Here is a 235,000-nt window from a genome sequence, read left to right on the forward strand (position 1 = left end):
ACAAGGCATTGTGGAAGATCATTTCCTAGCGGGTTTCCAACACAGATTCCATAAACTCGTTGGACGTTGTTTTCAGTCCGCTTCCTCTTTCTTTCATTTGACTTTCTGCGGTTTTCTTTTTTCCTTCTCCTTTTGTTGATGTGCTGTTTGAGTATGCCTTTGAATATGCTGTTATAATTGCTCTTCTTATTTTCTAGTGCTTCCATGTCCTGCGTGACCTTCATCAACTTAGCTTCTGTACATTTGATCTGTTTTACATTAAAACTGTGGGCAAATTCTTCGCCCTGCTTTAAAGCAAGCCCATTGGACTGAAAGAGTGTGGAATCGTGTTCCTTTACAGCTTTCAATATGACATTCAACTTTTCCACCATTGCTCTGTGCTCTTTGATGGAGAAGTTCAGTTTTCTTCCATCACTGGGCTTCAACTGGTACCCTTGCATGGAAAACTCACTCGCCCTTTCTGAACAGCCATCCGCACCTAGAAAAATTGCTTCTTTTGCTTGTAAGATGTCAAACTGCCTGGATCGTCCAGCTGTAAACCTTTTCTTAAACGACTTGTCGCTTTCGCCATTATTGCGCATTTTGGAATGAGCCTCTTTCATGATGCTCATGTAGTAATGCGCTCTTTCCCCGATTGGATTAACAATATAAAGAAGAAAGAGTATGGAAGTGGCAGGCTGGTTTTATCTGACCCAGAGAGCGTTGCTCTATTTGCAGATAAGTTTATTCTCAAATCGAAGTTTGTGGTGGATTATCTTCAGCATCTTGAAGTGCTGGAATTTAAAAGGAAAAAGAGAGCAGAAGAAAAGGCAAAGTTAAGTAGGGAGGAGGATTATCCTTGGACTGAGTTGTGCGAAGGTCTAACCAAGCTTATAAAGCTACATGTTCCAGAACTAAACAAGTACTCAAACCACCACGGGCTGAAGCAGCATTTGAAAAGCAGCAAGAGTGAGAAAGTAAAGGCAATTGTAAGGCATTCATGCTTACAGCAGAAGAGTCCTCTCAGAGCTGGCCAACCAACACTGAGAAATGCCAGGACGGATGAAAGTGACAATGATGAGTATGACAGTGATGCCATTGACTCTGGGGGAGGAGATGACTCAAGTGACGTCATTCTTGCATTCATCAATTCAGATGAGGAAGATGCCAATGAGAGGCCAAATGCCACACGCTCAGGGCGAGCCATAACTAGGAGATCCGAGATTGACTTCTCTTTCTTTTGATTTGTTTTTTAAACAACAGCTCCCTGTCGTATAGAGATTGTAAATATTGTCTTCATAGTGAGCACAATAACGTGAAGTAGGGGGATAATAGAGAAATATTAAAAAAGTTGAAATCTAAATATTGTTTGTTCAATTTTTTTTTGGGGGGGGGGTCATCCCAAAAAATGACCGCTATAAGGGGGGGCCATGTGAAAAAATTGGTAGGCTGAGGGGGGGTCATGCGATTTTTAAATGGTGCTTCCCAAATCCCACCAGCCCCCACTCCCTCATAAAAAATGAACGGTCCCTAAAGCATTCAACAAATTATGATGGATCGATTTTTGGTTCCCGCGAGGTTATCGATAACACAAGTTTAAAAGTGTTTAGAAAACAATGAAAGCTTAAACGGAAATTCATTATTTCACCAAGGATCACCTTTAGAAAGAAAATCAATTACTGTAAACGAAGACTGATGGTGGTTTAATGAACTTGTGTTTCCTAGACGTCATTCCATTTAGTACCTGTACGCTTCTCGTTTTGGTTTTATGGTATGATTTGGCTCCTCAAATCTGAAAGATGTGGTAAATGTGTAAATAAATATTAGAACCGAATGCAGTTGAATATGGTAGGCACAAAAGTTTTCTATTTTTTGCTAGGAAGAAAGTGATCATTTGTTCAAAGGTTTTGTACAGAAAATTAATTAATTTCGGATGTACATATTTTAGCATGGTAATCTGCGAGTTTACTTTAGATGCTCGTAAAATCGTAAACATTCACGGCGGATCAAGTTAAGAAATTGTTACCATGAAGAGGAGGGTCCTTGAACGCTCAAAATGAAATTTCTGACTAATCCGGACAAACTCTCCCTTCGTCATTAACTTGGGAGTTTAGACAACAGAAAATTTTAAGTCAGTTCAGGTAATGAAGGAGCAAACTAGGCGGGTTTCTATCAGAGCTTGTGAAATTTCGTGAAATCGACAGATATGTATCTTTCAAAATGTACTATGACATATAAATTGATAACGTGTTATCACAGGCGGCCCAGACGTTGTATACGATTAATACGTGACATTATGCTGTTGGCGATTACGTTACAATTTTAGCCGTTTATAAGACAATGTATGAGAATGCTTCGAAAATTACTCTAAATGCTACGTGTAGAAAATAATTTGAATAAAATGGCTTACCTTATGTTTGCATTGCGTTGTTTTAATGTCTCTGGGTTCCTGGAGGTGGTTTAGAGCCATTTAGGCGAGTTTTACTTTCAGGCGGTTTGCTTCCCCTAAAGAGAAACGAAAGGCGGGCGACCCACTGGTCCGACGGCCCGCACTCAAAGCTCTGTAAATTCCACAAAAATGGTCTAATCTCGTCAGAATTGCCTCATGGTAGCCGTCAATAACTCTTGTTCCCATTCGCTTCCTCCCAAGGTTTCAAAGTTTATCTTAACCGCCCGAGAATCGCTGGTTTTCCAACTCTTGCTTTCCATTTCGGCTCCATTTCGATACGTAACCGATTATCTTGGCCACAGGATTTGAATTTCTAGCTTAGCGACCTCGCCATCGTGACAAAGTCGCCTCCAACCGTCGAGAGGCAAGGGGCATTATTTGATCATGCAAACTGCACCGTGCCGCGGTGTATAACTGAAATTAGCGCCTAAAAGCACTGTTAACTGCAAAAATGCAAGGAGCAAACAATGTTCAGCTGAATTTAGCGCCTAAAAGCACTGTCAACTGCAGCGAGAGATGGCAACGAGTAACTGACCAATGCCTCGTGCCTCTCGACGGTTGGAGGCGACTTTGTCACGATGGCGAGGTCGCTAAGCTAGAAAGTCAAATCCTGTGGCTAAGATACGCGGGGGGGGGGGGGGGGGATACTTTGGGAATTTCTGGGTGGCGATGTGCCGCTGGGACCCTGGAACCTTTAGCCTATACCAGAGCTAGTTCAGCTGAATTTTGCTACCCTATACTAGAGTAAACTCCCCAAATCCCCCCATCTATCGACACTGTTGAGGCTGATTTGCGTAAATTTAAACTTGCCGATTTGATTTTTTAACATTTTTGAGTGGCAATTCCTGGTTTCCCTAGTCTAGATAAAATCTTCAACCAACTAGTCAGTTTTGTGAAAAATTGTACCCTATTCTAGACCCAAACGCTCTGATTTATATACCCTATCCTAGAGTAAACTGCTTGAAAACCATACCCTTCACAGCGGCACATACCTATATAGCCCATATATGGCAGTGCCCCCTCCCCCCCCCCCCCCCCCCTCGGGCTAAGATAATCGGTTACGTATCGAAATAGAGCCGAAATGGAAAGCAAGAGCTGGAAAACCAGCGATTCTCGGGCGGTTAAGATAAACTTTGAAACCTTGGGAGGAAGCGAATGGGAACAAGAGTTATCGACGGCTACCATGAGGCAATTCTGACGAGATTAGACCATTTTTGTGGAATTTACAGAGCTTTGAGTGCGGGCAGTCGGGCCAGTGGGTCGCCCGCCTTTCGTTTCTCTTTAGGGGAAGCAAACCGCCTGAAAGTAAAACTCGCCTAAATGGCTCTAAACCACCTCCAGGAATTGAACCCAGAGACATTAAAACAACGCAATGCAAACATAAGGTAAGCCATTTTATTCAAATTATTTTCTACACGTAGCATTTAGAGTAATTTTCGAAGCATTCTCATACATTGTCTTATAAACGGCTAAAATTGTAACGTAATCGCCAACAGCATAATGTCACATATTAATCGTATACAACGTCTGGACCGCCTGTGGTGTTATGAACATTATGGGCAACATTACGTCACGTCAGGGCAATATTCAATTTGCGAGCAATTGTACTCGAAAGTATTTAAGGCAAAACATTTTACCATCAAATAAGACACTACAACCAATTTCTAATTCGTTTGTGATAGACACGATCATATGGAAAACAACGGCTTTGTTCTCTGTTGATCAAATTCATAATTTGAAGTTCTTTATGAACAAGTTAAAGTTGACCATGTTACTAGTGCTGAATTGTTAAAATTGCTGTTGCTAACATGGATGACTGGTGTTTTAATTTCGCCCAGAGTGAAATAAGTAATTACTCCATTCCAATTAACGCTTTTGGTAATGAAATTACGTATACTCTGCTGCAATGCAGCCAATTTTCAGTTAAACTTAAATCTGACATGTAACTCACCCTGCTAGAGTCTCTTCCTTGCATGGGATACTTGTCGATAGACCTGTCGCACTAGCTAAATTTATTAAAATTTAACAACAACAACAACAACACACGCAATTTATTGCAAAAACGGGAAAATTCTTAGTTTAAAAAAAAAGACAATTGGAACAGAAAATTAGGTAAATCAAGTTCACCCAGAATAACTTGAAAGCTAATCGAGTTGAGTAGAATTAAATAGTGCGTATATAAAGAAGTTTATTTACAGTAAAGCTTAAGGGGGCAAGGCAGTAAGGAGACAAAACAAGGGAACAAAGAAAAAAACAATAAATAAGTGAGTGGAATAAATCAGTAAATAACTAAATACCTTTTTTCAAAAAAAAATTAATTATTTGGCGATATATTAAAACATTAAATACCTAGAAATAAAGCCAAACCTCATAAAGTGATCAAAAGTCATGAATGTTATCAATTTGATTGTTAGATTTTAAGCTTAACTTTGTTTATGAAAATTTTAAGGGGGAGGTGTTTAATACTTTCATCCAAATTTAAACAAATCGAATCTTTAGAATGTTATTACTCTGTATTAGTATCACCCAACTAGTGGACTAATGCAAATCCTGCATTTTAATTGGCTACGCTACTAGAGGACTATAGTCCTCGAGTAGCGAAATTGGCGCAATCGAGCGTGACTCTCTCTTTCGTTTTATTCCCAAATAAATATTTCTTCAACTTGCATTTGCTAACTTTATTATTGCCTTTTCTGTCCGACTAGTTGGGTGATACTAAAACAATTAGACCCTTCGCCCTCAAGGGTCACGAGTCTAATTGTTAATTATCATATAGCTCTTCGGACTTGTTGCTGTGTTGCTCGCCGTCAATTATAATCTAAAATACGTTACCGTGCATCTCTGATAAATCATACTAGCTTTATTTTCAACTGAAATCGATTCTTTTGTTTATCAAGACCTAAATTTACCTTTCCACAACGCAACAAAAACGTGAAACAAAATAAGTTCGTTGGAGCTGAGTTCAAACTCCGCTTTGTAAAATAGAAAGTTGACTGTGTTCGGAAATTTGAGGAGAGCGAGTTTTAACTGTCGGCCAAAAACGAGAAATTGAGTAGCACATGACCTGTCAAGGCATTTCTGACATAACCAAGGAAGAAGGGGCAGCAGCTTGAAAAATATGGGGTCAGTGAAAGGTATTCATGGTCCTTCTTAAGCGACCTTAGAGTTATTGCTCTATTTGCTGAGCTTATTCTTATTTTATAAATAACCTTTGGTTCTATTCGGCAATTGACTGACTCAGATTCACTTCCAGCATGACTGCAGAAAAAAAATATACTAGATCTAATTCTGACAGAATCCTGACGATTAGATAGAACAGACAGCAAAAATAACAGAAAAATTCAGTCCTCTGCAGTGCTACTGAGCTATGTTGGGATCTCCATTTTTGCTTTGGTGTCTGCCGCTAAGTATCAGTCAATGTAGTATATACAGTGTTTTAATGATAATAATGAACTTTATTGAACACGTATTGGTTACAGAAAAGAAACAAAACTACCTAGACTAAGGAAAAAACACTACGAACTACTTGCAATACACTAGTTACAAGGTTAATTCCTTTTTAACATTTATACTGCCAACCATTGCTTACTTAGAATTAACTTGAGCACATAACATCAACAACAACAACAAAAACAGAAACCACTTGTAATACCAACAATTACACAGCTTAAATTCCTTACTTTACAAAATACTGACATAGAACATTTCTTACGCTGTTTACACTGTTTAGTCGTTATTACTTGTCAGGTTCTGCAAGGAAATTCTAATAGACCTAGGTTTCACACTATTGTAAACTGTGCTTCCTATGACTTGACCTGTCTGCCAAATCCAGCGCTCCCGAGCAGGAAATTAGACCGGACTAGTACTGTAAAACTGCAAGTAGAGAAGAAGAATCCTAATCTTGATCCCAGGAGTTTTTGATTCTGGCAACCGCATTATTCAAATTCGCGTTGATCTATTATTCTTCCAGCCCTCACTTCCTGGTTCAAGCTATTGATTGTCAATAAAGGTCTGCAGCGTACTAAATCAGTCTAAGCTCTCATTTCGAGTCTTTTGCTGTCGTTCAAATCGACTGTTATGTTGTTAAATTATGATCCACTGTAACTGAGTGGAAGTACTAACCATGCCAGAGCAAGTCGCAGACTATTCCAGTTCTTTCAGTGCCTTGTGCATTTCTCTAGATTCTGGATGTGTGACCAATGGTACAGGTATCCGATTAGTGCTATATAGTATTAATCCGCAAAGTGTGATTAACATAGACATGACGAGATGAGTTTGCGCCTACAGTCAGGTCTGTGTGTGGAGAAAAAGTGGTTTAATTTCAGGTCACCGACTTGAGATCGTAATTAAACAAAATAATGTTCTCTTTCTCATTAAGGTTTGTTAAGTCAGATCATTAATTTAATTGTTGTCCATGAACCATTCGTTATAATGCAACTTAAAATCCCAGAAATTTCACAAAACAAATTAGCACTTTGCGTTGGCCTCGAGAAAGAATGCCCGTGCTTTGAATCCATTCAAGTTTGCGGAAAAGCGGTAATCAGTCCTTTCTAATTATCGGGTTGACTGATGGCAGAGCAATCAGAGCCCACAAGAGGTCTCTTTAACCCAATAATTTTAGTAGAATTTTTTTTGCTCGAACTGTAAAATATAATTACCACCCTGAAATAGCAATAATCGTAGCCCGCTTCATTTGAAATGTTTAAAGTGCGTATGGTTTCGTTGGTACAGATAGGTGTACATGCTGGGTTAGAGAAGGTATAGTTATCGTTATTAAGTGATCACAATTTGGACAAAAAAGTAAACGTTAACTGTAAGTGGCGTTAATTTAATTTAAATAACAATTCCTTTCCTTCTTTTTCTTTAAACCTAGTTCCAAACTTGTGAGATAAGCATAACACTAGTGAACTGAAGTATAAACGCAAGTACAAGAACTGAAAAAATATGTTTCTTTTTCTTGTGCTCATACATGTGCTTATTTCAGTAGTATTATGCTTATCTCACAAGTAGGAACCTGGCTTTAAAGATTTTTTTTTTCTGGTCTTTAAATAATTTCCCACTGTAATCTCGTCGTGTTTATTTCGGCAAGAGTTCTTTTGTGTGCCGGGGGATGGCATTCCCAGTCTCCTCCCGGGACTGAATGTTCCCAGTCCTCCTCCCCTTCGGCTTCTTCTGCTACTCCCACTCTACGGCCAAAACAAAAAATTGTCACCTGTGTAATAAGCGTACCGTCATTACCAAAGTGCCTTTTTGGTGAATGTGAGTATACTCCAATTCTGTTGGCTTTCTTTACTAAACTATGATCTTTTGCATTTAACATTTAATTTGATTTACACTTGAAATTATTTTCACAAACTTTCTTGTTGTTTTGTACGTACCTTATTTGAAATGTCAAGATTTTTGGTTGAACATTTATCGAAAATATTATACCCGTCAGGGGTAAATTAGAGGTAGAGTCAACAAGGAGATTAAATTTAGACTCGTCAAATGGTTGTATTCTACCGAGACCGGTAGAAACCGTCTCGATTTCGTGTAGAAACCGGTAGAAACCGTCTCCATTTCGTGTCAATCGTTTTTGAATTACGGTCCATTTTCCAGTTCCGTTTTGGATTTCGAGAAAGCTAGTGACGATATACTGAAAGAGATAATAGCACTGCACCGTCATTATCAATCCTTATTACCCCCAGTAGGGCATGGGGCCGCGATAATAGCTCGTAAGAAGTCATTATTGTATAAATTGCTCGCAGTTCGCACCTCCTAGGAAAAACGTAAACTTGATGAGGCAAGAAAACGCCGCTGGGACATCAAAAATTTCCATCAAAAAAGAAACACCTGCCTTGTCTCACGAAAAGGGAAGAAAGAATATTTACACAAAAGCACCTCAATTTTATTTCTCTTGATTACCTCTTGCCATAAAAATATGTTATGTAGGTAATATCCTCAGAATTTCAATAATTAGGAATACGAAATTGTGAAAAATGATTTTTTCGCAATTGTAAAGGACAACAGTAAGACCGTGCATTGGGTGACAACATCAGTAATTTGTAATTAAAATTTGCAAATTACAGTATCTCATGGTGTTCTTTTTAAATTGTGTTTGTTTTGGTTCATTAACCTGGCCAAATTTAAATTATGATCTACACTGATCATAAGTGAAAACAAAAAAACAAAAAAACAAAAAACAAAAAAAGCAATGAAGTCAATAATTTACTGCCTGGGTGATAAAAAAAAATGGTCCTTGGTTGATGATTAGACATTGTTAATGCCTTAATTTTAGAAAAGGATGACAAAAGCAGAGCACAAACGAAAGACGACATTGAGAGGAAAAAAACTTTTTTACTGAGGGTTTTCACTGCCAACTTCCTTTGTACTGTAGGATCCTCTTACAACAAAAGAAATTTCAAACACTCTCCTTTTTTTCATCAATATGATTTGTGTATTTATGTTATGATCGGAAGCCAATCACAAGGATTTAATACGCTTTAAGTAAATTTAACTGTGAAAGTAATACAAGCCACACTTGAGCTTTTTCCGTTTGATCTACCTTAAATTTTCACTCCAGAAGGACTGTAAAGCAATTGTCTCTCATATGGCTTAGCTCGCTAGCGGACAATACAAACCGGTGTCCCTGAGTGACTTAAAGATCACTGAAAAGACAATTTCATCAAATTAATTCACAGGAGTGGATAAAACATGTAAACAATAGTGGATGACTTTGAAGATTCGACACGCAAGTGGGCTGAGGCTCTTTTTAAAGTGCGTCTATTTACATTTATTTTTTATAGATGACAATGAGAAAGGGTTGACTTAGTTTGCCGATCCCGTCGACTGATCATTCTCTGGTTTTGCTTCGACGCGGCTGGAGTTACGACAGAACTCTCACATTCTGCTCTTCGTGAAGTGGGGCGACCATTTCGAAAAGTGCTGACATTCGGTTAAATGGTTAGTGCCTTAAAGTTTAATCTCTCCCTGACCGTGGACTGCAATCTGATTTGGTCAACAGAATCAAATCCATCATTTCACCGCGAAAATCTTCGACAAAGGTCTTTCATGCGGAGCCCGCTCTAGAAACATTTATACATCTATAGTACTTCGGCTTCTTAAACAAACATCAACTGGAAGAAACCAACACAGCATTCATCCAGTGCAGTGAAAACAGTGTATTTGAGGCCCTTGATTTGATCAAACAAGGAGACAACGCAACACTGATTTGCATTCATTCGACGAAAACCAGGAAGACTTTCTAGGACGCTCAGTTTTCAGGAGTTAAAAGAGGGCTTCAATATGTCAAACAGTAACAATTCCTCAGATTTTGAGGAAGATACTTCAGTTCATCATGTCTTACGATCAATATCGCTTTTATTCGTTTCCGTCTTCGGCACCGTTGGAAATATCCTTTTGTTTGCAGTCATTTTACGAAAAGGGAGGATCACCAACGTCACTAACCTATTCAACCTGAATCTGGCAGTGGGGGATTTGATCCGTATTTTCGTGTTTATACCGGTTTATCTGCTTTACTCCGCGCAAAACGAATGGCCTTCTGGACTGGGTTACGCAGGATGCAAAACAGTATTCATGATTGTACAGAGCTCCCTAACGGTTTCCATAGTGACCTTGATGTTCATGAGCATTGAAAGATACCAGGCTGTAGTAAAACCACTAAAGAAACAGGTAACTAAAAAAAACAAAAGCTTTGCATTCTAAACAGTGTCGTTCCTGGGAGCTGTATGTTGATCTTTGGACTCGAATGCAAAGTCTTAACCTCACCACCCCTACAAGGGTGGTTGATGAAAACCCCTCTTTGAATTTTAATTGTTATAAGGCACCTAACAAATAATCTTTTTTTTTTTTCTTTACCTTTTTTAATTCTTTATCGATAGTCAAGAGTTTGCTCTGAGATATGATACGGTTATCGAATGGTTATGACCGCGTATGACATTACTAAATCCGCCATCTAGCATTTCCCATGATAGATTGCACCAGTTGACATGAGAGAAATGTATGTATCCGCGCAAAAATACTGCAAACCAATAATTTATGCGAAAATGGACTAGTACAACAGAAAACATGAAAACGTGGCATAAGGACGAATAATTAGCAACATCATTGTAAACATTAAAGAGCAGAAACTTTGATGTTATATGCAGATTATAATTCATTACCCTAAGTAACAATAATTCTTATCCACTCTTCTTGTTCAGATGACAATTCGTTTAGCCAGGTTCTTGGTAATTCTTTCGTGGATTATCGGATTTCTCACAAGCATCTGGTATGCGCTGTCACTAAACCTAGTCGAGGACAGGAATAACCGTGCTCATTGCATCCCCCACTCGAAAAAAACCTGGATAACAAACGCCCTTCTCCTGCTCATTCCTGCTACACAGTGGCTTCCCGGGGTAGTATTCATGGTGGCATACATAAAGATAATCCTAACACTGCGCAGAAATGCCGTGATTAATCCATCTGATGTTTCCCAAAGCTCGCAAAATCGTCATCGAAGGAACATGAGGGCGGTTCGCATCCTCATCATAGAAGTGGTGATATTTCTGGGTTGTTTGTTCCCGTTTTATCAACACAGCCTCCAAATAATTTTCAGTGATGTTAGTGAGCTTGGTCCTCTGAGCGCGAAAGGAACCTTGGTATACTGCTTGATGATGACGTATGCACTGATCAACCCTTTCTGTCATATTCTGTTGAACAGCGAGTTTAGGGAAGAAGTCCTCAAGATGAAACATCAGCTGACAGCCTTCTTTGGTGTGGAGAATAATCATGTCAGTGAGTGCTCGCACTGTCATCTACCAAGCCAGCATTTACACCATGAAGAAATGCGAAACAGGCAGGAAATAACAAATTGATACTTTCCGAGAACAGTAGTTAATAAAATTAAGTTCTTTTTGGATATTTATACCTAATCATCCCTAGCTTTCTGGTACGCTTCGGCGGGATATCAGGCGAGTTTGATCGAGCCGTGGTTCGTATTCAGTGGCGAGACGCAGTCGAACCAAAATATCCATGGCGAGACCAAATTCGGTCAAGTGAGTATGATATCGTTGGCTAATTACGAATCGGGCAACGGTAATGACAAGAATCAGGTCAGTGAGTGTTTGTATCGTCATCTCCAGGCCAGCACTTGTACCGTACCAAGACGGTGAGAAAAAAAATACACAAAAAAAGTTAAGAAAAAATAACAAGTATAATAATTACAACAAAAAAAAGTGACGGGCTGTTGGCCAAAATTGCCGTATGAAAAACAGGGGGGAGAGATAGCCTAAGTAACCAGTTTAAAACTTAGAAATTTCATTTATTTAACACAAAAAGAAACTAGATGCCTGGCAATATCCAAATTCGTAAACATCGATCTGCATCCCATTTTCTTTAGCAGATGAATTTATGACAAGTTTTTTTTACATCTGCAATGACATCAAAACGAATTCGCCTATGTTTTTAAGCCCGTGTGAGTGGATTCCACCTAGGCCTCCATCTCCATACAGGCATGATGTCATTATTTTGCTAACAGCTAGAAAAATGCCAAAAAAAAAAAATTAATTTATATCTTATTCGTAAAAGAGATTTTAATTATATGAGTTTTTAATATAAGTATTATCACCATGACGCTAGCTATAGTTCTTAATTAACGGTTCCACCTTGGTACGTTGATAGAAGGGAATGGTTATGAACACGACAAAATTCTATGTTGTATGTTTTTGTTCGCTTTAGGTTTTGGCCTTGACCGTGCACAAAACACAATTATTGTTGTTTACTACCGACTGAGGAACTGACCAATAGAAACGTTTTGGTTACGTAATCAATGCAAAGTGTATGAGCGCAAAACAAAGGATTGAAAAAGGTCGTGGATCTTCCAACATAAATCTTGCATCGTTGTTTGCTCTTTTGATGATAGCCGGGCATCACATCCATTCCCGTCTATTAACTGTGGTTCCACTTTAATAGCAAGTGAGAGTTAGAGCTAATAGGTTTTAACTTAGTAGGTTTAGGTATCAACACATAAAATCAATGATAAAATGACTAAAATGATGAAGATACCAAGCAAAAACTGACTAGTAAATAATTCGCCGACTATATTAACTCGAAGTAAAACTAATTTGTGTTTACTAATTTTACCATTCCCGTAGCGAACGAAATGTACATGTAAAGTACTTTGGAATAACATTTTACGGAATCTAAGAATTGTTAGCCGATTTTCCCCCCTCGCACTAAGCAGGTTTTGCACGTAAAGTCAGTAAAGTTGCCAGAGGAGAAAAGGCTTTTGGAACATTAACAAATTTCCATCAAAACAGAAACACCTGCAAGGTCTTGAAAATGGGAAGATAGAATATTTACACAAAAACACTCTTGTCTGATGTCTTTTTTTATCTTGCAATTCCATAATCACGTTTTACTCTAAGATAGTGACAGTGACATGACGAAAATTGCTGTAATTTTAAAATAAAATGGTGAGAAGCGATGTTTTCTAAGATGGTAAAGGATTGTAGTTCGTTTTCACGAAGCGATCCCCAAACTTCAAATCGCAGTTTGCAAATTACGTTTTGGCAATACATTTCGTTTTTAAAGTGTTTAGTTTTTGTTGTACAAATACTTGATTTCTTATAAGACGCAGAGAGAATTATCCAATTACCTCTCCGCAGGTACCAATCCGCAGGTACCTCTAAACGCCAAAATTCAAATTGCCTAACTACGGTTGCTTGCTAACATTAATGACCATTGACACGCTTTCAGCGGAACGACAGTTTCATAAGAGTTGCGCTAAAAGTGTTAATTTAGTTGTTGATTGTAAAGAGGAAGAAGTCAGCATGTTCAAAATTACAAAAACAAACAAAGGATGGGTACTAACAAAGGCTGAAGGGATAGACAAATAATTACCAAGGAGTTTCTGCCATTTTTTGTAGAATTAAAAAACCACACTTGAAATTATTGTTATTCCTATCACGTTCCATTTCTCTAATTTTATTTTTGGAAAGTGATATCATGGACGGAAACCAGTGACAAGTGTTTAATAATCTTTGAGTAAACCCTCCTGAGAAAATAATTAAATTTCCTACGCGAAGAGCGAATTTGAAAGTTTTTCGTTTGACTTACACGTAATTTCAGTTTATCAGCACATGCAAGTGTCTAAGTATAAACTAAAAAAAATTGGCACCGCAGCTTAGTTGTCAGCAAAAACTGGCATTATCATAAAAAAAAAACCTCTCACTGCACTGTACTTATGTGAGACAGAGCCGATAAAGCAATTGTAAACAATGACTGACTTTGTCCATTTGACAATGCTGTGGGGTGGACCTACTTTAAAAGTGCGTTTATTTTTCACTTTATCGTTAGACAAAAGGCAAAGTTGCTGGAGGCTGTTTGGGCGCGTAAAACTGATAAGAGAGAATTGGGTTATTTTTTCAAGTTTCCGCAGTCCCCTTCACTGTTTTTTCATTGTTACATGCTACGGCAAGACTCTCGTGTACAGAGGAAACTGTTTTGGCATAAGTCAGTAAAAACTGCCGTCTCTTTGGAAAAACACCAGCATTGGACTTTTTGGTTATTTGCGTAAGGACTCTCCAAACGGAAACAGTGGAGACTGTGACAGAATTTAATCTATAAAAGTTAATAATATCTTTTTTAGTGCTTCAGTTGTTGAAGGTCTCTGTAATCTTGATGATCAAGGATAGATTCAGTCTAGTATGCTTCGTTCAATTGACGCCAACGTCGGTTTACGGAGATCACAAGGAGTTACAGTCAGATAACTGACTGCATTTATCAACTAACAAAGAGGGCAGAGAAAACGTTCACTGAACAGACAGTGAAGTCATTTTCATTTCATTGAAAGTAGTTTTCATTCATTTCACTCTGATTGAAGATGGGTAACAGCAGGGACTCAGCGCATTTTGACGATGAAGTTCAGCACATGACAACATTCATCTGGCTTTCGTTCGTGTTTGTCTTCGGTACCGCGGGCAATCTACTTTTATTTGCGGCGATTTTACGAAAAAGGAGAATCACTAATGTTACTAACTTACTCAACCTGAATCTGGCAGTGGGAGATTTGATCCGGATTTTCGTGTTTATACCGGTTTATCTAGCTCACTTCGAGTACCATGAATTTCCTCCAGGACTGGGTCTGACTGGCTGTAAAGTTGTATTTATGATTGTGCAGAGCTCCCTAACGGTTTCCATAGTAACCTTGATGTTCATGAGCATGGAAAGATATCAGGCTGTAGTGAAACCACTGAGGAAACAGGTAAGTGAAAAAGCATTGAATTTTAATATAAGGCGTCGTACTGGTCCTGATATGGCGATATTTTTCTTCTTAAAACTATGTCAGACCGGAAGTTCACGCTGATAAAAGTGCGCTTTCCATCCGATTCGTTAAAACGTTTGCAATAAAAGTTTTGCAAGAACCTCACGAACTTCTGCTTGGATTTTGTTTAAAATTTCTGCGGAGTACTTCAGCGAAACAGATGCGATGTACTTGCTAAACGTAACACAAACTTCTGATATTGAATGCACCAAATTTCCACTAAATATTTTCAAAGGCTGAACCTCGTATAACTCGAAAATCAACGAAGAAATCGCTTGAACCAAACATGTGCTTCGCATATCCATGCACAGTCTTAGAAATTGCAAACCACTCTTAATTAATTTTTCTGTTAATATATTTGTAGTTGCTCAATTACTTGAGGATCTCAATGGGTTGGTGGCTTTTATGATGATTTTGGCTTTTTACGGCTAACGGTTAATTCAGTTTCCATAACCCGTTAACGACCAAATGTACACCGAAAAAAAAAAAAATGCCGTTTTTAACCGTTAAATCGGTTTTATGGCTACCATGACGCTAAATGGGTCTTAGTTTAGTTTTTTTTTTTAACCCAACAGATAGATTTCCCCAAGATTAGTACAAAAATGTAGAATATTTTAACTTGGTGCGTGCGCATAAGCCAAATTTTGGGCTTTTTTTTGCGATTGCCCGTTCCGAATGTTTTTTATTGCCCTTTTCCTTCCCTTTTTCTCGGCCCTTTTACTCTCGCTACCTTTTGCGTTTCATATTCTTTCTGGCTGCCCTAAAAAGTTAGGCGTTAGTGATGGGCAAAGCCTGGAAATGGGACCTTGATCAATTTTAGGTATAATGGGCCATTTTACCACCATTTTTGCACCAAGGCTGTTTCGTTTTTCAATTTGCTACGTCAGAATACCGTCGATATCTAAAAACGAGAGTTGTGCGGATAGATCTACTCTAGCTCTACCATCTGCTTACAAAAAATATCTGGCGACATTTAAATTGATGACGTCACAAGTGGTACAGAGAGCACGACCATTAAGCAGCCGTATATGGCTCCTTGGGCGTCAAAGGGTTAAGGTTAACAGAAATCTTAAAAATTAAGAAGGAATCCACCACAAATTCAAGTAACAAGCGTTCGAAAGCTTTTGTACGAAAGTTATTTACAATGTATTGCAAACTTCCGTGCGACTATTTTAAATATCTTCTCAAAAGAAATCATTTCTAAAAACACCAAATGTCAAAAACAAATTTTGAAGTTCATTTAAAACACTTGAAAGTACTGGTGAAATGAAACTGATGATGAAATTTTACCTGTTTTTGCACGATTTTATTTCCTGAACTTTGAAATTTTATTTTCTCGAGTTACCATGGGAAAATGTTTTTGGTGTTATCCGGCAGGCAACTGTCTTATATATTTAGCTTTTTAGAAGATGCAAAAAGGGCTGCAATATACCTAAAGTTATTCTGGTAAAAGGCTTTTGTCCGTTAAAAGCTGAAATTGCTCGATTTCCTTTCGGATTCCGTGTTAACTGCTATCATTTTAAAACGTTAAAAATTAACTCTCATTGTTTAAAAAAGTTAAAAATTTATTTTCATCGCTTTAAACATACTTAAGCTTAAGATCTTAAGACCATTCCGGGCTTGACAAAGATATTACCATAAGAATTGTAGACTAATATAGCTTACAAGCCACAGGCAAGGTACAAAAAAGGCTTGACAAGAGATCTTGAGATTTTCTACTTTCGTGGCTATATACTGTTCTACGGTTACGCCTAACGGCTAATTTTCCGGCCCGTTATACTGACAATTAACCGGTAACTCCATTGAGACCCCCTTAGCTTGCTTGTTGAGATTTCCTACCCAGTGATCTAATTTGGATCTTTCCTTCTTATTCAGATGACAATTCGTTTAGCCAGGTACCTGGTTATCGTTTCGTGGATTATCGGGCTATTCACGAGCTTCTGGTTTGCACTGTCACTTAACCTTGTCACGGACAAGCATGATCTCGTTCACTGCACTTCCCAATCGGATAAAAGCTGGAAAACACACGCACTTCTTTTGATCATCCCAGCCACACAGTGGCTTCCTGGAGTAGTGTTCATGGCAACATACATGAAGATCATCTTAAGACTCCGTAGAAATGGTGTGGTAAAGCCCTGTGATGTCACCCTGAGCTCACAAAATCGTCATCGCAGGAACAAGAGAGCGGTTCGTATCCTCGTCATTGAGGTGGTGTTATTTTTGGGTTGTTTGTGTCCGTTTTATCAGCATAGCTTGGCAATGACGTTTGGTGACATCAGTTCTACCGGCCCGCTGACCGTGGAAGGAATGTTAATATTCTGTTTAATGATGACATATTCCCTGATCAACCCTTTTTGTCACATTGTTTTTAATGCCGAGTTCAGAAGAGAAATTTTCAAGATGGTGTCTCAAATTAAAGTATTTTGCCGCCTGGAGACGAATCGGGTCAGCGAGTGTCCGCATTGTCACCTTCCAGGAACTCATCTGTACCACATTGAAATGCAAACAAATCGGGAGATAACAAATGCTGTCCCAAAATAGTAGCGAATATAAGTTTTCTTTCCTCTGGAGGAGAAATCGTTCAGCCAGTATTTACATTGTCACTGCCAAGCCAGGACTTATACCATAAAGAAATTACCCTGCAGTGCATGCAGGCGTATTTAATTTGGACACGCGAGTGCACATTTTTGTATTAGGTCGACATCTTGGACTTGGCAACTGTGGAGGGTTGGGTGGATGGAAAACTTGCCGAGGGAGTAGTGGAGGGCCTCTACCGGTCAAGCATTTAATTACAATCCAAGAAAACCCAGGTTATCGAGCGGTCCGTTCCTTAAAAATGCCTGCAATGCGAGCTTAAAGAAATGGGAATGGGATATAAATAAAATCGGGAGAGTGATCCTCAGGGCAGGAAGAGGAGATGAAGACAGTTCGTTTTAGCAGTCTTCTTTTCCTATCCACACTAGACTTCATGTTGCTTGCTAAACTGCTCATGAAACAATTGTTTTTAGCCGTATCTTTACTGATCCCATTTCTAGTTTTCTAATGCGTACTTTCAGTTACTGGTGTGGTGATCTTGTAACTTTACCAATTTCAATGTGTTGGGCCGTTTTTGGCATTTATTGTCATAGTTTCCTAGCTGCTTGTTAGTGTCCTATCCCGCCTGTTTAGTAGGAAAAGGATTTTCTTCTCTTGTCGGGTCGGGAATTTAAAAGTTTTAAGTTACTGTTTGATACATAAAGTTTGAAATGTTGGTCAAGCACAGATCGATTTGAGAGATGTTCACTGAAATCTTTAAAACTGAGTTAAAAACTGACACTTGCCCGCAGGAGTATTTCAATATAGCATTGACCAAACAAACTCAAGAATAAAATTCTTCGAACATCAAGTGGCAATTTATTTTGATCGGGACTATCTGCTTTTGATAATTTCAAAGATATCTACCTATTGCATGTATGACAATTACAACAGAATAGATAAACAAAATTTTATTTGTTGGAGGTAGTTCTTTATATTTACAATTGATTCGTGTGTACAATCTCATTTTTTAAACAAACAAAATCATTGAAAGGATTAAGAAAGTTCACGAACCACCATAGTCTGACAAATTACACTGTACAGCAATAAAACTAGGAATATTTACATCAAACAATAAAATCAACTGCATTAATGAATATTACCAGAAGCATATCACCTAGACTAGGTGATATGCTTCTGATATTACCCAATAAAATGTCAATAACTGATCGTCATCGAAATCCACGAACTGTCCAACTCATTCTATAGGAAGTTGTGATAAGTTTTCCAAGCAGACAAGAAAAGAACAAAGATATTCATACTGTATGTGTCGTAAACGCGTGCGTGGTAGCGTAGGGATTTCCTTGGAACCCATTTCCCTGATGACTGAAGCCGTTATCTGATTGGTTGATCACGCCATTTGCCGCGCACGCTGAAAACGGTGACACCGCTGAATGGAACGCGTGACTAAAAGTCCCGAACGTTTCTGTGGCTGAGCAGTAAGGGGTCATATGATACTGTGTGGGCACCATGGCACTATGCGGAAGGGACGATAAACACGCGTGTCCATTAAAAGCGGAGAAAGCTGTGTTTGAGTGACAAGTTGGCGTCTGAGGAGGCATTGTAGGACTCATGGGAACGTTCTGATAAGGAGAAGGTACTGCCACTGTTGCATGCTGGGAGCAAGAACTTTGATCTGACAAAGTAAAAAATTAAAAAAAAAAAAGACTTGCGAACTGTTCTCTGGATACCTTGCTCTAAAGAACTACGCGATGACAATTTTCCTAAATTATCAGCAAAATTTTTGAGTGGAGGCATCGTGGCCGAGTGGTTAGGGCGCCGGACTTGAAATCCCGAGTTGTTTCTCAGTAGACCCTAGTTCAACTCCTCGGTCATGCTTGTAAATAGCCAACTGGTCTGCCTCCTGCCAGTTGGCATTTTTAAGCCTGTTATGTTTAGTTGACGTATTTGTTTCATTCAGTTTAAGTGGCATGCCTATGAACTAACTCGGTGCAGCGAAGCGCATTGACCACTATAAACAACAACAAATATATTTTTTTAATATTTCAAAATGGGTATTGTACCGACGTACTTACCAGGGCTAAGCTGTTCATCTCTTCCAAAATTTGAGTAAAGTAATGTTCTTCCAGAGGCGGGTCTGTAGTAAGAATAGGCTTGCATTATCTCTTCCATGGGATCTCTGTTAATAAATAAAGTAAAATATGATTTGCAACAAAAAAAATAAAATTAATTTCAGGTAATGAATAAAAATTCAGGTAATTTCAGGCATGTTTAATGAAGACCACAATAAGACAGACATTAGTCCTTAATCAGTTTTACAGCTTTGTATATCTGAGAAAATGAGCCTTAATTTGAATTTTGCAATTGTCTTTACGAGTTTTAACACCTTGATAATCTCTTGGTTTTAATAAATGCCGCCTAATCTCTATTCTATTTTAAGTCTCACTTTCAAGATTACATGGATCAACTATGTCTAGAATGTAACATCAAAAGCTTATTTTTGACACAAAAAGCCACTGATAAACATTCATCTGATCTAGAGCGTTTCTGGGCGACGGTTTGCGCTTGAAACACCACTAATTTTAATCCTAACTTAAATTGTATTTCTTTCAGATGACTTGAATAGTTAATGACGTATTTCATATACCAAGTATACGATCGTTTACCCTTGAAACGTATTCGAACTTTAAATAACCCCAGTCCTCTTCGCCATAAAATTAATCAAGCCGTAGACTATATAGCTCTTCCTGGGCCTTGCTGTTTTGGTGTGACATGGGGTACAGATTTTGCCGTATATTTTTTTTATAGTTTGCATTTTATTGCGTGGCGCGCAGCGCGAACAATTACTGCGAGTGAAACAAAATACGGGCGTTAGACAAAGGTGCGTCTCCTACGGGGTTTTTCATTTCCACACTCCATTCTTCGCTCGTAACTAACCGAAAGGGGCTTTAGGTCTTCAAAGGGATAGGCCTTACAAAAAGACTAGGTCCTTTTATATACCAATTCGTATTACCTTAGGTTTACATGGGTTAAGGGTTTCATAAACCGCGCGACACCCTCCCACGATAATTCGAGGACGAGCCCTACCCGGGGAGGGGGGTTGGGGGCTACTCATATATATCAAACATAACACAAATACAATCACCATTGTCGCGCACTAACCTTACTCTGCCAGAGTCTCTGAATCCTTTTGCAAAGGGATTACTGTCGATTTTTAATCGAGTTATCTGAAATAAAACATCCTTATATATTACTGTCCCGGTTTAGAGAAAGAAAAACAAGCAGAACATACACTCGTCTATTTTTAACGGCATTCGCTGCAATTAACGTTTACTAGAAAAAAGGAAAAATGTCAACCCACAGAGTACGAAAAGGCAATTTAGTGCTTCATCTTAACCAAATCAATGTAAGCTAGGGACAAGTTTACCTTATATACCTGTATCATTTATGTAGCGGGTTTTATACGTAAAGAAAGGGGACATCGATTTAGTAGGAAACGTCGAGCTCCATGTATTTAGGATACAATTATTGTATTCCAGAACCAGAATTACGATGGGCTGTAGACTATTTTTAAGGGTGTCGTTAACTGTTTTGTTCAGTATACCAAATGTTCGGCAGTGTCCGTCCTCATCAGAGTGAAAGACGCTGTCCGTTGTTGCTCGCGCTGGAAGCCCGTCGATTTATAATTTAAGGCACGCTCGAAGTGCTTGTTTACGACGTCGCTTCTCTGAAGAGGGACTGTACCTCACCTCACTCCTGGAACGGGGGCGTATTTTACCTCTTTTTAAAATGTGCTCCTTATTTTTAAAGTTACTTGTTAACTTGTGGGTATGAGTAATATTAAAGGCGTTTCAATAGTGTCTTTTTTTATGCTTTTTTTTCAGATTTATGCAATAAATGTGAGCTACTCACTCTGTGTTTTTTTTTTGTTTTTTTTCCATAAGTCGTTTTGATCAAACGCCTTGACGTTTATTCACAAAACAGCATCATAAAACAATTCCATTGTCACGTAAATGCGCCGGTTTGGAGGCAAATGAGTCCGGTCCTATTGCGGCCATTAAGGAAATTGATGCAAAACAATTCCGAGTTCAAAGGGACCGTGTCCATTATCGGTGCATCGATTGGGTAATCAACGAGTAATCGACGGAATAATATGCCGACGGGAATTTGGCTTATTCCGGCCAGGATGTATTTACCGAGAGTGAATTATAAAAACATACTTTTAGCGCCTGTTCAAAGGAAAACACAGTCTCAGCGCCTGGAGGGAAGTTGTTTGTTTTAATGCTTTCGCCACATTTTATTGCACTTATTGCTGGATTAAGCGTGACGTTTGAAAACAGTATCAGACAACCTTGGAAAAAGAAAGAAAAAAGCCAGTTTAAATCTAAGACTTTTTTTAGTTGCTCGATTGAAAACCAAAGGGAGAAGTGGATACGATAGAAACTGCCCACACACAGGCAGTAACTGTGATGAGAAAAACAGACGTTTTTCTTAAAGACCGCGGACAAAAGGAAGTCGTTTAAGGTCTTTAACCTTGTAGATGACCGCTCCGATAAAAAGTGTAACTGCTCGACTTGTTGCTTGGATGGAAAGCAGTTGGTCAGTCACCAACATTTTGTTTTCCATCTCTTGGCCGATCTTTAGCCAATCTTCCCTTCAGCATTCAGTGAACTTCGAAACAGTATTGCGCGCTCATATACAATATTGTTTATGAAGCTAGGAGTCTGCGCATAAAAATGAATTGATGAGTGTCGGTTCTGAAACGTTCCTAAATGCTGTTTACTTGAGTGAGCATGAAATTACATTAATCAAGTCTATTTTTGCATACTTTCCAGTTATTTATGGTTGAGGTTGAATAAATACAGTATAGATATAGCGGTGATAAGCCTGTTGTTGTTGCTCTTGTTAATGAGTTCTTGTTCCGTTGTTCTTTTTCACTAAAAGATGGTACATGACTGAGCGAATACCCCTAACATGCGTTAACTATATGGGGGCAATTTTTTTAAAGTTATTTTTTTGGTCAACCTTTCAGATATGCATGCGTACTCTTTTGATTTAATGATGTCACATATCGCTCAGTCTGCAAAACATGTAGTTCTTTAATTAAAGGTCATTAAAATAACTGATGCATCTTTAACTTTTCTAGCCTTATTTACTTTACTTTACGTTGATTCTAAACTATACTACCGTACCAAGTAATGCTTAAATACATCAAAATGAATATCTCCAACAAATTGTAACCACAGAAACAAAACCAATTTCAAAGCGCCCTTTTAATTAAATAGTAAGTTGTCACGAAGAAATCCTACGTTTCTTGTTAGCTTGTTAGATTCTAAACTACACTACCGTACCAAGCAATGCTTAAATACATCAAAATGAATATCTCCAACAAATTGTAACCACAGAAACAAAACCAATTTCAAAGCGCCCTTTTAATTAAATAGTAAGTTGTCACGAAGAAATCCTACGTTTCCTGTTAGCTTGTCAATGACTGTTGGCAAACTTTCAAGCTCTAGAATTTGTTAAGTATTGGGGCCGTCTATAGATCAGTAATTAATTAGGCGCGGGTAGCAAACAAAACGATCAAAAAGGCGCGTTAATCGATAATATGTGTTCAATGGTTTGCTGTAAAAACTTCAGAAGAATATTAAAATTTCAGTAGGCCGACGTTTCAATGTTTTAAGCGTGCACCATTTTCAAGGTACATCCACATACATAATCCTCTTCGTGCCTTAGTGGCACATAACGCCGTAAACATTCAAGTAGGATTCAAGATAGATTCATAAAACTACATCCTATTTCTGTGTTTAAAAGATCAATAACTCAGTGATAACTGTCTTGTGCCAAAAAAAAAATTACAGGAACTTTCTTTTCAAGAACGGTTGATCAAGGCAATGTCGTTGATATTGTTAAAGTTAAATAAAGTTAGTTTCATAAGATGATACCTGTTGGTTCTGGTACGCCGTTACCGTTGTAAAAACCGTATCTGGAAATAAGAACGTCTTTTTCAACGACGAAGGTCTCTCCACGTCTACAGTGACCATGTCCGAGGTGTCTTTTTTCTTGATGATATGAATTCTGGGCTGGTATTTGTGCATGGAGTGCAGAATTATCTATAAATTGCAAAAAACGAGTGGTCAAGGAAAAAGAAACTGAAAATTGGCCATTTTTAACCAGAAAATATATCCTCTTTTTGTTTATTTTGTCCAAAACGGTCATTGACTGACGCCCTTTATTGTCTGGAAGAGTGTTTAGGGAAATTGTAAAACACATCTGTACCCGAGTGAAGAGGCACTGTGAGAGTAAAGTGTTTTGCCCAGGAATACAACGCAATGTCTCCGGCCAGGGCTCGAACCTGGATCGCACGATCCGGAGTTGAGCGCACTAACCATTAGGTCACCGCGCCTACATGGGCCGGGTTAACTATTCTTCAATATATTTTATTCCAAGTACTTACGTGTCCTTGTTGATCAAGCTCGTTATTGGTCAGTTTGACTTTGTCGAACGATACTACTTGTCTCATCCAATCTTCACCAAGCGCGGGAGAATCAGGGTGAATGTACACGCGGCCTGGCATGGGGGCGTCAGCATTTCCCGCCACTACCCACTTAGAACTGTGATAAGCGTATCTGTTGAGTTAACGTCATTCCACTGAAATAGAACCTGCACTGATATTTTTGTCTATTGATTGTTTATATTATAGGAACTTAAATTTTGAAATAAAAATGAGGGGTCCCCTTGTTCGTTTAGGAGCGACAGCACCTTGTTTATACCCAATAAATCCTTATAATGGCACCATGATTGTAGTCACGATTACTTGCTAAATTCACTTTTCCGACGATTGTTTCTTGTTCTACACTGAGAATTGGTCCATATTTATTTTACATAGAGAAATTTATTACTCAATTCAAAACAACAGAAAAAAAATTATAGGTCGCCATGCTCGTTTTCGAGAAAATGACGATTTACCTCTATGGCGAGAAGAAAAAAACCGCCATTTTTTAATGCGCGCGCTAATCACGCGTGAAATTATACGTAGTAGGGATGCGCAATGCAATACTGGGGAATGACCCTAAGACAACATTATCATTATTATTATTATTATTATTATTATTATTACTATTACTATTATTATACTTCTTAAGGAAATGCAGTACATTAACACTTTCGTGACACAGAAAATCATCAGATACACTAGTTTACGTAATTACCGCGTGGGACCCCAAGAAATAAAAAGAAAATTCTTTGTAAAGACTACTTGGACGTCACAACGTATAAGGTTTTTAGGTAAATTATTTCATGGACTAGAGCTACTACACGTAGTGCTCTACAGTCAAAAATTCACTTTTTAATGTCTCCATCTTGATGTTGCAGGCGCACGGTCATGCATCAGCCTAATTGTCGTGTGGGAACCAAATAAAGCGAGAGCCGCAGCATGCACTACCAAGTCATAATTTGAGCATCGTTGTGACTAGCAAAGTTGTAGAATCCCCATGATATAGTTTGCAAGACTCCAACTGAAGTGCAAACTTGTCCATAGTCACTATGTATTTTTAACCCTCCCCTCCTCTCCCTGCGTGCGTTATTTCTCACCTGTAGCGTTTGTTGTCCAGCGGTACCACGTCCATCATAAGCATGTAGTAACTTTTGGGATCCAGTCCACTCACTTTGACTCGGATGGCGGGAAACATGCGCCTGGCACAAAAAGAATCAAAAAGCATCTTTTTATTTCACAACTTTTTTGTTCGAACGCTAAAGCTAACCAAAGCTTCAAATAACATCAGTTACCAAGCTATTTCAATATAACTAGGGTATCTAAAAGATAATAATGCTGCGGCACATTCTATTGATAGTGACATATTTTACGCAGTGATTCATCTACAACTTCATGCATGATGACACATGGATGGCGAGGTGTGACAAGGGATCGTGACAAAAAAGCACATAGTGATCTGACCCATGTCTGAACATAAAAAGATACACATCAATCTCCCCTTTACTAGATCTCGAAAATCGAAAGATGTGGAAGTTGTAAGAGCAGAAATCTAACTTATAAATTCTGTATTGATACGCATTAAACGTCTCAAGACTGTTGACAGACTGTGTCGAGGACGCGTCCATCGCGATGTGTGAAAATTCTAAAGCTTTAGCTTAAATTCATGTTTGGATGAAAAGAAATAGGTCGCAGCATATATGAAATTAGCGTGTTTGTTCTACGGTTTTCGTTTGTTTTAATTATTCTGCGAGCTTTAGGAGCGACGATTTCTCTTCATTTAAGAATTCGGCCAAGTAGGCGAGACTGCTAAGAAATGACATACTAAGTTTAAAATTAAGATGTCACAATTAATCGTCCAGATTTACAAACTTTCACATACTGCATGCATTAAGAACAAAAGCAAGAGTTGTGAAAGCAGGCACAATCTCCTTCACATCGTTTTACAGGTAAATCAGAGCAAAACACAACCACTAATCTTTCTCACTGGAATCCATGCGAAAAGGCGTCCTCCTGTAGTTCGTGGCGCAACGCACTCTGGTAAAAAGTGGCGCAGTGCATTCTGGTTAAATGCGATGCATTCTGGTAAAAAATGATGAATTCGAGAATTTGGATCCCCTTTTACATATTCTTCTTAAATCCTGTTTATGTTGCTACTCGCTCGCTACGCTCGCTCCGCAGCAACAAATATGTGTAAAACAACTTTGAAAAAGTTCACAGCCTCGTATCATGGTTTATGCAGACTCATTCCCACAGGTCGCAATGCTTTTGGTTAGCATGAAGGGATCGAAACTTGACAACGTTTTCAGGGGCAAATCATTAACAAAAAAAAAGAATCAACGGTCAATCTCGTTTCTACCGCAGGCCGAAAGTATGACGTTTAATTTTTAGAATTAAAATGATTGAAAGCGCGCAAAAGTTCTTCTTTTTATATGGGACATGACATTCAATGTCACCAGTTCTCGTCCAGAAACAAAGTAACAACGACTGGGAAATCTTATACGTGTTGCGCACATCCTCTCTACTTGACACGGCTTCTGTGAGTTGACATATTTCATTTCACGACCTTTCAGCTTGCTTAATTAGGACATTTCTCGTGCTGTTTACAAGCTTGTTTAGTTCTATAATCATTCCACATAACCTTTACCACAGCAATAATTTATGTAATTTCTTTCAGTACTTCTTGGTAATACAGTTAGTTGCATATGATTGAGCTGATCAAAGGCCGGACGGATATAGAGACGAACTCGCGGCATTAGAAAATCTAAGTCCATTTGATAGGAAATATTTCAACCACAAGGGATATACGGGCTTAAGGTTATCGCGACTGGCTTTGAGATGGAACAGCTTTTTTGAAGTGCGAAGTACTCCAATCATTGCAGAGATGATTTCATCATTTAAACTGTTTCGACTGATAAACCTCACTAAGGCGGGCAAAAATAGAAATTCGCCCGTCACTTCCAAGACAAATAGGGTACAACTTTTTGGTTGATGATTTCGATACGATAAGTGCTTTTAATAAAGGCCCATTCAGAATAAAGTCACAAAGGAATTTTGTAATCGAGCCAATGATTCAAATTAAATTTTATTACGACATGCAACAAATCTCGGAAGCTTCATCCGCTGAAACCTATTGACGTAGACCATGCATCGTGCAAATGATATTTTTCTTTCCCTTGGAATACGTTTAGTACATCTCATGAGCATTTAAACTAAGCGCGGAATTTATTAACAGAGTATTTAAGGACTTTTTGTAAAATAAACCAGTGCCATTGGACATTTTTTTGTTAACTCGTGGGCAATTAAGCAAATGATTAAATGTTACGCTTTAATTTGTTTTCGTTTCTCTTTGATCTTGTCCTCACTCCGACGTTCTGGAAACAAAGCCTTTCTTTCCAGCATCCATGACTAGAAGCAACTAGCTAGGTAGGTAGGTAAAACTTAATTTATGCAGGGTGACCTCACAGTGACGAATTTTTTTTTTTTGGCGCTATCATCGCTTCGACAACGCAACGATACAGAACGCAGAAGTGTGTAGAACGGAAGAGCTTAAAACCTCTTATCAGTTGTTTATATCCTTGAGAAATCCCTACTATTTCCGAGCTTTCGCAGTTCAAGCGATCAATTGTACAGTAACAACAATAGACGCTTCGAAGGTAAATGATTCCTTATATTGTGACTACGTACACAAGGATTCGCGAGGCTTCCTTCTCTAGCTTTTTTGAACAAAATTGCGCGCGACACTTCCTATCTACCGATCATTCCTTTCGTGGGATTCATTCAGCGAAGAAACGCCCAAATGAACGTCCAACGGCATTTTTGTTTCTCGTTGGACTTATTTCCGTCAATATTTGCCCGCGTAGTTGTTTATTAGGATTAAAAGACCACTCCAGAATACTGTGCGATGGAGTCACGTCAGCGGTCCTCAAGCCAATATCTTTTTAAGTCCACCTCCTAAAGACACTAGTAGAAGTTTAAAAGCTCTTGTCACCTCGCCTACCTGCCTGCTTTGGTAATTATCATTTCTGTGCCCAACTCAAAGAAACGCTGCCACAAATCCCTCATTTGCAGCTCAATAGTGATGTCTTCACATTCCAATGTTTCTTCAGACCCAACACGACTCTGCATGGCTTGCATTGAGCCTAGAGCTTCGGTGGCCAGATCTGAATACAGAGAAGGTAGAAACGGCGAAGTTGGAGGAGGAATTGAAATACGCGTGAGTTCGACCACCCGATCGTCTAGGAAACTTACCTTGTTCAGAGTTGTCTGGTGATCCACGACCTGTCGAAGCTGCCATTCTTGTAGATAATGCCTCCTGGTTTGTATTTTCGGGAGATATCAGCGACTCAACGGAGAAGGCGTTCGCTCGAGAAGATAGATTCCCATTTACGTGTGATCTGGTGTGATGCATGACAGTTTAAAACTATGATTGGCTTTGGACCGCTACACAGCGAGTCGGGACAAGAGTGAAAACGACTTTACAAGATGTCTAATTTAAGATGGAGGCTATCTTCTGATTATATCAATTAACCGTGATAATTAGATTTATTATATACCACAGTCATCACTCTGCTCGGAAATACCAGAGAACGTTCCTATGACGAGCAACATAACCTTCATCAAAAGTGCCGCCGTATCCACCCGTGGATCGTGGGAATACGAGCCTGTTATCGCCCGGTTACTCTCCAATCACCGGCCGACTGCTTCAGCATGAAGTTTCCGGTGTTTAGCGTAATTAGCCAGACAAAACAGAGAGACCAGAAGTTTCCATGAGCGATGACGAAACATTGATTTCACCGCATAAGGACGGGACACCAGACAGCCGGCAAAGCGATAATTTGAAAACAACACTTTTGAACAAGCTGTTATCCCGCTAAAATAACTCCTGGAAACCTCCAATGGTGTTATTCTGCCATCAACTCTTTTCCTGTAAGTATTGGATTATATTATTTCAGACGATTATTGTTCCAAGCAGAAATGAAATCATTAAATTGTTATATGAGTAATTTTTTCCTGATGACCCGCAAGTCTCTGTAATACTGTCCGTAACTTTTCTTAAATGGTTTTCCATATGAGCTTTGACACGACCAGATTTCTGCGAAAATGATTTCAGCTCAAAATTGTACGTTTTAAAACCATCATACTTACTCAAAGCTATGATTGTTTTTTGTAGGAAAACAAACTCTTATTCCCTTCAAGTGTTTATATTGTTCCTCCTCGTCGCTCATATGGACTCAGGGCAACGGTGATTGCCCCCGGCGATGTGTTTTTTTGTCGGCAAGTCAGGCAATTGAAGTAATTAATCGTTGCGTTATACATTGTCGCTCGCGCAGGAGTGATAATGGACAACATAATGGTTTGTGGCGTGGAAATAGAGTGCCAAATTGTTGACGGAGTCGATTTACCCTCACAAAAACCTCTTTTCAACAAGCTCTCACCATTTAGTCCGCTTTCAAAATATTTTTGCTGGACACAAGTGGCTTAAAAAACATTAGAAACCCCTTGAGTAAACCCGTGTGGTTGGCGGTGTTGCTGAAATGAAAGACGCCACAGATGTTTCATGTCCAATAACATATGTTTTTCGTTTGAACAATGCATAAATGTAAAATGAAAATATCAACTCCTCTCAAACAAATAGACTAGTTCGACGATTAACTGGAGTTGCACTTAAAGATTTGCAATTTTCTCAGTTCATATTAGACAGTGGACCAAACAATGCATCTTATTCAAGATTAAAACTCGTTCTTTCTTCCATTCCTTTGAAATTCTTGCACCGTCTGAGACTTTTGATACATTCACCTCATTGACACTGAGTGGTACTGGCAACTTTGCGGAAATTTGGTTTCCAATGTGAGGCGACTACCGGAAGAAAAGCCTGTCAGTTTTCCTTGAAATTTAGATCAAATCAAAAATCACAGAAATGAAATCTTAGTTTTGAAAGTCAGTGTTTTAATACATCGTAATTCTCGATTACTTCTTTATTTGTAAAATATAATTAAATCTCAGAGGGCGTATACGTCTAATCGAAAACGATACATATCTGTAAGACGCTGCCGAAATCCGAGAATTAATTATAAGTACTTAGAACAGAATGACTGATTTGTTTTCTCCGTTACAGGTGAGGCATTGCAAGCAGTTCACTGGTAACAGAGAACTAACTTGTTGTTCGGAGAAATTGAAAAAATATAATGGTGACAAAGTTTCCTGTAAAGTTATCTATTTCAATACAAATGTTTCAGACCAAGTTTACTTTGGGTCTTGAGAATTGTTGTCATTTGGAATTTACACCTTTTTACTTCATTAACAACGCGGAAAAAGTTGCAAACAAGACTCCTAATGTTATTAAAGTTGTCCATTCATCCCTTAATATGCTATTTTCCGTGAGAACAAGATAATCGTTTCCTATCAGACAAGGATTAGTCTGTCGGCAAACAGCACACTCGACAAATTGTTAATCACTATATTCTGCACGATTTTTGGTATGTCAACCAAAAAATGATAAGAGAACACAATTGGAAAAGGCGAGATGATCATGTGCGTATTAGCTGGGTGAATAACTTTTTTTCTTAACTCTACTAGCCTGCGTCGCAGACGCTACCTACCGCGGGTTATTTACAGGGAAATTTCCGTCACTCTGCGACGCAAGCCAGAGAATTGGTTTATTTGTATATAATAATTATGTACGATGTAATTGCAATCAAAATTTTTCAGCGCGGTAGTTTTCCCAAGTGAACGACGGAATCGCCATACCACATGTGCTGCTTGTCTTTATAAATGTAGAAATAAGTCTTCTTCATTTTTATTATGTCACACATTCCAGTCAATTTTCATCAGAATTGTATAAAACAGAAACTAACTGATAAATTGTAAATTGTAACTTTGTAACGTTTACTCTCTTAATTTCCGGCTGCTGAAGCTGAACTAGAACGGTGCCCACAATCTGCCCAGTTCATTATTTTACAACAAACTCGCACACGCTGAGCAAGATGTGGACAGGACGTACTAAAAGATATTTTGTGTTCTCTTTCACTTGTGACATAAATCTTCATTGCTTGATTGCTATTTTCTTGTAATTAGTCTGTAAATACCTGTGATTGATTCGCCCGACTTTAATTAAGACCCTTTGGCATTTGCAGATCCCTTGCCCGGGTGATCACCCAGCGGTAGTGTTAAAGGCAATTTATGGATAATCCATGAAGAATAAACTGCGTACCCTCACGGACAAGATTATCACCGGTTTAACAGCTTGTTTTATTTACCTGACTCTGCTCTCTATGAACCTGCAGTGTAAACCTGCCACACACGAGCTGAAACAACACAAAAACTGTAGCTCCTACATCGTATTGAAACATCATTACAAGCTTTTGATGCATATTGCACGTGTAGAATCTGTGTGAATAGTCTGCTACTTTCATTAACAGTTGATGAGGTATTCTTTCGTGATTTTTTAGCATGGGATTAGACGCAGGTTCACGGATGGCTAACGAGATATAACTGCACGGCCGCGGATTACCTCAAGGAAAGCAGTCCTCGCGTGTAAGGGTTGTACTCTCTCGTTCGTCCACGCGTGCACATGTAGCACCTCCCTCTGTAGTGTTGGTCATAACTTTTCTAATTGATTTAAATTCAGCATCCTGCACTCTATTGCAAAGCCTATTTTCTTTTCACATAGACGGTATGGCTCTCTGCCAAGCAAAAATGAGGTATCTATGTACCTGCATTACGTTAAATTCCCTACATGGAAGTGGCACTGATGCGGGAGTACCGAAAGCTTCAAAATGCTTCGTGATTAATTCTGAACCAGATTGAGCTTTGAAAGGTTAAAATACAATAGGGAAAACCACGACGACAATGGCAGCGGTAACGTTGCTAAAGCCTGGTTTTCACTAGCGACGCAAGTACAAGCGCAAGCACAAACGCAAGCACAAACGCAAGCACAAACGCAAGCACAAACGCAAGCACAAACGCAAGCACAAACGCAAGCGTTGACCCAAGTGAAAACGAAACTCGACGTAAGCACAAGCACAAGCAAAATCATCCAAACTTTCCGCCACTTTAGAAAACTGTTTAGGCGCGAGGTAATCTGGATCCAGTGTTTTCAGTGGCCAAACACAAGCACTTGTGGTAAATATCCTTGTGCTTCTGTTATGCCTGAGCGGTATTTCGTTTTCACTTGTTGCAGCGCAAACGCAAGTATAAGCGTCGCAAGCACAAGAAAAACAAAAAATTTTGATCCTTGTGCTCGTGCTTGTGCTTATGCCTGCGTCAAGGTGAAATAAGAATTATTGTGTTTGCGCTTGTGCTTGCGTCGCTAGTGAAAACCAGGCTTAACGAAACGCAGCTCGCGTCCGAAACTAGATCTGTAAAAGTTTAGCGCACACGCGCGAGCCTCACGCCTTTAACTGCCTCTCGCTACTCACCATTGCGCGTGGCCGTCGCCGGATATCTCGAGAAGGGAAACAGACATAGTATTACAGTGTGGAAGTTACATAGAAAATGTTCATTTTCCTTTCAAATACCGCCTTGGGGTGGCGTGGGGGTGAGAGCTTAATTCAGTAAACCACAAAGCAGATAATTAGAGTAAGAAATCTATTTAGGGGCCATTTTCCAGGGTTAAATCCTAGGAGGGGGTAATCGAAACGGTGTGGGGTTAGGTTCAACTTTAGCCTGCAGAACAGGAATAATTTTTTTGCGTATTTTAGGCGAACAGATATTTTAGGCGAACAGAGCGCACGAGCCTCTGTTCGCCTAAAATACGCAAAACAAATTACGCATGTTCTGCAAGCTAGTTCGACTTAAAGATGTTGTGCGTGTTTTAAACTAAATCCGAAGATTGGAAGGCTTCTTTGCGTGTCGTAGCTGTAAATGTCCTTTGTGAGGGCAATCCAATCTATTAGCATAATGGGACAAATAATTGTGTCTTAGAGCTAGGAAATTTCGAAATTTTCACCAGAATGCTGTCCTTTTTCCCATTTGTTTTGTCTGCGATAAAGCAGTCAAAACAGTCTGGGAGAAACAAAATCGGTATTGTTTAGATCTGGAACCGGATAATAATATTCTAGCTATTTTACTTTGTCAATCTGTATCTTTTCCCCTCATGCTATAATATGAAGGGAGGTTTCTTTTATCTGTTGAGGGGTGAACTAATCAAAATAGGTCAAAATAAGACGACTGAGACAGTGTCAAGCCCGAGATTAGTTAATTTGAATACTTACAAACTTGTCAAAGTTTGCTTTACTCAGTCACTATGGGAGCAGCAACGCCCTATATCCGTACTTTTTAAAAACAGTTTAACTAAATTAGATTAAATAAGAATTTACGTACATTTTCTCTAGCTTTGAACAATCCGACGTTTATTTAAACTCGCTTAGCCTTGAAGACTTGGCGTTTATATTTGACTCCTTCCGAGTTAATTTAAGCCCGGTGTTCACTTCAAAACAAGGGATTTTATTCGTTATTTTTGGCAGCAATATACTGTTAGACATCCATCATACCTAAACTGGTTTACTACACCTCTCATACAAACTGTACGTTGGAGAACCAGCGTTTATTCAGCGCCTGAAGCTCAGGGTAAAATTACTAACTGCACAAGAGGACTAACTGCATAAGGGGCTACAGGAGTGAGGCAGCAATTTTAATTGCTTACGCGACAAAAAGTGCCCGCATGAGTATGTCCAACGTTTAGTTTGTAATCATGCTTTTCACTGTTATTGATATTCATCTCAGTCGAGTATTCATATTTTTAACACATTTTTAATTTAATTTTGAGTTGACTTCCATTCTTGTTAGATTAGATACATCTTTCCAAAACAAAGTATATCATACTTAGTGGCGTTCTACTGACTGTTTAAGGATCATTTCCCATCATAACATGAGTAAGAAATCTTTTTGTTAACCTGCGTATACCTGTTCTTTTGAGAAGTACCGCGGCTTTAACAGAAGCGCAAATATTTAAGTAGCTGTTCTTTTTTAATTTCGCCGATCCTATTTGGGTAATTTCTTTTTCGTGACTAGTTTGTTCCACTAAAGGGGGACAGTTTCTTTCTCGGATATGAAGTAGAATTTGAACCGTACCAGGAACCACTCTCCTCAAACAAATTGTTCAGTTTCTATTCTAGTGTTCAGCACCAACTAATACTGGCATATATAGGCAACCTTGCAAAAGTTTTTTCTTTTCTTTTGTTTTCCACTACAACGGCGTGAACGGAAAATAAATTAAGGTTGGAATCAAGTCCTATCTGTCTTGATCTTCTAGACAAGGCGATCGGTTTAAAATTAGATTTTTAGATACTGTCAAGAAAAGGTAAGAGTTTCTTTTTCTTATATTAGGTACATTTAATTGCAGGTACAAGTTTCAAAAACACAGTTTAACATCGTTGGTTTGGCAAGGCCCTTTCTGAAGCACTGAGCAATGAGGAAAGTGCATGACTCTGGAGAAAACAATCAAGTTAATTTAATATCTGGTCTAAGAGTTTACCATAAAATGTGTGGCAATGAGTGAATCAGGGAGAAAGAATTTTACTGTTTGCACTCTTCTGACTAATCACTCGAGATCAAAGGATTGACACTCGTGACACTGCTAACTCTGATGTAATCATAACAAGTACATACTAAGCCACTGTCGTGCATCTTAAGTTTTCGATAAAAACACATTCGGTGAAAACAATGGCGCAGATCGTGATAACAACCATCACTTGTAAAAAACGAACACGAAAAATTGTTGAAATAACAGGCCGCTAAGAGTGAGTCGGCTTACATGTGTGCCCGAGGATCAAACAATATAATATAAGAACACTGAACGAAAATATGCAAAGACTAAACTTAAAATTCCTTATAGAGCTGTTTCCGGGCGCGGTCCACTGATTCCAATCAATTCGTTTCGTAATTACTGCTTACAAGTATAGACACCCCGGGGGGGATTCTTTGGGAATTTCTGGGTGGGGATGTGCCGCTGGGACCCTGGAACCCTTTTACACTGTCATTAAAATCGTGAGTTACAGTCATTTTAAAGAACAGTTTGAACAGTGGAATTTTTTTTTTAGCATAGCCAGAACTGTAAGTTATAGTTATGAAAGCACGTTGTTTACTTTCATTAAACTGAGCGTTGATCGCAATTTTCTTTCAGGCCATGATCAAAGATCGATTGTTTGAAGGTGAGCCCAAAGGATACCGCAAAAGTAATTTGCACATATGGTTTTCTTATATAATTCTGATTACAAACAATTGATTCGCCAATTCAACTGAACGACTCAATCGAAGTGATCATTAGCAGACGGGTAAATATAATTATCCAAACGAAGTGTAATAACGCAAAAAGATGATTTAAATAAGTCAAAAGCCAAATTCACTTCACTTACAAAAGGCATGGCAAGTTGATTGTTTCCTGTCTACAAACAAAACAAGAGTGTCTTTTTGCCCATTGCTATAAGGCATAGAGAATAAGAGCAATGCGGCAATTTCGTTGGTTTCTATTCTTGCACCCTTAAACAAACAAAGTTTTATGTATCAAAAGACCCTTGAGACAGGCTTGATATCCTTGAGAACAATATAAACGATTAGAAGATTAACTCATATACAGATATATATGCGGTACAAAGACTAGAAATCGCCACGATTCATAATATTCAGTTTGTCGCGTCCAGCTCACGAGTGATTTTACCTGACTACACAGCCATGAACTATAATCGAAAAACACTTCGTTTTCAGAAGTCGCGCGATTTCGCCAGACGTAAAAACGACGTCGAAGACAAAATGTTGAACACTAAATTGAAAGTCATGGAGAAAGAGGAGAGAACTGTCCGGCAGAAACTCTACGAGATACGCCGTGAAAAGTACTCCCGAACGTTTTACAAGGGCCCAGAAAGGCCAAAATTTGTGGACGTTAATGTTTGCGAGACTGAAGAGGACGACAGCAACAAGCTTAACTTGATAACAGCCTCTGGCGTGGAGCGTACTAAAAACTATTTGAGACGAAAATCGATTGCGGTGGAGGAACTAAACCCCGGGCAAATCGTACGTGTTTGCGTCTCCTCGAAACTCGAAGACAAAGTAACAGGCGATGAAACTAGCACTCCATCAACCTCACTGCCTCCAATTATTAAAGCGCCCTCTAAAAAGAGAAGACATTCTGTAGCCATTGTCACTAACATCGAGCAACATAATAACATGGCGGATTTGTTTGCATCAGTGACAAGCTACATGCAGTCGATTTCGGAGGAAAGTGAAGGAGCCAACATTTGCAAAGATGACCTATATTTTGGACGCAAAACTGAAGAAAAATATTCAGAAACGACATTCAATGAGAGAAGTGGACTGAACGCTAGACAAACAGATGACCTTGTTACTTGTTGCTCTGAGAAGCTTCGAGATTTAAGGCTGCAAACTACAGTTGAAGAAGTTGAAACAAAAAACAAAAATGATTGTAGTTCAAATAGAAATAAAACCCATGGCTTCCGCCAGAAAGCTTTGGGTGAAGATGATGCTATTGCCAAAGTTTTGAAAGCAGATGTTAGCAAAACTGAAACAGGTTGTAATTCTTCTACATCTGTGTCGTCTCCTCCTAAGAAGAAAGTAAAATCCACTCGCCGAGCAAACGGTGATTTTTCATCTAATTTGCGAACTCAGAGCAGTAGAAGCTACAGGGATAGCAGTCTTCAGGAAAGAGCCACGTTCAGAAAATGCAGCACGCCAGTTCCTGTGTTATCGAAAAATCATTCAAGGATGCGATCTGTAGACACTTCAGCCGCAGCCTATGAGGGAGCAGCTATGGGTCACAAGCAAAGAATTCGCAGCCTATCAGTAGGGAGCGAGCACCAAGCATCCGTCCTTACGGAGAAAGAAGCGCAGATGGCCGAACAAGTTATTATAAGGCAGCTTGAAATCAAACAATGGGCTGAAAGAATGAAAAAGCTTTCCCTGCAGCATTTCGGTGACTCGAAAACCACGCTGAAAATCCCCCGAAAGCAGAGTTGTACCTCACAGTACGCACGTAGAAGATTGGAAGATGCAACATCTTACGACACTAACAACAGCATGGAGGGAGCCTCGAGACCAGGGATAGGCCGTAGACTCACACATAACCCACAGCTGTTGAGAAAATTTGTTAAAGATCATTGCAAATATGACAGGGGAAAAACCGTCATGGAAAAAGTTTTATGCGAGCTATCAGGGGACATGCCTGCCTGTAGATATCTCCGATGCGGCGACAAAGTTAGTGAAAGTAAAGACAAATTGTAAGGAGAGAAACTAATGACACACAGCCCATGTTTGGCCAGAACTCGACAGAGAGTACAATAGACGTTCCACATATATTCAAGTTGCTTTAAAAATGCAAGAATTTGAAGAAAAAGTCATTTTTGTTAAGTATATTCCATTTATATTGTTAAGTGAACGCAAGCGCTTACGCGCTGTAAAATTTGTTCGCCCTATATTTCGTCAAACAAAGTTAATACAACGTAATTAATAGATTTAAACGAATTTAATGATCAATATTTCTAATGAGCCAGATTACAATTGTGTGGTGATCGGGCAAGTTCAAAAAATTGCCGAAATTTAAAATTGATGAAGGCTACGCGATTTTGGTTACTTTCATACATGGCAGTTTTGTGGGAATGCCGCCTCAATCTGGCTATTTGCCATGCTAACGACTTTATGATTAAGTTGATTAAAACTCACGATGCATCAAGTTCACCCCGTTTGATTCGTATCGGCAGTTTTTTTCTCGCGGCGAAAGCGAGGGGAAAGGGTTGGGAAGTGGATGGGTGGATAAGGCTAAGGGCTACACATGCGGCTATGATCATAGGCTCGATTACCAACCGCTGTTCGAGAAAGCAGCCCTCGCTCCTCCCCCCCGAACTCTATCTTCTAGAGGAGGAGAGCAGTCGGCCGGACTCGAGTGAGCAGTGGAAATCGAGCCTACTAAGGTAAATATAACAAACCCATGACTGTACGGTCACTGTAGGTTATTCTGGAAATCGATAGCTCATACGGGTGAGCACTAGATAGCATTAAATTCGACAAAATGTTACTTTTCGTAAGTAATCATGTTGTTTTCACAATTAAGGGAGATGTATTTCACGGTTATTTCTAAACACATGGATAAAATGTGATCAGTAATCCACTGCATTTAATTCTATCCATTTCAAAGTCTTATCTAAGACTAAAAATACATTAGTGATAGCCAGGTGATAACTTGTTGTCTTTTTTAACATAATTACAAAAATAACAACAAAAACATACGATATATTATTTTCTCAACTAACAGACAAGCTAAAAGACATCACTGACACCAGCTAACTTTGTGCCTAAAAACTAATGATTACGAAAGACTATGAAATATATCATAAGATATTGGATCACAGCAATAGCTCAACTCTTCTCTTGGTTTTCACCGACCAGGTCTGTCTGTTACGTTATACCACAGGTAGCCCAAGGTCAACATGTGAGCGAGTGTAACAGACAGTTCAACCCCAATTAATTAGTTGTAAAGAAAGAAAAATTATGAGAAATTCTCAGCTGTTTGAACACATTGCACATGGTAAGCGTTTGATTGCTATTTCCACTGTTGATCCTGTTCTTCACAAAGATCAAACTGTAACTTCCTTCCTTGCTTGACCAATCAGGATTCAGCAGGCGGGAAAAACTGTGCCGTGTCCTGACGTCAATGTTTGTTAACGGACGAGAAAGGCACTGAAGTCTATCAGCTTTTCTCACTGGAGATGGTATTGAATATATACAATGCCTAAACCCGTATCAGATTGTAGAACGTGGAAAATATGAAATTAAACATTTTGTCGACATTTTGTGCCCCAAAGTTTTAATTTGGCGCTAAAAAATGGGTCGCCCGCGAGGGGAAACTCGTTCATCCCTCGTCGAGTATCGTTAAGTAGGAGAATAGCTGTGTTATTTTGAAAAAAAAAAGATGTTGTTCCTTGTCAAATTAAACCCAGAGTTCTCGAGCTAGAAGAGGCCAGAGTAACTTAAGCATTGTCTTTATCTTTGCTTGCTGGGAGGAAAAAGACTATTATCATGTCCTTTAGGTAGGACAACTTGGACTTGACTGCCGCTCGTATTGCGGGCGCAGCCACCTTATGCGAGGTTAGTTAAAATCTTTGGATAAAGTACCCGTGTCCGTCACAGACACGTAACTATATCCTGTACGACTGGTTCATTTTTTGCAGGCTGTAGTTCACGGTCGCCATTCTCCCTCGACGTCACTGGGCAAGAAAATCGGTATGTCTTGTTCAGCGTCTTATTTTTCACTCTTCTTTCAAACGTCTTCTGACGAGTTTCTCCTAATTGCTTCGTTTTTAAACATCGGAAAAACGCTTTAAATCCTTTAGCAAATTCTTGATTTAGTGTGCCGTAGATGATCGGATGAGCAGCACTTGTAGCAATCACGAGAAGAACGCAAAGTTTCTTAGCAACGGAGTTCGGATAACCAAACACGCCGCACAACCAGGTCACGTGATAAGGAAGAGTAAAAAGAGCATAGACAGCAGCTATGACGATCAGCATTTTAATCACCTGAAAAAAAGTTTAACACAGTTTGCGGGTGAAATACCTCCAAAAACATATAGTAAGGTCGAAGATACCAGTTGCTTTGCTACAAAGCCGAAAGGTCAAGGCTGTTAGACGAAGGCTCACAGGAACATAGTCCCGAATGGCAAGTTACAACAACCTTTAGTGGCTACCACGTGACTAAAGTCCAGCTTAAAATGAGTAACAATGATACTACGATATGAAATGTAACGGAACACTGCATGCAATGGCAGCATGTAAACTATAAATGCTACCATTTTCTAACGCTGACCCTGACCCTAATCCCCAATTTCTTCTATCTCGATGGCAAACCTGCGATAAGATGTTCGTAACCGCAGCTTACATACCTACTGTATAGGTGCGTTAATAAAAGAGTAATGATTGGCTTAGTCACGATTTGACTAAATACGTCTCCTGCTGCCTCGTAACCGGGCGTCACTCCTTAGTGAAAAGGGGAGCGCTTGGAGTTGTGGGCCAGCTACCATCAAGCACCGCTCTCTCTCTGCTTCATGCTCATCTCCGACGAAACATGACCGCGCATTTGCACCCATGGAGAAGATCTTAAAAAAATAACTCCCCTCTCTTTTAGGTCAAAATTAAAGCACGGTGTTGCGGTACGAACTAAATATAACTCCACGTGACGAACACTATACAACTGAATGATAGTAAATTAAACTTCTATCTTACTACACAACAAAAGACCTCGATTGAAACAATGGGAAAACGCTGTCCACCTTCCAGAGATTTATCAAATGAAGATAAGGTAAATACCACTCTTTTGAAGTGCCACAGCCAATATAAGCGACAGTAGAAAATTATCAGCTACTGCTATCCGTTTATTCAGCTGAGTATTGTATGATTCTTATGCTGATTTTCTCCGAACATTTCCGCCGTTGCATCCAATAGCTAAAATTCAACCTTGCTATAATTTATTATTTAGTGCGAATCGCGTCATTATACCCGTCTGACAATATCAAATGGGCAGTTTTACTGAAAGATCCTCCTTTGTTTTCTTTGTCTTCTATTATACTCTGAGAGCTATTTACTGTCTGAATGATATAAATTTTCACCGACTCGATAAAAAACAGTTAAATTTTTTTGATATGTATCTCCAAAATAAGAGAACACGTATCGGCAACATCACTTTTTTAAGAGAGGAAAATTCTATGAAAGAACGGACTTCATGTTTGTTTGGCATGAAGGTGAATGTTTTGAACATGGTAACCATGGTAATATCTTACTTTTAAATCTAATTTAAGTCTATTGTAATTTTGAAAGCGACTTTAAGATACCCACCCACAGCTGAATAAGTAAATTCCTCTTTTACAGCTCAGGCAAAGGCGTCTCTCAGAAAACTGGCCTAATGGTCTTTGGGAAAAATTTGTTCTTATCCATTCCGCATATAAACATGATAAACGGCCACTAGAATCAAGTTAAGACTTTCCTCTCTGATAAACGGCCACCCTCGGTGAAAGGGATAGTGGCCGCTAAAAAGGGGTTGGCCGCTTAATTACTGACCGCTTAATAGAGGTCGCCGCTTAATAGGGGTTCGACCGGTACCGAGGTCTAATAAAGTGTCCAATTAAACTTATTTTACCTTTTTGTTTCTGTCTGATCGTTGCTTGGTTGGATTGAGCCGGCCCAGTGTTGTGCTTGAGTTAAGATGACCGCATATGCGAGTATAACATGATGCGATAATGGCCATTGGAATCACAAACTGTATTACAAACAAGCATAAGAAGTAAAATCGTTCAAATTGAGCGCTCGGCCAAATATCTGTGCAAACGGGGTGGCCACTTTCACGCTCAACCACAGTCAAAGCGAAGTTGAACGGCAGAGTTATGAGGGTGGAGAAAATCCAGATCAACAACAGCGCGATTTTAGTGATTTTGATGGTGAACCTTGGCCCCAGGGGATTTACTATGGCTCTGTGTTGGTCAATAGTCATTAGCACAAGAGTGGCGGACGACGCAGTAATGAAGAGGTAAGTCAGCATTGGAACTGTCTTGCATAACACTGCACCAAAAGGCCAAACGTATGAGTTTTCTTGGTACGCCAGGCGAAATGGCAGATTCACGGTCAAGACGGCAATGTCGACCGCGGCCAGATTACAGATGAACATGTTGCTTACAGTTCGAAGCTTCCTTCTTTTAACCACCATTCGGAACACAAGAGCATTTCCAACGACTCCCAAGAGAAAGACGAGAGAATAACAAAACAGTTTGAAAATTTTGAACGATAAACTCTCCGTCGGAAAGCTGTGGGTTTCTGTGGCGTTAAAAGTGTCGCCTGCGGAATCGTTCCAAATAAGATGTTCCTGGAATTCCATGGTAAAAGTGATTTTTAACTGCCAATTCCTTAAGCTTAACACTTTTGCTTTAAAACTTCACTCTTAAAAATCCACAGAAAAATAACTTCACTGCCACCAGTTGTGGGTAATATATTGTGGTTATCCCTCCTTAATCCAAGAGACTTTCTTTGTCACCTTATCGACTTTGATATTCATAAGCTCTCGAAACACTCTAATGATAATTTCTTTGGAATAGAGATGGTGCAGATGGCAGCTATTTGGCACTTGAAACAGGTTTCACGAGGATAAAAGTAAACTTTGACTCTAAACGTTTCGCAGAAAGGGATAGCTGTGCTGTCTTTTATGAGGCCAGTCTTCGCAAAACGAACCATAATGATGAAATATGTAAATGTTATTTTGTAAAGGCTAAACCTCGTTAGGAAATTAAAATGCTGTTTGCTGACTAATTTAAATAATGTTTCAATATTCATGATCTTTTGTTCGGCTTCTTTCTGTTAATTTTCTAAACCGATTACCTTACACTCCTTATACAAATGTAAATTCGGAGAAGCCAGTGATACATCAGACCCCTTTACGTTGTTTTTCTTGACACGTTTAATCCGTCTCTTAGATACGTGACAATTTTTACGAATGAAGTATCAGGAAAATATTGACTGACGAATCGAAAGCAATAAATGCTTTAAAAAGAGCAAGTTGTTACTGGAGCTTCATTTTTTTATGCTACAGACACTCGACTTGTTCTACGACGACTATATATATAAATCTAAATGTTTTTAAAAAACTACTAAAAGATCCAATTAATAATGGTAATAGGACTGAGTGGAGTCCAATTCGGTCTGTAATCATACGAGTGATTAACACGGAAAATCGGACGATGGAGAAGTGGAAGTCCGATTTGTTAATCACGAGTATGATTACAGACTGAATTGGATAGCACGATGTCCTGTTACCAATTAATCATAACCATTACAATTTCCCACAATTTGAAAAATAGCTTTTAATAGTCATTTTAAATATCATAATTAAGAATTTGGGAATAGCTTGCAAAATGCATATTGCTGTCAAGTTTCTTTCAAAACAAAAACCGCAAACTAAACCTCCACAATTTTACTAAGTCAATCTCTTGAATTGGTTACTATAGTGACTGTAATCAATGTTGTGATTGGTGGATTTAGTGGAGAGGACTTACAATGATTGGCTCATGTAACTGTCCGACTACAGGGGTCCGATTTCAGCCAAATGTCCGAATACACTGTCCGATTACAACTTTGCAGATAAATTACAGCAAAATGTACCAGTTTATGCACCAATCACATTTGAGGAAATTGTAATTGTTATGATTAAGGCGGGAAACCGGTCTGGAGTTAAAATCATGATAGTAGGTTAGTAGCTACTGAGTTCTACCGATAAGCGTTTTCTGTGATAATGTGAATTTTTTTCCAGCTGTTGTTTTCCGAGATGCGCGACCAGATCGCATAAGAATTGTGCATAAAGCTGATATTGTAAGTCTATTGATTATGTCGCAAGATTTTTTCTTATCGACAAATCGCGAATATATGATGGGCACGGCATAAAGTACACAAACGTTAAACGTGAGTAAACTTTGTGCAACAACTGAACAAACTGACTATCTCGAAGGTTTACAACAAAAAACGCCTTTTCTCTGCTTCAGAATTTGCTGGAATTGTGTACAACAACAACACATGTTTAGTAACAATATTTTACACATATTGATTAATGTTTAACAACCATAGCAGGTAGTATTTCACCCAGAGTAAACCATAAGAAGCAAATCTATCCCGAGTTGGCGATATGACAATGGTTAAAAAGCACCGGGAGCTATCACACATATACACGTGGACAAAAAGGAAACCAAAAACAGACAAATGAAACAGGCGCAGTAATCATAAAGTATCCACGCTATTGTTTATGTAAAATGAACTGAGTAGCAAATTAGATTTTATAAAAGAGTCTCAATGGGGTGTTGGTTTTTACGGCTAACGGTTAATATTTTAGCTTGTTTATGGCTAACAGCCAATTATTTTTCCTTAAGTTTGAAAGAAATCTTAGAAATTAATTACAATCGTCTAAAACAGTTAGGAATTGATTTTCATCGTTCAAAAAAGAGAAATGTTTATTTGATTATTATAAAACACAGTTTTAGGTCTCAGGACCATTCAGGGATGGAAAACGTATTAATATAAGGACTGTAGACTAATATAGTTTCTACATTCTCCTGGCTTTTTCCTGCTGTATTACCAAACCATAAGACAAGGCACAAAAATGTCTTGACAAATGTGACAATAGGTTTTTCCTGCAAACACTGTAAATTTCTGACTGGAAGGACACATGAACTAAAAACTGGGGGAATCTAACTCTTGAGAGCACTGCTTGCTTGCGGGAGTGGAAATTCGTCACGATTTCCTGGTACACGAGGATCTACTTCAATGGACTTCGCTACGGACGTCAGGGAAGAGACGTAACTTTGTCTAACAGTAGCTAGTTTACTCTTCACTCGACAATACTAATCTTCGTAATCGTCGGTGTAATCGACAATGTAATCGAAAAAACTTTACAAACGCACTTGCTAATTATATATCATCCTTTATAAGTCAACTTACAATATGACAATGCAACAATATGAGCTCAGTGAAAATACTTTAGTTAAGATAGCGAATTCTAATCAACTCTACGCAGTTTCCTAAATTAAATAGAGAGTTAAGATTAACATTCACAGCTTGAAATTAAGACAGAAAGAACTTAGGAAATTAAACGTACTAGTGCGATAATTAAACATGAACCTTCCTCTGCCTCTCCCCCTGAACCAAGTTTAGATCTACGAACTGAACGTAAAGATACCAAAGTGCCTACGAATGGATGTTGAGCGCGGCGAGCAGACGTACTTGTTTACCCAATGAAAGCCATCCCAATAAACTCCGAGCTTGCATCGAGATGCTTGTCCGGGCGTAAATGAGCGTTTGATTAATCAATCTAAAACAGATCTTAAGGAATAGAAACCCAGATGATCTGGAACACTTGTCTGAGTGTGTCGTTGGCAGAGGGAGCCACGTGCAGTATTATCATGCTCGGCAATTGAAGTTATTGTGTAGAAAATATCGCACAATTACACAGCCGAGGGCAAAAAAAAAAAAAAAAGCGCGAGGAGAAACTTAGTACATGGAGCTAAGATGGATTGTCAGTGCTTTAGGTGACTATGCACGGCTACCAATGGCTTGGCCAATCGCTTGGCCAATGGCTCGTACACGCAACGAATCGTAAAAGTCCGTAAGTAACGACCTCCGAAAGAAGTAAGCCCACCCCCCATCCCCTGAGAATAGAGGAACTAAGGTTCAAAAGTATAATTATTTTTTCCATCAATAACCTGAATAACGTACAACAAACGGATGACGATTCAACTAGGGAAGGAATAGCTTATTCCAGGAAGCGTCATGAAGCGCCCTGGTAAAACAAACCCCGCAAAATTTTCATCAAGTAACAAGACTGTCCTTACAGGACCTTTTCTTCAAATTGAAATTACTAAAATTCACAACTTTGCATCACTTTTAATAGGAACGCATAAAAAGAACGTGTAATCATATTGAAATTAAAAAGTCGACCAGAGCAGTTAAACATTTATAAAGCAGACTAACGTAGCAGTGCATCATGAACAGTAAAAATAGTTTAAGGTATCTTACATCACGGTCTACATATAAAGTGCCCACCCATGTGCCAGCAACATAAATTTGAACTGGAACGAAGAATTTCTAAATGATTTATAAGAACTCAGCGTTTTTACGAATTACACCCACAGCCTTAGAGGAATACAGCCCTGTTCTCATACAATTAAAAAAACAAACAAACAAACAAAAACACCAGGAAGAGATACTTACAGTAGAAGTCACTTGCGTCCCCTCATAAAGTGAGAGATTCTCGCCCATATCAACTTTCTTTTCTCTTGTAAGTTCTCGCGCGTTTCGAGATACGCCACACTCGCGTTTTAGGTGCAGGGATCCCAACCAACGCTTACCTAACTTTTTAAAGATGCTGCTTTTAGCCCTCCTCCAAATCTAAACACGTGTCTTTCACTTGTGGAAAACTATCGATTTGCTCAGTGTTTGGGTTGGAGATTCTCGCCCATATCAACTTTCTTTTCTCGCGTAAGTTCTCGCGCGTTTAGAGATGCACCAATCTCGCGTTTTAGGTGCGGGGATCCCAACTAATGCCTAAAAATGCTACCTTTAGCCCTCCCCCAAATCTACACACGTGTATTTCACTTGTTGAACTCTGTCGCTTTGGGCAATGCTTGGGTTAAAGATTCTCGCCCATTGATATCTTTTTTTCACTTGCGTATTCTCGCGCGTTTAGCGATGCGGCACACTCGCGTTTTTTGTGTGAAGGTCCCAAAACTATTCTTACGGGGCTCTTTAAAACTGCTAGTTTTGGCCCTCCCCCAAATTTACGCAAGTGTATTTCACTTGTGGAAGTCTATCGATTTGGACAGTGCTTGGGTGAGAAATTCTCGCCCATATCAATTTTCTTTCCTCTTGTAAGTTCTGTCGTTTAGAGATGTGCCACACTTGCGGTTTTGGTGTCGGGATCTCAAACTATGTTTACTGGACTTGTTAAAGATGCTAGATTTGGCCCTTTCCCAAATCCACACACGTGAATTTCACTTGTTGAAGTCTGTCGCTTTGGACAATGCTTGAGTTGGAGATTCTCGCCCATTTATATATTTTTTTCTCGCGTTTTTTCGCGCGTTTAGAGATACGCCACACTCGCGATTTCCGTGTGGGCATCTCAAACTAAGTTTACTGGACTTGTTAAAGATGCTAGATTTCGCCCTTTCTCAGATCTACACACGTGTGTTTCACTTGTGGAAGTCTATTGATTTGGACAGTGCTTGGGTGAGAGATTCTCGCCTATATCAAGTTTCTTTTCGCTAGTCAGTTCTCGCGCGTTTAGAGATGGGCCACACACGCGGTTTTGGCGTCGGGATCTTAAACTATGTTTACTGGACTTTTTAAAATGCTAGATTTGGCTTCTTCTCAAATCTACACACGTGTATTTCACTTTTGGAAGTCTGTCGCTTTGGACTATGCCTGGGGTAAAGATTCTCGCCCATTTATATCTTTTTTTCACTCGCGTGTTTTCTTGAATTAGTTTAGAGTCCCTGGGACGCGGAAATATCGCTCAAGTTTCTGGAAATCGACCCAAAGTTGGTCAAAATCACGCTGCGCGTAGCCCAGTCTCGGCGACTTTCTAGTCACAAAGTGGCTATATTTCGGTCAGAGTGCTCATAACCAAGCGTTCAAAAATTTTTCCTGTCCATTTCACTGAAAACCAAAGTCTTCTCGAATTGATTTAGAGACCCTGGGCCTCGGAAATATCGCCCAAAATAATGGAAATTGACCCAAAGTTCGTTAAAATCACGCTGCGCGCAGCCCGGTCTCGGCGACTTTCTAGTCACTAAGTAGTTATATTTCGGCCAGACTGGTCATAACCAAGCGTTCAAAAATTTTCCTCTGTCCAATTCACTGAAAACCAAAGTCTTCTCGAATTAGTTTAGAGTCCCTGAGACTCGGAAAAATCGCCCAAGTTCCTGGAAATCGACCCAAAGTTAATAAAATCACGCTACACGTAGCTCGATCTCGGCGACTTTGAGCACTGTCCAAATCGATAGACTTCCACAAGTGAAATACACGTGTGTAGATTTGGGGGAGGGCTAAAAGTAGCATCTTTAAAAAGTTATCAAGCATTGTTGGGAATCCCCGCACCTAAAACGCTAATGCAGCACATCTCTAAACGCACAAGAACTTACTAGAGAAAAGAAAGTTGATTTGGGCGAGAATCACCAACCTAAGCACTGTCCAAATTGATAGACCTCAACAAGTGAAATACGTTTGTGTAGATTTGGGGGAGGGTCAAAACTAGTATTTTTAAAGAACCCTGTAAGCATAGTTTGGGATGTCCACACCAAAAACGCGCGTTTCCCGCATTGCTAAACGTGCGAAAACACGCGCGTGAAAAAAAAGGATATAAATAGGCGAAAATCGTTGACCCAGGCATTCTCCAAAGCGACAGACTTTCACAAATGAAATACACGTGTGTAGATTTGAGAAAAAGCCAAATCTATGATCTTCAAAAAGTCCAGTAACCATAGTTTGAAATCCCGACACCAAAACCGCGAGTGCGGCGCATCTCTAAACGCGCGAGAACTTACAAGAGAAAAGAAAATTGATATGGGCGAGAATTCTTCACCCAAACACAGTCCAAATCGATAGACTACCACAAGTGAAATATACGTGTGTAGATTTGGGGGAGGGCTAAAAGTAGCATGTTTAAAACGTTATGTGAGCATTGGTTGAGATCCCCGCACCTAAAACGCGAGTGTGGCGCATCTCTAAACGCGCGAGAACTTACGAGAGAAAAGAAAGTTGATATGGGCGAGAATATCCAACCTAAACACTGTCCAAACCGATAGACTTCCACAAGTGAAATACACGTGTGTAGATTTAAGAAAGGGCCAAATCTAGCATTTTCAAAAAGTCCAGTAAGAATAGTTTGAGATGCCGGCACCGAAATCGCGAGTGTAGCCCATCTCTAAACGCGCAAAAACACGTGAGACAAAAAAATATAAATGTGCGAGAATCTCCGACCCAAGCATTGTCCAAAGCGACAGACTACCGCAAGTGAAAATACACGTGTGTAGATTTGAGAAAGGGCTAAATCTAGCTTTTTTAAAAGTCCAGTAACCATAGTTTGAGATCCCGACACTAAAAGTAGCATGTTTAAAACGTTAGGTGAGCATTGGTTCGGATTCCCGCTCCTAAAACGCGAGTGTGGCGCATCTCTAAACGCGCCAGAACTTACAAGCAAAAAGAAAGTTGATATAGGCGAGAATTTCTTACCCAAGTACTGTCCAAATCAATAGACTTCCACAAGTTAAACACACGTGTGTAGATTTGGCGGAGGGTAAAAGTGGCATCTTTAAAAAGTTAGGTAAGCATTGGTTGAGATCCCCGGACCTAAAATGCGAGTGTGGCGCATCTCTAAACGCGTCAGAACGTACGAGAGAAAAGAAAGTTGATATGGGCGAGAATCTCAGACCTAAACACTGTCCAAATCGATAGACTTTTACAAGTGAAATACACGTGTGTAGATTTGGGGGAGGGCTAAAAGTAGCATGTTTAAAAAGTTAGGTGAGCATTGGTTGGGATTCCCGCACCTAAAACGCGAGTGTGGCGCATCTTTAAACGCGCGAAAACTTACGAGAGAAAAGAATGTTGATATGGGAGAAAATCTTTAATTGAAACACTGCCCAAATCGATAGACTTAGAAAAGTTAAATACACGTGTGTAGATTTGAGGGAGAGCTAAAAGTTGCATCTTTAAAAAGTTAGGTAATCACTGGTTGGGATCCCCGCTCCTAAAACGCGAGTGTGGCGCATCTCTAAACGCGCGAGAACTTACGACAGAAAAGAATTAAAGTTTATATGGGCGAGAATTTCCAAATTAAGCACTGTCCAAATCGATAGGGAATTCCACAACTGAAAGACGTTTGTATGTATTTGGGGGAGGGCAGAAATTAACATTTTTAAAGAGTCCCGTAAGCATAGTTTGGGATCCCCACACCAAAAACGCAAACTTCCCGCATTGTTAAACGCGCAAAAACATGCGAGTGAAAAAAGCATGTAAATGGAAGAGAATCTTTAACCCAGGCATTCTCCAAAGCGACAGACTTCCACAAGTGATATACACGTGTGTAGATTTGAGAAAAGGCCAAATCTAACATCTTTAAAAGGTCCATTAAACATAGTTTAAGATCCCGAGACTAAAACCGCGAGTGTGGCGCATTTCTAAACGCCCCAGAACTTACTACCAAAAAGAAAGTTGATATAGGCGAGAATCTCTTACCCAAGTACCGTCCAAATCAATAGACTTCTACAAGTGAAACACACGTGTATAGATTTGGGGAGGGTAAAAGTAGCATCTTTAAAAAGTTAGGTAAGCATTGGTTGGGATCCCCGAACCTGAAACGCGAGTGTGGCGCATCTCTAAACGCGGGAGAACTTACAAGAGAAAAGAAAGTTGATATGGGTGAGAATCTCAGACCTAAACTCTGTCCAAATCGATAGACTTCCACAAGTGAAATACACGAGTGTAGATTTGAGAAAGGGCCAAATCTACCATCTTCAAAAAGTCCAGTAAGCATAGTTTGAGATGCCGAAATTGAAATCGCGAGCGTGGGGCATCTCTAAACGCGCGAAAACACGCAAGAGAAAAAAATATAAATGGGCAAGAATCTTCAACCCAAGCATAGTCCAAAGCGACATTCTACCACAAGTAAAATACACGTGTCTAGATTTGAGAAAGGGCCAAATCTAGCATCTTTAGAAAGTCCAGTAAGCATAGTTTGAGATCCCGACACCAAAACCGCCAGTGTGGCGCATCTCTATACGCGCGAGAACTTATTAGAGAAAAGAAAGTTGATATGGGCGAGAATCTCTCACCCCATGAGGGGACGCAAATGACCTCTATTGTAAGTATCTCTTCCCGGTGGTTTTTTGGTTTTTGGTTTTTGGTTTTTGGTTTTTTTTTTTTTAAATTCTATGAGAACAGGGCTGTATTCCTCTAAGGCTGTGGGTGTAATTCGTAAAAACACTGAGTTCTTCTAAAGCATTTAGGAATTCTTCGTTCCATTTCAATTTTATGTTGCTGGCACATGGGTGGCCGGGCACTTTATATGTAAGATACCTTAAACTATTTTTACTGTTCATGATGCACTGCTACGTTAGTCTGCTTTATAAATATTTAACTGCTCTGGTCGACGAGTTTTTAATTTCATTATGATTAAACGTTCCTTTTATGCGTTCCTATTAAAAATGATGCAAAGTTGTCAATTTTAGTAATTTTAATTTGAAGAAAAGGTCTAGTTAGTACCTTCTTGTTACTTGATGAAAATTTTGCGGGGTTTGTTTTACCAGGGCGCCTCATGACGCTTCCTGAAATAAGCTATTCCTTCCCTAGTTGAATCGTCATCAGTTTATCGTACGTTATTCAAGTTATTGATTGGAAAAATAATTATACTTTTGAACCTTAGTTCCTCTATTCTCAGGGAATAGGGGGTGGGCTTACTTCTTTCGGAGGTCGTTACTTACGGACCTTTACGATTCGTTGCGTGTACGAGCCATTGGCCAAGCGATTGGCCAAGCCATTGGTAGCCGTGCATAGTCACCTAAAGCACTGGCAACCTATCTTAGCCCCATGTACTAAGCTTCTCCTCGCGCTTTTTTTTTTTTTTTTGCCCTCGGCTGTGTAATTGTGCGATATTTTCTACACAATAACTTCAATTGCCGAGCATGATAATACTGCACGTGGCTCCCACTGCCAACGACATACTCAGACAAGTCCTCCAGATCATCTGGGTTTCTATTCCTTAAGATCTGTTTTAGATTGATTAATCAAACGCTCCTTTACGCCCGGACAAGCATCTCGATGCAAGCTCAAAGTTTATTGTGATGGCTTTCATTGGGTAAACAAGACATTTATGTCTGCTCGCCGCGCTCAACATCCATTCGTAGGCACTTTGGTATCTTTACGTTCAGTTCGTAGATCTAAACTTGGTTCAGGGGGAGAAGCAGAGGAACGTTCATGTTGTTTAATTCGTTCATCATTGCGGGATTACTTGATTTATCGGCCTTTCCCGGTTTTGTCCGCTCACGTTTTTTTCCTGCCCACGTCTTTCTTCACGTGTGTTTAGACGTGATCCGATATATAATGACGTTGTTTTGTTCCAGATTATTGGCGTCGGTGGAGTCCGCCATCATTTGAAAGCATCGGGAATGACTCGAACGCACTATTTACTTTTAAAGTGCTAGTAATATCGTGACTTCATTTTAAAGCTTGTCTCATATTCCATCGACCCTTTCTGGTTTATTTTTTATTTAATATCATCGACATGTCACTGAAACAGATTATGACGCCTTCACTGGCCGCAAGACGAAGAGCCCCAGTGAGCGTATGTAAGGAATGCTGGGAAAATTTCCTACCATTTCTCTGCGGTACTTACAGTAGAAGCCCCGTGCGTTCCGTCATGTGTACAAAGAATCGGTAATGCACAGAGTAGAATATTCAAATTCCCAGTCGTCAACTGAAAAGTGGCCACTGCTGGTTTTTCTATAATTTTCCAACTAATAAAGAAATGACTGTGCAACGGCGAATTTTCTCATAACACAAAAGATATTGAGATTGACATGTTCGGTTAATTTTCCGTCAATTTAAGTTATTTTCTGACTTTCTGACAAGATAGTGAAGTAAGTTTAAGATGGCGGATCCAAGATGGCGAACAGTTAATTACGTCATGTGACGTCACAGTCATAGTCAACAATAAATACGTCATCTTTTACCAGCAAGCCGAGGGGTATATAATTAAACCCACTGGAATTTTAATATAGTCGAACCTCAGGTTGCGACCACTTCTCGTAAGCGACCACCTGTCCTCTGCGACCAGTTTTTCAAAATACCAAAAGTTTCGGAGTCAATCGCTATATTTGGAACTTCTTGTAAGCACTATCGCGTCGCGTGATTAATTTAAACCAATAAGAATGGAAGAAAATTTACTAGTGAACCATAAAATGTATTACTTTCTAGGTTGTGTTGGCGGGAAAGTGAAACACTAGCTAATAGTCAACTTGAAATTGATAACGTGTAATTTACCGTCCTAGTGAGTTTGTGATGCTGTCGTTTCGAGCCGGTTTCCCCTTTCTTACTTGTACACGTTCGCAGGAATTACAATAATTATCACAACCTTCTATGAACCAGTGACCACAAAAGGTTTATCTACCAACTGACTATTTTACAGTGTATGGCTTATGAAAAATAAAAGCCGATTTTAATTTACAGAAAAAAATAGATTACTTCATGGAAAGTGCGCGCGTACGGTATTTACGCACGAGTTGTTGACATATCAGAAAACCCACTCGCTCGCTACGCTCACTCGTTCGTTTTCTGATACAAAAACAACGAGTGCGTAAATACCGTACAAAGCACTTTCCATGCTGTAATTTGTTTATTTTATACTTACTGTCTAGTTTTCACCCTCAACTAGATTTTCACCCTTCATTCGGCAGAACAAATGTCAAGTTATGCTTTTATTCCGTCTGAGTGCAAGCACTTTGTCGCTTCTTCAAAAACCTGGTGTAAATATTTTTCGTACAGAACAGTGTTAACCTGGTCATCAATCGATGCTTCAGCTGCGTTTGATTTGTTTCCCTTGCCTTTCTTTTTTTTAAGTCGTTTCCTTCGAGCTTCCAGACATTTCCTTGCTTGGTACAACTCTTTGTCGTCGATAATGCTTACGGCATATTTACCTTCTTTAAAACTTTTCTTACCTCTTCCTTCTGTTTGAGGAATTCACTAAGCAAGCTAACCTTAACGTCTCGTCGGGTTTTTGCTCGAGTGCTTTTGTTCTGCTGTTCCTGGATGTACTTTTTAATCGGTTTATCCAAAGCGATAAACCTGTTCGAACTTTACGCGATCGTCTGTGGTTTATAGCTAATTTGCGAGAAAACTGGAGTAAACTTGAGGAAACTCTACAGACTTCTATGAATGAAAACTGAAGAGGCGCCAACAACAACGTGAACGCGTTGCGAACTGACTGATTCGTTTTGAAAGCCGATTTCTGATTGGATGAAACGCTTTTCCCACGTGTGAGAACGTCGTTTCGCGATTGTGACTGGATGAATAAATTGCCGTATGGGTTTTTCATGCGATTAATTCTATGCGAAAATCTCAGTAAGTATGAAATAAAATAAGTTTTGAATTATATTAGTTTTCACACTTAGTTTCTACAAGAGAAAATGAGGTGAGATCATAGTGTCTTGGTTTCTATGGATACTAAAATCATTGACAAGCATTTTAATAACCCCTTTATTTCTGACATCGCACAGTTGAACAATGACTTCCAGAGAAAATGAAAGACAGTTTACAGATTTTAATATGATGTGTCAGTCACCTTTTCATTAATCTTACGCGGTACCAAATAGATTTACGAGGCTTTGGGCTCTGGAAAAACTTAACAGTTAAAGAAAATGATACATATTTTACAATCCCTTTAAAAAGTCCGATGATGATCACAAAACTACAAAACAGAAAAAGTATTGAAAAAATAATCTCCTTTATTCGTGATGCTGCCATGAATTAAAGTTAATGCCGAACCAAAAAAAAATAAATATACATATATATGTTCAACTTTTTCTTTGAAACGGAACGACAGGGCTGTAAACTCTTCGAGTCATGCAATCCTGGGTGTAAACAGCGTAATTTGGAGGGACGCCATATTTTTCAACTCTCTTATCCCACGAATGAAAACTTCTTAATTTCTCAATAACATACAGTTATCCAAACCGCGCAAACTTTAACTAAAAGAAGGCAAAGAAGAGGAGAACATTTTATTGACAATAGTGTACCGCGAAGGTCTATCAGCGGGTAAATAACGTAAGTATTTATTTTAACAAAGTATGAGACGAGCCTGCAGAAATCATGGTAGTTGTATTCATCATCTTGGACTGGATATTTTTTTCTCATGAATACAACCAGCCAATTTGCTGCAGTCACGTGTCATTAAGGGAACTTCCCATTAGTTTCAAAAGAAATTATTGGTCTGCGTTGCGGAAAGGTGGAACATTTATAACTGTTTAACATCTTGAAGTTTATAAGCACACATCAACTGCCGGCTAGAGGGTTATTAGTAAAGCTGACATTTCGAGCCCTTCGACGGAGCAGTCTTGAATTGACGGGCTGATGGTTTTGGTGCCCACTACAGGTATCTTATTACAAAAAGTTGTGATTGAGCCGCTCTGATTGGCCATAAAATCGCACGTCAATCAGGTGGTAAATATGCGTGCATGCAGAAACTAAACAAATTACAATCGAGAATTTCATTGTAGATATGATTATAAGAGATTATATGAGAATCTTGAAAAGTAATTAAAAAGTAAGAACTGAAGATAAACACAGGTATTGGCGGATTTAGGGGAGAAGAAAAAAGCAAAAAAACAAGATTGAGAAGATTGAGAATATTATAGCAGAAATAAAGGCAAACACTCTGGACAATTCTAGTTTAAGGCATTGGTAGTATTTCTAATGTAACAGTCTTGAATTTGAATCAAGTTCTGAAATTGCGACATTTTAGGGGCACGCCTCATCGATTCTGCAACTCCAAGGTACCAGCCACCCGCGTTTGAAAAATCTTGGATCCGCCCCTGACATGATAAGGCGTCATCAATCGTCCCGAACCAGAACCCTTCCATAGCTACATATAGTTAAACCTTTCTAAAGAGGACAATTTCCTGAGCAGAAAAAGTTTCCACCTAACGGAGGTGTAGGCTTGCGGGCGGTTAAAATTGCAATGTTTTTATGTGGCTGGCACCATGATAAGTAACTGTTTACAAAGGTATTCAAATGTGGGGGGGGGGGGGGGGGGGGGAGGAGGAGGTGTCCGTTGGCGGAGAATCGACTTTACCTCCAGTCAAAAGGTCATTTTATCCGCTTATTAGATAACCTTTGGAAAAGCGGGCGTCTGATCACAAGAGAAAGGAAAAAGGAGAAATTCTTTAAGTTTGCAGAGTTAACTGCATATATATATATATTTATAACTGTTCACTTAATTTTGAATTTGGCCACTTCTTGATATAGCTATCGCCCAGCTAATTATATAAATGAAATAAATTATATCTTGAACTAAATAAAAGAGTCTTTAGTTCTTCGTATAAACGACTACTCTTACAGTCACTGTCAAATTTGAAAATATTAAATGTGTTCATTTAGTTTACGGCGGGATTTTTTACTTTTACGTTGCAACCAATTCAACCCGATAAACCGTTGCACTGACTTCCATTAGGTCTTCACTCAAGCTTCTCAAACTCATTAATAATTCATCAAGTTAAAACAAAGAAAATCACAACCGTGAAGGAGGTTTGGATACCCGGTCTTAATTAGCATAGATTTTGACGATTTTACTTCTCCGTTTTCTCCTTAGTTTTTGTTTCGATTGAGAAGATATATCAAACACTCGAGACGGTGTTCCATCGGCTATCCAAACACCTCGAATTTCGTCAGATATACTCCGCTGCGCGTCGTATTTTCAACTCTCTTTTCGGTGTTTGGATACCCCGATGAAACACTTTCTCTCGTGTTTGATATATTACGTAAAATTCACCTTGCGAAATTCATACAACTTTGTACGTGTACTCCCACGCTTAACACGACTGTCCACGTTTTTAAGTTTAGGACGGACGTTTCATTAGTAAGAAAAGTTTCAAAAAGCACTTTTTGTATCTTAGTGACGAATTGAGGTATTGTTTTTTAGCATTTCTTATAAAAGCCTTGCACTTAATGGAGTGTTCACTAAGTGAGTTTCTTCAAATTTTAATTCATCAGTAATAGACCAGAAAAACTGCTGCGAATCTTTAGCTTTTAGTACAGAACTGCTAACATGAGTGCAATTTCTGTCTTTATTTTGGTTTTCGTGCTCGCATTTGTGACATATGGCGGTAAGTCATTAGTAATCTACCGTTATAATTTTAGGATATAAAGATATTCTCATTGCTGTTACAAGGGGTTTAGATATTGCTCCTCGTTTTTGTGACTTTAAGAACGCATGAGTAAACCAGTTTAATTTCAAAATAGGCAATACATCTTACTCCCTATTTTGACGGAGAAAATAAGAGCATATATGTTTTGAATTGGTTGCATTTACGAGTTTTTATCGGGACCCATCTCTTGGACTGAAAAAATAACTGTGATTTATTTGTTGGGAAAGTGTTCGCGGTATTCAACGGGAACAGCCTGTTTAATAGGTATAACGTTTTTTTTTTTGTGCTCTGAATTGCTCTCGAATTTTCTTTCTTTCTTTACTCTTTACTCTATTTGAATGTTTGTTATTGCAGCGATATAAAAGAATCGAATAACGTTCTTCCAGTTCTTCTATGTATTCTCAGTAATGTATTTTCTGTAATGTGCTTTTGTTCTTCGGCATCATTTTACCTTAACATGGTGGTAACCACGCCGGTAACCAGCTCGAAAGCCAGTGGCTACTTTGCTCACCACGCACATATCTTTTTAGTCTTTTCGCTAACCGTGATATTATGTAACAAATATTTCAATTTTATGTTTATAATAGTAATTAATGTAACTCTGTAAATACTGCACAATAAAGAAGCCGAAGAAGTTGAAGTTGAACAGTGAGTAATTTTTCCTAAAAACCAATTTCAATGCCAAAATTAAAATTCGCACTATTTATGCAGGAATTTCTTAAAACAGCCTTGATAAAATATTATATTAGAGCATGGCGACGTTTGCGAGTGTAAGGTAGAACATTTAACCGTTACGACGGTTTTTCGAAAACGTTAAACTTTTTTCTCTGCTTTGAGTTGGAGCTAAGTGATGATGGAGAACCTACAGTATTACTAATCTCTAGCAAGAAGCTATTACAAGAATTAACAGCTATGTTTTTATTTCCTTTAGCATTTGGTCAAAATTGTTCTGTCCCTCTCCAAGCTGTTGGCTGTTACAGGGATATTGGGCATCGAAGAACTCTTCCACATTTAATCCTGAATGGACGCGGCTCAAAAGACTTCTGGCCAAAATATAAGACAGTTCTACCGAGGTAATTGTTGCTATAATAGATTAAGCAAAATCTTCAACAACCTAAAACAGTTTTTTTCAAAAGTGTACTAAGGGGCAGTAGGGTCATCTTTGTTCGAGCCTACGCATCAGGGTAAAAATGCTAGTCGCCTTCAGAAATAAAACCGGACTTAGCACCTCCCCATTGGCCCTGAGACCAATTTTCAATCAATTCAGTTGGTCTATCGAAAATACTTGTTTTGAAAAAGTTGTCAGGTATCCGGGGGAATTGAAAGCGGCCGAGCACTCGTTTGTTCGCTTGTCGGGATTATTTTTTTTTCCGGCCGTGGTACGTTCTGCGAGTTGCACAGTCTCCACTATATTTTTAGGCACACATTTCCCACGAAAGGCGAACCACTAGTGGTCACATGACCAGAGCCAGACGTCACGTTTGAGGTTTTCGACTCGCGTTTTGAACATTTACCGCAAGCTTTATTGCCTTGAATTTTATTTTATGTCAGGTACAAATGCTGAAATCGAATAAAGTAACTCTTTTTCTGCAAATTTGCCTTTATTTATTTATTTATTTATTTATTTATTTTTTGGCAAATAAGCAATTACCTAGCCTTTTGTTGTTATTTGTAGAACACTGATTATAAGCGGCAATATGGGAGCGGCGTAAGTCGTATGTGTGTTTTATGCTGCTTTAGTTCTTTCAGGAAAGCTAAAAATGCTATTAAAAAAAACCTCTTTTGGGGGAGGGGGGCGTTATTTTATCAATTTCCAATGCGTCGAAAGCTGCCAGCTAGCAGCCGAGAGCTTATTTCAATCTAAATTTTCAACCAGAGAACGTTTTAATTCTTTTAATATGTTTGACCTGGTTTCTCGTCTATTTTAATAGGTTGATTTCTATTCGGTCCAGTTTACTCCAATCTATATCGACTAACGTTCAAAAGGCGAACGGTAAACGTCTTACCTTAAACCGCGGTAAACTTCGATCTAAAGGTCTCTAGTATTTCGTACTGAAACTACCTCAAATCATCTTCTCTAGTGACTTAAATCCTTTCGGTCAACACCAGGGCATCTTGCAGTTTCCAATCGGAGGAAACCTTAGCGAGCCAGTGGTCGCCTGTTAATGTTGACCAAAAGGTAACCTGGCTCAAATAATTTCTATTCTACTTGTTACGTAACCCCTATTGTCGGGGAAGAGCCATGAAACACACGCTTGTCTCGAAGGAAAAATCTCCCTTGGATTGGCTGCGTTCTATCCACTCACATCAATAAGTTGCCACGTACCTAACGCGGTTGCCCGGATGGTGTAGTGGATATCACGCCCGACTAGTATGCGGTGAGATGCGGGTTCGAATCTTGCTCGCGACACGAATTTTTCTTTCATTTCAGAGACATGTGTCGAAAGCCGCCTGTAAGTTATTTACATCTTTCTTTCATTGTCTCTAAGGCCTTCCTGGCTCAAATAGCTTCTATTCTACCCGAAAAGGTAACCTGCGAGCAAGCAAGAACTGTCAAGAGATCTTGGTCGCACCCGTTGAAAAATAAAAGGATTTCGACCGCTATGGACGACACTACACGTGGCTGTTCCCGGTCAAGCCAGTGCGCTTTATGTTCATGGTTATAATTAATTTTTGTTATATTTTTAAGCTTGGTCTGTCGCTGTGCGAGCAAGGCAAAAGAGATGGGCTATCCATTCTTCGGCATCCAGTTCTACGGAGAATGCTGGGCGGGCAAGAACTTCGCCTTTCCTGAGAAGAGAACGAGTTGTATAGATGCAAGATTTCAGACGTGTGCTGAGAATGGTTCTGAAAGGATATGCAGTGGATCCAACTGGTCAAACTTCGTGTACTTCGAAGTAGAAGTGCGTGTCCATTACTTGAGCTATACATAACATATTTAGCTGAAGTAGAAAAGCTTGCCAGCATTATTGTTTAGCTATGCCTTGGAGAGTTGTCAAATGTCGGCTTGTAGAATAGCTTTGTTTGACTCAGAGTTCGGTTCAATTCTGACAATTTTGAGCTAAACTTAAGAACAAAATTGTGGATTTTAAAAAAACCTCTGGCTACTGCATCAGATTAACCACAACTAATACATTCATGAAAAAACCCATCACTGCCAAATGGACTACATTACGTCAGTTACTGCTTGCTTATGGGGAAAACGCGCATTTCTCTGTCTACACTACAACGAAGGAATTTGAGAAAGGAGGTCCGGTTTCACTCTAAAAACGCATCGAATTTTTTTCCGTCAACACTGCGCCGGAAAAAAATTTTAAAATGCAGCGATCATCGGTCATTTTGGATTTGTGTTTGAGGAAAACTCGGTCAGGGAGATCATATGATAAAGCCATCGTTTTCATAAAGCTACGTCAGTTTCAGAATGTTTTCCGTTCAGACGGAAAAGAAAAGCCGGCTTTTTCAAATTTAACCGATCAGGTTGAACAGTAGTCCTATGTCGTCGCCTTTACATATTTTCGTACTGCTTTAAAGTTTTCTTAGTTGAATGATTGTTTTAATCAATATATCATGCGTCATTTCCAGAATCCAACAGCGGTGGCAACTACAGCAAAGCCAAGTACACGTAAACCAACCACAGTGAAACCAACCACAGCTAAACCAACCACAGCCAAATCAACCACGGCAAAACCAACCACTGCAAAGCCAACCACAGCAAAGCCAACCACAGCAAAGCCAACCACAGCAAAGCCAACCACAGCAAAGCCAACCACAGCAAAGCCAACCACAGCAAAACCAACCACAGCAAAGTCAACCACAGCAAAACCAACAACAGCAAAGCCAACCACAGCACAACCAACCACAGCTAAACCAACTAAACCTCCAATAACTATAAGTAAGCAAAGTTTTAGTTTTAAAATTAGAAAAGAATGGTTCTACATATTTAATTTTTACCCCGGTGTCCGCGTTCTCACAGGGTCAACCACAGGAAAAAATTTAGTTAATAGCAAACGCGCAAGGTACATTGAATCATGCGCGTATACGTTGTACATGTAGTTACAGTCGATCAACCCTAAAAGTGGCCGTTATGGGGAGGTAGGGGTGTCATATGTTTTTTTCGGGGTGCATTTGTTTTTCAGAAAATGCTTATTCTAGCACATACAGATCAAAATAAAAATAAAACAGAAAGTAAACAGAAACTGAGACCAACGAAGCGTGGTACAGATCAAATTTGGTAACCTTTTACAACAAAAAATGGGGTTTTGTATTTACGCGAGTGCCCTGGGGCCCGTTTCTCGTAAGCCCCGGAAACTTTTCGGGCCCATAAAGCCATTTTTTGTTCATCTGTGTCCAAAAATGGAGAAGTGTATACGCCCGAAACTTGTTGTATGAAGGGAACCTCTGTTCATATTGCGAATATGTGAATAAAACAGCTCTGTAACCATAAGATTCGAGATTTTGCTATAGCTTTACGGGGGCGAAAACTTTTCGGGACCTTCGAGAAACGGGCCCCTGGACCGTCTGAGAATCAGTCCAGCATCAAAGCGGCGACCTTAAAACTAGCCACATATTCCGGCGACTTTAATTCCAGACCAAAGCTTGTCAAAATTCAAAGCCGTCTGTAAAGCAGGTAACGTGTGGATCTCAACGCATTTCGTTCTTTGTTTCAGAGTGTAAAGTGCCACTGGACATTGCGTTTGTTGTCGATGCATCTGGTAGTGTTGGAACTCGTTCTTTCCAGCTAGTGAAGAAATTCTTACAAAATTTTACTCATTATTTCAACGTGTCCGCGAATGAAAGCCACTTTGCTTGCCTTCACTATGATCACAGAGTTTTCAAGGATTTTACATTCAATGATACAGAGTTTTACGACCCTTTAGCTCTGGAATACAAGCTCGGCAACATGTCATATCCCTCAGGTGCCACACTCACTGACAGAGCATTGTGGGTAGCCAAGACATTTTACTCGACGGATAATGGTGCACGTGACTACCATATAATACCGCGTTGCTTATTGGTCATTACAGATGGTAAGACCTATCGTGGAAAATACCGACTCATACCACCCGTCATCTCTTTAAAGGTACACTGCAACTAACATACAAAACCTTCTTAATTACCTTACAAACAAGTAAAGGTTATGGATCTCAAATTCATTAAAAATTAATCAAGGGTCTTCTCGGCTGGGACTGGAACTAGCTTGCAAGGAGGCTCATGGGGGGGAATATCATAAAAAGAGATTTTAAATTGCTGGTTTTCAGTGTCACGCAATTCAAAATAGATCAAGATAAAAATCAAAACCGGTCGATAGATAAAGTCCAGAATCGGAGAAATGAAAGAAGGTAAATATGCAGACTCTCGCCAAAATTCTGGTCACAGCAATTTTTCGTACGCGAGATATGCGGATAAATTTTTCACCCAAATTTATAGTGATTTGTATGGAGACGAGATGCTGGTGTCCATCCGCATGGGCACCAACATGGCGGCCGGAAACCAACAGAAACATCTGGCACTGAGTTTTGTTACAAAAGCGCGAATTTATCCCTCGAGCAACTCTAAAACATTAAAATAATACTTTTTCTAAGACATTAACTGTTCAGATAACCAAGTTCCCCGAAATAAGTCACTTTTTTAACCATCATGACTCTCTAGGCCGTCATGTAAATGCCGCGTCACGCAAAAGCTTAGAAATTCAAGTGTAGTGTATTACAAAACCAAGAACCCATTCGGAGCGAAAATCTATATGAATATTAGTTTTCAGCTGCTCTTATACATCATTAAAGTAAAATCTCAGGAAAATCTCCCTGCATAAGCTTTAGTTGCAAGCTAGTTGCATTTCAATACCGAGAAAACGAGTATGGCCTACTGTAGTATTTTGTGGCCTTTTGTAGTTTCCGGGATGGCAATTAGATGTTTATTATTTTCTGTATTTTCGCGGTTTTCAGTCTTTTTTCCGACAGAAGTTTAATTTCCATAACCGCCGAAAAAGTTTAAACTAAGCAACACTTGCCTTACTCACCAAGATTCAGTGAACCAATCAGAAAGCTGGAAATGCATTATACCTGAATTACAATTCGATAAAGTTATTAATATACATTGCAAAACAAACGTGCGAATAGAAGCTTATGAATAACTGCGTCTATTATCTCGGGCAGTTAATTTTAAGCACTAGATTTCGCCAATAGACCAATTTCGATATATTGAAATTCAGCCTAACACAATAGACCTCAGAACGAGGCTCTGGGGAATAAACCCCACAAACTCTGTATTTATTTCCCAGAGCGTCGTACTAAGGTCTATTGTTTTAGGCTGAATTTTAATACATCGAAATTGGTCTATTTCTTTTTTACTTTTTGAAATAGCTGGCTCCTCGCTCGATGTAGTATTATTCTTACTTTCGACGTTATTGACCTGGACGTTTTTGGTCAGGATCCATCACAGTTACTACAAATGGCGTGGCGTGATTTGGAAAAATGACAACATAATTTGAGAGTTTTTGTTGTTTTTGTTCAGGGAGCAACCAAAGTGAAAATCGTAGCTATTGGTGTCAGTTGGCATGTGGACGAAGAAGAACTGAAAATCATGGCTGGCAACAATCACTACGTGCTGGTAGACACCTTTGACGATCTCAGTGACGCGATGCAGGAAGTCCTGGACAAAGTTTGTACTTAAAAGGTATCAAAATGAGCGGCATGCCACCAAGACTCCCTCCACACTACGCCGGAAAATTTGAAAACGCAGCTTTTTTTCTACGGTTAGGTCTACCGTCCACACTTATCCTTCACGAAAACGGAGCTTTTCGAAAACGTTCTTCAAACTGGAGGAATTTGAAAACGCCGGCTTTGAGTGTTGGTGTAGACGGAAAACGTTTTGAAAACGGAGTTTTTCGAAAACAATGACGTCTTGATAATCCTGTGATTAACCCTAACTCTCAAGGATGCGCTCAAGTTTTTCTACTGCCGGTAATTGTTGCGTTTGAAGAGCGTTTTCGAAAAGCTCCGTTCTCGGCGTAGTGAGAGCGGTCCGTTTTTTTGCCTCTCTTGCTCCTGCGGAAGGGAAGAAGAGAGACCCTGGGTTCGAGGTTGGGAGTGCCTTTGAATGTGCACAGCACATGCGTGTTCTCTACAGACGTACCATTTTTTAACAATGTTTTTCCCAATTTTCCCAAAGTTAAAAATCGTTTTAATATCAACTTGTTTTTTTCTTCACAGAGATAAGACATCACAAGAATGCATATTTGGAATCAGATTTTTCACATGAAAGAGACCAGGCTTTTCATGCAAATTTGAATGGAAATGGGGGTTGTGTCGCATTATGTAATGTACTTGTTTGGAAATGGGACTATTTAATCAAATTGGATCTGGGGATGCAGAAGCTGTTAAATTCTATGCCAGTAACAAGCTGCCAGATGTACGAGATTTCAAACAAAATTGGCAAAAAAATGTGCAATATCTAAAGCTTTATTGAAAAATCTTGCAGTAAATATATATTAATAAAAATGTTGAATTAAATAATGCTTGGGCTGCATTTCATCATACAACATAAATAATTGAAAACCCAAGTTAAATAAAGTAGCCGCATGCAACAATATTTACATCATGACTCACACAATATTTTACTTAAAGTGCCTATGAAGTAAAAACTAATTGCTGCTGATTTGAAAGGCTTTTCAAAGTAAAGAAGAATGGCGTTTTCCTTTCTGGAATATCTTTTTTCATTTTAGAGATATTCACGTTTTTGTATTATAAGTGATGACGTCATAGGTGGTTCCACTAAAACGATTCAACACTCAATCAAGAATATCTCTAGAAATATTAAAGCAGTGTTCTTTAAACTTGACACCAGAAATGTACATCACAAAAGAAACAAAATGATACCCGTTGTACCATCGCCATGACAACAGTTATGCCGCTGGTCCTGTTTTAATTAAAACTAACATTACCAGATTTTATCTTAAACAAGGATCTTCCACTCCCAACAATCTAATGGGGAGAGTTAAGATAATATGGGAATCATGTGTGTTCCCAGCATGACCCCCTGTCCCTTTTCGAAGGGTTGCAAATTGGCATATTTGGTTTTTCACAGAAAGAGACTGGAGCCAAAAGTGTTGCCATGGCAACAACACAGGTGTCATTCTGTTTCCTTTGTGATGCGCATTTGTGGTGCCAAGTTTGAAGAACACTGCTCCAATATTTCTAGAGATATTCTTGATTCAGTGTTTTACTGTTCAAGTGGAACCACCTATGATGTCATCACTTTCCTCATTTGCATATTACAAAAACGTAAATATTTCTAGAACGAAAAAAGATATTCTAAAAAGGGAAACGCCATTCTTCTTTACTTTGATAAGCCTTTCAAATAAGTGGCAATTATTTTTTACTTCATAGGCACTTTAAAGAGTTAATGACGAACCCCTGGGTCTACCTTTAAAAGCACTGTGTCTTAAGGAAGCAAAACTCAATTTTTATGAAGGACCATTCACGTGGGGTCAGTCATAAAGATAATTACATTCAGCACACATTTCATGATATTAATTTCTACTTGCAGTGTCCTCGATTAATGTCACCAACCTTAACTGTTGTACATGTGAATTTCCTTTCATGTAAAAATATGTTATAGATAAATTAATCAAAGATCACAAGTACATGGCCAAACAATAGAAGCCGTCACAAGGCCATATCATAGGTTTGTTCAACATAGTTCTCAAACAGTGTACTTTACCAGTGCAGGTGCTTGAATTGATACATAGGCTCACGTGGCTTGAACAAGTTTATTCCAAAGTAAAACTGTAAAAACTGCAATAACATAATGCCATGGATGGCCAAGAAACAAAAAGGGAAAATACAATCTACAATGAACTTTTCCAGGTTCCAAAAGATGCTGCCTGGTTGAACAAACTAAACCCCCTAAAGTGCATCTTTGAGAGTAATGACACAAACGTGAAATGTCACAAAAACACGACGAAAGAAATACAAATGAGGCACATAGGTGCCATTACAGCATACAAACGAGCCGATTTCTTTGTATTAAAATTCGGGCAAGTCTGTGAGGATTAGGAGGATTAAAACAAAAGAAATCACATTGAGTTTGAGGTGTGGATTATCTGTCAATAATTAGTTTGCTTTAGTCCCCTTAGCCTCAGCACCACGTTTGAATTTTAATTAACAAATATATAAAAAATTTGTGCTTGTGTGTCATGCATTTATTCTTTCAACAAATTCTTGATCGAAACCTCACAACGACAAAATTATTACAAATTATTTTAATTAACACAATGGAACATAAAAAAGAAAACAACAATCAAGAACATCATTTAAAAAGCTGATCGTAAGCAGAAACCTCAAAACGTTACAATACCTTACCTTACTTATGGGAGTCTTAAGGTGGATGTATTGTTCCTGTAAAAGTTGTTTGTTGTAGATATGACCTTTGATAAAAACTTACAAAGAGATGAGAAAACTAAAGCTGGGATAGCAAAGCCAGGGGGCAATTTCACGCAAAATATACATAAAATAATAATTTTACAAATATCTCCAGACCTCCTACAAGTTAGCGCCTCTAGCGCTTGCTTGTAAGCACCCCCAATTCAAAGTATGCTCCGCCACCCCTGTAAAGAAGCGCATCCTCTTTTCAATGGGCACTTCATACAAGCAAACTGTCCACTCTTGAGTCACAGATCATCTTCGGAGTCCAAACTAATCTCTTTCATACCTAGATCCCAAGCACTGTTTAGATCTTGAAAATCATTCTGTAAGTGGGAATAGTTCACTTGAGACTTTTTCTTTAACAACTTCTGTGATACAACAAACACTAGGCAGGTAGTAGCACTAATTATAGCCAGACTTCTAAACAGAACTCTTGGCCCATATTTGCTGTAAACAGCTCCTCCTCCAAACCCTGCAATAAGCCTGCCAAGGCCAAAATGCGTTGCAGAAACTAGACCCATCACTGTCGCACGCATACCCTCAGGTGAAATCATACCTCCATAAGATGTTGTAGCAGCCCACATGGCTCCAAACGTCACGCCGTGGAGAGGTTCAATGGCCAACACGTACCAAGCATTGGGAATAAAGGAGTATGACAGATACCTTACAGTATAACACACAAGTGTAAGGTATAAAACGCCATGATGCCCTATCCACTTGATTAAATGGCCTGAGTAGAACATTATGGGGACTTCTGTAACACATGTCATACAAAGAGAGAGTCCCATAAGCAAGTGACTTCCATTCAGGTCTTGAAGAAACCAGAATAAGAATACCTCAATCGTGGTCATACAAGTTCCCATGACAAGAATGACAATCAAAAATATCACAATGCGACAGTCTGAAAGAAGAATCCTCACATTCCGAATGATGTTCGGCTTAGATTTGTCCTCTAAAGATTCTACTGGCAATTTGAACACGGTTATTATAGTCAGTATGCTAAACAAAAGGAATCCACAGAATGCTAAGAGAAACTCATTTTGATTTAAACGTTGGGCTGACTGATCCATTGTGAAGCCAGAAATAATTGCAATACTTCCCCATCCCGCTGAGCCCCACATTCGTTGTTTGCCGTAGTCCCCAACTCTTTCCATATCAGTCAAGTACTTTACAGCGGCTGCATCGGCAAGAGAGTTGGAGTTGTCAAACAGTGAAATCACAAACACAAGTATAACAAGAATTAAAAATGTGTTATTGTTATTTCCTCCTTTCCCTGGACTGTTAGCCATTACTGACACGTTCAAAACTGAATGATTTGTACAGTTTTTGTCCACAGTGAACAAAGAACAGTTTCCTGTAATACCACACGGCCATATATTACCACTGCCATTTGCCTTCTCAGATGAATTCCATATTGAGATGTTGCTGCATAAATTTCTTTCCACACTCGATTCTTCGTTTGGACGAACAAATACAAGAGAAAACTGCAACGTGGTTGAGACGATAAACATTACTAGCATCACAAGTCTGTGTTTACGGTACTTGTCTGCCAAAACTCCGGAAACAGGTGCTCCAATAACACGCGCCAATGGCTTCAAACCGAGTATAATTCCCGTCTGTTGCGCTGACATTCCCACGTGGCGAAAAACTATGGGATAAAATGGCTTGATACAAGCTTGGGCGCTGAAAGCAAAAAAGTAATAGAGCTTCAACACCAGAAGATTTTTGTTAATGCAACAAAAGCGCTTCGGATCAAATTTCTTTTGCACTTGAATTCGTGTTTGTCCTTTCAGTTCTTCTTGTCCGTTAACACATCTAACTTCAACTTCATCAGCCATTTTGTTTCTCGCGGAATCCAATTTATCACAGGCGTTCCCAGCGTTCCCCATGTTGTTCCCAGATTCCCGCTCATTTTGTATCGGTTTGCGTCTGTAGCGTTGCACTTTCGTCCTGCGTGGCAGACATGTCTAACACCTTTTGACCAATGAATGAGTTGCCAGTAATCGGATACCCCTGTTTGCGCAAAGAACTCTGGGATCGTCAGGGGGCAAACATTGCAAGTCGCTAAAAGGAAATGTATGGCGAAACGTTGTTTCGACGCCCAAAAACATGGTTTTGGGGAGAGATCAACGCTTTTTCGCCGTTGTTTTATCGCGGATGGATTTTGGCAATGTTGATACATGGAAAATGTAAGTTTTTGTTTGAATAACCGTGAAATAAGTGATAAAATTTACCGATAAACTCCCTTTTGCTTGCGTGAGGTTTATTGTGAAATACATTGAAGAGAATATTGAAAATTTCAATACACGCCTGATCTCGAGAGGCTACCCGGAGCGAATGGTAGAAAAGACCCGCCGAGAAGTTAAATATAAAGACAGAAAAGAAGCTCTAAAACAGAAATCGAAAATTGCAGAAGGAACTACTACCCTTTGTGTCGGGCAATTTCACTCAACCGTCAATACCAAACTTTGGAAAGCATAATCACGCACAAATGACACTTTTAAATACAAATACTCGGAGATAAATTCAAAGAGCCACCCTTGATCTGTTATAGAAAAGGAAAATCACTGAAATACGTGCTTGTAAAAGCAAAGCAAAGGCTTTGAGCAACACAGTAGCCACACAGCATGAGTCGCGCGGACTCATTTGTAATTAAATCAACCCCAGACAGTACAATGATCGCCACCGGGTATATTTCCAGTATTATTTGCATGACTGAGCTTTCAAATAAGCCAAAAGTAGCCTGTACACAACTTGAAAGGCTTCACTGGGTTATTTCCTCTCGATTTATACCTAATTAATTTTGTAACATTATCAGACCATTACGCGATGTAAATTCCACAATAAACCTCACGCAAGCAACGGAGTTGATCGGTAGATTTTGTCATATATTTCACGGTTATTCAACCAAAAACTTACATATTCCACACATCAACATTGCCCAAATCCATACGCGATAAAAACGACGGCGAAAAAGCGTTGATCTCTCTCAAAAATCGTTTTCTTGTACTTCGAAACAACTTTCCGCCATACATTTCCTTCTAGCGACTAGCAATGTTTGCCCCCTGACGATCCCAGAGTTCTTCGCCCAAACACGGGTATCCGATTACTGGCAACTCATTCATTGTATGTGTTGTTGTTTCTTCCAATGAAAATGCGTTGTGATCGTGTCCTCTGAGATTATTTTACTAGGGGACGGGACAGTGTTTGCCAGTTGAAAGCTCGAAACCTATCGATTGTGACTTTTATCGTGAGGGTGTTTTGCCGGATCTTTCTGCATGTTCCGAAACACATTTACAGCTGCCTTTGAAGGCTAATATTGTTGGTAAGAAGCTTTGTGAAGTGTAGTGTATTGTATTATGTTGTTTGTAGAAATGGAGTGAGCAATTTATATGGCTCAAGTCTACGAAGCCATTTCGACATGTTCATCAGCAATCTAAGTTTTGTTGATCGTGTTGCTTTCAAGCGGCACGAACTAAGCTGGCACTAGTTTGTATAGTCCACACTGTTGTGTTTTGAATTTTGCAATTAAGATCTGCCTCCGTCACGGGCATAAAGAAACGCTGTCGTGCAGACAGAGCAAATTTTCACTCAGCTTATTACCACCTTATATCGCCAAATGCCACCAAATACATGTATACAGCTTAGTTGGATAAAAATGCTATAGAGCAGAGCAAAACAGTAGTTTCGAAATAATGTGCAGGACTGCAAGGATTAAAATTGGTTACAGTTCAAGAAATTTGAGTTTAGTTCAGGATGTCAAGAAATCGAGTTTACCATTCTTGTGACAGTTTGAACTTTCAAGCCTTTATTTTGTCTGGTATTTCTTTTCTTCTATCAGTATTGGGAATGATTTCTACCCATGTTAAAGTAACCTTTAAAGTAATCTCCTGGGCACAATCACGAAAACAAATGCACAATACATTTCCCTGAATGTTTCCTACCAAGCACAGTCTCTAAAAATAAATTAAAATAGGTCACCATGCTTGCAAAAGAGATATGATGTACCAGTCTTACCCTATTTTGCCAGGTCTTTTAAATAGTACTATTCATTTATTTTATCACTCCGCATTACATTTTGCGGTGGCTGGAAGGCACAGTTTTTTGATGAACTTTGATAGGCATACATGAATTTTTGAGCATAAGGAACAACATAATAAACAACTTATGCAAAAGAATCGAAAATAATCCAAATAACATACAATCCATGAGTAATGATTTTGTTGTTGATGCTATTGAATCAGTGTAAAATTCTGCGCTTGAAGCGTTCGCAATATAGTGCTAAGGAATCACCAGGTAAGGTCAGGGTTGTTTGTCCTTCTGTTCTTCTTTTCCTCTGTTGTTGACTTGCTACCTTTAAGCTGTTTGTTACAAAGCAGTGTTTTGTAGACACACAGTGTGTATAGTCATCATGTGAGGCTGCTTCAAGAAGTGCTTGCCTAGGTTTCCTTTTCTATGCGACTGGTCCAATTAGTACATATTATAGTTCACCACTGAATTTTCTCCGATTCTTATTGGTTTAAATTGATCACGTGATGCAATAGTGTTCATCCGTGGAGAGACACTATCAGCCCATTGTGCCTGTCTGAGGGAAATACCCGGATGGATAGTACTCGTCCGTGTAAATGTTTCTGTAAAGAAGCTGGCTTACAGAAAGTTAACAATTGAAATACATTAAGTGGGTTTTTGTCTGTTTTCTTTTTCAAATTTTACATTTGGCTTCAACGACCTTCCATGGCTTTCATCTAAAAAAGTTGAAAATAATTCAATATGAATTTTGAACTGGCACGCGGAAGAAAATTTAGTGGTGAACGATAAAGACAATAGAGTGTTTATGTCTCGGAACTATCGGTTGATAGTTGTCCCTTGGAAATTTGATGTTCTTAAAACTAGCATATTTGTTTTAAGAGCATCAAATTTCCATGGGGCAACTATCAACCGATAGTTCCTCGACAGAAACTCTCTATTGTTTAAATAGGGATACATCCAATACCTTGTCATGTCTTCATTAGGTGGCATTGCCATTATCTCTTTGTGCCAGCTCTTGTGTGAGGAACATTGCCATTCTTGTTATCTTCTGGAGAATTTATTCATGTTTTTGGATACTTGGATTTTTTTGTTCTTTTAATGTAAAAACAATTAAAGAAGGAGAAAACGGTTTGTTTATCTACTTGTATTTTTATTCTCAAGGATGTCTTTTATCTCTTGGTAAATATATATGGGTTATTGACCAAGTGTGAGGTCAAGATGGTTGGATATTGGCCAAGTTCATTTTTTGCAAGTTTATGGACCGAGACGGAGTTGAGGTCCATAAACTCGCAAAAAAAGAACGAGGCCAATATCCAGCCATCTTGAACGAACAAGCTTGGTCAATAAAGGATTTATTATATGGCTTTTGGGGAAATTTTTCTCGCGGGACACGGCAGGTAGTCCCGAGCGGGCAAGATAGCTTCATCTTGCCCGCTTGGGTAGCCAATCACAGCGCAGGATTTGATTCATCTTGCCTGCTCGCAGAGCTAGCCATATAATAAGATGTAGTTCTCATCAGCTAAACTTTGCCACTAGAGATTCAGTCTGTTCTGTTTTGGTTTCATTGTCAGTTGAAATAGACTTTAAAAACCTAGGTCTTGATAAGATAGTCATACTCTTGCAGTTGTTTCTGATTGAATTTTGTTTTCTTTTAAATTTCCCTTTACTGAGGAACAGCTTTTAATTTACAAGGCTGTACATGTATGTTATTTTAAAACAGTCAGTGTAACTTAAAATATAATTGCATTTGTGTGATTTTGTGTTTAACAATAATGCTTTGAATTTCTGTTTTTGCAGTAATGGATGATCATCATGGGTTGGATGAGGGAAAACATGCACGAACCGAAGAAAGTCGTAATAGAGAAGGAACTAGGGATGGTGAGCATCAGCCCTTACCATGATATGTATCAGTTGCCATGCATTGATAACTTTTTTAGAGTTGTGTCTTGCCAAAATAATTCATTTTTTTGTTATCTGTACGTAATTGGGTCTTAACTGTAATGGCAGCACTTTCTCAAGAATTTTAGGGCTTATGTCCTCATATTATACTTCAATATCTGGTTAGCTTATGAGTTTTTTCTTGTACACTAAGTACTCCAGCAATACTAAGAAGAACATTGCAAACCAAATGTGTTAGAGGAAGCCAGCTTTTATGTATTAGAGAAAGCCAACTATTACGTGTTAGAGAAGGCCAACTATTTTTCAAAACACATCTTCTTTGCACCTGGATAAATTAGCCAGTTTCTAGTTTTTAATTCCTTTTCATCCCTGCTATGAAGGCTTAAAATTTAGCACAGGGAGTGTTTAGTAGATGGAGTTTCAAAATCTTAAGGAAGAAGTGATTGTACAGTACCACTTTAATGCACAGCTTATTATTCTTGTGTATCCATTAAACTAGTCAACAACCCATTGTCCCCAGTAGAACAAAATAATTTTGTTTTTAAAATTGATATAAAATAAAAGTCTCAACTTACCGGTAGTTTGGGAGGTTCTGTGGTATATTATAGGTTAAGGTATAGATGTATGGCAGTGATACAAGCAATTTTTGCTGCATGTTACACAGAAGATATTTGCATATCATATGTAGTTACTCAAGCATTTGTCGCAGTGCACATATTTTTTCTATTCTTTGTTGTGACTCTTATTTAAAACCCCAAAAGCTGTGAACAAGACAGCTTGTAGGAAGTTGAGCCTTCTGTGTTAGCAAATGACAACCTTAACTTAAATGACAAAACTGGTAAACCATACATGTACAATTGCCCCTACTGTATTCTACATGTATACTTACAGCCTGCAAAGCACTCACTTTCTTTCCTGCAATGGTTTGGGGCACAACAAACATAAATGAATTAAGAGAGGTTGAGGAGTCGAGGAGGCAGAGTAAAGAAAACTTTTGGATGCTGCAAAGCTCTTAGAATGAGCTTGACGGCTATTAATGCAGTGTTCGACACTAACTTTCTTGCTAATTTGCCCTTTGGGCAACTAGTTCTGTTTTTGTTGGTTCCCCGTGTGTCTTTTTAGTTGCCTACCTGGTAGACTTTTGTTGCCCATTAGCGCTTATGAGAAAATTTCAACTTGCAGAAATGCTCAACTTTTTTATAAACTTGCCTTCTTGTTTTGGTGTTGCAACAGTGATTCATTGGGTGATTAATCAGTCATAGAGCACAACCCTCACAAGATTTTAAACATCCACGAACTGTGCCCACACATTTTGATGAGACTCCACTTTTCTAACAAATAGACCCAGTGAAGCACTTTTACTAGTCAAATACAATGAACCAACTGTCATGAATGAAAACATAATTCATGCCCAGAAGCACATCATTATTATTAATATTATTGTTATTATTTTTGTTGTCATCGTTGTTGTTTTTATTGCTATTTTTATTTATTATTATTGTTATTATTAATAATTTTCTTTTTAACTATATATTAAGGAATGGCAAAAAGATGGCTCAGCCTGTACCTGTAGTGCCTATTTTGTATTTGTAATCATAGATTAATAAAACTGCTTCTCTTCCTCACCAGAGATCAGTCGGGGAGTAGCTTACAATCCTGACAACAGTGCCCCATTTCTTTTTGAGTGACACCAGTAAAACTTATAGCCAAAATGTTGCCGTACCGTACAATTTGTGTGGAAAGACTTTGACACAAAAGTTATTTCCAAATACTGTTGCAAAATGCATCTTTGAAAATTCAATGAGGTTATCAAGCATTTTATAGTATTTTAAGAACTAGGGATTAATGCTTTTTATGGTTCGCAAGATCACTAATCGACTAGCCACTTTTATTTAGCAAGCTTTGGGGCAAGCTTCTCACAAAATTTGGGTTCATGGCTTGTTTTGGAAATGAGAGTCAATTGTAGAAACTTTCAGTGAATGTTAGAGTTGAGTTTACATGTCTTTGACCTTTAAGTTAATACTTCTGAACTTCTGCTCAAATGATTTCCCCAAAACTTGGGCATGGTTTGTATAAGTCAGAATAAGCTGGTTCCAGAAATTGAGTAAAAGTATACCAGCAAAATTTTTTTTACTGGTAGTGTTGTTGTCCAAAAAATGGGGTCCAGTCAAACACCAGTAAGAATAAAAATATTTTCCCCAGTAAATAGAATTAAGTAACATTATCACCGAGTGAAACACAAAATATTTCCCAAAATTTCTTAGCCAACACATCAAAGCCCCAAAATTTATGTTGCAAACTTTGACATGGGGTAGTGTGCCCACAATAACTGCAGCACCACCTTAAGTAATGATGAAATGGAATCAATAGAATAACCATGATAAGAATGGTGTTATCCTTTTGATACAATATTAATAACAAACAGTGGGGCTTGACTTTTCAAAATTACAGAAAAACTCAAATTGCATCTAGGGCCACCAGATCACAGTTTTCAAGCAACATACATTTAAATAGAAAGGAATTGTTAGCCAAATTAACTTTAACTAAAAATAACAGGCACTTTTTAAAAATAAAGTGGTTTGCTATTAAACAGTTAAAAAACAGTTCCTTTATATTGCTATATGTAGAAACATAAAAAATGAAAAGGGTTTGTCAAACACAACTCGATACATCACCACCACCCACATAAATTATGATACTCTCCCATGTAGATGTGGAAGGAAAACACCTTGTTTTCACTCTAAGAGGAACTGGAGTTTGCAAGCCCTGACAGTTGTTCAGATTGGTTTCTTTGGAGTTAATGACAATAAATTGATCAACACCAAATTAATTAAGAGAGCACTCGACAACCAAATTGATGGCATTTTGTTGGGTTCTTCATTAGGCCGTTGTTGTTGTTTTTTTTTATCATGACAGAACTCAAAAATGATATTGTTCGTAAAATGCTTGACAGTGGCCTTATAAATGAGTAGTTTTATGGACGTTATTTTGAAGATATGCTGTTGATGGACAAACCAAATAAATCTGACATGTTTTACAGTCAATAAATTTGAAGATGGTTTGATCCATTTCCTGGACATTTCTCTGAAAAGAACATCCATTGACATTTATAGGAATCACACAAACACTGGACAGAATGTCTTGTTTTCTAGTCAAGTACGTTGACTTGCCAAAATTACTTGGGTTAGGCCTTGTTGCACCAGGCTTCTCGTATATGTGAAATAGACTCTCTCAGTCAGAAACAAAGAACAATGGTGAAAACGTTCTGTTAGGGAATGGCTTTCCTAAATCTGTGGCTTCTAATCTTGTCAGGTGTTTCAGACACAGTGGCTCGGAACCTAGAACATCTTATCCCAATAACAACAAGACTATGAGTTTTAAGGATTTTAAATTCTAATGTGGGGTTTAGGACTGGCACTAGTTTTGCTAGGCTAATGATGTAATTTTGAAAGCAGATGGGAGCTCCTCTGGGGGCCTGTCCAGGAATCCCCATCAATGTCCCAGACCAAAAATGGCATGTGCTTTTAACTATTACTTCATCTCATGCAGGAAGGAAGTGATGTCTGAACAGTTTTCATTGAAGTGCCTTGAAACCAGAACCAGAGTATTAACAATATTACAAACAACGCAACAAAGAAAGTACAGGATGCAAAACAGAGCACAGTGATGCAAACCCAAATGCAAGTTAATTTTGAAACCAAATTGAAAATTGCTATGTAGAGTGAGACGGGTAACTGCAATCACAACTGGTGGTTTGCTATTTGCGTGAAAAATTAGCAGACATTAAGTTCAAGGAAGTGAGTTTATAGAGAAGTCCATTTGCATCATATTAATCAAAAACTGGTTTTCTTAGTTAGGTATAGAAATACAGTATGTTAATAAGTAGTTTCTTAGAAATCGATTTTGAAATAAAAACTAGCGCTAAAAAGTCACGACGTTTCGACCTCTACGAGGTCATTTTCAAGTGAGTAAATTTTCTACAATAGCATATAGCCATAAATATGTTAAAAACAACTTATAATAGATAAAAATGTGGCGAACGCTAAAATGTGATAAAATATGTGAAAAAGTGTTAAAAATATACAATGGAAAAATAAAATAATCTTAGCAAGAATTGCTCTAAACAAATAATTGGGCGCGAATTGAATCGCACTGTTTGTTTAGCATTGGTTTCAGTTCTTTGATAAAAAAAACATTTCAAAAATAAGGTAGCCAAATTTGTTCTGACACTGTCTTAAGATTCGAAAACTCTGTGCGATGTCTTCTGGCTCCATATCGTGCTGCTCTCTGAGGTGGTTTCCGATTGCCGATCCTTTGTGTTCTTCAATTCGTTGGTGTAGGTGTCGGCACGTGTAACCGACATAGCCTGCATCACACAGGCCACACTGAAATGAATACACCACGCATTGTTGACTAACAAGAGGCTGCTTGTCTTCCCTGACCTTAATTTCATCCTTGATCTTTCTACTTGTGTAAACTGGGTTAATATCTGCGTTGATCTTCCGACTGAGGTCAGCCAGCTGTTTACGTACTACGTTTGCAGATTTCTGGCCCTTGTAGGGCAACACGATTCTGACTGGGGCTTCTCTTTTATCAGCCACTCGAGTATGTGAATCCTCGGACACTTTTGATTCAATAAATCTGCGAATGATTGACTGCACAAGGTCGTCAGGATAGCACAGTCGGGAAAATATCTCTTTAAGGCGTTCACATTCCTCGTGAAAAAACTTCCACTTTCAAAATACAGTATGAATATTTATAATTTGAATTATAATAATATTACTGTTGTACTTTAGATTGTAATTCCAATGCTCTTTTTAAAAACTGATTTCAGTTTCATTAGGTAGGTTGGTGCTTTGGGCCCAAAACAGCAGCCTGAAAACGGTCCTTGTAAGTTGACAAGCCCTTGAATAGCCAGGAAGTTTCAAAAAATGGGCCCTGAAGAGGCAAAGGGCCGACTTCAGACACAACTTAAAGCGAGTTTCAATTAGTCCAGCAAATTTATTTCACTTTCCGTAGGAGGAAGGTAAATTCCTAAAGATAAACATGAAACGAATTACTACAAATAACTAACTGAAGACGGCAGAAAACTAAGAGGAAAACACAAACAGACGATAAACTAAACGGCTTACCAAAATGCTGGCAACGGGGTTCAGGGAACCAAGAAGATACAAGTGTACCGGACGATAAACTAGCACTAAACGAACATGAAAGGATAACACAAATATATACGCAACGAAATTTACATACGACGCGAGAAAAAAAGGATGCAGAATGTGAAAAAATACATTAACATACGGAACAAAAAAGGACACAAAGAAAACACGAAATAGCCGTAACAGGCCCCTTCACAGAAAGTTTCAGTTTTCCACAATATTGTTGTGTCTATTAAATCCATCTCCATATTTTTAATAGCCTGGCCAAACCATACCTGGAGGCATTAGATGATATGATCGATGAGGAGGAGGAGGAGTTAGAAGAAGACAAAGAAGAAGAAGAAGGACAAGAGGATCAAGAAGAACAAGTGGAAGGGCAAGAAGAACAAGACAATGATGATGAACACCTCTACAGAAAGTTAATAGAGGATGAGTTTAGTGACAGTGATAAAATCAGTATTTATTTCGTAGATTTTTTAAATTTTTATCAGGATTTCTTTAACAGATGTATTAATAAGTAATAATTAAGTAAATAGAGGATGAGTCTGAAATTGTTTTGATTGTTCTACATTTACATCAGCTTATTCAAATTAGCCCAAGCTCAAAGGCTGAAGAAAATATGTCATTACTTTTTGTTTACTAAATGAACCACAAATCACTGTGTTGCCTGTGACTAGTTTGTTGGATCTAGATTTAAGGGACAAAAGAGTGACAGAACTTTTCATCTTTGTAATAAGAACCCAGCCACAGTCGTGCCTGACTAACTGTTTCCACCTTCCTTGGTTTAAATAAGCTAATTAAAATGCATGAATGGTGAAAATATCAAGCATCATGTAACCTGTTGATCAGTCGACAACTCCACCTTTCACATTTCTTTTCATAATTTGGATTTGCCAGATTTGAATGGAAGCCACAGGAAAGTTGTTGAAAACATGTCAAAAAATGATGAAAAAAAATTAGTTTGGTGGTCTGTGTTAGAAGTACACCACTGTAAATGCAATGATAAGTATTATATTAGTATGTCCAAAAGGCATTTATCTGTCAAAAATAGAATTTCTCAAACTAATTCTAACTTTGGTTATTTTGCCTTTGTAACAATACAAATCTCAAGATTATAGTGGTTTTACAACACAGGCTAAAAACATGCCCTAAAATATAATTTTCGAAAATGTTTGGATAAAGCAACGGTTTGTATCATACGTGAGCATTGCAGATAATTCAAGCCAATTAATTCAAGGTCACAAGTCAGATTGTTTTGGTTCGCCCGTGTCTAGAAAAATCTATAAGATTCCAGTTGATAGTGATAATGGTAATTATACCTGCTCATGAAAACACCAGTTGTATAAATTCCAGTCTAGCCACAAATAAATAAAAAAAGATTTCTAATCTTCTTTGTCATAACTGAATTATGTTATTGAACTAGTATGAGGTCCGTGTTGGTAAAACATTGGTCGAGTTCTTCGCCTTGCAATGTTACGGCGAGATCCATAGACTTGTTAAAAAAAGAAATACCCATATCAGTATCCGACTTAAGTTTCATTCCATGTTCAATGCTAAATTCCTGAGGGGTGTGCCTACAAACGAGGACTAACAATAGAGCTATAAATCAATGAACATAATAAATCCCTCTAAGATTCTCTAACCGAAACAAGTGATAGGTTGAGGTATCACTGAATTCCTAATTTTCAACCTTCTGCTCTCATTTCATCGTCTCTCCCGGTTAATAACACGTACCCGTTGTAGCTAGTTCCAGCCGATCCCAGAAATGCAAATCTCATTAACAGTCAGTGCTCTCTCTGATAACCATAACAAGTACTTTTAAGGGTATCAAGTCTTATATCGGAGGTTCGGTGATATTTCTTTCTAAAAGCAAAAACTGAAATAGTGTTTAACATAACCTTGCTCAGCACGTTTGCGAAAATCTATTGGTTCCTTTCAGAGGTTTCTTTAAGAGCACTCGGCTAACCTCCAGGTACGATTTCCGTACAGTGCCATACATTAATTATGTATGCAACTATCTCAAACTATCACATTATACTCAAACAGCAATCGTGAAAAGAACGAGTCAGTCAAAAAATTGCATGCATAATTAATGTAAGGGGTGGTGCGAAAATCTTGCCAACCTCCCTGTCAAAATAAGAGAGCCCCTCTGCCAGTTTTGTCCACATAGTATAATTTCTACTGACAGAATCGCTATGATTACGATGACGACCACAAAGCGCTTTGTGGTGTATTGAATAGGCCACAAAGCGCTTTGTGGTGTTTTGAATAGGCCACAAAGCGCTTTGCGGTGTTTTGAATAGGCCATAAAGCGCTTTGTGGTGTGAAAAATTGGAAAAACCAAATTATTTCAGAAAATAGCTGTGAGATATTTGCGAGTCAACGAGCCATCCAGTTTTCAATGTTAAATCCCAAAATAAAACACCACATAGCGCTTTGTGGTGTTTTGAATAGGCCACAAAGCGCTCTGTGGTGTTTTGAGTAGGCCACAAAGCGCTCCGTGGTGTTTTCAATAGGCCACAAAGTGCTCTGTGGTTTTTTGACTACTACTGCTGTTTTGTAAAGCAAAGCGAACTAGGAACAGTTAGAAAGCACTCCGGCCATAAAAATCTACTCGACAAGAAAATTTCTGTAATAAATGTTCGATGCTACAGGAGACGGCTTACCCAAAAAGGTTCAGTCAGCCTCAACAAACTTATACTGAGAAGAGGGCTTTCGCGAACCGGATTTCGTGTGAGTGACAAGATTGGGAATAGAGAAATATTGCGCAGATTGAGTGGTAGTTTTACAGCACCGAAACTAAAATTGGTTACACTGCTTCTCAGAAATTTTGTTTTGCCTCTGTAATATCATTAAACGATCTGAATAATTTGAGGATAATCAAAGCGCGGAGTTTAATATTGGCTGGCCGGGAACACGCAGTTCGCAAACCGGAGAGCAACCACTGTTTAAATCTTCGATCGAACTTTCATGTTGAATTTGAAACTGAAAATACACTAAGCGGTCAATTTCCGATAGAAATCTTGTGAGGTAAATGCTATTCTTGCAAATAGTCGCTGCATATTTACGTTCAGAGTCACTCTGGTTCAAAGTAAAGACATACAAAGTCAAATACTGCTTCCGAACGCTACCCCTCCAAAAATCAATTTTGCTCGAAGACCGAACCGCAACGGAGTTTAGTTACCAGTCTTATGCTGCGTGTTATTAGATAGAACGCATGATATGATTGGCTCCGTATATCACATTACGTCAGAGGACATGTCTGCTACATAGGACATAACTGCAACGGTACATGCGTCACACTTCATCGGAGTTCATCGGAGTTTATCAGAGTTCATCGGGGCGCATCGGAGTTGAAGTGGCGCAGCTTTCGTTCCCAGGCTTCTATCTTCTCTTTGTGTATTACAGGGAATATGGGAAGTTTCTTTAAGGAAGAGAGGAGAGGGGATTTGGAAGATCAGTCCAGAGTGCATCGGGGGCGGGGAGCGGGGGGGCTGGGGGAGGAAAGGAGGTGGCCGAGTTTACCCGACAAATGGAAAGCACCCTTGCAGTTCTTCCAAGCTCATCACAATGTTTGTGTCTGGCTGAATTGGACCCTTTTTTTTTTTTTTTTTCACCATTAGGCAACTAACACGCGCTAAAAATAGGGTTTCAACTTCTTACTGGTTGTGCTGAACACTAATCCTCCGATGAAATCAAAGCCCGCGGAAGCCCGCGCTCTATAATGACAATTTAGATCACGCACTACCTTGAAAACTGTTTACAGATGTAACGATATCAGTGCTGAAGGAATTCTTTTTAACGGCCGGGGAACAAGTGAGCGAGAAATGGGGAGTTTATCGAACACGACTAGTACACTGTAGTGTGAACACCAAGTATCTGCATACTTCAGCAATGACGTGTCCCCTAGTCAGTCCTAAATCACACCCATGCTTTTTTCCTCCTACAAATGCTTGTTAGGTAAGTATTAAAGAAAGCCTGCTCGTTTCTTTAATCCTCTCTTAGCAGTAGCTGCTCACAGATAATTACCACTAAACACCAACAAAACAACAGCAACGTCTTTGCTTTACCAAGAGAATTAAATATATTTATTAGTCAATGTTAATTCTACCTAAAGATACTATGTTCGCATGGATGATACGGTTAAGACTTAATTATTTCCAGCCATGCGTATCATACCTTTGCCACTTTTTACAGTTTAAAAATTTTCTCAACTTCTCTTCACTTATCTTATACTTTTGCCGAGCCATCAATTTCTTATTCGTGTATTTCATTGGCGTTGACAAGCCTGGCATGTTGACACGGGGCAAATGTTAACGGCATCAGCTTTCAATTTACCATAACAAGTTTAACGTCGTAATTGCTAACTGTAACTAACGATCGGTAACTAACACCTCTGCATTTTCTTCATGTACGCAAGATTTCTGAATTTCGGCTTTTGACTTTGATGATTTGCTAAGCAATGGGGAACAATATGTTAAATGCAGTAATCATGTTTTTGACCGATTGGCGTCGGTACAGAACTGCTCTGTACTGCAACTGGTCTCCGTCCAGCGTTTTCTCTTTACAATACACTTTTAGTTATATTAATTTTTTCTAATTCTTCAAGCAGGGTCATTTTGCATAACAAATAAAAATATACAATAAAGTATTCGGCCCATATTTAACAAACGAGTGTGATGTCTGAAAACAAATATCTGGCAGAAGTAGAGTGGATTTTATAACAGTAAGTCGGTCACCCCGCAGAACCTGTTTGCTGGTGGACCGTTGAATAAAGGCGACGACATGAAAAAGGGGCTACTCAAATGGCAGGGGTGGGGGAGGGGTGGGGTGTGCTACTGAATGTGACTCCTTGCTCATCATACAGCTTCAGTTCATAGGTGATTCAACTAAAATAATGCTGGATGTGTAAATACGCTGGCATTATTAAATCATTTCTGATATCTTTTTGACCGGTTTGTTCATTTCGTGTTCCGATTGATTGGACCAATCAGGATCTCGATCCGAAGTGTGAGGCATGTCGACCCGTCAATATATTCGCCAGCGGTAAATCCATAGAAACTTATCCACTCCTCACACACTAACTCGTTTCAGATTCTCTTTGGTCCAATCTAAAGAAACCAACAGAACGTCGTCGTTCATAGTCTAACTTTGTCTCAGTAGCAATCGCTCTGCGCACCTCTCTATAACTAATATACAGATTTCTTTTTTTGCATATATTTAACAGTTTTGATTAAATCAGTGCGCTGCTTCAGTTTTCACCACAAATGAGGTTAACAGCTCTTTTCAGCTCGCTGTTGCCGCACCCGCCATCACCTTCATCTTCGTCACCATCATCCTCATCCTCACCCTCACTGCACTCACAGTCACTATCATCATCTCCACTACAACTGTTACTTTTCTTGAATTGCAGAATGAAATGGCGGTCCTTTCGTCCAGTTAGTATTTCAAATGCTTCTAAGTTGATGGTGTTAGTTGCACCAACGCCAAGGCCTATAACTTTGGCTTCATACAGCTAAAAAATATAAAATATATTATTAAAAACTGGAACAATGGATGATGCAATTTAAGAGTTTTCATTGAGTTAGCCATCATAGTATATGCGCAATTATACTATACTCTACAAATTCTACGCGTAAACGAATAATTATTATGGAGGTTTTTATTGTTATTTTATTTTAGTTTTCTATATTTGCGGGGTGTTTTTAATGAAACGATTACACTAGTCGCGATTGCTTGATATGAGATGAACAAGAGTATAAATAAACGTTCTGTGAAAGGGGAACTTTGGGAAAAAATCACGCCGGAGAACCGATATACTTAGACAGCGTCCACTACGCCGGGGAAATTAAAAAGCAGCTTTATTTCTACGGTTAGGCCTATGCTACCGTTCGCACTAATCCGTCACGAAAACGGAACTTTTCGAAAACGCTCTTCGAACCGGACAGAAGGAATTTGAAGCCTGCTTTTCGATTTCGTGTGATCGGAAAATATTTTCAAAACGGAGCTTTTCGAAAACGATGACATCACGATAAGATTTCATGTGATCTCGTCCGAGTTTTCTTCAAACACAAATCCAAAATGATCGGTGATTGTTGTGTTTTTCGATTCCTCAGGCGTAGTGTGAACGAAAAACATCAGTTGATGTGTTTTAAGAGTGAAACTTCCGTTTTCCAATTTCTCCGGCATAATGTGGACGGGGCCTTAGAAATATTGAGCTGAATAATTACTTGTTTATTCTACTGACCGTTCTCAACTCCTCTGCAGGTATCCTTAGAGACTCAGATCCACCATAATTTTCACCGTCAGTTAAAAACGCGACCACCCGAGATACATCTCGGGATGTAGTGTTGAGGAACTCCTTGACTTGTACAATGGCCCCGTCGATTGTTGTAGCTCCAGCTGATAATATTAAGCTGTTGATTTGCTTTTGGACTAAATTCTTATGCCTTGTCTTGCCATCAGCAAAACTTGATACTAGGCTGTTCGTGTTATGGTCAAATCCAAATATGATGAAACGAGCACCGTAGGTCGCGGAAACCCTGAAAGCATCCACAACAGTCCTGAGAAATGCCACCTGTTTGTTGAAATCACTCCTACTTGTACTACCAGACACGTCTACAGCAACTACGATATCCAGTTGCTTTGAACATACTATAGAGAGACCAAAACATATAAATGAGTTATTACATACAATGCTTTCAACATTTCCAAGAGTTCACATTTCAAAATTAACGAAGAACGCCCAAATTTTGATGTTCAAATTTTAAAACAAAACCTTTAATTATACCGGAATGGCAACACACTAGGGAACCGTAAACAGACTAAAGAGTACCAATTGGTTTTTGACTGAAGGTTTGGATCATAAACTCTCGGTTCCTAATTGGATATTCCTTAGGTTTCCACTGTCTGAAAAAGTATTTTTAAGAATGGAACGCTCGGGTTCCACCCAACGCCGGAGAAATGTGAAAACGGTGTTTTCACTCTGAAAACCGTCAAATGTTTTCCGTCCACACTCGCTGGAGAAATTTCAAAACGGTGTTTTCACTCTGAAAGCACATCAAATGTTTTCCGTTCACAGTACGCCAGAGAAATTTGAAAACGCAACAATGGCGGGTCATTTTGGACTTATTTTTAAAAAAATTCCAAGACAGGGAAATCACATGATTACCGTGACTCTATCGTTTTCGAAAAGCTGCGTTTTCAAACTGCCTTAAATCCACATGAAAACGTAAAGCCGGCGTTTTCAAATTCCTCCAGTTTGAAGAGCGTTCTCGAAAAGCTCCGTCTTCGTGACGGATTAGTGTGGGTGGTAGGGTTTGCCTTTAACTGTAGAAAAAAAGCTGCGTTTTCAAATTCCTTTGGCTTAGTGTGGACGGGTCCTGGGAATCTGGATCTACATGGATTCGGATAATGATACGCGGGAGTAACTCCTCCACTGAACTATATTACTGGAACCAAACATGTCTAGTGAATTTCGAGACAATCCTTTCCAACTCGGATTGATCTCTATCTCGATTAGAATTTTTTTTTTTCCAACGAGCACTGATAACATTCGGAAACATCCGGCTAATCATCTGAATCAAACAAGGAAAAAGAGAGACCCCAAGAAATAATTAATTAATTGCATGCCGATCTAGCCTGGTTCTAGTTCGGAGAACGACGGCACATGAGAACAGCTTTTAACTTTCTGGTATCAAAACACAATTTATATTGTTCAATTCAGTATTTTTTGCTTGTCTTGGATGAACATCACATCTGATGCAAAGATTGTAGAATAGGCTAACATAAAATTAAACAGTTAAATCCACTTCTTTTTGAGGACAGAGTGTTTTTCCTTGCTATGGTGCTTTTTAAGTAGATAATGTAAAAAGAAAATCAACTGAGTATCCGAAGTCCATAATTAGGTACACAAACATGCCATAAAGATCTTGACGTGAATGTTATTCTCATGTTACTTGATTACCCCTTAGAGATGTTAGAAACTGCAGATCTTATGACATAAAACTGTTGCTGGTAACAAGGACAGTTAAAAAGCAACTTAACACTCCATTTTCATGACATCATAGGTCTCCAGACGCAAATCCTGTCTCAAAAAAGACACTGTTTCTAAAACTGATGCACTAAAGTTTCGCAAAGTAGTTTGATGTAACCACTCTTAATATAACGCAGCAGATATATGTGTCTCTGTTGACGTCATTGCTGTAAGGGTTAGAGTGCATTTAGTGTCAGTATAATACTGATGTTTGATGGTGTCGTACGTGCAGGAATGCCGTGAAATTGCGCAAGAACTCTCAGAATTTTAACAATATCAGCCAAGACACACTTAAAACAAGTGAGCGACAACTTGGGTCAAATTGTTCAACGATGAAGATTCCCTTTTCGCTCCCTGAGCTCGATTACGGGTGACTTACGGGTGGCATGCTAAATAAGAAACTATACAAAAGTCACTCTGAAACAAATTTCTCGCTTCCGCACATAACATACCTAATCAAATCGTATTTACCATTTTCCCACACTTAGCTAATATAATGTTCTAACCTTTCAACAAGTGACAAATAAGGGAAATTATGACTTTTGTGTTGATGAACTCGCTCCGGATGACTTCAGGTTCTTAATCAAATATTCTTAATGGCAATAATATTATGCCTTAGTTTTAAACAGCACGCTTAAGAACAGCTGACGTAGTTCACTGCCCTTCTTCAAAGAAATAGAAAAAGCGAAAAAAAATAAATAAACAGCTTATTCCGTCGTTGTGCTTTTAACAATGATTCAGGATTAGGCGTATAAAATAACAGTGCGATATCAATAGCTATAGTGTACATTACATTCTTAATGACTTTTTAAACGATAAAGAAAAGCACTTACACAATGGCCGCAGGTTATTTCATGTTTATTCATAAAAGCGTTCTTGAAGCATGAATTTCGCACAGATATAAGAGTAGGTATTAGCCCGGCCGTTTAAATAAGAACAATTTCTTGCGTAGGATGAAAATTATCGACTTTTAATGTATTTATTGCTTTTTAATGAAGAAATAATCACAGCGTTTCAGCCTGATCGGGAAACAATCGATGATGATGCGGCAATGGCGACTATGCACATGAAAGAAACTTATAATAACTTATATATTTGCTTTAAGTGTTGCTACAACAAAATACTGACTCTTCCTCTTAGTTTCAGCAGTAATTGCTTCTAATTGTCGTTTTTGTTTCCCACTAAACGAAACAATTTTACTTTGATTGGTTTAAATTAGTTAATTGGTCAAAAATCGACAAATGTCATCGGAGTTCTATTCACGTGAAACCTTTTATATGTTTGCCTTTTCAGTGACTCAATTCTTAGTCCATTTCAATCGTTTTAGTAATTATCTGATTGAAGTCGATGATACAATCTTCGAACAATTCTCAGCAGAGTATACATATTAGTTTATTAGGGCTTTTTTCTCCTCATTGTATGCCTTCGATCATTGTTTTTGAGGTTCTGGCAGTTCCGATAAGTATTCCACCGTATTTGTGGTTAAACATACCACTTCTGTTAATGATTTCATGCTGGAGTCCCCGACTTGTGGTAATTCTAAATCGAGCTTCCTACCTCCCGGACCTTATTGTCAACCTCGCTGGTGACAGGAAACAATGAGTTATATCGGAGAGAAAGAAATTGTACCAGCTCATACGGACTTCCCGGTGTAACTAACTAAAAAATTCAGCGGTTTGTGCTGCGCAATTCAACAGTTTTGAAAAACGGGAAGTTGAAACAACTGTCGCCGCAGTAATGTTTTTGTAAAGTTAGGGCCAAGCTTTGTCGATCAATGAGCCGACAAAAAATCGCCTGATTTCCATGATTTCCGTGAAATGTTGATGCTCAGTTTGTAGACTACCATAAATGATCTGAAAAATAGCGTTTCTGATGAATTCCCGTTCAAAATAGACAATGTTGTTTTTGTTGGCAAGCCATTATATTGGCACATGCAGAAGTAGCTCGCAATACTGTTCTCAAACTTACATACTGAGCTCGCGTTGTCTCTATCGTTTAGGTTTAGCTTCTTCCCAAACGAAATAGAACAATAGTCATTTTGCCACATTTTTCTCAGTAGGGTGCCAATAGTTTGAGCGAATTCTTAAAAAAATGCACAATTACATCGAATTGATGGCAAAGACGTTTGAAACAAATAGCACTAGCTTGGAAAGATGACAATTTTCCATCAGTCAATACTGTGATTTCTAGAAGCTGCTTGCATTTAGTCACTCCACTTGTGTTTCAGTACCAGTATTCGAACTTATTTTTAAAGCATACCTTACTGAAAATAGAGCATCGTAGGAAGGCTTAAATTTATTTTAAGAGTCGAAATTGGCAATACGAGTGCTCTGTTCTTGTGTCACTCGAGCTCTATGCGATCAGTTCTGACTAATGGCTGACCTTCCGAAACGTGCAGCAGTCGGTTCGCGACAGTAACATCGAAACTGCTTTAAGTTCAAAGTTAAATTGAGTGTTTTTCACTCGCCCACAGACTAAGCAAATCAGTTTCTTTAGAAATTCTCTCAGTTCTACGATCTCTTCGTTATCATGTTTGAGTTGGCAAAAATCTTAGTTAAAACTTTGAGAAAAGCTCACATCCAGTCGATTTTAGCTACATTAATTCGTAACATATTAATCACAAAACAGAAAAAAGAACATTCAAACAAAATAAAACTTAAGTATATAGTAGTCACTCAATACATTTACTTACAGATGGCTGCTTCTCCGCCAAAGCACAAAACCACAAGCAAAAGCGCAGCGCCGATAACTGAAAAATCAAAATACAGAAAGAAGTTAAAAACTATTCTGAATATTAACACTTAAAAACGCGCGTATCTTTAGCTCATGAAACAGTACAAGCTATTTGCTCCATAGTTAAAAAAGATTCTTACTAGATTTCGCCATGCTATCACTCAGAGAGGTCAACTCGCATCTAATATCTACCAAAGATCGTTCGTGGAATAAATAAGATTCATTTTTGTTTTATATTTGGGCAGACTGACACCCACTTAGAATCTATCATATATTCATTCTGTCCAATTATTGGCTGGTATTTGATGCACCCGCCACCGCACCCTTCTACGTGCAATAAGTTATTAATAGTTCTTCAGACACGAATATTTCATGGGAAAGCCATCATATAAAAGATAAGTACAACCTTTAAATTTTGTGGTTTTCGATAGTCATATGGATTGGTTATTTAGTGTTGTGAAAAATTGCAAATTTGCTTTACGACTTACAGTTTTAATTTTTGACAGTCTTCGCTTTGGCTTCAAAAAACATTTCTAATGGGGGAGTTGTAGCAAGGCGTGGGAAAAAAATTATGGTCATGACCCTTCCTTAATTATATATATTTGCTATCGACGTTCATAATTTCACGTCCTGTTCTTTGTGTGTGTGCTATTTCTCATCAGTACTATTCAATCAGAGAGCTTTTTGCACAGTTAAACCGCATAATGTTGATGTGCTGATGTTGAATACAGAGTGTGGCGATTGAAACTTATGTATTCCGCTAACACAATTACAATCTCGATATTTACTTTTTGAAACTGAAATCCTGCATAAAAACAACCTGTAAGATCTCAGAACGGGATAATAAAATGTGCTAAGAAACGAATTGACGAATATGAACCATTGACAATATAAAAACCATCCAGGCAGCGTGAGTTTTTTAAAGTGCTTATTACTGTCTCATAAAGAAACTGAATGATACTTCTTCAGAACGAAAAATCTCGATGTTTCACAAAGCACTTCGTTTGTTGATCTACTACATAAAATCGAATGTTAGAGAAAAAATTGTGTCAAATAACTTTAGTCAAATACAGTGAAATCCCGCCGGATTTTTCGAACCTCCAAGGAAAACGAAAATTGGCTCGAATAATCGGAGAGTTCGAGAAATCGGGGATAAAATTACAGTGCCCGACTGAGGAGAGGGAACGACTTTTGGTTCGAGTTACCGGGAGTTTCGGAAAAAATGAGACTTCGAAAAATCGGGATTCCACTCGAGATGTACGACTCATCAGCACAGTCAGATGTTTTTCCCCTTCTTCGAAGGGTAGACGGAAAAACTATCATTAGATAATTATTGGTTTGTCAATCGTACTTGCGTTTTGATCGTTTTATTAAGTATTGTAAGCTTTGATTTCTGTTTAACAAGCATTAGAAATTGCTAACAATAGCTGACTTGAGATACTGATAACTGTTCCAGTAATTTGATTGATCTTAATTCGCAACTCTTTTGTAAAAGTTGATTAATTTTTCAATTCAGATATGCTGTTTGATAATTTAATTACGTAACCATTGTCATCTCCCATATGAAACTTTAAACGGCAGGCTCTGCTGAGTCATTTTACCGCAAATTTACATCTTTATTTGCCGCGAAATACTATATTTTCTTCATCCTCGACGCAGATTAGCTTCCGCCTCGGGTCTCGTGTCGCTCAGCTTGCAGAGCAACCACGGAACATCCATATAAACGGTCAGTCTGCAATATCGGCGACAGTGATGACGAAGTCTTCCTTTCTTCTTGTTGTTCCACTTCCTTACTAGGATTAGCGCCCACTGAATAGAGATGTACAGGTCGTGCCCTGTCCAGCACTAAAACACCAAAAAATGGAGTGATATGCATTGCCTTCCGTTCATTATTTGAAACGTTTCTGTTATGCACCGCTAGAACTCTTGTTCTAGATAAAATCTTGCCTCAACAATTCAGTCCGCGTGTAAACTTCTATTATTTCCTTTCACACGGAAAAAGTCACTTTTAACTGTTTAATGACCCAAAATTAAAGAATAATTTAAAAAATCATGTCTTGGTCGACCTGCGCAACGAAAAACGTTCTCTCTGACAATTGAGGAAACGGCTAAAGTGTTTGTTAACGGTAGAACTGTCTAGCATCAAGTACTGATCCAAAGTTTTGTTGATAAAACATAACCGACAATGATCCTCTCAGTGCCATCCGAGAAAGATACGTACAGCCGAATATAACACAATTCAGTTGTGCCCGCTAAACCAATATTACTAAAGACTGACGAACAGACACGGAATGCTGTGACTTCAGTTGCCCATTGCTCAATTGCTTGGTTTAATTGTCACCAAGAAGGTTTCCTTGCAAGCGAGCTTTGGTTTTTATTCAGAGAGTGTGAGAGTAGGTATATGTAAGCAATAGGAACAATAAATAAAACTTATTCAACTTTTCAGTTAGCTCTGATGTGTCGGAGCTCTCTTAATGTCAAAAGTATTCAATCCTCTTGAAGTATATTATGAGGAAAAGAATATTTCAAAAGATTGCATTACGTGAAGAAATTGAATTTCCTACAATATTGTTAGTTTTCCCTTCGGAAATCTTTTAAATTTCTGTTATACATGAATGTAAAAATAGTCCAAAATAGATTTTTAGTTTGAGAAACCGGGCTGTTGATCCGGAGCGTCATAACTTTTGTCACGTTTTTTTCAAAGAGGCATCGAAAATTTGAATGAAAATTAAATATATTTATATCTAATATTTTGATCTTTTGTGTGTTTAAACAACCACGCTCGATCAATTGTCTGTTAACAATATCTTTTGAGCATGGAGGTCTCTTCTCTTGTTTGTGGTCCATATTTGTTCAGAAATTGGTTTTGCGCAGAATGACGTCAACTTTCAATTGGAGACGACTCTCGCGACCCGGTGAAGTCGCCCCTGGAGAGAGATAGGAAGTTCCATAAAGCGAAAGTGGAGCAGGGCTTTGCGAAAGCTTTCGCAAGTTATCAACCTGTTTTGTCAAGTTTAGGCTGCTTATGGGAATTCTGCAGCCATTAAAAGGGAAAGATAACTTGTCTCAGTAACTCAGTACTATTTCTATTTTTTATTTCTTATATAATAAGGAAAGACACAGTGAACACAGCACTAAGCCGGCATGATTAAGGAAAGGACTCAGTTTATGCTATAGGTCATTTTAGGGCTAGTATTTCGGTCCAACGGAGTTTTTAACTATACAAAATGCGCGTTAATATATATTGGAAGACTCCCAACCTAACAGCCGAAACGATTTGTTTTAACGTTAAGTACAGGTGTAGATTTCACACAGCGTGCGTTTCATAGAAAGACTTGAATTTTTACACGCTTTCATTAGCGACTAAGACCTCTTTATTGCAAGATAACTGCCGATTTAGTCCGGCTTTAGAACAAAACTGAGTTGGAAAACTAAGTTGGAGAGAAAAACTCACCAAAATGTTTCAGTGACCAATCTGCTTATTATGAATCTCTCTAGTGTGCAATACAGGGCACTCAGAAGCAAAAATGTTGGAAACAAATTTTGGACTTCTCTCCGTTTGATTGGCATAGCATAACCAAAGACCGCTTACAAGCGAATGCGGTCAGTTACCACAGTTTCACATGCAAATAGAAACTTGGTATGATGAGGGAATGTTTAAATAGTTATGTCACAAAGAGAGGCGGCCGCTTACGTGAGGTAACGATCTGGGAGGTACTGATCATAACAAATGTGAAAAACAGATCTCTTTTCATACAAGAACATGTGTGCTGACCCACGCATGACACAGCAATCTCAGGGCATAGCATTAGCGAGCATAAATACAACATATTTCGTGACAAACTGATACTCAATGCAGTTAAGTACAAGAATTACGGGGCTAACCATTCCCAAGTCAGCGCTAACTAAACTTTAGCTAACTGAAGCGTTTCTCAGACCAACCGGAGTGCTATTCAGGCTAAGCAAAGTGGTGTTTAGGTTAACCGGAGCACATTTTAGTGTGGTGCAATTCCCGCATTTAGATGTAAAAGTCCGAATGATCAATACCATTAATGAAAGAGTCTGCACTTCAAGCCAACGAGCATCATTAATGTTTGCGTTGTTTGCCTTCGTTTGCGCGCAAAACATCACAAGAGCATTTTGGAGACGATAAGCGAGTGGTTGCGTAACATGGTGCGTCAAGTTTCTCGAAAACTGACAAAGCGAAGCAAACACTTTTCTTTAAAGGAGCTCAGTCACGGTTTGCGCATATTGAAAAGTTTAGCCTCAATTTTTCAAATTCGTCGTTTGTAATCCGCCTTTATCTTCTCCATCCTTAGCCATCCTTGTTCCGTTATGGTTTATCATAATCTCTTTAGTGTTTTTCTATCTTATTAACCTGTTATTTTCAGGTTTCCTACCATTTAAAGGTAATTTTGTGTGTGGCCAAAATAACTCAAAATACCGTGACTGAGCTCCTTTAACACAAGACAATAAATTTTCACAATAAGCAAAGATACAACAGCGCCTCGTAAGGACTACTGAGAGGGTCTCAAACCGTCAAACGCAAAAAAAGACTACAGTCAAGCAGTAAATTAGAAACAATTTAACCATCAGCCGTCAAACAATCGAACAAGTAACCGTCAATCAACAAAACGCTATATTTTTTTAACCTTCTAAGGTAACCTGCATATTGAGACCCTCTACTGATGTCTGACCACGAACGTCAAATATTGATTACACCACCCACCCTGACTACTGACACAATCAGTCTGAACTACAGAATAAAAGCCATAATTTAATCAAATGCCATGATAATAAAATAAAATGTATTCAATTAAATATTTACGGTAGTTTATTATTATGCAATAATTGGTTTCTGCACGCACTCGGACATGGCTAAAACGTTACGTCATGGCAATATAATAGTATGTGGATTAGAAATTCATGAAAATTACGTGAAATAAGTTATTAAATAAACTATTGTCCAACCAAATGACAAGCCCATTAAACAGCTGACTTTTTAGTCCATCAAAAAAATGACGAGGGCTACGAGGACTGCGAGTAGACGTTCTTTCGCTTAGTTCGTCGTGCGAGACGCGAACGAAACCCGCGATTTCGCGTGCCTCTCACCCCGGGATTTCGAACGGCCATTTTTTCTCGCGGTTTACGGTTTCACTCGACGGACTGAGCAAAGGAGGGACTACTCGTAGTCTAATTGATGGCAGCAATCAAAAAGAGGTTGATTTGAGATTAACAACTTCTGGTCCCCATTTCACCACAGACAGGTCTTGAAATCTCCTCAGCTGTTTTATGGGCTGCAACATGGCACTGCTTCACTTGAACGTCAGAAAAGTACCTTGTCACAACCCAGCAATGACCACAAAGTTGCAATGCTAAGATATTTCAGTCTGGGCAAATTTCGCTCACAAGAATCATTTCAGATCTTATCACTTAGCAGGTTTTCTTTCACACACAGTATTATCACAAAGAAATCATTCTTAATTCCCGACAGCATCCATTAGTCATGTGACCAACCAAAGATGATGCTGATGACGATGCCGCTGAGTCGTCTTCCGTTTGCTGCGAGTCGTCTTCAATTCGTCTGTAAGATAAGGCCTGGGTACCAGAAGAGGCAGCCTGGCTGGGCGTCGGCTTCAGATTGTATACAATTACGCCAAGTATTATAAATCCTAATGATCCAAGGTACAGTGCTGAGAACTGAAACAAATTTTTAACATTACAAATTGTAAATGCTGCCGAACAATTTTTTTCCAGATACTCTCACCACACCAAATACAAGCTTTTTCTGTATTTTATGCAAATTATGCCAATCAGTATTATCACAAGGAAATCATTCTTAACTCATGACAGCATCCATTAGTCACGTGACCAAGCAAAGATAATGATGATGATGATGATTTAACTACAAAATGTATATTCCAGCTTTATATTCCAGCTTATCATGGTTTCTGTAGAAGCGACTAGGAGTATTTCTACTCCTCCCTGGATGGGATGCTAGTCCATTGCAGGGTTACCCCCAGCATTAAGTTCGTTGGTACCCATTTATACACCTGGGTTAAGAGAGAGGCACTGGGAGAGTAAAGTGACCAGGGCTCAAACTCGGACTGCTCAATTTGGAGATGAGTTCACTAACCATGAGGACACCATGCCTCCCACGCATACATGTAATGCAACAAACTTGCATTACCAGAGGGTGGTTTTCTTTTTTAAAACCAAGAAGCTAACGAAATCAGGCAATTTGGTTTCTGCATTTACTTATCATGATTAATTTAAACATTTAAGTATTACACCAAATTTGTACTAGTTACATCACAGTCACATGCACCTTCCTGTATACAGGCCAACTGTTTCATGTATTTCAGTCCTTCACATTTCTGCATTTGATGTGATTGACCATTGCGACTGTGATTGCTCTGAGGACTTCTTTATTCCATCAAATGCATAACTTACCTTGTAGTGGAATAGAAATAAGCCACAGAATAAGCTGTAAAAGTCTGCCGTCAACAGAGACAAGTTGACAACTGTGGCACTACTGAGCTTCATGACCACTGGCATCAAATTGTAAAGTAAGAACAAACAAAGGCCAAAGCCAATGATGAACAAAACTGGAAAAATAGAATACCACATACAGACATTGATTAGATTATACCAGTTAACACCGTGATAATACATCTATTTACAGTGTTTTTCTTTTTCTCTTACAGTGTTCAAGGGAAATGCTGTAGAGTATCCACTATAATTATGGTTACTAATTCCTACAAAATTAGTATAGGTAATCGTACGAATGCGAGTGCAAATGAGGATTTACATTACGAGTAATATTTGAAAATTCTCTCAAAATCGCACAAACCTTTAGGCGAGTGCAATTTCAAAGAATTTTCAAATATCACGAGTAACGTAATGGTAAATTGCTTGAGCATTCATACATGTATGATTGTTCATTTATTTATATATGACCAAGAAAGTTATGTTAAGTTAAAGTTAAGATTAATTGGCCTGCTCTCAGCCAATCGCAATGAAGGAATTTTCTCAGTTTTATAATAATGCTATTAATTCCTACGTGTCTTGGCATGTAACATCAAACTTAACGATATTTTACATCTGATATGCAATGTAATTATTTATTGCATGTACATTATCAACAAGGGTTTAGCGACCATATACACACGTAAGCATGTGTGTACCTCCAGAAATCCATTGGAAAACATACATACAAACATATTTTAGCATGTAATATTGAAATTATTAAAAAAGAAATTAATAGAAACAAAATTTCAACCACATTTATTTACATATAAGATTGCTACTCAATTTACGAATGTACTAACCAATTTTAGAGTCCCATTCAATGGTTGACAGTTGATGCCTTTCAAGAATAACCCTGCAAAGAGTATTGCCAAAAAAGGATTATTAAACTTAAATAAATTATTATGTTACAGATCAAGGTTAGGCAGTGGGGAAACATAAGACCCTAGCTGCCAGCCCCATGTTTGATATTCATTCCTGCTATAAGAAATTTTACTCAAGTCCTGCCACAGTGTGAACAGGCTTTTAGCCAGGATTTGAAAAGTGGGTGTCAAGAATTTGCTAAGATTCTTCTCAAACAAACAGTTTTAAAGAGACATACGAAATTTAATAAATTAAAAACAATTTTCTTTCAAAAGTGGGCATTATAATCATAAATTTAACTTACATCTGGATAGCGGATATGATACTCCCAAATAAACCAATCATGCCGAGAAATTCGACTCTGCTAAAATTCTTGACGACAAACTCTTGTGCAACATTGGACACTCCATACATAACAGCACCACACAGCACAAGAACATCTCCTATTGCTTGGTTTTTACCTGTCAAGCAAAAATAGTTACCAACTTTAAATTCTGAATCAAATTAATAAATAAAATTACATTATGAGCCTGAGATTTTTGTTGTGTGATAGTTGACAGGGCTGCAGTCTGAGTCAACTATTCATGGATAGAAATTGAGAACGAATAATCTAGATATTACATGTATATTGGTATACATGTAAATCTAAGTTACATGTAGTTGTTCAAAACTTGATCTAAATCCTCTTCACAAACGCATTGAAAATGTAAAAAAGCAGCTATCATTTTGTTAACAACCGCACACTGCCAGGCTACTCACTATCTACAACAGAATAGAAACTGAGTATCATAGGCAATAAAAGAATTTCATCCATGATAGAACACTAGCAAAGTTATACTAATAACACTTAGAATATAATAATTGTACAACTGTCAAATGTCCAAGGGTTTTGTGAATGATAAAAATTTAAACTGACCTGAGCCATAATAGCGAGATCCATAATAATCTGCTACAACCAGACAGGCAATGCCAGCCAAACAGGTTAACACTCCTGAGTAATGAATACATTCATAGCGTACTTTCAAGAATATCCATGAGAGTACCAAAACTGATATTGTAGAAAAACAATCCAGAACCTGAGTAGAAATGAAAAATTCCATTAAATCTCAAGTGAACCCGCATTTAGCAAAATGTTCGAATCTCTAGACTAGTTATGTAAGTATGATTGGTGCAGGGGTGTAGGTACTTGAGCCAACCAGTGCTTCAATACTGGTTTTTCATAAATGATCAGCGTCTGATAACGGTTACTTTCTCGCGATTCTGGGATGATACATTCGACAAAGGTTTCCCAACAGCATCATGTGTTTTCCATCCAAGAATAATAACAGAACACTTTATCAGGAACATAGTAGTAAGTTGACATTAACATTTTGGTGTCTATTGGTTTCCATGGAGATTCCTCATTTGCAAACTGAATACTACTTGCACTTGATATTTGTTGCTATTGGCTTTGATATATATTTGAGTAAGACTTCATGCCCAATCAACTCAAGTTAACAACTCACCTGGATGCTTGTAAGATTAGTGTACTGGTAAGCTTTCACTACCAAATAGTTGGCTTCTACATCACAAAGTGCTAACAGAAAATATTTCCATCCTGTTTCTTTTAGTCTAGTTTTGAAGTCCCTGGGATGGCAAGCGAGTGTTGTTGTATACACAAATCCTAATAATAAATAGTTCAAGAAACTTTGTGTTGTTGGAATCTCGATACCATAATTAGTCACTAAAAGCTGACTGAAGACTCCAGTTCCACAAACAAGCCAGGACAACAGTTGACCAAGAACAAGAATTGCTAAAAATTTCCTGAAATGGAAATTGAAGCGGTCAGATGTTTATATTCCAACATGCAATAATTCGATAATTAAGTTAAAACAAAGGAAATCAAAGCAGTAGTGGTTTTGAAATCTGACCTTAGCTGGCTTTAAGTTAGTGCTTTGCCGTTAAAAATTGCCTTCTGCAAATATCGTGCCAGTATGGCGGTTCAGTTTAAAACTTGGTCGACTTTTAACAAAATTTAAGCAGAAATCTTTGATTCTTTGCTAACAAAATTTTTAACCTCAATCAAAACACTCACCGGTTGAAAATTCTCCCACAAAACGGCGAAAACGGCAGACTTTCTACGGTACGTTGATCTGGTTCGTCCGCCATCTTGGAAAACAGGCTATATTCTAAATATGGGCATCATGACCAAATTTGAAATATACTGAATGCGAGGTTGTTTTGGAGGAAGGAAGCCTTGGCGGAAGATATCATTTGAATGGTGAAAGATTGTATGTGCTTTTTTCTTCAAAGGTATGACGTTTCGCTTAAACTTGAACAATTTCAAAATTTTCATAACTTAAATTTGATGTTTCTGGTGTCTTTGAGGCGAAATGTTGCTACATTTGCTTGTCTCATCTCACTCTGCTCACTCCAAAAATCTTAAATGTAGCAATTTAAGCTTACGTGTGGCTTATTTCAACGTTTGTACTTTGTACATCTTTGCTGACTTAAATACGTGATTCGTTGGAAGGTACCTTAGCTGGAAGGTGCCCTAGCTTAGCCCCAACCAGATAATACAATTAATGACTATGTCCTGTTTTCTATTGCAGAATTTTCCAGATCTAAATTCGAAGGCATACTTGCTGGTAGTAGGCATTTTGAATGCAAATGGTTGGATAATTTTCTTGCACGTACGATCCAGGTGTTGTAAATTTGTACAATTTAAAGATGAGCCGCCAACGGAGTGCAGATGCAGCCCGGTTCAAGCCAAAATATTTTTACCAGTTCAGGATTATTTTAATCGGTGACAGTACTGTTGGAAAGTCGTCGCTTTTGCGTCAGTTCACAGAAGGACAGTTTATTGAAAATTCCGATCCAACAGTTGGTGTGGACTTCCATGTGCGAGTTGTGATGCTTTCATGTAAGTTAGTTAAACCTTTTCGAAGTAGTTATACCTGTTGCGTTATAACTCATGCTAGTTCATATTGTGGCTTAATCAATTTTGTCGCACAAATAACCTTCGATCGCTTGAAATATCTCTTTTTCCCTGCCTGAAAATCATGTAACTTGTGTTTTGCGGTTGCTTGCCCGCTGTAGTTGTAAACAAAGTTTGGGAATTTTTCTCTCAATCCACAGACAATTTTTTTGCCACTGAACCATGAGTTCCCTATGTCCTAATCGCCATGAATATCATGTTGTATAGCGGTACTCAAACGCGTTCGATATAAGCTTAAATTATAGTAAGTCTTATTACGTAAGTTATAAGCTTAATCATTTCCCCGTTTGGGCGTTCTAAAGAAAAGATCATTTATTATCATCCGTTACCTGCCAGATCTTTGGAAAATATACATCATTTATACTTGCAAATTAGTTTGTCTCGAAGACATGTGTACACTGGGAAAAAATGTTTACATCTTTTGGATCCCATAATTACCAAGGGATTTAGGTAATTTGATTAAGTTGCAGATCACTTTCTTTTTTAAGATAATCTTGAAGCTTATGGTGTGAATGTCCCAAAAAATCTGTGGTTGTAATAATTAGAACCTGTTACATTAGATTAAAATGGGGAAAAAGTATAGGTAGTGACACTTAGATCTATATTGAAATGGTATTTCACATATTTTTTACATAATTAACGGAAGATTGAAATCACAGGGCAGGGTAAAAAACGCACGTGCGATGACAAGTAAATCTGCTCTTGGGAAAGTGAAAATAGAAGTTAAGTGGCCCCGTGGGCAGATGATGTACGCCTCAGTAGTCTTGTGAGTCTCAGTGAAAAATTATGTCAGCTTGATAAAATGATCATACTTTCCCATCAGGAACTATTTTAAAGCTTAAGATTGCAAATTGAGTGAAGGAATGAGTTGAAAGTGTGGATTGATTTAAAATCCAAGCGTACTTTGTTTGCAATGTCCTCTGATTGCCATATTGGCAAGTATTATATTAAGTTGGGATAAGTGAAAACTAAACTTGGCTGGCCCACTGGGCAAGTAGATTTCAAGTGGGGACAAGTTGGTGTCATTCACTCGTGCACAAAATTAGCTTCTCTTTATTACTCTCCTTGAACAGTTAACTGTAACATGACTATTATTCATTAATAAGAAATTCAAACTAATACAAGAACTACTGACAAAATTATAATAATTATAGTTACACTTGATGAGCAGGCATCACAAAAAAAAATTATAATTATAAAAATTATGTGAGATTAACTTCACAACTTGTGTCCAGAATTGAGGTTAACATTAAAGTTACTTGTAATCTGTACTAAAGTAATGTTATGTAATATGTTTGAGAATTAAATGGCACATTTGAGAGGACACATCTCACCAGAAACAAAAGTTGCTTTTTTCAGCTACAAAATAATTATTATTATCATGATGAGATATTGTTGTTATTCCTCAGCTGATGTAAAAATAAAACTGCAGATCTGGGACACAGCAGGGCAGGAGAGATTCCGCTCCATCACATACTCTTACTACAGAAACACTGTTGGATGCCTAATAGTTTATGACATTACTAATAGGGAGTCATTCCTTAATGTCAAAGACTGGTTATCAGAAGCCAAACAGTGTGTTGAGGAGAGCGATGTTGTCTTCATGTTGGTTGGCCACAAAATTGATAAAGAATCCAGGAGAGTTGTTTCCACAGAGGAAGGAGAACGCTTTGCCGAAGCAAATAATATGATGTTCATCGAGACATCAGCTAAGGTTTTATGTAATATTGAAGAAGCTTTTATCAGAGTGACCGAGGAAGTTTATAAACGAATGGAGAGAGGAGACTTAGGACTCAGGGGTGGCTGGGATGGGATTAAAGCTCTGCCAATGCGCCCTACAGATGTTCTTGGAATTGGACATGCAGCTTCTGCTGAAGATTTACTGGAACAGCAAGAGTCTAGGAGATGCTGTCCAGGTTGATGCAAGTACTTGTGTCAGCAATATTTTAAGCTACCTTAATTTACCTTTTATCCACAGAAAAATGACAAGAGTTTGACACTCAGTTTAGGAGAAAAGGGGTTAAGTCAATAAAAAAAAATAGTCCATAGTAATCTAATACTAAACCAAGCACAAGGGCCGTGCTGGGGAATAATGGTATCAGGCCGAGGTCAGTATATGAGCACAGCAAGGTACAATAAGGTCCATGGATGTAAAATGGCTTAGCTCAAGTATTCTAGGTTAGTTAAGTATATTAAGTTTATTATATGGCACTTGAAAACAAAAATACATAGCTTGTGAAACTGACTCAGTCATAAGTCATATGGCAAAGTCCTGACCAAGAACGAACCAATCAGAAAACTCGAATTTACCTCAAGACTTGACCTTGCCATATAATAACTATAATAATTATATTGAATGTTTTTGTGTGAGTGGATTTTTTAGTGTGTACTTAATTCAGCTAGGGAACATTAATGTAATGGTGAATCTAGTTAGGTTAAGGTCTTTTTATTCTGACTTTCTTCTCACCAGGAAGAAGTTCATTAAAATAATAATGTGCCATTTCTCAGAGGAGCTTTGTTGGACTACCAGTGGTCAGAATCTAGTCTTTGAACAATACCATGATTCTCAGCAGTGATATTGTTTGTGCTGACTGGCTGATTTTTGCAAGTTCAGACTGCTAAATGGTACTTGTAGACTTTAACATATTGCGTGACTGTGAGAGGATTAACCGAACTTGCATTTGTTCCCTGTTGTTAAAGTTGATTTAGGATTATTGGCTGAAGGAGTATATTAAGCAGTCTTCATTGTAAAGTGTTTTTGACTTATATGGCAGACCCCTTCTCTGCCTTTTGATAATAACATACAAACTCTGCTCAATCAATGGTATTCACTACTGTCAGGTTATAACCATTATTCATGTGAACATCACATTTTTAGCTTCTCACCCTCAAGCCTCACCTTCAAAGTGCAGTAAATTATTAATCTAAAAACTTTAAAAAAATTTTAAGTTAAAGAGAAACCCAAACCAGCAAGATGAATAGAAAAGCCATGTGAAAACAGCATGAAAGTACTACTGGTTTTTAAAGAATGTTTGCATAAACAAGGCTTGAGGTGAATTTCAGTAAACAGCATCTTACAGGTGGTCTGTTATCTTAGTTGACATCTCTCTTCTCCAACAGAAGTTCACTTCTGTTGGTTTAAAAGCTGTGTCTGTGGGTTGTCATTAGTAAATTCGGGTGCATTTTTTTTTCAAAGTTTCTTTTTTGTCCTTGCAATATTCTGATTGACAGTAGTAACAAATTCTACTGTTATTAATATTTAAATTTATCATCATTTAGACCTTAGAGCAGAACTTACTAGTTAGATGTTTGTATGTTATTGAAAGGTGCAGTGTAAGGTTAAAGCCATGAACAAAGTATTTTCTAAATTCTTATCCTTCCTAAATTTCAGCAGAAAAAAAAACTCTACACTGTACCAGAGTTTCCACTAAAAGTGTCACAGTTCACTATGTTTTTCTCAGTGTGAGGTGGGGGACGGGGGTGGGAAATGGGTTTATTAGTCTTGTAGATGTTTGGTATCAAAAATCACTACAGACCGAAATATTTTATTAATCATTAGTATTTTACCTAGATAAACTGTTTCTATTGTATCCTGGCAGTTCTTAAGTTATTTGCCATAAAAGTTTTTTTTTTTTTTTTGTAATTTTAGAAATAGTTTAGTAATTTTAGTGTATGTTTTAATCTGTTGTATTATTTTTGGTGCTTTTTATTTGTTATTTTTAAGTGGTTATCACTTCTGAATCATTATTTTATTAAAATGCACAAAGTCAAGAACTTTTAAACTTAAAACAGTTTGGAATGATAAAGTTACCTCTAGGTGGAAGTAATGTGTAATAGGCAGGTCAGTCAGAGGGCTGTAAAACCCAACCTTTGTTACTATAGTTTGAGGTGGAAAAAGTGCCTTGCATTAAGAAGGGCCTCTTTTTAACTGATAAGAATCTGAATGCAGGAATGTACTCACGAAAAGAGCATAGAGAAATGCAAAGCACAGCCATGTCCTTAGTGCATGTGACACTTCGCAGCTTATGTAACTTAACAATCACAGGGAGCAACTACTCTTACTATTTCATCCAAGCCACATGCAAGATAAACTTGAGAATGCATGCGACATAGAATTGGAACTGGAATTAGAAGGTCTTCAAGGAAAGGTCAAGGTGCTTGAAGTAAGATCTTCCTTAGTTTTCTTGCCCAAGACATCCTACATGTATTTCTGACTATGACTATCACGTAAATCGCTACCAGAAAATTGTTTGGACACTCCTAAGGTATCTTTAGAGATAAAACACTGGCTGACTGAAAGGAGACAATCAAGTATATGTGACAGGACTACATGCCATCCATTAGGATTGGACAGCCAAAATTGGAAAGGCTCTAGGCCAAATCCAATTAATTGGCTGTCAGAGGAATTTTTTGAATCCAATTATTTCCAGACGTTGTCCTCTTAGTTATCTATGTTGTGTTAGCTTGTGAATAGGCTCTCTAGTCAAGGATGGGGTGAAAAAAAGAAAAAAAAGGGAGGAAAGCCACTGTCCTTCCAGCTGGGGTCAGACCCCTCCAGCCAGAGCCTGGCTAAGGTTGTGTATGACACTCCAAATTACTTGTAAATTGGGACACTATCCAAATTAAAATTTAATTAAATTTGGACAACTTGCAGAGTGAACAAAATCATAATAATATTGTGCCCAAACTTTTGGGCTGGTAAATATATGATAATGATGGTGAACAAGGACTTTTTCAGAACCCACAAGACCCAGAGTAAAGGTCATATGACGGTAAATTATAGTGTAATATATACTCGTAATGAACAGCCACAAACATTTTTCATAACATTTTAATTTATATTGAAAGTAACATTCACATACAAACACCACCATAACCATGTGCTTAGAAATATTATTTCACAGGGTGTTAACAGTACAAATTTACTTCAGTCTGTAACTGGGTGAAAATATGAGATTTCTTAAAGGTTTCCTTACTTTTGATGACTGTTCTTCAATTTACACATTACTATGAGCAGTCCATACTTTCCCTTGTAGACCATACAGTGAGCAACAGAAAGTTTAATATCTTACAAGTTGAAAAACTGTCCACATGAAAATTAAATGATATCTAATAAAACTTGCAATACTGACAAAACTGTAATTTTGTTGAATAATCACGTAAAAACAAACATTCCAATCTAAAACCTGTTTATAACTTAGTTATGAGATGAAAAAAACTTGTCTGATAACAATCAGTAAATTTATTCTTTAACCAGGTGTCCCTTGTATTATTTTGTGAAGAAGTGGTTACTCGCAAAGCTGAATATTATCCTGAAATCTGTTATGATTGTTCAATGAAAGTAGAAAGGTTATGAACTTAACTTCATGTAATCTCAAAAGACAATAACATTGTATGCCTTGTATACCAATAATGAGTAACAAACACCTCATTATTGTTAACACTTTTGTGCGTTTTTTATCACACATCCAACACTGAGTAATTGTATTACTCAAACTATAAACTAAGAAAATTGATTACATGAAGTAGTGCATGTCATACAGCAGATATATCAGCATCTTCAGGGATAAGGCCAAGTCCCTTCAGAGCATAGATGGCTGCTTGTGCCTTGGCCTGTTTCTTATTGCCACATACAACAGCAGGTTGGTACTCAACACTGTTAACTAACACTTTAAACAGAAACTGCTTGTGGTGCGCAGGGCCATGGTCAAACACCAATGAATAGTCTGGCAGTTGCCATTTCCTCTTGCTGCAATATTCCGCCAGAGCAGACACGGGGTGCTTTCCTGGAAAAGCAAGTGAAAACTAAAGATTAGTATGCCTAAAATGGAAGCATATTTCACAAAATGCACAATGCTTTCAGGCACTGATGTTAGTAACTGTTTCAGTCAGCTCTCCACCTCACATGAAGTGAAGCAAATAATATTGTAAGCAAGAACAGGCTTAACACCAATCTCCTTGCAGACATTATTTTGGTTGCCACGACTGCCTAGAGAGGGGATGCATACACTGTACATGCTTGGCAACCAAATAGCAGCCACAAAGGATGATAGCTAAGCACTGTTTATCTCACAGAACAGTAAAATGTGCCTGGTTTGGACCTTTGTCCCAATAAATTGTATTCTGTATTTTGGTTCTCTGCAGTGTTATCACACAGACATCCTGAAGGTTCCAGTGCGATCCAACAGTTCCTGTGACAGAGGCAAAGATTTGATGGCAAAGAAAGAAAGAAAGAAAGAAAGAAAGAAAGAAAGAAAGAAAGAAAGAAAGAAAGAAAGAAAGAAAGAAAGAAAGAAAGAAAGAAAGAAAGAAAGAAAGAAAGAAAGAAAGAAAGAAAGAAAGAAAGAAAGAAAGAAAGAAAGAAAGAAAGAAAGAGAGAGAGAGAGAGAGAGAGAGAGAGAGAAAGAAAGAAAGAAAGAAAGAAAGAAAGAAAGAAAGAAAGATATCCACCAATACAACTACATTCATTGTGTAGTTCCAGAAAATATCCATACCTCTCCCACGGAAGGGATTTTTTCTACGACCCCTCGCCCCTCTGGAAATTCCAATAAGCTTGTTACATTGTATTGGTCTTAGAGACCCATCACCCCCCAGGAAATTCCAATCCCTTCAGTAGGGGGAGTATGGATATATTCTGGAACTGCACATTAAACTTAAAATACCATTGCCACTTCTAAAAAACTCATCAGCCAAGATAACACCGTTGTTTCAAAAAACTGAACAATTTATGTAGGCATCTTAAAAAAGCCAAATCATGCTTGTAGCTGACAAACATTCTTGCTGTACAACATCCCAAGAAACACTGAGCCAATCTCTTTGCAAGAAAAAAGAACACTAAAAATGCACTATAGTACAAAATCTGACTCCAGTGTTCTTGACAATGATTCAAATAATTTGCACTATCATTGCATTCTGTCATTAGATGTTCATTGTTTCATCCTCCAATTAATGACCTGCAACCTCTTCACTACCAATGAAAATAACATTTGGTTCTTAAAGCAAAAAAAGAAAATTATGGGTCATGATTTCATGTATGTAAAAGTTAAGTGTAGCTGTGTCATACTCTTTTTGGTTGACGTGTAATTGGAGAGCTCCTTATAAAATGGTGTGAAATATTTGAGTTCCCATGCCAATTTTCTAACACACGTAAATCACATTTAGTTTTGTGACTTGATCGAGTATTTCATTGTTTCTTGGTCAAGCCATGACTTGCCTTGATTAACTTTTGCTACCTGCAGGCATATCCAAATTTTTTAAATATATATCTCTTTTAAATAAATAATATGTACAAGTGTATGTATTGGTGGATATTGATCTTTCATTGAAGTCCTATCCAAAAATGAGGAGAGAAGTGGGAGCAATTCTGCAATACTGGGATCTTTCAAAACAAAGGCATCTGAACAAAGATCATCTTTTAAAGTTTGAACTTTAACAGAACAGTGTTTCAAAATTAAATAATATAACCGGTAATCTCTCAAGATATAATTTTCCATTTACAGAGCTACAAATCTATGTTTTCAAAGAAATCAATACAATATTGATTCATTCAAAACAGTTATATTCTACAGAATGGTTCCCATGTCTCTCCTCATTTTTGGAAGGGACCATTGGGTGGTCTGGGTCTGAATCTTTCATTCTTGATGCTAAGATTTCAAATTTCAGAACTGAAGTTTAATCTGTTTTCATAACCAATTAATATGCTAGCATGTTGGGTGCAAGTACTTAGTGCAGCCCCCAAACAATCTTATGTTTAGTCTTAAGTCAAATTTGAGGATGACCATTAAATTTCGGTTATTTTCATTTTGTTCAGGGCATTCAGATTGGAGCATTGAAAACATGTGAAAAGTTAACATTTGCATGTCAAACATCAAGAAAATCCTCATCAACTGTATGTTTTGGAAACTATGCGTATCAGATTACATAAAGATGGTCCCACAAAATCATGTGATAACCAAAAGTACATTGTAAGACTTTTAAAATCAACTTTAAAGCTTGTGCCATTAAAAATATGCCATTTCCGTGTTGCCTTTTACCTCTGTTTCAAAACATGTCTTGGTGCACAACCTTTCATGAAGAAATGAGCTTGATTTGCGAGACAATGAACGTGCAACAAAAACTCATTTCCACATGATAATGAAAGGTTGTGCACCGCTAAGACTCGTTTTGAGACAGAGGTAACAGCAACTCGCAAATGGCTTATTGTAAAAACCAACTTTAAGTTGAAAGTACATATTGGTCTTTATAACACTTTGCAATTGAAATCTGTTGATCACAACATCTTGAATGGAGGATTCTGAAATTCACTTAGGGTTCAGTCAAGAATGAAAGCTCCCAGACACAACACACACCCAGTAATATTTACCTGTCTTCATCATAAACAAGTCTTCAGATGGTGACCATTTGACAGAATGATCTTCCTTGCAGTGCTAAAATTCTCAGTAACATCGGATCAAGAGGCATTGCAAATTGAATTGCTTGTGTACAGGCTTGGTAACAAAAAGACTGATGCCTTTCACTGCTGGGAGAAATTTATTTGTTTTCAATGGTGCATCAGTGTAGAATGGCACAATTCAGTGGGCCATTCTACACTGTACACTGATGACGATTAAAATGCTGTCATTACTGCTTAAGCCAGACACTTAACAGTCAGACTGGGCTCTTATACAATGGTGACAGAGTCAGAATTGGAGTAAAAGTCACTAATTCAAGAGTAAAACAAGTACTACAAATAGCAGTTGGAGGTATAATGATCAAGATATTGCTACCATTATTTCATTAACATTTTCAGCAATGGCAATTGGATTTCACAGGTGGGTATAACTCTTTGAACTGAAATTCTTCATAAGGAAAATTTTTCCTCTAGATGGTGAAACCAGGTGGGCAAAATCAACGTCACAGCCAGCCAACTTTCCCAATGCCCCTAAGCCCTTAATGGAAATCCTGTTATGCTTCCACATGACTGCAATAATAATTATTGTAGTGATTGTATTGAGCTCCTGTTCTTCTGAATCTGACTCCAATTCCAACTTTATCACCAAGGGTAAACCAGCGCTTAATGATGAGAAATTGAAAATGAACAACCACAATGTTGATCAAAGAAAAGTGATAAAATAATACAATTATAGAAACAACAGCAATACAACATATCAGATGAGTAGGAGAAAGTGCAGCAGGAACAGAAAAGTTAATTCTAGAATAAATAAATGTCCTAGTGTCACAAAAGCAATTAAAAATCTTTTTCACAAGTAAAGGAGTAACTTCACAAGTTAAGAACATGTATTAGGAAAAGGACAATAACAAAGCTGAAACAATCAAGATATAGAAAATGAACTCATAACTGAAAAGATTTTAAGAAAACAAAGAACAATAACAGAAAAAAAGTTACAACAAATAAAAGACAGCCATGTCATGTTCTTCAAAAAAGGAAACAGTGACAATCACATAACAGAAGGTTTTCTCTGGACAGCAAGCAATTCAAATCCCAGTGCCTCTGTAGTCAAAGATTTATCATGCATTACCAGCAAGTGCATTAAATAACCCTTTGTACAATTTGTAGGTTGAATGGCAAATAATTGTGTAACTACTGCTTTGGTAAACACCACTAAAAACATATCACCAAAAGAAGTAATTCATGTGTACGTAATAATGATGTACATTAGGTGTATCATTCAGCTGAATCTCAAAACATTATTTTTTCCTCAGATACTTCCAAAATTCAAGACAAACCACAAATTTTGAGTTATGTTAAATTTTCATGATGTAGGTAAATTTTAGGGGATAGAGCGCTCAAAGGAATGTTGACTGAATAGTCTGACTCTATAGCCAGTTTGCTCCTGATCGGGTCAAGCAGCTGTATCACACAAAATGTTTAATTTGTTTTTCTTCATGAAACCATATTATTTTAACCTTACAAATAAAATTAAAATTGTATTACTTTTAAACTATTATAACATTTGTGGTTAAAACCGGGACACTACGCACATGCTCAAGACTCATAGGTCCATAGGTGTGTTTAGATGAGAATATGTAAACACAGTTGTCACGTTTTAGATTTTCATGTATTCTTAAGAAATATTTAATAAAAGCAATACAGGTAGTCTTTTCCATGTTGACATAGCCTCATTTAAACACTTAGAGGGTTGGGGGAATTCTCAACAGTTATGCAAACACAAGATGCAGTCGAGGGTTTGCGTAACTGTCTTGAATTCTCTGAATCTCTCCTCGTGTTTAGATGAGGCTAGGTAAACATCGAAAATTGCTCTGTTGCTTAAAGTAAATAATAATAGTGACAACAAAGAAACAGATTTCTTGAACTACCATACCTTGTAGGTCCAACATTGCAGGAGCACCTTTCTTTGTGGCCTTCTCCTTGCCAGTACTGAGACCTTTCCTGTCGATTTTGACAGTAAGAGCAATGGGTTCAGCATATCCTTCACCCCTCTTACCAATCACTTGACCAGGCTTCCAACCCATCTTTTGAAGAAGCTTCATCCCAATACCTCCACTAACTGGGGTAAGGTTATGAAACATGTCCTGCAAAAAATAGATAATTTACAATCATATGTTACATGTATTGAGCTTATCTGCTTTCCATCCTTCTCAAAACTCATTATCAATGTGTGTGAGCAATACTATATAGCTGTAAATATAATGTAATTTTAAATTTTTGCAATTTATAGACTGAGAGAATAAAAATACTGTACATGTACACTAATTAAAAGTAACCTATTTCAACAAGGGTTTCAAAGTAATTTTTATGAAACATCAAAGACTGTGCATGTTTGAACACATTTCCAAACACCAAGAGGAGAGTTCAAAATACAATGTGTAGCAGAGTATTTGTGATGAACTTCGAGGTGTTCAAAGAGAAGTCAATTCAGTTCTAGAAATTACCTTTTTGGCCCATGCTTGGAAGCCTCCTTGCAAATTTTCCTTTGGCAGAAGATTCTTAACAAGCTCTCCAGTAAACTGTCCTGGCTTGACATTTGATTGACACCAATTTTGCATTTTCATCTGAATTTCTTGTAGCGTCAACAAGGCTTCAATATCATTGGGATCACCCTGAAGCCGACGCTGGGAATCCATCCGCTTTGCCACAAGCTCACTGATGTCAAACTTCTAAACATACCAGTAGAAAGGAAAAAATGTTTCATCTGAATTTCTTGTAGCGTCAACAAGGCTTCAATATCATTGGGATCACCCTGAAGCCGACGCTGGGAATCCATCCGCTTTGCCACAAGCTCACTGATGTCAAACTTCTAAACATACCAGTAGAAAGGAAAAAATGACCAAGAAAATATTTTGCACACATCAGAGTAACGCAAACTTTAACTACAATGTTCTTTTCCTTAAAAAAAAAAGAATTTCAGACAAGATACATGTAACAAGATTCTGACATAAAACAATTAGCTCAACATGCCTCTCAAGTCCTAATAGTAAATTATAAAGGCTTGCGCATATAGTGGGAAAATACAAGTAACTTGTGGGATATTCTGTGGTATACCATGAGAGCATTGCATAAGTAAAGGCTTGTGTGTATACCCAGAAAATTACATACAAGTGACTCGTGGGATATATAAACAATAGCCTCCATTTCAATGGTGCGAAAATATGCTAGGATATTTGTCTGCGGACATTATCTGTTCCGAGAAGCTAACAGTTTTCCGAGGGCATAGCTCGAGGAAAACTGTGAGCTTCGAGGAACAGATAATGTCCAAGGACAAATATCTGAGCATATTTCCCCCTCAAATGGAGGCTATTGTGTTTATTATTCTTCAAATCTTTTTCGCAACGCGTGCAGTTTTGAAAATTGGGGAATATTCTCGGATATTCCCCAGTTTTAGCTGGGGAATATTCGGTCACGTGACACGTTTAGACCAATCGTGCACGAGCGAAAATATTTGATGGATTATAATCCAAGATATTCCACTCAGAAGCATTGCATAACTAGTGTACCCATTATTTATGGCAATGGTTCATAAAAACTAATGCACTTTGTGGAACAGACGCCTCAAGTTCATATCAAAGCAGCTATACCTCAGCAGGCGGTGGAGCAAATACTTCTTCTTTGGGCTGTGTCTGAATTGCAGAGCCATCCACATCAGCAACTACTGCTCCATCGGTTACATCCTCTTTTTCTCTGTGCTTACTGCCACAAGACACTGGAAACTGCTCCTGTAGTGGTTTACTTGGGTCTACAGTTGGGACAAGAGGTTTGTTGACCTATAGACAATAACAATGTGAAGGATTTAACATTTCAACATGCCTGGCTAGTCAGACTGATCATAAAATTAACGTTGTGCCATGCCACACTAATCCTGAATAGGAGTAGGAAAAACCAGTCCCCTTTTTCCAGTGGAGAGATGTTTTCATGGCAAAGTTCACAGTTAGTGCTTCAAAAACTGACCACATGTTGCCCTTTACAAACATGTATAAGCACTTCCCTTTTGTCTTTTCATCTACACAAGTGACCACGAGTTATGCAAAAATGCATGAACCATTTTTGAAATTTTTAAAAGATAAATTGGTCAAAATGTCAAAAATGTCGGTCAATTATATTGTACTCGCGTTCACCAAATAAACTGCTTTTTGAACAAGACGTATATATGCATCCCTGATTGTACTCATTACTTAGTTATCAACTTACTGGGAAGATAACTGGTGGTATAGTGATGTCAGGCTTTTCTTTAACCAAAAACGGGTGATGTGCTACTGGCTGGGAGTCATCCTCCTCTGTTTTAGCAGCTGCACCAACCCCGTCACTGTCAACACCTTCCTTCTCCTCCTGCAACTTTTTACAAAAAGCAGTTAGTTCAGCAATAGTCTTCCCTCCAGCTCTCTGAGCAACCTTAACTTGCTGTGTGGAGAGATCACTTGCCACAGGTTTGTCAATGAAACTGGACACTTTGTTGGTCACTGCTACACTGGCAGTTGGTAAAGTGTTGCTGGACTGTGCTTTGTCTTTTGACTTTGAACCAGATCTGCTCTTGCTCCTGCTTCTTCCTCTGTCTCTTGAGTGTGTGCGGGATTTTGACCTAGAACTCTTTCGTTTTCTATCTCTGGATGAGGAATGTGATCTCCTACTTCGCGACTGAGATCTCCTACTTTGTAATCGTGATCTTGACCTCGAATGTGACCTTCTTCCTCTAGATCTTGAACGTGACTGCCTCCTCATTGAAGAGCTCCTTCTTCTTGAACGTGATCTGCGAGACCTGGAGCGTGATCTTGACCAATGTCTTCTGAAAGAGCCCACACCTCTTTTCCAACGAGGAGGGGAAAACCTTCGAAAATTCCTAAATGCAGGTGATTTCCTACGTGATCTAGAGCGTAATTTTCGGTGTCTAGGTGACCTAGACCTGGACCGCCTAGGTGATCTAGACCTGGATCTACTACTATATGAATGAGAAAGAGAATGTGATCGTGACTTTGACAAACTTCTTTTGCTGCGTCTTTCCTTGGAACGCGACTTTGACCTTTTCTTAGATGACTTAGATGACTTGTTTCTGGAGGACGATCTTGATCTAGATTTCTTTTTACGTGATGCCTCTTTAGAACTTGATAGTGACCTTGACTTTCTTTTAGTTTTTCTGTCTCTAGAGTGAGACCTTGAATGTCTGTTTTTATTGTGGCTACATGACTTAGCATCAGGTGACTTTGATCTACTTCTTGAGTGTGAAGGACTCTTTTTGTTCTTTGAATCAGTAACTTTAGCCACTGAATGACTTCTGCTGCGGGATCTATCTTTTTCTTCTTTTTCCCCTTTTTCAGAGGTTAAATTTGTATTAAAACAACATATATCTTTCTCTGCACCTTTCTCTGCACTTACATTTTCAACAGTGCTTTCACGTTCCTCACCTTTGTCATCCGAAGTTTTTGATTCACAAACAACCTGATGACTAGGTCCTTCTTCAGAAGCAGCCTTTGATAGACAAACAGTTCCATCGGTCCCATTTAAGTCATTTTCCGTTGTATCTGTTTTCACACAGTTACCGTCGACAGTGTCAGGAGGTTTTTCTTTCTCCAGAACAAAATCATGTTGAATTTCATCCGGAGTCATTGGTGATTTGGAGCGTGAACTCGGTGAACGAGAACGATTTTTAGATTGCTTCAAAGACTCTCCTTTTTCAATAGAGCGTGAACGCGACCTAGAACGAGATTGCGAACGTGTTCTGGATCTAGATTTGTGTTTCCGTTTTTTGTGTTTCTTCTTGTCCTTGGATTTCGAGTGTTTCTTGTGCTTGTGTTTTCTCGAGCGCTTCTCTTTCGAAACATCTCCATTGCTTTTGTCAGTTCTTTTAGAAGAATCACGATCTTCCTCCTTTCCACCACTCCCCTCCGTCTTGTACACCGACTTTAAAACGTTCGCAAGCTCGTCGGAGACGAAACTCATCTTTTTTAACTCAAGAAAAAAACATGGCGGACTGCAGACAAAAATTGGATTTGCAAGAATCCGCTGACCGAAGTTGATCTCGCTCAACGTGACGATCAACGAGTTCCTTTTTGAATGTTTTTTTCTTTGAAAATATTTTTAAAGGAATAAACCTCAAAACTCAACGATATTTTGGGGGGATTAAGATCTTTACATCCCAGCCAATATTTTCTTGCCGCGATTTCCCGCGATTTGTCACGCGCCTGAGCCCACGTGCTTAGCCGCAAACCAGTAACGTAGAAGAGCGTTATCGATCTCAGAGGGACTGGGACGAAAATGGCTAGCACCTGGTAATTTTGAGGCAGTTTCCGGTGTGTTTTGCTAAGCATTTTAGTATTTTCTTGGGTACAGTTTATAATAGTTATGGCCTCTAGAGATGGACCCCGAGCTGTTGGCACGGATGGCTCTGATTTTGCCCATAGGCAGCGTGTAGCTTCCCACTACAAGGAAAGCGTACAGTGGAAGGGCAAACTCAAGGCTTGTCTGTGCTTCCATTTAGTTCTGATCGTGGCTGTTGGAGCTTGGATTACTGCTGCTTATAGTGGGTGAGCTTGAGATAAAAATACCACAGAACCAGTCATTATAACAGTAGTTGTCATAGTACAGGTGTTGTACATAAATGGTTAGTCTATCTGTGTCAAAGAAAGCTTATTGCACCACGTGGTTTCAAAGAGACTCCAGTTAATAATCTTTCCCTAACCTGCGAATATACTTTTGCGATTGTTATTGAAAGGACATGTGTTAGTCACCGTTTTGATCAGGCATGCATCTGTTAATATGGTGCAAATATGTAGTTTCAGGATATGTCCATACCAACCCTAATGATGTTCATAGTTCAAATAGGAGTAGGAATTGATAGAACAACACATTCATCTATTGTTCAAGACAAACTCAAGCAGAGAGTTAATCTTTATCTAGAGGTGCTGTTCATTACCAGTCACCCTTCCCTCCCTCCAAGCATTCTACCAGGTTGCCATAACAACCCATTTACTGTCCCGGGGGGAAACATAATTTATATGAAAAAGTCGGGGATGCTCATTGCCTCACTTAGGGGATGGATCAAGGATTCTGGTCTCAGTCAGGGTGTTGATGACAAAAGAAACGCTCAAAGAAATAATATAAAATGTAATGTTCTTAATTCTGTTTTTAGGTTTGATTTCCACCAGTCTCTCTAGTCTGGTCCACTAGCGAGGGCTCCTTTCTTAGACAGCAGCTGGTTATCGAGCTATTACATTTTAAGTGGTATCTCTTAGGGGTCAAATGAAGCTCGAGTGACCCCCAGATTGGTCTCCTTTAGGGGTTCAATTCAGGCTAAACTACAGAATACCCAGCCACTTATTAGCATCTCATTGAATAAGAATAGCAACTATTGTTATATACCTCGTTCTTGAAAGCACACTGACACATGTAAATGAAGTGGCCGGGTATTCTGTAATATTGCTCCTCAATTCAATTTTTTCAATGAGCATCCCCGACCTTTTCATATAGGAGTCCCCCCCTCAGCAATTGGCCTTGGGCAAGAAACTACTGTCACTGACAATGGCTTCACAACTTGGCCCAGAAGAGAAACAATACCATTAGTTATCTGGTACTTTATGGAAACTGGATAATTCTCTTCTGACCATGGCAATATACAGTATGTGGGGTACATCACATGAAGGGAAGAAGTAATAAAATAAATCCCATAATATTTATTTTACTCCATGTATGGTTACAGGTGTTTACTTTGAATGGTTTGTAGCTAATCAAAGGACATGGCACCTCCTTTAAAAGGGAAAACAATGATTGTTGTCTCCCCATGATTAAGAGATACAAAAATCATTACTTTCACCTTTAAAGGAGACACCATGCCTTTTGATTATAATTATTAATAGTTATTAAACTATACACATGGACACCTCAAAGATAGCATTTATCATTATTTTTGCTGGCTTAGAAATGTTTCAGTTTGAGAGTCTAAGAAATGTCTAAATTGCACTTCAAATTTGGTGTTCCAGAAAGGTACATCACTTAGACATGTATACATATGAATAAGTTAGTGACCAAGTATTATTTCTTTTGATCCACAGCCTTGTAAAGGCACGTCCAGAGCCATGGGAGATGGTCTGGTTGATAAGCACTGTTCCTACAATTGTAGGACTCGTAAGTCTCCCAAAGAACAATATCAAGCAACTGTATGTGTATGCCTTTGGAACTCTTTTCATTGGAGTTGGTCCTTTAGTATTTGGTGCCTGTGTCATGCTGCAAAACCTCTATTTCAACATCAGTCATGGAAGAGCCCCTGCAACTCAACAGTGGCAAAATGCACCAATGAAAATGGCAGCCTCTGCTTTTGTGATCCAGTTTCATGGAATCAGCGTGTACTATGCAAACAAGCTAATTGGTGCTTGGAGTTCCAAGGGAGAGAAAAAGACTTCATAGCAAAACATCTTGGAAAACTGCATAGCAGCTAAAATAAACCAAAACAAAAAGAGAGCATAAAGAAACCCTTTTTTCACAACAAGTGTTCAGAAAAAAAAATGAAACTTGTAAATTGTTGTCCAATGTCACCTGGAGTCATTCTTGCCACATGCAAAGTCAGTCTTCACTTAATGGAACAGTCTTAGTTGTGATCAAAGCCATTTAAACAGCTATCACTGGTGGAAATTGAACTTACTGATATTAGTAAGCTGCTCACAAAATCTTTAAAAATTGTGGTGCAAAGTTCTCAAGGTAACATCCCTCTTACTCCCAGATTTACCAGCCTTTTCCAGTCTCTACTTTCAAAGGGTCTGTACATTCAATTTTGGTCATTACTAGTAGTTTCAGGCAGCAAGGAGGTGTATACCCAGCACAAGTTTACATAACTAGTTGTGTTTATAGCTTTATCAGGACAAAACAGAAGTATGATTTATTTTTTAGAAAGGTAGTCTCGTAATAAACCCTAGTGTTCTGATTGTGTTTTTTTCTTGGCCAGGATTTTGCTATATGGACTGTTTCTATAGTTCTAAATTGTAATAAGTTGTACGCACAATTTTTTTTTGGTTTTTGAAAGTATGGAGGAGTGCCATATAATTTAACTATATTTACTAACCTAGCTTGCTTGAGCCATACTGGAGAATATTGGTTGTTTTTGTACAAAGTGAGTGCTCAATTTCCATACAAAAACCACCTTGGGTCAAGACACTATTCCCCAGTTTGGCCTTCGCGCTCAGTTAGTAAGAGGTTAGTAATGTGCTTAGTATCAGTATTGCGTACTCATACTTTCACAATAGTCTGATTAATCTTGCTACATTTGGAGGATCGTTACTCTCTAAGGGTTCCCAGGTACTTTTGGAACTTGATGCTTGAAGTGAAATATGGGCAGGTTAAACATGGTTTTATTAATTTATTGCAGCAGTTTATTGAAATAAATACTGTGTGATGTGGTTTAAAAAGGAGTTTCCTTCAAGAAGTCTACAGAGTTAAAAAGAATGTCAAAATATCTCAACCTCTTCAAAACTATATTTCTCTAACATTAGCTAATGTCTTTTACTTTCTTTTGCGTGCTTTTGCCTTTTCTCTAATCTCAAATATAACAAAGATCTTAACAATGAGTGTCACTGTTGTTATAGCAACCTTCTGCTGAAAAGTTAGTTCTGCTTCTGCCTTATCACCATGTTCAGTGTGATTTCCAACAAACTCTTCATAATGTTCTTCCCGTATTAGAACAGGTGGACCAAGGCATTGATTAAACATTTGAACAACTTCTAGTGCTTTGTTCTTTGCATTTCTGACTGCACAAACACAGGCTTGCCGTCTGAAAAGAACAAGGAATGAAACAATTAATATATATTTGAGACAAATTTGGTCCTGTGAATGATACCATTTTTCTTCCATAAAGCTTTGTGTACACAGCAATTAATAAAGAAAGTACATGGGAAATGAATGAAGACACTTAATGAGTATTTGCACAAAATTTCAAACAGTGTTTTCAAACAGTCCATAAGAACAACCAACAAGTATTACTAACCAGGGCTGTCATTAAGTTTTAATTCACCTATAGCCTTGATCTTCACACCTGTAGCAAACTTGTTACTTTATGGGTAAATGTTATCAACTACAAGCCAGTTCACCCATAACATCAAGGGTCCATGAAACATACTCAGCCGTAACAGGTGTTACTGGTTAAAGCCCTTATTGACAGCCTTGACTAACTATTAAGCCACAGCCAAATGATCACAACATGTTGTTGTGTTTGGCCACACTGCTGCGATACTTGCAACATGTCGGGTCTCGTTAGCTCAAATTTGACCATCTTCAAACTTGATCCAGCAATACCCAACATGTCACAACACGTCACATCAAAGTGTTGCAATTGTTTAGCCAGGGCTTTAAAGGGATGGCCATTTTCAAATCTGAGGCAGGGAGGGGGCATTTTTCTGTCTAAGAATTTCTAAGATAATGAATTGTAACCTCAAGCTAGAAGTTGGTTTCTATCTTAAGGTTTTACCAAAATTTTTTCTTGTGATTCAACTCTAACATCACGAGATTACATGTAGCTGGGTTCCCTTATCATTTTCCGCCTTCAGTTCACAACTTTCAATGGCCTTCAGGAAGGTTTGTTTGACATATAAATTATACAATATTATTTGGGTTACACATCTTCTGGGTCATGTTACATGGCAGAGACTGTAAGTAACTGTCACCTTAATGAATCAAGCTTGCTTGCTGTGTGATATAGCACAGGACGGGATACTCTGACTGTCTCGTCAAGTTTTTCTACAAGGAGGTTGCACACTTGTTCACACTTAGAAAAATCACTAAACTCTACAACGACTTCAATTTCCAATTGATATAGTTTCTCAGTTCTGTTCAAAGTTTTATGGATTTCAAAGTCTTTGATATGGTGAGATTTCAGTGTTTGAAGCACATAGTCCACTCGGCGATTTACACTGGTTTTAACTTCTTCAACAGATTCCTGTCAAAAAAAGAAAACTGTAATGTTGAATCTATAACAATTTTGAACGGTGCATTCCTTTGGGATGATCTAGACCAGGATGAAGGATCTAAGATCGCTCGGATCATGGTGCATCAAAGGAACCAATGATTCCACCCTGGGTAAGTATCCATAAATCATTTTGGTACAGGTAATCTTGGATCATTTCTTGGATCCTGGTTCAGGTAATCCCAAAGGGATGCACCCAGAAAGTTATCAGTTACCACCTGTCTCACTATTTCGAGTTAATAGCAAAGCCTGACTTTTCAACTGAGTATCAATAGTAATCTGAATATATTTTAATTAATTTCCGACGTCATTTCAGTGTCAGTTCACTCTCAACCAATCAGAAACAAAACTAACCAATCGGACTGCAGGGGGGTAAAATGCAGACTGAAGAATCTTTTCAACTGAATCGTGTTACCATTTCCATCACTGGGAGCTAATTCTTTGGCCAAATTTTATGTCTCAAACAAGCTTAGAACTTAAAACTTGAAACCGTAAGCTTATTAATTAGAACTCTCAGCGTGTCCAGTGATTCAGGTCAGAGTGCCACCCTCTACACTTTTCTATCGCCATTACACTGTAGCTGCCATTCTTTGTTGTTAAAACTCAAATGTGTAAAAGAAAGCAAGGAAAAAGCGATCGCTTACCTTAGTGTTGGAACACACAATCGAAACCTTCGCTTTATCTGGAGGAAGACTGACCTCTCCAGTTTCCGTTATCTGAATCTCTCGTCTCTTTTCAAATGCTCCTTCGTGTTTACTTTCGGTTATTCCCTCATTGGCACGTTCATTTTCAGCCGAAGAAGTAAACTGAGCGAACACTTGCGCTGGACTATGCTTTTTAGATTCAAACCGACTCATTTCGTTATAGATCAAGAGATAAACAAAATGCCGTGAGCCTTTCAAGAAAGCTCAACCATTGACAGATTTTGACTTAAATGAAGACACTAGCTTGACAACAAAACTTGACTACACTGACGCCTTAGAACCCAGTACTTCCGAGCAGGTACGCGCGAAGACTCGAGAGACGTGTGAGCTGTCGGTAAGCTGTTTATGTTCGGCACCCGGGGTGATCATTTCTCCTCTCCTCGGCCAGTCATTTTGAGAAATGCAGTTAAATGATTATCAACATTTAAAAGTTAACAGTTGAAGCTTGTAGCTTTACGTACTGCTGAAACATTCAATCACACTGGCTGAATTGTCCCAGAGGATAGGAATCCCCGTAGGCTCTCGCTCGCGTGTGCACGTGACGCAAGTGAGTTAGGATTCCCACATTCAATCAGTCAAGAGAGAAGATTTGGAATTCGTCTGTCGCACTGGATTTCTCTGATTTCTCTGGATTTCTCAGACACCGTGCTGATTAAGTCGACATGTCCACCTGAGGCCGCCATGTTTTTGTTTACCGATCCGCGCTCATGTAAACCGAAGCTAACCTATTTCGCGGGAAAAGGAGCCCAAAATTAGACCCGCGGTCTGTGAAAATGCCGTGACATAGGCTTAGTAAATAAGGTTTATTGTAATTATGTGTTTCTATTGCTGATTGAAACATATCAACCCCTACCAAAACCCTTGTTCAAGGTTCATAACAACTGACCTTTCATATTATCTTGCCGAATTATTCGACTTTCCGTTGAATAACCACAGTTACTCTATTGTAACTGATGTACAGTGAATATGAATACTCAAACTGACTCTTCCTTGTTCAAACATTTCAGAGGAACAAATATAACCAACTCTTTCTTGTAATGTGGGCGAACAAAATCACATTTAGATTTTTATCAAACGACTTCAAGAAATATTTTAAACCAAATACCCCAGGGGTCTCCTTGAATCACTTTTCCTTTTTCCTTTTTACGCTTTTTCTACGCTGGTTAGCTAGGGCGCCGGACTTGAATCCGTAGGTCGCGGGTTCAAGTCCCGCTCTGACCACTAAGCAGAAGTTGTTTTTCGGTAGACCCTAGTTCAATTAACTTCTCGATCATGCTTGTAAATAGCCAACTGATCTGGCCTGTGAATTTGCTAGATGTAGCTAAGCGCACTGACCTCTATAAACAAAAACATTTGAACATTTGTTTGCTTTTTTTTTTTTTTTTTTTTTAACTCACATAAATCAGATCAAATTTTGTCTGGCTGCTTCGTTCCAGTCGTAAACGGAAACTTCCCTTAGAGTTATAGATTTTTGCTTGGTTACGAGCCTTGTAATATTTAAACTGATCGCAGTCACTTTTTTGTTCGCTAACGCTATTGGAAAAGGATGAATTCTCTTGTGTCCTATAGTGCTTCCAGGCTCAGGAGTTTTTATCCAACCGTCTTCGGTTTCCAACTTCAATTCGTATTCCATAACTATTTGTCCAGATTTCTCGATGTCTTCCATGAGTATAACGGAACCATTGAGGCTTTTCAATTCCCTGAATTTCCATATTTTTTCCTCTCCTACTTGCATTTCAGGGCTACAGCATTTGCTTACGGGGCATTGATATAACAGCGCTATCGCTTTGCCCAGCTCCTGGTATACCGAGAGATCTATCTCGGGTACCAACCCGCGGGTGTCGGGATTGAGGTTCAAAAGCATGGTACAGCCATGTCCCACGCTAGTCAGATATTCACGTACAAGTCTTTGGGTACTTTTCACCGAGCACTCCGTATTAGGTTGCCAAAACCAATAGTGTTGGCGAATCACTGTATCACAATTAGCAGGGCAAAACAGCTGGCCCCAGGGATTCCCTTGAATCACTTTTCCTGCAAAACAAAAAAGGAAAAATTCTTTTAAGTGAGCGCGTTTTTGATCAAATGTTCTCTGACTGCCATCCATAGATCCAGGATAAAGGGGGAGGGTGGGAGCCTCATGTCAGTAGGACCTGGATGCTCGTCGGAAAATTAAATAAAAGGAACAAATATCTGGGCTTGGCCAAGTGACCCCCTTAACGATAACACTTTAAAACGAACGGACCGATAAGAGATATAATGCGTTTAACCATAAACTAATGAGGAGTTGCTGGTTAACGCGATCGATAACAACAAAATCAGGCTTAACTCGGCCGTCAACATACTTAGAATAACAATTGATGTTTTAATTAAGTTTCTTCGCGTTCAAGCCCGGAAGATAATTTGTTGAGAAAGTGAAACTAAAATTGGCAATTTTCAACCCAAAAAGCGTGACCTCACCCCTTTCACAAAGGAGTGTGCACCGAGGGAGAGGAGGGGAATCATAGAGCTTCTTTTTAATGACATCTCAAAGTAATAATGGGCTTTCCTTGCTTTAGTCAGTTCTTAGAGGAGTGTGTAAGCAATGTCGAAAAGTTCCGCTCAACTAATTATTATTCACAACGTAAGATTTGTGCTTACCATCATTGGTCTTCATGGAACACTTTCCATTGGGCACGGCATACCAGTGAGGTAAAGGTGCCATAGCATTTTCGTTACCAACCCACCGCAAGCCTTGATTTCCAGCAAAAGTCGGACATTCGTCACACAGTGAGTTACCTGCCAACTCGCGAATGATTGGTCCGACATTGGGGCTCACCCCTGGAACAATCCCAGCATCAAACCAGATGTAGAAAGGGTCTTTATACGGAGATTTTGCATTGAATAATTCCCGCATTTGTTCTTCCACTACCTTTTTATAGCGTTCTTGAGTTAAGACGTTCCCAGTTGTATAATTATCCACGCCCATATACCAGTTGTTGTGCACGCTGTAAAAGAATCCGTAATCAAGACCATGTTTTTTGCTGGACATCATAAAATCGGATAGGATATTTCCCTTGCCTTCTCTCCACTTTGTATACTTGACAGAGTAGTTGTAATTTGTCTCACTTGGCCACATGAGAAACCCGCTGAAGTGGTCAATGCTAAAAATAATGTATTTGGCACCAAAACTTTTCGCTGCCTCGACCCACTGATCAGTTGAGAGTTGTTGTGGATTGAAGGTGTCCACAGGCACTACACGACCTACAACAATAGCGAAAGATGAAAGATTGAGTCGTACCTAGTACAGGGGTAATAACAAGGACTTAAAGACTGACCGCAAGAATAACAGTGACACGCACTTTCCAAACACCCTAAATCTCTCCAAAGCTAGAGGGGTAGACGACTGGGGGACCGACTGCCGAGAAAAAACAAAACTTGTCTCAAGCACCCCTGTCTCGTCCCAAACTCTCCCCTTCCTAAAAGCCTCGCTCCTGCCCTTTCCGATTTTCGAGAGCAAACTAAACAGACGGCAAGCGGTCTATGATCGCCTGCATGGTTCAATCTATGAGCTTTTTCTTTACTTATCCAGCGCTCTTTTCACATTGCAATCAATCAAATTATCTATCAATCCAAAAATTTTAAGTGGTCAGCACGCTTAGTTCGCACGCTTATGAGAACGTGGGTAGACTGTAAATATACAACCTGCATGACCGCGTATGACTTGAAGGGGAACACTCGCTATATAGTTTGCGATGTTTCACATTTCACTCAGGGAAACCACTGAAAAGTTTTACAGTTTACAATGCAGTGAGGCATACGAAAACAAAATTGCAGTGCCGTGTATCAAAATAAAAAGACCAAACTATACCTAAAATTTGGTACCATCGCTAACGTCAAACCTATATAATGTCCAAAATAGTGCCTCGTGACGAAAGGGTCAAATGCCGTGAACTTGCAGACCGGTAGATTTCGCCTCTAGCGTTCGTCACTGTTTAACGTATTCTTGACTGACAAGTTATAGTTGGAAACCTAAAAGGCATTCTGTTTTGGTCACGACAACGTCTTTTGTTAAACGGACAAGTTGCGACTCACCTGGTTTCATATAGCGATCAAATGTTTGCATGTTGAAGTGAACTATTGCTCCAACTTCGTAGTCCAGCCATTTTGCTTGCGTTTTTGTCGGCTTTGGTACCTCGAAATCGTTTGCACCTTCTACACCATGAATATACAGCGTAACGATAAAAGAAAACAAACTGTAAAGTTGTATCATTCTGGGAAACGAGTGTCGAATTCGACTTTTCAGTTCAATGAAGGTTGTCATTTGGTTTCTCAAACCCCTTATGACTTACAGGGAACAATTGTTCATAGTCACATTAACTACAGGGTCCACAAATGTCTCGTGTGGGAATTACGCTTGAGGACTTATAACAAGCAAATTCTAAATAAAGTACCTGCTTCAGGACAGGTGGTAAAACACGCTGGTTAATTAGTATTTCGCGCTTCCTTGAACTATGCAACCAGTAAAACACACAGGGACTTCACTGTGCTCAAGACTCTCAGAGTCGCGCGCCTGAGGAAAAGCTGCAACCAACCATATGCGTACAATGGCTCCCCAAATGAACTTAGGGTGGGTTCCTTTGGGGTGATCTGGATCAAGATCAGTGATCCAAGATCACTCGGATCATGGTGCATCAAAGGAACCGATGAATCAACTCTGGCCACGGATGCACCATGATCTGAGTGATCTCGGATCACTCATCCTGATCCAGATCACCCAAAGGCTAGAGTCGTGCCAAATTCAAGAATTACTGAAGCCACTTAGCTAGTCTCCCCTAACTCCCCGCGAAAACGCAATCCCACCCGGCAACTGAAATACGTCATGCGTAATTTATGAATTTTGTTTCGCGCGGCAGAAGCGCGACGTTTGAATCGCTGTCGTGCCAGAATAGAACGCCAGAACTTGCCGAACTTAATTCAAATGTTTGTTTCAGTGGTCGTACTTTCGCCGAGCTTTTGTCGAAATTAATTCCTGAATTTAGTTCGGTGCAGCAGAAGCCGCACGCATGTCATTCTGAAGTCAAAACCAGAAATGGCAACTGGATAGACGCTTAAACAATAGGATGCTGTGTCTTTACAATGCAGGTGACTATTTCGAACACGGGACCAGCTTGTCAAGGCAAGGGTACAGGGCTTGAACCGAGGACCTCTTTTGATAACCAGACCAGCGCCCTAAACCAGTCGAACACGCTGCCTCCGAGTACCAATTACAAACAAATTAATGGCAAAGTCTTTTGCAAAATGTCTGGGGCTTCTAGAGTTACTTTAATTGTCCAATGTCCCTATGCAGGTCACTAAATCAGGAAAATTGTTAGAACGAAGATAGGAAACGGTTTTAATTTGTCAGTTTTGTCAAACTTCTCAGTGAATATAAAAATCTTATATGACAACGAGTTTCTATATTATATACAGTAAACACCCTCGAGTAAGAACCTACATTTTTTGAAGTCTGGCAAAATAGGTTATTGTATTTTGTGGTAGTTATTGGCAATTTGGCTAAGTAGGTACTTAATTAGGTTCTTAATTTCTATTAAGGAGATATAATTGTTGATTACCAGAAGAAATAAACTTGGGTTTTGGTCCTTGAACATACAGTATTTATTCGCAACTGTATTATTTATTTTCTTGTAATATAAATGTGAAATCTGAAAGTCACACTCCTTGGTTACAATGTTATCATTATGTATCTGTAACCCATATACAAGAACCTGTTTGATCTTACTTGGCTAAACACTTTTATATTTTTGGAGTATTAAAATGGCAAATTTCTGCCAGCAGGTTCTTAAACTACTAGGCTCTTAAGGTCATTCCACGGAAATAGAACCTCCATGTACTGAGATTTTTCTCAAACTTTGCCTATTGACTGTTTATATTTTAGGAACTTAAATTTGGAAATAAAAATGAGGGGTCCCCATGTTCGTTTAGGAGCAACAGCACCTTGTTTGTACCATATAAATCCTTACAATAGCACCATGATGACAGTCACGATTGCTTGCTAAAACCACGTTTCCGAGGATTGTTCCGTGCTCAACACTGAGAATCGGCCCATAGTTATTTTACGTAGAGAAATTTATTACTCAATTCAACACAACAGAAAAAAATGATAGGTCACTATACCGGTTTTCGAGAAAATGACGATTTACCTCTATGGCGAGGTCCAGCCGTAAAGAAAAAGCCGCCATTTTTTAATGCGCGCGCGCTAATCACGCGTGAAATTATGCGCAGTAGGGATGCGCAATGCAATACTGGGGAATGAACTTAAACACAGGTTTTTACAGTACTCGACAAACGCTCAAGAAAAAAATGCCAACCAATTTTCAAAATTCTATGTTTAATCATCTTTTGAGATTCTACCCATTATATATCATAACGATATCTCTTAAATTTGGTTTATATATAATATAATTCTCTTACAACACGGCTATAAAGGGACAAATAATTAACTTACAGTTTGAATATCTAAAAGTAATAAAAAAGGAAAACACTAAAATGTGATTCAGTGTGGAGTCGTGAGTATTTTTAAGACGGTCTTAACTGAGGAGGCGTTCTGTCTGCACAGAAAACCGTCGGCAAAATACCCGCTAGGTCAGTGCTGTCTAAAGTTCGCATGAAACTCCGTTCATGTGAAGACTGAATGAAGATAAAAGCTCTTTCCTTTACATCAATTATCATTTCACTGATTTATTCGCTGTTTCCTCTTTCCGAGTCGAAGGTGATTTGAGCTTTTCCATTTTAAGTTCCAGCACTGCTCGACTTTCCATTATCTGTGAATAAAAACAAGAGAGGAAACAGAATGAGATAGAAAAAAAATCCACGTTTAGTTCCACTTGACAAGTGCCAGCTCGGAGTTCACCAGGCGAGTTTACTGCAATGCTTGACACCTGCCAAGTAGTTGGTTCTTTCCCTATAAATGTGCGCTCGTCTCCGCATCCAGCGGTCCGGGTTCGAACCCTGCCCGGGGACACTGTGTTGTGTTGTGTTCTTGGAAAAGATAGTTTACTCTCACAGTGCCTCTCTCCTCAATAGTCCTCATGGGCCCGATGAGGATGAGTGAGTGAGTGTGTGCCTCTCTCCACCCAGGTGTATAAATGTGTACCGGCGAACTTAATGCTAGTGGTAACCCTGGGATGGACTAGCATCCCATCCAGGGGGAGTAGAAATACTCCCAGTCCCTTCATGGTACAGAAATCAGTATAAGCTCCGGTCTGATGGGCCACTGACTTGGCTCGTATGCCACAAACTGAATGGGCGATAATGAGCCTCAAAAAGTAAGCGTCTTTTAATAACCGTTTATAACTACACAGTTAAGCGCAATCAAATCAGTCTCAGTTACAGCCTACCGTTTTAAGTTCCTGTTGAAGTTCGCTGTTAACTTTTGAAAGCGCAGCATTCTTTTCCTTCAGATCACTTATTCTCGAATTTAGTTTGTCCTCCTTGGTTAGAGGCCTACAAAGAAAAGAGGATAAAAGCAGTAAAATGCGTATCCTATATTTTGCAATCTACACTTTAAGCTTGATTTACAGGACTGCCCTTACTCAGCTTGATTCGCGAGGAAGTGAGAGCGCGTTACCTGAGAATTTAAAAGCAACTCTTTAACGAAACATACTCGTCATACCCTCCCTCCATATTGGGAAGGGGTGATTGCGTGACCACAGAAAAAAAAAAACATCTGTGTAGAAGTCAATATGGTATCATGTCCATACTGATGGGTGTCTTGCGATTAACGCAAGTCAGCACAAGGAAAGCTTCATGCAACTCACCTTACAATAACTCTAGGCGGTTCTGTTTTGAGTTTTCTTTCTTTGTCTCCATCTTTGTCTAATCGCCTTCCCTGTTTCAGAGTAGGAGGACTAGGGGGTTTCTGTAAAAGAAAAGTGAAATATTAGACAAAACAATAAAAGCAGAGTGACACGTTCTTTTGGTAAATTTAAAAGAGCACATAACTGGGAGTCGACTGGAGTGACCACGTGAACCAAGTTCAACTGAGTTTAACTAAGGTGTACGCTCATCACAAGTTGAGATTCCTTACTCAAAATTATGTGACTAGTTAAAGACGTTAGATTAGCGAGCCTCGGCTAGACGACGTAAGGCAACGATTATTAAACGTGAAAAGAATTTGGACAGTGATGAATACATACCAACTTAGGAACTGGTCTAGGGAGAGCCTCTTGATTGTGAGCTGGTCTACTTGGTGTAGTAGCAACTGCTGCAAAAGAATAACATGGATTTAAAAAAAGAGTTAATAGTTAATGACAGAAGTGTGATCAAGATCTAGTGACCGATCATCAAAATTTAAATTCAAGACAAAAATGAAGCAAGTCCGGGGAATTGTATGAATTCCCCCCACTGACTCTATGAAAAATGGGTGGAGTTCTAACAGGAGAATTTGTAGGTTGATATCGAAGTTGGAAAGACTGCAGGACCTGCAGGTAATAAAGGGGCAGACAAGGACAAAGCATGATGTTTTTCTCCTGACAAAGCACAGGGAAAATCAGTCCATGAAAATATCTGCAATTCCCATGGACAAATGATGCGGGGAAGAGACAGTAAGCAGTGGCAGTGAATTCTTGGTGTGTCCTTGTTCATGATTCTGGTTCGTGTCTAACAGATTTTTAAAATGTTACCTTCACTGGAAGGTTTCTGAGGAGGTGAAGGCTGCGACCAGACTACCTCCTGAAAGATGAAAAAGAAACAAAATAAACAAAACTTCACGGGATTTTTCTTTTTTGTGTGTGTTCATGCGCTATTGCCCTCTCAAGCGACATGCATGACAACCAGGATTGCCCATATATTTATTCGACAATAACAATGAATGTTTGCTCATGAAATGGTCGGATTCTGTTACGCAGGCAAAGTGACTGACGGTACGAGTTTTTGAGATGCCACTGAGTAAATCCAAAATGATCACAAGAAAAACTCCAAGTAAAAAGCCTTACACGAGAATGGTCCAGTGAAAATGACCGTCTGTGTTGCGCGGGACGAGGGGATGAACCTCTTCTAATTACACCTCCTCCGCCTTGCGCTTCCACAAAACTCTCAAATCTGCTGAAGTCGGCAAAATCTTCCTGCTTCTCTACTTTAGTGTGATTCACTTCCAACTTGTCATCGCTGGTGGAATTCTCATTTTGACGTCTTGGTGTTGCAGGTTCACTCCTAGCTGGAGGCACACTGTCACCAGTCTAAGGAAACAAGTACTAATCAGGTGCCAAAAGTCATTCACGTATAATATCAAGTATATCAAACACCGAGAGGAGAATTGAAAATACGACGCGTAGCGAAGTATATTTGACGAACTTTGAGGTGTTTGGAAATGTGGTCAAACACTGTCTATAGTGTTTGATATATCTTCTCAATCGAAACTAAAACTAAGGAGAAAACGGAGAAATAAATCGTTTAAGTCTACGCTAATATACGATAAGATATCCAAACACCGTCACGGTCATGATTTCCTTTGTTTAAACTTGACGAATTATTACTCAGTTCGAGAATGTTAATTTTTCTACTGCGCGGTTTTCTCTAAAAAGCGGTTTTCAAAATTCAAGTGTCAAAAACGTCAAAAACAAAGTAACTACTCCGGGCTAGAATGTAGAATACCGAGCCACTCATTTACATCTCACTGAATTTGAATGGTTCCTTTTGTTTCTATATGCTTCGTTCTTAAAAGCTGAGAGATATGTTAACAAGTGGCCGGGTAGTGTTAAATCGCTCCCTACCCTGGCCAATCACAAAGGACACAGACTATCCAATGAACAAACGAAACCTCAAACCAAAAACATGTAGCCAGCTTAGACATTGTCAAAATTACATCCACACACCTGACTTGAAAAGCTTGATGAGGACGATGGCGGGGTACCTAAATGTGCAAACATTTAACAGAGATATTACAAGTAACTAAGTAATTGTCTTGATATGTAAATTCTAACTAGCCCTATGATCAATGTATCGATACTAGGACTGAGAATTTGTATGCTTAGATGTCAGTTTAGAGGATTACGATAACAGCCGACGCTTTCATCCTGTAAAATTATCAAACCCCACACCACACCTCAAATGGTACCAAGCAAAAAGCACGAGTCTCCATACCCTTATCCTTATTCTCCTTGGCTTTTGTGGCAAAAAGCTTGTTGAGATCCAAAGAGGAGGACCTTGAGTGACCTTTCTTGTTCCTAGGGGGTGGAGGAGGGGGATCTTTCCTTCCTTCTGAAGATACAGAGCTCTGACCTTGTTCGTCCACCGGTGTTGATGGCAAACTAGCCTCACTTTTACTATCAATTTTCACATCTCCAGTTGACCTTGGTCTCTCCCCACTTCTCCTGTTAACTCGATACACTACTTCTTCTTTGACGGTGTCTTCCTTAGGCTGTTCTTCCTCTTCTTCCTCTTGTTGTAAAGGAGGAGGCGAGGGAGTCTCTCTTTGCTCAGGAGAAAGCGGTGAGGTGGGAGTGTCCTCTTCCGGTGACGATGGAGGTGACGATGAAGGTCCTGATCCTTGATATATAAATTTACTGGTAGGTGTCCAGCCATCACGGGCTTGCTTTCCCGAAGGTGGCGGCAGAAGCTGACCGGGAAGAACATCAAGAAGACTGGGTTTGACCGTTGCTCTTGGTCGAGCTATCTCTATCTCCGCTGTTACTCCTTGGTTAGGACTGGTTGACCCAGCCTGTGGCACTTCACCTTGCTGGGCAGGAGATTGAGGCATAACAATGTGGAGCGGATTTACGGGTTTGGGACTAGCAAGGTTGGTAGTCCTGCGAGAAGCTCCATCAATAGATGAATCGTCTAAAGAAGTCGGATCAGAAAGTGATCTAGGCCTTGAAGCATTGTTCCCATCTCCCTCAAGGTCAGCTCTAAGTGGTATGGGTTGAACAACTGAGTGCTATAAAAATACAACACGATAACACATTAATTATTAATACAAGAATGATCAGTCTCATACAGCACTTGCGTATTCTGAATGCTGGAAGTTCCTTTTTCAGTTAGGAACTATTTAATAGTAAATAATCTTGTCTCAGAAATTGAAAATTCTTGCACTGTCTTGCTTTTTGTTTTTTGTTTTTGTTTTTTGATGGATTGCCTTTTACAAAATTTCCAAATTTTACACTGTCCACAGGCTACTTCAGTTACAGTTACTACTGTTTTCTCCTAGTGTACTGTAAAAAAAGTCACCAGATCACAACTCTTTTTGATGATAGCGGAGCTCCGGCGGCCCGAAGGGCCGCCAAGCGGAGCCCTATACTCATATAGGAAAAAGAAGGAAACCCATGAGTTGATTTTCTCATGGTTATCATGGCTAGCGGTATTGCTCGTGGGCGCGTACGCACGACGACGACGACGGAGTTGCCCAACATGACGGTCATACTCCAAATAATAGGTTGACAGAGACATGCAGCCTTGATTTACCGTGTACTTCCTTGATATTGGACATCCATGTTATGATCAGTAGACACCTGTCAAAACAAGGTATCCGCTGACCAGTATCACATGACCATATCGCGGGCTCAAGTTCACAGCTCCTCGAGGTCACGTGTTCTTTGAAGTTGACCGCTGACCAAGTGCTGGTTATCGATTGGATCGCGGGCTCATATTAGCTTAACTTGTTGGAAACAAGGCAGGATTGTTCGGAAGCCAGTTAACGCTAACCCAGGATTAAAAGTTAACCTAATTATAACTTCTTCTTCTATACAAATGTATTTTGCTGTTTTGTTTTGTGTATATGGTGATTATTAAAACTCAAAACAGAAGACAAAGAATATACAGAAAACCCCACTGCAAAGTTACAAAACTCAGATCAAAATTCTTCCTTTTTCTGGGTTAGCTTAATCGGGCTTTGAACAACCCGGCCCAGGAGCTACGCTTTTAGGCTGGCCTAAATCTATATATTAGAGAGGTTAAGCATGACATTTACAGCAAACGGCAATGCTGTAAAAGTCATGCTTAACCTCTCCAATGTGAGTTATAGTGCATTTGATAAAGCAAATTAATGAAATATGTTGGGCATATTTAGAGTAACGCTAACAAAGTATAATGCCATGTCAATTCCACTCTGGCCGTCATGTTTACAAGTTGTTTGGCTCTGTCAAACAGACTTCATCAGACCATGTTAAAAACATAGTTATTAAATGATACTACACAACGACTTCCATGACTACAAGTGGTCTAGAAATATGATGACAACATTCTCACAAGGTGGCATTATCCAATCACTTACTGCCTTCTTCCTCATAGAAGAGTTGCTAAAGTTAGCAGGCGGTGATGTAACAGCCTGATGGTGGGGCTCCATAAAACGTAGCCAGTGCTGTGCAGACAAACAAGTGCAATACAGTGGGTGCGGTGCATTGTGAAAACACATTCATGCATTACAGTGTGTAAAAGTGCAGTGCAATCATTGCAACCAGAACTGATTTTACTAGAAAACAAAAAGCTCTACTGATAAAAAAATGCTGTTTGAAGTTTCATCATCAACTTACTCTCCCACATAACAAAATACAGCCTATCTGATTAACTTAAAATTGATGTTTTTGCAAAGAAATTAGTGTTAACAAACAAAACAATGGTAAAAAGTGTTGCTAGTAAAGGTATTGTTACACACAACCTTACCCTGCTTAGCTTGGCGGTTTTTAAGCAATTTGAGCGTGCTAAGAAAATGGCAAAGCTGTGATAACGAGTGCCAAAGCTGTGGTAACGGGCAGCGAAGCTGTGAGGAGCCTGGGAGAAAGACGACTCAGAAACCTCTCGGCTTCGCTGCTGGTTTTCACAGCTTCACCGCTTTGTGCACTCACACTCAAATTGCTTAAAAAATTGCTTTAACTGCCAAGCTACGCAGGCTAACACAAGCTCATTACCTTTTGTTGTGCTTCCACATTATAGTATAAATTAATAATAATAATAATAATAATAATAATAAAATATTTATATAGCGCCAATATCCTAAAAGTTCAAAAGCGCTTTACAGTTAGAAATATTAAAAACACTTAAGACAAATAAAGTAAAAATAAAAAAATGTCGCTAAAAAGTTATAAAAATGCTTTCTTAAAAAGGAACGTTTTTAGTTTATGTTTAAAAAGAGACACTGAGGAGCTGTTCTTGATGTCAGACAGAAGAGTGTTCCAAAGTGTAGGAGCTGCTACAGAGAAAGATCTTGCGCCATATGTTTTCAAATTGAAGTGCGGAATGGAAAGAAGTTCTTTAGAAGATGAACGTAGCTGACGAGACGGAGTGTAAGGAGTGAGAAGATCACGAACGTACGAAGGTGCCAGATCGTTTAGGGCCTTATACGTGATGAGTAGAATTTTAAAGATGATACGATAGTTAACAGGAAGCCAGTGGAGATTAAACAAAATAGGTGTGATGTGTTAACACCTGCACAAGTGTACGTCAGGCATTTGAAAATGCATCTGATATCTATTGACCATATTATTTATTCCACTGAGACACTACCAAGTGGGCTTACCTCTGGAGAAGAAATGTTTCTCCCTGCTTCATGTTCTTCATTTTCTTCTGTTTGTTGTTGAGTTTCAAGAGGATGTGCAAGCATACCCACTTAGAAAAGCAAAAATAAAACCACATGAAAACTGTTATCAATTGTCTTGATGTTAAGTAAAGGGAAGATGATACCAGAAATTTAAATTAATCCCAAAATGGTACACTTTATTGCATTGACCAGTTATAGCAGCTAGAAAATCATGCAAAAAAACAAAACAAAATACCGCAAACCAGTCCTTACATGTACTTTTCACACCAGAAATGCCATCAATAAATATAATGAGGTCTGGCACAAGAATTAAGTCATTTGAATCTAGCCATAAGTACACAAGACTCATCTCCACATATATTTCCAACATAAATTAATAGCCTTGCATTTTTCAATTTTAGTTGGAGTCATGTCTGATGAATCACTGTACATGCTTTGTTCAATATTTACGTTACCTCCAGTCTCCTCCTTTTCTGGTAACAAGACAGCAGGCAAAGTTGACGGCAGCTCCAAACCATGCCGCAGTGCTACCACCAGATGCATCGCGATGCAGAACTCGTCCAGATTAAGGGCATTATCCTTGTTGATGTCTGACAGGTGCCTAAGAGAAAAAGCACAGGTATATTTTTTACATACAACTCTTGACTAATCAACAAGCAATATAATTGTCTGACTCACCATATCTTTGACAAAACCTCAACTGGTAAGCTAGACTTCATAAAAAAGTCCCTTGCTCTAGGACCTTAAAAAAAAAATAACAATTAATAACTGGCAAGAAGAAAATAAATAGCATACATGACCTTGCATTACTGGACAGCTCCTAACATAGATTCCAATACATAAAACACAACAGTAACTGTATCCCTCCTTCCTCCCTACAGTGGTTCTAGTCAACTGTCATAATCTTATGTTACTGCACCTTTCAATAACATGCAGACTCTAAAATTCAAAGCTCAACCAACAAATGCGTTTTTCGCTACCGTCAATCAAATGTTTTTGGCGGTTCCACCCAGCCTCCGACTAATGCTGACCACTGTTTCACTGTCTTAACTGTGCTCGACGATTTGATTACCACACGCTCAGCAGTAGTCAGAAGTTGGGAGGAGCCGCCGAACATTTGATTGACAGTAGCAAAAAATGCACTTGTCGGTTGAGCTTCGAGACCGCATGTTATTGAAAGGTGCAGTAATCTTCGTGTTGGTTACCTTGAACAAGTCCATCTTCAACTGGTTGCAATCTTTTAAACTGTTTTGTGTAGTACTCTCTTTGCTCAGGCAAGATTCGCCAAATATTGTCTTCAGACTCTTCCTCAAGACTGCTTATGCTTTCTGCAAAGCTTGCAAGTGATGGAGCCCTAGCATATATAAGAACATTATTTTTGACAATTTTATGGTTGTAGAAAATTATAAGTCTAAATGTGTTTCAAGAGTTCAAGTTGTGAAATATATTGAAGTCTATCGAGTGGCAGGTCAGAATATTTATTAGTGGTTTACTACTGCTTAGTGAGTTTAAATCTAAATTAAATGATCACTGTTAACACTCATTCCATTATCTTTTGCAACATTAAGCTAGTACTGTGACAAAGGACATAAAAACTTATTGGGCAGCAGTCAACTTAATATATCAACTTCAGTTGTATTTTCACGCTTAATGATAAAGTGAGTTGAAAGGGGAAAAAGCTTAAAAAATTATAACAGGAACAACGTTTCAGGAAGAACTGGTCAATTGTACCTCACTGGAGTGAAAATTAATTTGAGTCATAAGTTACACGAAACAAAATTCATTCTCAAATATTTCCAGAGGTTCATTCCAAAATTTTCAACAATCATTCCTGCCAAATAATGGCAGTCTCCACACTTGACCTATAAATCCCAAGTTTTATACCATACTCCACACAACTGTATGACTTTCTAAACCTAAATTCTGTATTACAAACCTAAGAAGTACTTCTCCCTCTTCACCCGCCAGCTCTGGTGAGCTGCTGCGATCCACATCTTCATCACTTGAACTGTGCTCTTCATCCAGTTCATACACAAATGAGTTTGCATCTTGTGAAGGTTCTTCTGGCACAAAAGCTGCCCACTGGCTATTGTTCACTGGGTAACTGTTATTGTTGTTTGCTGAATTATCACTATCTTTCCATGTTCCTAATTAAAAATATGGCACCAGATTAACTAGAACTGATAACTAAAAATTGAATTCATCTTACTGTCATTCATCTGCTGATTCTAATATTTTTCATTCATTCATAGAACAAGAAACATTATTAAGTATATACTCTGCAAACAAGTTCAGACAGTCACTCAATGTACGAAAGGTCTGCATTTGAGCCCAGTGGCCTATCAGGCCAGTGCTTATCTCTGGTTTCCATAGGATGGAGCAACTACAACTGGAGCATTTTTACTTCCTCCTGGATGGGATGCTAGTCTGGGGTTAGTCCCAGCATACATTCACCTGTTCATACATGTACACCTGGGTGGAGAGAGTCATTATGAGAGCTAGTTAAGCGTCTTGCCCAAGAACAAAATGCAGTGACCCTGGCCAGGGCATGAACCTGGACTGCACAAACTGGGGTACAGCATGCTTAACTATCACACCATCATGCCACCACACCACTCAATGTGACATAGCATAAAATGTTTCTACTGTAATAGCGAAGCTGTTTCCTGCACATACTGCAAGGTGTAGTTATTGTAATATCACAACTGGAGCTTACTTTCTTCTCTAGGCTCAGCTGAATTGTTTACCCAAGAAGACTCTGCACTGTTTGACAGTGGTGGAGGACTAGCAGAAGGTTGTGTTACCCAACCAGAGCTGTGTGCCAATTCACCTGATCAATGTGAAGACATGACAATAAAAAAATACTGTGGAAGGCATTGCATTAAAAATGAAATATATTTTAATAATCAGACATTAAACTGAAATCTGAATGAGAATCCAACTGACTGCAACATTTTCGTGGACCAACTCCTGGCCTTCTAAATAGCATGACAAATTTGACATAATATGGTGCAGGCATTTTAAGACTTGTATAAAAATGAATTCTTTTTTGTTTTGTTTTGTTTTTTTTTTTTTGCAGTAAACCTTTCAAAGTTAACTAGGTCTAATTTATCATTCGGAGTTTCATAGATCATACACTGTATCTACAGGTTTGGGTTTGCCCTGACATGGAATGAAGTGAGAAGTATGACTACACAAAGCTGTCATCTATAGACAAATAATTAATAATAATATTACCTCCAGGTGTAGCTGAAGGTGGCAAGGACTGAGCTCTGGTCAGCACATGGGTGGGATGAGAGCCTGCCACTACCTGACCACTATACACAACACCTTGAACAGGACTCCCACTAGCTTGGTGATACTGTGGCACCACAAAATGGCCTGGCTGATATGGCTGGCGAACAAACTGCCCTGGTATTTGCTGTGAGGGTGGCCCTGGGGACTGGAAGGCGGTTGGAATAAAGTGAGGCGGCTGAGTTGGTACCATGTAGACAGCAGCCATTTGTTGCTGTTGCTGTGGCCAGTTTGCTCTCTGTTGCAAGTGCTGAGGAGGCAGCTGCTGCAGTGCGACCGGTCGTGGTGGTGGAGGAATAACAATGTTTTGAAGACATGTTTGTCCCTGGTAAACATTTGTTCCTGGAAGATTGATGGCAGGAGAATCCACTGGAGATGTTATACCTTCAGTATCAGGGTTCACTGCAGCCATGTCGGCCATTTCAGCGGGTTGCACTTTGGATGAGCCTGTTATTGAATTGTTATGTTCTTTCTTCCCATCAGCCTTTTTGAATGCCATTTTTTTCTTTTTCTCTGTTTTCAGAAAAGAAAGCTATTAAACACTTGTTTTGTAAGGATAAAATTAATTCACAATCTAGTCGTGACGCTGTCAGCTTATAAGCAGGCCATTTCTGTTAGTATAAATTCTAGGCACAATGGTGAACAGCATACAAATTACTCATTAGAAATACCATAGATATAGACATAGACATACTTTATTTAACATGGAAAAGTACACACTTAGCTGTTCGCTAGTTTCCAGGTGCCCCACGATTTAAATTATGTAATGTACAACATTATAAAAGCATTAAAAAAAAGGCATTTACATCAAGCTAATTTAAAAATCACTTAAAAAAAAAACAAAAAAAACAAGCTAAAAGCGATAAAATATAATCAAAGTGTATTAAACATGAAAATCAGTTTGCTGAATCTTTTTCAAAAAGTCTTTTGAGCCTGCCATGGAACGAATATCACGAGGTAGCATATTCCACTGCTTTGCTGCAGCATAATGCCACGACTTAAGACCATATCTGGTAGTGTTCACTTTAGGTATGGAAAGATTAAAATTTCCGCAAAGATTGTACACTGCTCTCTTCTCAGTTATAAGATTTTTGAAACTGGATGGAGCCCTGCCTTGAGTAATATTGTTCACAGTCAGCAACATGTCTTGAGTGCGATGATTTTCTACGGTTGATGTTGATCCAATACGCCCTAAGAGCGCTTCGTACGTCGAGATCTTGTTGCTGTACACAAATCTCAAGGCCCTCGCATTTGTTCTTTCCAGTTTTTCTGTGAGGCTTTCCAGTTTTTCTACCCTTGAAATATTACAAGCTGTAACAGTTGTAGTTGAAACGTATTTGTGATTTATTAGAACAACTGCAAGACTGAAACAACACTGCCAGCCTTTTGAATCTAAATTTTCTCAACTTTTTTTACTGTCATGGATGTCAAGGTCAGTGTTCCAGATAAGTAAGGGGTCTCAAGTCAAAAACCTGACAAGATCAGCTACATGACCCAACAAATTAGTAGAAAATTTGTAATGGGGTGATAGGAGCAGTGTGAAGTGACCCATTTGAATTCCTTATTGACACCCTACCCTGAAAAGTTACCTGGAATTCTTTAAGATGTTGATAATTAGCACCTTTTGTTAAGAGTTTTCCAAACAAAAGGTTACAATTATCATCATCTTACTGTGTCTGTGCATGTCGGCTTATGCTTATGAGCTAGTGAAAACCAGCTTTTACTGACAATCCTATCCAAGAAGATAGCCTTATATTAACCTGCAGCATCTGGAAACTTTTCTTTTTCTCTCTTTTTCTTATCCTGCCTATTGTCACCATCATCATCTCCTTCTTCCACAAGCAAGGTTCGGTTCATATCTAAAATAACAGTCAAAATGTCAAAAGAGTGTAAAGGAAGTGAAATTTGGAGCTGCCAGTAATGAGGCAAAAGACAAGTGTTTAAAAGCCCTAAAACAATGTCTGCCCAACCAGGGAACAAGGGAGGGGTTTACTTTAATTTGGTTGTAAATATGCATGGCTAGTTAACAATATCTCTAGAGATTACATTTTACATATGCTGGATGTGGTAAAGTGTTGTTCAATATTGCCCTTAGTACAATTTAGTATTTTCCTTTGTGATATGATTGTGATATACATTACTAATATTAATATTATATTACCATACACCAGCAGGGCTGTCAATGTGTGGTTCCAGAAAATATGAGTACCTTCATCAAAGATGACCCTTTGGATTGTTCCCCCCTCCCTCTGAAATGTCCAGTTTAGCTTCATACATGTACCTTCCCTTTAAAAATTTCCAATTGGCTACTGAGACCCCCCACCAACTGTGAATTTGTTGGTGTGGGTATGAATATTTTCTGGACCTGTACAATAAGGACCATAACCCGTAACACCTGTTACAGCTGAGTATTCTTGATGGGCCTTCTTCACCCATAAAGTAACAAGTTTGTTACGACTGTGAAGATCAAGACTACAGGTGAATCAACACCTCATGTCAGCCCAGCACCAGAACAAAGGAAAGCACCAAATTGTACCATTCAAGGGTAAAAACAAACCATAACAAATCATTGCCCCAATTCATTTATAACGTAGTTCTGTCAAGTATACATCTTATATATTATTATTACTTAATTTAGACATGAGTAATATGCTCAGCAATACTTCACACTCAAATGTCCAATTAGATTTTTCACATAATCAAAATATTTTTCACAAAACGCAATTTTGAGCTTTACTTTGCAGTGCGGTGTTTGGTGATGCAGCGCACAAACTAAAGAGAACTAAGAGGACAACCTGAAATTAGTTGAACTGGTTTCCTAGAGTTAAAATACCACTAGTACCGGTATCAACTGCCTCACAAAATGGAGGTTGGGTGCCTGAGGGGTTTCATTACAGTAATTTTTTTCAGCCCAAGGACAACTGGTTTTCACAGCCAGGCAGAATGTTTTGAACTGAACTTCTTTAAAAGAAAAACTTTCCTCTACATGGTCAACCAGGCTGGCGTAATCATTCTCAAAGCTAGTCAATTTGACTGGTGCCTGGACCTTAATAAAGCCCCTAGTGCCTGAGACAGCTATGAGATTCCACTATTGGCAGCCAGCTCCTAGATGGGACTGCTCCCATGGAGTCCCCACACAGAAGGGAGAAAAAATGGGCACCTGTGACACTGATAAAACAGTGGAAAGAGAGGGTGGGAAAAGGGGGAAACAGTCTCTGAGAAGAGCCCCCATGCTTAAGAAAATACTAACACTCTAGAAAACGCTGACTAAACGCAAACTGCTTTAATGCCCTCTGGTCCAAGAAAACATGGAATCCTGCACGTAGCTTAACACTGCTGACTGCAAAGGTAACACTGGTGCTGCTTCTTGTTTAGTCCATTAAATCGCATTTAACTGGATGATATTTGAAGTTATAATTTGTACAGATTTTGCACTTTGTTTGAATGTCTTCTACCGAGTGGAGCTAACTCATGTCACAAATTTACGTTCACGAATCATAAGGAGCATTGTGTTCTAATATTACAGTATGACAGCAATGGCAAAATCATATAAGACAATAAAAATAAGTCCCGTAAAATAACTACTAATAAGGCAATCATTGGCCCGCAATCACATCTTTGTCTACAACTGTATCATCAAAACAGGAACTTCCTTTCAACACTGGACATGGGGCATCAGCTCAAATATTATAGTAACACCTTACAAATAGAATACAGTAATAAGTTAGATTGTGTTTCTAATAACTTTAAAAGGAATGCCAAATAATATATTTTTCATATAAGGCTGACATTCAATACAATATTGCATGTCAATTAAGATTTAAGCTTAAGCTTATCGCTAACTCTACGATTTCAATAAATTACACAGCTGTGTAAACTTGGAATAGTGTAACCCAGAAATACACGACAACAATCTAGACATAATACAGCAGAGACAATCTTACCTTCCTGAAGTGTATTCTTTGCAAAGGAATCAAGATTTTACCCACTTTGCGACCAAATTCGATATCCTCAAAGTTCACGGATTGTTGTGGTTTTCGCTTTCAGTACGAAGCGAACTTGCTTGCCAGGGGGCCAAAAATAGGTCATTGCGAGCAACGTGACATTTTCCTATCATTTGCTTTGTTTTACGATAGAGGTAAGATTTTTAGTCCACCAAATATTGCACAATTTCACCAATCTCGGCCACAGAGTGGCAGAAGTCTGCGGCCATATTGGAACTAGTCACGTGCCAAAATATGCACTCCCGGATGACAATGGGGCGGAGAAACTCCCACGTCTCCCACGTAAGGGTTCCGCATCCTCCTCTGGGAACGTTTTCAGTGACCCTCCATTGCCCCAATTCCCGTTACTTTACCAGAGTAGAATAGTTTTTCTGATTGTTTCTTCATTAAAGTAGCGTATCGAAAGAAGATTTGGCTAAATGATCGAGGAAAACTCTTACAACTACACCCTTTCGTGAAACAAGTGGAACACTCTACAGCTAGCGTTCATTTCCAAAAGCATGCAAAGGGGACGAAACTGCGAGCGAGTGCTAAAAAATTTGGAGAAGAAGTTGTGTCCACTGTATTCTTGAGACTCCCCACCTAATGTCCCTCTCACGAAACTGTAATTCGTCTGCTGGTTTTGCGAATGCGCAACTTCGAGCCTCGAAAGAAACGGGCCGGGATCGCATTCAAACAGTCTACCAACGGGGAGAACAAAGTGATTCAAATGTTATTTATTTGCCATAACTTGAAATGTGTACATCGATACCTTTAAGTGGCACTAAAAAAGAATCTAGATTTTTTGTAACTGTTGTTGCAAGTCAGTATAACTCACTTAATAATATACATGAAAAAATTACTCCATTCTGATTGGCTGAGAGCAGTGCAGTTCCAGTGTAACACCAGTCCCAAAAGTGTAACACCAGTGCAAATCACACATCGTAATTCTAGATTATGATTGGTTGAAAGAAAATAGGGAATTTTCTAAATCAATGATATCACGTAAATTGATGACCAAACTTTAGTGCGGAAACGTTGAAAAAAGTCTTCTCGAATGAGAGAAAATGGCTTCAAGAAAGATCTTCCGGCACTTCCTCCAAGCGAATTTTTTCATGTTTATATTATTAATAAGTACTCATACGGTTTTTCTCGTTGAATTTGGAATTAATTAGCACTTGTGAGTTTTTCAAAAAGCTGAAATTGCACGAGCCGCTTCGGCTCGTGCAATTTCAGTTCTTTGAAAAACTCACTCGTGCAAATTAATTCCAAATTGAACTCGAAAACGTATGTTTACCTATACAAATTCAAGAGTCAAATCACTGATATTGTTAGCTTGCTGTTATTTTTTAACACAAGCTAAATGTTCTCAACTCGAGAGATCAGATTGAAAAGCTATTATGCACAAGTAAAACAAAATTTCTCTAATTGCAGTATGGTGAACAGCTTCTAGCTTGGCACTACTAATTGCTGACCCCATTGCTTAGTATTGTTGCCGGCAGCATCCACCGTTTCATCATCGGGTTCTTTGTCCATACAGTTAGAGCTTGTAGCCGCCAACTGAACGTATTTTTAGAGCTACTTGAAGAAAATTTAATCATTTTATACAGATAATGTGTCCCCCGGAGTCTATTGTAAGCTGAAACTTCAATTAAAACGCTGAGAAATTCAACGGAACAAGTGTTGTTTTTGACAAGTCTTTGTAAATAGCTCAAGATTCTCATAAAATAGGGCGGAACTCGCGAGAACTAATCTTTCAATTCAATTCTTGACGAAGAAATAGGTCTATTTCGATATATATTAAAACTTTCAAACTCCTTGACTTTTGGAATAAAACAAGTCGACGAAATGATACAGTCATCCTTCATCCTCAATATAATTTGTTATGATCTATTTCCTAAGCCGCGGACCCAAGTCAAAAACATTAACCTAAAGAAACTGACCTACATGTATTACTACGCCGGAGAAATTTGAAATCGCCGTTTTCGCTCTGAAAACGCCTCAAACATTTTCCGTCCACCTGATGCCGAAGAAATTTGAAAACGCAACTGTCTCCGCTCATTTTGGATTTGTGTTTGAAAAGAAAAACACTCGGACAGGGAGATCACACGATAATCGCGACATCATCGTTTTCGAAAAGCTCCGTTTTCAAGATGTTTTCTGTCCACACTAAAACACAAAGCCGGCGTTTTCTCTGGTGTGAAGAGCGTTTTCGAAAAGCTCCGTTTTCGTGAAGGATTAGTGTGGACAAAAGGCCTAACCGTAGAAATAAAGCTACGTTTTCATATTGCTCCGGCTTAGTGTGGACAGGGCCGGATATTTACTAGCCTTAACGGAGCTCAGTCACGGTATCTTGAGTTATTTTGGCCACATACAAAGTTACCTTTAAATGGTAGGAAACCTGAAAATAACAGTTTAATAAGGTAGAAAAACACCAAAGAGATAATGATAAACCATAAAGGAACAAGGATGGCTAAGGATGGAGAAGATTAACACGGATTATAAACGACCAATTTGAAAAATTGAGGCTACACTTTTCAATATGCGCAAACCGTGACTTAGCTCCTTTAAAGAAAAGTGTTTGCTTCGCTTTTTTGGTTTTGCATTTTCTACAAACTCTGTACACATGCAGAGCGTGTTATACGTGTTATACGTACGTTTACAATCACCCGACCACTAGAAAACCCAATTTTGCCACACTTTGCATGGGTTGCATATTTTTGCTTGCAGTTCTTGTTCGTCAATAGGGTTGGTTTTGTTTGTTTAAGAATGGGTTTCCATTTCACAGCATCCGTTTGACAGTCATTAAGATTGTTACAATTGGCTATAGCCACAATCACCTTAAGTCGTTTGGTATTTTCGTTGATAAAACAAGGTGGCTTACAAATGCTTCTCGTCCAAAAGTCGATGGTTATCTTTTTGTATCTGCTGGTCACGTCTGTCTCTACACATTTCCACTCCCAGTCTGGTTTAATCAAAAATCTCTGATTATCCAGCAGATCGTTTCCTTGCATCCTACTGGTGTAAATAATTTTTTGTGTCATATTTTCCAAAAATGTCACTTCTCTAACAAAGCCAGCGCTTTATGTAAATTTTCAATAGCTGTCTTAACATCCTCGTATTGTAAAGCACTGGCGGCAAAGCGGCAATACTTTTGCGCTTTCTCGCTGTCCTCTGGAGATAATGTACTGCTGGGTTGAGTGGGAGCAACGGCAGCTGCAGGTACGGCAGCCGGTACTGCGGGGTGGGAGGCGGCGGCTGGAGCAGGAGGCTAAAACATCATCAAATCAGTAGTTTAATTAGCTTTGATCATAGTTAGTAGACCTAAATATGCTTTTATAAACCACCACCTACAGCTTCCTCATGTACCTGAATATTCATCCAGTGGACACTCACGAGTCGCCCCGTACAAACCTTGTCAACACAGACACGCACACGAAAGCACCTATTAACGTGGTCGCTGTTCACAGTCCTCTATTTTCTCGTATTTTTATTCGATCGTCGAACGCGCGGATGGAATCGCGAGAGAACTTCGCGCTCGCTTTTTCTTTCGCGTGCGTTGAAAAACAGAGTGGCTGTGAACAGCCTACGCCGTAGTGAGTGCTGATATTAAGAGTTTGACATCTTGATGGGGTGAGGAAGAATTCGAAGGTAATAACCCTACATGGCTTAAGTAAGGAGCTGATTCAAGCAGCACAGGCTTACTCTCAAGATGATTGTTCATTGACCGTCTACCAAACTTGTTAGAGTTACTAAATATATGTATCTACAACCTTCAAGAATGTGATTGGTCCTTTAATGTGCAGGTCCAGAAAATATCCATACTCCCTCCACAGAAGGGATTGGAATTTCCTGGGGGGTGGGGGGTTCTGTAAGACCAAAAAATTTAGAGAAATGTGAGAAGCTTTATTAGAATCTCCAGAGGGTTGGGGGGGGGGGGTCTAAGAAAAAACCCTTCCCTGGGGGAGGTATGGATATTTTCTGGAACTATACAATTAGAAACATGATTGGTGCATGAAAGGTGAAACTGTTTAATTAACAGTTGTCCTGATTACAACTTAGCATTTGCTTTCTGTTGAAATGATAATATTACAAAAGGCAAACATCAAGTTACCTGGTATACACTTGGCTGACCAGGTGGTGTTGGATATGTTGGTTGATTCGGAGGAAAAGGTTGTGAAGGAAACTGTCCAGGTACTCCTGTAGTGTTGGTAGGGTAGGGAGGCTGCTGTGTATGAGTAGGGTACCCAGGGGGTTGTTTTGTGCTAGTAGGGTACCCAGGGGGTTGCTGTGTATTACTAGGCAAAGGAGGGTAAGGTGGATCTCCACCTTCTTCTTCGCCGTCTCCACCAGCTGGTCCTGGTATGGGTGTTTCTCCATTCTTCAGGCACTTGTGGATGTATGCTGCTTTCCATTTGGAATATTTCTGGTGGGCTGCAGCCTTCAGAAGAGAAAGAAACTTATTTACTGCAAGATCTGGGTGAAAATATATTCAAAAGGGTACAATTTGCCCTAAAGAACACTCAAAACACCAGCTTCCTAAATTTGTCACTCACAGTAGTTCATTTACCTCAGCTAATAAATAAAGTGGTTCATTTAGCCTCCTGATGCTGCAGCAGTTGAACAGTTTCTTTACAACTGGCTGCCAACTTGTTCTCTGCATCACAACTAAACACTAAGATATGCACAGCAGGCCTGATGGACCACTAGGCCTTAACACATTGCTTCTCTTCAAAACCAGATGGCACATGTGGAACTTTAGTGTACTGACAACTATTGTCCTTGCTGGTTTATGTCACTTACCTCTTCTGACATTTCTCCAAATTGTGTCAGAACATCGTAAAGGAGACTAGCTGTGTAAAATGACTTCACAACATTTCTAAAACATAAAAGAACACTGATATTCTATATTTGCATTTGAAACCAGAATAACAATCAGAATGCTTAAACTTTGTGACCTATGGGAGGCGTGGTGACCTCATGGTTAGTGCACTCGTCCCCGGAGAGAGCGGTCCGGGTTCGAGCCCTGGCCAGGGACACTGTGTTGTGTTTTTGGGCAAGACACTTAACTCTCACAGTGCCTCTCTCCACCCAGGAGTATAAATGAGTACCAGCGAATTGTTGGGGAAACCTAACAAATTGCAGGGGAGTGACCTGCGATGGATTAGCATCCTGTCCAGGGGAAGTAGAAATACTTCTAGCCACTTCATGCTACAGAAACCGGGATAAGCTTCAGCAGCTATGAGTCAGTCAGCTCCAAGGCTTCACTTCTTTGTGACCTATGGAAATGTGCTGTGATCAGGTAACTACAAACTAATTCAACATACTTGTTAAAATTTGCATTACGATCTTCAGTATCAGCCCACAGAAAAAGCTGCTCTGCTTTTTCATCGATGTGAATCTGGGCAACAACATCATTAGTGACAGCCTCGTGTCCCTGGGTACTCAGGTCCTTCTTTGTCTGCAAAAATAAATTAAAGATTAACAGGGCTAGACTAAATAATTTATACTAGTCTTAAATCAAATGCTCAAAACTTCATGTCCAGCAACAGTTTGCAAAGTTCTGCAAGATAATATAATATTAGATGGACAAAAAGATTGTCAAAATTTTGCAAAACTTAAAGTGGAATGCATTAAGCTGTAATTTATTTCTATCAGCCCTCAATCAATATTTGCATGTTTCCCGAATGGAACTGAAATTCTCTTTTTTGAAAGCTACTGCCCAAAACAAAATTAGGGTACTCAGTCAGAAATGTATCCGAATTATCCTGTACCTAAAATGAAGATCTCAAAATTATGTCAAAGTCAGGAATATGTGTGAACAAGATGACATCATGGTTGAATTGCACATTAGAAGTCAAAGCAATGAGTCAAGCATATACTGAGAAGGGAAGGAAGAAGTGAAGATCCAAAATAACCTAGAGGAGAACTGCAGCAAAAAAGCTCACTTCTGATCACCTGTCATGAAGTGAGTGAGCAAAACATATTTTGGTTGCACACAGTCAAATATCTGGAATAACACTGGACTCAATTTCACAGTAACAAATAATGGTCTCTTGTATGTCTCCTTGATAAATCCCTTATAAAGATGTTATAATGACAAATGATTTCTAATTTTTGCTACAGACACACTTTTGTACTTCTATCTGGCCAGCACCTCCCCCCTGGCCCTTGCACCCCCACCCCAGGGGATAAAAGCTTAAATGAGATGAGGAGTGAGCATCTTTGAGAAAGTATATGTAAAGCAGCTTGCTGATGAGGAAAATGCAACAACCAAGGCCAGGTATCAACCTGGAACTCTTGATCTGGAGTGGAAAGCAGTAACCACAGTGTTATTATATGTAAGTTACTATGCCTCTACATGTAGGCATAACCACAATAGTAACCATACCTTCTCTAGTTGGTCCATAAGCTGCAGTAAGAATTGTTTGCTTTCCTTTCCTTTGCTATCAATTTTGATGCCTTTCTGTACTGCATGGAGGCGGCCTGAAGGTAGACGGACAACACTTCAAATTTTCAATGCAGCATTTATTCTAGGGAAGTGCTTTATTTTCAAGGGGAGGCTACTTCATGAGAGGCACTTATGAAAAAAACCATAATAATAATAATAATAATAATAATAATAATAAACTTTATTTGTTGAGGGTAACACAGAACAGCAATCACTGAAAAACCAGTCGCCCTCATATAAATATTTAAAGAATAAAAAAATGTTGTGTTAAAAATTAATAATATAGAAAGATTCTCAAATATACAATGAAACTGAATTGAAGGAATTATAAAACGATCCTTATTGAACAAAACCTATCCAAGAATGCCTTTGTTATACAACAACAACCTACCAAAAGCTAAGTTTAAAACATCAATGTCACTGTTTCCTTATTGAGCATCTTCAAATGTGTTCCAGTACTCTTGAGTTCAAGTGCTTCAATTCAATTCTTTTATTTACACTACACTGGGCATTTTAAATACAATTCATAGGTAAATTAAACAAACATAGTAAAAAATTTAAGAAATATAGAGCTGCAAGGAAACACAATTTTTATGTGAGCAGTGGCCAGAGTGGCAAGAGCTTTCTGGTTGGCCACTGCCATGGTCAAGGAAATGGCAGCAAAAATAAAGAAAAAATATTGTTCAGCTAAACTACTTATAGATCTACATACACTACATACTACATTCAAAATGCTGTACTCATTTGAGGATAGCACTTATTAGTACCGGTATATCTTTTATAACTCCATGGTACAGTGCTTATTTGGAGATCACTTGAGACACTTTTTCAAGTACAATGGGATTTTACTGGGTACGATGGGATTTTACTGGGTAAAAAGCATTGAGACCAATCCAAGCTTTATAAGCTTTATATGTACTCTTTCAGGGATGAAGAAAGTACTGTCATCTCATAAGCAAGGTTTGTAAAATAATTGAGGGATTACTTTTTTCCACACACTGCAAGTAAGCAAACCTCTCAGAATGAGAAGTTTCAGCTAACTTCAGACTGTGGACCACAGCCAGAAAGGCAAACTTTTCGAGAAAATAAATTGATTACATGTATGTCATGGCCCTCAAATGAGCTGACTCCAATATTTGTGTACGTTCTACCCTACCCACTGGTATGTCAAACCATTTCATGGCAACTGGACTAAGATGGCTCCTAAATCATTCTTAGTTCATAAAAAAAACCCTTGCCACATAACAGTGGGAAAATTTTTTTATTATACTTACAGTAATAGGCCACAACGGGATCTCGTTTATCGTATTCCAGGGCGGTTTTCAGGTATGGAGAGATAGCTTTCAGAGTTGCTGGAACTTGGGCCGCCATATTTGCTTCCTTTTCAGTTGCATTCGCTGTTCGCAGTTTTTCGCAATCGTGGGCTCAAATAAGCCCGTCAAGGTACTACGACGATCATTTTATGCAGTCATCTAACAGCCCTAACTTTCCTTATTTGGAAACAGGATGCTCTGTAACTGTGGCAACTTTCGGAAAGCAAACATCTCGTCGCTTAGTACTCCTTGTGTTGCTCGAGTTTGTCGAACAGTGGATTTGTAGTTGACGAAACAAGAGGTTGTTTTGCAGCTTTCTTCAACTATGTACGTGAATGTGATGCAGCAAACGAAGGATTATCCATCGAGGAAGACTACTCGAAAGCAGGAGGAAGATGAAAAAGTAAGGATGTTGACAAAGATTTCAGTTCCGTCTTTTACATGCGAACTCATCTTTGTTCGCAACGTACTGATTTTAGTTATCATTTTAATTCACGCAGGAAAAATGCACTATACTAATTCATTCCTCCATTGTCGCTCAACCGTTTACAACGAAGTCAAGGTTATCGAATGCAAAGGTGAGTCCAATATGTTTTTATTTCTTTTTCTTCGTACAACTTCGATAACAACTGGAAACTACGCTTATAAACTCGTGATCGAAAATCTTTGCATATTTCACCGTGGTTGCTAAGGTTGTTGATTATATTTCCTTCAGGTTCTTCCGGCTCCTTGTGCGGGAGCTTTTAAAGAAAGACCATCAGAAAGGACAAGTTTCAAAAAATGTTACGAGCGAGGTGATTTTCCTATCGCTTTGGAGCACGACACGAAAGGGAACAAAATTGCCTGGAAGGTGGAGATAGAGAGGCTCGACTACCATCATTACCTTCCGCTGTTCTTCGAAGGATTGTCTGAAACATCGCATCCCTACGGATTCTTCGCCCGACAAGGAGTCCACGACATGATGGAACACGGAGGAAGCAAAGTTCTTCCTGTTATCCCACAGCTCATAATCCCGGTGAAGAAAGCACTAAATACGCGAAACCACAAAGTGATCTGCACCACACTGAAGGCTCTGCAGCATCTTGTAATCGCTGGTGAGATGATTGGCGAAGCTCTTGTTCCATACTACCGGCAAATCTTGCCGATCTTAAACATCTTTAAGAATAAAAATATCAACTCCGGGGATGGAATCGATTACAGTCAACAGAAAAGAGAAAATGTCGGTGACTTGATACAAGAAACTCTCGAAGCCTTGGAGCGGCGTGGAGGCCCCGATGCTTTCATCAACATCAAATATATGGTGCCTACCTACGAATCTTGCATGTTAAATTAACTTTGAGTTTGAGAATATCGTGAACCTTGTGGATTATTTTACGAAAGATGATCAACCATATTTTAAATTTGAGTTTTAAAGGCTGGTATTGGCTGTAAATATATTTTTCTTCTAGATATTCTAAGCTGCACATTACAACTCAAACCGTAAAATGTTAAATGCATTTGTTCTTTTGGTATTTTTATGACCGTCCTTTCAACGAGTTTCTGCTGAATTAGTTATGCCTCTGATATATATATAAATCAAACAGACCTTGCTGTTTCAAACATACATTGTACGTAACAAATAGTTTTATCGTTTTAATGTTGATTTCCAGAAAAATCTCTTGAAGGATTGTTCTCTTGGAGAAAATGTGAAACGAGGACCACTTCGAATTCATTTTGCTTGAGATGATCCAGGTGATCTGCAAATATTTTTTAAGTGGCAATACCCGTGATAATAGAACTGTTGGTAATCCAGTTAGACTGGTGTATATCTGGCAGGGTTGTTGTACTCAGTTTTTGTGAATTTCATCATAGGTATTGCATGGGCAGCTGGAAATATTTCCTTGATCATTGTATGGAATAAAATAATACAATCTAACTATACGGAAGGAACAGATTCTTCTTGTTTTGAAAAGTACATGCATCAACTGCAGTAGGGTTACCGTGCCTTTTCAATAATGAAATTCAAAATCTTGTTGATGATACCATTTTTTGCCCCCATCAATCATTATTACAATGACAATTGAAACAAACTTAAAAAAAAGAAACAAAAAAGTGGATCCAAATCTACCAGTCAGAACCCAGATATGTGATCTTTTGAACTACTGCTGAAGTCTGCTAAGATGATACTACCAGTATCAGTTGAGTAAGACAGGGTAAAATTTTAACCAGGTTTTAATGTTCAACTTGCATTCTTGTCATGGGCAAATGCCTCTGTTTCCAGTGGCAACTTGTTGGCCTTTGACCTCATTTGTGGCAACGGGCAACAATAGTGGGTGCAACACCATCCCAAATCTTTGTTACCACACTCTGTTGTGCCTTACTCGACTGATAATCATAGTAGATGGCATAAACATACAAAAACCATTGAATTAAGCAGAGTTTGCGTGCTATTTTAAGGTGCTGTGAAGGGACACTTGACCAGGGATTCGTCAGCTGATGCTACCTTACTGGTGTCACACAAATACTTAATCACTGGTGAACAAGTAGTGGTCATCTTCATAGCATAACTGGTTACAAAAAAAATTCAAGTCACGCCCACAAAATAGTATCTTGGTACCTCTTGGAGGCTCTTTCCAAAATTTCTGACGAGCACCCCCATGCATTTTGATGGAAGTCCCCCCTTCCTCCCCCACTGCAGGAGTTAACAAGTTGAGTGCTTTCCATTATGCCAGAATGACCAGTCAGACAGCAGTGGGTCTAAGGGACTGGTTATTATTTAACCCCTAGAGTTAGGGGGGCGGGGAACTGATTTTGGGGGATCATTTGATTTTTAGGATAACAGAAGGGGGGATCAGTTATCACTGAAAGCTTAAAAGGGGGAGAGACCACTAAATGTCACATGCCTATACAGACTTGATGGAAGCTAGTTGGCACTCTAAATAATAATAATAATAACAAATAAATATTTATATAGCGCCTTAATCCATGCCTGCTCTAGGCGCTGAACAGTAACTTTGCAGTTTCCAAGCAGTTGAGATGGTTAGATTGCTGGTATGTCAACTGACATCAATCACAGGGCTCTCGGTAGAACGCCAGAATTCCACCAGCTGTAAAATTGAATATAGCCACCTGTTCCAGTTTTAAAATTTGCACACATAACAATAAATCTAGACTTACAGAAGAGACGTTTCAAGAAGAAAATACAGTTTAAAAAGGTGAAACAGCGCTACTTCCCGCGTTCTAATTTTATGATCATAAACAACTTATTGTCCGTAACACTTTACCCCCACCCCCCCAAATGCATGAAATCCCGTCTTCGGCAACTTACAATTTCAAACTTTTTCGGGGAAGAACATGCCTCCCGACCCCCTAGGTTGGCTTGCGCCTTCGGGCCTCGCTTTAATTTACGCCGCTTGTTATGCTTTAATATTGGACGCCTGTGAAAACTACGGCTAACAATCCTGAACAGATATCGGGATCCAGACTAGCAAAAGACTGCACCATGGCGGCTTCTTTGCACTTTAAGTACATTATGGTTTGAAACATTACTTCCATTTTGACAGACCGGCTCGTTGCCATAGCTCTCTTCCGTAGATTTTCAATTCATGTGGTTGATTCGAGAAAGGAATAGAAAATGGTAAGAGTCATTCCTCTTAGTTGGCCCGGTTTGATGGGAAAATCGTTCCATTTTCCTTGGTTAGGGATCGGTCATTATTCATCGCCCGGGGTTGGGGCGGGGGTGGTTGGATGATTTTCGGCTAAACACAGTAGCATTTAGCTGATCCCTCCTTTAGATGTTATTTTATTGAAGTGATCCCCTCTCATAACTCTTGATAAATTTCGTGATCCCCCCCCCCCCCCCCCCCATGTCTTCGCAAACACATTCACCTTTCGACGTGTATATGCATATGAAAGGCAAATTTCGCTCCTTTTGCAACCGGTTGGACCGAACAGACCTTTCCCTTTGAGCTTCTCATTTGACTTCCGACCGAAATTTCTGGAATTTTTGGCATAATGAAAGCACCAATAAAACTTTGAAAACAAAGTTGCGATAGAAAGTCGCGTCGTAACCAAACAATTGACACCTCAGAATACTCCCCGATAATACTTCCAGAAAGGAACAGAAAGTCAGGACGTAAATTTGGCCATTAGTACTTGTGACAGAATGGGACTATAATGAAACAAATGTGATGTGGAGTATGTGAGACCATGGGTATAAATTGTATTGTTTGCATGGGTAACTGTAACTATCACTATTATCTATAGCACGGATTATGACTCTACATTCCTATTTCTCATCACTGCTGATAGACTAACTACTTGTGCCAAATAGTGTAATAAAGGGAGCTCTTTAATATCGGTCAAGTAGTCTTGATTCATTCTCAAGTTTTGAGATAAACATTTATACACTGTAAGACTCGGTTATGTAAAAGAAAATTTGCTGCTGACGTTAGGTGTGAATCATGGTCGGCGTCCTTTCTACCAAAAGCATTTAAATCATTGTTTCTTCCGAAGGTGTTTTGGGCTGTGTATGCTTTCCATAAAATAAACAGTTTTTCCGGCGACTGGAACGTAACATTTGTTTAGGGCGTGCGACCGTTCACTGGCGAACCATGCATAATGATTTGCCCCCGCGGTGGACTCCCATATGAAAAGGATGAGGGTGCTCATTGGAAATTTTGAAAAGATCCTCTAAGAGGTACCACTGAAGATCCTGTTTTATGAGCGTGACTTAAATTAAAGAGGTACCAATTCTAAAGCAACACATTTTCTCCTGTCATATCAGTTTTTTTTCGGCTCAAAAGCTCCCGCTGTGGACGTTTTGAGTTTGTACATCCTGAGAGGTACCAAAATGGCGTTTGCAACCCCTAAAATGTACGATCGACAACCGGCCAGGGGGAATTAACTTCACGCCCCTCATTAAAATGCAGGTTCGCTCGGGCGCCTTTCCACTTTATTGCTCGAGTTTTCATACGATTACCTATACATCACACGAATTAGAAGATTACGAACGCGCCTGTATTAATTTGCACTGCAGTGCAACTTTAAGTTAACAATAATTTGGCCCCCTCTCTCTGCCGGTCATAATGAAATGATTTCCTTAGTCATGCAATAAATAATTCAAATTGACTTGGGACGAATTATTTTGGCGAAAAAAACCAAGCTTTTGTGAACTTTGCTGATTAGTCCCAAAAGCGTCTTGAACTCATGTTTGAGCGGCACCAAAACACAACGCAAAAACTCATGAAAATGGAATTACAACAGTTACTAACTCTAAACGAAACGGGAAACAATGGGAGTTTCGCCTGACCAAAATACATGCAAAAAATCTGCAACCACGGACTGGACCTCATTTCTTTGTACTGGATAAGCCTCACAAACGACTTGAAACCCAAACACCTTGTCAGCAAAAGATAAAGGAAAAAAAAAAATAAGGGATATAAAATCTACGTGACAGAAGAAGTAATCAGTGGAAAATTTGGGGTTTCCTCCTTGATATGAATTTAATAGACCAATTTCGATATATTAAAATTCAGCCTAACACAATTGACCTCAGCACGAGGCTTTGGGGAATAACTACAGAGTTTGTGGGGTTTTGTTCCCCGTTGAGAGACTCGTGCTGAGGTCTATTGTGTTAGGCTGAATTTTAATGTATCGAAATTGGTCTATTTGTTTAACATCAAACCTACTGTGAACTGAGGCAAAATGTTTATGCGACAAGTCAGTATGCCTATCTTATTTCCTTGTATGCGTTTTTCTGTTGTGATCACACTGTTCCTAAGTTATAATACTTATAAGCTTAGATATTCTGCATTCTTGCTATTTAATTCTATGTATATAATAATTCCTTAACAAATATTTTGTCGGTTCAAGTTTCCTGTACTAAGGGACCGTTCATTTTTTATGAGGGAGGGGGGGCTGGTGGGATTTGGGAAGCACCATTTAAAAATCGCATGACCCCCCCTCAGCTTACCAATTTTTTCACACGGCCCCCCCTTATAGCGGTCATTTTTTGGGATGACCCCCCCCCCAAAAAAAAATTGAACAAACAATATTTAGATTTCAACTTTTTTAATATTTCTCTATTATCCCCCTACTTCACGTTATTGTGCTCACTATGAAGACAATATTTACAATCCCTATACTACAGAGAGCTGTTGTTTAAAAGACAAATCAAAAGAAAGAGAAGTCAATTTCGGATCTCCTAGTTATGGCTCGCCCTGAGCGTGTGGCATTTGGCCTCTCATTGGCATCTTCCTCATCTGAATTGATGAATGCAAGAATGACATCACTTGAGTCATCTTCTCCCCTAGAGTCAATGGCATCACTGTCATACTCATCATTGTCACTTTCATCCGTTTCACTGCTGTCAGCACTTACCCTGTTGTCATTTTGTGTCAATGTCCTGGCATTTCTCAGTGTTGGTTGGCCAGCTCTGAGAGGACTCTTCTGCTGCAAGCATGAATGTCTTACAATTGCCTTTACTTTCTCACTCTTGCTGCTTTTCAAATGCTGCTTCAGCCCGTGGTGGTTCAAGTACTTGTTTTGTTCTGGAACACGTTGCTTTTTAAGCTTGGTTAGATCTTCGCACAACTCAGTCCAAGGATAATCCTCATATGATTTATCTTATGCGTCCCTACTTAACTTTGCCTTTTCTTCTGCTCTCCTTTTCGTCTTAAATTCCAGCACTTCAAGATGCTGAAGATAATCCACCACAAACTTTGATTTGACAATAAACTTATCTGCAAATAGAGCAACGCTCTCTGGGTCAGATAAAACCAGCCTGCCACCTCCATGCTCTTTCTTCGCTTGGACCCTTGGCTGCCAGTCATCTGGATCACGCCCTTCTTTTGGGGTCTTCTGGTAGGAGAGGTAGTGGTACTCCGGTAGGCAAGAATGGTCAGGAACTGGTTTAGGATATCTTTCTATGGGTGATCCAGTCCATTCACAACAAAAAGAACAAATTTCTCCTACCTTTTCTTGACAGGACAACTTTAGAAACTCTCTGTAGTTCTCCCCCTCCTCATAGTGCTCATTCATAAACTTCTCAATCTTACGGAAGTAACAGTGGCCTGGAACAGAGTCTTTCCTTGCTCCTGCATTGTGATACTGAACCAAGTACGAAGTGTTGTGAAAAAACTGGAAATCTGTTGATGTGTTGTGTGTAACACATTGTTACATTTAATTTACAGATGTCTTTATTTGGAAGGTTTTTACCTCTACTCTAGTGATAGGCATGTATAAATGTTGCCCTGTCCAGGTAAAACAAAAAGCTACGAGTGTTCTCAAATCTTGCAAATAGTGGATTACTTTTTATAAATTTTAGCATACTTGTTGTGGTTTAAAATTTCTTAATTTTCAAGGCAAAATGGGGTTGACTAGCCTACACGACTTTTACGGTTCGTGACATTTGTACATTTACCGTTCTCTGTTCGGTCACTCGACCTTTCTTGTCGCTTCACTCGTGTTCATGAAGGGCACTTCATGTTGTGGAATAAGGAGGAATTGAGTGGAGTTGAGCCGTTAGATCGTGCTATGGCAAATTTTTACAGGTCATAGGTCTGCATGGTTTCCGCTGTTATCTGCATGTCGACTCGTTGAGTTTGACACCTCTGTAATTTGCCATGTGTTTATGCATTGTTTAGGCTCATTTCTATTGCAAGATATGCTTTTAAATCTCCATGAATTTGCTTTTGAGGGACAAAATATGAAATTTACCGTGAACATGTTGCTTACTTGCATTCTATATTGTGACGCCGGGCCCGGCTGTGATTAGAACTGTTTGCAAGCACAGTAGGTAGATCGTTATCACGGATATCATATTTGTTCTCCTACGATTTCCTTCGGAGACGCCGTAGCTTTACTTTGAGAAAGCTATACGTTTGTCTAGAGACATTCCTATGTTTCTTGCAGCTATCTGATCGAGCTTGTGTTTCTCTTGCTCGATGTATAGGTTTATTCCTCCTTTTTATTTCCTCCTCTTTTGCAAACCCCGTCTTTAAAATGGGGTTGATGCTATACGTTGAGTGCGTATTTTTGCTTTAAGCTCCTTGACGTTAGTTGAGTGCTGCTATGTCTTGCACGATGTAGAACGGGGCACGTCCATAATAATCATGAAAGAGGCTCATTCCAAAATGCGCAATAATGGCGAAAGCGACGAGTCGTTTAAGAAAAGGTTTACAGCTGAACGATCCAGGCAGTTTGACATCTTACAAGCAAAAGAAGCAATCTTTCTAAGTGCGGATGGCTGTTCAGAAAGGGCGAGTGAGTTTTCCATGCCAGGGTACCAGTTGAAGCCCAGTGATGGAAGAAAATTGAACTTCTCCATCAAAGAACACAGAGCAATGGTGGAAAAGTTGAATGCCACGATTCCACACTCTTTCAGTCCAATGGGCTTGCTTTAAAGCAGGGCGAACAATTTGCCCACAGTTTTAATGTAAAACAGATCAAATTTATAGAAGCTAAGTTGACGAAGGTCACGCAGGACATGGAAGCACTAGAAAATAAGAAGAGCAATTATAACAGCATATTCAAGGGCATACTCAAACAGCACATCAACAAAAGGAGAAGGAAAAAAGAAAACCGCAGAAAGTCAAATGAAAGAAAGAGGAAGCGGACTGAAAACAGCGTCCAACGAGTTTATGGAATCTGTGTTGGAAACCCGCTAGGAAATGATCTTCCACAATGCCTTGTGTACCCTCCTAGAACGGCCGTCCCGGAAGAGTGTATTGAAGTTGAGCATGTTGCCACGTCGTTATTTAGAAGAGATGGGCCATACATCCCACAGCTCTTGGAAGGGAATTATTTCACCAATGCTGCAAGAAGCAGAATCACCACCAACCTTGAGCAGGAAGTCAGAGATTATGTTTACACCTTCATGTACCCTGAAGAGTACACTCTGACGGAAAGCATTGCTGCTTCTTGCAGCATTGGTGAAAGAGACTCCCATAGCAGCACAAGCGGCGACGAAGAACTCGACGACAGCGAAGATGAAGATGACTGCCAGTGAAAGTTGCATTCGAAAACAACAGTGTTAAATACTTCTTTTCAGTAGCTACAAATGCTTTTTGTCGCCAAACGTTTTTTTAAAGCAAATGGAAAGTTTATAATAAATTTGTATCCTGCGTTCTATGTTTATTCTATAGCAATTTTGTTGATATTCAAACATCATGCCATTTTAAAGTTTTACTAAAATATTTCACGTGACCCCCCCTTTTTCCCTCGTTTTTTTGGGATGGCCCCCCCTCGAAAGCCATTTTTTTTCGCATGGCCCCCCCCCCCCCAAATCCCACCAGCCCCCCCTACCTTATAAAAAATGAACGGTCCCTAACCGAGTTAAAAATAAAGACACGTTCCACTAATTTGCCTTGTAACTGGCTCAAAGCTATACAAGTATTAGTTGTATAGGAGTTGCTGGACTGGCGTGCAAACCAACGAACTAGTAATAACAGTAACTGCTCGAACGTGATCCTTATCCTGAGTAAATTACCCGAAAGTTTTACAACTTAGCCCACTCACTAATAATCTCAGCCAGAAGCTTGTTTGTGCGTTTCCATTTTCACGGTCAATAGCGCCCAGCAGTATACAATATTGTTTACATCACGTTTCCTAGCACTGCAGTCCTTGTTTACTTATCATGCAGAGAATAATTACTAAGACGTCGACTGGACACTAACAATTTATAAGCCCTATAAGGAGCTGCGACAGAAGCTAGCAATTCACACTCCTTCTTAGAGGCCAAGACCAAAAGTGTCCATTGCGTACTGCAGTGCGAAGCTGTGAACATGTTTTCTGCAAGGTTGATTCCATTTCTAGCTTCTCTTCTGCGCGTTAAGGGAGACTGCCTCACACGAAGCTGTGAAAAGATTTCCCTCGACGTGTACCAAGATGCCGTACAAGACTCAGAGTTTTTTGGCCATGTATTTCACAATTCTACCACGTTAAACCCAATTCAGTGCTACTCCTGGTGTATACAGGACTGTAGATGTTTGTCGTTCAACTTCAAGGAGAACAACAATGAAAAATACTGCGAGTTGAATGAAGGAAATCACTTTACCAACAAAAGCTCTCTTAAGCATTCTTCCGGAGCAAGGTATTACATACTACGAAGGAAATACGAGGCAAAGGTAAAGAATTATTCTTTAGAACTCACTCTGCTACAGTTATTCAGTTTAACAATATTACACTCTTTTTCTCAGTATAAGAATGTATATATTTTACGCACTGGCTGCAGAAAGAAAACAAAACAGAGAAGAATTTACCCTACTTAGTTTTCGATGGTAAACCAAAGTCCATTCAGACTGAAAAACATTTTGTGATTTTATTGTATTCTTGAAAAGTCCGCCCTGAATACATTCTTAACTTAAAATTACGCCAATTCAACCTTAACATTCTTATAAAAAAAGAGGCTGTACATGAGTAACCGAAAACAGTTAAGGGCACTAGCCCATTTACGCTGTGTTTTTCTTAACCAGTATTAGCCAGCTGTGCGGCCGAAGTGGGGACATGTATATGTTAGACAAACGTTTAATTTTAAATATAAACAGCTGAATTTTGTTGGATTATAGTGATAAACTTGGTGTAACTCCGCAAACATAATATTTGTCATGAAGACGTTTTCAAGGTCGTTAAAGTTAGCAAATTTAAATTAATTTTTAACTAGTTTTAGCTTAGCTGGCGACTCCACGCTGAGATTACTTATGAATTTTCTTTCATATATGGAGTCTCCAATCACGTTTTTAGAGTAGAAATTGTGACCTTCCCTATAATTATCGAAGGTAACGAAATATATCTCCAAGGGAATTAAGTTTGCATTGTTTAAAGCACTTTTGTTATGAGAAAATACGCAGCGTCTGCAGGTGCTTGCTACAAGGTTTCATCTCAAAAACACTTTATCTTCTTGTTAGTGTTAAAACAAATTTAGGATTCTGAATTATTCGGGAGTTTATTCTTAAGTTTATTTCGTATAGTTCGTGTCCTTGACTTTTTTAGCCGGAAAAGTTAGTGCCGGACACAAAAAGTTTTGGAACGCAAGACGTGTTTTAGTCATACCATCTTCGTTTGTGAGTGGAATTTAAAAGCTTCATTTGAATTCATAACAGAGCTTTTACAACAGTAACGTTACCAGTATTCAATAGCTAAAGAAACACTTTATTAATAATAATAATAATAATAATAATAATAATAATAATAATAATTTTAATAATAGTTCCGAACAATAACAAAAAAAGAAGGAAAAAGTAACGCCTTTTCTTTTAAACACATAGATCTAAAATTATTCTAGCTTGGTGGTAGTGTAGATTACATGTTTTTAATTTGGTTTCCTTGATATTTGTACCCGTGAATTTTGAAAAATAAACTTTGGTGGGGCGGGGGGACTTTTTCTTCACCAGAAGCACGACGGCATTACCTCCTGTGTTGGTGACATCTCGTGCACCAATGGCTGCTGCAGGAACAATCCGTGTCTTAATGGAGGAACCTGCCATGAAATCTGTGAGCCCAGTAGCGTTCGATACAATTGTTCTTGTCCGGAACGGTTCATTGGAAAACACTGCGAGATTCAACTGGGAAGAAGTTGCCAAGACTACAAAGCAACTGGGGTGGACAAGTCTGGATTGTACAAAATTACCGATGACAACAATGAAACTTTCCAAGTATTCTGTGACTTTGATTCAGAGCCTGGATTTGCCTGGAATTTGATCCAATCATTTAGTCTGTCTAACAAGGACATTTTTCAGGTAAATGCCGTAAATGTATGAGAGGGGTGGGGAGGTATAATAAATTGCCATATGACTTACAGAAACATCTACTGGATAAAGAATATACCCGGCTATTGCTGGCTTTCAGTGTCACGAAATTCAAAATAGATCAAAATAAAAATTAAAACCGGTCAATAGATAAAGTCCAGAATCTGGGAAATGAAAGAAGGTAAATATGCAAAGACTAAATATGCAATTTTTCTTATGCGAGATATGCGAAGAAATTTTTTACCCAAATTTATAGAGATTTGTATGGAGACGCCATGCTGGTGCCCATCCGTATGGGCACCAACATGGCGGCCGGAAACCAACAGAAACATCTGGCACTGAGTTTTGCTACAAAAGCGTGAATTTATCCCTCGAGGAACTCTAAAACATTAAAATAATACTTTTTCTAAGACATGAACTGTTCAAATAGCCAAGTTCCCCGAAATAAGTCACTAACCACAGCTCTCTAGGCCGTCATGTAAATGCAGCGTCACGCAAAAGCTTAGAAATTTTTAAGCGTAGTGTATCACAAAACCATGAACCCATTCGGAGCGAAAATTTGTATGAATATTAGTTTTCAGCTGCTCTTATGCGTCATTTAAGTACAATCTCAGGAAGATCAATAGTTTTGTAGTTCGAATTTTAGTGACGTCATGTGAAAACCAGCTATACGTCATTTCTACTTTATTAAATTCCAAAACCTCGGCTAATATATTTCTGGCTTTCTGAATGGTTCACTGAATCTCGCGGCTATCAGCCATCATACCTGTGTTTGACCGTATGTGGAAAATGTGTGCGACAAGTGTCGCTTCATGAACTTAAAATTCTTACTGCCAATAAAAGTTTGCGTTTGCGACAAGCATTATCAACTATGTCAAATTCATGGTGCCCTTCTACAAACTCTTTCCATTCACATGTAAAGGGTCTATTAACTTGACTAATTATCTGAAAAGGCTTGGTAAAAGTCCATCAAATTTGCCACTTTTACCAAAATAATCATTTTCGTCACATTAGTCTGCTTTCAGGGGCCCTTCTAGCTACCTAATATCTATTCACTCGTATACTTCCGTCCACATTCTTGGCGAAATTTTGTCACATTTTTCACTTTTGCCAAATTCGTCGTGTTTGCCTTATTCGTCAACTTTCCGGAGCCCTTCTAGCCAAGGGATTTCTATTTGCTTGAATGATTTAGTCAACAGCTTTGGCGAAATTTCGTCAGAATCCACCGTAGGAAAAAAGATGTCGGTTGTACATTTTACCACAATACCTTGCGAACCTAACACAGCCTATAAGGTGCAAAGAAAGCCAAGTTTTTACAATATTTGTCCCTGTACGAAGGACATTTTGTATGCTAGGTTTGAAGATTTTATAACTCTTCTGTACGTTTTTTATGAACGTTGTTAAGGTTTTCGTGCGCTAAGAACTACGGGTAAATGTACCAGTCGCCATCTTTTTTCCTACGGAGGATTGTCACTTTGCCGAAATTTCTCGCTTTCGCCATGATCGTCAACTTTCTGGAGCCCATCTGGCCAAGTGATCTCTATTTACCTGAATAACTTTGTCAACAGCTTTGGCAAAAGTTCGACAGATTTGTCACTTAATTTGCCAAAATTTATCGTTTGCGCCACGTTCTTCAACTTTCTGGGGCAATTCTGGCCAAGTGAACTCGATTTACTTGAATAACTTTGTCAACAGCTTTAGCGAAATTTCATCAGAGTTTTCACTTTGCCAAAATTCGTCGTCTCTCGTCGTTTGTCAACTTTCTAGGGCCCTTCTGGCCAAATGATATCTATGTACTTGAATTTAACAGCCCTGACGAAGCTTATTTAGATTTGAAACTTTCGCCAAATTCGTCAACTTTTCGAGGCCCTTCTAGCCAAGTGATCTCGATTCACGCGTATATTTTTGTCAACAGGCTCGACGAAGTTTCGTCTCTTTTCGAAATTTCGTCTCTTTTCGTCTAGCTCTCGATCTTCACTAAATTTGTCTCACAAGTTGAGCAGAAAAACAACATTTCATGAGTGTTGTTGTTATTGTTTGGATTTCTCATTTTATTCTTCAGGGTATCGTAGCCTTTTACGATTACCTGGATTCAAATGCGATCAGCGGTGATTCCCCAAACTGGCAGGCGTACCTGATTAAACGGCATTACCTTGTTTGGCTCAGAGATCACTCGACTCACTGGCGAGCTACCTGCCAATACAACACAGACGGCACGGTATATACGGATTACCTGCGAGCCTCATTTGAAGACTTCGACATCGTCAGAGTCACACCCACGGTCGCAGAAAGCTGTCAAACGTACGAGCTTGTCAACATCCGGGGAAATGAATGCGCGAATTGCACGGCAGCGACTTGGTATCTAAAAAATGTTTTTCCTCTACACATGGATAGTTCTTTTAGGCTTGGCTGCGAATTCGACGGAAGTGAGACCGGTGATGGAGTAGGAAGCGAGGACAATTTTGGACGCTATATGGTTGTAAATCCAAAATTCCGTTGCTCTTCGACCTCAGATGCAACCACCCAGTTTTGGATCGGAGGAGTGTGATTTCATGACACTAGAACACATGAAAGCATTATGATTTAGTTGACTGTCTTTCTATTTCCTGGTATATAAGTTGAAGATTGCCTAGGCTTGTTAATTCAAACAAAGAGGAGATCATGGAAAGTGTCGGCCTAATGCAGACAGGTTAACTAAAGTGATCGTCTCAAACATTTGAAGCGTTCAGCTTTCTCTTCAGTCAAGTCAATCAATCGTTTTTTTATTTCTTAATGTACACTTTACAGTTGGACTGGCCGGCGGATAGCTAGCGCTAGTCTAGGCGGGCCAGTCCACGTTGAAAAGTAATTGTTACAAATAGTGGCCAGTAGGAATCTAAATTGAGACTTTCACTGATCTCCCCAAAAGATAGGTACATGCATCGCACATTTGACTGATGTTCGTGTTTCCTTGCAGTTTAAACAAGACAAAATTGTCTGCTGGTATAGGTGAAACATTTTAAGTCTAATCTGTTTTATACCATGCCATAGAATACAAGAAAGCCGTTGTATATTAGACGGTATTGCATGCAACCTTCCCATCATGCGCCGGGCTTATGTTTTATTGATTGAGTTGGGCGGTAAGGACTAATGATAACAATGATAAAAAACAATAACTTTAGTGACCTTCACCTGGTGGGGCTTTTCAGTGACAATGCAGTTAAAAAACAAAAAGAAATATATTACAAGCTTGTAAAAACATTTTACGGTAATAAGAGTCTTCTCGACGTTAGATACAGTGTTTAGAAAGATTTTGTGTTGGAGATAGCTGGCCTCGCTTTAATTTACGCCGCTTGTTATGCTTTAATATTGGACGCCTGTGAAAACTACGGCTAACAATCCTGAACAGATATCGGGATCCAGACTAGCAAAAGACTGCACCATGGCGGCTTCTTTGCACTTTAAGTACATTATAGTTTGAAACATTACTTTCCATTTTGACAGACCGGCTCGTTGCCATAGCTCTCTTCCGTAGATTTTCAATTCATGTGGTTGATTCGGGAAAGGAATAGAAAATGGTAAGACTCATTCCTCTCAGTTGGCCCGGTTTGATGGGAAAATCGTTCCATTTTCCTTGGTTAGGGATCGGTCATTATTTATCGCCGGGGGTTGGGGCGGTGGTGGTTGGATGATTTTCGGCTGAACACAGTAGCATTTAGCTGATCCCTCCTTTAGATGCTATTTTATTGAAGTGATCCCCTCTCATAACTCTTGATAAATTTCGTGATCCCCCCCCCCCCCCCCCCCCATGTCTTCGCAAACACATTCACCTTTCGACGTGTATATGCATATGAAAGGCAAATTTCGCTCCTTTTGCAACCGGTTGGACCGAACAGACCTTTCCCTTTGAGCTTCTCATTTGACTTCCGACCGAGATTTCTGGAATTTTTGGCATAATGAAAGCACCAATAAAACGTGTGCTCAAGCTCAGTGATACGAAGCACTATACGACACATCAAAAATAATTTTCAAAAAGAAAGCTTCCAAAAACACCAAGTTCAGGTAAGAGTTTTGAAAACAAAGTTGCGATAGAAAGTCGCGTCGTAACCAAACAATTGACACCTCAGAATACTCCCCGATAATACTTCCAGAAAGGACCAGAAAGTCAGGACGTAAATTTGGCCATTAGTACTTGTGACAGAATGGGACTATAATGAAACAAATGTGATGTGGAGTATGTGAGACCATGGGTATAAATTGTATTGTTTGCATGGGTAATTGTAACTATCACTATTATCTATAGCACGGATTATGACTCTACATTCTTATTTCTCATCACCGCTGATAGACTAACTACTTGTGCCAAATAGTGTAATAAAGGGAGCTCTTTAATATCGGTCAAGTAGTCTTGATTCATTCTCAAGTTTTGAGATAAACATTTATACACTGTAAGACTCGGTTATGTAAAAGAAAATTTGCTGCTGACGTTAGGTGTGAATCATGGTCGGCGTCCTTTCTACCAAAAGCATTTAAATCATTGTTTCTTCCGAAGGTGTTTTGGGCTGTGTATGCTTTCCATAAAATAAACAGTTTTTCCGGCGACTGGAACGTAACATTTGTTTAGGGCGTGCGACCGTTCACTGGCGAACCATGCATAATGATTTGCCCCCGCGGTGGACTCCCATATGAAAAGGATGGGGTGTTCATTGGAAATTTTGAAAAGATCCTCTAAGAGGTACCACTGAAGATCCTGTTTTATGAGCGTGACTTAAATTAAAGAGGTACCAATTCTAAAGCAACACATTTTCTCCTGTCATATCAGTTTTTTTTCGGCTCAAAAGCTCCCGCTGTGGACGTTTTGAGTTTGTACATCCTGAGAGGTACCAAAACGGCGTTTGCAACCCCTAAAATGTACGATCGGCAACCGGCCAGGGGGAATTAACTTCACGCCCCTCATTAAAATGCAGGTTCGCTCGGGCGCCTTTCCACTTTACTGCTCGAGTTTTCATACGATTACGTATACATTACATGAATTAGAAGATTACGAACGCGCCTGTATTAATTTGCACTGCAGTGCAACTTTAAGTTAACAATAATTTGGCCCCCTCTCTCTGCCGGTCATAATGAAGTGATTTCCTTAGTCATGCAATAAATAATTCAAATTGACTTGGGACGAATTATTTTGGCGAAAAAAACCAAGCTTTTGTGAACTTTGCTGATTAGTCCCAAAAGCGTCTTGAACTCATGTTTGAGCGGCACCAAAACACAACGCAAAAACTCATGAAAATGGAATTACAACAGTTACTAACTCTAAACGAAACGGGAAACAATGGGAGTTTCGCCTGACCAAAATACATGCAAAAAATCCGCAACCACGGACTGGACCTCATTTCTTTGTACTGGATAAGCCTCACAAACGACTTGAAACCCAAACACCTTGTCAGCAAAAGATAAAGGATAAAAAAAAAAAATAAGGGATATAAAATCTACGTGAAAGAAGAAGTAATCAGTGGAAAATTTGGGGTTTCCTCCTTGATATGAATTTAATAGACCAATTTCGATATATTAAAATTCAGCCTAACACAATTGACCTCAGCACGAGGCTTTGGGAAATAACTACAGAATTTGTGGGGTTTTGTTCCCCACTGAGAGACTCGTGCTGAGGTCTTGTATGCGTTGTTCTGTTGTGATCACACTGTTCCTAAGTTATAATACTTATAAGCTTAGATATTCTGCATTCTTGCTATTTAATTCTATGTATATAATAATTCCTTAACAAATATTTTGTCGGTTCAAGTTTCCTGTACTAACCGAGTGAAAAATAAAGACACGTTCCACTAATTTGCCTTGTAACTGGCTCAAAGCTATACAAGTATTAGTTGTATAGGAGTTGCTGGACTGGCGTGCAAACCAACGAACTAGTAATAACAGTAACTGCTCGAACGTGATCCTTATCCTGAGTAAATTACCCGAAAGTTTTACAACTTAGCCCACTCACTAATAATCTCAGCCAGAAGCTTGTTTGTGCGTTTCCATTTTCACGGTCAATAGCGCCCAGCAGCATACCGTATTGTTTACATCACGTTTCCTAGCACTGTAGTCCTTGTTTACTTATCATGCAGAGAATAATTACTAAGACGTCGACTGGACACTAACAATTTATTAGACCTATAAGGAGCTGCAACAGAAGCTAGCAATTCACACTCCTTCTTAGAGGCCAAGACCAAAAGTGTCCATTGCTTACTGCAGTGCGAAGCTGTGAACATGTTTTCTGCAAGGTTGATTCCATTTCTAGCTTCTCTTCTGCGCGTTAAGGGAGACTGCCTCACACGAAGCTGTGAAAAGATTTCCCTCGACGTGTACCAAGATGCCGTACAAGACTCAGAGTTTTTTGGCCATGTATTTCACAATTCTACCACGTTAAACCCAATTCAGTGCTACTCCTGGTGTATACAGGACTGTAGATGTTTGTCGTTCAACTTCAAGGAGAACAACAATGAAAAATACTGCGAGTTGAATGAGGGAAATCACTTTACCAACAAAAGCTCTCTTAAGCATTCTTCCGGAGCAAGGTATTACATACTACGAAGGAAATACGAGGCAAAGGTAAAGAATTATTCTTTAGAACTCACTTATTTTGAGCAAAAGTACATTTGTCTGCTACGGTTATTCAGTTTAACAATATCACACTCTTTTTTTCAGTATAAGAATGTATATATTTTACGCGCTGGCTGGAGAAGGAAAAGAAAACAGGGAAAAATTTATCATACTTAGTTTTCGATGGTAAAATGTAGCTCATTCAGACTGAAAAATATTTTGTGATTTTAGTGTATTCTTAAAAACTCCGCCCTGAATAAATTCTTAACATTAACTTAAAATTACGCCAATTTCAGCCTCAAAATTCTTATTAAAAAAAGAGGCTCTGTAACCGAAAACAGTTAGAGGCACTAGCCCATTTACGCTGTGTTTTTCTTAACCAGTATTTAAAAGCCAGCTATACGGCCGAAGTGGGGATATGTATGCTAGACAAACGTTTAATTCTAAATATAAACAGCTGAATTTTGTTGGATTGTAGTGATAAACTTGGTGTAATTCCGCAAACATAATATTTGTCCTGAAGAAGTTTTCAAGGTCGTTAAAGTTAGCAAATTTAAATTGATTTTTAACTAGTTTCAGCTTAGCCGGTGACTCCATGCTGAGATTACTTATGAATTTTCTTTCATATATGGAGTCTCCAATCACGTTTTTGGCGTAGAAATGTTGACTTCCCGGATAATTATCGAAGGGAACGAAATATATCTCCAAGGGAATTAAGCTTGCATTGTTTAGAGCACTTTGTTATGAGAAAAAACGCAGCGTCTGCAGGTGCTTGCTACAAGGTTTCATCTCAAAAACACTTATCTTTTTGTTAATGTTAAAACAAATTTAGAATTCTGAATTAGTCGAGAGTTTATTCTTATATTATTGAGTTTATTCTTTATTATTTCGTATAGGTGGTTTTCTTGACTTTTTTAGCCGGAAGAGTACTAGTTAGTGCGACACAAAAAGGTTTTGAAAAGCAAGACGTGTTTCGCTCATACCATCTTCAGTCAGTTGTGAGTGGAATTTAAAAGCTTCATTTGAATTCATAACAGAGCTTTTACAACAATAACGTTACCAGTATTCAAGAACTAAAGAAACACTTTAATAATAATAATAATGATAATGATAATGATAATAATAATATTAATAATGATAATTTTTTAATAATAGTTGCGAACAATAACAAAAAAGAAGGAAAAATTAACGCCGTATGTGTAAAACACATAGATCTAAAATTGTTCTAGCTTGGTGATACGGTAAGTTACATGCTTTTAATTTGGTTTCCTTGATATTTTTACCTGCGAAGTTTCAAAAATAAACTTTGGGGAGGGACTTTTTCTTCACCAGAAGCATGACGGCATCACCCCCTGTGTTGGTGACATCTCGTGCACCAATGGCTGCTGTAGGGACAATCCGTGTCTAAATGGAGGAACCTGCAATGAAATCTGTGAGCCCACCAGTCTTCGATACAATTGTTCTTGTCCGGTACGGTTCATTGGAAAACACTGCGAGATTCAACTGGGAAGAAGTTGCCAAGACTACAAAGTAGCTGGGGTGGACAAGTCTGGATTGTACAAAATTACCGATGACAACAACGAAACTTTCCAAGTATTCTGTGATTTTGATTCAGAGCCTGGATTTGCCTGGAATTTGATCCAGTCATTTAGTCTGTCTAACAAGGACATTTTTCAGGTAAATACCGTAAGTGTATGAGAGGAGTGGGAAGGTGCAATAAATTGCCATATGAGTTACCGAAACATCTACTGGATAACGGATATGCATCTTATAGTACGTTATTTCTACTCTTTAAAACTCTAACCTCGGCTAATGTATTTCTCACTTTCTGACTGGTTCAGTGAATCTCGGGTATCAGCCATCATACCTGTGTTTGAGCGTATGTGGAAAATGTGTGCGACAAGTGTCGCTTCATGAACTTAAATTCTTACTGCCAATAAAAGTATGCATTTGAGAAAAGCATTATAAACTATGCCAAATTCGTGGTGCCCTTCTACAAACCGTTTCCATTCACATGCAAAGGGTCTATTAACTTGACTAATTATCTGAAAAGGCTTGGTAAAAGTTCATCAAAGTTTGTCACTTTTGCCAAATTCATCATTTTCGTCACATTTATCTGCTTTGAGGGGCCTTTCTAGCCACCCATATCTATTCACTCGTATACTTTTGTCAACATTCTTGGCGAAATTTTGTCACATTTGTCACTTTTGCCAAATTCGTCGTGTTTACCTTATTCGTCAACTTTCCGGGGCCCTTCTAGCCAAGTGATTTCTATTTGCTTGAATGATTTTGTTAACAGCTTTAGCGAAATTTCGACAGATTTGTCACTTTGCCAAAATTTGTCGTTTTCGCCATGTCAGTTCCTCAAATTTCTTGGGCAATTCTGGCCAAGTGATCTCGATTTACTTGAATAACTTTGTCAACAGCTTTGGGGAAATTTCGTCAGATTTGCCACTTTGCAAACACTTGTCATTTCCCTCACGTTCTTCAGCTTTCTGGGGCCATCTGCGAGGCCAAGTGATCCCAATTTACTTGAATAACTTAGTCAACAGCTTTAGCGAAATTTCGTCATATTTGTCACTTTGCCAAAATTCGTCGTCCCTCCTCGTTTGGCAACTTTCTGGGGCCCTTCTGGCCAAATGATATCTATGTACTTGAATTCAACAGCCCTGACGAAGTTTATTTAGATTTGCAACTTTCGCCAAATTCGTGAACTTCTAGCCAAGTGATCTCGATTCACCGCGTATATTTTTGTCAACAGGCTCAGCGAAATTTCGTCAGACTTGTCACTTTCGCCAATTTCGTCGTTTTCGCCACATTTGTCAACTTTCTGGGACCCTCTGGCAAAGTCATCTCTGTTCCCTCGTGTAATTATGTCAGCAAGTTTGGCAGAATTACGTCCGATTTGCACAATTGACAAAATTTCCACAGATTGGCAAATCAGTTTCGGCAAATCCGTCAATATTTTCAACAAAATTTCGTCAAAGTTGCCATTTTCATTACTGCATGAATTTCTGGACCTATCTCCAACTACCTAGACTTGGTACGGACCAAAGCATTTCGTCAAAATGGCTTCTAAATTTATAACAAAAAAGATAATCTGAAGGAGAAAAGCGGTTAGCAATTCTTAGGTCCAAATCCGACACAGTATCGTTCAGTTAGTGAAAACAGACTTTCAGCACAAAATTGAGCTTAGCACGCTTGTTACGTTTCTTAACTATGAATAGTTGTTAAATAGTTTGTTATTAAATTTCATGTTTGAATATGATAACCTATTAAGCCATGTCAGCTCTGTTTGAGCAGTCCTGAAAATTTCCCTTGAAGGAAACGTCCAGAGTACAGAGCTAAAAATTTTAAGCTCCACGAAAGAAACAAGATTGACAACATGTTCCATAGGTCGTCTCTCATTCTTCACTAAATATGTCTCATAAGTTAAGCAGACAAAGAACATTTCTCATTTGTTCTTCAGGGTATCGTTGCCTTTTACGATTACCTGGATTTAAATGCGATCAGCGGTGATTCCCCAAACTGGCAGGCGTACCTGATTAAACGGCATTACCTTATTTGGCTCAGGGATCACTCGACTCACTGGCGAGCTACTTGCCGATACAACACAGACGGCACGGTATATACGGATTACCTGCGAGCCTCATTTGAAGACTTCGACATTGTCAGAGTCACACCCACGGTCGCAGAAAGCTGTCAAAAGTACGAGCTTGTCAACATCCGGGAAAATGAATGCGCGAATTGCACGGCAGCGACCTGGTATCTCAAAAATCTTTTTCCTCTACACATGGATAGTTCTATTAGGCTTGGCTGCGAATTCGACGGAAGTGAGACCGGTGATGGAGTAGGAAGCGAGGACAATTTTGGACGCTATATAAATGTAAATCCAAAATTCCGTTGCTCTTCGACTTCAGATGCAACGACCCAGTTTTGGATTGGAGGAGTGTGATTTCATGACACCACAACACATAAACGCATTATGATTTAGTTGACTGTCTTTCTACATCCTGGTATATGAGGTGAAGATTGCCAAGGCTTGTTAATACAAACAAAGAGGAGATCATGAAAAGTGTCCTAATGCAGACAGGTTAACTAAAGTGATCGTCTCAAACATTTGAAGCGTTCAGCTTTCTCTTTAGTCAAGTCAATCAATCATTTTTCATTTCTTAATGTACACTTTACAGTTGGACTGGCCGGCGGATAGCTAGCGCTAGTCTAGGCGGGCCAGTCCACGTTGAAAAGTAATTGTTACAAATAGTGGCCAGTAGGAATCTAAATTGAGACTTCCACTGATCTCCCCAGAAGATAGGTACATGCATCGCCCATTTGACTGATGTTCGTGTTTTCTTGTAGTTTAAGCAAGATAAAATTATCTGCTGGTATAGGTGAAACATTTTAAGTCTAATTTGTTTTATACCATGCCATAGAATACAAGAAAGCCGTTGTATATTAGACGGTATTACGTGCAACCTTCCCATCATGCACCGCGCTTATGTTGTATCGATTGTGTTGGCCTGTAAGGGTTTATGATAACAATGATAAAAAACAATAAATTTAGTGACCCTCCCCTGGTAGAGCTTTTCAGTGACAATGCAGTTAAAAAAAAAAAGAAATATATTACAAGCTTGTAAGAACATATTACCGTAATAAGAGTCTTCTCGACGTTAGATATAGTGTTTAGAAAGATTTTGTGTTGGAGATAGCTGGTTGAGTGTATCTCGCAGTCAGTTTGTGGCAGATAAGAGCCAGTTAAGCCCAGACTTGGTAAGTGATTGAGCTAACTCATGCCATTTGTACGTGGGTGGTAAGGGCTAAATATGTTCTACCACGTATGCAGGTTAGTAGATTCAATTAAGTTAGGTCTTATCACTACTGACAGAAAAGTCACATGTACTAAGTAATGTAAATAAAGGAAGCATTTAATCCACCAACTAGTTTCTTGTTTTTTAGTAAGTTACGTTACTGGTCACTTTGCAGTCGTTAGTTATCACTTTTTAGTTTGGTATACGTGATGCATACGGAAAATTCCCTATAGTAGGCGGCGACCTCTGGTATTAAACATTTTCTTTCATTGCTCTGTGAGGAAAACCCCCAAAATGAATTGAAAATGCAGCTACAACAATTGTAAAACACAAATTATATACTCCACCATAATTTAATTTTAAATCCTCTTTTTTTATCTTTCCCACTAATTTCCGGTTCTCCATGGAACAATTATATACACAGATGCTACAATAGGGGGAGAATTACTAAATGGTATCATGGTTTGATACACTGCCTCAGTTTCGTCTGTTAAGATAAACTTTTGAGGAAGATTTTTCGCGAAAAATTTGCCAACGGACAAATTAAAGCTAGTAAATGGCAACATCTACTAGGTTTATAGGTTTCTTGCAAACATGTAGTAACATGATGTGGCAAAGTCTGGAATCTGAAGTTGTAGGGCACACAATCTCTTCCGTACTGAAAACTATTAAAGCTCCGCGCGTGATGGCGTCATCTAAGCGTCTGTTCCCTTATTTAAAACATAAATCAGCCAGTGAGCGTGCGAGGAATTGTACAGTTACTGTAAAATATCTAACTGATATTGTTCGATTAAACATCTGCAGACCATACGAAGGGAATTCGAAACATAAGTAAATTTTCCCTGGAAGTTGTATCCATAATGGAGGTCCTGCCGCCCGAATAGCCGCCAACTGGAGCACCATAGCTTTTGGAACCCGTGAATTTCTTTTCTCATGGTCACCATGGCATCACGACAACGTCGCGCATCATGGCAGGCACACTCCAGTTAACGGGCTGACCGAGGCATGCAGCCTTGGTATACTGCGTACATCTTTCATGTTGGACATCCATGTTACGGTCAACACCCGTCAAATCAAAGTATCCGCTGACCAGTATCACGTGATCATATCGGCTCAAGTTTAGAGCTCATCGAGGTCACGTGTTTTTTTGAAGTTGACCGTTGACCAAGTGCTGGTTTTCTATTGGATCGCGGGTTCATGTCAGGTTAACTTGTTGTAAACGGGGTCAGGTTGTTCGGCAGCCGGTTAACGCTACTCCAAGATTAAAAGTTAACAGAAATATAAATATTTCTTGTATACAGATGTCTTGAACTGCTTCTGTTTTGTGTATATTGAGATTATTCAAAGTCAAAACAGAAGGCCAAACAAGATATGGAAAACCTCACTGCAAAGTTACAAAACTCAAATCAAACTTCTTGCTTAACCTGGCTTATCTGAATCGGGTTTTGAACATCGCGGCCCAGGAGCTTCGCTTTTAGGCTTAACTAGATCTCTATATGATATATCACAGTGGGTTCTTTCAAAGGGCAAGTGGTATGGAAATTTCCTTAAGAGTTGCCCGAAATATCCGAAAACTGTTAACACCATTCTACCACAAATTTACGATTTCACCTTTCTATCCATAGTAAACAGTCCTTGTGATCTAGTTTCTTGTGAAATTTAATAACAATAATTAAGTGTCTTCAAATCAAAATTTATTTTACTCAAAAAAGACATTTTCCGAGCCTTCAGCATCAGGCAGCTGGGGGCTTAAAGCGATATGTTTTGTGTTCCGTTTTTCCTCTAAGACCATATATGAAAGGAATTTGAAACAGAAGTAAAATTTTCGCTGGAAGCTGTATTGATATGGTTTGTCATGGACTAGGCTTTTGTTGATTGCGCTTAACTTTTGAGCAGTGATAGGAACATAATATGCCAGTTTTGCGAGCACAATCGACAAAAGCCTATTATGGACTGATATTTCAATTAAAATTTCCCCTTAAGCCTGAAATAATTATAAACTTTCTTAAGGTTTTATAAATAGATTTAGCCAAGCCTAAAAGCGGAGCTCCTTGGCTGGGTTGTTCAAAGCCCGATTAAGCTAGCCCAGGATAAGCGAGAATTTTCAATGGAGCTTTGTAACTTTGCGATAAGGTTTTCTGTAAATTGTTTGGCCTTCTGTTTTGAGTTTGAAAAATCTCAAAAGACACAAAACAAAAGTAGTGATAAACAATTGTCAGCAAGAAAAACTTATAGATATATAAATTTATTATATAGATATTAAAAAAGATCAGTTGAAACGGACTGGAATTAAAAACAAGCAAGAAACGCCTTTTTTTTGGAAGAGACTGGGGAGCAATGGCGGAGTGAGACGTGTTTTCTTAAGCCGCCCGCCTTAAATTCAATTGCTCTGCGGATTTTAATGGCCGAAACTCTGGAGGAAACACTGAACAAACGGAAAACTAGAGTGTCTTCGTCAGACGAATCTTCGATATCGAACGCTTCTCCAGAAAGCAAAAAATTGAAAAGCGGCGAGCACGCTGTTCGTGTCCATGAAGTAAGCGAGCTAGACACAGAAGAAGACGTAAGTTTACCGGCCTTGAATATGACCGAAGAGTTTAGCGACACACTTCAAAACATTTTAAAGAAGCTAGACAAACTGGACAGTATTGAAAAATCAATGAAAGATTTTCAAGCGACTCTTTTGAAACTTGAAGGACGTGTGCAAAATTTAGAGAGCTGTCACGCCACCACAAGACGCGATGTTGATGATATTAAAGAGAGCTTAAATTCAATCGAAGCAGATCGCCAAGAAGCTTCGCAGAGTCTAAAAAAAATGCAAGATAATACCAACACGAAGTTAAAATGCCTGGAGGAGGAGAACCTTAAGCTTGGAGCCAGAGTTAAAGAAGTAGAAGACCAACACCTGTATCTTGAAGCCTACTCTAGGCGTGAAAATTTGAAATTCGAAAACATTCCAGAGGACGACGCGAGCAGAGAAGATACGGAATTGGTGCTACGTTCTTTCCTCGAAACGGATCTTGGCTATGTTGATGCTGCCTCGGTAGAAATCCAACGAGTCCACCGCCTTGGTAAGAAGAAAGAAGGGAAACCGCGGCCTATTCTAGCAAGATTTCTGAGATTCAAGGATTGTCAAAGCATGCTCGCTTTAGGTCCCCGACTGCGAGAAACCAATTTTAAGATGTATCAAGATCTGCCTTTTGAGGTCGTGGAGCGGCGGAGGGCACAAATGGATACCTTTAAGAAGGCCAGGAGAAACAACATCCCGGCTTCATTTAGCAAGGCACAGCCCGACAAGCTGTTCGTCCGAGGTAAATTTTGGCCTTTGGGTAAGGAACTTGAACTGTAAGCATAACGTGTCCATACATAGTTTTCTATTTTTTGTTGTTGTTATTATTATGCCTGATAGATTCGGCTTCCGCTACATCTAGAACTAATATTAGGCGGCTCTAAAATGAAAAATACGAACAAAGTAACGAATGCAACCGTATTCCATCAGCAGTCTTCTAATATTATTGATTTTAAGTGTGTTTATGTGTAGATTTGTAAATATTCGTATTTTTGATTTATTTTGCCAGCTTACACTTTCAAGGTTTATTTCAGCAATGCACTTGAACGCCTTCGATCAAATTATTTTTAACAAAATATATGAGAAAAATGGATCTCAGAATAGGATCGATTAATACTCGGGGACTAGGAGACAAGTTTAAGAGACGTGAAATTTTCAACTGGCTCAAATGTAAAAAAATGTCGGTATATTTTATCCAAGAAGCCCATTGTACGGAAGACAATATACATGATTGGAGAGCTGAATGGGGTTACCAGGCATTATTCAGCTGTTGTTCTAGTAACAAAGCAGGTGTAGCCATACTTTTTAACAATAATTTCAGTTTTCAACTCTTGAAAGCTTACACCGATCCCAAGGGACGATTCATAATATGTGACCTGATTACAAATGGAAAACACATAACCTTAGCAAATATATACGCTCCAAACGAAGATGATCCGAATTTCTTCACCTCTGTTTTTAATCAGCTACTCGACTTTAAATGCGAGGAGATAATTGTTGGTGGAGACTTTAACCTAGTACTGAATGTTGACAAGGACAAAAAAGGTGGTCTTGCCAGATCCCACAAAAAATCGCTGGAAGTGATAAACGATTTCTCTGTAAACCTGGATTTAATAGATGCATGGAGAGTTTTAAACCCTGAGAGTTCCAGATTCACGTGGCGACAAAAGAAACCTGAAGTTCACTGTAGGCTCGACTTTTTCCTAGTAAATCAGACTACATTTTGTAACACCGTCAGTGCGGACATATTACCAGGATACAAAACGGATCATTCCATGATTACATTACAAATCTCGCTGCATTCTAACAATAGAGGACGAGGCTTTTGGAAACTTAACACCTCTTTTTTAAATGACATTGAGTATGTTAACCGGATAAAATCAATCATAAAACAAACCAAGGTTGAATACGCGCAAGATGATACTGTTAACCCTAATTTACTATGGGAAATGGTTAAATTGAAAGTGAGAGAGGAGTCCTTGAAATATGGAACTTCTAAGAAAAAGAAACTCGCTAGAAAAGAGGAGGAAATAGAACAAGCAATCGCAACTCTTGAAAAACGTCTTCCTGAACTTAGTGGCGACGAAACTCGACGAGAACAAGTGTGGTCGGACCTTGAAACAAAGAAACGCGAACTGGCGGCAATAATAGAATACAGGACAAAAGGAGCAATTTTAAGATCTAAATCTCAATGGTACAATGAAGGTGAGAAAAATACCAAATACTTTCTCAATCTGGAAAAGAGACATTGTAAACAAGGAACAATAACCCAGCTCAAAGTCAATGACAACGACCTCATTTGTACAGACAAAGAGATCTTAAAAGAATGTGAATCGTTTTACCAAAATCTTTACAGTTCTAATGTAGCTATTGACAACCAAGAAGGGGCTTTCTTCTTTCCACAGCAAGAAAACAAAAAGGTTTTAAATAACGATGAACAATCTCTCTGTGAGGGCGAATTAAGGAAGAATGAATGTTTAGAAGCGCTGAAAAGTATGGTGACAGATAAATCCCCAGGAACCGATGGTCTCCCCTGCGAATTCTACAAAGTGTTTTGGAATGACGTGGCGGAAATTTTGATACACTCTTTTAATTATTCCTACGAAATTGGAAAGCTCTCAATATCACAAAGGAGGGGCATTATTAAGCTCATACCAAAAAAGGATGCTAACCTTAATTCAATAAAGAACTGGCGACCTTTAACGCTTTTGAATTGCGATTACAAAATTGCAACAAAAGCTATTGCAAGCCGCATCAAAACTTTCCTGCCAAAACTTGTTTCTGACGATCAAACCGGCTTCATTAGAGACAGATTCATCGGAGAAAATATTCGTTTAATAGACAGCGTCATCAAATTTTCAAAAGCAAACAATATGCCGGGACTGCTCCTTTTTCTTGATTTTGAAAAAGCCTTTGATACCCTAGAGTGGCCCTTTATTCGTGAAACCTTCCAATACTTTGGTTTCGGCCCATCACTGCTGAACTGGTTAAAAGTATTTTACTGCAATAGCGAAAGCTGTATTTTAAACAATGGATGGGCAAGTAATTTCTTTGAGCTCAACCGGGGAGTCAGGCAAGGCTGCCCTCTGTCACCGTATCTATTCATTCTCTCTGTGGAAGTACTCGCCAATGCAATTCGCCAAAAAAAAGAAATCCGTGGCATAATTGTAAAGGACAAAGAAATTAAACTTAGCCAATATGCAGATGACACGACCCTTATTTTAGACGGCTCCGAAGAATCCTTTCTAGAATCTTTGAAGATAATAGACTATTTCGGTGATATATCCGGCCTCAGACTTGGATCGGTGGAAGTGCGGATTGGGATTTTAAACTTTGCCCTGAAAAAGACTTCAAATGGCCAAAAAAAAAAAGTCAGAGCGTTAGGGGTATGGTTGTCAACAGACCCTGATGTAACTATATCTTTGAATTACAAAGATAAAATAGAAAAAATTAAATCGATTTTGGGATGCTGGAAACTTCGCAGACTTGGCCTTTTAGGTAAAATTACTGTTTTAAAAAGCCTCATAGCTTCACAACTGGTATATATTTTCTCTCCTCTACAAACAAATCATACAGCAATAAAGGAGATAAATGTAATGTTTTACAACTTCTTATGGAATGACAAAGGCGACAAAATAAAAAGAAAGGTAATGATTAATGATTACTCAGAAGGGGGACTTAAAATGATTGATATAACCTCCTTTAATAGATCTCTCAAAGCCACATGGATAAAGAAATATCTAGATAAGGAAAACAATGGAAGCTGGAAAAGATTTTTTGACTCAGAACTTGAAAAATATGGAGGTGAAGTAACACTAACTGGAAATCTAAACATAAAAGACAGTCGTAACATTAAAGTATCAGATCCTTTTTTCAAAGTAATTCTTGAAATCTGGTCAGAAGCCAGTTATGAAGAAAAGATTGTATCAGACTATCACTTTCGGTCATCGCCCTTATGGTATAATTCACTAATAAGAGTTGGGAATAGACCAGTGTTTTTTAAAGAATGGTTCCTCAAAGGAATAACAAAAGTAGAACATTTAATGGATGACTCCGGAAAGTTTCTCTCGCTCACTGCTTTCCAGACTATACATGACCTGACAGCCCGACCTTTAACCTTTCTTGGAATCATTTCTTCAATAAAACTTCTTCAAAGATATATACCCCATAACATCAGAACCTCTATTAAACATGAAAGTTTCTTGTCAAAATTTTTAAAAAGCAGAAAACCTAGTAGACTAGTATATAAGAAACTTGTATCAGGAAAAAGTGAACCACCCAATCAAAGTCAACAAAAGTGGGAGGAAGACGTCACTCTCGCAACAAAACAAGAGCTCAACTGGAAAAAGGTTTACCAAATGGCTTTTCAATGTACAAAGAGCACAAAACTTATAACTTTCAATTTTAAATTTCTTCATAGAAGAATATCAACAAACAACTTCTTGAAAAAAATTGGTCTCGTCGATAGCGAGAAATGCACTTTCTGCGAAAGAGAAACAGAGAAACTTGTACATTTATTTTGGGCTTGCCCAAAAACTCAATATTTTTGGAACAATTTTGAAGTATGGCTACAGTCTTGCCAAGTTATTGCCAAGGAGACACCCTTAGAGCCTGATACAGCACTGGGCCTAAGGCCGGGTAGCTCTAAACATAAACTCCAAATTAACTTCTGCTGCTTAAATGCTAAATATTACATTTGGCTATGTAGACAGAAAAAATGTTCTCCAAAACTAAATGATTTCTTACTGTATTTAAAACATATCTATGAAATGGAAAAAAATACAACTACAATCGTTTTAAAAAAGTGGGAGCCTCTGTTGCCTCTTTTGTAATCTCTTGACAACTCGACCCTAGTCCCCTGAAAACGAAAATAAAAATGAAAGGAAAAGAAACAAGGCGCATATATATATACCATGCATATTTTCTGTAATTTGCAACTCGGAATGTACATTAGTGACAGGAGTAAACTGGTATGATCTTACCGTGCTAGAATTGTAAGAAGGGCAAGTAATCTAATTATGTTGTATTGTAAGCAGTGTAAGTATTAGTATTGTTAGTAGCGTGAGTATGCGTATTATATAGAGTAAGTGTTAGTATCGTAAGTGGCGTAAGTAATAAGTTTTTTGTAAGTAGTGTAAGTAACTACATTAATATTGTATTGTAAGTAGTGTAAGTAGTATTTAAAAAGAATAAAGAAAAAAAAAAAAAAAAAAAAAAAGAAAAACTTATACTTCCGTGAACTTGGTTAGCGTTAACCGGCTGGTTTAAAACAAGTTAACCTGACATGAGCCCACGTTCCAATCGAACACCAGCACTTGGTCAGCGGTCAACTTAAAAATGAGCTCTTACTTGAGCCCACGATATGGTCACTTGACACTGGTCACGTGACACTGGCCGCCATTAAATCAGTGGGTACGCCCCGCAGTCTAAGATGGACAGGTGGCTTCGGGGACAAGAATACACATTTTCGCATTTTCGCACACAATCATTTTTGCATTCCGTTATTAGTAATCGGGAACAGCTCAAAATTCTAACATAATATTTAAAATCAGTTCTCCCTCTAAGTGCATAGGTAAATCTATATAAGCGATAATTTATCAGGCAAACCAAACATGATTTGTGCGGTTATGTTTTTATTTCTCGTTACAATTTTGGAGGTCAAGGCAGACTGTTTAGGAGGTAATTGTCAAAAGATTTCCCTCGACGTGTACCAAGATGCCGTGCAAGACTCAGAGTATGTTGGTCGTGTATTTCACAATTCTGTCACGTTACACCCAATTCAGTGCTACATGAAGTGCATACAGGACTGTCGGTGTTTGTCTCTGAACTACAAGGAAACCAAAGACCAAACACACTGCGAGTTGAACGAAGATAATCACTTTACCAACAAAAGCTCTCTCAAACACTCTCCTGGATCACGTTATTACATCCTACGAAGGGATTACGGCTCGGAGGTAATGTAAAGGTCTTTGCTGTGTCACTTATTAAAGTAAAAACATCTTATTCCCTTGCTATTTGATATTTTCAAATCTTAACCGATTAAAAGATACCCGAATGTTATTTAGATATATATATTGTGCCTACACGTTCAGGGTAGTGTTTAGATGAAACAAGTATCTCGGATAAATTCATTATCATTTACTATCAAGTGGAAAGTTGGACAATTTTTTTGGTGAATTTTGTTTTGAACTGGGAAAATTTAAAAAAGTAATATTTCTAAAGATGACATAAAATCATTTTCACTTAACCACATTGGATTAATTAATCTTGACAGTTTCAAACTGTTAGCTTTATGTGGGGTACCCATGTTACTGCTAATGAGTTTTCTTTGTTATAATAATTTCCAATAACCTATATGACGTTTTCGTAAACGGTCTTCTGTTCTTAAAAGTCTAGAAATCATGATGTAAGCAATTAATCAGTTAACCAACGTTTTAGATCCGCATGTGCAAGGCCTTCGTTTTAACTAGTAGTTTATATGGGTTGTTTGAAGCCTTTGCGATTAACACCAAACTTAGGATTTTCAATTCAGATTGAGGTTTTTCGTATGCTTTATTCGGTCGACAAGATAATAAATTTTTGGGCATGCTTCTTTTCACACAACAAAAGAGGAAGTAAGAGAGTTAATTCCTCATATGGGGCTGATTTCTGAGGTAATTATTATCATTTCTAAACAGAATAATAACCATGAAAAAAGCGACTTCCAGTACGTTCTTGATAAATTCTACCCATGATGCCATGCACGACTTGCAAATCAATCATCGAGGGTTTCTCGGCCGGATACACCCGCTGCGTGAGCAAAAGAAGTCGGGTAACCAAAGAAAAGCTAAAGGAAATAAAGCATGAAAAAAAAAACAATGCGTCTAATAAAGTGATAGTAAGTGCCGTTTATTATTGGGTACCTCTAACTGCAAACAAACAAAACAAACAAAAACAACAACAACTGAGTGAAATGAAACCTTACAGAATTTTTGGCTTTAAGGCAGGAACTTATTAACTAAGGCCCAGTTCAGACGTCGTGCCTCTGCCGTGCCGAACTAAATTCAGGAATTAAGCTCGACAAAAGCACGGCAGAAGCACGGCGTCTGAATCGAACTTTTGAATTAAGTTCGGGAAGCAATTAAGTTCGACAAGCTCTGCCGTGCTACACGACTCTGGCACGGCAGCGATTCAAACGTCGTGCTTCTGCCGCGCTAAACAAAATTCATAAATTATATTACTGTATTTTGGCGAGATTGCGTTCCCACGGGGAGTTAGGAGGAGAATTGTTACGAGGCATCAGTATATCCTGAATTTGGCTCGACTCTGTCACGACGTCTGAATCAAAGTTGTTTTCCTGCCGTGTCACAGTCGAACCTAATTGCAATTTGGTTCGGCACGGCAGAAGCACGACGTCTGAACTGGGCCTAAAACTAATTAAGCACAAAGTCTATTAAAAATTATAAAATATTAAAAGGGGCAAATAAAGCTAAAAAAAAATTATAAGATTTCATAAGCAATTCCAAAAAGATGTGTCTTAAAATATTCTTGTAGCTTGAATATTAAAGCTATGAATGATTGCCTTAATTTAAAATGACGATTTGTTTTTCGATTGGATTATTTATAGCCGAGTATTTAACAATTTAATTTAAGTGTCTCCATGCATAATGTTTCATTTATCATTTTTCTAAAATCCTCGATCCTTTTGTTCCCGAAAATGGCAAGAGACAAGTTAACAGCGCAAACCTAATAAGGGAAATACAAAAAAGAAATAGTGTTTGTGAAAACGGCATCGATCTAAAATTGTTCTGACTTGGCGGTGGCTTAGCGATTTTTTGGTCCCAAAGTTTGTTAGATAGCAAATTTTGATGAACTTTTCTTCGTCACCAGAGGCACGACGGCATCCCCTGTGTTGGTGACGTCATGTGCAAAAATGGCTGCTGCAGGAAAAATCCGTGCCTGAATGGAGGAACCTGCAATGAAATCTGTGAGCCCACCAGCGTTCGGTACAACTGTTCTTGTCCGGAACCGTTTATTGGAAAACACTGTGAGATTCAGCCAAGAAGCTGTCAAGACTACAAAGCAGCTGGAGTGGACAAGTCTGGATTGTACAAAATTATCGACAATACCAATCAAACCCTCCAAGTGTTCTGTGATTTTAATTCGGAGCCTGGGTTCGCCTGGAATTTGATCGAGTCGTTTAGTTTGTCCAACAAGCACCTTTTTCAGGTAAATATCCTAAATGAATTAGAAGAGAATCTTCTGCCTGACTTATAACTTACCACTAGAAGGCCTCTCTGTAAAAACATCATTGTGAACAGGGATAACATCCGAGAAAGTTTTCCCAAAGAAATGCTAAGTCAGTCAGTCGACAAACGATGAACTTTCTCGGATAATGAACATCATAAGTCAGTCATAAATCACAAAAAAACATCAAGTTAAAAAACAATGTTTAGGTTTCTCATGGTTAAGCAACTATTTTAATTTCGATTTTTGGACTAATTTTTGGTGATGACGACTGAAGGCGGTAAGTGATTATAACAATTGCAAGAAAGATTTGAAGAAACTTGAAAAAAAACAAGAACAAAAAAAAAAAAAACACACGATCGAACATTCTTAAAGTAAAAAAAGTAAAATGATTGTTTTCAAAAACACGGGTTTAAGCTGTACTTAAACCAAAACATCTTGTGAAAATTTGAGCTGAGCCAACAAAAGTCATTTTATTATCTTTTCTGTCATCTTTCTTTTTTTTCTCAGAGCAACGTTGTCTTTTACGATTACCTGGATTCAAGTGCGGTCAGCAGCGATTCCCCAAACTGGCAGGCGTACCTGATTAAACTGCATTTCCTTGTTTGGCTCAGAGATCACTCCACTCACTGGCGAGCTACTTGCCGATACAACACAGACGGCACGGTGTATACGGATTACCTGCGAGCCTCATTTGAAGACTTCGACATCGTCAGGGTCACACCCACGGTGGTAGGTAACTGCCAAAAGTACGAGCTTGTCAACATCCGGGGAAATGAATGTGCTAATTGCACGGCAGCGACCTGGTATCTAAAAGGCAATGTCGCTCTGCACATGGACAGTTCAATAAGCCTTGGTTGCGATTTCGATGGAAATCAGAGTGGTGATGTCGTGGCAAGCGAGGACAATTTTGGAGTTTATCATGATGTAAATTCGAAATTTCGGTGTACTTCCAGCTCTGAAGTAACCACTCAGTTTTGGGTTGGAGGCAAGTGATTTCACGAACGCGGTACACTCGGTTTAAATTTTCTTTCTTTCGCTTTCATTTGTCTATGAAAGAACACGATATAAAATATTTCTGTAAGCTATGGCAGGAGTCCAATACCTTTTCTTGTCGAATGTTACACTGCCGTAGCCCGGGTCCTCCCTTCCCAGTAACATTGCAAGCTGTATGGCAGTGGCATAATAACATTGAATTTCAAGTTTTGAACGTGATTCATGCACTTGATAACTTGTTTCTTGTAAAGTGCAAGCTATTCGTTTTCAGTACGGAAACGGGTGTATGCCCTGCAATTGGAGATTCCAGATGTCACCATTACGTTACTACAGGTTCGCATGCAAGGAAGCTATAAACCTAGTAGATTTTGCCATTTTCTTTAATTTGGCAGTTAGCAAACTTTCCGTGAAAAACTTTCTCAAACGTTTATCTCTCCAGACGAAACTACGGCAGTGTGAACAATGTCAATCTGCAGCTCATCAGTTATATAATCACTTTGTATTTACCTAGCACTTATAGCACTGCAAAATAATTGGTTTCAACCATATTCAATTTTTAATTGTATAAGAGAGTGAGCAGATATTTATTTTCAATGCTTTTAATCCTGTTCTTTGTAAGCTTATTGGTTTTAACTATTTCTAAATGTTTGATTGCTCGTCAGCGTAGTTAGATGCGCTCAAAAAACATTATAATTATTACTATTATTACAATCGTATCTATAACAAAATTCTCGCTTATGATTGGGCCAGGCCCTCCCCAAATAAACTTATTTGCCTATTAGCTGTGTGTACATTCGTTGTGAAGTGGAGACAAAATATGTTATTTCTGACGAATACGGCTTGCGAAGAGGGCCGAAATGACTATTTTGCCAGCACGGGACATAACGCGGCCTGGGCTCCAGGCCGGTGCATCATGGGTAGAAAGAAAGGGGTATATAAGGGGGAGTGTAGCACGTGATAGTCATATAGTCCTCTGAATCAACCCTGTTCAGAGCTCCGTTTAACTTTTTCATTTTAGTTTTTCAAGTATTTTTACTGCACTATCGACAGCCTTACCTTTTTAAAGCCCCCGTAGGAAAGGCTACCAATCGCCGGTACATGAGCCATGTTCCTACCCAGCCTGGACACCCCAGCCTAACTGGCGTGGTATGTTTGTGTACGCGGATTTTCGTTGAAAGTTGTGGACACCTCAGCCTAACTGGAATGATCTGTTTGTAAATGTGTTGATAAATGGGTTTATGGGTTTAATTTTGTAGATGGATGAATAGCCCAAAGTTGTGGACAAACCAGGCTGTCTGCTAGTTGTGTGTAAATTTCTTAGCTCTGTAAACTTAAACACGTTGTATTTGTATACGCAAGGGATTTAGGTCCAAAGTAGTAAACACTCTAGCCATAATGCCAGTCATATGTAAAGCTCGTTTAGTTTGCGTTATGTCTGTGCATGTCCCAAGTGTATATGTAATAAATGTGCTCAGTCGTCAAATACATATTGTATTCACATCTACTCTGAAGATGAGCTTTTTACAAGAATCCACAAGGACAGATTGTACAATTGGTCGGTGATACGAGTTTATACGTACCTGGCTGATGAACTGTTATTGGATGATTTATGTAGATTCTTATTCATGTAGTTGCTGTAATGTAGTTTGAGTTGGTTCTTCTTATTTGCCTATTAGCTGTGTATGATTCGTTGTGAAGTGGAGACAAAATATTATTACAATTTTGGCAAAACGCAAGTTAATGTTTTTTTTAAAAATTTCATGAGTCAGTACCATTTGTTTATCTTTTAATATCATGGGTGGCAAATTAAGCTTACAAGCGTAATTTTCAGACTTGTTTATTGTACCGAGAAACTGCGCGCCGAACGTTGCCAAGGCAAATTTGTTATTTCGCATGTAAAATTAAAAATTAGCGCTGAAATTTCGCGCCACAATTTAGAATTAATCTTTCACACATGATATTACTTGGAAAGCACTGCGAAATTCAGTAAAAGATAAAGGTCCTTCAGCGGCGGGAGCTTAAAGCAATATATCTTTGAGTCCAATTTTGCCTCTGAGGGTTTGGTAACCCATTCCACTATGTAGCATTATTTGAACTTACCATTTCGACGATGTTGAGGCCCGTTCAGCCATAGCAGGGCATGTTTCACGAATGTTTAAGTCCGTGCTCCTGTATCACTATGCAAGTTACTAGATTCAAGTTAATATCTCCACCATTGTTCAATTTTAAATCCTCTTCTTTTAAAATTTTTACCTCGCATTAAGTTCCGTTCACCTTCTTTGCCTGAAGGTGACGTAAGTGTTTGAATCTTTGCTGCCGTTATTGACTATACTCATTTAAAGAGCTTTTCAAACTTAGTACAGTGGAGCCCCGTTAAACTGGTCATCAACGGGCCACAAACGTCTCTCCGTATTAACGGGGTGGACGTATCAGAGGGGTTCTTTAAATTGAGAAAATGACTGACTGAGCTTTTGTTCGGGCCACAATAAAGTGGCTGTAATAACGAAGGGGGTCGTATTAACGAGGAAGCCGTCAGGCGGGGTTCACTGTAATTGGTAAAAGTTTTGGCTCTTTGGGTGTAATATTCGAAGAGAAATGGGTTTTGAAAAACTGCAAAACTTCTGGATGGCAAAAGCGCTAATGAGCTCATACATCAGTCATGTAAAATTTTGAGTTTTCAGATCCGCGTAGTACAAAAAGTATTCAATACATCAGGCTCAAATTCCTCGGGACAGTTCATCGTATTGTGCCCTTTTAATGTTCAGAACTGATGTTTTTTTGTAGCTCCATCTGAAACTGTATCGCTTATGCTAATGAGGCAAATATTGTAAACAAAGGTGCTCCCATAAGGACAGAGGCTATTTTCCACTTTTAACAATCATTTCGGCGCTACACTAGTGAAAAAATTAGTAAGTAGGATCATAGAGAGGAATTAAAACATTGCTGTTCGGCCTTTGGCATGAATAGCTGTTATTGAAGTTTTCAGTGGTTTGACATACAAACGAGGCGAAAGGGTCAATTTTGCTTTGTATTGACCCGTTCGATTTCACCTCGTTCGTACGGATATTTGACTGCAGGCTCAACTGCAATAAGAGCTGTTGCTTGCCTGACGTGTAATTTATAAACCAAACACTAATAGCGAAGATATTTGTTTACAAACATTGTTTTTGTTATTTAAATGTTCAAAAGGTTAAACAAAAGGACTCTTTGTTTCAGCAGCCAATAGTTCTCTGGTTTAATTAGTATATTAATAACAATAGGTGACGTCACTGATATCTTCGCTAAAAGGTCCTCAGTTTAACAGTCGTAAAATGACATTCCAGTTGCATAGTTTTTCCTCTGAGATTATTATACAAGCCGGATGTGGACGGGACTTCTAACTTTGGGACTTGACACCCAAACCTTACGTGTTTGCGTCAGGAGATATTGCATATTGGCATATTTGTAAAGGATGACACCTGACACTTAACACGACACTAAGGTGATAGTTGTTTTAGTATAGAACAAACAAGTACCCGACCCAAAGTTTGTTTATTACAACAACAGAAGACCCAAACGATCAAGTTTAGACTTCTGACAAGAGGAAATGCTTGGTAAAGGTGCGAAAGAAACTGGAATTTTCTTAGCTAAAATGATTCCGAAACTCATGCGGTCATGCCGTCACAGACTTCAAACCACGTACAATAACTCAAAACTTAAATGCAGAAACAGACAACATTCATTCTATTCGAACATTCTTCAAACATACTCAATTATTGTCGATCTCGGACCGCTTGCATTGGCTCAATAAGCTGTCTTTGAACACAGCAAATTAATCAGATTCCATTTATCGAGTTTCACGATAACCTTTGAGTAACACCTGCTTTGAACCTCACAGTTGAATCCAATATGAATTCAGAGATATCTTAACGATTTTGATGAATATCTCTTTAAATATATTATACAGGGCTCCCGTTGATACCAGTCCTGCGACTGAAGAGGTCACCCTGTTTAAATATCGATGATGATGATGATTATTATTATTAATTTAGATCTGTCGCTCATGGAGGAAACTGACAACACTACTGACACGCTGTAAAATGTTTGGCGACATTTTCGAGCCCTGCACGCGATGGTGTCATCTAAAAAAGTATGCGTCTGTGCGCACGTACTCTAAATTAAAATGTTAATCAGCCAGCGAGCCGAGCGAGTGAGAAATTTTATAGTTCTTGTAAAATAGCCGCTACTTAATTTCTAAATAAAACCGTTCGATTAAAGCATCTACAGACCACGACAAAGTTTCACGAAAGAAGTTTGAAACGAAATAAAATTCTCGCTGCAAGTTGTATTGATATCTGGTTTGTTATTGACAAATACTTCATTGAAAATTTCCCCCTACAGTCAGTCTTAAACCGTTTCTGAAGGTCAATAAGTCATGTGTCTGCAGAGGCACCATTTCATTCGTGCTGACGCCCAACCAGCGACAGGTGGGTTTAATTTGGTAAGGAAAAAGCACATTTATTTAATCCTACTGTCAATCGTATTCGTCATCAGAAAGAGATCAATTTTTTTTCGTCGCTGAATTATATCCTAGGCGATCTTTAAAATCCGTTCTCTAACTAGGAATGTCGTTAAATCTTAAGCGATAACGCCAGGCCTGATCCATCAGGCAAAACGAAACATGATTTGTCCGGTTGTGTTTTTATTTCTCGTTACAATTTTGGAGGTTAAGGGAGACTGTTCAGGAGGTAATTGTCAAAAGATTTCCCTCGACGTGTACCAAGATGCCGTGCAAGACTCAGAGTTTGTTGGCCATGTATTTCACAATTCTGTCACGTTAAACCCAATTCAGTGCTACATGAAGTGCATGCAGGACTGTCGATGTTTGTCTCTGAACTACAAGGAAACCAACGACCAAAAATACTGTGAGCTGAATGAAGGAAGTCACTTTACAAATAAAAGTTCTCTCAAACACTCTCCTGGATCACGTTACTACATCCTACGGAGGGATTACGGCGCGGAGGTAATGTTAAGTTCTTTGCTGTGCACTTGTATTAAACTAAAGACACCTTATTCTCTTGCTCTCCGATATTTTCATATATATATATATATATATATATATATATATATATATATATATATATAGGCAATTGTGGAAAACGAGGACGGACAACTTCGAGCGAAAAAAATATATATATACAGTAAAAAATCTAAGAAATCTAAAAAAAAGTTTAAAAATTTAATAAAAATAAACGTTTCGGTCAAAGACCTTCATCAGTTGCAGTGCCTTGCAGTGCAGTTGCACTGCAACTGATGAAGGTCTTTGACCGAAACGTTTATTTTTATTAAATTTTTAAACTTTTTTTTAGATTTCTTAGATTTTTTACTGTATATATATATTTTTTTCGCTCGAAGTTGTCCGTCCTCGTTTTCCACAATTGCCTACAAATTTCATTACTCGAGGTTTGGACTACGAATCCTTTTGGATCCTTCTGGCGCGTGGCATCCCTGTTGGCTCGAAGCATCTTAACTTTTTATATATGTATATATATATATATATATATATATATATATATATATATATATATATATATATATATATATATATATATACATGTATATTGTGCCTACACGTTCAGGGTAGTGTGTAGCTAAAACAAGTACCTCGGATAAGTTCACTATCATTTACTATTTGGGTGGCTGTTGTTTCCAAATGGAAGAATTTCAAAAGGTAATCCTTCTAAAGATGATATAAAGTAATTTTCAGTTAACGATATTGGATCAATCAATTTTGACAGTTTCAAACTGTTAGCTTAGTATGGGGCGTTTATGTCACGGCTAATGAATTTTCTTTGTTATAACAATTTCCATTGACGTATATGACGTTTTTTGAAAACGGTCTTCCTACTTAAAAGTCTAGAAATGCAAACAGTTAATCACGCAAGCAACGTTTTAGATCCCCAGGAGAATGGCCTCCGTTTTTGCTGGCAGTTTATATCGGTTGTTTGAAACCTTTGCGGTTAACACCAATCTTACGATTTTCAATTATTGAGCATACTGTTAGCTTAGTATGGGGCGTTTATGTCACGGCTAATGAATTTTCTTTGTTATAACAATTTCCATTGACGTATATGACGTTTTTTGAAAACGGTCTTCCTACTTAAAAGTCTAGAAATACAAACAATTAATCACGCAAGCAACGGTTTAGATCCCCAGGAGAATGGCCTCCGTTTTTGCTGGCAGTTTATATCGGTTGTTTGAAACCTTTGCGGTTAACACCAATCTTACGATTTTCAATTGTTGAGCATACTCACTGAAATGCTTTTATCATTCGAGGAGACAGTTTTTGAACGCACTTATTTCCACACAACAAGAGAGGATATAAGAAAGTTAATTCCTCACATGGGCCTTATTCCTGAGGTAATAATTAGCATTTCTGAACAGTTTAATAACCATGGAAAAAGCGACTTCCCGTACGTTAAGTTCTTTTAAATGAAATGCTACCCATCATCTCGTGCACGACGTGCAACGATTTAACCATCGCGGGGTTTCTCGGCCGGATTCACCAGCTGCGTGTGCAAAAGAAGTCGGTAAACAAAGAGAAGCTAAAGAAAGTAAAGCATAAAAAACTTGCGTCTGATGAAGTGGTTGTACGTGACGTTTATTAAAGCTATATTTGGCATATTGGATACCTCTAACTGCAAGAAAAATCAGCAAATGCGTGAAATGACCAAATTCAGGTTGACTGGAGGTCATTGAACTACAATCTGACGCTGTATTTACTTAAGTTATTTCTGAGATGGAACTGTATTGACTAAAACCTAAACAAAGATTCATTAAAAATTATAAAATATTAAAGTGGCAAATAAAGATAAGATCCATCCAAAAAAGTAAGATTTCATGAGCAGTTCTATAAAGATATGTCTTAAAGTCTATTCTTTTCCATCATTCGTGTAATTTGTGAAGTGTTGCAGAGAATTTTTGGCTATAATCGGCGTGTGCGCTACAATCGAATGCTGTATTTTTGACATGGTACTTATTAACTAAAACTAAGCACAAAGGTGATAAAGCTAAGATTCCTCGAAAAATAAGATTTCATGAGCAATTCTAAAAAGATATGCGTCAAAATGCATTCTTCAGTTAAATCATTTGTGAGAATGAAGCACTACAGAGGACAAAGCACTACAGAGAATCCTAGGCTTTAATGCGTGTGAGCTAGAATCTGACGCTGTATTTACTTATTTATGACATGGAAACGTGTTAACTAAAATTTAGACCAAGACCATTAAAAATTATGAAATATTAAAACGGGCAAAAACAGATAAAAAAAAAATAAGATTTCATAAGCAATTTCAAAAAGATGTGTCTTTAAATAGTTTTTCTAATCATTCGTGTAGTTTGGATATCAAAGCTAAGGTGACTCGACTGGATTATTTATAGCCGAGTGTTAACAGTTAAATTAAGTGTCTTCATGCAAAATGCTTCATTCACCATTTTTCTAAAATCCTCGATCCTTTTGCTCTCGAAAATGGCTGGATGTAAGTTTACAGCACAAAACCAATAAGAGAAATAATAAGAAAAGAAACAGTATTTGCGAAAAAGGCCTTCGTCTAAAATTGATCTGGCTTGGAGGTGGTTTGGTCTAAAAGTTTGTTTAAAAGCAAAATTTCATGGACTTTTTTCTTCTTTAGAAACACGACGGCATCGCGTCCTGTGTTGGAGGCGAAACTTGCATCAATGGCTGCTGCAGGAAAAATCCGTGCCTGAATGGAGGAACCTGCAATGAAATCTGTGAGCCTACCAGCGTTCGGTACAACTGTTCTTGTCCGGAACCGTTTATTGGAAAACACTGCGAGATTCAGCCAAGAAGCTGTCAAGACTACAAAACAGCTGGAGTGGACAAGTCTGGATTGTACAAAATTATCGACAATACCAATCAAACCCTTCAAGTGTTCTGTGATTTTAATTCGGAGCCTGGGTTCGCCTGGAATTTGATCGAGTCGTTTAGTTTGTCCAACAAGCACCTTTTTCAGGTAAATATCCTAAATGCATGAATTAGAAGAGAATCTTCTGTGTGACTTATAACTTGAAACTAGAGGGTGTCTGTGTAAGAAAAAAAAAAACGTTACTGTAGGCACAGGTACCATCCGAGAAATTCCGTCAAAAGAAATCCTAAAAATGTTTCACCCATTAGCTCGTAGCACACGAATGAACAACAAATTTGTCTTGTACTGACGTGTACAAAAGGAAACGAATCGTTCCCGAGTTGGCTCACAGCAGTCTTTGATTACGACAAACGATAGACCTTCTCGGAGATGGAATACTATTAGTGCCAGTTCCTTACTCAGCGAGTACAAATAAGAGCTGTGCATCTCATTTCAACCCAGTTCGCACAAGAATCTTATGGCTGTTAGCAGCCGCAACATGTTGTCTCTCTTTCTCACTTTCCTCTCCACGCTACCGCGCTTCTCTTCCCCTCCTTCCCTTTCCTTATCCTTTTACACTTCCAACTCATCCAAGCGCGGTCGCATTTCTCTATCCCTTATTGAGCGAGCGTGAAAGGGACTGTCGCGAATAGCACAAAACATGAAAAGCACCGTTACAAACACATCCCTGAATATAACAAAGCGTGCAAACTGAAGATAGCCGAGGGAATAGCACTGCAATAACCAGATGTTTTTGAGGCAAAGCACGCATAAGAACGTTACTGAATCAGTATCAAATGTGCAAACTGATGAGAGCCGAAGGAATAACACTGCATAAACCCAATGTTTGTGAGGCAAATCACGCATACAAGAACTTTGCTGAATATAACAAGGCGTGCAAACTAAAGGGAGCCGAGGGAAAAGTAGTACACAAACCTCATGTTTGTGAGACAAAGCACGCGTACAAGAACATTGCTGAATATAACAAAGCGTGCAAAATTAAAGGGAACCGACGGAAAGGCACTACACAAATCCGATGTTTGTGAGGCAAAGCACGCATACAAGAACACTGACTAAATATAATAAAACCTGCAAACTTGAAGGGAACCGACGGAAATAAAGGCACTGCACAAACCCGATGTTTGTGACTCAAAGCACGCACACAAGAGTATTACTGAATATAACAAAGCCTGCAAACTAAAGGAGGTCGAGGGAAAAGCATTGCACAAAACCCGTTGTTCGTATGGCAAAGCACGCATGCATACAAAAACATACCTGAATATAACAAAATCTGCAAACTTGAAGGGAGTCGAGGCCGGGGAAAGGCATTGCACAAACCCGGCTTTTGCGAGGCAAAGCACGCATAAAATAATAAACAGTTCTGCGTGCAACTTCACAGTAAAACCGTGAAATACTAAAAGGGCGTACGGGAAGCTGGGAAAAACATGAATAAAAGCCAGGCAACGGAATAAGGGACACCACGCGCGCAAAAACAAGCTTGTAAGACTAAAAGCAACAAACCACAAGACAAAGTTCTGCTGTACCAGTAAGGGTGCCGACTTGGGTATTCATAAACTGGACCTGCTGTACGCGTTTAGTTCAGTTGAGGGAATCAGGAACTGTGCAAGCAACATGGACGAGAACTTTATCATCCGGCATAGGGTACAACACGTGAGGTTGATTACGAAGCGAAGGAATCTTACCCGAACTGGGCTGAAATGAGACGCAGAACGCTCTTATTTGTACTCGCTTAGTAAGGGACTGGTACGAATAAGTGTTCTATTCGAAATAATTATCGTAGTGACAGTTATATTATGCTATTTCATTTTCTCCAGGGTTAGCAACTATTTAATTTTGAGTTTGAACTTATTTGGAGATGTTGACTGAAACGTGCCGTTTGCAATTGAGTGTTTATAATAATTGCATGCCGAGCTCACGTCAAGTTTGCTTAAAGAAAAAAGACAAAAGGAAGCTTGAAAAAGACGAACATTTAAGTAAAATGTGATTAAAATGATCGGGATTTTTTTTTTTAGCAGAGGGGTTAGCTGTCTTAAAACGATGCGCATTATGAAAATTTGGAAAAATCCATTATTTTCATTTCTATTTTGTGGTCTTTCTTTTCTTTCAGAGTGACGTTGTCTTTTACAATTACCTGGATTCAAGTGCGGTCAGCAGCGATTCCCCAAACTGGCAGGCGTACCTGATAAGAAGGGATTACCTTGTTTGGCTCAGAGATCACTCGACTCATTGGCGAGCTACTTGCCGATTCAACACAGACGGCACGGTATATACGGATTACGTGCGAGCCTCATTTGAAGACTTCGACATCGTCAGAGTCACACCCACGGCGGCAAGCAGCTGCCAAAAGTACGAGCTTGTCAACATTCGGGGAAATGAATGTGTGAAGTGTACGGCAGCAACCTGGTATCTAAAAGGTGCTTATCCTCTACATATCGACAGTTCATATCGACATGGTTGCGATTTCGACGGAAATCAGAGTGGTGATGTTGTAGGAAGCGAAGACAATTTTGGATTTTACCAAGCTGTAAATTCGAAATTCCGTTGTACTTCAAGCTCAGAAGCAGCCACTCAGTTTTGGTTTGGGAGCAAATGACTGACTTCACTACCGCAGAGCAGAGAAGTTTTTTTCCCTTCATTCGTCAATAAATGAACACGGTATGATTAAGTTAAGCCGCAGTTTAATTGAATGACGGTGTCAAATACCTTTTCGTGTCGAATGTTACGCGGCCGTAACTCGCGTTCCCCTTTTCAATTTCTTTGCAAGTTGTCCGGCGGAGTCATAATAACCTTGAATGAAAGGTATTTGCATGAGCGTAATTTACACACTTGGTAATTTGTTACTGGAAACCTGCAAGGTAGTCGTTTTTTAACTTGGAAAATCCGAGTTTTAGGTATGGATGGGAAATTCACTCAATTCTTCTCTTGCTGTTAGACATTTTGTGAATCCGCTGACCAATGTATAAGGTTTTCGCATGTCGCAGCGAAGTTCAAGTTATCATGTTCGACGTAGAGATGAAACGAATTCTTCACCGAGTGAGTAGCTTAAACTTAAAATACGTCTGGATAGTAAGAAAGGGCTTATGCAAAGCAGAAACGGAAAAAGAAAAACTTGTATTTGATTATTTCTCTAAGTTTTAAGGAACAGAACGTCTGAACAACAGAAATTTATTATATATGTTTGCATTCCATCTTTTGAAGCCTGCGTAAGTGACGCAAATTGTGTTACAAGTGTGATAGTAATAATTAACTTGTACGAGTTGATAATTAACTTGTACGTCCCGTTTTTACGCTAGTAGTACAAGTTTTACAAGGATTTTAGCTGATTTTACCATTTGTTAGACAGATGACCTGTCCAGTACTAACTTATTAGCTAAGTTAGCCTTGGGATCATATAGAAGCGGTACTTTCTATGTGGTAACGTCTCGCTGGCGCTAGTTTCGGACTAGGATGACTTCATGAATGTTTTCAACAGTCACATCTCCTTAAGTATTCTCTTACTGTTGCGTTTTGCATTATTTCTTACAGTCACGGGCTCCTGTCTCACAACAGTGGCACTGGGCTTTATAACTTCATTTATCGCGTCTCTAGCTTGATACATCACGTTATGTCATTGTTTGTTTATACGCCGATAGTTATAAAAACGTCGCGCCAAACGTTGCCATTGCAAACGTGGCTCTGTAATTTAGCACGTAAAATTATAAATGAAATCTAGCGCATAAATTAGGATTAATCTTTCAGCCATGATATTATGTTGAAACCATTGCGAGATTCAGCGAAGGATAAAGGTCCTTCAGCGGCAGGGGCTTAAAGCAGCATGCTTTTTAGTCCCATCTCGCCCCTGAGGGTCTTATAACCCATTCCACTTTAAAAAATTATTTGAACAAGTATCATTTTTACGTTGTTGAGCTTCTTTTCAGCTATGCCAGGGCATAAATAACAAATGAGTTGGCGACCGATTTCACCTGGGGTCTCCTGGTTTACACGGGCTGGAGCGTCCAATCGGTATTTGGCCATTTCTGTTGGGGTACCAAAACCTTTTTTCAGTTCGGTTTTTAGTACTTATGTATTTTCCCGCGTTTTGAAATGCACTCTTGTTGTAGTTCTATTTCACATATTCGGTATTCACAGTTAGTATTGTTTTCGTTTTGGTAGATCGCATGACTATTCGTGTTTCCGTATATTAGGCGTTTTTGCAGTTCAAGGTCACTCGACGGCATCTCTCGCTACTGATGTTTCTGTCTATTTTCCTTTATTTATGCCGTTATAAATAATTTAAAGGCATAACCGGAATAGTTTAAATATGGAAAAGTTAACTCCTACCATTTACTTTGCGTGTAGGTGATAAGGGCGTAAATATGTATTACAATGTACGTGTATACAGGTTAGTTATTACTGTAAACTTTGCACTGAATAGATTACGTTGTAAATAATTCTTATAATTTTAGTATTTTAATTTTAATTATTTTAGCATTGTAAATATTCATCTTTAGTATTTTAGTACTGCAGGTTCATTCTTAATTACTGTCCGCTAGGGCTAAATACCTTGACACTTAAATAAAGGTTCTTATCTTCTCAGTATGATCTTAACTTCCCTTTCTTTCTTGTTTTGTTTTGATTTTCTTGATGCAAAACCAATGGAAAATCATGTTTAGGCGAGGGATAGGTATTCCAACAAAATAGAGAAATAGACGTTTTTTCTGAAAGCAAAAAGGTGTCATATGCAGAGGGAGAAAGAAAAAACATCGTTTTAATTAGAGGAAAGAAAAACTATTTCCCCTTGTTGTGTTGTTTCAAGCGAGTGACACAATAATTCGACGCAAGAAAAATGACATTCAGTTTTAATTAAAACTGAGGGACAGAAAATGACGCACATCAGGTGGACAAAGATTCTTGTTGAATTACATTAAACATTACTGACATAGCTGTCAGCTGCTTGTGTGTACAGTTAAGTGCGGCGAACGAGCCGCATAGACCAAATACAAAAATATGGCCGCTTAAATTTTTGTAGATCTAGATCCAGATGGGAAATTATTATTTTATTTTAACTTAAAAGGACTAGGAACCACCGCATTCACGAATCTGTTTGGCTGGAATAGATATTTACTGCGGCCTAGATTTTCCATTTTAAACCGGCATCCGGCTGTCTAGGTTTATGTGGGGGATAGGCCCTTTGCACGATCCGGTCACATGGCACAAAATCACACATGCTGGGGCGCAAGTTGCACAGTGGGACTTCCAAAACCTTTGTTTTGGAAGTCCCACTGCGCAACTTGCTGCGCAAATACCGTGTGACCGGATCGTGCAAAGTTAAGGGCCTATTAATGACATGTAGCCTGTGTAGGTATGTGTAGGGGATTAATGAGATGTATTGCTGTGTAGGTATATGTAAGGGATTAATGACATGTAGGCTGTGTAGGTATATGTAGGTGATTAATGAGATGTGTTGCTGTGTAGTAAATGTAGGGGATTAATGACATGTAGGCTGTGTAAGTATATGTAGGGGATTAATGAGATGTACTGCTGCGTAAGTATATATAGGGGATTAATGACATGTAGGCTTTGTAGGTATATGTGGGTGATTAATGAGATGTAGGTTGTGTAGGTATATGTAGGGGAGTAATGAGATGTAAGCTGTGTAGGTATATGTGGGGGGTTAATGAGATGTACGTTCTGTGGGTATATGCGGGGGATTAATGAGATGTAGGTTGTGTAGGTATATGAAGGGGGATTAATGAGATGTAGGCTGTGTAGTTATATGAAGGGGGATTAATGAGATGTAGGCTGTGTAGTTATATGAAGGGGGATTAATGAGATGTAGGCTGTGTAGTTATATGAAGGGGGATTAATGAGATGTAGGCTGTGTAGTTATATGAAGGGGGATTAATGAGATGTAGGCTGTGTAGTTATATGAAGGGGGATTAATGAGATGTAGGCTGTGTAGTTATATGAAGGGGGATTAATGAGATGTAGGCTGTGTAGGTATATGAAGGGGGATTAATGAGATGTAGGCTGTGTAGTTATATGAAGGGGGATTAATGAGATGTAGGCTGTGTAGTTATATGAAGGGGGATTAATGAGATGTAGGCTGTGTAGTTATATGAAGGGGGATTAATGAGATGTAGGCTGTGTAGTTATATGAAGGGGGATTAATGAGATGTAGGCTGTGTAGTTATATGAAGGGGGATTAATGAGATGTAGGCTGTGTAGTTATATGAAGGGGGATTAATGAGATGTAGGCTGTGTAGGTATATGAAGGGGGATTAATGAGATGTAGGCTGTGTAGTTATATGAAGGGGGATTAATGAGATGTAGGCTGTGTAGTTATATGAAGGGGGATTAATGAGATGTAGGCTGTGTAGGTATATGAAGGGGGATTAATGAGATGTAGGCTGTGTAGTTATATGAAGGGGGATTAATGAGATGTAGGCTGTGTAGTTATATGAAGGGGGATTAATGAGATGTAGGCTGTGTAGTTATATGAAGGGGGATTAATGAGATGTAGGCTGTGTAGTTATATGAAGGGGGATTAATGAGATGTAGGCTGTGTAGTTATATGAAGGGGGATTAATGAGATGTAGGCTGTGTAGTTATATGAAGGGGGATTAATGAGATGTAGGCTGTGTAGTTATATGAAGGGGGATTAATGAGATGTAGGCTGTGTAGGTATATGAAGGGGGATTAATGAGATGTAGGCTGTGTAGTTATATGAAGGGGGATTAATGAGATGTAGGCTGTGTAGTTATATGAAGGGGGATTAATGAGATGTAGGCTGTGTAGTTATATGAAGGGGGATTAATGAGATGTAGGCTGTGTAGTTATATGAAGGGGGATTAATGAGATGTAGGCTGTGTAGTTATATGAAGGGGGATTAATGAGATGTAGGCTGTGTAGTTATATGAAGGGGGATTAATGAGATGTAGGCTGTGTAGTTATATGAAGGGGGATTAATGAGATGTAGGCTGTGTAGGTATATGAAGGGGGATTAATGAGATGTAGGCTGTGTAGTTATATGAAGGGGGATTAATGAGATGTAGGCTGTGTAGTTATATGAAGGGGGATTAATGAGATGTAGGCTGTGTAGTTATATGAAGGGGGATTAATGAGATGTAGGCTGTGTAGGTATATGAAGGGGGATTAATGAGATGTAGGCTGTGTAGTTATATGAAGGGGGATTAATGAGATGTAGGCTGTGTAGTTATATGAAGGGGGATTAATGAGATGTAGGCTGTGTAGTTATATGAAGGGGGATTAATGAGATGTAGGCTGTGTAGTTATATGAAGGGGGATTAATGAGATGTAGGCTGTGTAGTTATATGAAGGGGGATTAATGAGATGTAGGCTGTGTAGTTATATGAAGGGGGATTAATGAGATGTAGGCTGTGTAGTTATATGAAGGGGGATTAATGAGATGTAGGCTGTGTAGGTATATGAAGGGGGATTAATGAGATGTAGGCTGTGTAGTTATATGAAGGGGGATTAATGAGATGTAGGCTGTGTAGTTATATGAAGGGGGATTAATGAGATGTAGGCTGTGTAGGTATATGAAGGGGGATTAATGAGGTGTAGGTTTTGTAGATATATGTAGGGGGGTTGAAAAATATAAATACTTTATTATACATCCAGGAAGTTTAACTGAGATATGTACATTGCGGTGGAATTAACTATATATAGGGGATTAATGACATGTAGGCTGTGTAGGTATATGTGAGAGATTAATGAGATGCAGGCTGTGTAAGTATAAGTAGGGGATTAATGAGATGTAGGTTGTATAGGTCTATGTGGGGATTAATGACATGTAGGTTGTGTAGGTATATGTGGGGGATTAATGAAATGTACGTTCTGTAGGTATATGTGAGGGATTAATGAGATGTAGGCTCTGTAGGTATATGTTGGGGATTAATGAGATGTAGGTTGTGTAGGTATATGTGGGGGATTAATGAGATGCAGGCTGTGTAGGTATATGTGGGGGATTGATCAAATGTAGGTTTTGTAGGTATATGTAGGGGGGGTTAAAGACATATACTTTATTATACATCCAGGAAGTTTAACTGAGATATGTACATTACGGTGGAATTGACTAGCCGCCCAACCATCCGGGTGGTGTCGCACTTATATAGCGAAAGAACAAAAGGCTTGTCTGTGAGCCAATGAGAAAGCACTGATGTCATGGCGAAACCGGACAAACGAGTTTCTGACACCCGCTGGATTTCATGATTCAAAATGGCGGACACAGGTTACTTACAATATGTTAATTTGCAAAACATTCTTTCTCTGCACGCTTATGTTCTGTAGCGGCTATGTAATTTATGCTATATACTAATATAATATGCGCGTTCACCTTTTGTATCTTTAGTTACAGTAACCGGATCAAGCTTTGATTGATGAGGTTCGTTGAAAGGTTCTCTCTGCCATCTAATATCACATGCTGCAACGAAAGGGTAGTTCAACTTCGTCGTCAACGTACACCGCCTACGAATGCCTACTAGCGAAAAAAACTTCCAGTGCCTCGCTGCCGAAAGCATCGCAATCTACAGTGTTATTCCACCAGATATCATTGTCTCCGCAACATTAAGATTTGAGGTCAATTACGAGCGAGATCCCCGAGAACTGGAAGCTATGGAAAGAGAAATACTGTCATAATTACTTGGTTTGGAGCTTGAAAGCCCCGAGTATCAACTCGCCATGTTCAAGGACGTTATTGATGACGATGGCCTTTAAATGTTCAAAGCCTTCAGCTATACTGAAGAAGAAGAAGATACAAACAATTGGCGAGTAGTTATGGGTATAAAGATAAAAAGGTACTGCAGCAAGAGGGAAAAACTTCGTATTTAACGAAACGTTTGACAATTGACTTTATCGTTGACTTAGAACCTTGACAAACAGCTACAATTTATGTGATTGTTTACGGTGTTTACACGATACTCTGATGTGCAGGCGATCGATTGGTCTTGGGATAAAGCATGAGCAAAGCACAAAGCAGCCTCTTATATAAGAGACCTCAAGTTAAACAAGTCTATCGACCTTCGCAGCCGACATGCAAAAAGGAAGCTTAACAATGACGACGGCGACGCTGAATTTTTATTACCTACGATTTTTGCAATTTTTTGGGATTTGTCCAGGATGCCTATGGCTTGAAACCTCTCTCTGGCTAAATATGTAATGACAGCGTTCAGGTCCGATTGGAAATACGAAATATTAGCAGTTCGATTCGTCGTTCGCGTTCTCCGGCCTACGCAGAACGCGGTCATTTTGCGTTATCATTTTTGCAGAGGACGGCTATGAAATCTATAAAGGTTTACTGAACACACTTGTACAGCTATTGTTTTGCTCATTAAACCTTTTGTTTGGTGGTGCCCATTGTCATCGCGGTTTGCTCCAGGCTCCGTTCACACTACGCCGAAGAAATTTAAAAACGCCTACAGCTTTATAATATTTCTACGGTTAGGCCTACGGTCCAGAATAATCCGTCACGAAAACGGAGCTTTTCGAAAACGCTCCTCCAACCGGAGGGATTTGAAAACGCACACCTTGCGTTTTCGTGTGGACGGAAAGCATTTTAAAACGGATCTTTTCGAAAACGATGGCGTCACTGAGGAGAACCACGTGATTTCCCTGACCGAGCTTTCCTCAAACAAAAATCCAAGATGACCGGTGATTGTTGCGTTTTTAAATTGCTCCCGCGTCGCGTGGACGGGGCCCAAAGTGCAAAGTGCAATGAAAAGAAATCGGGGGAGGTCCCGCACAAAGGAGAAATGCACCATGAATAAACACCATAAATATTTAGTAGGAGTGGAACTCTCTAAGGACCTCAAGTGCAATACTCGTCTTGTTACCAGCATTATAGCCAAGGCTAAGCAGCTAGATAAAGTTTTACTATACTTTCTTTTACCCTCGGATTTATCAGAAGGAACTTGCATCGTTGTCTAAACACATTTAAGAAAAACTCTCATTACTGGCTCATTAGTAAGACCCCATCTTGAATTCACGAGCAGTGTATGGGATCCGCATACCTGTTTCGTAGTCTGAATTTCAGTCGTCTCTTCCCTTTACCCCAAAGGGGTAAAGGGAAGAGACGACTGAAATTCAGACTAACCTGTTTCGTTGATCAAATAGGCGTTGCCTCCTATTGACAGTAAATATTTGATTACGATGCGTGATAGAAGATCTTGATTGACGATTCTATCTTGTAAAAGCCTGGTTTTCACTAGCGACGGGAGCACAAGTGCAAGCACAAGCGCAAACACAATAATTTTTATTTCACCGTGAAAACGGCCTTGACGCAGGCATAAGCACAAGGATCAATTTTTTTCTTTTTCTTGTGCTTGCGCTAATGCTTACGTTTGCGTTGCAACAAGTGAAAACGAAATACCGCTCAGGGAATATCAGTGATGGCAAAGAAGGCCCGAAGCGGCAGAGATAGCCAAAAATCACAACAGACTGACACACAAGAAATGAGTAAGTTTTATTAATCTTACATGAAAAATGTTCATATTTCGGAATATTTAGCGTTCTAAATTGACCGTATTTCGTTCCCCATACAATTTGTTATAAATCGTTCAAATTCTCGACGGCTCCTCGTGTAACTTAACACTGCGTCAGTACAGACCCACCAGGGGTCTTTTCGCCCGCGACTCACACAAAGCGCACGTGACGCTTTCATGAAAAAATACGTACGTGCCAGAGAGTAATTTATTTTTCGCTCTTCTCGAGACGTGAGCTCGAGACGTCTGTGTTCACATCAACTACATTGCCATCAGCCTACACCTGGACACGCAGGCTGACGTCACGGTGGTTACCGAAAAGCACTATGGGAAGTTTCAAGCGAACTGTCCCCTATCACTCACTTATCCTCATCAGGCCCATGAGGACTCTTGAGGCCGGGAACTGTCCCCTATAGCCCAATAGTATAGCGATCAGAAGCTGCTCCAGAGAAGAGAAGGGGCCGGCGCTACCCTAGTAGTCTCCTCCGCAGCCGTTTTTTTGGGGGGAGCGTTGCGTAACATCCCAAAAAACGGCTGCGGAGGAGATTAGCGCTACCCCTGCTGGGAAAATTCACAGTGACACTCACTCGAGGAGTGAGGAGATAGCAGAACCTGTTTATGTAGTTAAAGGTCAAGGTGACACCGCACTACTAAGCCGAGGGGCTGCCGAACGGATGGGTCTCGTAGGACCTGGACCTGACCTCAAGCGCGCCTCTGCCAGTTATGGGGTAAGGTCGGCAAGTGACAGTCGACTTAGTTGAGGAGTTCAACGATGTGTTCTCAGGCTTAGGAAAGTTGAAAGGAGTCAAGGTGAAACTACACTTGGATCAAGACGCAAAATACGTTGTGCAGAAACAGAGAAGAATATCTCTAGGGCTCAAAGACAAATTTGATGAAATGCTCGATAAATGGGTGGAAATGGATAATCATTGAAGGTGTAGGGGAAAAACCAACGGAGTGGTGTAACAACCTTGTACTTATCCCAAAGAAAGACGGAGAAAACATCAGAGTAAGCCTCATGACAGATGCCAACAAGCACATAAAAAGAATCAGACATGCCATTCCCGCTTTAAGAGAGCTGGAGACAGGAATCAATGGGGCCAAGTATTTCTCCCACTTAAAGACATGAACGACGACTACATGCAGCTAGAGCTGGCCGAAGAAAGCAGGAAAATCACTGCATTTTACACGCATAGAGGGCTCAAACGCTTCAAAAGGCTGCATTTCGGGATCAACAGCGTGGCAGAGATCTTTAATATAACGAGGTCGAGCGCAAGAGTCAGACGTCGTCAGCATTTATGAGAACATTTTGTCTATTCGGAATTTCTTTATTATTCCAAATAATATTTTTACCATCACTTTCTGTAGCGAAAAAATTTCACGGAACTCAGACCACCATAACAAAAGTTCTGAAGACATGATTGCATGATCATCGCAGTTATATGAGCTCTCATATATTCACTTGTATAACAACAGTTTGTGGCATAATTAGGAACATCATAATTACAATTTAGAAAGAACAGACCTCTTACGGGCTCTAAGATGTGAGATAATAAAATACGTCCGGTCATGTTGCATTTGAAAACTTAAATAGTAGTTTTAGCCATGCCAACCTTAAAGATTTGACTATACAGTCAGGCTGAATAGGTAATGAATACAAAATCTTTTGCAGCGATTTTATGTTCAACAGAAATTCATTCGCACGCATGCCTTCAAATGTTCCAAATGAAATCTTTAATTAACCCCATGTAGATTTCAAATAGGATATATTTCCCCGCTCTCGAGTGCCATGTTCACCCCTCCCCCGTCTTAGAAGAAGGTACGTCCGTGGTTTGTCCACAACGTATCCAAAAAATTACTCTAGAGAAGTTTATTACAAAGTCTGACGCCAGTTTTTACAAAGTGCAACAGCTTAATTTATTACAAAGTGCGGCAGCTATTTACCTTTTGTTTACAAATTGCAAAAAGTTAAGTAGGACAGGTGTAAAAAAGTGGGACGACTACAATGTACAAGTACGAAAAGTAAGAAAGCAGGGCGTCTTAAAGAAAAGACAGGGATTCTTTGATTGATTTTTTTTTGGTTTAGGAGATATTGGACGAGTTGTGTAGGATATCTCTCCTTGCCATTGCAACTCTCTTCCAACCAAACACCCCCAGGGCTCCTCGATCGGCTTTCATTTTCAGTGACCAAACCAGTTTGCATACATTATTTTTCGGCACCCTATCACCTGTCGAATTTCATCAAAAGCGTCCAACTGATAGCTCCCAAAACATGATTTTCCCAGTTGTTTTCGTTTTTCATTGCGTTTCTGCAAGTTAAAGGAGACTGCCTGACAGGAAGCTGTCAAACGATTTCCCTCGACGTGTACCAAGATGCCGTGCAAGACTCAGAGTTTGTTGGCCATGTATTTCACAATTCTGTCACGTTAAACCCAATTCAGTGCTACATGAAATGCATACAGGACTGTCGATGTTTGTCTCTGAACTACAAGGAAAACACCGAACAAAAATACTGCGAGCTGAATGAAGGAAGTCACTTTACCAACAAAAGTTCTCTCAAACAGTCTCACGGGTCAAGTTATTAAATCCTTCGGAGGAAGGTAATGATAAATCCTAATCTGTTGTTTAACTTTTCTGCTTTTGTCACTTTTCTTTCAGATCAAAAAAGCCAATTGACGCCATTAAAAAAGTTATCAGTCTCACTGTTAAAGTATAATTCGTAAAATTCCTAGGCCATACTGTATCACCTAAGTCATAGGTTAGAATGCATTTTACACATTTTAGAAATACGAAAATACGAAAACCCTGTTGGCCGTATAGACACTTTATGACAAAAAAGTTTTGGCTCGGTGCCGTGAATGGTGCGCGTAGGCAAAAATAATACTAGTAGCTCGGCGTGGATACATTTTGTTGTGTGAATGACATTTCCTCATCAGTGCTGAGCCAAAATTTCACCTGTGTTTGCTTTGGCAATTTGGAAATTGTCTTAAAATTGTACGGACCGTTCAGGCGAGTGCAATTTCAAAGAATTTTCAAACAGTGGGTGAAATTGTGGCTCGTTACGGCGGAAACGACGCAGAGAATTTTCTGTGGTTTAAATAGGCCTTTATGAGACTTTAGTGCAAACACATCTGACACTGAGTGTGTATTTTCACAATGTTTTTCAATGCACCATTATGAGGAGAAATAAATAATAGCCCCTATTTGGCGCAAAAATATGCTCGCGAAGTGACCGAGCAGTTTTTCGAGAACAAAGCTCGAGAATCACCAAGGTAGTGAAAGATGCTGTGAATAAAAATTACTGAAAGGCGACGTTTTTAGATATTTTTTATTGGGCAACATCATCTCTTGACAACCGAATATTGTGTGGAGAGAATTTGCCGACACTTCGTAAACATGGGAAACCCAACAGTAAGCAGTTTGTGAAAGCCACTAGCCATATGGTAACCACCTATCTATGTGTATTACCATGCAAAATCTTGTAGTGAGAAATGTCTGAAGTTGTAAGTGGTTAATATTTTCGGAGCAGAATAACAGACTTGCCTATGGTGGAAAGGCTTAGGCCAAGACCTCATTTAGAGACAGACATTAATACAATCAAGTCAAGCCAAATTTTGTTCTCCTGCTCTGCACAATGTGGCAAAGAATATGTTCGAGAAACTTTCGTTTATTAGAAACTTGAGTCAAGGGACATCTTACGATACACTCAGTGGATTCAAGCAAATTAAAAGTTCTTGCCACGGAAAGCAACAACCTGAGATGTAACCAAAGTAAGTAGCAGCTGTGCGGCAGACTACAAAATTAAGTGGGATCCCGGAACAAGTGCGATTCATAGATCTTTTGTCAGTCTTCTCACATTCTGTTCGTTTCCCTACATTTTATACTTTTGAACAATACAGGGGAGATGCTGCGTTAGCTTGCATGGGGTAGTGTTCAAGTTAGTCACGTGCGAGATGGATGTTGGTCATTAAAGATGGCGTCTGGAAGTAAACACATATTGTTCACTGAAAACTACTTTAAACCCAAATAACTCGACGACAGATACCACTATCGTGTTAGGTTCTGGTTACGACTTTAGGAAGCTTAAGCAAACCATGAGGACGACGGCAACGAGAACGTCACCAAACAAAAGGCTTAATGAGCAAAACAATAGCTGTGCACGTGCGTTATAAATCTTTGTACATTTCTTTGCCGTCGTCTTGAAGACAACAACGTGAAATGACCAAGTTCTGAGTCGTCTACGGAACGTGGACGACGACGGCTAATTTTTCGTATCTCGATTTGGAATTGAACGCCGTCGTTGCATATTTAGCTTAAACACGTTTTTAGAGCCATCGGCGTACCGAACAGATCTAGACAATCGCGATCTTCGCTTGTAAAATATACATTCATTTTTTACCAGGCGTCGTTCTCGGCGTCGTCGTCGTCGTTGCTTAAGCTCCCTTTTTTTAAACGTAAAGCTGATTTCCAGTCCGTACTGCACACTCTCGAAAGTTTGTTTAGGTTTTTCGTTTTGTTGCATGTATGACATCAGAAAATGTGAACATTTTGCGACTACTTACATGAAGTGAATTCAAAATTTCATGTCAACCGCCGTTTTGGACGCGAACAGTTTATTTTTCGTTCTTTCTCATGATATCACTTGACAAAACAACTTCGCAGCTGAAGCAGCTGGAAAATAATTTGAAAGACCTCAAAGATAAGGTATGTGGTTCGTAACGAATAACATCGATTCGCTTTCCATCGAGTGAGATTTTTTTATGTTTATAAACATGAGGGTGCTGGGACTGCGCAATACGGACTGGAAATTATCTTTAGCAGTAAAGTTATACATTGTTGGCAAAAATTTCGTGAATTTCTGAAAAATCCCATAACTTCCTCTCAAAAAAGGCAAAGTTTTTGGTTAAATTTATGCAATCCTAAAGCTCTAATTGGCGTTCTAGAGAGCCTTAAAATAATAGCAATATTAAAAGCCGATGAATATGACCTTCTTCATCAGATTCACAGAAGCGAAGCGTCATGTCTTGATAAAGTCACGTGCACCAATGGTTGCTGCAGGAACAATCCGTGTCTAAATGAAGGAACCTGCAATGAAATCTGTGAGCCCACCAGCGTTCGGTACAATTGTTCTTGTCCGGTACAGTTTGTTGGAAGACACTGCGAGATTCAGCTAAGAAAGAGTTGCCAAGGCTACAAAGCAGCTGGGATCAGCTTGTCTGGATTGTACAAAATTATCGATGACGACAATGAAACTTTCCAAGTATTCTGTGATTTTGATTCAGAGCATGGGTTCCCTTGGAATTTGATCCAGTCATTTAGCTTTTCCAACAAGGACCTAATGAAGGTAACTTGCAATAACGAAATTGGTAGTGTGTGGTGTAGTAGTGTGGTGCTGTACTTTGTCATAACCTTCCTCAGTTCTGCGTTATAAGCTACTTTTAAAATTAACTTAACGTAAATTAAACAGCTTTGGTACCTCTTAGGTGTTCAGCCTCAAAAGGTCCACGGCGGGAACTTTTGCGGTAACTGTCAGACAGACAGTCAGACAGACAGGAGATATTTGACAGTCAACTGATTTTTAAGCTAATTTGTCTAATTTGCTCCGGTAACTCTGTCACGGTAATAGGGGTGAAAAAAATTCAAGCCACACCCAAAAAGAGGATCTTGCTTCTGGCCCGCTCTTAGGCATTCTTTTCAAAATTTCCGATGAGCGCCCCGTCCTTTCTATTCGGGAGTTCCCTCACCCCGGGATTCTGAGTAAGAAAACAAGGGGTATCGAATGGTCTTTGAGAGCATTTGCAAGCATGCGAGCATTTGCGAGCATGCGAGCAGTGCGTATATTTTTGCAAACACGAGCAGTGTACAAATTTGTCTTGCGAGCAGCGAGAACTTCAGAAAATGCAGATGGCGAGCAGCGAGCACTTCGCAAATTTTCCGCTAGCTGGAATCTCTCTTTTCAATTAGATGGAAAAGTTGTTTTGTGCCAAGTAATCTGGCTGACACTTCCAAAACAGGACATGATAGGCACAAAGTTAGAAGCAACATGCTAGGATCTTATTGCGGCTCAACCAATCTCAGCCGCTTACTTCGCTAACAGCCAGTATGCCTTGTTTGATGCCAAATTACGTCACTTAGCTTCATGTGAGTCAGTGGATGGACGCTCAAGGCGATCTAAAGCCAGTTTCTATCCGCGAGAAGAAGCTAAATGCTACCAGACTTCAGAATCCGAGCATGTGAGCAGTTGCAAAAATTTTGCGAGCATGACCAAGCGAGCACTCATCTAATTTTTGTGAGCAATTCGAGCAAAAGCCCAATTTTGCGAGCACTTTTAAATTGAATGGGACCATTCGACACCCCTAAAACAAGTGAAGAGGGGAGAAAAGAAGATGGTAACGTCAAAACACAAGGAAAGCTTGAGTAGAGAAAGCACAGGATCTTCTAAGCGGCGAAATAATATCTTAAAATCATCAGTCCCTACTCACGATTTCGATTGTTTTTTCCGTTCTAGGGTATTGTCTTTTCGGACTGCACTGATTCAAATGCTGTCAGTGGTGAGATGCTCAACTGGAAGGCGTACTTAATCCGTCCAACTTATCTTAAATGGCTTGCAAAACAGTCAACCCACTGGCGAGCAACTTGCCGCTACGACACAGACGGTGTTGTGTACCGAGATTACATGAGAACTTCGCTGGCAATTTTCGACATCATGAACATTCCAGTGCCGATCTCAGCCAAGTGCTATCAATTCGAGATTATAAACATTCGGGGTTACGAATGTGTCTCATGCACTGTGCCACTGTGGAATAAGAAAAGTAGAGCTTCCCTGCACACGGACAGTAGCAGAAATGTTTGCCAATTCAATGGAAACAAAGGTGATGTGGTCGACAACGAAGATAACTTTGGTAATTATGGTAATTTTAATCCAAACTTTCGTTGTACTTCCAGTCCAGATTCTACAACTCAGTTCTGGATCGGAGGACAGTAAGGACGAGTTCATAGAATTACGAGGTACCTATGGATGCATGGAAAGCGCCATTATGTACGTGGGATACTGGCACCTTCATCAGTAATGCATCATAACTCTAAACAGAATCTCCAGTCGATCGGGAATCCGAAAATTCGAAAATAATTGCGGTCTTTTATGTTAATTCGCAATTTATAATTTAGGACTAATACTTTTAAGTTTAGCTTTTTTATAGGATTGTTGACAAGTGGGATGTGTTACCACTGTCAGTTCGTCAGGCTTCGAGTGTTTGCTGTTTTGTTTGGTGTTTTTTTTTTTCTTTTTCTTTAAGGTGGTCTACCTTACATGGGGATTTATGTCTCTTTTGCTAACCATCCTTATGACACTTTTTTCTTATTGTATTACATGTTTTCTAGTGTTTGTATTACTTTGGGCCATTAAATTGTCCTAGACGAATAAATAAATAAATAATAAATAAATAAATAAATAAATAAATAAAAAACGTCACTCGTGGAAGCTCCACTCGCGAACCGAACAGCAGCCCTTGTAAAGGCTCCTTGGTGATTTTAAGTGAAGTACATTACTTCAGACTACATGTTATACGAGCCTGAATTTGTAAACACTAATAGTCCACAAGAAGCAGCGAGCTGACTGACGTTCATAGAAAACGAGGGCCAGCAGTGCCATTGTTTTAGTTGACACACTAAGGAATTTCAGTCAAAAACCTCCGTATTTTATGTATTTCTAAGCTAAACCGTTAACTCGAGAAAGATGTTCGCTTTAAAGAGAAAATGGACAACAGTGGAATAACTTACTTACAAGTTACCAAGCAGATTCGCGTATTTCCCAAAGAAAACTCATTACCATTGCATTTTATTTTTACAAGAAAGGATAATGTAACTGGGTGCTTCGTTGAGTCTCTTCTTATGATCTTTGTTCGGCTATTTTTAGAAAGATGCTTGACTCGTTAAACAACTTCACGCATTACGTCAGACAATGCCAGAATCCTGTCTTTTGCTTAATATTTTACTGTGAAGTCGCAGAACAGCGATAAGAAAAAAGTCTGGATGTTGCCATGGGCTACAAGGTCACGAATACGTGATATATATAGCGTGTACCAAATGTTACTAAAGTAATAATAAATTTCAGAAAATTATCACAGGGCCCTGGGAACTTGTCTGTGGAAGATTGCTATGAGGATAGTACATATAGATAAAGTTTAACATTGTTATCAGCTGTTGACAGGTGTTGCTTATTATGCGAATATAACCTTGATTAAAGTTGCTAATTGACTTAAACAGACGAATCGAAAGACTTATTATACTTTGTAAATTAGCATGATACCAGTTACATTACGCATGCTGTTAAGTCCTCTTGAGACTAAAATTTAATTCGTGATCATCGACTCTTAGTAACATTGGGTGGGCAGTAATATATCAATGTAACAGTGTTTAATAAGTCTTTAAGTGAAGTCTTCGTATCAGAAAAAACAAAAAGTAATTTTAACGATTTTGGCTCTTGGTTCCGATTGAATTCATCGATCTGTTTGTTAGAGCGGTTTTCAATTGAGTGTCGTAAAACCAAAACCAAACCAATTACTTTTCAATTAAACTACTCGGCAAAATCTCAAACCTTAGTAAAACCAAAACCAAAACCAAAGTAATTGCCTGATTACTTTCGACGCTGAACTGAAAAAACTGCTCTATTTTCAGCTTAGTTTGTCGTTTTGATAGAACGAAGCTCGCATTGGTAGAACAAGCGCATGATGGTCACTTGGTTTCAAGAATGGATTAGATTCTTATTTTAAATGCAATCTTTGAACTCGTAGAGAAAAGACTGAAATAAGTGCTACGTGTAAAACATATTTTGAGTAGAGCTTACGCAGATTCAGCGGTTTTCCGGACGTAATTAGATTTTTTTCTAAATAGTAGTTTATAAAGTATCGAGAGTCGAGAAAGTGTTAATAGTTAGTTCGTTCAAAATCAGTCACGACGTGAAATAAATCTAAAAAGCCTTGGCAAACAGCTGTTCCTGCAAGATAATAATGCAATTGTAAGAACTGAGAGAAAAGTTAATGGCGTGTTGCGTTGTTTTCTGATATTTATACGGAATTTGTACCATAAAGAAAGCGCATATTGCACGTTTGACGTGACTTATTTTTGTTAAAAAAAGGATTCATTGGGGGGAGGGTTTCATTGGGCGGGGGATTGCAGTTACACCCTTAGTTTTATAAAAACTCTTTTTGTAAAAATTTATTTTGCGAGAATGCTGATTAAGTATAGTAAATAAAGAAGAATAGCTATATGAAGCCCGGCAAACTTCAAACGAAGTAACAGAGATGACAAGATGTGTGTCGGGAGATCCACAACCGCGCGTGCGCAAACTTTTGTTTTGGGCTGACGTAATATGCATGACAAACGTAACCGAAACCGTTCTATCGGTTAGTGGCTCTCGCGGGCATGCATTGTCCATTGTGTTTTGTGCACGGTCATGGCCAGAAGAAGCGAACAAAAACATACAACAAAGAACTTTTTCTTGTTTCATCATGAAACCAGTCTCCTCTGTCACTGAACTATGATCAAAGTTTTCAAGAACATGCTAAGAAATCATTCAAGTTGAGACAACCAAGAGCTATTAAAAAATACTTCAATTAAATTTTCCTTTCGAAAACTATGTAAAGCAATAGTTAACATTTACACAAAAGTAGATATATACCCAGGTCAGCTGAGCCCCAATTGTTTAAATGCATATGTGATAATAGTAACCACACAGAACTTCAATTTCAATATATTCACAGTGTTAAAATTAGCAAGCAAGTTTCCAAATATTGTAGGACGTAAGAGCAGGTTAAGAATATTTTGAGGCTCAAATCGGAAAAAAATAATAAAACATAAAAACCTCGCTTTCTCTCGAAATTGGTTATTTCGAACTCCAAGCTATCGAGTTCCTCTGACCCCAATATCTTGAATAATACCATAGTTGACAAATTACTCCTAAATCAGTTTTTTTTTTCCTAAATCAGAAATTTCAGCCTAATTTGTAATTTCACGTGTGAAATTACAAAATTGCCATGGCAACGTTTGGCGCGAAATTTCTCGATACAGTAAACAAGTCGCAGCAATCATTTGTCAGGATTGTAAGTGTAATTTATTATCCAGGATATCACAAGATCATCAACTAGTATACTCGTGAAATTATTTCCTAATTTCACTCGTTACCATTGATTAACCTTTCCTAATTTTTATTTCTCTTAAGAGCTCGAGATAGCGGTGTTCTATTGTATTTAATCTTTTCTGCTCTATCGTCAGTTGTCGTTTTTCACTAATTTTAGACTTTGACAAAAAGAAAAGCGGTCGATTTCCAGTTAACTTTGCGCAAGAGAATGGTCTCTTTGTTTGCGAAGAACTATCGGCTAGTGAAACGCGTTACATTCCCACATAATTTGATTTAGTTTATAATAATATAAATGAAAAAATGCTCGATTCTGATTGGCTGAGAGCAGTGCAGTTCAAGTGCAACACCAGTGCAAAAAGTGTAACACCGGTGCAAATTACACATCGTAATTCTGGATTATGACTGACTGAAAGACACTAGGAAATTTTCTACGCCAATGATATAATGTAAAATGATAACGAAAGCTTTGCGCAGAAACTTTGAAAAAAGTTTTCTGGAATAAGAAAAAAATGGCTTCAAGAAAGATCTTACGGCACTTCCTCCACGCGAATTTTTTCATGTTTATATTATTAATAAGCCAAAGCGGCTCGTGCAATTTCAGCTTTTTGAAAAAATCACTCGTGCAAATTAATTCCAAATTGAACTCGAAACCGTATGATTACCTATACTAATTAATAATTGGATTATGAACTAGAGATTTCTATGAGGCGATAGTTGATGAGGGCGAGGGCCGAATCAACTGTCACCTCAGAAATCGAGAGCGAATAGTCTAATTGTTTCAGTAGGATTCCAAATGAAATTTACTTCAAATAAGGTTTCCAATTATTTCTGACGCATTTAATTAATTCGCACCTTTGAAAGATCGCTCGTATTGAGTTGTCATTTGAAATTGCAGTTGTGTGTACGCGCACATCAATTTCTCAATGATTTCAAGTTTTTGAAAGTTAAGAAACCGTAAATGTCCTTCGTAATTTAGTTAACCATTTGCATCAAAATATTCCTTCAAAACTCTGGAAAAACGAAGAAAAACGTCGCCATTTCGTAGACGACCTCCAGCTACTGCACGCTAACGGCCGAAAGTGTACGATCAGTCAGCCAATAAGATTACAGCATTTGCATTGGCGTTCAAGTAGAATTCTAAGAATCGCTGTCACAGTGTTCTGAGATTGTGCTATTCTTTTTATGCTCTAATTGAAAGATTTCATTTATTTTTTGACTTTTTTGGGTTCTCAGTTAGATACTGTGCGATAATTTTTCCGCGGCAAGGCACGTGATTTCAAAGTAAACTGAAATGTGTATATATTAGGGCGAGAACTCTTTACAAAATCAGTAGCTTTGTTTTTGACCCAAAACTCTGAAGTTTTCAAACGCTGGAAAAAAAGGTAAATGAACATGTTTAATGTCTCTAGGAATATATTTTGAATTTTCAACTTTGTTGCGTAATAACAGTTTAATCTATACGGTTGTTCAGCCAATGGAATCGAATAGTTCAGCATTCATATACCGTGCGAGCCTGAAAGGGCTTTTGTGCTGTTTGTTTGTTTTAAGAGAGACAAATGTATGAATTGTGGATATCTTCATTGATTTTACGAGGCATTTAAAACTGTTCAGTTCAAGCCAAGTTTAAGAAAGAATCGATCCGGATTCGCAGTTTTTCAGTCAAGTCATTGACTTAGGCAAATAAGAACTTATTTTTCTCAACTTCGTAAATCTAGTTTTTATGTTTCAATGGAATTTATTCCGGTTTTTTTTTTTTTGAAAAAAAAAAGACTCTTTTGAATATCTAGAAAACTGTTTGTGTTTGTGAGAACGGACTAATACGAGGAAACAAATTTACCCAAGAATACCTAAGATCGCTTATCACACCAAATCTATCTCATTTCATTTAGTCAGATTTACACGAAAAAAAAGCAAGTTTTAAAATAGATTGTCCTTTTCTTTAAAAAAGCCTTTGTTGAGCCTCCGGAATATTTCCAAATTATGTGCAATATTCCTAGTACTTTCTTGCATTGTACTGAGACGTTGTTTCGAGTTCCCTAACGTTATTTTTGTATTATCATTCTCTAGTTTCCCAGTCAAAGAAGCGTAAGTGTCGCGTGAGTGTAATCTTCAGAAAATTTTTATCTAGCCTGCGCCGGCGCATGCGCATGAAGTGTGACTCACGCATGAGCCTGCGCGTCTTAATTGGTGATGTCTGTTCTATTCCCACAGAAATAATTGAAATTTGAAAGAGTTTACTCACAGGATTTAATCGTCTACATATGATTATGTAAAATAATTGAATTATGTTTGGATTTCATTGATTAACTTTATCATCAGGCTTATTATCAGTTTTGTAATCAGCTTTGTATTGATACGAGAGGTGTGGCTTTTATTTTTATTTGTTGAATGGTAAAATGGACACCAGGGGGTCTTCCCGCGGGTTCACGGGATGCTTCGGGATCAGCGTGAGGTTGATAAAACTGCTTAAATCACAACAGAGAGCTGATCGTGATCGAATCCGCTAGAGGCCGCACATCCGGAGTTGTTAAATTACATATGTTTCCACTTTATTTTTAGATATTTCCTTCACATTTCAGAATTTTACCATGCTTTTCATGCGTTTCAATGAAAATTTTCATCTTTGTATATATCGCCTCTTCCTGTAGTTTTATCGCTTTTTCAGTGTTTTAATTTCAAGAAAATCAACTGGGGAAGGGAAATATCTGAATTTGAGTGTACCAGTTGTTTTATCAAGGTTCACTTCAAGTGTTGTGCTCAAGTTCTTCTGCCAGTGTGTCAATTGTTACTATACCGTTAGATAAGCGAAAAGAAATACATTTGCTCGATACAACGCCCCGGAGCGCTTATTTCAGATTTCAAGATTGAGTCAGCTTTAGATTGATTTCGTTTTCTCTTACTTCATGTATTCAGTTTGAGTGATCTGTAAGAAAGGCCACGCAGGCTTACATGTAACATATCATGACTCGTGGTTGGTTGTTTAATCACCCACATCCGCTACGAGGCATTAATTTGTTTTCTTGTATTTCTTTTCTCTCTACCAAAGGTTCAAAATGAGAGCTGCTGTGTACCCACTGGTGGTTTTTCTGTTCGCTTTTGCAGTCGATCAGTGTTCGGCGACCAATTCATGCAAGTATAGACAGCTTTGTAATGGGGCTCAACATGTTTTAGCTTGCAGTTTGAAAAAGCGTTTTTTAAGGTCAATTTTCTCAGGAATTTTGAAGATACCTGAATTTTAGGTAGCCCTGTCAATATCCTTTAACGGTTTTGTTAGTAGTAACCATGGTAACAATTTCAAATTGGGTCGTTCTGAACAGAGGCTAGCTCTGCAGCGCATTTTAGTTCTTAACCGATCTTGCTTACTTAGATGAGTCGATAAGGGAAGAATCATAAAATGCGAACAATGGCAGTCAACATTGAGTTAAATATATAACCTTATGTAGGCTAAATGTTTAATTTCAAGAAGTTTCACTCAAGACATTGAGAATTACAGTGGAACCCCGTTAATTCGGTCACCAACGGGCCACAAAAATCAGGCCGTATTATCGGGGTGGCCTTACTAAAGGGGTTCTTTAAATAAGAAAATGACTGTACTGATTTCGTATTCAGTCCAGGGACAGGAAAGTTTGTAGCTTAGTTGTAACTGAAGTCACTCTAATCCCTTGCTGGTTTCTACAGACAACTCTTGCCCGGCGAAATACGGCTCAATGAAATACGTCAAAGTTGGTTGCTTCAATGACAGAACGGACCCGTCTCGAAGAGCATTGAAACATCTTTTATTTCAAGATCGTGACAAGCAATACACGAGTACATTTAGCGGTCGAGATATTAACTGGAAAGGGTGGAAAACCTACCTGCCAGGGTGAGTGCAATCGTTCAGAAATAAAAGAATATAATACCCTTACAGTGGAACCCCGCCTTACGGTCACCTCGTCATCCCGGCCACTTTTTTGTCCCGACGAAACAGCCATACATTTTCTTATGAGAAAACCCCATTATTCCGGTCACCTCGTTAATTCGACCAACCGCCACACTCTGAAATCCCAACCTGTCTAATCCTTTACAGTTTTATCCCGTTTAAACGACCACTCGAACCAGTTATGTTCATCTCTCCAAGGTTAATATTGTATGTAGTGATTGAAGTTTCAGTGTTTTCAAATTAAATCTGCATTCCGGATGTTTATTAAAGAACAGGTGTTTAGAAAGATTGTTGCATATCCGTTAAGACGTTACTCAGTTTAGACCAGTCATGAAATTTGACCCAATCTCGTTAACACGGCCAAATTTTCATGGCCCGTGGTGACCGAATTAACGGGCATCTAATGTATTTGGTAAGGGAATAGGCCATTAGAACGAGGTTCTATAAATTGTACAACGATGCTCAACTGCAATGTTTTGCAAATATTATAAAGGAACACATCCCCTGACTTTTTTTCTAGACTTATCTGTCGCTGTGCAGACGCCGCTTTCCAAAATGGTCAACTTTTCTTCGCGCTCCAATTTCATGGTGAATGTTGGACCCTCCGGGACGCTAATGACGATTACTCTCAGTACGGGCGAAGCAACAAGTGCGAAGACACGGAGTTTCAAACCTGCCAGGATGACAACACCACGCCTTGCACTGGGGTGGCATATACCAACTATGTTTATGAGATAGTTCCAGGTAAATACAATCCAATTTCATCAACTATGGAAAAAAGATACAGTCTGCACACGAACCAAGTGGTCCATCAGGTCAGAGCTTATCCCGGTTTCTGTGGCATGAAGCGACTAGGAATATTCCTACTCAACCCCCCCCCCCCCCCCCCCCACCTATATGGGATCATAGATCATAGTCCATCGCAGGGTTATCCCCAGCATTAAATTCGCCGGTACCCATTTTCACACCTGGGTGGAGGAAGGCACTGTGAGAGTAATGTCTCGTCCATGCCTCAACACAATGTCCCCGGTCAGGGCTCGGACCTAGGGGCCCGTTTCTCGAAAGCCCCGGAAACTTTTCAAATCAGCGAAGCCATTTTTAATTAATCTGTATCTAAAAACAGAGAGGGGTATACACCTGAAACGCTTTGTATGAAGAGCACCTCTCTTTATATTCAGAATACGTGAATAAAACAGCTCTGGAATCATAGGGTTTGAGATTTTGCTACGGCTTAGACTGAGTTCTGGTGTGTCCGAGACCATAGTTAAAAGTTCTTTGTTGTGAGTCTTTCTTGCTATTTTGCGGGTTGACCCTGCATAAAACGTGGCAAAATACAAAGGGTGGTTATGTGTGCTCATACAACTAACAATAGAAGCATTGCGATTATGTAATTCATGCATAGTCAATGAGCATAAAACAAAAGAAGGACCCTCCAAGGTAAATCTTTGCCTGTCTTTTTTGCTTCTTTGATGTTTGCTGGGCATCTTAAACATTTCCCTCTATTAACTGTGCTGAGATCAAGTGAACAGTCTATAAGATAGAGGTGTCGGTGTTATTGAGGTATCCGTAATTAAAGGTTCAACTACATCCTTATACAGGTCTTTCTTTCAATTCTAGGACCAGGCTGTTATCAATCCCATCAACCTCAGTGTTCTTCGAAACTCAGCCCAGTTGGCTGTTTTGGAGACAGATTAAATCACCGTGCTTTACCAGAGTTACTTCTTACAGCTAGAGATCCAAGCTCGGCAGTTTACTTTGATAGTCCTATAGACTGGTACGATTGGACAAACTTCATTGACAGGTAAAAACAGTTAATTCGTGAAGACATGATTGATAGTCGCAGTTACACACACAACTTAAGCAGTTATGAAACTAAAGCCTGAAAAAAAAATCAGTCCATGAGGCTCTGCGATACCGGTGCAGTGCTCGCAGAGGTCATTGGTTCAGTCGAATCCCGTTCAGGCCTGTTTTTTTTGTTTTTGTTTTTGTTTTGTTTTTTTTTTTTTTGTGGCTTAAATTTCACAACTGCTTAAGTTGTGTGTATAACTGCGATGATCAATCATGTCTTCATATCTTTCTCTGCAGTTCAAAAACATGATCTTTCATATATTCACTTACACAGTTAATTCGTTAGATACGTTCATTTAAATTGTAACAATGTTTATAGAGGGCCACAAGCTCATTAGTTTTTTAACTATTAAGTGTCACCCCCGTTAAATAAAGTTTGATTGATTGATTGATTGATTGATTGATGGATGGATGGATTTCAATCAAGTGTCGTAAAACCAAATCAAACCAATTACTTACCAATTAGACGACCCAGCCAATCTCAAACCGTAGTAAAACCAAAAACAAAACCAAGTGGTTGCCTGATTACTTTCGACACTCAATTGACAACCGCTCTATTACTGGTTTGCTTGTTAACTCTTTCGCCGATAGACCGGTTTTCATTCGAGTATCGAAAGAGATTTGGTTTTGCACAAACTCCAGCCACACACTTGGCTTAAAGACCTCGCGTCATTTTTAACCCAATCAGAATTAAAAACGTAAACCAGTGACTCCTTCTCACACGTTTTCCCGCACTTTGCTTCAGGTACATGTAATTACTAGGAGTTTTGATTGGTTTATTGTATTGCCTTTGTCCTTTGTGATTGGCTAGACTGGATTACTTCACTTGTTTTCAGTTTTACGACACTAAATTTAAAACCACTCAAATAACGTTACAATTCAAGTTACTGATGTCTTTTCTCGTTTTCTCGTTGATCATGTAGGTTTACCTGTGAATGTGCAAGAAGGACCAAAGAAAAGAACTATGATTATTTTGGTATCGAGTTCTTTGGAGAGTGCTGGAGCGGTTCGAATGTCTGGTATAACCTGCATGGTCAGTCTGGTAATTGTGGAATGATCAAGGATAATGAGTGTGCTCTCGAGGCATGCCATGAACAGCGCAACAAATCTAAAATATGTGTTGGAGGAGAACTTGCTCTTTATGTCTACACCATCAAGCAACGTAAGTAGGTTTCAACAAATAACCCTAACCAGAGACTCAATTTGTTGGGGAGCATCCGCGTAGACAGAAAAATGGCGGAGCGAAACAATAGCGGGAAAGCGCGGGATCCTCGCATCAAGCCCCTCTCTCCTTCTTGCGCAATGACAATAACCTTTATTGGCTCGGAAGAAAACATTTACATGGAAGACATTACGTACATTAAAAGTTGATTAATAAAATGGATAGGAAGTAATTTTCATAAAAAATAGAGCCTGGAGGATAAAAGAATCGTTAGGTTTTCGAGTTAGCCCCTAGTAGCTATTTGAAGTTTTTTTTTATAAAAGAAAATAGTGCTAAATTGTGTTGTTATAGAGCTCGCCTGCGGCGGTTCGCGCTGAAACTAGCAGCTACACTGAACTTCATTTATCAACCATATTGTTTGTAGGAAGATCATTTTTTGCGTTTTCTTCATTTCTCGTTTTAGCAATCGACGGTGGCTACACAGAATGGCTGGAACAACCTTGTAGTACAACATGTGGATGTGGGGTAAAAAAACTGACAAGAACTTGTACGAATCCACCGCCACAGGACAGAGGAAAACCTTGCACGGGAGAATCTGAGAAAACCGAGCCTTGCAATTTGGGACGTTGTGGTAAGTTGTATCTGTCCTGCAAGCAGCTGGTTTCTTCCACCCTGAACGAGCGTATGGCGAGGGGAAACAAACTTCTTGCAAGATATGTTATATCAAAAGCTAATGATTAAAAAGCTTCTAGCTAGGTAGGTTCAAAAGTTTACCAAGATTTCATTACTAAAGTTCAAGTACAACTGAAGCGTTTTTATAGCTATGTTTAGTTAAATTCTGATAATCATCGGCATCCGAAGTACAACAAAGATACGAGAACATAATTATTCTTTGAGAAAAGCTCCTTTTTAATATACGTTCTCCGTCCACACTAAAACGAAAAGCCGGTGTTTTCAAATTCCTCGGGTTTGAAGAGCGTTAATTTTCGAAAAACTCCATTTTTTTGTGACGGATTAGAGTGGACGGTAGGCCTAACCGTAGAAGTGAAGCTGCGTTTTCGAATTCCTCCGGCGTAGTGTGGACAGGGTCTTTAAGTGCGGAATGTAAACGTTCCTCGTATTTTCTCACCTAACAGCTCCGGTACCATGCTCAAAAGCCCTCGATATGGGAATTTTGCTGGATGCTTCTCGCAGCTTGAGAAAAGCACAATTTATTCAGATGAAGCATTTTGTCCGGGAACTGGCTCGAAACGTTGATTTGTCAGGTGATTCCCGCTTGGGTCTTATTACCGTTAACAGCAAGGCAAGACTTCGACTGGCCTTCACTGAAAAAAATAATCAAAACCTGGAACGAGTGAAAAAGATACTCAGAAACGAGTACCTGGATAATAAGTGGAATACTAGAATTGACCTAGCTCTCCAGAAGGCCAACAAGGAGTTATTTACCCAAACAAAGGACGGAGATGACAGGGCAAAAGTCTTGATTCTTGTTTCTGACTCAAAATCGTATCCACCGGTCGACGACTATACTTCTTATGTGGAACCACTAAAGGTTAGAATACTTTTCATCTACTAAAATTAAATCTATGTGGTTTGCGGACCTTGGTCGTATTAAGAAAAACTGTCGATCCCTCGGTCTTGAGGACGGCCCGAGACCGCAGTCGATCGAGCACAGCTTTTCCCAATACGGAAGACTAAGGCCCACAAATAAAGTGCCTAACTTTTTTTCGCTGCAGTATTGCTCTTCACTCTTCACTCTTTCCCCTCAAACAGGCCTCTTAACTCTGATCCCGGCGACAGGATACGGTGTTGTCCTTGTGGTATAGTAATTTCACGCAGCTGATCACATCATTTTATTTCTAAGATGTCTAAGATCTCTCACAGATAACAAAGAAAGAAAAAAAAAATCGAAGCCCACACCTGCAATTGAGACCCCAGACCTTAACGTCGTAAATGCCCAGTATAACTGAAAATCAATTTCAGATCTCATCAAAGATAAACAACCTCATCGTAATGGAACAGTTAAACTCTTCTTAATACTTTGTCACGTGGGCAATGGACACTCTATAAGCCGAAGACGAAGAAGCATCAGAAAGTAAATGCAGAGCGGGGGGAGAAAAATCACTGATAATGGAAGAGAAAATGAAGAACTAAAAAAAAAAATGGAAAAAAAAGGGGACCCGAAATACAGGGATTTTATTGCTTGCTTTGGTGATCGGATAAGAAGATTTATGGAAAAAAATACATGGCACAAAGTAGGCAATTTACAAAAACAATCTGTAACATATCTGCATTGCCGGCGGTTATCGCAGTTATCGGCAAAGCGGAAATCCTTAGTACTCTTAGTAGTACAAGCGATAATCTCGTTTCATTCCTTTTGCAGGAAAAGGACGTGGAGATTTTTACAGTTGCAGTTGGGCCGAATATCAGAGAAAATGAACTCCTTAGCATTGTGTCTGGAAAGAAAGAGAGAGTGTTCCATGTTCAAGACTTTCACTACCTCTTCAATATCTTAGCAGATGTTCTGCTTGACGTTTGTGAAGGTAACACTATAACTTCATAACACACACATTACCAAAATAGACTGAAATAAAACAGGTTTAGGACATTCTTTTCTACAGTATCTGGGTGATAAACGAAAGAACGGGACGCCGGGCGAAAACCGAATTGTTAAGAAAACCAAAGGAGCTCAGTCACGATTTGCGCATATTGAAAAGTTTAGCCTCAATTTTTCAAATTCGTCGTTTGCAATCCGTGTTAATCTTCTCCATCCTTAGCCATCCTTGTTCCTTTATGGTTTATCATTATCTCTTTTATGTTTTTCTATCTTATTAAACTGTTATTTTCAGGTTTCCTACCATTTAAAGGTAATTTTGAATGTGGCCAAAATAACTCAAAATACCGTCACTGTCACAACCAGGCCGCGTGTTTCTTTTTGTTCAACTCGATTTGAAGCCGGATTATGGCAGTAACTAAACTCTGTACTTAAAAGACGACTGGAGAGACTAGCAAGCTAAATAAATGAGTTGACGTAGTTGTGTTCAATAATGTTATTATTCCACTCACACAGCTTCGTCCTCCCTCAGTCATCTCGCCAACTCCTACAATTCCTAACCCTGTTCTTGGACTCAATCCTGTAGTTTTCCAGTGTCGATCAACTCGCCTAGCAAAATTCTCACGCATATATAGTTATCCTCTAGGGTCCTATAGATCCGCTAACACTAAGCTCTGTTTTCCCAGTTTCAGGTTCAAACGGTTCGGGATTTGCTGCAGAATTTTGAAACCTGAGCAGACACAATGAGATATACTGAGGCATCGAGTTTGGGGATTACAGGAAATCAGGGAATCAAATACAAATGTAGCATGAATGTTAATAAAAGTCGAAGAACACGAAGGAGTGGATTGGTTTTTCATTCTCAGTCAGTGCAGTGGCCTGAATCAATGCAAATTATTGGCAAGAATTGTAGGATGAAACCATTGAACCTTTATGCTAGGTAACTGTGGCATATGTGCCCATGCCGAGAGAACTTGCAGAAACATCGATATCTTGTGAGTAACCTATTATCCCGACTAACGTTTTCAATTTCGATGAGGGTGGCAAAGGGTTCAGCAGAGGGTTCAGAGAGTTCAGTCCGAGAGTAGACGAGGGAAAAGCACCCGGGGGTTGGGGGTACTCCCTTATATGGGCTATATACGTATGTGCGGCCTCAAAGGGTATGGTTTTTCAGCCATTTTTGTCAAAAATAGGGTATCGATTTTAGCTGATTTTGGTCATAAATAGGGTATGGTTTTTGCGCTATAGCCTTAAAATGGGTATGTTTTTAAGAAGCCGCTTTTTCATCATTATCAAAAAGAAAATCAACAAAAGCCCTTCACAAATTATGTTTACGGTAATTTAACATTGGTCTGAACTAAGGAACTAATTATAACGCAGGTCTAAACCAGGGTTTTGATTTGAGGGTCAGGTCATAAATGGGGTTTCGAATTTTTGGTCAGGTCATAAATAGGGCGGGGAATAACGCAGATTTTGGTCATTAAAAGGTTAAGGGTTTTGGGAAGCGACACCCCCACCCAATTTTTCTGGGGGGGGGGGGGGGAAGCACCTGATCTCCAAAGATTAATTACAGAAGAAATAAGTTATAACCGTCACTAGAGCACGTCCTCCGATATCCATTTTCTGTAATCTTAATTGTTCTAGATCTAACGAATATTGCATGTTACATGTAGCGACCGTCGCGGAAGTAGTATGTATCAGGTGAATAGCCGGCTTGGTTCCACATGAACTGATAACGACTGATTTAATGAGAAATGGTTGCAGAACCGATTTAATGAGATGCGTTATCATTATTAGCTCATTCAAGAGACTGCCCACATACCCTGGTATTCGATGATAAAAAGGTTTAACAAAACGAGCGGCTTGTCGTTGTACACCTTAAATCTGGATGTCATGAATTTCCTTTTTAGGTATGCGAATCACATACCCTGGTATTCGATAATAAATTGAACTGACCCAATGCAAGATCTGGATGTCATGAATTTCCTATTGGGTATGTGAATCCCACACAGATGGTCTCTTACTCATAGATAACACGAGTTTTCTTTAAATGTGTTCGGGGCAACGATGCAGGTTCCTTCTGATAAATCCGACAGTAAAAGTAAGTAAAGTAAAACTATATATTTAGCCGCCGGGTTAGCCTTCGTGATAATTGTAGTAAAATAAAAAGATCAAGTTTAAAAACTTGATTGAGGTCCTTAAAGAGTTCCACTCCTAAATATTTATTTTGTTTACGGTGTTTATTTATGGTGCTTTGCGCGGGACCTCCTCCGATTTTTTTCTCTTTGGACTCATTGAAGAACGCCGTCCGATTGTTGACTTCATTAGGAGCCTAGGATCTCGAAGCTTAGGCCCGGCCCTCCACACTACACCAGAGCAATTTAAAACGCAACAATCACCGGTCGTTTTATATTTTTGTTTGAAGAAATCCACGGAAATCCAGGGAAATCTCGTTGTTCTCCTGATCCTATCGTGATCCTATCGTGTTCGAAAAGGTCCGTTTTAAAATCTTATAGAGAGGATATTACATGCCCGCGCGTGGATACGAATTTTCTCTTCGAGTGTTCAACTCGATATGAGATATTGAGTTGAACATGAGGAGATAAAATTCGTATCCACAAGTGGGCACGTAATATTCTGTTTACTATATAAACGTACTAATGACGGCGTTTTTGACGATTTTCCGAAGATTTCCGAAGATTTTACAAAATTGTTCCGAAGGCCAGACCAACGCTTCCGAACATTTTCCGAACATTTCCGAAAATTTTCCAAAGATTACCCGAGATTGACGAAGACGACTGAAGAAGATCCGAAGATGTTTCAATCATACATCAACAAATTTAAGTGTAGTTAAAAGGACAAAGGAAAAATGTTATCAAAAAGAAATGATATCTTCACAGTGTGAAAGATAACAATATATATGTTATTGGCCGGCTGGGAGGTCCGTGTAGACTCCTCACCAAGTAGCAGTTCAGAAGAAAGCGCGAATGAAGATGAACCTGACACGAGGTCGATTTCACGTCCGTCAGGTTCAAAAAGGAAGAAGAACGATAGCCAGCCTCGATCGACGGGAGAAGCAACAGAGAAACAACAACAAAAGAAGAACAAGAAGCAAAATTTTAGTTTAAATGACGACGAAATGGAAGAATTGACCTCCTGGATATTTTCAGCCCAAGAGGTCGCTCAAGTGGAAGCTGAAATTCGCCCGCAAGTTGCTGACAGTCCACGCGTGAAAGTATTTTCAGAAAGGGAACGCTTAACAAAGCACATGCTTAGCGAAGAACAAAAGCGAATTTTCGGCTTCTCATCGCTGGATTTTGTCGCAAGTTTGCCGGCAACACTTGTGAGTGACTGCTCTAAACTACGAGATAAGCAGAATAGGAAAGCTGCATTCTCAGCAGCATGGATGAAATTACTGTCAAGTTTTTGAACTGGAAAGTCTTCCCAGGAGCGGTTAATTGTTGAAAGATTTTTAGTCGGCCAACAGTTCAACATCGAACTGGTCCATGCAGTTATTAGCCTTGTTCGTGAATTGGTTTATACCTGTGTCCATTGGCATATTCAGGGTCGGAAAATGTCTGATACAACTTTGGATTCTCACATACTGATGGCTATCAATAATGGCACAAAGGCCATTGCTCTTGACCAAAGCCCCTACAGTCATATTTTGTGAGATCATCACACCATAGTAATCTGTATGTGATACCTAAATCACTCCATTGATGTGGTCAGCTAAATCCTGAGATTCATTAGCATTTGTGAATGCAAAAATTTGATCAGCTGATTCTACACTAAATGAATCCCCTACTGCATTGAGAACATCTTCTACATTATTTATTTATTTATTTATTTATTACAATTTAATGGCCAGCGGTAACACAGATATACTAAAAAAGATAGATACAATAAAAAAAGAGAAAAAAAAAAAAAAAAGAGAAAAGTGCCATAAGGATTGTTAGCAAAAGAGACATCAATCCCCATGCTAGGCAGACCACCTGATAAAGAAAAGGAATAGGAGAGAGAAGAAAGAAAGAAAGAAAGAAAGAAAAAACACCAAAAAGTTACAAAACAAAAGCTTCTATAAAGGCAACTAAATTAAACATTTCTTGAAGTTAAGTAGTCCCTTGCTCCCTTTTTAAAACCAGAAATGCTTGAAGCCTGACGAACTGACAGTGGTAACACATTCCACTTGTCAAAAATCATATGAAAAAAGCTATACTTAAAAGTATCAGTCCTAACATAATTCGTCTTCATTGTAAGATCATCCCTACCCCTCAAGGGGTATCTTTCAAAACGTGAATAAAATTTGATAAAAGAGGATATGTCTATATTAATATGCCCATTGAGGACTCTATAAAAAAAACAATACATCAAACAAGAAACGTCTGTCCCCTAGAGATAACAAGTTTAGATTTGCTTTGTGAGTGTCAGTCCTCACCAGTTTTTAGAATAAACTCGGAGGCTCTTCGCTGAATCCTTTCCAGTTTACATCAAAATAAACAGCATTATTACTATACAGCTCATCATGAACCTCATTTCCATCGCAGATGACATTAACAAAGGAATTAAACTACATATCTGGAATTTGATTCCAGAGAAGTGACAAATCTAATTTATTCTGGAAGCAATAAGTCCCAAATTTCACTGCAATTAGGGTACATGCATTGCTGCCAAACCTACCTCCAACTGGGGATTGGGAAATGCTTGTTGGGAAAGTGAAACTGCGGAGGCAATTTGACAGGGTATCACCAAGTTGCTTGTGGAACATGCAACATAAGCAGCACCATTGCCACTAAGATTCAAAACCACATCCCTATAACCCTTTTCAGAATTTTTATTCTGTATCATGTCCTTTCTATCGATCAGTTTCCCAAGAGAAGGACCATAGGATGGGGCAGACAAATTCCCTCCACTGGAAAACTTGAGGATGCTTTAAATTGATTCAATAATACTTCCATTTATGCGGAGTGGACTGATAAAATATTTGCCATTGAGAGCAACATTGTCAAAAAACCAGTCACAGAATGACAGAGAGCCATTGATTCCGCCGACAACGGGAATAAATCACTATCCACTATATTATATCGACCGCACTTCACAAAAATAACCTGCACTCGAAGGGGTGGAAGCCCAGGAGGTAAGTGTGGAATTATCTTGAGCCTTCGAAGCAAGCTCCTTGTTTTGTTGGGCTTGTTTCTGTGCAATCCTACAGGGTAAAATGTCCTTTACGGAGGTCGAGGTGGTCGAGGATGAAGAGTCGATCACATCTTACTTGCGTGGCTTCTCGTTTTGACATTCTCGATCATGATCGTCGCTTGAATTGTGCCGCTTCATCATCATCAACCACTTTTTACGGCATTATAAAACACAGGAACAACGTCCGAAAAGGGATAAAGTTTGATCAATAAGAAAACTACGAAATAGACACTTCGACTTTTCCCGACTTTCGCTGATGATGAGTCACTGCGATCGATAATTTTTTTCCTCTGCAAGTTGAAAGTGTGATACATATGGCAAAGGATTGTGGGAGACTGAACGTGAAGAAAGTAAGGAATGCAACAGGAAAATGGAGAGAGAATTGGCGCATTCGGCGTATTTTATTATGTCGACATGTCCACCTGGCGCCGCCATTTTGCGTTTACCGATGCGCGCTGACGTAGACCGGAAGTGACCTATTTCGCGGGAAAAGAAGCCTAAAAATAGACCGGTCTATAAAAATGCCGTGACATAGACTTGGTATGGGAGTTGCACGCTCCAAGTGATGGGCTCCTGCAGGTGTCAACTGACCATAACAGGAATGTCCTGTATCAAAGAAGGACGCTATAAACCAAGCATGTCATATATGTGTCTTTCAACCTATTAGCTGGAGTATGGTCGCTAACTAGGGCAGCTCGTCGCCGCCGTCGTCGTGCGTACGCGCTCACGAGCAATACCGCTAGCCATGATAACCATGAGAAAATAAAATCATGAGTTTCATTTTCTTTCCCATATGAGTATTGGGCTCCGCTTGGCTTCGCTATTAAATCAGTGGGTACGCCCCCCAGTCTAAGATGGACAGGGGGCTCCGGGGACAAGAATACACATTTTCGCATTTTCGCACACAATCATTTTTGCATTCCGTTATTCGTAATCGGGAACAGCTCAAAATTGTCACGTAATATTTAAAATCAGTTCTCTCACTGAGTATATCGCTAAATCTATATAAGCGATAACGTTAGGCCTGATCTATCAGGCAAACCAAACATGATTTGTACGGAGATGTTTTTATTTCTCGTTACAATTTTGGAGGTCAAGGGAGACTGTTTAGCAAGTAACTGCCAAATGATTTCCCTCGACGTGTACCAAGATGCCGTACAATTCAATTCAGTGCTACATGAAGTGCATGCAGGACTGTCGCTGTTTGTCTCTCAACTACAAGGAAACCAAAGACCAAACATACTGCGAGTTGAACGAAGGAAATCACTTTACTAACAAAGCTCTCTCAAACACTCTCCTGGATCACGTTATTACATCCTACGGAGGAATTACGGCTCGGAGGTAATGTAAAGGTTTTTGCTGTGTCCACGTGTTAAAGTAAAAACATCTTATTCCCTTGCTATTTGATATTTTCAAATCTTAACCGACTAAAAGATACCCGAATGTTATTTAGATATATATATTGTGCCTACACGTTCAGGTTAGTGTTTAGATGAAACAAGTATCTCGGATAAATTCATTATCATTTACCATCTAGTGGAAAGTTAGACAATATTTTTTGGTGAATTTGGTTTTGAACTGGGAAAATTTTAAACGTAATATTTCTAAAGATGACATAAAATCATTTTCACTTAACCACATTGGATTAATTAATCTTGAGAGTTTCAAACTGTTAGCTTTATGTGGGGTGCCCATGTTACTGCTAATGAATTTTCTTTGTTATAATAATTTCCAATAACCTATATGACGTTTTTGTAAACGGTCTTCTGTTCTTAAAAGTCTAGAAATGCAAACAATTAATCAGTTAACCAACGTTTTAGATCCGCATGTGCAAGGCCTTCGATTTTGCCGGTAGTCTATATGGGTTGTCTGAAACCTTTTTGTTTAACGCCAATCTTACGATTTTAAAATTCAGATCGAGGATTTTCGTATGCTTTATTCAATCGACAAGTTAATAAATTTTTGGGTATGCTTCTTTCACACAACAAAAGAGGAAGTAAGAGAGTTAATTCCTCATATGGGGCTGATTTCTGAGGTAATAATTATCATTTCTGAACAGAATAATAACCATGGGAAAAGCGACTTCCCATACGTTCTTGATAAATTCTACCCATGATGCCATGCACGACTTGCAACTCAATCATCGCGGGTTTCTCGGCCGGATACATCTGCTGCGTGTGCAAAAGAAGACGGGTAACCAAAGAAAAGCTAAAGGAAATAAAACATGAAAACAAAATTGCGTCTAATAAAGTGATAGTAGGTGCCGTTTATTATTGGGTACCTCTAACTGCAAAAAAAACGAAACAAAACAAAAAACAACTGAGTGAAATGAAGCGTTACAGAATTTTTGACTTTAAGGCAGGAACTTATTAACTAAAACTAACTAAGCACAAAATTTATCAAAAATTATAAAATATTAAAAGGGGCAAATGAAGCTAAAAAAATTAAATAATAAGATTTCATAAGCAGTTCCAAGAAGATATGTCTAAATATTCTTGAAGCTTGAATATTAAAGCTATGGATGATTGCCTTAATTTAAAATGACGATTTGTTTTTCGATTGGATTATTTATAGCCGAGTATTTAACAATTTAATTAAGTGTCTCTATGCATGTTTCATTATTATTTTTCTTATATCCTCGATCCTTTTGTTCCCGAAAATGGTAAGATGCAAGATAACAGCGCAAACCCAATAAGGCAGATACAAAAAAGAAATGATGTTTGTGAAAAAGGCATCGGTCTAAAATTGTTCTGGCTTGGCGGTAGTTTGGTCCCAAAGTTTGTTAAAAAGTAAATTTTGATGAACCTTTTTACGTCACCAGAAGCACGACGGCAACCACTGTGTTGGTGACATCACGTGCAAAAATGGTTGCTGTAGGAACAATCCGTGTCTGAATGGAGGAGCCTGCACTGATGAAATCTGTGAACCCATCAGCGTTCGATACAAGTGTTCTTGTGCGAACCCGTTTGTTGGAAAACACTGCGAGATTCAGCTGAGAAGCTGTCAAGACTAGAAAGCAGCTGGAGTGGACAAGTCTGGATTGCACAAAATTATCGACAATACCAATCAAACCCTTCAAGTGTTCTGTGATTTTAATTCGGAGCCTGGATTCGCCTGGAATTTGATCGAGTCGCTTAGTTTGTCTAACAAGCACCTTTTTCAGGTAAATATCCTAAATAAATTAGAAGAGAATCTTCTGCCTGACTTATAACTTAACACTAAGAGGCCTCTCTGCAAAAACATCATTGTGAGCAGGGGTAACATCCGAGAAAGTTTTCCAAAAGGAATGCTAAGTCAGTCAGTCGACAAACGATGAATATCATAAGTCGGTCATAAATCACACAAAACATCAGGTTAAAAAACTATGTTTAGCTTACACATGGTTTAGCAACTATGTCAATTTCGATTTTTGGACTAATTTTTGGTGATGTCGGCTGAAGGCAGTAAGCGATTATAACAATTGCAAGAAGGATTTGAGGAAACTTAAAAAAAAGCAACACAGACGGCACGGTATATACGGATTACCTGCGAGCCTCATTTGAAGACTTCGACCTCGTCAGAGTCACACCCACGTTGGTAAGTAACTGCCAAAAGTACGAGCTTGTCAACATCCGGGGAAATGAATGCGCTAATTGCATGGCAGCGACTTGGTATCTAAAAGGCTCTCTCGCTCTACACATCGACAGTTCAATAAGCCTTGGTTGCGATTTCGATGGAAATCAGAGTGGTGATGGCAAAAGCGCTAATGAACTCATACATCAGTCCTGTAAAATTTTGAGTTTTCAAATCCGCGTTGCACAAAAGGTATTCAATACATCAAGCTCAAATTCCTTGGGACAGTTAATCGTGTTGTGTCCTTTTAAAATTCAGAGCTAATTTGTATCTGAAACTGTATCGCTTATGCTAATGAGGCAAATATTGTAAACAAAGGTTCTCCCATAGGTACAGATGCTATATTCCACTTTTAACAATCATTTAGACTCTACACTAGTGAACGAATTAGTAAATAGGATCATGTATAGAGACCAATTAAAACATTGCTGTTCGGCCTTAAGCATGAGTTGCTTGCCTGTCATGTAATTTATAAACCAAACATTAATATGGTCCTCAGTTTAACAGTCGTAAAATGACATAACAGTTGCATAGTTTTTCCTCTGAGATCATTATACAAGCCGGATTTGGACGGGACTTCTATTTTTATCACGAATCAAACTTGACACCCAAACCTAGGCTTATGTGTTTGCGTCAGGAGATATTGCATATTAGGATATCTGACACTTAACACAGCCACTAAGGTTATGGTTGTTTTAGTATAGAACAAACAATAATACGACCCAAAGTTTGCTTATGACAACAGAAGACCCAAACGATCAAGCTTAGACTTCTGACAAAAGGAAATACTTGGTAAAGGTGCGAAAGAAACTGGATTTTTTTTTAGCTAAACTGATTCCGAAACTCGCGCCGTCACAAACTTCAAACTACGTGCAATAACTCAAAACTAAAATGCAGAAACAGAACTTCTTAACATTCATTCTATTCGAACATTCTTCAAACATGCTGAATTATTGTCGATCTCCGACCACTTGCATTAGATCACTGAGTAAGCTTTCTTTGAAGACGGCAAATTAATCAGTTTCCATTTATCGAGTTTCACGATAACCTTTGAGTAACACCTGTTTTGAACCTCACAGTTGAATCCAGTATGAATTTAGAGATATCTTGAAGGATTTTGATGAATTTCTCTTTAATTTAGATCTGTCGCTCGTTGGAGGAAACTGACAACGCTACTGAGGAAACTGACAACGCTACTGACATACTCTAAAAACTTTGGCGACATTTTCGAGCTCTGCACGCGATGGTGTCATCAATGCGTCTGTACGCACGTACTCTTAATTAAAATGTTGATCAGCCATCGAGCCGAGCGAGTGAGAAATTTTGTAGTTCTTGTAAAATAGCCGCTACTTAATTTCTAAAAAAAACCGTTCGATTAAAGCATCTACAGACCATAACAAAGTTTCACGAAGGAAGTTTGAAACGAGATAAAATTCTCGCTGCAAGTTGTATTGATAGTGGTTTGTTATTAACAAATACTTCAATTAAAATTTCCCCCTCCAGGCAGTTTTAAACTTTCTGAAGGTCAATAAGTCATGTGTCTGCAGAGGCACAATTTCATTCGTGCTGACACCCAACCAGCGACAGGTGGGTTTAATTTAGTGAGGGGAAAGCACATTTATTTAATCTTACTGTCAATCGTATTCTGGTGTTCGTCATCAGAAACAGATCAATTCAAATCGTCGCTGAATTATATCCTACGCAATCTTTAAAATCCGTTCTCTAACTAGGAATGTCGTTAAATCTTAAGCGATAACGCCAGGCCTGATCCATCAGGCAAAACGAAACATGATTTGTGCGATTGTGCTTTTATTTCTCGTTACAATTTTGGAGGTCAAGGCAGACTGTTTAGGAGGTAATTGTCAAAAGATTTCCCTCGACGTGTACCAAGATGCCGTACAAGACTCAGAGTTTGTTGGACATGTATTTCACACTGATTCTGTCACGTTAAACCCAATTCAGTGCTACATGAAGTGCATGCAGGACTGTCGATGTTTGTCTCTGAACTACAAGGAAACCAACGACCAAAAATACTGTGAGCTGAATGAAGGAAGTCACTTTACCAATAAAAGCTCTCTCAAACACTCTCCTGGATCACGTTACTACATCCTACGAAGGGATTACGGCGCGGAGGTAATGTTAAGTTCTTTGCTGTGTACTTGTATTAAACTAAAAACACCTTATTCTCTTGCTCTCCGATATTTTCAAATCTTAACCGATTAAAAGATACACGAATGTTATTTAGATAGATAGATAGATAGATTGTGCCTACACGTTCAGGGTAGTGTGTAGCTAAAACAAGTATCTCGGATAAGTTCATTATCATTTACTATTTTAAGGAAAACGACCAATTTTTTAAGTTTGCAAGACATGTTTCGACAGAGCTTCTGTCATCTTCAGTTGAATGAATGATTACAAAGCAAGTTGAATAATAAGTAGGCAAAAATGCTAATCTAAAATTATCCTTTTAACTTACACCTTTTCACGTTCTGTTGTTACTATTTGTCTTAATTAGCATTTTTGCCTACTTATTATTCAACTTGCTTTGTAATCATTCATTAAAGATCCATCCAAAAAAGTAAGATTTCATGAGCAGTTCTATAAAGATATGTCTTAAAGTCTATTTTTTGCCATCATTCGTGTAATTTGTGAAGCGTTGCAGAGAATTTTTCAGTTTGGCTATAATCGGCGTGTGCGCTACAATCGAATGCTGTATTTTTGACATGGAACTTATTAACTAAAACTAAGCACAAAGGTGATAAAGCTAAGATTCCTCGAAAAATAAGATTTCATGAGCAATTCTAAAAAGATATGCGTCAAAATGCATTCTTCGGTTAAATCATTTGTGAGAATGAAGTACTACAGAGGACAAAGCACTACAGAGAATCCTAGGCTTTAATGCGTTTGAGCTAGAATCTGACGCTGTATTTACTTATTTATGACATGGAAACGTGTTAACTAAAATTTAGACCAAGACCATTTAAAATTATGAAATATTAAAACGGGCAAAAACAGATAAAAAAATAAGACTTCATAAGCAATTTCAAAAAGATGTGTCTTTAAATAGTTTTTCTAATCATTCGTGTAGTTTGAATGTGAAAGCTAAGGTGACTCGACTGGATTATTTATAGCCGAGTGTTAACAGTTAAATTAAGTGTCTTCATGCAAAATGCTTCATTCACCATTTTTCTAAAATCCTCGATCCTTTTGCTCTCGAAAATGGCTGGATGTAAGTTTACAGCACAAAACCAATAAGAGAAATAATAAGAAAAGAAACAATATTTGCGAAAAAGGTCTTTATCTAAAATTGATATGGCTTGGGGGTGGTTTGGTCTAAAAGTTTGTTAGAAAGCAAAATTTCATGGACTTTTTTCTTCTTTAGAAACACGACGGCATCGCGTCCTGTGTTGGAGGCGAAACTTGCATCAATGGCTGTTGCAGGAAAAATCCGTGCCTGAATGGAGGAACCTGCAATGAAATCTGTGAGCCCACCAGCGTTCGGTACAACTGTTCTTGTCCGGAACCGTTTATTGGAAAACACTGTGAGATTCAGCCAAGAAGCTGTCAAGACTACAAAGCAGCTGGAGTGGACAAGTCTGGATTGTACAAAATTATCGACAATACCAATCAAACCCTCCAAGTGTTCTGTGATTTTAATTCGGAGCCTGGGTTCGCCTGGAATTTGATCGAGTCGTTTAGTTTGTCCAACAAGCACCTTTTTCAGGTAAATATCCTAAATGAATTAGAAGAGAATCTTCTGCCTGACTTATAACTTACCACTAGAAGGCCTCTCTGTAAAAACATCATTGTGAACAGGGATAACATCCGAGAAAGTTTTCCCAAAGAAATGCTAAGTCAGTCAGTCGACAAACGATGAACTTTCTCGGATAATGAACATCATAAGTCAGTCATAAATCACAAAAAAACATCAAGTTAAAAAACAATGTTTAGGTTTCTCATGGTTAAGCAACTATTTTAATTTCGATTTTTGGACTAATTTTTGGTGATGACGACTGAAGGCGGTAAGGGATTATAACAATTGCAAGAAAGATTTGAGGAAACTTGAAAAAAAAAAACAAGAACAAAACAAAAAAAACACACGATCGAACATTCTTAAAGTAAAAAAAGTAAAATGATTGTTGTCAAAAACACGGGTTTAAGCTGTACTTAAACCAAAACATCTTGTGAAAATTTGAGCTGAGCCAACAAAAGTCATTTTATTATCTTTTCTGTCATCTTTCTTTTTTTTCTCAGAGCAACGTTGTCTTTTACGATTACCTGGATTCAAGTGCGGTCAGCAGCGATTCCCCAAACTGGCAGGCGTACCTGATTAAACGGCATTTCCTTGTTTGGCTCAGAGATCACTCCACTCACTGGCGAGCTACTTGCCGATACAACACAGACGGCACGGTGTATACGGATTACCTGCGAGCCTCATTTGAAGACTTCGACATCGTCAGGGTCACACCCACGGTGGTAGGTAACTGCCAAAAGTACGAGCTTGTCAACATCCGGGGAAATGAATGTGCTAATTGCACGGCAGCGACCTGGTATCTAAAAGGCAATCTCGCTCTGCACATCGACAGTTCAATAAGCCTTGGTTGCGATTTCGATGGAAATCAGAGCGGTGATGTCGTGGCAAGCGAGGACAATTTTGGAGTTTATCATGATGTAAATTCGAAATTTCGTTGTACTTCCAGCTCAGAAGCAACCACTCAGTTTTGGGTTGGAGGCAAGTGATTTCACGAACGCGGAACACTCGGTTTAACTTTTCTTGCTTTCGGTTTCATTTGTCTATGAAAGAACACGATATAAAATATTTCTGTAAGCTATGGCAGGAGTCCAATACCTTTTCTTGTCGAAGGTTACACTGCCGTAGCCCGGGTCCTCCCTTCTCAGTAACTTTGCAAGCTGCATGGCCGTGGCATAATAGCATTGAATTTCAAGTTTTGAACGTGATTTTTACACTTGATAACTTGTTACTTGTAAAGTGCAAGCTATTCGTTTTCAGTACGGAAGGGGGTGTATGCCCTGCAATTGGAGATTCCAGATTTCACCATTACGCTACTACAGGTTCGCATGCAAGGAAGCTAAAAACCTAGTAGATTTTGCCATTTTCTTTAATTTGACAGTTTGGAAACTTTCCGTGAAAAACTTCCTCAAAAGTTTATCTCTCTAGACGAAACTACGGCAGTGTGAACGATGTCAATCTGCAGCTCATCAGTTATACAATCACTTTGTATTTACCTCAGTAGCACTTATAGCACTGCAAAATAACTAGTTTTAACCATATTTAATTTTTAATTGTATAAGAGAGTGAGCAGATATTTATTTTCAATGCTTTTAATTCTGTTCTTTGTAAACGTATTGGTTTTAACTATTTCTAAATGTTTGATTGGTCGTAAGCGTAGTTAGATGCGCTCAAAAAACACTATTATTATTACTATTATTATAATCGTATCTAGAACAAAATTCTCGCTTATGATTGGTTCAATCTCGCTTATGATTGGGCCAGGTCCTCCCCAAATAAACTTATTTGCCTATTAGCTGTTTGTACATTCGTTTTGAAGTGGAGACAAAATATGTTATTTCTGACGAATGAACTTGCGAAGAAGGGCGAAAAGAGTATTTTGCCGGCATGGGACATAACGTGGCCTGGGTTCCAGGCCGGTGCACCATGGATAGAAAGAAAGGGGTATATAAGGAGGAGTGTAGCACGTGATAGTCATCTAGGCCTCTGAATCAACCCTGTTCAGAGCTCCGTTTAACTTTTTCATTTTAGTTTTTCAAGTATTTTTACTGCACTATCGACAGCCTTAGCTTTTTAAAGCCTCCGTAGGAAAGGCTACCAATAGCTGGTACATGAGCGATGTTCCTGCCCAGCCTGGACACCCCAGCCTAACTGGCGTGATATGTTACAATGGAACCAGACCCCGTTAAACTGGTGACCAACGGGCCATAAAGGTCTCTCCGTATTAACGGGGTGGCCGTTTTAAAGGGGTTCTTTAAATAAGAAAATGATTGACTGAGCTTCTGTTCGAGCTAGAATAAAGTGCATGGCCGTAATAACGAGGTGGTCGAATCAACGGAGTGGCCGCAAGGCGGGGTCTCGTTGTAATTGGTAACATTCTTGGCTCTTTGAGTGTAATATTCGAAGAGAAATTGGTATTAAAAAAAGAACTGCAAAATTTCTGGATGGCAAAAGCGCTAATGAGTTCATACATCAGTCCTGTAAAATTTTGAGCTTTCAGATCCGCGTTGTACAAAAGGCATTCAATATATCAGGCTCAAATTCCTCGGGACAGTTAATCGTGTTGTGTCCTTTTAATATTCAGAACTAATTTGTATCTGAAACTGTATCGCTTATGCTAATGAGGCAAATATTGTAAACAAAGGTTCTCCCATAGGTACAGATGCTATATTCCACTTTTAACAATCATTTAGACTCTACACTAGTGAACGAATTAGTAAATAGGATCATGTATAGAGACCAATTAAAACATTGCTGTTCGGCCTTAAGCATGAGTTGCTTGCCTGTCATGTAATTTATAAACCAAACATTAATATGGTCCTCAGTTTAACAGTCGTAAAATGACATAACAGTTGCATAGTTTTTCCTCTGAGATCATTATACAAGCCGGATTTGGACGGGACTTCTATTTTTATCACGAATCAAACTTGACACCCAAACCTAGGCTTATGTGTTTGCGTCAGGAGATATTGCATATTAGGATATCTGACACTTAACACAGCCACTAAGGTTATGGTTGT

General features: G+C 38.9%; 23 protein-coding genes, 2 long non-coding RNA genes and 3 pseudogenes across 30 annotated transcripts; 17 read left to right on the forward strand and 11 right to left on the reverse strand.

Annotated features, from left to right (window-relative positions):
* The first annotated feature begins 7,377 nt into the window (after window positions 1-7,377).
* LOC110053425 (prolactin-releasing peptide receptor-like) lies at window positions 7,378-13,249 on the forward strand. Its single transcript, XM_020759654.2, has 3 exons — window positions 7,378-7,687; window positions 9,214-10,099; window positions 10,630-13,249. The coding sequence occupies exons 2-3, from the start codon at window positions 9,713-9,715 to the stop codon at window positions 11,281-11,283; spliced, it is 1,041 nt and encodes a 346-aa protein (XP_020615313.2). The 5' UTR covers window positions 7,378-7,687; window positions 9,214-9,712; the 3' UTR covers window positions 11,284-13,249.
* Window positions 13,250-13,664: 415 nt separating this feature from the next.
* On the forward strand, window positions 13,665-19,493 carry LOC149117449 (prolactin-releasing peptide receptor-like). The gene is made up of 2 exons (XM_089283203.1): window positions 13,665-14,672; window positions 16,608-19,493. Exons 1-2 carry the CDS (start codon window positions 14,292-14,294, stop codon window positions 17,271-17,273), a joined length of 1,047 nt encoding a protein of 348 aa, XP_089139329.1. The 5' UTR covers window positions 13,665-14,291; the 3' UTR covers window positions 17,274-19,493.
* On the reverse strand, window positions 18,203-28,250 carry LOC110053415 (T-box transcription factor TBX15-like). Its single transcript, XM_020759639.2, has 8 exons — window positions 28,012-28,250; window positions 27,761-27,923; window positions 24,861-24,962; window positions 23,725-23,896; window positions 23,213-23,380; window positions 20,430-20,494; window positions 19,343-19,446; window positions 18,203-18,942 (listed from the first exon to the last, which is right to left on the reverse strand). The coding sequence occupies exons 1-8, from the start codon at window positions 28,169-28,171 to the stop codon at window positions 18,563-18,565; spliced, it is 1,314 nt and encodes a 437-aa protein (XP_020615298.2). The 5' UTR covers window positions 28,172-28,250; the 3' UTR covers window positions 18,203-18,562.
* A 71-nt stretch (window positions 28,251-28,321) lies between these two features.
* Window positions 28,322-31,134, forward strand: LOC149117450 (uncharacterized). Its single transcript, XR_016205665.1, has 2 exons — window positions 28,322-28,689; window positions 30,897-31,134. It is a non-coding gene; the product is annotated as an uncharacterized LOC149117450 (long non-coding RNA).
* A 7,660-nt stretch (window positions 31,135-38,794) lies between these two features.
* LOC110053311 (neuropeptide Y receptor type 2-like) lies at window positions 38,795-41,629 on the reverse strand. Its single transcript, XM_089279536.1, has 2 exons — window positions 40,898-41,629; window positions 38,795-39,285 (listed from the first exon to the last, which is right to left on the reverse strand). Exons 1-2 carry the CDS (start codon window positions 41,627-41,629, stop codon window positions 38,893-38,895), a joined length of 1,125 nt encoding a protein of 374 aa, XP_089135662.1. The 3' UTR covers window positions 38,795-38,892.
* A 16,948-nt stretch (window positions 41,630-58,577) lies between these two features.
* LOC149117451 (uncharacterized) lies at window positions 58,578-63,715 on the forward strand. The gene is made up of 6 exons (XM_089281519.1): window positions 58,578-58,582; window positions 58,894-59,126; window positions 59,797-60,096; window positions 60,872-61,284; window positions 62,715-62,876; window positions 63,413-63,715. Exons 1-5 carry the CDS (start codon window positions 58,578-58,580, stop codon window positions 62,871-62,873), a joined length of 1,110 nt encoding a protein of 369 aa, XP_089137645.1. The 3' UTR covers window positions 62,874-62,876; window positions 63,413-63,715.
* Window positions 63,639-68,384, reverse strand: LOC110053348 (major facilitator superfamily domain-containing protein 6-like). Its single transcript, XM_020759576.2, has one exon. It carries the CDS (start codon window positions 67,513-67,515, stop codon window positions 65,872-65,874), a length of 1,644 nt encoding a protein of 547 aa, XP_020615235.2. The 5' UTR covers window positions 67,516-68,384; the 3' UTR covers window positions 63,639-65,871.
* Window positions 68,385-71,347: 2,963 nt separating this feature from the next.
* LOC149117452 (uncharacterized) lies at window positions 71,348-78,111 on the forward strand. 2 transcript variants are annotated; one of them, XR_016205667.1, is made up of 2 exons: window positions 71,348-71,533; window positions 76,970-78,111. It is a non-coding gene; the product is annotated as an uncharacterized LOC149117452 (long non-coding RNA). The 2 variants fall into 2 exon arrangements; XR_016205666.1 differs by lacking the exon at window positions 71,348-71,533 and adding an exon at window positions 71,540-76,580.
* A 2,659-nt stretch (window positions 78,112-80,770) lies between these two features.
* LOC110053405 (cuticlin-6-like) lies at window positions 80,771-87,699 on the reverse strand. Its single transcript, XM_020759629.2, has 4 exons — window positions 87,619-87,699; window positions 87,438-87,494; window positions 82,958-83,364; window positions 80,771-82,225 (listed from the first exon to the last, which is right to left on the reverse strand). Exons 1-4 carry the CDS (start codon window positions 87,629-87,631, stop codon window positions 81,962-81,964), a joined length of 741 nt encoding a protein of 246 aa, XP_020615288.1. The 5' UTR covers window positions 87,632-87,699; the 3' UTR covers window positions 80,771-81,961.
* A 4,536-nt stretch (window positions 87,700-92,235) lies between these two features.
* LOC110053485 (solute carrier family 35 member F1-like) lies at window positions 92,236-97,089 on the reverse strand. Its single transcript, XM_020759725.2, has 7 exons — window positions 96,945-97,089; window positions 96,376-96,673; window positions 95,787-95,946; window positions 95,175-95,331; window positions 94,810-94,862; window positions 93,932-94,086; window positions 92,236-93,178 (listed from the first exon to the last, which is right to left on the reverse strand). The coding sequence occupies exons 1-7, from the start codon at window positions 97,016-97,018 to the stop codon at window positions 92,942-92,944; spliced, it is 1,134 nt and encodes a 377-aa protein (XP_020615384.1). The 5' UTR covers window positions 97,019-97,089; the 3' UTR covers window positions 92,236-92,941.
* LOC110053506 (ras-related protein Rab-39B-like) lies at window positions 97,079-103,105 on the forward strand. The gene is made up of 3 exons (XM_020759746.2): window positions 97,079-97,162; window positions 97,462-97,772; window positions 99,257-103,105. The coding sequence occupies exons 2-3, from the start codon at window positions 97,580-97,582 to the stop codon at window positions 99,766-99,768; spliced, it is 705 nt and encodes a 234-aa protein (XP_020615405.1). The 5' UTR covers window positions 97,079-97,162; window positions 97,462-97,579; the 3' UTR covers window positions 99,769-103,105.
* On the reverse strand, window positions 102,663-112,507 carry LOC110053457 (uncharacterized). Its single transcript, XM_089283204.1, has 5 exons — window positions 110,494-112,507; window positions 109,884-110,069; window positions 108,741-108,965; window positions 108,170-108,380; window positions 102,663-103,633 (listed from the first exon to the last, which is right to left on the reverse strand). The coding sequence occupies exons 1-5, from the start codon at window positions 112,234-112,236 to the stop codon at window positions 103,383-103,385; spliced, it is 2,616 nt and encodes an 871-aa protein (XP_089139330.1). The 5' UTR covers window positions 112,237-112,507; the 3' UTR covers window positions 102,663-103,382.
* Window positions 112,508-112,519: 12 nt separating this feature from the next.
* Window positions 112,520-115,691, forward strand: LOC110053516 (protein jagunal homolog 1-like). Its single transcript, XM_020759757.2, has 2 exons — window positions 112,520-112,820; window positions 114,345-115,691. The coding sequence occupies exons 1-2, from the start codon at window positions 112,639-112,641 to the stop codon at window positions 114,694-114,696; spliced, it is 534 nt and encodes a 177-aa protein (XP_020615416.2). The 5' UTR covers window positions 112,520-112,638; the 3' UTR covers window positions 114,697-115,691.
* LOC110053495 (interleukin-1 receptor-associated kinase 1-binding protein 1-like) lies at window positions 115,615-118,226 on the reverse strand. The gene is made up of 3 exons (XM_020759737.2): window positions 117,886-118,226; window positions 116,943-117,214; window positions 115,615-116,053 (listed from the first exon to the last, which is right to left on the reverse strand). The coding sequence occupies exons 1-3, from the start codon at window positions 118,096-118,098 to the stop codon at window positions 115,786-115,788; spliced, it is 753 nt and encodes a 250-aa protein (XP_020615396.2). The 5' UTR covers window positions 118,099-118,226; the 3' UTR covers window positions 115,615-115,785.
* A 1,078-nt stretch (window positions 118,227-119,304) lies between these two features.
* Window positions 119,305-122,356, reverse strand: LOC110053476 (uncharacterized). Its single transcript, XM_020759712.2, has 3 exons — window positions 122,017-122,356; window positions 120,583-121,185; window positions 119,305-119,976 (listed from the first exon to the last, which is right to left on the reverse strand). The coding sequence occupies exons 1-3, from the start codon at window positions 122,243-122,245 to the stop codon at window positions 119,348-119,350; spliced, it is 1,461 nt and encodes a 486-aa protein (XP_020615371.2). The 5' UTR covers window positions 122,246-122,356; the 3' UTR covers window positions 119,305-119,347.
* A 1,939-nt stretch (window positions 122,357-124,295) lies between these two features.
* On the reverse strand, window positions 124,296-139,007 carry LOC110053360 (uncharacterized). Of its 4 annotated transcripts, none has more exons than XM_020759592.2 (18): window positions 138,691-139,007; window positions 136,507-136,605; window positions 134,690-135,259; window positions 134,169-134,282; window positions 133,389-133,599; window positions 132,658-132,806; window positions 132,131-132,194; window positions 131,908-132,053; window positions 131,432-131,520; window positions 130,190-130,276; window positions 128,065-128,857; window positions 127,797-127,834; window positions 126,918-127,160; window positions 126,606-126,654; window positions 126,120-126,184; window positions 125,742-125,842; window positions 125,322-125,427; window positions 124,296-124,745 (listed from the first exon to the last, which is right to left on the reverse strand). In XM_020759592.2, exons 2-18 carry the CDS (start codon window positions 136,601-136,603, stop codon window positions 124,650-124,652), a joined length of 3,018 nt encoding a protein of 1,005 aa, XP_020615251.2. In that variant the 5' UTR covers window positions 136,604-136,605; window positions 138,691-139,007; the 3' UTR covers window positions 124,296-124,649. The 4 variants fall into 4 exon arrangements, with proteins under 4 accessions (XP_020615251.2, XP_020615244.2, XP_089139332.1 ...); XM_020759585.2 differs by having other exon boundaries at window positions 126,120-126,187; XM_089283206.1 differs by lacking the exon at window positions 130,190-130,276.
* Window positions 139,008-139,451: 444 nt separating this feature from the next.
* Window positions 139,452-146,586, reverse strand: LOC110053384 (vacuolar protein sorting-associated protein VTA1 homolog). 2 transcript variants are annotated; one of them, XM_020759609.2, is made up of 6 exons: window positions 146,455-146,586; window positions 145,121-145,215; window positions 144,057-144,190; window positions 143,533-143,608; window positions 142,844-143,170; window positions 139,452-142,000 (listed from the first exon to the last, which is right to left on the reverse strand). In XM_020759609.2, exons 1-6 carry the CDS (start codon window positions 146,549-146,551, stop codon window positions 141,788-141,790), a joined length of 942 nt encoding a protein of 313 aa, XP_020615268.2. In that variant the 5' UTR covers window positions 146,552-146,586; the 3' UTR covers window positions 139,452-141,787. The 2 variants fall into 2 exon arrangements, with proteins under 2 accessions (XP_020615268.2, XP_089139333.1); XM_089283207.1 differs by having other exon boundaries at window positions 145,121-145,235; window positions 146,455-146,549.
* A 142-nt stretch (window positions 146,587-146,728) lies between these two features.
* Window positions 146,729-148,413, forward strand: LOC110053395 (parkin coregulated gene protein homolog). The gene is made up of 3 exons (XM_020759619.2): window positions 146,729-146,896; window positions 146,994-147,071; window positions 147,209-148,413. The coding sequence occupies exons 1-3, from the start codon at window positions 146,819-146,821 to the stop codon at window positions 147,824-147,826; spliced, it is 774 nt and encodes a 257-aa protein (XP_020615278.1). The 5' UTR covers window positions 146,729-146,818; the 3' UTR covers window positions 147,827-148,413.
* Window positions 148,414-156,257: 7,844 nt separating this feature from the next.
* LOC110053321 (uncharacterized) lies at window positions 156,258-161,700 on the forward strand. Its single transcript, XM_089279543.1, has 3 exons — window positions 156,258-156,599; window positions 157,866-158,210; window positions 160,282-161,700. Exons 1-3 carry the CDS (start codon window positions 156,258-156,260, stop codon window positions 160,765-160,767), a joined length of 1,173 nt encoding a protein of 390 aa, XP_089135669.1. The 3' UTR covers window positions 160,768-161,700.
* A 2,697-nt stretch (window positions 161,701-164,397) lies between these two features.
* LOC149117453 (uncharacterized) lies at window positions 164,398-169,414 on the forward strand. Its single transcript, XM_089279552.1, has 3 exons — window positions 164,398-164,804; window positions 166,128-166,472; window positions 168,265-169,414. The coding sequence occupies exons 1-3, from the start codon at window positions 164,463-164,465 to the stop codon at window positions 168,748-168,750; spliced, it is 1,173 nt and encodes a 390-aa protein (XP_089135678.1). The 5' UTR covers window positions 164,398-164,462; the 3' UTR covers window positions 168,751-169,414.
* Window positions 169,415-171,820: 2,406 nt separating this feature from the next.
* LOC149117454 (uncharacterized) lies at window positions 171,821-172,952 on the forward strand. The gene has a single exon (XM_089279563.1). It carries the CDS (start codon window positions 172,005-172,007, stop codon window positions 172,950-172,952), a length of 948 nt encoding a protein of 315 aa, XP_089135689.1. The 5' UTR covers window positions 171,821-172,004.
* Window positions 172,953-177,784: 4,832 nt separating this feature from the next.
* Window positions 177,785-181,394, forward strand: LOC149117455 (uncharacterized). Its single transcript, XM_089279572.1, has 3 exons — window positions 177,785-178,126; window positions 180,042-180,380; window positions 180,909-181,394. Exons 1-3 carry the CDS (start codon window positions 177,785-177,787, stop codon window positions 181,392-181,394), a joined length of 1,167 nt encoding a protein of 388 aa, XP_089135698.1.
* Window positions 181,395-185,849: 4,455 nt separating this feature from the next.
* Window positions 185,850-193,906, forward strand: LOC149117456 (uncharacterized). The gene is made up of 3 exons (XM_089283208.1): window positions 185,850-186,396; window positions 189,065-189,406; window positions 191,427-193,906. Exons 1-3 carry the CDS (start codon window positions 186,055-186,057, stop codon window positions 191,910-191,912), a joined length of 1,170 nt encoding a protein of 389 aa, XP_089139334.1. The 5' UTR covers window positions 185,850-186,054; the 3' UTR covers window positions 191,913-193,906.
* Window positions 193,907-202,085: 8,179 nt separating this feature from the next.
* On the forward strand, window positions 202,086-206,816 carry LOC149117457 (uncharacterized; annotated as a pseudogene).
* Window positions 206,817-218,009: 11,193 nt separating this feature from the next.
* Window positions 218,010-220,261, forward strand: LOC149117458 (matrilin-4-like). Its single transcript, XM_089279585.1, has 3 exons — window positions 218,010-218,419; window positions 219,251-219,410; window positions 220,108-220,261. The coding sequence occupies exons 1-3, from the start codon at window positions 218,033-218,035 to the stop codon at window positions 220,146-220,148; spliced, it is 588 nt and encodes a 195-aa protein (XP_089135711.1). The 5' UTR covers window positions 218,010-218,032; the 3' UTR covers window positions 220,149-220,261.
* Window positions 220,262-222,893: 2,632 nt separating this feature from the next.
* On the reverse strand, window positions 222,894-224,482 carry LOC149117459 (uncharacterized; annotated as a pseudogene).
* Window positions 224,483-225,514: 1,032 nt separating this feature from the next.
* LOC149117460 (uncharacterized) lies at window positions 225,515-228,677 on the forward strand (annotated as a pseudogene).
* A 382-nt stretch (window positions 228,678-229,059) lies between these two features.
* On the forward strand, window positions 229,060-234,754 carry LOC149117461 (uncharacterized). Its single transcript, XM_089283209.1, has 3 exons — window positions 229,060-230,362; window positions 231,612-231,953; window positions 232,484-234,754. Exons 1-3 carry the CDS (start codon window positions 230,018-230,020, stop codon window positions 232,967-232,969), a joined length of 1,173 nt encoding a protein of 390 aa, XP_089139335.1. The 5' UTR covers window positions 229,060-230,017; the 3' UTR covers window positions 232,970-234,754.
* Window positions 234,755-235,000: the final 246 nt, after the last annotated feature.

Source organism: Orbicella faveolata, unplaced genomic scaffold (assembly GCF_042242905.1).
Source record: "Orbicella faveolata isolate gen_17 unplaced genomic scaffold, um_ofav_v1 contig_12, whole genome shotgun sequence".
NCBI classification, from domain to species: domain Eukaryota; kingdom Metazoa; phylum Cnidaria; class Anthozoa; order Scleractinia; family Merulinidae; genus Orbicella; species Orbicella faveolata.

What these genes read in the sequence shown, in the direction of transcription:
- LOC149117455 (XM_089279572.1), top strand. Translation starts at nt 177,785, where the DNA reads ATGATTTGTGCGGTTATGTTTTTATTTCTCGTTACAATTTTGGAGGTC. An exon ending in GAAGGGATTACGGCTCGGAG is followed by an intron (nt 178,127 to 180,041) that starts GTAATGTAAAGG and finishes CTTCGTCACCAG; the next exon opens with AGGCACGACGGCATCCCCTG. An exon ending in CCAACAAGCACCTTTTTCAG is followed by an intron (nt 180,381 to 180,908) that starts GTAAATATCCTA and finishes TTTTTTTCTCAG; the next exon opens with AGCAACGTTGTCTTTTACGA.
- LOC110053348 (XM_020759576.2), bottom strand. Translation starts at nt 67,515, where the DNA reads ATGGGGAACGCTGGGAACGCCTGTGATAAATTGGATTCCGCGAGAAAC.
- LOC149117454 (XM_089279563.1), top strand. Translation starts at nt 172,005, where the DNA reads ATGGCCGAAACTCTGGAGGAAACACTGAACAAACGGAAAACTAGAGTG.
- LOC110053457 (XM_089283204.1), bottom strand. Translation starts at nt 112,236, where the DNA reads ATGAGTTTCGTCTCCGACGAGCTTGCGAACGTTTTAAAGTCGGTGTAC. An exon ending in TCCAAGCATGGGCCAAAAAG is followed by an intron (nt 108,381 to 108,740) that starts GTAATTTCTAGA and finishes TATTTTTTGCAG; the next exon opens with GACATGTTTCATAACCTTAC. An exon ending in TGCAATGTTGGACCTACAAG is followed by an intron (nt 103,634 to 108,169) that starts GTATGGTAGTTC and finishes TTGCTTTTCCAG; the next exon opens with GAAAGCACCCCGTGTCTGCT.
- LOC110053415 (XM_020759639.2), bottom strand. Translation starts at nt 28,171, where the DNA reads ATGCATCACACCAGATCACACGTAAATGGGAATCTATCTTCTCGAGCG. An exon ending in ATAATTACCAAAGCAGGCAG is followed by an intron (nt 24,963 to 27,760) that starts GTAGGCGAGGTG and finishes TTTTTGTGCCAG; the next exon opens with GCGCATGTTTCCCGCCATCC. An exon ending in AGAGACTCTGGCAGAGTAAG is followed by an intron (nt 19,447 to 20,429) that starts GTTAGTGCGCGA and finishes ATTTATTAACAG; the next exon opens with AGATCCCATGGAAGAGATAA.
- LOC149117453 (XM_089279552.1), top strand. Translation starts at nt 164,463, where the DNA reads ATGTTTTCTGCAAGGTTGATTCCATTTCTAGCTTCTCTTCTGCGCGTT. An exon ending in GAAGGAAATACGAGGCAAAG is followed by an intron (nt 164,805 to 166,127) that starts GTAAAGAATTAT and finishes TTTCTTCACCAG; the next exon opens with AAGCATGACGGCATCACCCC. An exon ending in CTAACAAGGACATTTTTCAG is followed by an intron (nt 166,473 to 168,264) that starts GTAAATACCGTA and finishes TTTGTTCTTCAG; the next exon opens with GGTATCGTTGCCTTTTACGA.
- LOC110053360 (XM_020759585.2), bottom strand. Translation starts at nt 136,603, where the DNA reads ATGAACCGAACCTTGCTTGTGGAAGAAGGAGATGATGATGGTGACAAT. An exon ending in AGAAAAGGAGGAGACTGGAG is followed by an intron (nt 131,521 to 131,907) that starts GTAACGTAAATA and finishes TGCTTTTCTAAG; the next exon opens with TGGGTATGCTTGCACATCCT. An exon ending in CTAGACCAGTTCCTAAGTTG is followed by an intron (nt 125,843 to 126,119) that starts GTATGTATTCAT and finishes TTTCTTTTACAG; the next exon opens with AAACCCCCTAGTCCTCCTAC.
- LOC110053495 (XM_020759737.2), bottom strand. Translation starts at nt 118,098, where the DNA reads ATGAGTCGGTTTGAATCTAAAAAGCATAGTCCAGCGCAAGTGTTCGCT. An exon ending in TTGTGTGTTCCAACACTAAG is followed by an intron (nt 117,215 to 117,885) that starts GTAAGCGATCGC and finishes TTTTTTTGACAG; the next exon opens with GAATCTGTTGAAGAAGTTAA. An exon ending in AGCAAGCTTGATTCATTAAG is followed by an intron (nt 116,054 to 116,942) that starts GTGACAGTTACT and finishes TGTTCTTTTCAG; the next exon opens with ACGGCAAGCCTGTGTTTGTG.
- LOC110053405 (XM_020759629.2), bottom strand. An exon ending in TGGCGGAGAAGCAGCCATCT is followed by an intron (nt 83,365 to 87,437) that starts GTAAGTAAATGT and finishes GTCTCTCTATAG; the next exon opens with TATGTTCAAAGCAACTGGAT. An exon ending in CTGCAGAGGAGTTGAGAACG is followed by an intron (nt 82,226 to 82,957) that starts GTCAGTAGAATA and finishes TATATTTTTTAG; the next exon opens with CTGTATGAAGCCAAAGTTAT.
- LOC110053506 (XM_020759746.2), top strand. Translation starts at nt 97,580, where the DNA reads ATGAGCCGCCAACGGAGTGCAGATGCAGCCCGGTTCAAGCCAAAATAT. An exon ending in GCGAGTTGTGATGCTTTCAT is followed by an intron (nt 97,773 to 99,256) that starts GTAAGTTAGTTA and finishes GTTATTCCTCAG; the next exon opens with CTGATGTAAAAATAAAACTG.
- LOC110053425 (XM_020759654.2), top strand. Translation starts at nt 9,713, where the DNA reads ATGTCAAACAGTAACAATTCCTCAGATTTTGAGGAAGATACTTCAGTT. An exon ending in TAAAACCACTAAAGAAACAG is followed by an intron (nt 10,100 to 10,629) that starts GTAACTAAAAAA and finishes CTTCTTGTTCAG; the next exon opens with ATGACAATTCGTTTAGCCAG.
- LOC149117451 (XM_089281519.1), top strand. An exon ending in TAAACCTCCAATAACTATAA is followed by an intron (nt 60,097 to 60,871) that starts GTAAGCAAAGTT and finishes TCTTTGTTTCAG; the next exon opens with AGTGTAAAGTGCCACTGGAC. An exon ending in CACCCGTCATCTCTTTAAAG is followed by an intron (nt 61,285 to 62,714) that starts GTACACTGCAAC and finishes GTTTTTGTTCAG; the next exon opens with GGAGCAACCAAAGTGAAAAT.
- LOC149117449 (XM_089283203.1), top strand. Translation starts at nt 14,292, where the DNA reads ATGGGTAACAGCAGGGACTCAGCGCATTTTGACGATGAAGTTCAGCAC. An exon ending in TGAAACCACTGAGGAAACAG is followed by an intron (nt 14,673 to 16,607) that starts GTAAGTGAAAAA and finishes CTTCTTATTCAG; the next exon opens with ATGACAATTCGTTTAGCCAG.
- LOC110053384 (XM_020759609.2), bottom strand. Translation starts at nt 146,551, where the DNA reads ATGGCGGCCCAAGTTCCAGCAACTCTGAAAGCTATCTCTCCATACCTG. An exon ending in TTGGAGAAATGTCAGAAGAG is followed by an intron (nt 143,171 to 143,532) that starts GTAAGTGACATA and finishes TCTCTTCTGAAG; the next exon opens with GCTGCAGCCCACCAGAAATA. An exon ending in GTCAGCCAAGTGTATACCAG is followed by an intron (nt 142,001 to 142,843) that starts GTAACTTGATGT and finishes ATGATGTTTTAG; the next exon opens with CCTCCTGCTCCAGCCGCCGC.
- LOC149117458 (XM_089279585.1), top strand. Translation starts at nt 218,033, where the DNA reads ATGGGAATTTTGCTGGATGCTTCTCGCAGCTTGAGAAAAGCACAATTT. An exon ending in CTTATGTGGAACCACTAAAG is followed by an intron (nt 218,420 to 219,250) that starts GTTAGAATACTT and finishes TTCCTTTTGCAG; the next exon opens with GAAAAGGACGTGGAGATTTT. An exon ending in TCTGCTTGACGTTTGTGAAG is followed by an intron (nt 219,411 to 220,107) that starts GTAACACTATAA and finishes CTGTTTTCCCAG; the next exon opens with TTTCAGGTTCAAACGGTTCG.
- LOC110053311 (XM_089279536.1), bottom strand. Translation starts at nt 41,629, where the DNA reads ATGGAATTCCAGGAACATCTTATTTGGAACGATTCCGCAGGCGACACT. An exon ending in GATCAGACAGAAACAAAAAG is followed by an intron (nt 39,286 to 40,897) that starts GTAAAATAAGTT and finishes ACTTTTTTTCAG; the next exon opens with GTGATTAAAATGCTGATCGT.
- LOC149117456 (XM_089283208.1), top strand. Translation starts at nt 186,055, where the DNA reads ATGATTTGTCCGGTTGTGTTTTTATTTCTCGTTACAATTTTGGAGGTT. An exon ending in GGAGGGATTACGGCGCGGAG is followed by an intron (nt 186,397 to 189,064) that starts GTAATGTTAAGT and finishes TTTCTTCTTTAG; the next exon opens with AAACACGACGGCATCGCGTC. An exon ending in CCAACAAGCACCTTTTTCAG is followed by an intron (nt 189,407 to 191,426) that starts GTAAATATCCTA and finishes CTTTTCTTTCAG; the next exon opens with AGTGACGTTGTCTTTTACAA.
- LOC110053476 (XM_020759712.2), bottom strand. Translation starts at nt 122,245, where the DNA reads ATGACAACCTTCATTGAACTGAAAAGTCGAATTCGACACTCGTTTCCC. An exon ending in TGATCGCTATATGAAACCAG is followed by an intron (nt 121,186 to 122,016) that starts GTGAGTCGCAAC and finishes CTATTGTTGTAG; the next exon opens with GTCGTGTAGTGCCTGTGGAC. An exon ending in TTCCATGAAGACCAATGATG is followed by an intron (nt 119,977 to 120,582) that starts GTAAGCACAAAT and finishes TTTGTTTTGCAG; the next exon opens with GAAAAGTGATTCAAGGGAAT.
- LOC110053395 (XM_020759619.2), top strand. Translation starts at nt 146,819, where the DNA reads ATGTACGTGAATGTGATGCAGCAAACGAAGGATTATCCATCGAGGAAG. An exon ending in AGCAGGAGGAAGATGAAAAA is followed by an intron (nt 146,897 to 146,993) that starts GTAAGGATGTTG and finishes TAATTCACGCAG; the next exon opens with GAAAAATGCACTATACTAAT. An exon ending in CAAGGTTATCGAATGCAAAG is followed by an intron (nt 147,072 to 147,208) that starts GTGAGTCCAATA and finishes TATTTCCTTCAG; the next exon opens with GTTCTTCCGGCTCCTTGTGC.
- LOC110053321 (XM_089279543.1), top strand. Translation starts at nt 156,258, where the DNA reads ATGTTTTCTGCAAGGTTGATTCCATTTCTAGCTTCTCTTCTGCGCGTT. An exon ending in GAAGGAAATACGAGGCAAAG is followed by an intron (nt 156,600 to 157,865) that starts GTAAAGAATTAT and finishes TTTCTTCACCAG; the next exon opens with AAGCACGACGGCATTACCTC. An exon ending in CTAACAAGGACATTTTTCAG is followed by an intron (nt 158,211 to 160,281) that starts GTAAATGCCGTA and finishes TTTATTCTTCAG; the next exon opens with GGTATCGTAGCCTTTTACGA.
- LOC110053485 (XM_020759725.2), bottom strand. Translation starts at nt 97,018, where the DNA reads ATGGCGGACGAACCAGATCAACGTACCGTAGAAAGTCTGCCGTTTTCG. An exon ending in TGTGGGAGAATTTTCAACCG is followed by an intron (nt 96,674 to 96,944) that starts GTGAGTGTTTTG and finishes TTTCCATTTCAG; the next exon opens with GAAATTTTTAGCAATTCTTG. An exon ending in TGAATGGGACTCTAAAATTG is followed by an intron (nt 94,087 to 94,809) that starts GTTAGTACATTC and finishes CTATTTTTCCAG; the next exon opens with TTTTGTTCATCATTGGCTTT.
- LOC110053516 (XM_020759757.2), top strand. Translation starts at nt 112,639, where the DNA reads ATGGCCTCTAGAGATGGACCCCGAGCTGTTGGCACGGATGGCTCTGAT. An exon ending in ATTACTGCTGCTTATAGTGG is followed by an intron (nt 112,821 to 114,344) that starts GTGAGCTTGAGA and finishes TTTGATCCACAG; the next exon opens with CCTTGTAAAGGCACGTCCAG.
- LOC149117461 (XM_089283209.1), top strand. Translation starts at nt 230,018, where the DNA reads ATGATTTGTGCGATTGTGCTTTTATTTCTCGTTACAATTTTGGAGGTC. An exon ending in GAAGGGATTACGGCGCGGAG is followed by an intron (nt 230,363 to 231,611) that starts GTAATGTTAAGT and finishes TTTCTTCTTTAG; the next exon opens with AAACACGACGGCATCGCGTC. An exon ending in CCAACAAGCACCTTTTTCAG is followed by an intron (nt 231,954 to 232,483) that starts GTAAATATCCTA and finishes TTTTTTTCTCAG; the next exon opens with AGCAACGTTGTCTTTTACGA.